This window comes from Calonectris borealis, chromosome W, assembly GCF_964195595.1.
Source record: "Calonectris borealis chromosome W, bCalBor7.hap1.2, whole genome shotgun sequence".
Lineage (NCBI taxonomy): Eukaryota > Metazoa > Chordata > Aves > Procellariiformes > Procellariidae > Calonectris > Calonectris borealis.
The window spans coordinates 37,335,198-37,623,555 of record NC_134351.1 but is presented as its reverse complement, the minus strand read 5'-3'; the positions used below and the strand labels follow the sequence as shown (position 1 = coordinate 37,623,555).

Here is a 288,358-nt window from a genome sequence, read left to right as displayed (position 1 = left end):
GTCGACCCCTCGATCATGAGCCCATATAGATGTTGCGTCTCTTCCTTGATGGCCTGAGGTGTCATGGTGTCGCGAATGAGTGGTTTAGAGGCCGCTCAAAAAATCACCATCAAAGATATTAGCAGAAAGTGATTTTAATAGAGATTTATAAAGGTGCAACCTAACAGAATTCAGTGGCAAGGTTCACTCTATTACTTATTACACGGATGAAACATATAAAGGAAAATCATCTAAGGGTTTATATTTCAGGGACTATATGTGTTTGGCAGCAGTCTAGGTTTCATTCACAATTTAGCAACACTTAATTATCAACTAATCATTTACAAACTTTAGTAACGCTTAATCATTAACTAATTCAATATTTGCAAAGTGAGTTAGTAAGTCTACTACAATCACAACTTAATTACAGATTATGCTTACTATCAGTCCACACACACAGAGAAACATATATATATATAAAAAAAAAAATATACAGAAGGTATACCTGTTAAAAATTCCCCTCGATTTCAGTGAAGAAATATTCACGTTGAATGTCTAGGCATTCCCTCTCAACGGGCGAAAGGGTTGAGCTTCGAAGGGGACTCAGCCCAGGACCCAGCGGTCCTCCGAATATCGTAGGCCCGAAAGATCACAAGCTCTGAGAGGCGTCCCACTCAGAGGGAGATGCTGGGTGCAGCCCGCTGCGGTCCAGGAGAGCTCAAAGGGCCTCCTTAGGACCACCGTTTATAGGTTCGCAAGATGGTTGGCTTTAGTCATCTGTAAATTTCCATCCTGGCCACAGTCCCAGGTGGTAATTACTAAAGAATTCTCAAGGTTTCGGTGTTATTCTACTGGACACCTGGGCCAGGCAGTAGGAGTACGTTCCCAGCCTCAGCTATGCAGAGTTTCTGATACAGTCAAGGGGCGCTCAACTGCCAGACTCAATACACCAAGGCTGAGGTCTCATGGAAATTTCTGAGATCAACAAACGGCCCAGATCAACAAGTGGCGCAGGGAAGAAAGGAGAAGTATGAATGCACCACCACACATGGGCCCACCAAGCTATAAATAATTCACCCTTATGGTGCCAGTCCAGATCCACCTGAGCCACTTCAGTCTTAGCAGGCTGGTCCACCTGCTGGTTGTTTTGGTGTTCTTCAGTGGCCTGACTCTTGGGTACGTGAGCATCTACGTGACGTACTTTTACAACCAGGTTCTCTACCCGGACAGCAATATCTTGCCACAACGCGGCAGCCCAGATGGGTTTACCTCTGTGCTGCCAGTTGTTCTGCTTCCACTGCTGCAACCACCCCCACAGGGCATTTGCCACCATCCATGAGTCAGTATAGAGATAGAGAACTGGCCATTTTTCTCGTTCAGCAATGTCCAAGGCCAGCTGGATGGCTTTCACCTCTGCAAACTGACTCGATTCACCTTCTCCTTCAGCAGTTTCTGCGACTTGGCGTATAGGACTCCATACAGCAGCTTTCCACCTCCGATGCTTTCCCACAAGGCGACAGGACCCATCAGTGAACAGGGCATATTGCCTCTACTTTTCTGGTAGTTTATTATACAGTGGGGCTTCTTCAGCATGCGTCACCTCCTCCTCTGGGGATATTCCAAAATCTTTGCCTTCTGGCCAGTTTGTGATCACTTCCAAGATTCCTGGGCGACTGGGGTTTCCTATTCGGGCCCGTTGTGTGATCAGTGCGACCCACTTACTCCACGTAGCATCGGTTGCATGATGTGTAGAGGGGACCCTCCCTTTGAACATCCAGCCCAGCACCGGCAGTTGGGGTGCCAGGAGGAGCTGTGCTTCAGTACAAACCACTTCCGAAGCAGCTTGAACCCCTTCATATGCTGCCAATATCTCCTTCTCAGTTGGAGTGTAGTGGGCCTCGGATCCTCTGTATCCCCGACTCCAGAACCCTAAGGGTCGACCTCGAGTCTCCCCTGGTGCTTTCTGCCAGAGGCTCCAGGTAGGGCCATTCTCCCCGGCTGCGGTGTAGAGCACATTCCTTACATCTTGTCCTGCCCGGACTGACCCAAGGGCTACTGCATGAACTATCTCCCGTTTAATTTTTTCAAAGGCTTGTTGTTGCTCAGGGCCCCATTTGAAATCGTTCTTCTTCCTGGTCACTTGATAGAGGGGGCTTACAATCAGGCTGTAATCTGGAATATGCATTCTCCAAAAGCCCACAACGCCTAAGAAAGCTTGTTTTCCTGTTCCAGTGTGGTGTGGATCAGTCCATGGCAAATGGTAGGGCTGTGTTTCCACCCCTGGGGCAGTCGGTTCCAGGTGTACTGGACGCACCTCCAAGAGAAAGCAAACTTTGGCCTGCACTTTGCCGCCAAAGGGATTGAGAAGAACGCATTAGCGATATCCATTGTGGCGTACCACTTGGCTGCCTTTGACTCCAGTTCATATTGGAGTTCTAGCATGTCCGGCACGGCAGCACTCAGTGGCGGCGTGACTTCGTTCAGGCCACGGTAGTCTACTGTTAGTCTCCACTCTCCATTGGACTTTCGCACTGGCCATATGGGACTGTTAAAGGGTGAGCGAGTCTTGCTGATCACTCCTTGGCCCTTCAGTCAATGAATCAGCTCATGGATGGGGATCAGGGAGTCTCGGTTGGTGCGATATTGCCGCCAGTGTACTGTTGTGGTGGCGATTGGTACCTGCTGTTCTTCGACCCTCAGCAACCCCACAATAGAAGGGTCCTCTGAGAGACCAGGCAAGGTGGACAGCTGTTTAATTTCCTCCGTCTCCAGGGCAGCTATACCAAAAGCCCACCGGTACCCTTTTGGGTCCTTGAAATACCCTCTCCTGAGGTAGTCTATGCCAAGGATGCACGGAGCCTCTGGGCCAGTCACAATGGGGTGCTTCTGCCACTCCTTCCCGGTTAGGCTCACTTCAGCCTCCAATACAGTTAACTCTTGGGATCCCCCTGTCACTCCAGAAATACAAATGGGTTCTGCCCCTTTATAGCCTGATGGCATCAGGGTACACTGTGCACCGGTGTGTACGAGAGCCTGATACTCCTGTGGGTCTGATGTGCCAGGCCATCGAATCCACACAGTCCAGTAAATCCGGTTGTCCCTTTCCTCCACCTGGCTGGAGGCAGGGCCCCTCTAGTTCTGGTCATAGTATCCGTTTGTCACTTCTTGCAAACACGAGTCAAGAATCCAAAGTAAGATCAGCCCTTCTACTCTGTCTGGGGAACTGTTCACTGGAAACTGGACCATCGTGAGACAGGTTTTTTCTGAAAACTGGAGCAGCCTTTTTTCTGGGAGAACCCCCTTGTGTGATTGTTTTTTCTTGCAACTCATGTCCCCGTGCCTCTAGGGTCAAGGTAGGTTTTCCATCCCACTGCCTCATGTCCTCTCCGTGGTCACGCAGGTAAAACCACAGGGTGCCCCAGGGTGTGTATCTTCTATATCCTCTTGAGCAGAAAAACGCTGACTCCTAATGGCTGAGATACTGGTCCGCACAGGTGTAGAATAGGACATATCCTCTTTGAGTTGCTGGAACTCCCGGGACAGTTTCTCCACAACCGAGACAAGGGAGGAGGAGACAGTTTCTTCGTATTCCCGGAGTCTGCTAACCACGTCATTGTCCCAGTTTTGGCTGGGATAGGGTTAAATTTCTTCCTAGTGCTGTGTTTTGGATTTAGTATGAGAAGAATGTTGATAACACACTGATGTTTTCAATTGTTGCTAAGTGCCCTCCTAGTCCAAGGACAGCTCCCATGCCTACTGACTGAGCTAGGTACACAAGATGGGAGGGAACATAATCAGGACAGCCAGCCCAGCTGGCTAATGGGGTATTCCATACCATGTGACGTCATGCGCAGTATATGAATGGTAGGCGTAATCCAGGAAGTAGCGATCGCTACTTGGTTATTGGTCAGCGCGGGTGGTGAGCAATTGCACTGTGCATCACTCATTTTGTATATTCTACCATGATTATTATTATTATTATTATTTTCCCTTCCTTTTCTGTTCTATTAAACTGTCTTTATCTAAATCCACGAATTTTGCTTTTTCTTTCCTATTTTCTTCCCCATCCCACTGTGAGCTGGCGGATTGTGTGAGCGACTGTGTGGTGTTTGGCTGCCTGTCGGGTTAAACCACAAAAGTGCTCTCACAGCATCTCCACCCTGTGTCTAGCACCCCTGTATCAATAGGTGCCTGGGAAGCAAGTGATGCTGCGTTATCTAGGGCTGATCGCCACTGCTTCTCGTAAGTGAGGTTGGGTTGTTTCTCCTCATCAAGGAGTACAGCTGAAACTGGACTGTTATCACCAGCCCTTAGCAAAAGGAGTTGTGGCCCATTTTGGACTTTTTCTTTACAGGGAAAGCCAGCCATGACTTGCTCTTTCCGTGTAGTCATGTTCCTCAAAGCACTTGGCTAAAAGATTTCACAAACTAATGATGATTGCAATAATTTCTAAAGTTTTTTCCTTTAAAAAATATAAAATCTCTCTCATTTAATGATCTTAAGAAAGAACATTTGATGCAAATAAACATTCTTTCCCAAAACAAGGAGTTGCCCTTCCATCCTGCAGTGTTTAAAGCTGTGACTAGAAGGATGTTTTCCGGCAGTCAGGGTATTTTCTGAAGTTAGCCAATACTAAAACGGTAACCTTTTTGCCTTTCCATTGATAGTCCTGTATGCACTGGCTTCACCTCACTGTGCAGCTCAATCAGTCTGATACCATTGTGCTGAGCAAACAAGTTACCTATAGCTGTAGTTGCTTAGATTTTTCCCTACTTAGCAAAGCCATTTCCTTGATGTGCTGCCGATGCCACGGCGGCGCTGGGGAAAGCGCAGCTGCTGTCATCAAGAATTATCTCCCTAATTCCTGATCCTGGGCAGGAGGGATCTGGATGTGGCCTTGTGCCTTTGTCACGGCTCAGTCACATCCCTTTCGGGAGCACGAAGGGGAAGGTGCAAGCATAATCTACCCTTAATCACTGCCGTGCAGCAGGTGGCAAAGGTGGTTGCGATCCCGGCTCAGATCCCAGAGCTGAGGGAGGAGGTGTAAATGTGGTACCTTGACCTGGGCAGGGCATGATAACGCAGGCAAAATCCCAAAGGCACAAAAGCCTGGTGACGGGCACTGTCCTGGGGCTGTCCTCTGCTCTGAGCCCCCCAGGCAGGCGCTGCGGCAGTGTCATGGTGGGTAACGCAGGGGTGCCAGCATCCTGACGGCAGCTCCAAGGCGTGTCCACCGGCCTTACCCAGTGTTGTTGAAGGTAACTGGTTTCTTTCAAGGTTTGCAAGCTATCCTGTCCCCTGCAGGAAGGTGCCTTGGCCCTTCAAGCGGTGGCAGCAGCATGGAGGAGCCAAGCCAGGTGGTGCTCCCACCATCCTTTCCTGTGGAGGAGGGAATGATGCCAAAGCCCCCGTAATATGAAATAGCAGAAACAGTTTTATTTGAGGTCACTGCTGTTTCACGGGATATCTCTTGTTGCTAAAGGAATTAGTGATGCCTGCCTCTGCACTTTCAGAGGGCTTGTGGACTGGTGAGTTTTGCATTGCAAAGAGACCATGTGTGAGAAGGGAGGGCAGCCTTGGTGTGGCCGGTTTCTTATGCCATCATCCAGACAATATAGTGATGCACTTGATTAAAGACCCTTGTTTACAGCTGTAACAGATTTTGGGACTATTGCTCGCTAACAGTCCCGCCATGAGACAGTCGCCTACTTCATGGAAAACCCTGCCAGAACGAAAGACCATATCCCCAGCCCTTCCTGTCCGGCCTCCTTGCACCTTTACGGATGCATGTCATGCCCTTGGACTGTCTCATGTCTATGGGAGGAAAATGAGAAAATGAATCTCTTCCAGCAGCATATGCTAAAAATAATTAGCAGCATATGAGACATTCTTTTTCATATGACTTAAAAAAAAACATCCCGCGGTGGGAGAGGGGAAGAGGGAGGTGTTATCTGTTGTCTAGCAATTTGTTTAGGAAATACCACTTGTGCATCCAGTCTCAGATGTGAGAGCGTGAGCTGGCTGAGGGTACCGGGCTGGTTTTCGCCTAGGTGAGCACAGTGCAAACGTGGCCTGGCAGGTGCCCACAGGCTGTGGTTAATGGAGTGCGCTATGGGGAGGCAACTCCAGCAGTTTGCTTTGGCAGGTGGGTTTGGTTTGGTTTTTTGATATCAGGTGCTTGGGGGCAAGTCAGGCACCTTCAGATAGCGATGATGTGCCCCAGTGATGAGATTTTTTTTTCCTTGCCCTTTTGGGAGGAGCAGGTCACAAGCATCACACTCTGGCAGTGACCTGGCTGGAGAGGGGCCAGCCTCCAGCGGGCAGTGGGTGAGGGTGTGTGGATGTTTTCACAAGGCTGATGAGTCTTACGAGTGTAATTTTTTTCCTGGTGGGGCTGTGCAAAAATTCACTGTACAGCGCCTGCAGTAGCACTTGGCACCAGGCTGATGGGCCTTCTCAGGACCGCTTCGCTGATGCCCCCTGAAGTGAAGTAAAGCTCTTCCAAGCCTCCACTTGTGGCTAACTGAGAAAGGATGGCAATTTGCGTCCCTTTTTTTTTTTTTTACTTTACTAGAAATCAGAGCCTTTGGCTAGAAAGCTCTTAGTCCTCCTCACGCTGGGAACACATGCCCCAGGTGTGGTGCTCCCTGCCCGTGAAGCTGGGGAGAAGCAGCATGACAAGTCAGGGGAAAGCCTGCTGATGTGCACGGCATAGCAGGTGAGGATCTCGGGCTCTCCTCTCCACAGACACATCTTTGGGTCCCAGCTTTAGGGAGAAAGAATAAGCTCTGTGCTATCCCTTTGCTATTCCCTTGCGGTAAGCAATATCATTTACCCCTTTTCCAAAACTCCAGCTTCAAACTTTGGAGAAATTCAAAATCTGACTTTGGCAAAACACTGCATTCCTTTCTGCCTGCATCCAAGACAAAAACCTTAACTTGGATGTTTATCCTTCATTGATCCCCAGGGACTCTCTTCATCAAAGCTGCAACACCTCTGGTAGAGGTAATGGTGCCCCTGACACCACCAAACTATTCTGCAGGCAGTAGTTACTAGAAAATATTAGAATAGGTGTGTCTGTTTCCCATTTGAAGTTCAAGGATATGGTTATGTTTTGTTCCTCTTAAAGGCAGAAGAAAAAGCCTAATCTCCCAATGTATATCTACTGACGCTCTGCTGTTGCCTTAGTGTGTGCCTGCTGACTTGGACGCATGGAAGGAATTTGTATAATACGATCACGCATTCAGAATCCGCAAAAAAACCCTGAGTTATAACAATGACTCATTTTTCTTGCTAACATTGTATTTATTATCTCAGCAAGAATTCAAGACATACATACATGGGGCATACAGCAAAACATCTGGCCTGTATCCAGAATAGGCCTTAAGAAAAACAAACTCATGTTGTTACACTCATATAGCAGATCCTTTGCAGAAATAACAAAAGGACTCCTAAGGAGGACATCAGCAAGTGCTTGCTCATATACTGGCACTGATCGCTTGGATCTAGGTCTTTTTCCTGAGCTCACTGTGAATGCTAGCACTCTTGACAATCCTCAGAAAAACATAAAAACATTTCACAAAAAGCAAATAATTTTTGCAGATCTAGACAGAAAAATACTGCACTAGTACTTAACTCAGATATCCCTGTGATAATACGTTTATGGGGATACCTTTTTTTCATAACATTCATGTGTGCTACGGCCTGAAGAATTGGGCAGGCTCTATGAAGCCCGCACCTCATTTCCTATTGAATTTCAAAGCAGCATATGTTGAGCAGAACACTTTTATTCAAATACATTTCAGCTACTAATGCGAATACTAATGCTGAATTTTCCCGAGAGTCCCGAACAGGCACAATCATTGTTTTGTGTCCTTGATGAAGACTCCAGGACTCCACCAAGCCCAGGGCACACAGCAGGAGCCTTTCTGTTGAAGTCGGGGCTGCCTTTGATGAACACCTTTGTCAAGTTGCATGCGGCGCTAGCCTGGGAGCTGGTGTTTAGCCTAACAGAAACTCTTTGCATTTACTTTTTAATACCTGAAAAACTGACCTGTGTACGTGTCAGCAAAACATGTTACTTTGCAGTACTAAGACTAATAACAACTATTCTTTAAACATTATGTTCTCACTGAAAAGGTATTAGCTGGCTTAGAGGAGGAGGAAACCATGCATGTGGCTCAAGCCAATGGCAAAGCTCCCAGAAACACCACTGGGACGGGGTTAAGTCCTCCATGCGGAAAGCAGGCAAAGTCAGCTTCTGCTTAGTGAAATCAATGTCAACAAGTAACAGCCATACACAGCTGGTTGTGACAGAGTGACCAGAGCTATGTAATGACAATTTTGCAAAGGCAGATTCAAAAGAGCTAACTGAAAAATTCATTATCAATACAAACAAGAATTCACTACAAGGCAGGAAAAAACGTAATTTTAACAGACCCAGAATTCAGAAGTTGCAACTATACAGCCTTATACAATGCAAATGTACTTACATACAAGGTTAGTAAGAGAAGCAACTCTGACCATTGACTTAAGAGGTAGCTACAAAACATGATCAGCTTCAGCCATTTTCTTGCTAGCTTGCACCCATGAAAAAATACTGTTTAGGATCATGTCTGACATGAATTGACTAGCAGGGTTACTGTTTGCCTTGATGGCGATCAGCATGCTTAATTCAGCTCCTCCAAAGCCAGCCAAGGGTGACCCTTCAGTGAGATAGGCATAATGCATCACCATCCACTGGATGTGCTACAGCGGCTTCACCATTCTGGAACCGAAATGAGGTTTCCATGAAATGAAATGGAAATAAAGTACAAGGGAAGAACTTTCACTAAACATTAAACATTCAGAAATCCAAGGCTATGTTCCTGTACTGACTGTAACATTCAATTCTATTGATATTATTTCTTCAGAGAGGTAGTTGCTTTCTTTGAATAAATAACATTCTCAAGAAAACTTGAGATTCAACTCGGATTCAACTTTAAGATCTACTTCTATTGAAGAGTTATTTTGTTACTTATAAAGACACACAGCAGTATTGTACTGTTCTCAAATTCTTTGTAATGTTGAAAGAATCCTTCCACCAAACACACATATTTCAATACCTGTATTTGTGTAATATATATTAATATATATGTCTTATATAATGCTATACTAAAGTATGCTCCCCTCTGTGATGCATGAAGTATTTCCTTTATTATCAGAAAACATTATGCTTTCTTCTAGTTAATATAATGTATTTTTATGTCATGTTTTGAACATTTTTTTCATACTACTTTTTGAGCCTAAACAAGTAGCGTTCAATTAATAGTTCTGTGAAATACTCATTTCATACACATGGGGTGCACATACTTATTTTTATATATATATAATATATATGCAAATATATACATATATATAATATAGACTAGAACTATGCAACATCGTGTTAATTCATAGAATTGTAATTTTTAATCCACAAAGCAACATCCTGTAACAAATAACCTTTCAATAAAGATAGTGGTTTAATTAACAAATGAAATAATCCCAACACCAGATTCCTGTCCAGCAGAATCCATGCTTTAGAAACAAGAGCAGTCAGAAACCAAGCAACTGGCTTTTGCCTTGTGATATACAATCCCATGTTCCAAGACACTGACTTTTTTTGGCTTCTTCCTGAAGGTGATCTGAGCTCTTCGGTGAAACGTAGCTGTGGGACAGAGGACCAGAGGGTGACTGGGGAAACCAGGTTCCTGGAAGTCTCAGATCAGGCTGAAGGGCAAGTTCCATCTTGCCCCAAGTCTCCCCATCGCATGGCGAGGGGCTCTGCCCATCGCTATCTTTTTTTCCACCTGGCATTCATATGCCAATATTGCTGTAACATTCTTCAAACAGCCATCCTTCAGTGGCTACAGGCAGCAAAATGCAATGCAAAGAGCTTTCTTCATCTCCCAGTGTCAGTGAAGTATCTTGTTCCAAATCAACAAAGCCAAGGTCTTCCCTGCTTTTCAGTGCACCGTGTCCGAGGGGAGCTCACGTTTCCGGGCAGAATAGCTTTGTTAGGAGGTTCAAGATCTTCCGCCGCAGGTCCCACTTGTCGCCTATCCTGCGCAGCTGCAGGGCGCACTCCGCCACCACCTCCCGTTCTGCAGAGCACACGCACGGCCGTTAGCTACCCATATTTGGTTTTAATTCTAATGAGATCTTGGCAATATTGTAAATAAGGCCGCTTTTTTCTCAATATTAAACCCCCCACACTACGAGCAGCGGCTGTGCTCCCCCCGCATTCACACGGGCGGCCGCAGCCGCATACTGCCGCCCGCGGCGCGGCGAGCGCTGCCCCCGCTCCGGGTGCTGGAGCCGGCGGGCAGCGGCCCGGGCGGAGAAGCGCCCCACCACCACCCCGCTCCCTTCACCCTCCCGTACCTGCGGGAGCAGCGGGCGGCGCGGCCTTGCGCGGGGTCCTGCCGGGTATCATCGCGGCGGCTGGGTACGGCCCGGCGGCGGCAAGAGAGGATGGGCGGGGCGGGGCGGAGCGGAGCGGAGCGCGGCCCTAAGAGAGGCGGCGCGGCGGGGCTTTCCCCGCGCCGTGACGTGGGGAAACCGCGCGGGAATCCCGCCCCGCCGCCGGACAGGGGCGGCGTGCCGGAGCGCGCCCTGGGCGGCGCGGGGCCGGGGCGGGGGCGGGTCCCGGGGACAGCGCCTCCGCTGCGGGACAAAAAGCAATGGCGGGATGGGGAGTGCTTGAACAAGAGGAGATGGAGGGGTGGGGTGTGCTTGGGGAAGAGGAAATGGAGGCATGGGATGGGCTTGTGGTGGGCCAGGAGGGCTGGAGGGATAGGGTTTGCATCTTCTAGGCAAGAAGAGGCGGAGGGGTGGGGTGTGCTTGTGCTGGGCAAGGAGAGATGGGAGGGTGGGCTGTGCTTGTGGTGGTGGTTCAGGAGAGATGGACGGGGTTGTGCTTGCACTGAGGAAGAGGTGGAGGGATGGTGTGTGCTTGGACAAGCAGAAGCAAGGGATGGGTTGTGCTTGTGGTGGGCAAGAAGATATGGATGGATGGGTCTGCTTGCTCTTAGTCAGGAGACGCTCCTGACACAGCGCTGTGATGGTGACCTTGGCCTCAAACAAGTCGTAGAGAAATGAGCTGGTCCATATCATGTGCCATTTGCAACTTAAGGCCTCCCTCCTGCTGCTGGATCCTCCCCGTGGCAGCACAGTGCCCACATGACGTGTTGCTGGCTGACACATGCCAGGGAGCACTTACCTGTGCTTGCTGTAATTTTAGATGATGCTTTTTACAAGAAACAAGAGCTGGAATTATAAAGTCACCCTCGTGACTTTGTGATTGTTGCACAGTGTTGGGAGAGCTGCCAGTGATATATGAGTCACTCATCTGCCTCCTGTCTCTCGGAAAGTTGATATTTGGTGTGGTGGCACATAGGATGGACTTTTGTTTTTAGGGGGAAATGAAAACAGTTTGACATAAAGAGAGCACAGATGGGTCACACATAACAAAGAACTGATTTGTGGCTGAAAGCCAGTAAACGCCCACCTCTCCCATCGAAACACAGCTTCAAGCAGGAAAAGACACTGTAGTATAATACAGACCCACAAGGGACTGTCAAGAAGCTCCTTTCTGTGAGATCGGAGCCTCTGAAGTCAAGTGTCTAGAAACGCTGATGACTTTGAAGTCTATTAGAAGAGGAAGCTTTCACCAGCTCAGCTTGGAAACCCTTTCCTCTGCATATGTGCTGGAAGTGATGGCACACCTGAAACAGGGCTGGGATTTCTCTCCCTGCGTAGGAAACCTCAGCCCCTGGCAGAAGGCAGCGGGCACAGTGGTGCCATGGGGCTGGCATGTGGGAGAAGCAGTGGTGCTGGCTCACAGATAGGGCATTTCTCAGGGTGAGATGTCCAAACGAAGGCTACGGCTGGATGAGGCTTTTGCACGGCCATTCCCGAGATGGTAGCTGGGCTGCAGTGAGTGCTGGCTCCAGTGGCATCCCACAGTGTGCTCTGCTGGGTTGTGAACTGGCGCCTGGTGTCAGAGCACTTTAAGTTGACCACAGAGGAGTTTTTTGAGAAGGTATCGCCTTCATCCCTCATCCCTTGGTATAAAACCTATATCGCATATAGGCTTATTTGCTTGACTCAATGTGTTCAGGGTCGTTTTTCAGCTGTGTGAACACCCTTGTTTGTAATCCAGCCCCGTTCAGGGAGAGCTGCCTTTTGACCGTATCATTCCTGTTGAAGCCTTGGACAGTTGCAAATTATGTAAATAATGTGTAAGACAGTTATAAGCTTAAACAATATGTACTCTTAGGTTAATTTTCGTCACTACTTCTGAGGAGTGCGATGAATTGTCATTCTCTTATCAAGGATGTAGCTCTTCTGTTCCTCCCAAACCTTCCTGGAATACATCAACCTTAGTCCCTGAGATAAGCAGTGTCAAGATGACCTGAACATATAGAAAAGGCTGTATTTCAAAGACTGTTTTAATAAGACTTGAATGGTTGCCAGGGTCGTCCCTGATAAAGCAGCAAACCTGTGCCCTAAAACTGAACTTTGCTTCAAAATGAGGAGGGGGCACCTCCCCAAACGACCACCGATGACCGCCAGAGACCCCCGCGCAAGCGCAGAAGGACTGGGAAGAATGCCAAGGAAGATAAGAAGTAACGCTTACACAATCTCATGAATATGTATTAGTTAGGCATGGCTTTAGGTGTGGTTTTGCTAATTTTGTACTATAAAGGAGAGCCTGGAGTTTGTGGCGGTGTGCTTGACTTGTGGAAAATATCCACCTTGCACCCTGCGCAGAATAAAGCAATGTCTCCTCTCTAAACATGCTCGTTTGTGTGTTTTGAGGGCTTAAAATCGACAACAGTTTTTGGCGACCCAGATGGGACAACAGTGATTCGGACTGGATCTTGCTCAGCTGCCAGCCGCTGCCGGGAGAGGATCGTGGGTCGGACTCCAGCGTGCACCGGAGGAATTTTCCGGGGACTCCCCTTGAGATCTCCCGGTTGGTGGTGAGTACCTGGTCAATATCCGTGGGTGAGACATTGCTTTTTTTTTTTGGATTCCCCCGGGTAAGTCATACCTGTAGTAGTACGCATCGGTGGGATATATTTGGTGATCTTCGGTAATTTTTGGTGACCACGGTTGTCGTGGTTTAACCCCAGCCAGCAAATAAACCCCACGCAGCTGCTCGCTCACCCCCCACTCCAGTGGGATGGGGGAGAGAATCGGGAGGGCACAAGTAGGAAAACTCGCAGGTTGAGATAAAAAGAGTTTAATAATTGAAATAAAATGAAGTAGAACAGTAATAATAACAATGAGAACAACAACAATAACAGAATATACAAAGCAGACGATGCACAATGCAACTGCTCACCGACCGCCGACCCCGTGTCACGAACAGGGGGCGAGACCCCCACACACCTGTTTTTTATACTGAGCATGATGTCACATGGTATAGAATACCCCATTGGCCAGCTGGGTCCACCACCCCGGCTGTGCTCCCCCTCCCTGGTGCAAGCATCACCCAGCAACAACCAAAGCATGAATGGGCCATCAACGCTCCTTTCACACCGAACCCAAAACACAGCACACCCCCCAAGCTACTGGGAAGAAAGTTAACTCTGTCCCAGCCGGAAACAGGACAATATCCACCCCTTGTTCTATACCATCTACATCATGCCCAGGTCTCACATTTTCCCATACATTCCAACTAGTCATCACCACTTTTCCTGCCTTTTATATATATACGCACACAGAGATATCATTCCCTAAGTCTATGGGCCATCTCTCTAAAATGTCCGTTGAGTTCATTTAGCCCATGACTTAGGGCTCCATCTGTCATAACAGTCTTTCAGGGCAGGAGAGATGGTGTGTGGTGTTGGACTGTTGCATGCTGAGGCCAGTTCTGGGCGCTTGTCCAGTTCTATCATCGTTGCACTTTGCTCAGTTTCATCGGAGTTCATCCTACATTAATCTGGGTGATTCTTACTGTAATACTGTTAATATGGCATATGGTAACCATAGAAGTGATGACATACAGTATTATATAGTAACTAACATCACACAATCCAGTTCATTGGCTATTTTCACCCAAAATTAAATCCCCTTGAGGTACACACCGGACTTCCCCATCCTTTTGCATCACCCACCAAGTGCACCCAGGTCCCTGAGCAAAAGCAATCCCACGGATGGGTTTTCCCTTGCCAGAGGCAGGAGTAACCCAGACTGTCTTCCCCAGCATATTTCTCATATGCATGACAGGGACTTTATCCCCCTCTACAGTACGTAAGGGTTTTGATTGGGCAGGGCCAGCTCAAGTGACAGATCCCCTAGTGTTGACTAACCAGGTGGCTTTTGCTAAATGTGTCTCCCAATGCTTGAATGTCCCACCATCCATTGCCCTCAGTGTTGTCTTTAACAGCCCGTTGTATCGTTCAATTTTGCCGGAGGCTGGTGCATGGTAGGGGATGTGATAGACCCACTCAATGCCATGCTCGTTGGCCCAGGTGTCTATGAGGGTGTTTCAGAAATGAGTCCCGTTGTCTGACTCAATTCTTTCTGGGGTGCCATGTCGCCATAGTACTTGCTTTTCAAGGCTCAGGATGGTGTTCCGGGCAGTGGCATGGGGCACAGGATATGTTTCCAGCCATCCTGTGGTTCCTTCCACCATGGTGAGCACATAGCGCTTGCCCTGTCGGGTTTGTGGGAGTGTGATATAATCAATCTGCCAGGCCTCCCCATATTTATATTTCAACCATCGTCCCCCATACCAAAGAGGCTTTACTCGCTTGGCTTGCTTGATTGCAGCGCATGTTTCACATTCATGGATAACTTGTGCAATAGTGTCCATGGTCAAGTCCACCCCTCGATCACGAGCCCATCTATATGTTGCATCTCTTCCTTGATGGCCCGAGGCGTCATGGGCCCACTGAGCTATAAATAATTCACCCTTATGTTGCCAGTCCAGATCCACCTGAGCCACTTCAATCTTAGCAGCCTGGTCCACCTGCTGGTTGTTTTGGTGTTCTTCAGTGGCCCGACTCTTGGGTACGTGAGCATCTACGTGACGTACTTTTACAACCAGGTTCTCTACCCGGGCAGCAATATCTTTCTCCAATGCGGCAGCCCAGATGGGTTTACCTCTGCGCTGCCAGTTGTTCTGCTTCCACTGCTGCAACCACCCCCACGGGGCATTTGCCACCATCCATGAGTCAGTATAGAGATAAAGTACTGGCCATTTTTCTCGTTCAGCAATGTCCAAGGCCAGCTGGATGGCTTTCACCTCTGCAAACTGACTCGATTCACCTTCTCCTTCAGCAGTTTCTGCAACATGGCATATAGGACTCCATACAGCAGCTTTCCATCTCCGATGTTTTCCCACAAGGCGACAGGACCCATCAGTGAACAGGACATATTACTTCTCATTTTCTGGTAGTTTGTTATACAGTGGGGCCTCTTCGGCATGCGTCACCTCCTCCTCTGGGGATATTCCAAAATCTTTGCCTTCTGGCCAGTTCGTGATCACCTCCAAGATTCCTGGGCGACTGGGGTTTCCTATTCAGTGCGACCCACTTACTCCACGTTGCATCGGTTGCATGATGTGTAGAGGGGACCCTCCCTTTGAACATCCAGCCCAGCACCGGCAGTCGGGGTGCCAGGAGGAGCTGTGCTTCAGTACCAACCACTTCCGAAGCAGCTTGAACCCCTTCATATGCTGCCAATATCTCCTTCTCAGTTGGAGTGTAGTGGGCCTCGGATCCTCTGTATCCCCAACTCCAGAACCCTGAGGGTCGACCTCGAGTCTCCCCTGGTGCTTTCTGCCAGAGGCTCCTGTTTAATTTGTTCCAAGGCTTGTCGTTGCTCAGGGCCCCATTTGAAGTCGTTCTTCTTCCTGGTCACGTGATAGAGAGGGCTTACAATCTGACTGTAATTTGGAATATGCATTCTCCAAAAACCCACAACGCCTAAGAAAGCTTGTGTTTCCTTTTTGTTAGTTGGTGGGGACATGGCTGTTATTTTGTTGATCACAACCATTGGGATCTGACGACATCCGTCTTGCCATTTTATTCCTAAAAACTGGATCTCCTGTTTAGGTCCCTTGACCTTACTTCATTTTATCGCAAAGCTGGCCTTCAGAAGGATTTGGACTATTCTCTCCCCTTTCTCGAAAACTTCCTCTGCTGTGTTGCCCCACACGATGATGTCATCAATGTATTGCAGGTGTTCCGGAGCCTCACCCTGTTCCAGTGCGGTGTGGATCAGTCCATGGCAAATGGTAGGGCTGTGTTTCCACCCCTGGGGCAGTCGGTTCCAGGTGTACTGGACGCCCCTCCAAGTGAAAGCAAACTGTGGCCTGCACTCTGCCGCCAAAGGGATTGAGAAGGCGGCATTAGCGATATCCATTGTGGCGTACCACTTGGCTGCCTTTGACTCCAGTTCGTATTGGAGTTCTAGCATGTCCGGCACGGCAGCACTCAGTGGCGGCGTGACTTCGTTCAGGCCACGGTAGTCTACTGTTAGTCTCCACTCTCCATTGGACTTTCACACTGGCCATATGGGACTGTTAAAGGGTGAGCGAGTCTTGCTGATCACTCCTTGGCTCTCCAGTCGACGAATCAGCTCATGGCTGGGGATCAGGGAGTCTCGGTTGGTGCGGTATTGCTGCCGGTGCACTGTTGTGGTAGCGATTGGTACCTGTTGTTCTTGGACCTTCAACGACCCCAGAACAGAAGGATCCTCTGAGAGACCGGGCAACGTGGACAGCTGTTCAATTTCCTCCGTCTCCAGGGCAGCTACACCAAAAGCCCACCGATACCCTTTTGGGTCCTTGAAATACCCTCTCCTGAGGCAGTCTATGCCAAGGATGCACGGAGCCTCTGGGCCAGTCACAATGGGGTGCTTCTGCCACTCCTTCCCGGTTAGGCTCACTTTGGCCTCCAACACAGTTAACTCTTGGGATCCCCCTGTCACTCCAGAAATACAAATGGGTTCTGCCCCTTTATAGCCTGATGGCATCAGGGTACACTGTGCACCAGTGTCTACGAGAGCCTTATACTCCTGTGGGTCTGATGTGCCAGGCTATCGAATCCACACAGTCCAGTAAACCCGGTTGTCCCTTTCCTCCACCTGGCTGGAGGCAGGGCCCCTCTAGTTCTGGTCATCATATTCGCTATGCACTTCTTGTAAGTATGAGTCAGAAGCCCCTTTGTTAAGGTCGGAAGTGGAATCAGCCCTTCTACTCTGCCTGGGGAACTGCTCACTGGAGACTGGAGCAGCAGTTTTCCTGGAAGAACCCCCTTTTGTGGTTGTTTTCCCTTGCAACTCACGTACCCGTGCCTGTAGGACTGAGGTAGGTTTTCCATCCCACTTCCTCATGTCCTCTCCGTGGTCACGCAGGTAAAACCACAGGGTGCCCCGGGGTGTGTACCCACGATGTCTCCTCTCTTGAGCAGAGGGACGCTTGCTCCTGATGGCTGAGACACTGGCCCGTGCAGGTGGGGAGCAGGACATATCCTCTTTGAGTTGCTGGACCTCCTGAGACAGTTTCTCCACAGCAGAGACACAGGCCCGTAGGGAGGAAGAGAGACTTTCTTCATATTGCCGGAGTTGGCCAGCCAGTTCATCCACTGTTTGCTCCTCTCCATCTCTCCAGGTCATTACTGCCAATGAGTTTGCATGTGACGCTGGTGCGCTGGGCTGTCGGTGCAATCATTGCACCCCTGAGCTTCAGGTTCCCACTGCCCAGGAGAGGTCACATCAAGCAGAAGTCACTGTATATCTAGCAATGGTGGCATCTCGGTCTCCAGCCCAGAGTTCACAGACTCACAGAATTCAGTGTTTGGGCAATAAATCTGGCAGTGATGGTGTCAAGTCTAAAAACCCAGAAGGCTTGGATCAGGGAAGCCCACAGAAGTTTGGATGCATATAGTAAATAATGTGAACTTTCAGTTTTGGCTCAGGGCTGAATCACTATGAAAACCACCTTTTTTGTGTTATCTCAGCAATTGCCAAAAAGCAGAAAATGATGGCACTCGCAAAAACAACAAGTAAAATACCTTGTCAAGCTTTTAAAAACCTCAGTTAAAAAATTCTTGGTACCATACATGGGAAAATGGAGTCACGAGGGCAGTCAGTCAATGACCCATTGGACCTGCAGTTCTGGGAAACCGCAAAGGTATGAGGGAGACTCTCCAGAATCCCTATTTATGAATTTATCTCCCAAAAGACAAAAGCATGCACAATAAGCAATGCATTGTATCTAGTATTGGCAACTCTGATAATCGTTCTATCTATCCATGATATTCTTTGCAATGCCTATTTCTGCTTTTATTTGTTTCCCTGTCCCCAGCTTTCCCTTCTTTCACTTTTTTTTTACTGTGATGCTTCTGGGTTTGGAACAACTGTTTGTCTCTGCCTTCTAAATGATGTCCTACCAACCAACCACATCCTTAAATTAAAGAAAAAAACTAGAATTTAAGCAGACTTGGTGAAAAGTAACCGTACTATTCTTCCTTTTGATTTTTAAATTTTTTTTAAATAGTCTATTTATCCTAGGCCGTAAGATATTTGAGATGAGGGTTATTGGTTCATGATACTGGATTGACATTATTATTAACTTTATTAATGTGTGATCAAATTACACTATTAATTTACATAGATAATTTATAATAGAGTGGTTGGAAATGTGAGGTATACATGTAATTGGAGCAATCACCAAAATAATAAGTTTCACTTGATACTTTTGAGAGGTTAAAGGAAGATCACATTCTTTCACAGATATATAGGCAAAGTGACCTGTAAGCCGAAAACCCTGGTCACAACCACCTCCCTTCTAACACTGAAGCAACAGTATTAGTTCTCTTTCATTAGTATATTTGGGGGATTCATTGGCCAGGACTAGAGAAAGATTGCAAATATCCTTAACTGGAATTTCCTATATTCATTCTAATATGAATATTTCATTTTTTCAGTTACTTTTAATATCCTCCCAACAAAACAGGACCATACAAATCCAACAAGCTGTAAACCCAGCTTCTATGTGCATGGAAAAAAAAATGCAAATTGAGAAATCAAGCAGTTGGCAGCCAGGAAATGGAGCTTGTTCTGTGACCTCCCATGATAATAGAGGCTTTGGTGGTTTACAGGCTTCTCCCAGGAGCAGAACATGGTGTGTTGTTTGTAGAGCAAAGAGAAGGACAGGTTTCATAAGAGAGTAGAACTTGTAAGAGTAGCAGTTGTGGTACATAAAGATATCTTCTACCTGCTTTTTCTTTTCCTCTATTTACTTCTCCTCTATACACCCAGGAGTTTGCTGCTAAGGTATGGTGCAGAAAAGAGCTTTTTGGAGGAAGCACTCAAGGCAGCCTGCTGCTGAAGCAGAGCTGTGCGCTCTACCATGAAGAGAGAGATTTTCTCATGCTTGTTCTCTTAATATTTAAGGTCATTCCAGCTGGATGCATGTGGCTGCTCTTCCATCCTCTCCAATAATCAGTATATGGCCACACCCAGTGGCAAATGCGATGGAGGGAAATTCTCAGTGTGAGACTAGGATTATTTGGCAAGAATGTTATAGGAGTGGAGGATCAAAGTCATTGTGTTCTCTGGGGTAGAGGGATCAGTACATTTTCCTGTGGTTATAAAGTATTTGATCCCATGCTCTGGGCATGAGGGAGAATCAGCATAGCACATTAAGCATTGCCAGACAGGGTTAGCTCAGGCACTTGCCTGTAATGGTGGCTATGGGACACCTGAGAAAGAAGATGCTTGGACTATTGAAAACAGGATGGGCAATGAAGTAAACTTTCCCTTCTTTTATTCTACCAATTTCTGGCAATCTAGAAGAATAAAGACACGCTGATTCAGAAGATACATTTGAGGGCTACATATTAAATATAATTAATTATATTTAATCCTACAAGAATAAGTTTTCTTCTGAACCCATTTACACTTTTGACTTGGACACTATTCTTTGGCAGTGTGGCTAAATTCTGCACGGGAGTTACCGACCTACAGGTTACTTATCATAGCTCTAAATCATCATCTAATCATTTTCCTGCTAGCTCTGCCAATCTGACTCATTCTTTATTTGGATCATTTGCAAGACACGTGAGCTAGATAACTGCAGTAAACTTCAGAAATCCAGGAATGATGAGACACATTCACGGAAATAAACCTAGGGCAAGTCTGTTGTGTCTCTAAGGATGTCTGATTAGTCTTTTTAATTTATGCCTATACGCATAGAAAATCAGCTGATGGGAGAGTCTGTTTAAGAACAAAAGAGAGAAAAATCTTTATGCAAAAGAGGAAGCAGTCATCAAAACTTGTCTATGTAATTATGGGCTATACACAGGTCCTGGTTCCGGCTGGGACAGAGTTAACTTTCTTCCCAGTACCTTGGGGGTGTGCTATGTTTGGGGTTTAGTGTGAAAGGAGCGTTGATGGCCCATTGATGCTTTGGTGTTGCTGGGTGGTGCTTGCACCGGGGAGGGGGAGCACAGCCGGGGTGGTGGACCCAGCTGGCCAATGGGGTATTCTATATCATGTGACATCATGCTCAGTATAAAAACCAGGTGTGTGTGGGGGCTCGCCCCCTGTTCGTGACACGCGGTCAGTGGTCGGTGAGCAGTTGCATTGCGCATTGCCTGCTTTGTGTATTCTGTTATTGTTGTTGTTCTCATTGTTATTATTACTGTTCTACTTAGTTTTATTTCAATTATTAAACTGTTTTTATCTCAACCCGGGAGTTTTCCTACTTGTGCTCTCCCGATTCTCTCCCCCATCCCACCGGAGCTGGGGGGGTGATCGAGCGGCTGCGTGGAGTTTATTTTTGCTGGCTGGGGTTAAAACACGACAGTCTTTTGGCGCCCAACATGGGGCAGCGAAGGGTTGAGATAACAACAGATTAATTAGAACATATTAAGGAATTTATGTCTGTTAACATATTAATTTATTCTGCGCCATGCTCTTGTTTTTGCTGTACCTGTTAAAGATTGGAGTTGGGTTTTGTAGTCTGCTATGCTCTGCAGTGATTAATGATGTTTTGCCTGGGAGATTTGTTACTAAAACGCTGGCATTGGGGGTTATTTGGGATTTGGGATTCGTAATGAAGCCGTTTCTGCATTTCGGGTACCACCTCATGGAGACCATTAGCAATTATACCTCCTCCACTGAGAGGTTTTTTATGGAGGAAATAGAGAATGGCACCTTCACTACCTTCCTCTATGATGTCATCTCCTTTGTTAAAATAACTTGCCAGTACCTTGAACATCCCTGGGTAGTTAAGATACATCTATTGGTACTCCTTGGGAATATTGTTGCGGTTTTATCCAAGGTTAGTAAGCAATTTAAGAATGTCAGCCAGAGATCTGCCCCAAGGCTGGATAGTTATGAGTGGCAGGGCGAGTGGGATAGCATGGGCAAACGCGTAGGACGATGGGCACCCCCAGTGTTCTGGAACTTTACCCCTGAACAAGTGCAGAACCCTGAAAAATTAGTAGAATATGTGGAAGAAGTATGCTGTCACCCTGGCCATTCTAGGGAGACACAAATCAGTACAATGTGCTGGGGCCTGGCCCACGCCTACCGAGCCCTATTTAACACCACTCAGAACCCCCAAGGGGAAGGAAAAGTCTCTGCAGCTGATGAAAAAGCAACAGGCCCTGTGGCTACCCCACCCCCCAGGGCAGGCACGGCAGCTACTCTGCCCCCTGCGACAGAGAACCAACCCATGCCGGTATCAGTCGCCCCTATACAAAAAAGAAAATGCACAAGAAAATCAGCTCGTTTAGTAAGGGATGAAGATGAACCAGGGCCATCATGAGAAGAGGAGGAGAAGGAGGCAGAACCCGGAAATGAGATGGTAACCACCCGATCCCTATCCCTGGGTGAGCTGCGAGATATGCGGAAAGATTTCAGCCGTCGTCCAGGCGAGCACATTGTCACCTGGCTGCTCCGATGCTGGGATAACGGGGCCAGTAGCCTGGAATTAGAGGGTAGGGAAGCCAAGCAGCTGGGATCCCTTTCTAGGGAAGGGGGCATTGACAAAGCAATTGGACAAGGGGCACAAGTCCTCAGACTCTGGAGGCGACTGCTGTCAGGTGTGAAGGAAAGGTATCCCTTCAAGGAAGATGTTATATGCCACTCAGGCAAGTGGACCACCATGGAGAGAGGTACCAAGTACCTGACGGAATTAGCCATGGTTGGGGTGATTTATGATGACCTGAACAATGAGCAGTTATCCAAAGACCCAGATGAAGTCAAATGCACCCGACCCATGTGGCGAAAGTTTATATGGAGCGCACCAGCATCACATGCAAACTCATTGGCAATAATGACCTGGAAAGATGGAGAGGAGCAAACAGTGGATGAACTGGCTGGCCAACTCCGGCAATATGAAGAAAGTCTCTCTTCCTCCCTACGGGCCTGTGTCTCTGCTGTGGAGAAACTGTCTCAGGAGGTCCAGCAACTCAAAGAGGATATGTCCTGCTCCCCACCTGCACGGGCCAGTGTCTCAGCCATCAGGAGCAAGCGTCCCTCTGCTCAAGAGAGGAGACATCGTGGGTACACACCCCAGGGCACCCTGTGGTTTTCCCTGTGTGACCACGGAGAGGACATGAGGAAGTGGGATGGAAAACCTACCTCAGTCCTACAGGCACGGGTACGTGAGTTGCAAGGAAATACAACCACAAAAGGGGGTTCTTCCAGGAAAACTACTGCTCCAGTCTCCAGTGAGCAGTTCCCCAGGCAGAGTAGAAGGGCTGATTCCACTTCCGACCTTAACAAAGGGGCTTCTGATTCATACTTACAAGAAGTGGATAGCAAATATGATGACCAGGACTAGAGGGGCCCTGCCTCCAGCCAGGTGGAGGAAAGGGACAACCGGGTTTACTGGACTGTGTGGATTCGATGGCCTGGCACATCAGACCCACAGGAGTATAAGGCTCTCGTAGACACCGGTGCGCAGTGTACCCTGATGCCATCAGGCTAAAAAGGGGCAGAACCCATTTGTATTTCTGGAGTGACAGGGGGATCCCAAGAGTTAACTGTGTTGGAGGCCAAAGTGAGCCTAACCAGGAATGAGTGGCAGAAGCACCCCATTGTGACTGGCCCAGAGGCTCCGTGCATCCTTGGCATAGACAGCCTCAGGAGAGGGTATTTCAAGGACCCAAAAGGGTACCGGTGGGCTTTTGGTATAGCTGCCCTGGAGACAGAGGAAACTAAACAGCTGTCCACCTTGCCCGGTCTCTCGGAGGATCCTTCTGTTGTGGGGTCATTGAAGGTCCAAGAACAACAGGTACCAATCGCTACCACAACAGTGCACCGGCAGCAATACCGCACCAACCGAGACTCCCTGATCCCCAGCCATGAGCTGATTCGTCGACTGGAGAGCCAAGGAGTGATCAGCAAGACTCGCTCACCCTTTAACAGTCCCATATGGCCAGTGCGAAAGTCCAATGGAGAGTGGAGACTAACAGTAGACTACCGTGGCCTGAACGAAGTCACGCCGCCACTGAGTGCTGCCGTGCCGGACATGCTAGAACTCCAATACGAACTGGAGTCAAAGGCAGCCAAGTGGTACGCCACCATGGATATCGCTAATGTGTTCTTCTCAATCCCTTTGGCGGCAGAGTGCAGGCCACAGTTTGCTTTCACTTGGAGGGGTGTCCAGTACACCTGGAACCGACTGCCCCAGGGGTGGAAACACAGCCCTACCATTTGCCATGGACTGATCCACACCGCACTGGAACAGGGTGAGGCTCCGGAACACCTGCAATACATTGATGACATCATCGTGTGGGGCAACACAGCAGAGGAAGTTTTCGAGAAAGGGGAGAGAATAGTCCAAATCCTTCTAAAGGCCGGTTTTGCCATAAAACGAAGTAAGGTCAAGGGACCTGCACAGGAGACCCAGTTTTTAGGAATAAAATGGCAAGATGGACGTCGTCAGATCCCAACAGATGTGATCAATAAAATAACAGCCATTTCCCCACCAACTAGCAAAAAGGAAACACAAGCTTTCTTAGGCGTTGTGGGCTTTTGGAGAATGCATATTCCAAATTACAGTCAGATCGTAAGCCCTCTCTATCACGTGACTAGGAAGAAGAACGACTTCAAATGGGGCCCTGAGCAACGACAAGCCTTGGAACAAATTAAACAGGAGATAGTTCAGAAAGTAGCCCTTGGGCCAGTCCGGGCAGGACAAGATGTGAAGAATGTGCTCTACACCGCAGCCGGGGAGAATGGTCCTACCTGGAGCCTCTGGCAGAAAGCACCAGGGGAGACTCGAGGTCGACCCTTAGGGTTCTGGAGTCGGGGATACAGAGGATCCGAGGCCCGCTACACTCCAACTGAGAAGGAGATATTGGCAGCATATGAAGGGATTCAAGCTGCTTCGGAAGTGGTTGGTACTGAAGCACAGCTCCTCCTGGCACCCCGACTGCCGGTGCTGGGCTGGATGTTCAAAGGGAGCGTCCCCTCTACACATCATGCAACTGATGCAACATGGAGTAAGTGGTTCGCACTGATCACACAATCGAGCCCGAATAGGAAACCCCAGTCACCCAGGAATCTTGGAGGTGATCACGAACTGGCCAGAAGGCAAAGATTTTGGAATATCCCCAGAGGAGGAGGTGACACGTGCTGAAGAAGCCCCACTGTATAATAAACTACTAGAAAAGTAGAGGCAATATGCCCTGTTCACTGATGGGTCCTGTCGCCTTGTGGGAAAGCATCGGAGGTGGAAAGCTGCTGTACGGAATCCTATATGCCATGTTGCAGAAACTGCTGAAGGAGAAGGTGAATCGAGTCAGTTTGCAGAGGTGAAAGCCATCCAGCTGGACTTGGACATTGCCGAACGAGAAAAATGGCCAGTTCTCTATCTCTATACTGACTCATGGATGGTGGCAAATGCACTGTGGGGATGGTTGCAGCAGTGGAAGCAGAACAACTGGCAGCACAGAGGTAAACCCATCTGGGCTGCCGCATTGGGGCAAGATATTGCTGCCCGGGTAGAGAACCTGGTTGTAAAAGTACGTCACGTAGATGCTCACGTACCCAAGAGTCGGGCCACTGAGGAACACCAAAACAACCAGCAGGTGGACCAGGCTGCTAAGATTGAAGTGGCCCAGGTGGATCTGGACTGGCAACATAAGGGTGAATTATTTATAGCTCAGTGGGCCCATGACGCGTCAGGCCATCAAGGAAGAGATGCAACATATAGATGGTCTCGTGATCGAGGGGTGGACTTGACCATGGACGCTATTGCACAGGTTATCCACGAATGTGAAACGTGCGCTGCAATCAAACAAGCCAAGCGAGTAAAGCCTCTTTGGTATGGAGAACGATGGTTGAAATATAAATATGGGGAGGCCTGGCAGATTGATTATATCACACTCCCACAAACCCGACACGGTAAGCGCTATGTGCTCACCATGGTGGAAGCAACCACCGGATGGCTGGAAACATACCCTGTGCCCCATGCCACTGCCCGGAACACCATCCTGGGCCTTGAAAAACAAGTCCTGTGGCGACATGGCACCCCAGAAAGAATTGAGTCAGACAACGGGACTCATTTCTGAAACACTCTCATAGACACCTGGGCCAAAGAGCACGGCATTGAGTGGGTCTATCACATCCCCTACCATGCACCAGCCTCCGGGAAAATCGAACGATACAATGGACTGCTAAAGACTACGCTGAGAGCAATGGGTGGTGGGACATTCAAGCATTGGGACACACATTTAGCAAAAGCCACCTGGTTAGTCAACACCAGGGGATCTGTCAATCGAGCTGGCCCTGCCCAATCAAAAGTCTTACGTACTGTAGATGGAGATAAAGTCCCTGTAGCGCACATAAGAAATATGCTGGGGAAGACAGTCTGGGTTACTCCTGCCTCTGGCAAGGGAAAAGACATCCATGGGATTGCTTTTGCTCAAGGACCTGGGTGCACTTGGTGTGTAATGAGAAAGGATGGGGAAGTCCGGTGTGTACCCCAAGGGGATTTGATTTTGGGTGAAAATAGCCAATGAACTGAATTGTATGATGTTAAATGTTTTATGATATTTTATATCATTTTTTCTATGGTTGCTATCAATGGTATTGCAGTAAAAATCACTCAGATTAATGAAGAATGAACTAACTCCGATGAAACCAAGCAAAGCTCAACGATGATAGAACTGGACGAGCGCAGCAATACCGAAATGAGAACTGGCTTCAGGATGCAACAGTCCAACACCACACACCATCTCTCCTGCCCTGAAAGACTGTTATGACAGATGGAGCCCAAAGTCATGGACTAAATGAACTCAGTGGACATTTTGGTGGGATTGAGACAAGGGATTAAGGAATTTTAGTAGTTGAATGATTAATAGTAGTTAGAAGATTGAATCAGTAGGTAGGGGCTTGATACTTTGTTCCTCACAAGGCCAGCTCAGCCTGATAAGGCCGACTTAGCTATGGTGTAAATTAACTGAGGCGCCTCACAAGGACAGCTCCTGATAAAGACTAAAAACTTGTCTCAAGAAGCCAGCTAAAACTGACCCTGCGGTATGGACAAAAGTAAGAAGACAACTGAGCCTGCGCAAGAACAAAAGGTTACTAGCGGTGACGAAGAGGAACTATCAGCCTTCATCCCCACGACCCCTGACGACCACCACTAGGAGGCAATGCGCAAGCGCAGATGGGAGGGGTCTATGGAAATGACTTCTTGGAACTCATTTTAATACAAAGCGGGGACAGGTCATGCATATGTATAGGCGTATTACAAAACTTTATGAATATGTAATATTTTACTGTATATATTTATGGTGAGTGCCGCACTGAGGCGCGCACGATTTTGGTGGGATTACTCCCCCGTGCCGCCCAGCGCTGAATAAACATACCTACTTTACAATCTCATAGATTGTGGAGTCCGGTTTCCGCAAGTCAGTTTTGGCGAGCCAGCCAGGAGACTCTCTGCTTCACCGCGGGATCGGCTGGGGAGCTGACGCCCCTGGGCGCGCCCCGAGCATTTCCTCGGAGGGGACTCCGCTGCCAGCCGCTCACCGTGGGAGTAGACAAGAACCTCCTGAATCCGCGGAAAGAAAAGGTATGTTTTAGGAGAGGGGCCTGTAAGTCGTACGCATGGCTGGGGCTGCTGGTAAATCGCGCAGAGACGTCTGGCGTGCAGCATAGTCCCCGTATGGGAGGAGGGTACCCTGCACGGTAATAGGGGGGATTCGCTGACCGATAGAGCGGCTGCTAGCGATCTTGGGAGTAGATCGAGTGGATCCGAGGTTTCCGCTGCATCCCAGTGTTGGGAGCCAGGACGGACCTGCTAATGACTGGTATATAAGAAGCAGGAGAAGGGTAAGCGGACCTCCTTGCAATTGCGATTGGGTCATCTTTACGGTTGCAGCTGCTGGGTGGGAGTACAACTAGTCTGAGGAGTTGTATGTGGCATGGCCATAAATATTATTATCTGTTGCAACAATTTATTGTGTGACTGAGTGTCTGTGTTGTATGAGTGAGACGCAGCACAGCTGCGAAGCGAGTGTGGAGTCCTGATCCGCGGCTCTGTAATCTCTGTGAGGAGAGCGGCCGGAGACGAACGAAGTGAATGATAGGATCGAACCTTTGTCTTTTGTGTACGAAAACATTGTAGAATTTTGTGAAAAAGCAGTATTGTATATCTAGCGAGTTCTATGATAAGAAAACCTCCGATAAAGTCACTAAGACAGTGCGGGAAGGAAAACCAGTCCCGGCATCTTATTAAAGGTTAAAAGAAAAGATCAATAAAGGGAAGATACGAAATGGGTAACACTCAAAAGGGAGTCTTGAAGAAAAGCCCCTTGGGCTGTGTGCTTGCTCATTGGAGAGATATCGTTGGGATCGGAGGGACGGAAAATAGAAAAATTCTTATTAAATATTGTAATCAATGGTGGCCATTGTATAAATTGGAAAGTGAGGCTAAATGGCCACTTAATGGATCAATAGACTACAATACTCTCCTACAATTGATGCTATTTCTAAGGAGAGAAGGGAAGTGGGATGAAGTTTCATATGCAGATATGTTTTTCACCCTCCGAAACCATCCGGAGTGGCAAAGGGACTGTGGAATGGCGCCACCACAGGACCCTATGGTACTCGCACTTGAGCGAGAAAATAAAGAATTTAAAGGTAAACTGAAGCGGTGTTGCTCGGCATGCAGTATTGGACAGAGGTGTTTGAAAGCAAACAAAATTCACCAGGTGCCGGAACCAGAGCTAACTGACCTGTTTAAGCCTCCCCCTCGACCACAGGAACAGGATGCGGACTCGGACGAAACTTCCACCCCCCTGGACAGCCCTGTATCTTCCCTCACCAGAAAGAAAACTGCCCCAGTAGCCTTACAGGCACCTCTTCGAGAGGCGGTGGCGCCTGATGGCGGGACGATGCTAATCAAGGTACCTTTTTCCACTACTGATTTAGGGGAATGGAAAAGGGTTGCAAAGGATTATAGGAGCGATCCGATCGGTGTAGCTAAACATTTTCAGTTTATTGTGAAACAACATAACCCTGATTGGAAGGACATACAATTATTATTAGACTATATGACTGAAACAGAAAAGCAATTGATTTTAAAAACAGCAGGGAGTTTGGCTGATGAATACTATAGGACTACAGGAGGGGATGTTAAGGAATATTTCCCTCTACAAGATCCAAAATGGGATGCGAACAGATCTGCAGAAATGGTAAAACTACAGGGGTATCAGGAGTGAATTTCGAGAGGAATGGAAAAGGCTATACCCAAAACCATAAACTGGTCGGCTCTATATGCAATTAAGCAAGGTCCCTCCGAGTCCCCATCTGAATTCCTGGATCGACTGAGGGATGCAATGCGCCGTAACACACCGCTGGATCCTGGATCCGAGGTAGGAATACAACAACTAGTCTCTCTGTTTTTGGGTCAGTCCACAGGGGACATTAGGCGCAAGCTCCAGAAGCTACGCACTACAGAAAGTAGAAATTTGGAGGTGTTGCTAGATGAAGCATGGAGAGTATTTAGTAACAGAGAAGAAGCATACAAACAGGTACAAAGGAGAACAGTGGCAGTTGTAAGGAAAAAAGAGGAAAGGAGACCTAGGCAAGAACCGCCTCGCTTAGAAAAAAATCAATGTGCACGATGCAAAAAGTTTGGTCATTGGAAAGGAGAATGCCCGATGAATAGGGGAAGAGGACGAAATTATCAGGCAAGGAAAGTGGTAGCTCATGTGAAAAAGGACTGACGGGAACCTGGGGAATCCACCCTAGCGGATCCACTGGTTATAATAAAGCTAGGGAAGGAACAACAAGAGGTAGAATTTTTAGTTGATACAGGGGCAACATACTCAGTTTTGAATCAAGCCTTGATGCCCCTGGAGAATGATTACATCATGATAAAGGGGGCAACTGGCCAAAGTGAAAAGGTGTATTTTTATAAACCTTTAAAATATAAACTGGGAAAACAATGGGGAATTCACAGATTTCTATATATGCCCGACTCTCCAAAGGCCCTATTGGGAAGAGACTTGCTAGAACAATTATGTGCAAAAATTATATTCGAAAAAGGAGAAATTTCTCTGAAAGTAAAAGATCAAGAATACATTCAAATCCTAAGTTTATTCTTAACCAGTCCTTCCATAAAAGGAGAAATTAGGGAGGAAGTCTTAAATCAGGTATACCCTGGGGTATGGGCTACCGATGTACCCGGAAGAGCAAAGAATGCATTACCTGTTGAAGTTAGACTTAAAAAGGGAAACCAACAACCAGTAAGGATTAAGCAATATCCCCTAAAGAGAGAAGATAGAGAAGGGATTCGGCCGATAATTGAAAAATTTTTACAATTCGGACTATTAAAAGAATGTGAGTCTAATTTTAACACACCCATATTACCAGTTCGTAAGCCTGACGGGTCGTATTGTGTAGTCCAGGATCTACGGGCCGTAAACAAGGTAACTGAGGATCTCTACCCCGTGGTGGCGAATCCATATACTCTGTTGACTACACTAACACCTGAATTAGCCTGGTTTACTGTTATAGACTTGAAAGATGCCTTCTTTTGCCTCCCTTTCCATGAAGCCAGCCAAAGATTGTTTGCATTTGAATGGGAAAACCCCAAAACTGGTCGCAAGACTCAACTCACCTGGACGGTGTTGCCACAAGGATTCAAAAATAGCCCTACGATTTTTGGCAATCAGCTTGCAAAGGACTTGGAATCATGGGAAATCCCGTCTGAAAAGGGAAAACTGCTACAATATGTGGATGATATCCTGATTGCCACCGAAACAGAGAACGATTGTATCACCTGGACGGTGAGTCTATTAAATTTCTTGGGGCTCCAAGGGTACCGGGTGTCTAAGAAGAAAGCCCAAGTAATACAGCGCAAAGTGATTTATTTAGGCTATGAAATCAGTGCTGGGGAAAGAACTTTGGGACAAGCCCGTAAAGAGGCAATCTGCCAAACCCAGAGACCTCGAACAGTGAAAGAGTTACGGACTTTCTTGGGAATGACTGGGTGGTGTCGGCTGTGGATTTATAATTATGGACTGCTTGTTAAACCATTATATGCCCTAATAACTACCAACCAGGGACACCTTGAATGGAACAACCAGGCCGTACGAGCCTTTGAGAAACTAAAGAAAGCCTTGATGTCAGCTCCAGCTTTGGGGCTCCCAGATGTGAGTAAGCCATTTCTCCTCTTTTCCTATGAAAAACAAGGGGTTGCACTGGGGATACTAGCACAGAATTTGGGTCCCGATCGACGAGCAGTTGCCTACTTTTCCAAACAGTTGGATACAACTGCGAAAGGCTGGCCTGGATGCTTGCGGGCAGTCGCAGCTGTAATACTAAACATACAAGAAGCCCGAAAATTCACTCTGGGTCAGAAAATGACTGTGCTGGTGTCCCATACAGTATCTGCAGTACTGGAAGCGAAGGGTGGACATTGGCTTTCTCAACAAAGATTTCTAAGATATCAGGCTATATTGGTAGAACAGGATGATGTAGAAATAACAGTCACTAACATTGCCAACCCAGCTTCCTTCCTAGAGGGAAACACAGGAGAACCAGTGCATCATGACTGCTTAGAAACCATTGAAGCAACATACGCAAGCCGACCAGATTTGAAAGACAGCCCCGTAGCAGACGGAGAGAACTGGTTCACAGACGGAAGCAGCTATGTCCTGAGTGGTAAAAGATACGCGGGATACGCTATTACCACTAGTCAGGAGATAATAGAATCAAAGCCTTTGCCCCTAAATACCTCGGCACAGAAAGCGGAGATAATCGCTCTAACCCGTGCCTTGTAATTGGCCCAAGGAAAAATTGTAAACATTTATACAGACTCAAGATATGCCTTCGGAGTTGTGCATGCACTTGGAGCAATCTGGAAAGAGAGAGGGTTATTGAGCTCTCAAGGGAAGAATATTAAACACGCAGAGGAAATTTTGAGACTGTTGGAGGCAGTACAACTCCCTGAGAAAGTGGCAATTATACACATCAAGGCACACCAGAAAGTGAGCTCGGAACTGGAAAGGGGAAATGAGCTGGCGGACAGAGAGGCAAAACAGGCAGCCAAGGTAAAGGTAAAAATAGAAGGGGCCTTAGTCCCTGACGGGCGAATCTCCCTAGAAGGTAAGCCAGAATATACAAAAGAAGATCAGAAGCTTATTGCAGATCTAGAAGGGTCATATAATAGAGAGGGGTGGGCTCTCACCCCACAAGGGAAACTAATCATTCCCTCCTATCTAACATGGTCTCTGATAAGGGAAGAACATAGAAAAAGGCATTGGGGGGCAGAGGCCCTATATAAACAACTAATCAAAGAAATCGTAGCTAGGAATTTATACACTACTGTAAGGCAAGTGACACAGCAGTGCGATCTCTGCCTCCAGACAAATCCCAAGAATACCCCCAAACCAGAAATGGGCCAAATTGGAACAGGTAATGGGCCTGGGCAACAGTGGCAGATCGATTTTTCAGAACTCCCAAGAAAAGGGGGGTATCGATATTTATTGGTATTAACTGACACCTTTTCAGGTTGGCCAGAGGCATTCCCTACCAGGACAGCCAAGGCTCGGGAGGTAACTAGAACATTAATACAAGAAATAATACCACGTTTTGGGGTTCCAGCAACCATATCTTCTGACAGAGGACCACATTTCATCTCCAAAGTAGTACAACAAATTAGCCGCCATTTGGGCATAGATTGGCAGCTTCATACCCCATATCGCCCTCAGTCGAGTGGCCAAGTAGAAAAAATGAACCATTTAATCAAACAGCAGATTGTGAAATTGGGACAGGAAACTAACTTGGCCTGGCCTCAGTCTCTTCCTTTGGCTCTTTTGCGCATACGAACTAGGCCAAGAGCAAAGGAAGGACTGAGCCCTTTTGAAATCTTGTATGGACGACCCTATAGAATACAGAAAGGGATGTCCACGCAAGTCGGGGATGAAATCATGACCTCCTACATGGTTGCTTTGGGGAAACAACTCAGGAAGGTTGAGAAATATGTGGTTGGGACTCGAAGCAGGGGTTTGGATGGGCCTGTACATAATATACAACCTGGAGACTATGTGTATGTAAAGTCTCTTGCAGAGAAAACTTTGGAGCCGCAGTGGGAAGGACCATTCCAAGTACTCCTCACCTCCTTCACAGCAATCAAAATCAAAGAACAGAATGCCTGGATCCATCATACCAGAGTGAAGAAGGCACACAAATCTCCATGGAAGGTCACGCAAGCCCAACCAGGAAAATTATTTTTTTCACGGTCATAATTATGATTTGGGGGTGGGAAAGCACTACTAGCCAGGATAATACTAAGCAGCTTTGGTCTCAGGCTTATATCAAATATACCGGATCCATGGGGAAATTGTCTGATCTGAGAGGCTTAAACCTATCTACCGTGGTCATACATGGAAGCCAGGTATACTTGAGAGGGGAATGGGAATGGGGTAACACTACAGAAATTCATCAACTCCAGGGGACTGTAGGAGAAGAAATCAAAGTGGGATGCCGAATGACTAATGGGACTACTACCCATAAAAAGGCATCCCAGATTAGTAATCGGAACATCTGTCCCATAGATGATACCACAGAAGCCTGTCCTCCAAGTAACATAACGGCCTGTACCGGAAGGGAATTAGAATGTTGGCATAACTTCACACTAATAAGAACCACTGAGGTGGTTTGTCTCTGGGCCAGAGATAACATTGGACTCTCATTTAAATTTAGGATAAATGCTGTGGCAAGGCCTGTTGCAACGGTCACACCGGTTACACCGGTCACACCGGTCACACCTCATGCACTCAAGCTCAAACCTAGAGTGTATGAAGTCGGGCCGTATGTAATAAGGAATACAGGACAACAACAAATGCTATTTAACCCGGATTGGTCCCTTAAACAAGTTAAATTGCAAATGCAGAACAATGTCTCAGAAATTCAACCGGCCTGTTCTCCTTTTTTGCAAACCTCTTACGAGGGGTGGACTACCTGGCTGCATAAAAGACGAATATCAAGAGACTTAACTGGTATTTTAGGTACAGGGTTAGGGGTCCTAAATAGCATTGACGCAGAAGTAATAATGAATAAATTGGCTGCCTCTACTACCGAGCTGACAAAATTACACCAGCCTTTACGATCTTCCCTATTGGCTCTGGGAACCCATCAGTGGCTACTGTCAAAAGTGTTACCTGATTGGGAAAGAATAAACAGAGGAGACCATGAGATAATCATGAATGCACTCGGTGGGCTCCAAAATAATGTTTCTCTAGCTCTCAGCTGTATTCAGGCACAATTGTGGATGCAATCAGTAACTGCTTCAGTCCTAAGAGAGGGTGAAGAGGGAATCTTCCCCACTGAAATTCGGAAAATAATTTGGGACAATGCAAATGACTTCGAAAAGAAACTTCAATCTTGGTGGAACTTAGTGAATTTTACTTATGATCCTGCTACAAACACAGTCAAAGCTTTTGTATTAACTATTAGCAAAGCTACAGTATATATGATCCACCCTATTATAGCGTTAGGACTGAATCACAACAAGACCCTACTTTACCCTTTTGAACATAGGGCATGGGCTCGAAAAACAGGGAATGAATGGCAGACTGTAGATTTAGAATCTTGCATTGTACGAGAACAACAAGGGTTCATTTGTGAGAATAATGCTATCGATACTCAAGATATTTGTCTTGACACTGATCAGAAAGTTTGTCATTTTGAAATTCGCCCCAATGCTGACCTTAAAACCATATTAATATACACTGGCAAAGGTTGCGTATGTTTGAGAACTACTTGTAGTTTTATATCTGTAGGGGACACGAAGGTAGACACTAAAAATCACTCAAATTTTTGCATTTGCAATTTTACTAAAATCATTGGATGTGACTTTAATTATATAGCTCCAGTCATATCCCATCAGATTCTTAGATCTAATTATACATTATTCCATGAATTGATACCTACATCCCTCGGGATGGATTTAGCTCGAACGAAGGAATTACTACAACATCACGATTTAACACGAATACTAGAAGAAGTTAAAAACAATGGAAAGGAGACCTTGATAACAGTGCATCATGACATAGACAAAATAAAAAAAGTTCTAAAGTGGGTAAAGAAGGATGGATAACACAAATGGTGGGAAATACTTTTCGGATGGTCGCCCACTGCTACAGGTATTCTTAATACCTTATGTCACCCTATTGTTGTTCTCCTAATTCTAGTTTTTATTAGTATTGCTTTATCTGCAATACTGTATGTTTTAAATTGGCGAATGATAAAACAAATAAGGCACTTGAGGTATGACTATCAGCACCGACAACAAATTGAAACAGGCAGAAATCTTATAAAGGACCTGGAGAAGAATGGGATAATATAAAGAAAATTAGTATAGGGTTTAGTATAGAGTAAAAGAATTTACTAACTTTTTAGAAAAGGGGGGACTGAGAGAAGGGATTAAGGAATTTTAGTAGTTGAATGATTAATAGTAGTTAGAAGATTGAATCAGTAGGTAGGGGCTTGATACTTTGTTCCTCACAAGGCCGGCTCAGCCTGATAAGGCCGACTTAGCTATGGTGTAAATTAACTGAGGCGCCTCACAAGGACAGCTCCTGATAAAGACTAAAAACTTGTCTCAAGAAGCCAGCTAAAACTGACCCTGCGGTATGGACAAAAGTAAGAAGACAACTGAGCCTGCGCAAGAACAAAAGGTTATTAGCGGTGACGAAGAGGAACTATCAGCCTTCATCCCCACGACCCCCGACGACCACCACTAGGAGGCAATGCGCAAGCGCAGATGGGAGGGGTCTATGGAAATGACTTCTTGGAACTCATTTTAATACAAAGCGGGGACAGGTCATGCATATGTATAGGCGTATTACGAAACTCTATGAATATGTAATGTTTTACTGTATATATTTATGGTAAGTGCCGCGTTGAGGCGCGCACGACTTTGGTGGGACTACCCCCCGTGCTGCCCAGCGCTGAATAAACATACCTACTTTACAATCTCATAGATTGTGGAGTCCGGTTTCCGCAAGTCAGGATGGCCCATAGACTAAGGGAATGATATCTGTGTGTGTATATGTATATATATATATATAAAGACAAGAAAGGTGGTGGTGATTAATTGGAATGTATTGGAAAATGTGAGACTTAGGCATGACGTAAATGGTATAGAATAAGGGGTGGATACTGTCCTGTTTTTGGCTGGGACAGAGTTAAATTTCTTCCTAGTGCTGTGTTTTGGATTTAGTATGAGAAGAATGTTAATAACACACTGATGTTTTCAGTTGTTGCTAAGTATCTTGTCAAGGACAACTACCCTCCAGGAAGCTACGAAGCTACTACCCTCCCAAGACTGGGAGGAGGGAACACAGCCAGGACAGCTAGCCCAGCTGGCCAATGGGGTATTCCATACCATGTGACGTCATGCTTAGTATATGAATGGTAGGCATGATCCAGGAAGTAGCGATCGCTACTTGCTTATCGGTCAGCGCAGGTGGTGAGCAATTGCATTGTGCATCACTCATTTTGTATATTCTACCATTATTATTATTTTCCCTTTTCTGTTTTATTAAACTGTCTTTATCTCAACCCATGAGTTTTTCTCACTCTTACCCTTCCGATTCTCTCCCCGTCCCACTGTGGTGGTGGGGGAGTGAGCGAGCGGCTGTGCGGTTTTTGGCTGCCTGCCAGATTAAACCACGACACACTTCAGCAACATTCAAAACTTTTCCTTTGTGTGCTCACTCTAATCCAACTCCAGATTCCTATTATCTGCCAACAAACCGTAGGCCTCACCTGTGAACCTGTCCTCAGTTGATGTTGACATCAACCCCATCCTGGCTTAGGCCAACCCTCTCGGAGAAGAGAATTTCACATTAATTACTTCCCACAGTAGCTATGTTGCTTGCAATCTCCCCGAAACTGAGAGGACATGGAAACATAACTTTCCTCTATGGGGCACTGTTACTCATGGGGCAGGACAATTTGTAGGACAGCTTTCTCTGCCTTACTACTGCTGCACTGAGTTATAAGAAACTGCTGAATAATCTTGCAGCCATGAAAAACTGGACAATGAAATGGCAAATTACATTTAAAACAGGTAACTATGAAGCAGTAGACATGGGTAAAAAAATCCCACCGGTTAAAAATTCAGCATCTGTCTTATGTGGCCATGCTAACTCCCCACTTGAATAGCCTCTCTTTGACTCAGCGCAGTACTTTCTGGAAGAGTCAGACTCACTTAAATAAAATGGCTTCAGCCTAACCGCCTTATGGGAATTATGAAAATACAGAAGGTATAACCCTCTGTTCTCACCATAATTTCTATCAGCACTGAATCCACTGTTGTTCAGTAGGTGAGCAGAGTCATTCATATCTGAGCCTGGCTGAATGTCCCCATCAGGAGTCAGCTGTGAAGTCCAAAAAGAGGAATTAAATCCAATCTGAAGAGCCATGTGCTTTAGTAAAGGCTTATGTATGTACACCTTGCATGCCCCTTCTCACCCTGCGTGTCATTGCCCAAGTGGTGCTGGCCTCAGCACATGCACCTGTATGAGGAACTCCAGCCCAAAGGCCACCCCACACTGGGACAAGACCTTGTGACTTGCTAGTTTTGGCCCCAGCATCAACATTTATCAGGATTAAGAAACAACATTTAGTTAATCTTACCCTTCTATTTCAGATAAAGTTGCTTTTGTATCAGAATAGTTTGGGGATATCAGCTTTTCTTTGCCAGTATGAAAATAAACATCCTGCCTTTTCCACCTCCATCTCTTAAATTTTAATACACAAAGGATAAGGAGTTTTAATCATTCTTCAGCTCTAAAATACCATTCAAGGACTAAACAATGCAGTCCTGATGTAGCAGGGGAAAAAAACAGGACTTCCACAATTTACAGGCAAGGGAACTGAGTCACAGAAATTGTGCAATTTTTTCCTCAGAAACATTAGTCTTGCCCTTAGTCGTCTTGAGTTTCAATGCATTTTGCTATAAATGCCCCACAATCCTATTAGAGGCCAGAAGTACTTAGACTTTCAAGCCCCCAAAATAGCCAAGTAATTGTAGTCATCAGATGCTTTAAAAGACCTATATTTTTAGATTTAGAGACATCTGCTAAAGAAGATACCCAGATGTGTCTAGTAGGTGTCATTTTTGTCCACTCTTGCTTTGTTTACTAAAGGTTAATAAGAGTAACAAGAAGGCATTTTCCTTGGAAAGTCAGAGGTATCGTTGCTTTCCTATGGAAATGGATGGTATTTGGGAGAAGAAACTGTGGCATGTGCAGAAATGATGGGTTTGACCAGAAATCTCTCCAGGCTGAACTGGAATGCTCAGGATCAGTTTGTTGCCCGGTCATTTCTGGACTGAACTAAAGACCTGGGCAGGCAAGTCCAGATTTTGCTCAAAGTCCAATTCTGCAGGGTTTGGCACTCTGAAATAAGGATTCTCCTCCCGTGATCCTGTCCTTTCCACCTCTACATATCCTCAGCCATGTTAAGTCTCAGCAAACCCTCTTGCTACCTTCCCCTGTACTGCTGGAGATATGAGACACACAGTCTGCCCAAGGGCACTTCTGGTGAACAATTTCTTACCTCCTCCCCCTGCTACACAGAAACCAGAAAGGACTGAAAGATGTGTTTCTTCCACAGAGGGAAGTTAGGCCATGGCTACTGGAATAGGAGTAAAACCAGTCAGGGATGGTTTCCTGTCTGGCAAATATGCCATTTCTGCATTGTGCAAACTTCTGGAGCAGGACTGCAAGCACCTACTCGCCCCCCCCCCACATGAGCCAACACTAGGTTGACAGCCCTGACAAGCAAAATCTGACATGGCTCACTGTGGCCAAGTGTAAGACATTTTATTAATTTTATAAAATTTTTAATAGTTTTTATTAATTGCCCACTTTGTCCCTGTACAGGGAACTTCCACCCCACAGGAGAGGGAGCTGAAGGAAACCTGTGCTTCCCCAGAGATAGTTTAGAGCAAAGCCTGGCATCGGTTGCCATCCAAACATTTTAGGCTGAGAGACTGCACCTTGGTTTGAGGTGCTGGAGCTCCAGCCAAACATGAGTTTCCTTTTGCCAGTTTGGCTAATGCAGTGGTAACCTCTGTGAGAGGGACAGGGCAGTGAGCAGAGCAGCCCTTGCTCCTCCCTGATCCTGAGCCCAGAGGGCCCCGAGGGAGAAGATACACAGACATGTGCTAAAGGACACCCACACGCACAGGAACTTCTCACTGGTTTCCCACAAGGCTCGCAGGTGGCATGAAGCCCAGATGCAAAATTAAATCAGTACCAGTAGCAGAGCTGCAGCCAGCTGTGCAAATGCCAGGGGAGCTGCACCCATTTGCTTCACGTGGGTGGCTGGGGCCAGAGACAGGGGCTTGGCTGTCACGTGGACCCTGCCAATGCACAGGTAACATGGATGTTCCTCTTCTCGGTCCCTGGCCTGAAAACACAACACCCTGCTTTAAACAGCACAGCTATGGAGACTTCACCCTGCTGCTGTGTATTCAAAATGACAAAAAAAGGCCATTTTTCATCCACTGTCCTTCCTACCCAGCATTCTAGTGAAGTCATCCCTAACCAAGCGAGCTGCAAACTACAACCACACATCTAAAATTTCCACTCAGGCACCTTCATGACTTTGAAGCAGAACTTGCACCAGCATTGCTTTCATGCAAAACAGAAACAGCCCCCACAGCTGTCTCCAGCTCCTCTACAAAGATATGGCATCAGAAGTGAAAATTTCATTTGATATTCCTGAATAACTGAAATGATTATTGTTATTAAAGACTATCTGACTAAAGTGAACCCCCTCTTCCATGAACCCACGTTAGCCATGAGCCATCAGTGCCATCAGTACCAGGCTCCAGAGAGGAACTTGCAAATGACAAATGCGCCGAGCTGCTCCCAGCCCTGCCCCGGCATGCCTGGGACTGCAGACTAGAGACTTGGGGAGCAGTCACAAAATATCATTTTGATAGACAACTAGTTTCTCTGGCCAAGAACTATCCCTAAACATATAATTATATTCTAAAATCTGTTTTTCAACTCCAAATAATTAGAGGCTGTTGTTGCTTCTTTCTTCTCTTGCAGAGATAACTTGCAGCTGTTTGCAAACAGCTGATATGAATTTTTGGTTGCCTGTCTAATAGCACAGTATTGTGCCTGCCTGCAAACTGGAGGAATTTATGCTACAGTGTGAATTTCAAACACATAATATCAAATTAGCTATTGGGAAATATTTCTGTGCATGGGTAAGCTGTGTGTGAAGGCCTCACACAGCCATACTGGAACTCAGTTTTCCAGGGTGGGATCTGGCCCCTCAAGTCGTGTTGCCCAGACTCTAAGAAACGTGCTAAGTTTCTGAAGGAACCTGCTGCTTTCTCATAACTGGCTCTTAGGCCCTTTCTTCCAGAGCACTCTTTCTCTAGGTAACTGCCATTAAGTGAAAGTGTGGACCCTGAGGGAGGCAAATGGGATCTCACCTTGAGATGATCATTGCTTCTTCAACCATCCAGCAATGATAAAGCAAGATAAGAGGCACTTAGTGAAATCCAGGTAAATGCAAGTGCTCCTTTTCAGCAGCTCATTCAGTAAGATAAACTTCAGCCACACAGATGAAGGTCGTCTTAATCAGACAATACTGATCTTTGATTACAACTGTCCTGGTTCCGGCTAGGACAGAGTTAACTTTCTTCCCAGTAGCTTGGGGGGGTGCTGTGTTTTGGGTTTAGTGTGAAAGGAGCGTTGATGGCCCATTGATGCTTTGGCTGTTGCTGGGTGATGCTTGCACCAGGGAGGGGGAGCACAGCCGGGGTGGTGGACCCAGCTGGCCAATGGGGTATTCTATACCATGTGACATCATGCTCAGTATAAAAACCAGGTGTGTGGGGGGGCTCGTCCCCTGTTCGTGACACGCGGTCGGCGGTCGGCGAGCAGTTGCGTTGTGCATCGCCTGCTTTGTGTATTCTGTTATTGTTGTTGTTCTCATTGTTATTATTACTGTTCTACTTTGTTTTATTTCCATTATTAAACTGTTTTTATCTCAACCCGGGAGTTTTCCTACTTGTGCCCTCCCGATTCTCTCCCCCATCCCACCGGAGGCGGGGGGGTGAGCGAGCGGCTGCGTGGGGTTTATTTGCTGGCTGGGGTTAAACCACGACAACAACACATAATAATGATGGAAAGGAACTGCTCAGCCCACTTTGCCGAAAGGGATCTGTTACCGTAGCTGGTCAGAGAAAATGGCATTATCTTACAGGCAAGTCACCACAATCATCCAGGGCTGAACTACAAGGTGAAGAAAAACTCAGACATCAACAACCACATTTAAATCAAAAGGATACCTGCAATGAAAAATATTTCAAGGTGAGGCCTGAGGTTTTTCACAAAATTATAAATAGAAAAGATTAGTGTACTGGGCTTTGGGGACCTTTCAATATATGTAGTTACAGAAGCGTGACATAAACAGGGTGACTGATTTCAGTGTGCTTTGAAGCAGGGACATTTTCAGGATTAAGCCTTTCAACCAGCAAGTAATGTCTGAAAACCTGCATTGTCACAGAGTTCAAGAATTTAGATATTTAATTTTTTTTCCAGCCTTGAAAGAGTTTGGGTTTTTTGTGGTTTTTGAATCAGTAACTTAGGGTTTGGTTTGTAAAATGAGGGTGACTTGATGCATGACCTGAGCAAAGCCGGATAATGGATGGGAATTTTACCGGGCTGAGGACTGCTTCAGCAGATGACTCATTGCTCTGCTGGGTGACTTCTGGGTGGCAGTGACGTGCCCACTCATGCGGAGCAATAAATTAGCCCTCTGTTGAAATGATGCAATACCCATTTTGTAGAAGGTTTCACAGTCGCCCCCTGAATTACCTCCTGCAAAGCCTTCATTTTCACAGGATTTTCTGAATGCTCAGGCTTTGGTTTCCATTAGTTTTCCTCTCTGCAGAACAGCTCTGTGTTTCCACTCCAAGAGCACCAGAACAGCTATTTTCCAGGAAGTAGCCTGGGAAAAGCTTCAGTAACAGCTTCCTGCACTGAGTTCCATGCATCACCCACAGGTTTTGCTTTATCAGCAGTAAGACGATGAGAGACCGTTCAGGTTTTGAGGTTTCTGTTACTGTTTCCATGGCCACTTGTCCCCAGCACATGAAAATATGTTGTACTTTTATCCTTTACCGTTTCTCCTGTATTTTCCTCTTTGCTCCTCTTCCTTTCCTCTTTCATCCCAAAGTGGCTTCAGAGGCTCTGGAAACTTCAAAACCTCCACTCCCCCCCCACATTGCCCCCTTCTTCCATTGCCTCTTTTGCACCTAAGGCCCCGGCACATCTAGATGGGCAGCGTAGCACTGCAGATGCAGCATGGCATAATCACAGGTTTCTCAGGATTGAACTGAAGAAACTCCTCAGAAAGCACCTGTCCTCCATTTCTCTTGGGGGCTAGAAAGGCGTTTTGGGGGACTACGCTCAAATAAAAGAGACCTTGTCTCCCTTTTTGCATTTGGAGACTATATGAAGGTGTCTAAATGAAGACTGTGTTTGGAAACTCGTTGCATATCCATCACATCTGTTTGTTGTTATACATCTACATCAGACACAGCAGTGCTGCTTCCCTTGAAATAGCTGTGTAAAGTCTGGGCATCTTCCTCTGAAAATCAAGCTGTTTTCTGTCTCTTGCTCATTCCCCTTTTTTAAAAGAAACCCTTTTATGTAAGCATGACTGATCATTATTATGGCCTTGCTAATACAAGGAAGGAAATTGGTAAAATGAGTTTTACCATGCAGAGGACAAAACACAGTATTTTAAAGCAGTTTCCAAAGTGCTCTTTACTCAGGCAGCACCTTTGCTGTCATGGATCAAACCATTCAACAGGGTCTCCACAATCATGAGGGCACCTTCTTCAAACACGGGGTCAAACATGGACCATGTGTCATTTCAGGTCCTCTTCGAGCAAACCTGAGTATCAGGCTTTTCAGGACACCTCAGTAAGCAATTAAATGAAATTCTGCCAAGAGCTGTCATCTGCAGGTTCCCTCATCCTGGGGCACAGTACAAACATTTTTTGCAGATATCTGTGCAGTCCTGCAATGCAAAATGCTGAGGTTTAAGAAGGAGGTATATAAATATGTTCTTTCTTCCAAAAAAAAGAAAAAAAAAAAGAAAAGAGAAAGAGAAAAGGAAAGGAAAGAAAAAAGGGGAAAAAAAAGGAAGAACAGAAAAAATCAAACCAGCCCTCTAGTGAAGTTTATTGATTGGGAGCTCACGAAACTGCAACACAGGGAGTCAAGCACCACTGAGAGTTCCTGTGATTATTTCACTTTCCTGTGGGCCGGAAACTTTCACCAACATGCAGTGAGTGGCAGAAGCCACCGCAGTGGGGGAATCTACTTCTCTGAGAAAGCAGCAGTGGTTAACACCCCACTCCTCTGGGCACGCACCCACACAGACATGGAGCAGGGGTAGCACCTTTTAGTGCATCTTCAATCCAATATTCCTCTTCCCAGAAATCAGGATGGGGATTTGAGGGCTCTGCAAACCAAGCTAATGGCAGAAGAGGAGGAGGTGTTGCAAGAGAGGCACATCTCTGACTGTGCTGCTGTGGTCATGCAGGTGACCCACTGGGGCAGCTCTTTGACGATACGCAGCAATATTTTAAGTCAAGGGGCCAGTATTAAGGAAAGGGGTAGCATTCAATTGATGCAAGTGTTAAATTGGGTAATTGGGTTTCTTAAATTGAGGCAACAAACAGGAAGATGATGTGTCCCATCCCCTGCTCACACGTTTGTCCCAGTGCCATGAGCCTGGCTCAGTCCCCAGCTCTGGGGGCCCTAGAAAAGAACTTAGGGAAGGGGTACAATTATTTATCTGATTATTAGGTCCTTCCCTGGGTGGCCTTTCCTTCAATCTTTGTCCTCTGCACCAATGGCTTGAAAAACAGCAACAACTTCCATATAGCTTTTGTACAACAAATGTCAAAGGAATAAAGGAAAGAGAAAATATTACCTATTGGGGATTTCCACTGAGGCTGTGGTTAGGCTAAACCTCCATGACACAATGGAGAGTAGAAAGGATCATCATTAAACAAAAAGTGACCTTCCAGTGCACTATCTAGCAATTTAATCATCAGCAGAGCATCTGACCCCAAATAACAAGAAGTAGCTACTTCTCTAGTCTCTACAGGAGGGAGAGGGGCAAAGATTTTGAATCTCATAAGGGGTCCTTGGAGGTTTTTTTGCTTTTTCCCTTTATCTTCCCAGTTTTTGCATTTTTAGTCTCTTTGAATCATAGAATCATAGAATTATTAAGGTTGGAAAAGACCTCTAAGATCATCGAGTCCAACCGTCAACCCAACACTACCATGCCCACTAAACCATGTCCCTAAGCACCTCATCTACACGTCTTTTAAATACTTCCAGGGATGGTGACTCAACCACTTCCCTGGGCAGCCTGTTCCAAGGCTTGACCACTCTTTCAGTAAAGAAATTTTTCCTAATGTCCAATCTAAACCTCCCTTGGCGCAACTTGAGGCCATTTCCTCTCGTCCTATCGCTAGTTACTTGGCAGAAGAGACCAACACCCACCTCGCTACAACCTCCTTTCAGGTAGTTGTAGAGCGCAATGAGGTCTCCCCTCAGCCTCCTCTTCTCCAGGCTAAACAGTCCCAGTTCCCTCAGCCGCTCCTCATAAGACTTGTGCTCCAGGCCCTTCACCAGCTTCGTTGACCTTCTCTAGACGCACTCCAGCACCTCAATGTCCTTCTTGTAGTGAGGGGCCCAAAACGGAACACAGTATTCGAGGTGCGGCCTCACCAGTGCCGAGTACAGGGGCACGATCACCTCCCTGCTCCTGCTGGCCACACTATTTCTGATACAGGCCAGGATGCCATTGGCCTTCTTGGCCACCTGGGCACAAGAAGAGAACATAGTTTAACGGTCTTAGTTGAGTGCAGCTTTCCTCATGATCCTATTCATCTCTATGCTTTATCACCTAGAAATTAGTAAACATTTTCACTGCTCTAAAACTTCTAAACTTTATCCTTTTAAAAGGACCCCTTCACCCCATCCCTAACATTGTCAACATCTGCAACATTGTCGTGGTTTAACCTGGCAGGCAGCCAAATACCACGCAGCCGCTCACTCACTCCCCCCACCCCCAGCGGGACGGGGAGAGAATCGGAAGGGTAAGAGTGAGAAAAACTCGTGGGTTGAGATAAAGACAGTTTAATAGAACAGGGAAAAAAAGGGAAAATAATAATGATAATGATAAAATATACAAAATGAGTGATGCACAATGCAATTGCTCACCACCCGCGCTGACCGATAACCAAGTAGCGATCGGTACTTCCTGGATCACGCCTACCGTTCATATACTGAGCATGACGTCACATGGTATGGAATACCCCATTGGCCAGCTGGGCTGGCTGTCCTGATTATGTTCCCTCCCATCTTGTGTACCTAGCTCAGTCAGTAGGCATGGGAGCTCTCCTTGGACTAGGAGGGCACTTAGCAACAACTGAAAACATCAGTGTGTTATCAACATTCTCCTCACACTAAATCCAAAACACAGCACTAGGAAGAAATTTAACCCTATCCCAGCCGAAACCAGGACAAACATCCTGGGCTAGTCTATACCTAGAAGCAAGAATTCCTGATAATTCTCTGATAAACAATCAGAGAAACACTGTAAAAATGAATTGTAGCGAGGCCTCCTATCCTCTTCCCTATACCAGAGATTACTGAACTGTGGAAACATCAATTAAGCCTAAAGCAAAGAGGCGTGAAAATAGATTTTAATCATGCTGGCTATTGGCTGAAGCACATTTTAAACATGTAGTTTGAAGTTGTTCCATTTCCTCTGTTTCAGTAAATATAAGATGTGTTGTCGTGGTTTAACCCCAGCCAGCAAAAATAAACCCCACGCAGCCGCTCGATCACCCCCCTCACTCCGGTGGGATGGGGGAGAGAATCAGGAGGGCACAAGTGGGAAAGCTCCCAGGTTGAGATAAAAACAGTTTAATAATTGAAATAAAACTAAGTAGAACAATAATAATAACAATGAGAACAACAACAATAACAGAATACACAAAGCAGACAATGCACAACGCAACTGCTCACCGACCGCGTGTCACGAACGGGGGGCGAGCCCCCCCACACCCCTGGTTTTTATACTGAGCATGATGTCACATGGTATAGAATACCCCATTGGCCAGCTGGGTCCACCACCCCGGCTGTGCTCCCCCCTCCGGGTGCAAGCATCATCCAGCAACAGCCAAAGCATCAATGGGCCATGAACGCTCCTTTCACACTAAACCCAAAACACAGCGCACACCCCCCAAGCTACTGGGAAGAAAGTTAACCCTGTCCCAGCCGGAACCAGGACAACCACCTAACCAGGATGAAGAGGCAGATGAAGCATTCTACAAGAGGCTGGCAGAAGTCTCACAATCGCTAGCCCTTGTTCTCGTGGGGGACTTCAACTTTCCAGACGTCTGCTGGAAATACAACATGGCAGGGTGGAAACAGTCTAGGAGGTTCCTGGAGTGTGTGGAAGATAACTTCCTGACACAGCTGGTAAGTGAGCCTACCAGGGGAGGTGCCTCGCTTGACCTGCTGTTTACAAACAGAGAAGGACTGGTGGGAGATGTGGTGGTCGGAGGCCGGCTTGGACTTAGTGACCATGAAATGATAAAATTCTCAATTCTTGGAGAAGTAAGGAGGGGGGTCAGCAAAACCGCTACCATGGACTTCCGGAGGGCAGACTTTGGCCTGCTCAGGATGTTGTCCGAAAAGCGGATTTGTGCCCGGCATGCAAGTAACCAATTCCACACGCTCAGGAGAGATAGTGTTTTATTCAGGCCTGGGTGCTCGGTGGACTTGCCACAAATCAAGCACACCTGGTCTAATCACCTTTCTGTTTATATCCATGCTTCTCATACATATTTTAAGTTTCTCTTTTACATATTCATTGCATTTCTGAGAACTAATTATAATATTGCATCATCCTAGACACATGCGCACTAAAGCCTTTAGGGTCTCCTTGTGGGTCCCTGGTGGTCTCTGGTGGTTGGCAGGGTAGTGAACTCTTCGTGAACCTGTTCCTTTCTTTCCTTATAAGGTCGAGGTTTGTCTCCAAGCCATGTCTGGACCATGTTTGTTTATGGTTCTCTTTTCCAAGGTTACTCTTCACTAGAGTCTAACAATGCTTCCAGGACACACAATTTAGACTAGCTACAATTCTACACACCTGCAAACACAACACCTGCTAGTTACCTAACTTCTAAGCAACAAGTCCTCATTGTTTAGAATTACAGAAGCAAGCAGTATGGAATAGTAGATACTGTACCTACTGCATCAAGGACACTGGTTGAGAGAGTCCCTTGGAAGACAGTCCTGAAGGGCAAAGGGGTCCAGGAAGGCTGGACACTCTTCAAGAAGGAAGTCTTAAAGGCGCAGGAGCAGGCTGTCCCCATGTGCCATAAGAAGAACGGGAGGGGAAGACGACCAGCCTGGCTGAATGGGGAGCTCTGGCTGGGACTCAGGAAAAAAAGGAGAGTTTATCACTTGTGGAAGAAGGGGCAGGCAACTCAAGAAGAGTACAGGGATCTCGTTAGGTCGTGCAGAGAGGAAATTAGAAAGGCAAAAGCCCAGCTAGAACTCAACCTGGCCACTGTCGTGAGAGACAACAAAAAATGCTTTTACAAGTATATTAATGACAAAAGGAGAGTCAAGGAGAATCTCCATCCTCTATTGGATGCGGGGGGGAACGTTGCCACCGAGGATGAGGATAAGGCTGAGGTACTTAATGCCTTCTTTGCCTCAGTCTTTAGTAGTCAGACCAGTTATCCTCAGGGTACTCAGCCCCCTGAGCTGGAAGACAGGGACGGCGAGCAGGATAAACCCCCCATAATCCAAGAGGAAGCAGTTAACGACCTGCTACGCCATCTGGACGTTCACAAGTCTATGGGGCCGGATGGGATCCACCCGAGGGTACTGAGGGAGCTGGCGGAGGAGCTTGCCAAGCAACTCTCCATCATTTACCAGCAGTCCTGGTTAACAGGGGAGGTCCCGGACGACTGGAGGCTTGCCAATGTGACGCCCATCTACAAGAAGGGCCGGAAGGAGGATCCAGGGAACTACAGGCCGGTCAGCCTGACCTCGGTGCCGGGGAAGGTTATGGAGCGGTTCATCTTGAGGGTGCTCACAAGGCATGTCCGGGACAACCAGGGGATCAGGCCCAGCCAGCACGGGTTCATGGAAGGCAGGTCCTGCTTGACCAACCTGATCTCCTTCTATGACCAGGTGACCCACCTAGTGGATGAGGGAAAGGCTGTGGATGTGGTCTACCTGGACTTCAGTAAAGCCTTTGACACTGTCTCCCACGGCATTCTCCTAGAGAAGCTGGCGGCTCACGGCCTAGACAGGTACACTCTTTGCTGGGTAAAAAACTGGCTGGACGGCCGAGCCCAGAGAGTTGTGGTCAACGGAGTTAAATCCAGTTGGCGGCCGGTCACAAGCGGTGTTCCCCAGGGCTCAGTTTTGGGGCTGGTCTTGTTCAATATCTTTATCAACAATCTGGATGAGGGGATCAAGTGCACCCTCGGTAAGTTTGCAGACGACACCAAGTTGGGCGGGAGTGTTGATCTGCTGGAGGGTAGGAAGGCTCTGCAGAGGGACCTGGACAGGCTGGATCGATGGGCCGAGGCCAACTGTATGAGGTTCAACAAGGCCAAGTGCCGGGTCCTGCACTTCGGCCACAACAACCCCAGGCATTGCTACAGGCTTGGGGAAGAGTGGCTGGAAAGCTGCCCAGAGGAAAAGGACCTGGGGGTGCTGGTTGACAGCCGGCTGAACATGAGCCGGCAGTGTGCCCAGGTGGCCAAGAAGGCCAACGGCATCCTGGCCTGTATCAGAAATAGTGTGGCCAGCAGGAGTAGGGAGGTGATCGTGCCCCTGTACTTGGCACTGGTGAGGCCGCACCTCGAATACTGTGTTCAGTTCTGGGCCCCTCACTACAAGAAGGACATGGAGGTGCTGGAGCGTGTCCAGAGGAGGGCAACGAAGCTGGTGAAGGGCCTGGAGCACAAGTCTTATGAGGAGCAGCTGAGGGAACTGGGGTTGTTTAGCCTGGAGAAGAGGAGGCTGAGGGGAGACCTCATCGCGCTCTACAACTACCTGAAAGGAGGTTGTAGCGAGGTGGGCGTTGGTCTCTTCTCCCAAGTAACTAGCGATAGGACGAGAGGAAATGGCCTCAAGTTGCGCCAAGGGAGGTTTAGATCGGACATTAGGAGAAATTTCTTTACTGAAAGAGTGGTCAGACCTTGGAACAGGCTGCCCAGGGAAGTGGTTGAGTCACCATCCCTGGAAGTATTTAAAAGACGTGTAGATGAGGTGCTTAGGGACATGGTTTAGTGGGCATGGTAGTGTTGGGTTGACGGTTGGACTCAATGATCTTAGAGGTCTTTTCCAACCTTAATGATTTTATGTTTCTAACCAACTACTACTTGGTCCAAAGGTTAGCCAAAACCTGCCACTAAGTGTTGGCTTGCAATCTCTGTGCATAGACATGAATGAATTTGGGCTCTGAGCATGGGATTGGGACAACCCCCAGGTAGTGTAGATCTGGCCTTCAAAACTGCATTGCTTAAACTGTGTTAGAGGACATTTTGTCTCTCTGCTCTGCAGTGCCAAGGCTTTCTGGTTTTGTCTGTGTTTTGCTGTTTGCCTTAGCATGGCATTGCTCACTCAGGCTGACAACCTGACTTTGCTGTCCACACATGAGATGTTGGAGAAAGTTAGCCAGACTAGGCCGCGGTGGGAAAATTCTGAGTCATGCTGACAAGGGAGAAAAGAAAGTCATGCTGACCTTGCTCTGTGCAGATAAGCAACTTTGAGAAAGTACAGTATAAGAAAAACAGGATGGAACCCGGACCACGTAGCAGTAACCGAAAGTAGGAGGAATATGATAATGTAATTTTTAGAGCTAAGCCAATGATTGTGAGACAAGTATGCATAAGGTAGAACTCAGTGTATAAATATGTGTAGGGTTTTACAATAAAGTTGAAGCTGGCCTTATCACTCACATTGAGTCGACTGCCTGCCTTCCCTCGCTCGTCGCAAGTGGCGCCCGAACAGGGACCCCCCATCCCTGTTTTTCACCGGACAGCGAGATCGGAGAAGCACTGGTAGCAGCGACCAGGGAGCAGAAGATCAGTAGACGCTGTCGCGGCGTGCCTGATCCGTGCTTGAACCCAGGACGATTAAAAGGGGTTCGCCGTCCGATAGAAGGCTACCCGTGGGAAAAGGCTGCAAACGACCGGATAATTAAGAGGGTCAAGAGAAGCGCGCAATGGAAGTAGAGGTAGCCTTCGATATTTTAAAACGCTTTTTAGAAGAGTGGGGAGTAAGCCAATTAAAAGACCTGGCTGGTTTAATTGCGTTAGGGAAAGCGAAAGGGTTTTTTAAAGACCCTGAAAGTATGTTTGAAGTAGACGAGTGGCGTTTTTATGGAGATTGTTTGTGGGATCTAGTAATCGATGATGATAAATCAGCAAAAAAATTAATGAAATCTTGGAGAGATGTTATTAATTGCATAAAAAGATATAAAACTGAAAGGCGAATAGCTACAGCCGCCTCCGATCGGCTTGAGCAGTCCGATCCTGCCGCTGGACGTCTCACAGCAGGGGGTGACTACTTTTCACCTCCGCCTTCGGGAATTCCTGTTCCCGTCGTTCGCCGACCCTCTCGTCCCCCTCCTGATCCACCGACAGAAAGGGCTTGTCCCTCCGCACCGCCGGGGGAAAGGGAGGGGGAGAGGGAGGGTCCAAGTGAAAATGAGAGGGTAGACAGTAGCGGACAGGAGACTGCTCAAGCTGAAAGTCTTCTAAAGGTCCCACCCCCACCCCCCCACCCCTCACCCCCCCCACCCCCCCACCCCCACCCCCCCCACCCCCCCCCGTCCCAAGCTCATCAACAGCCGCGTTTAGTGCGGGTTAGTTGGGACAAAATAGCACGAGAAGCTGTTGAACAAAAGATTTTGATTTATTAGATCAAATTAGCCCTCAAGCCTTCCCGGTAATCTACCAGGTAGATAACGCGGGGGCTATGACTGGGGTGCATCAGGCCCTAGATTGGAAAATGTTAAATCAATTGCGAAACACAGTTAATGAGTCGGGAGTGCATAGTGAGCCTGCAAGGCAAATGCTAAACTATATCTGGGGTAGCGGAATGCTATGTCCAGAAGATATTAAGAACATAATGAGGCTTATTTTGAAGCAATCACAACAATTACTTTGGCAAGCTCACTGGCAAAGACTTTGTGAAATATCTGCGCACTTGCCCCGAGCCCCAAATGATCATTTAGCTGGAGTAACTGTAGAACAACTAATGGGTATGGGTCCTTTTGCCTCTGTAGAAATGCAGATGCAAACTGGCCCAGACGTGTTGTTAGAATCTATGAAATTAGCACGAGAAGCCTTGCAGAAAGTTAAAACTACACCAGCTCCTCCCTCATATATGTCAATTAAACAAGGAAGAGAGGAGCCTTTTGCGTCTTTTGTAGATAGAGTCACAGACGCTATTGACCGCGCAGATATGGCAGATTTTATGAAAGGACCTTTGCTGAGACAGTGTGTATTAGAGACTTGTAATACTTATACGAAGGACATCCTTGTCACCTTACCCTTAGACGCCACCATAGAAGTCATGTTAGAGCGAATGAGTAGAGTTCCTGTAGGAGCTCAAGCCATGTTAGTTGAAACAATCAGAGAACTAGGGGAAAAATTAGTCAAGGCGCAGGGACAGGCGTTTGCAGCTCTTGCCCCACTGAAGCCTCCGGATGCCCACCAAAGTAAGACGACTGGCCGACGAGAGTATAAGTGCTTCCGATGTGGCTACCCAGGACATCTGCGTCGACAATGTCGGGAGCTGCCAGAACTGTCAAATGAATAATCATAATACTACGGTCTGCCGGCGTTCGGGAAACGGGAAACCGAGCGCCAAGAGCCGCAGCGCGCCGACACCAATCGCGGCTCCGGTCACCTTCAGGCCAACGGCAGCCCCCAACCAAACGACAGTGCAGAGATACCAGACGCCATTGCCCAGCTTCGACCAGCAACCCAACTTCGACCAGCAACCAGGACACAGGGGGAGCCTCGGACTGGATCTGGCAACAGCAGTAGATGTCACGCTAATTGACGACCGGCCGCGAAAAATTGCTACAGGAATTAAAGGGCCCATAGTTATCAATGGACAATCTCATGGAGCGTTGTTGTTGGGGCGATCATCCAGTGGTCTCCAAGGACTTTTTATATTACCAGGACTTATCGATTGTGATTCAAAAACTCAGTACCCACATCGTTGACCGAGCAGTGGATCGTATTGACCCTGACTTACCTGTGGACTTAACCGTTTTGCACGGCCCCACACATTTTATTGGTGCACTCACGCAGTGCAAAAAGAAAAAGGGGGAGACTGTGAGAGTATTAGAATGGATATTTACCGGAATGCAACCAAAGACTACAATTCAAGATAACGACACGTTTGATTGGAATGTGCTAGATTGAATTTATAGCTGTTACTGCTGTTTAGCTATTAATTCGCAGGCTCTTGTGCTTGCCATGGGGCTTGCTTGCCTTAATGTGTATTAGAGTCTTGTGCTCGTTAGTGGCTGCTTTTTTGCTCTCGCTGCTTGCTGTACTGCTGCACTGCTGATCGTCTTACTGTGCTGTGCCTGGGAACATTCTGATAACAGCAATGGGGATGCGCCTGGGCCGGCAGATGGCCAGGGCATCGCTGCTGCTTCTGTGCTGCTGTGTTGGACAGGCTGGAACTGCAGCGTGAACTCGAATCAAAGGGACTGTGACCTGTGGCTGAGTCCATGCGGGACAGGACGCCCCGAGGCGTCTGTGACTGTGGATAAGCCCATGCCCAAGCAGCAGGAACCACCTGAACCAACGGAGGACAAACTTTACAAGAAGCAGCGCAAGTGCAGCAGTGACCCGACCTGAGCCGGCTTTGGTGCCCAGTAACTCCACGCAACGCACCACCTCTGCTGACCTGAGTGACCACCGTAACAGATGGAGCCCAAAATCATGGACTAAATGAACGCAGTGGACATTTTGTGTACATTTATGGATATTTTATGGACATTTTACAGGGGATTGTGCGGGCCTGTCCTACGTGTAGCCACCATGGGCCTGGTCTCGGAATCGGCGTGAATCCCAGGGGACTCGAGGCCAGAGAATTGTGGCAAGTGGATGTGACTCACGTTGCTGACTTTGGCAGACTGAGATATATACGTGTTACAATTGACACCTATAGCAAATTTATATGGGCCACGGCACAAACAGGAGAACGAGCACTCCACGTAATGCGACATTTGACTAGTTGTTTTGCAGTTATGGGAGTGCCACAAACGATAAAAACTGACAATGGCCCTGCATACACAAGCGCCAAAGTGAAACGTTTTTTCCAAACATGGGGAGTGCGACATACTACTGGTATTCCGCACTCACCCATGGGACAAGTTATCATTGAAAGGGCGCATCAAACGCTGAAACAATATTTGCAAAAATTTAGGGAAATCTCAGATGTACAAGAAAGACTTGTTAAGACTCTTTTTGTGCTAAATCATTTATGTATTTTTGCAGATCAGAAAGAGCCACCAGCATGGGTGCATGGTTATCCTAAAGAAAATAAGGATGACAAGCCAGTTTTCGTTATGTATAGAGATCCAGCAACCGGACTGTGGAAAGGTCCAGCAGAAGTGAAGTATATGGGTAGAGGTTATATGTGTGTACTTACTCCCACAGGGCCGAAGTGGATTCCAAGCCGCTGGACCAAAGCTGCTGTTGCTGATGATGATCAATGTAGCTCTGCCCGTACTGGTCCCAGCGATGCCGTTGCCCAGCCGTGCGAACTTATGGGTGGCGTAGGCGAATAAAACTGGGACGACAGACTTTTGCCTGAGTTCAGCTATGGCAACTGAGCCCTTTAAAACATGTCTGATAGGCTTTCCTGAAATTATTGCCAGAGATTTTGATAATTGGACGTCTGTAACAGTTAATTGTATAAATGTTACTGTAGCAAATTGCTCGGTACAACTAATAAGAGCCCTAAATCACACTCTCCCTTGGGACCCCCAAGAAATTGACCTTTTGGGGTCAGAAAAAATTGGAAATGCAACTGATAATGTTACTACTCAGACATGTTTTGTGTTTGGCAGCTTTAGCCGCTTTGCCGCACAGGCCCAGACCTTTCAGTCATTGATCGGCATAAGCAGCCGCACTGATGATAACAACCCTTTTGTTAATACCACCGGTTGGACTGTTGTTTCACCTTTTACGAAAGGATTCGAAATAGGCCAATATTGTGGGAATTATAACGCTTCCAAAACACTCAGTGCCTATGGACGGAGTATGAAGGGAACCAATAACTCTTTGTGGAACAATGATACGGCCAAAGCTCTTCCCCCCGGATATTTTTTGATCTGTGGGGATCGAGCATGGCCTGGCATTCCAAAGAACGCCTTTGGAGGGCCTTGTTATGTAGGTAAATTAACTCTGCTCACAGTTAGCCGACAAAGTTGGCTTAATATAACTACAGTAGCGACAAATCGACACAAAAGGTCTATACATCAATTGCAGGCAGATTGTAACGACAATATAGAATTATGGTCAACCACAGCCAATGTATTTGCTTCCCTAGTGCCTAACATAGGCACTACGCAAGCGCTGGCTTGGTATTTTATTAACAATTATAGTTATAGTAAAAATAGCATATCACTGTATTTTAAATAATGTTGTAAAAATGAACCACAATGTATTGGTGGTCCAAAAAGAAAAAGGGGGAATTGTTGGAGAAAGTTAGCCAGACTAGGCCGCGGTGGGAAAATTCTGAGTCATGCTGAGAAGGGAGAAAAGAAAGTCATGCTGACCTTGCTCTGTGCAGATAAGCAACTTTGAGAAAGTACAGTATAAGAAAAACAGGATGGAACCCGGACCACGTAGCAGTAACCGAAAGTAGGAGGAATATGATAATGTAATTTTTAGAGCTAAGCCAATGATTGTGAGACAAGTATGCATAAGGTAGAACTTAGTGTATAAATATGTGTAGGGTTTTACAATAAAGTTGAAGCTGGCCTTATCACTCACATTGAGTCGACTGCCTGCCTTCCCTCGCTCGTCGCAATGAGAAATCCTACGTATCTCTAAGTAGTTGTGATGGGACTTCATCAGTGTGGCTCTTATGCATGTTATGCAGATTCAGTGTTCGTTTTCCCCAGTGGCTGCAGATAATTTGGATAATTGGCCAGAAAAGGGGGAGGAATATGCATGTACTAGCCATAAACAAGGGTAAGTACAACTGAAGGCATGAAGGTCTGTGAGCTCTTTTAACGTAGTCCTCTCCTGCGAATTACAAACCAGTGGAAAAATCTTTCCAATTGCGGGCTTTCGTTAGAGTAATGCACAGCCATAGCTACTCCCAACATGCTGTTTTAGCTATTTAAAATAACTCACAGACTTGACAGTCTGTGGCATATATCCAGTTAAAAGTCAACCCGATTCTCCTTTGGTAGAAGTCTGAGTAGGAGCTTTGCCATTGATTTCCGGAAGGGAAGAAACCAGCCCTGGTGTTTGTCACCTTGTTAGTAACATACTACCCATGTCACTTCTCACTGGAAACATTCAAGAAATCTCTTTGTTACAAACACGGCCTGAAGTGGGGCCACAAGGTCCAAGCACTGGTGCCGTGAAGACCACAGCTTGCCAGCTACTCATGTAACTGTCTGTAGATCAGCACGTAGCAGAAAGCGACACATTTCTCATGAAAACTCTGGATTGGGACAACCTGGAATGTACAGTGCAGTGATTACAGCTGGGCCAGGAGGATTGACAGCAATATATATAATTCATCACCAGAGTGCCTACTTTGGAAGTAAAAGGATTTCATGTCAGGAAAGGCATGCTTGCCACTCGATATTTTAGTTGTGAAGGGCTAACTGGAACTTTGGCAGCATCTGGATGTTAGATATACCACGGGCTTTGTCAGCACAAGTTAGAGTTGCACAACACATGGTGAATGTCCAAATTATTTTACTGAGATTGGTAAAGACACGCAGTAAGTCAGGAGCGACTGAAGAATAAACACGTATGAACTACTTTACCAATTTGTTGTGCTATTAATGATTACCCGTCCTTCATTACGGAACAGCACAAGTAGCAGAGCTGGCATATCTAACCATTAGCTAATGAACGCATTCACTTCTGTTCAGACTGAATTGCTACTGGGAGAAGGTACTGTTATAGTTATACATTAATCGTGTGCACTGTGGAGCAGCTGATGCCATCAGTCCCTGGAGCGGGAGCCCTGCCTACATCAAAGGTAGGATGCTGTACCAGGCGATTGTCACCTCGGCTCCAAACCAGTGCTGCTGTGGGCAAAGAGGCACCGATGCCAACTGAGGCAGAGCCACGAGGAGGCAGGGGCAGGAGCGCAGGCAGGTGGGAGGGAGATGTCAGGGATGGGTGGGTGGAAAGACAGAGAGGAAAAAGGCTTGGAGGAGGAGGTGGCAGCAAGCCTGGGAATGAATGGCTTAGAGACCAGGGTTGTCTTGTACAAACTAAACATCTAAGAGAAGTTGTGAGACTTCAGTGGCTAACAAGAGGTGTTGGACAGACACTCCTCAAGCATTTCTTTTCCTCTGGGGGAGGCAGTTGGCTGGTGATGGGACTGACTTCAGCTGATGGACACTCTCTAAAATCAGGGCAGGTACTGAATAAACAGAGGAGCCCCTCTGAGCTGCTCCTTGGCTGCTCTTTAGTACTGGCCTGAGACCTGGAAGAGGATCTGGAGGGATCCCTCACCAAAACAGGCAGAGGACGCCAGGGCAGCAAGGCCATGCTGATGCATCGCTCAGCTGGTTTCTGTGCTGTGCCTGCTCACACCACGTCTGACAGCCTGTTTGCTTGTACGGGCCACTCAGCTTGGAAATGCCTTATCCCAAGTGTAATATTTCACACACATTTTTGTAATTCATTGAAACCCCCTTTGCTCTCGTGGCAACTAGCTGCCTAGATGTATTTAATCCAAAAATAAGTGTTCTAGATTATAAATAGCTCCTACACACACTAGGAATGTATTCCAAGGAAATATTTGGATGCGTTGCCTGAAGGAAGAGCCAGTAAGGAAAGGCAACTTAGTTCATCTAAGTGCCAAGGTATGCACTGCTAATTTCCCTTGTTGTTTGGTAGAAATGAGTTGTTGTCAGGATTGTTCCCTTGTTCACTCTTTTTCTCTGACCATTACTTTTTAGGCAGGAAAATAGTTGACCTAACTTTGGTAAGTAATAGCTGCAGAGTCATAATATAAAAACATCTCATTTTCTGGAGTATTGAAATCACCCTCACCTGTTTGAGAAATCAAAGTAAATATTGTTCAACAGATACTTGTTTTCTCTGTATGTCTTTTTTTGTTGTTTTGTTTTGTTTTGCTGAAGCATAGACCTGGAAAAGCTATTACTTGATTCATAGCAAAAGGGAAATAGTGTTTGCTGGCTGCGAAGGACCATTTGGAATTACAAGAACAAAGTAACTTAATTCTCCAGTGTTTTGGTCCTTCCAGAGCTCTGCTGGAGATGCTGAACATTGTTAAGCGCTTTAATAGAGCTGATTGACTTCTTATTTTGTCTTTCACAAGTACTTGGATCCCCATTATCACAGCATCCTGAGGTCTTAAAGACCTCACTCCCTGTTGCCTTGAAGACACCTGGAAGATGTACATTAATCACCAGGCACTGTCAGTCCCCTGTGGGGTCTGATAGAGGGGGGCATGAAGAGACTGAGGTCCAGATCCTAAAAGGTCTTGGCATGTCTAATGCCTGCTGTTTTCCCTGGCAATGTGGAGCCTCTGTGGCTTTGGGGGTCTGCACCCAAGTGACTCACCCACTGGCTATGAGGAAGCAGATACCTGAACCCAGATCTCTCCGTTCCTGAGGCCATATGGAGAACTGCACCCCATGCATTCAATGTTGCTGGTGAGCCCCTCTGCTGAAACACATGAACTATTTGCTTTCATTTTATAATGGTCACTAAGTGCCACCCAAGCTGTGAACATCACTACTGGAAACTCATAGTGATCAGTGAGGGCGGCACTGATAACAACAGGGCTGCTCAGCAAGGCCTCCATATCCAAAGAGCTGCAGGGGAAAGAAGGATGTCTGTTTTCAGCTTGCGTTCACAGTTGTGCCCAATGCATATGCCTGCAAAAGGCAACACAGAAAGTATCAAAGCCAGGCTTGGGGCAGGGGCAAGCCCTTCACAGCTGCTGCTAACCTGCTGCAGACTCTTGCTGTGTCCCATTTGCACACTGGGCAGCGAAGGTCAGACAGGAGACCATGAGTTTTCAGTTACCTGTGTTTTGAACTAGCACAGCCACTCTCCTGAGTTGCTATCACATCTTTGGATTGCAATGTAGATACGTGGATGTAGAGTGGGAACAGAACTGTGGGTTTCATCTCCAGAAATACCCTTCTCATTCATTTAATCTAACAGTTGCTATAAAGTTGTGTAGTTGGTACAGATGACAACAGGAGTACAAGCCAGATGAAAAAAAGCAGCATTGGTGCTTGGATGAGTGTATAAGGAATTAGTGTGGTGAGTTCTGAAAGATCTTCTAGCAAGATGTAAGCAAACCTGACCAAAGGTGGGAAAGAAGAGATTAGGTCATGTTGTAGACAGTGTGTTGAGGTTCAGAGATTAGGGCCCACATGCTTAGAGGTATTTAGACTGTGGAAGGTCTGGGCCTACATAATTTACCCAAGGTCATGCAAGCAGTTTGAGGCAGAGGAAGTAATTAAATGCATTATCTCCACCGTTTTGCTTGCTTGCTTGTATGCATGGGAATTACATGTGTGCGTGTGCGTGAGCATGTTGAAAAGCACATTTTTGGACAGTTGCTTCATCCATTCTCTTCTGATGTCTTCCACATATGTGGCTTGATGCCTTACTCAGGGGAACATCTTTCCTAGCATTTGCAAACCATTGACTGAAACTGATACATCTTTGTTCTTCTGTGAGCAGTATTCCATATTCCAAAATAAAGGCTTGTCAATTAATCATCTGTAATTAAAAACAAACAAACAAACAAAACCCTTTAGTTGTAAATTTTCAGTTAACACAGATCTTTCACTAAGGTCTTCTCTTGCTCAAGCTTTTATGTCTAGTCCCTGAGCTTTTTTGTGTTGCAGTTTTCAAAGACAACCCGCCCCACCTTGCTGGGGATCCATCGTGATCCAAAATGTGGGGGGATGTTAGAGTCTGACCATTTACAAGCTATTTTGGTGGCATGCACATGCAATGATCTTGAGCGCTGCACTTCCTTTGCCAGCAACTTGCATGCTAAAACAGGGCTCCCACAGCTTTTTTTAATCAAAGGACCACTTAATTTTTTGGGGAAAAAAAGGAATGCTTCCCAGGGCCATCTTCCTCTGTGCTGCCACCATGATGTGCATTTGCAAACAAAAGAATGAGTGCTCCAAGTTTAGTTCAATTTGTATCATCAGATCTAGTTTCCCAACTATTTTGTTTCTTGTATGCACACGTGGGAACTGTGCGGGTATTTGTGTGCGTCTGTGGTTAAAAACCACTTCCTTAGCGATTGCTTGGTCAGTGACCTTCCAAAGTCTTCCTCACCACCCAGGGCTTCCAGAGCACGGCACTATCATGGGATGATCATCACAGGAGCAATTGCTACTTCAGGTGGAAAAACTCATAAACCTCAGAAGCACAGGGACCTTCCTATGGACCCATGGATCATCTCTGACAGCTTTTGCTTTCACTCTTTGCCTTTGCTCTGCTTATTTCTTTTTTGCTTCACTATTACAAAGACTGGATAGAAGGGAACTGTTTATCTTGCTGTCTGTGCACTTAGAGCGATGGCCCAAGCCTTGTCAAAGGAGCCCGGACTGACAAGAAGCACATATGCACCTCGGAGGCTGATGGTGTCTGATAGCCGGGATACCATGGAAGATTTCACATTCTTCAGCTCTAATTTCTTATAACAAAATGGAATTCAAACCTAATCCTTGAGAAAATAAGTCAGCTCTGGTTAATGTCATGCCATGTCCCATGTATCCATCGGGATTTGTTTTTGGTGGATTAGAGCTATCGTTTACCTATTTTCTGCTTAGTCAGCAGAGCTATTGTTTTAGCTGATATTTTCAAAAGGTGTTTATTTTTGCTACTAATCTAAGATGAGCCCTGTAATTAATTATCTGTGAAATGGAGGAAGCAGTCTGGGGTAAATCCTTTCAGTAGCTGTGATGCTCTCTGGAGGCAATGCCTGATGGTCTCCATTGCATGTTTTTTCCGAGGTGCCTTTTTCCATGGCTGTTTTAAAAACAGTTGCATCACATTTCAACTACCTTGATCCTACGTTAACATGTTTAACTAAAAATGCCTCTGACAGAAAGCAGAGACTTTTTGTCTCCTAGATAGATTAAGGGCCGTAATAGTGTTTGTGACGAGAAGTATCTTCCCTCTGCCTCAGTATTTTTATTTAATGCATGTTTTGTGGCGTATTTCATATGTTGGGCTCCAGAGGTAAGATAACATCTTGTACCTACTAGGCAAAATAAATAAAATATTGTCACTTTCACAGTTTCTCATCTTTTCAAGATATGACACAGGATAGCTGGAACAAAGAGATAAGAAGCATAACCACCTTCCCCCAGCTTTTTAGCCCTTCTCCTCGCCTTCTGCTCTTTGCCACCCAAACATAACTGCGTGCTGCTGTGACCATACCACTATCTTCTCAGTATGCTTTCCTACCTCTTTCCTGCTCTGACACATGCTCTCCTGGCTGCTCAACCATCCTCTTTCAGGTTGTAATACCTGTTTAGACCTGGGCAGACCTCAGCCCCTGCTGTAAGGTTCCCTGACATTTCTTCAGCTCCTTTCTCTTCCCTAGTTTTCCTGTGCATCTTCCTCTTTCTTTTTTTCTGTCCTTTCTCTCCCCTCCTTACCGTCCCAGATCTGCTACCTGTGGACCCATGGATCATCTCTGACAGCTTTTGCTTTCACTCTTTGCCTTTGCTCTGCTTATTTCTTTTTTTGCTTCACACAGCCTTTACAGATCAGGCAACTCTGTTAATCACAGAGTGGTTAGGAAGAAACTCCACCACTCTCTAGGGAGCTAGATATAATTATTCAGGACATTTTTTTTTCTCTCTCTACTGTCTGGTTCTGGCTTTTTTCTGAGATGGGACACTGCTCTAGATGCCTCCTGGAGTTGAAATGGCACGGGAAATCCCCACATTGCCCAAGCCTGGGTGAGTGTTTAGCTTGGACTGTGCAATATCCCTTAGAAGTACAAGTCTGGATCTGGATAGGTTCAGTCTGGGCATTCACCTGGAAGGGAACCTAGTTCACAAATGACCAACACGAGGCCTTTCAAATCCAAAAAGTATCCTAGGCCCAAGATGTTCTTTAAAACTTCTGTTTTCTGTTTGTTTACATCTTCAGTCCTGCTCTGATTTCCCCGAACACATCAATGCCGACAGCTGGAGATCTGGTGGAGTTGCCACCAAGGCACTTGATGCAAACACAATGCTGTACTAGGATTAAGACTATTTACAATAACTGGTTACTTGCTTTTTTAATTGAAGCAGATGGAAAATGCACTGATGAAAATGTCAGTTGTAAACAGATTAAGAAAAATCAGAGTGATACATCTTTAAAAAAAATAACCCCAAAACAAAACCCCAAAAAACCAAAACCCAACACCACCCCCCACTCCAAAACATGATGTTCATAATATTTTTAAAGGTGGGGGTAGGAAGTAGGGAAAAATAATCTTCTATGTTCAGGATCACCATTAAACTTTCAACCCTCTCTGTGCATTTGTACTGAGCCTAATACAACAGGCTCTGACTGAGCTCTATGAGTAGTAGGATAATATTATAGCTGTTTGAGATCTTGTGAGCTCTTCATGGATGCAAATGACCTCAGTGTATTTCTAAAGAGTCAGGGTTGCCCTGTACACCCTTTTCCTCCTGTTCTGCAGTATGCAGAGGTTGTGCCTTTCCACTGTGGAAATGGGCTTCTGAAAGAGCCTCTTCTGAGGTGGCGATCAAAGTTTGCTTCTGAGATATTCCAGTTACCAGCAAAATCCAGAAAAGAAACTTGAATTTGTATTATTAATTTAACAACATCATTATGAATGAACTGGAGGAAACAATGCATTTTCCTATGTAAACGGTATAAATAAAACTTCTGACAAGCACTTTACTACATTGATTTCCTCATTCTTTTCTTTGAGAGCATTCTAAAATTTAGTGTGCAGCTTAATAAACTTCATACATGCTTGAGTTGGGCAAGTCAAACTAACATAACCCTGCACAAGGAAAAGCGTCCCTTGCACAAGAAATCACTTTCTGCTTATTTACTATATATGAAAACAGTCCCAGATCATTCCTTCCCTGAGGCAACAGGAACATTTCAGTGTTTCCTTAACCACTGCCACCTTTCAACACTTTCCAGGAAGCAAGCCTTGTTCTCAGGATGGCCCTGGCTGCATGGTCATTAAAGCTGAGATGAAGCTGATGAAGCAAAATGATGAAACCCTCAACTTTAATGTATTCAGCGGTAATAGGGTTACCAACTGCAAAGTATGGATATTATTGCATGGTGCTGTTTAACCTCTCTTTTCTATCTACTATTGATCACACTTAAATTCTTTTGAATATAAAACTTTGGGGCCTGGTTTAGCAAAGAGTTGAGTACAGGATTAGCTTCACCTGCAGATTGCCTTGTTTAAATTAACAAGGCTGTTTGCATGAGTTAAATAAAAACATATGTAAGCTGCTATAATATTTTTAATTAAAAAGATAGTACAGTGCTATGTGGGTGGCAGGCATTAAAGAAAAGGCAGAGAGCTGAGTTAAGCAATTCAGGTAGTGAATCAGATCTGCACTGAATGGCAAAAGTTCTGGAGAAAACTTTTTGGAGGCATACTTATTCCAGGCCTATATAGGGATCCTTTTAAAATCAGAGTCCTTCTGAAGTCATGACACTTGGGTAAGGGTTGGAAATCATCCAAAGGATTTCGGTTCTGTGCTCAGGTATGATTCAATTTCTAAAAAAATAGAGCTTTTTGGAAGGACTGTGACCGCTTCTGGAATGTGGTAAATTAAATCCTTTGTTATCTATAGACAGACATCACAGGGGTTACAGCAGTGCAAACCTCTTTGTTTCAGACCTTGTCACTGGATACTTTCCACTTGGGGTGGGAGGGTAAAGAACACAGTGTAGAGATAGGTGTCTCCTGAGCATTTGGATCCAAGCACCCAGGTCCTGCTTTTGTTCCTGTTATCTCCCAATCAGGAGTGGCTGTGTGAGAGAGACTGAGGGCTTAGCCCTGCGAGAAACACCCATGGTTTTCTCTGGCTTCAAGACAGCAAGTCCTGTCTTTGCTTACTCATTATTTGTATAAAGGAAAAGAAGTAATTACGAAGGAATAAACATCCAAAACATCCTCTCAACAGCAAAAGCAAAAACAAGTGGGGAAAAAAATCTGCCATGCAGAATTCCTTTGCTTAACTGAGCACAGGAATAGAAAGAATATGCAGCGGCACCTAGAGTGGAGAAATACCTTGAAGTTGGCAGTTCACAGTGCATACAGCAGACCGTGGTGACAGCAGATGCTGCGCAAGTCAGGGAAAGCCCTAGAGTTTCCCAAGTAAGAGTCCATCTATCATTAGTCGTCTTCTGGGTACCGAACAACATACCAAAGGGATTAACAGCTCAATCATAGCTGATTCATATATGGGGATCTGCATTATTATTTTTTTAACTATTAGGGTCTTCCTGTTACAGACAGGGGAAACTGAGGCATGGAGCGGTGAAGTGACTTGTTCAAATGTTGCCTGTAGCAGAGCAAAAAATAGAAGGCGGGTTGCTCGAGTTCTCTTGCACCCCTTTATTACTTCTGTGCTGGTTTAGTCTAGGAGTTACAATTTGTTACTTGCATATCCCTGACTTTTCCGGCTGTAATAATATATGAGTACAATCTGTTGCTCACATATCCCTGATTTTTCTGGCTGTAAAATGAGATTATTTATACTACAGGTGAAAGTGCTAGTAAGGCTGACTTGCACACCCTTGTTTCCCTGAAGCCTTTCATACTTGTAGGAAGTTTTGTGGTGATCAAAGCTAATGCATTGGCCAAACACTTTGCAAAGGCATCGTCATTTTGCAGGTTTGCTCCCCTGGTTCCAGGCAGTTTAACCATGAAAATGATATGATACAACGGGCCAGACCTGATGCACTATTTTATCAAAGTCTGTTGTCGCTAATCTCCTTTTTATGAATGGCGGGGAAGTGGCAGCTGTACACAAAAGGATAAACAACTGTCGCAGCAGAGATGCTTTGAACTGCTCTGTTCCTTTGGGAAAGGGATTTAAGATAAAGCCGAATCTGGAAAGCATCAGTGACGGTGCACCAAGAGCCGCTTATCAACCCCACGGTTTCGGACCTTTCCCTTTCCATCACTTTCTGCCCCGCTCACCCTGGGGCGGGCACCCCCTGCATCTTTCCCCGTGCTCCCTGCAGCCGGGGGGGCCGGGGGGGGTTGGTGTCCCCCCACCCCCGCCGCACATCTGCCGCGACCCCGCCACATCTGGCTGCCTCCCTGCCTTGCCCCGCCGCGAGGCCGCATCTGCTGGCACATCTGGGCGGGCGTGGCCCCTCCCCGCGGGCACATCTGGCGGCCGCGGGGGACGGCCCTCCGCCGGGGCGGGAGGAGCGGCGGGTCGGCGCAGCCCCGCCGCCGGCCGGGGCGGGCCGAGCCGGCGCGGCGCGCAGGGGAGAGGTGGCCCGATGGGGCGGCCGGCCGGTAGCCTGGCCCCGCTCCGGCTGCTGCTGCTCCTGGCGCTGAGGCACGCCTGGACCTACCGGGAAGAGCCACAGGACAGCGACAGGTGGGTGTTTCCCCACCGCGGACCCCCGTGCTCCTGTTTCTGTGCGTTTCCTCCTCATCCACCACCTTCTTTTGCTTTTTTCTCCCTTTTTCTAATAATCCGACTCTCCGCCTTGCAGGGAGGTTTGCTCCGAGAACAAAATCGCCACCACCCGGTACCCCTGCCTGAAGCCCACGGGCGAGCTCACCACCTGCTTCAGGTGAGCGCCGCGGCCGCGCGGGGGGGCGCGGAGCCGCGGGACACACGCGTTGCCGCAGCTCGGGGCTCGCTGCCCGCGGGGAAGGCGCCGCGCCGCCCCGGGGGGGCGGAGTGCGGGAGACACACGCGTGTTGGTGGCAGGCGCGGGGGCCGCAGACGTTTACATTTAGGTAGATGAATCATACCCTCAGAATGAGTAACTTCTTCAGCAACCAGCTCTGGGGGAGACTTCGGCAAAGGCCTCTCAAATTAAGTAAGATGAATCCAACCCTGATTTTTCATTTTTCAGCTGTGTATTTGAGAAACATCATCTGTTTTCAGAAGAATTTTAAAGCTGTTTTAATGATGACAAATGTCCCAGAACAGTTGACAGTAGATGTGCTTTTGGAGAAATATACACAAAGTATGAGCACACACGTATCCCTTTACTGATGTCCTCTGATTAGTCCCATCCTCACAGATGAGATGTTTCATCTACGAAAGCTGCTTCTTGTGAGAGGTTACTTTATGAAGGTGACTCTGCTCTGCCTGTGTGTGTATGCATGCGTGTGCCAGGCAGCCACTTATGTATACCAAAAATGCGATAAAAGGCACATTGATGCTTGTGAAAAGTGTTGCAGAGATCTTCCATTTCTTCCCAGAACATTTTCTGTTTGGCATAAATACCAGAGAGCTGTAGATGCATGGTGCAGCAGTGTTGTGCCTCATTGTCCTGGTTCCGGCTGGGACAGGGTTAACTTTCTTCCCAGTAGCTTGGGGGGTGTGCGCTGTGTTTTGGGTTTAGTGTGAAAGGAGCGTTCATGGCCCATTGATGCTTTAGCTGTTGCTGGGTGATGCTTGCACCGGGAGGGGGGAGAACAGCCGGGGTGGTTGACTCAGCTGGCCAATGGGGTATTCTATACCATGTGATATCATGCTCAGTATAAAAACCAGGTGTGTGGGGGGGCTCACCCCCCGTTCGTGACACGCGGTCGGTGAGCGGTTGCGTTGTGCATTGCCTGCTTTATGTATTCTGTTATTGTTGTTGTTCTCATTGTTATTATTACTGTTCTACTTAGTTTTCTTTCAATTATTAAACTGTTTTTATCTCAACCCGGGAGCTTTCCTACTTGTGCCCTCCCGATTCTCTCCCCCATCCCACTGGAGTGGGGGGTGAGCGAGCGGCTGCGTGGGGTTTATTTTTTTGCTGGCTGGGGTTAAACCACGACACTCATTCACGTGCTCAGGGCTCATTCATGCCCTCCAGCAGCCACAGCCACCTGGGAAGGTGTCACGCCACTGCCCAGTTCTCAGCAGCAGTGTTAGCATCCTTAGGGCCCCTGGGAAGGGCTGTGTGAGGATTAGAGACCACCCTTCCCTGCTTCCCTTATCTTCTCCTCTCCCTGTGAAGGTGAGGCAGAGTCTTTTAAGCAGCTCTGTAGCACACAGCACTTTTTGGAGAGAGGCAGTGTGTAGGTTTTGCAGGGAAGGAGAGTACTTGGTTGAACCTGCAGTGTTTCTCTGTTTTGGGAGCAGAGCACTGGGGTGACCAAGGTTGTGCTGAGCGGGGAGTTACTGAAGAAAAAAGCCAGAGTAGGAGGTGCATAAAGCGGCACACACGTGACCATCCTGCTAGTTACTGCATGTCCCAAGATCCGTCTGAGCAAAGTGGGTCTGCTTCGTGTGTAATGGATGAGGACTTCACAGGCTCCACCGCATGCTGCAGACCACCATGCAAAGAAAGCAGGACTATGTCTGGCTGCCAAGTCCCACTTGTACTTCCTTTCATCCTTGCTGAGGTACTTCTGACCTTTGGGCTCTGGTTGTGTTGAGCCCTCCCTCCCTCCCCCCCCCAGCTCTCCCCCCGCAAAGTCCCAAGCAGTATTCACCATCCTGAACAAGCACAGACTGTGAATGAGCGTTTCCAAATCACTGCATTGCACCCTAGGTTGTTTTGGCTCATATTTCAAATCTTTTCTGTATCTATGACTGCTAGGACTGCCTTACTTTAAAAAAGAAAAAATCAATTTCCATGTAATCATGCGTTTTCAAGGTCTAGCCTTTAGGATCGGGTGAGGAGGGCTCCATCCCCCTCTCTGCAATGTCTCTCTCTTTCACGATGTCCATTTCACAAGAGCAGGGCAGCATCTTGGAAATGGAGGTGTGCGGCTCAGCAGAACAGCTTTTCACAGAGGACATACCTGTGCTGTGGTGCGCTGCTGGTCCTGCCCCTCTGAGGTATGTAACACTGATGTGGACCAGCAGCATCATCCATCCGTGATGATGAACCTTAGGGGAAGAGCAGCATCCCCATTGCTCCTGGTAGCAAGGTGCGCTTCTAGCAGGCATGTGGGAATAACCTTGGCAGAACGTGTTTTAATTTAAGATTCATTAATATTTCAAGGTTGAAGTTGATAACAAGATGACAGGAAACACGTGCAAGTGTTGACTAAGCCTGTGGTGCCTCGAGGTGGGTCTTGTTTCGTAGGACATTCAGATACTTTAGAATTTGGTTTTCAAATCTGGAATGACAGTGAACATTTAAAAAACTTCAGCTGGAACAGAACTCAGCTGTGGCTTTAGGCAATTTTCACTTCAGATTTCTGAGAAACTTGATTTTGGTGTTCTAATATTTATTCTTAGAAAATTTCATTTTTTTCTTTTCCTAGACGGTTTTTCACGGTATTTCATAATGACAATAGTTATGAATAATATAGTAATTTAAATACATTGTTAGCGATAGTTTAAAAAGTTAGTTAATGTCAACTGCTATTTACTATTAGCATACACACCTAATTTCTTTTCTAGGTCAAAGTATCTTTTGTGTAGAAATTAAACAAAATGTCACAAAATTTATCTCATGTCATAACATGCCAGGCATAAGACAACATGCACCACTACTAATGATCTGCTGTACAATTAGTTAAATAAAAAAAGAAATAAATTTGAAGTCAGATGTCAAAATTCCTGAGCAAAATTAGTTTTCCAAAGCATAAATTCTTGACTGAAAGCAATTTCATCCTTTTTTTCCTCCTGCTGAGATTTTTCATGAAAATCAGCATGTTTGCAGAGCACTTCAATAAAAATAGCATCTTTTCATCACAAAAAATATTTCTTGATTTTTTTAAGTTTTTTTTTTAAACCAGATTTACTCATGAATAAAGATGAGCCAAATGCAGGGCCAAGCCAAAAGCAGGGCCAAGCACTGAGAATATATTGGCATTTCTCTGTGGTCATAGCAACCTTGTACATAATTAGATGTATTTTTCCTTTTTGAATGTGTGCAGTCTGGCCCTTGGGTTAGTTTGTTTTGTATTTTTTAAAATGTTCTCTGTATTTATTTTCATAAGAGTACAGAGGAACAGATGCAAAAAGCAGTTGGAGCTTGTACAACATAAGGAATTGGATGGATGGTCGCACTCAAAGAGTTGCAGTCAACGGCTCAACGTGCAGGTGGAGATCAGTGATGAGTGGTGTCCCTCAGGGGTCCGTATTGGGACCAGTATTATTTAACATCTTTGTCGGGGACATGGATAGTGAGATTGAGTGCACCCTCAGCAAGTTTGCAGATGACACCAAGCTGAGTGGTGCAGCTGATTCGCCAGAGGGAAGGGATGCCATCCAGAGGAACCTTGACAGGTGTCGTGGTTTAACTTGGTGTTGGACTGTTGCATCCTGAAGCCAGTTCTGATGTCAGTATTGCTGTGCTTGTACGGTTTTATCATTGTTGCACTTTGCTTGGTTTCATTGGAGTTAGTTCATTCTTCATTAATCTGGGTGATTTTTAATGCAATACCACTGGTAGCAACCATAGAAATAATGATATACAATATCATATAACAATTGACATCATAAAATTCAGTTCATTGGCTATTTTCACCCAAAATCAAATCCCCTTGAGGTACACACCGGACCTCCCCATCCTTTCGCATTACCCACCAAGTGCACCCAGGTCCTTGAGCAAAAGCAATCCCACGGATGGGTTTTCCCTTGCCAGAGGCAGGAGTAACCCAGACTGTCTTCCCCAGCATATTTCTTATGTGCACGACAGGGACTTTATCTCCATCTACAGTACAGAAGAGTTTTGATTGGGCAGGGCCAGCTCGATTGAAAGATCCCCTAGTGTTGACTAACCAGGTGGCTTTTGCTAAATGTGTATCCCAATGCTTGAATGTCCCACCACCCATTGCTCTCAGCGTAGTCTTTAGCAGCCTGTTGTATCGTTCGATTTTCCCGGAGGCTGGTGCATGGTAGGGGATGTGATAGACCCACTCAATGCCATGCTCGTTGGCCCAGGTGTCTATGAGGGTGTTTCAGAAATGAGTCCCGTTGTCTGACTCAATTCTTTCTGGGGTGCCATGTCGCCATAGGACTTGCTTTTCAAGGCCCAGGATGGTGTTCCGGGCGGTGGCATGGGGCACAGGATATGTTTCCAGCCACCTGGTGGTTGCTTCCACCATAGTGAGCACACAGCGCTTGCCTTGGCAGACTTGTGGGAGTGTGATATAATCAGTCTGCCAGGCCTCCCCATATTTATATTTCAACTATCGTCCTCCATACCAGAGAGGCTTTACTCGCTTGGCTTGCTTGATTGCAGCGCATGTTTCACATTCATGGATAACCTGTGCAATAGCGTCCACGGTCAAGTCCACCCCTCGATCACGAGCCCATCTATATGTTGCATCTCTTCCTTGATGGCCTGAGGTGTTATGGGCCCACTGAGCTATAAACAGTTCACCCTTATGTTGCCAGTCCAGATCCACCTGAGCCACTTCAATCTTAGCAGCCTGGTCCACCTGCTGGTTGTTTTGGTGTTCTTCAGTGGCCCGACTCTTGGGTACGTGAGCATCTACGTGACGTACTTTTACAGCCAGGTTCTCTACCCAGGCAGCAATATCTTTCTCCAACGTGGCAGCCCAGATGGGTTTCCCTCTGCGCTGCCAGTTGTTCTGCTTCCATTGCTGCAACCACCCCCATAAAGATAAAGTACTGGCCATTTTTCTCATTGAGCAATCTCCAAAGCCAGCTGGATGGCTTTCACCTCTGCAAACTGGCTCAATTCACCTTCTCCTTCAGCAGTTTCTGCAACTTGTCATATAGGACTCCATACAGCAGCCTTCCACCTCCGATGCTTTCCCACAAGGCGACAGGACCCATCAGTGAACAGGGCATATTGCTTCTTATTTTCTGGTAGTTTGTTAGACAGTGGGGCCTCTTCAGCACGTGTCACCTCCTCCTCTGGCGATATTCCAAAATCTTTGCCTTCTGGCCAGTTCGTGATCACCTCCAAGATTCCTGGGTGACTGGGGTTTCCTATTTGGGCCCGTTGTGTGATCAGCGTGACCCACTTACTCCACGTAGCATCGGTTGCATGATGTGTAGAGGGGACCCTCCCCTTGAACATCCAGCCCAGCACCGGCAGTCGGGGTGCCAGGAGGAGCTGTGCTTCAGTACCAACCACTTCCGAAGCAGCTTGAATCCCTTCATATGCTGCCAATATCTCCTTCTCAGTTGGAGTGTAGCGGGCCTCGGATCCTCTGTATCCCCGACTCCAGAACCCTAAGGGTCGACCTCGAGTCTCCCCTGGTGCTTTCTGCCAGAGGCTCCAGGTAGGGCCATTCTCCCCGGCTGTGGTGTAGAGCACATTTTTTACATCTTGTGCTGCCCAGACTGGCCCAAGGGCTACTGCATGAACTATCTCCCGTTTAGTTTGTTCAAAGGCTTGTCGTTGCTCAGGGCCCCATTTGAAGTCGTTCTTCTTCCTGGTCACTTGATAGAGAGGGCTTACAATCAGGCTGTAATCTGGAATATGCATTCTCCAAAAGCCCACAACGCCTAAGAAAGCTTGTGTTTCCTTTTTGCTAGTTGGTGGGGACATGGCTGTTATTTTGTTGATCACAACCATTGGGATCTGACGACGTCCATCTTGCCATTTTATTCCTAAACACTGGATCTCCTGTGCAGGTCCCTTGACCTTACTTTGTTTTATGGCAATACCGGCCTTCAGAAGGATTTGAATTATTTTCTTCCCTTTCTCAAAAACTTCCTCTGCTGTGTTGCCCCACACGGTGATGTCATCAATGTACTGCAGGTGTTCTGGAGCCTCACCCTGTTCCAGTGCGGTGTGGATCAGTCCATGGCAAATGGTAGGGCTGTGTTTCCACCCCTGGGGCAGGCGGTTCCAGGTGTACTGGACGCCCCTCCAAGTGAAAGCAAACTGTGGCCTGCACTCTGCCGCCAAAGGGATTGAGAAGAACGCATTAGCGATATCCATTGTGGCGTACCACTTGGCTGCCTTTGACTCCAGTTTGTATTGAAGTTCTAGCATGTCCGGCACGGCAGCACTCAGTGGCGGCGTGACTTCGTTCAGGCCACGGTAGTCTACTGTTAGTCTCCACTCTCCATTGGACTTTCGCACTGGCCATATGGGACTGTTAAAGGGTGAGTCTTGCTGATCACTCCTTGGCTCTCCAGTCGACGAATCAGCTTATGGATGGGAATCAAGGAGTCTCGGTTGGTGCGATATTGCTGCCGGTGCACTGTTGTGGTGGCGATTGGTACCTGCTGTTCTTCAACCCTCAGCAACCCCACAACAGAAGGGTCCTCCGAGAGACCAGGCAAGGTGGACAGCTGTTTAGTTTCCTCCATCTCCAGGGCAGCTATACCAAAAGCCCACCGGTACCCTTTTGGGTCCTTGAAATACCCTCTCCTGAGGTAGTCTATGCCAAGGATGCACGGAGCCTCTGGGCCAGTCACAATGGGGTGCTTCTGCCACTCGTTCCCGGTTAGGCTCACTTTGGCCTCCAATACAGTTAACTCTTGGGATCCCCCTGTCACTCCAGAAATACAAATGGGTTCTGCCCCTTCATAGCTTGATGGCATCAGGGTACACTGTGCACCGGTGTCTACGAGAGCCTTATACTCCTGTGGGTCTGATGTGCCAGGCCATCGAATCCACACAGTCCAGTAAACCCAGTTGTCCCTTTCCTGCACCTGGCCGGAGGCAGGGCCCCTCTAGTTCTGGTCATAGTATCCGTTTCTCACTTCTTGCAAACGCGAGTCCAGAATTTGATTCATTACAATCCAAAGTAAGATCAGCCCTTCTACTCTGTCTGGGGAACTGTGCACTGGAAACTGGACCATCGTGAGACAGGTTTTTCCTGACAACTGGAGCAGCGTTTTTCCTGGGAGAACCCCCTTGTGTCATTGTTTTTCCTTGCAACTCACATACCCATGCCTCTAGGGTCAAGGTAGGTTTTCCATCCCACTGCCTCATGTCCTCTCCGTGGTCACGCAGGTAAAACCACAGGGTGCCCCGTGGTGTGTACTTTCTATATCCTCTCTCTTGAGGAGAAAAACGCTGACTCCTAATGGCTGAGATACTGGTCCGTACAGGTGGAGAACAGGACATATCCTCTTTGAGTTGCTGGACCTCCCGGGACAGTTTCTCCACCACCGAGACAAGGGAGAAGGAGATAGTTTCTTCATATTCCCGGAGTCTGCTAACCACGTCATCCACCATTGGTGCTTCTTCCTCTTTCCAGGACAGTACTGCCAACGAACTGGCATACGACGCTGGTGCGCTCCATACCAACTTCCGTCACATGGGTCGCGTGCACTGGACTTCATCTGGATCTTTGGGCGTTTGGTCGTTGTCCAGGTCACTATAAACCACCTCCAGCACGCCTCATTCTCTCAGGTACTGGATACCTCTCTCCATAGTGGTCCATTTGCCTAGGCGATATATAACATCTTCCTTGAAGGGATACCTTTCCTTCACGCCTGACAGCAGTCGCCTCCAGAGGCTGAGGACCTGCGTCCCTTTTCCAATTGCTTTGTCAATGCCCCCTTCCCTAGCAAGGGATCCCAGCTGTTTGGCTTCCTTCCCCTCTAATTCCAGGCTACTGGCCCCATTATCCCAGCATTGGAGCAGCCAGGTAACAATATGCTCGCCTGGACGACGGCTGAAATCTTTCCGCACACCTCGCAACTCACCCAGGGATAGGGATCGGGTGGTTTCTGTCTCATTTATGAGTTCTTTCTCTTCCCCTCCTCGTGATGGCCCTGCTTTTCCATCATCCCTTTCTAAACGACCTGACTTCCGCTTCCAAGATTTCCTTTTCTGTACAGGGGCAACGGATACCAGCAAGGGTTGGTCCTCTGGTTCAGCTGTAGTGACTGTTGCCGGGGTTTGAGTGGCTGCGGTACCTGTCGCGGGGGTTGGAGTACCTGCGGTGTCTGTTGCCGGGGTTTGAGTAGCCACAGTGCCTGTTGCGGGGGTTGGAGTAACTGCAGTGACTGTTGCCAGGGTTTGAGTAGCCACAGTGCCTGTTGCAGGGGTTGGAGTAACTGTAGTGACTGTCGCCGGGGTTTGAGTAGCCACAGTGCCTGTTGCGGGGGTTGGAGTAACTGCAGTGCCTGTCGCAGGGGTTTGAGTAGCCACCATGTCTGTTGCCGGGTTTGATCTCTGGACATTATTCCTGAATAGTTGTTTAACCCTAAACAAGGCCTGAACCACATTCAGGAGACATAGCAATATGAACATGCTTGTTTGAACATCCCAAGGATATTCAAAATTCTCAGGGAGTGTTGTGGTCAGCTTCATGAAGAGGACAGAAGAAAAAGGAGTTTCTGACGATATGGAAGGGAAGATGGACAAGTGGGAGAGAGTGTCCCATCCCGTCTCCCCCATAAATTCATTCTCCGAGGAGAAAAAAGTGTAATTACTAATAGTTTCTAAGAGGTGGTTCCCGAGGTACAGAGATGATGGCAGTGCTGAGTACAGATACCAGATTAGACTTACGACCAATGATTTTATCACATCATAAAACAGCAGCAAAATGATAATCTTGGGCCAGTTCCGAATAGTGATAAACAGCACAAAAGGGAACATATACTGCAAGCAAGGTATTACATAACCCAACATTGAGAGCCAGCCCCACAACTTTGACAGCCAATACATCAACATTGTGACCAATCAATATAATGAATGCTTATAACAAACTTTGTCTTAACATGCTTTGGTCAGATCTATCGTTATCTCAACCCTTCGAGCCCCACGTTGGGCACCAAAAAGGACTGTCGTGGTTTAACCTGGCAGGCAGCCAAATACCACGCAGCCGCTCTCTCACTCCCCCCGCCCCCCCCAGTGGGACGGGGAGAGAATCGGAAGGGTAAGAGTGAGAAAAACTCGTGGGTTGAGATAAAGACAGTTTAATAGAACAGAAAAGGGAAAATAATAATAATAATAATAATAATAATGATAGAATATACAAAATGAGTGATGCACAATGCAATTGCTCACCACCTGTGCTGACCGATAACCAAGTAGCAATCGCTACTTCCTGGATCACGCCTACCCTTCATATACTGAGCATGAAGTCACATGGATTGGGATACCCCGTTGGCCAGCTGGGCTAGCTGTCCTGGCTATGCTCCCTCCCAGCTTCTTCCAGAGCATGGAAGCTGAATGTCCTTGACTAGCCCTGCTAGCCAGGCTACTTAGCAACAACTGAAAACATCAGTGTGTTATCAACATTCTTCTCATACTAAATGCAAAACATAGCACTAGGAAGAAATTTAACCCTATCCCAGCTAAAACCAGGACAACAGGCTTGAGAGGCGGGCCCATGTGAACCTCATGAAGTTCAACAAGGCCAAGTGCAAGGTCCTGCTCCTGGGTCAGGGCAATCCCAAACGTGGATACAGGCTGGGGGATGAAGGGATGGAGAGCAGACCTGCGGAGAAGGACTTGGGGGTGTTGGTGGATGAAAAACTGAATATGAGCCAGCAATGTGCACTAGCAGCCCAGGAAGCCAACCGTATCCTGGGCTGCATCAAAAGAAGCGTGAACAGCAGGTCGAACGAGGTGATTCTGCCCCTCTACTCTGCTCTGGTGAGACCCCACCTGGAGTACTGCGTCCAGCTCTGGAGCCCCCAGTACAAGAAAGACATGGACGTTGTTGCGAATAAGTGGTTTAGAGGCCACTTAAAGAATCACCGTCAAAGAAATTAGCAGAAAGTGATTTTAATAGAGATTTATAAAGGTGCGACCTAATAGAATTCGATGGCAAGGTTCACTCTATTACTTACTACACGGGTGAAACATATAAAGGAAAATCATCTAAGGGTTTATATTTCAGGGACAGTCTAGGTTTCATTCACAATTTAGCAACACTTGAGTATCAACTAATCATTAACAAACTTTAGTAACGCCTAATCATTAACTATTCAATATTTGCAAAGTAGGTTAGTAAGTCTACTACAATCACAACTTAATTACAGATTATGCTTACTATTAGTTCACACACACAGAGAAACATATATATATATAAAAATATACAGAAGGTATACCTGTTAAAAATTCCCCTCGATTTCAGTGAAGAAATATTCACGTCGAATGTCTAGGCATTCCCTCTCAACGGGCGAAGGGTTGAGCTTCGAAAGGGACTCACCCAGGACCCAGTGGTCCTCCGAATATCGCAGGCCCGAAAGATCGCAAGCTCTGAGAGGCGTCCCACTCAGAGGGAGATGCTGGGTGCAGCCCGCTGCGGTCCAGGAGAGCTCAAAGGGCCTCACTTAGGACCACCGTTTATAGGTTTGCAAGATGGTTGGCTTTAGTCATCCATAAATTTGCACCCTGGCCACAGTCCCAGGTGGTAATTACTAAAAATTCTCAAGGTTTCGGTGTTGTTCTGCTGGACACCTGGGCCAGGCAGTAGGAGGATGTTCCCAGCCTCAGCTATGCAGAGTTTCTGATACAGTCAAGGGGCGCTCAACTGCCAGACTTCAATACACCAAGGCCGAGGTTTCATGGAAATTTCTGAGATCAACAAGCAGCCCAGATCAACAAGTGGCCCAGGGAAGAAAAGGGGGGGGTATGAATGCACCACCACAGACGTGCTCAAGCGGGTCCCTAGGAGGGCCATGATGATAATCAGGGGGCTGGAGCACCTCCCGTATGAGGACAGGCAGAGAGAGTTGGGGTGGTTTAGCCTGGAGAAGAGAAGGCTCTGGGGAAACCTTATTGCGGCCTTCCAGTACTTAAAGGGGGCCTACAGGAAAGATGGGGAGGGACTCTTTCTCAGGGAGTGTAGTGATAGGATGAGGGGTAACAGTTTTAAACTGAAAGAGGGTAGATTTAGATTAGATATTAGGAAGAAATTCTTTACTGTGAGCATGGTGAGGCACTGGAACAGGTTGCCCAGAGAAGCTGTGGATGCCCCCTCCCTGGAAGTGTTCAAGGTCAGGTTGGATGAGGCTTTGAGCAACCTGATCTAGTGGAAGGTATCCCTGCCCATGGCAGGGGGGTTGGAACTAGATGATCTTTAAGGTCCCATCCAACCCAAACCATCCTATGATTCTATATCTTTTCAGTGCAAACCTCATTTAAACTCTTGTATGTAACTGCACAAAGTACCTGGTACTAATGACCCCATCATGTATGTCCAGAGAATAAGTTCTGCAGATTTGTTGATAATGTAATATTCCAATTAGACTTTGAATTCATAGAATCATAGAATCATTAAGGTTGGAAAAGACCTCTAAGATCATTGAGTCCAACCGTCAACCCAACACCACCATGCCCACTAAACCATGTCCCTAAGCACCTCATCTACACGTCTTTTAAATACTTCCAGGGATGGTGACTCAACCACTTCCATGGGCAGCCTGTTCCAATGTTTAACGACTCTTTCAGTAAAGAAATTTTTCCTAATGTCCAATCTAAACCTCCCTTGGTGCAACTTGAGGCCATTTCCTCTCGTCTTATTGCTAGTTACTTGGGAGAAGAGACCAACACCCACCTCGCTACAACCTCCTTTCAGGTAGTTGTAGAGTGCGATGAGGTCTCCCCTCAGCCTCCTCTTCTCCAGACTAAACAGTCCCAGTTCCCTCAGCCGCTCCTCATAAGACTTGTGCTCCAGACCTCCAGAATTCCTACTGTCTGCAAAATTCATCAAATTTGATGAAATTTGGGCAGCATGAGAGTATGAGGCCCCAATTACATGTTACTGCCTTCTCCAGCTATTTGAATGTGATATTAACCTGTTTCACTCTCAGATAGAAATTTAAACAATTTGTTGGCATGTTAAATTACACGAATGTTGCTGCAGTTTTCTTCAGTGCTTCTGTGTGTTATCACTTGCATGTGACAATTCATTTTGTACATCTTAGCAGTAGTCCTTTTCATTACAGTCCTTCATTCATTTTCATTTTAAACAGTGCTACCGTACATTGTTGCCGTGGTCCAGAAGGAAAAGCAGCATCTGGAATGGGCATCCCCTCGTTTTATCTTGATAGTGTAGCTGTGTTCCCATAAGGGGATGGTAGTGGTTATGTCACTTCCAAGTTCAAGGAGGCTCAACATGTAATCTGGTACAATTTATTAATTGGAGTTGCCCCCTTTTTAAAAACCAGCAAAACTTGATCACCTAATTAATTATACATACTAACTGTTTATTAGGAGAGCTAAATATTATATTCAGTTAGAATTCAGCGAGAGCAGTGAAAATGATTCAGAGTGACAATATACAGACTTAACAGAAACATTTGCTAGTAGGAAGCTGTTTGTCAATCACCAGTTGTAGGAAGATTCAAGCATGAAACAGATGGGAAAATGAGAATATTTGTATCCCATGATTATGTAAATCTCTTTGTCTACTAGACACTTAAATATTGTTGCAAATTGACTTGAAAGAAATAGTTTTGCTCCTTTTCAGAATTTTTTGATAAAAATAAAGGACTAAATTAAGGAAACCAGCATGCATGAATCAGGCAGATGAAAATTTGAACCTGGATCTGCATATCCTGGAAGAACACTTTAGCTATTGCCTTCGTGGGCAAAGGGAAGATTTTTTTTTCTTTTATTCAGCTTAAACTATTAGTCTAATTCCCTCTCAACTTGCAAATAAAGTTGACTAAATTAGTTGACTAAACTGATTTTTTTTTAAACAAATAGACTATTGTGAGAGAAATTATCCATCTTTCTCTGACATCACGGTGAGCATTCTCTATTTCCTGCATCTTTTGCTAAAAGTGAAGTGTGTAAGTTCCTCAAGGAACAGATTATACCCTAATTCTGCGTGTGTAGCGACAGAGGCCATTCCTGCTCCTTCCTTCTGCGGGACCCACAGGGAGTAAGAGGCTGCTGGTGGTTTAGAATAAGAGTGCTTGGCAGAATAGTCCTAGCTAATGATGGTAAATAAAGGCCATGTTGTGGGGCTTAAATCTTGGCTTAGAACTTCATCAATAACTTTTTTTCTAGTATTTCACAAGCAAAAGGTCTTTTAAATAGGACGAATGCATTTCAATGTGGATTGTCAGCTGCTTCATCTGATAATTAGCAGCTACAAGTATTTTACATTTCAGGTTTTAAATTTTGCTGTGAAAGATTGCTCTACACTTCATAACAAAAAGACAATTCAAATGTCTTCATTCAAATTGCAAAGAGAATGCATATATACTTACACCCTACTTAATTCGGATGCTAACCAGAGATGGCATGCCTCAAAAAGCATTTCTTTGTACTCTCTTGAATGCTGATATTGCTGGTGGAGCCTACTATTTTTATAGACTGTATCATTTTGCACATTCTTAAAAGATAAAAGTAATTGCAAGTAAGTTGGATTGTAGCTGTTTCACAAAGATCAGCACTTTCACTAATATGCCCTTGGGGACCATATGCAATTCCTGGTTCCCAGATACTCAACGAGCATGTTGCAGAGCTTTCCAACCGGAAAACATTGCTGTATACAATTTTGAAGCTTTCAGCTGGAGTAAGCAAGGATGACATTTTGTCATCTTATCGTCTGACTTTTCTTTTTAGAGATTTCTTTTTTATTGTTGCTGTTGTGTTTCCTCTCTGAAGTTTTGCTGATCATTTCAGTTTTAATAGAATTGGAAAAGCCCCAATTGATATTATAATATTATAAACAATAAATTTATCTGATTAGAGCAAAGTACTGCTTAATCTCCAGTTATCTTGCAGGGAAATGCACTCCATGGTGGAATTTTGCTGAAAATTTAAGAGAGGATAAGATTTTGAATTTTGTTTTGGTTTTAGAAAACTAAACATACACAACAGCTGTAATTCCACAGCTGCCTGTCAGTCCTTAGTTTGATTCGATTTCCTTTGCTGTGATTGCCAAGGGAACAGATTGTTCTCACTTACTGTGATACATTGTGAATATCTGCTGGTTAAGAGTAACACCAATGCCACACATGTGTCTGTAGGTTTCCATACAGCATTTTGGTGGCCATGACTTTCTGGGTCACTTTGCTGTCTCAGGTCCTAAGGCTACGGATCTTAATTCTTACTGAATTTTGGTGAGGTTAGGGACACTTCGCTCACCTGAGATCTCAGCAGATATGGATGTTACTGGCTGGAGCAAAGCCTCCTGCAGCAAAACGTGGTGCTGCTGTGGGTTTACTGTGCAGTGTCTCCTCAGTACAGTCAGTTCACTCCAAAATGAACCAATATAATTAATGATCTTTCAGAACGTTGCATAATTACTGTGAGTGGTGCACTGAGGTAGGAATTGCTACAATTAAAGGATGAGGTCTGGCAAATAGTTGTTCGTGTAGTCCAGAAGTTTTTGATGTTCACATCAAAGCAGTTTGGAGAATTTTAAAACTGGCAAGCCAAGAGCTTTATGATAAGTGCCCTCCTTGGTGGTTTGATCGATAATGAAATCCAGGTACATTGTATTATGGTTTTCATCTACAGAATATAGGGTTAAATATGAGCTGACTTTCCCAGGCATGTTGTCTAGCACAGAGACTCCAGACAAACAAAATAGTAGCCCCAGGGCTGATACAAAACATGTAATAAAAATAGGCTGCCAAAGGGAATATGACTTTTGTAAATATCCTAAGTATTGTATATGCTCCCTAAGGTCAGACTGCTTTGTCCTTAAAAAAGTGATTGCAGTCTCTCTTGCTAACAGCAGGACGTTATTAATACTTGTATTACTGCTCCCATTGTGATAGAGACCCGTTGAGCTGGATTGTTTTCTACTGATTGCAGTCAAAATAAGTAAGGCAGAAAAGGGAGGAATGGAAGGATAAAGATACAGAGCAGCAAGGAAGAGAAAGGAAAAAAACAGGGGCATGGAACAGGCAGAAAAAAAACGAATAAAGACACAAAAAAAGAAAAATGTCATCTTACTGGTGGTTTGTGTGACAGATATGTGTGTGATAGAAGGGAGGCAATCACTTCCCAAAGAAGTATAATTTAAATGCTTCCAGACTTCTATTTGAGTAGAACCCAGGAAAACAAAACATCAGCCAAAACCAAAATCACACACGTGCACACCCTGAGGAGGATGCCTGTTCTCCCAACTAGACTCGGAGCTAAGCTACAAGAGCTGCTGCATCTTCCTTTGACAGCCTCTCCTCTTCTTTCATTTCCTCAATTTGGAAAATCTCTCTCCCTTCTGTAAAGCGCAGGTCTGTATGAGGGCAGGAGGAACACCTTTGTCCTGGTTCCGGCTGGGACAGAGTTAACTTTCTTCCCAGTAGCTTGGGGGGTGTGCTGTGTTTTGGGTTTGGTATAAGAGGAGCGTTGATGGCCCATCGATGCTTTGGTTGTTGTGGGGTGGTGCTTGCACCTTTTTGGCCTCCCATGCCCTGCCAAGTGCAGGGGAAGCTGTTGTGGTGGGGGGGAGCACAGCCGGGGTGGTTCCCCATGGTATATTCTATACCATGTGATGTCATGCTCAGTATAAAAACTGTGGGGGGGGGGTGGGGGGGCTCGCCCCCGTTCGTGACACGCGGTCAGCGGTCGGTGAGCAGTTGCATTGTGCATTGCCTGCTTTGTGTATTCTGTTATTGTTGTTGTTCTCATTGTTATTATTACTGTTCTACTTTGTTTTATTTCAATTATTAAACTGTTTTTATCTCAACCCGGGAGTTTTCCTCCTTGTGCCCTCCCGATTCTCTCCCCATCCCACCGGAGGCGGGGGGATGAGCGAGCGGCTGCATGGGGTTTATTTGCTGGCTGGGGTTAAACCACGACAACCTTACAGGCAGATACTTAAATTGCCCGTTCAGTCTTTGCTCAGTTCAGATTGCCTTCACTCATTGTCACAGCACAGAATTATTGAGAAGCAGTTGAACATTAAATATTTAAACTACACTTGGAAAAATAGATCAGGCTTGCTAGACATCCCAGATAAGATGGGATTGCCCATATTCTGCTGTGAAAGCCATTGCCCAGTAGGAAGAGCACGGGGGGAACAGGTTTTCTGAGACTTGTGCTGTGCCTGCCTTTTTTTTCTGTCATTGCATGTTTGGGAGAGCAGTTACTCTGTGTGTGCAACAAAATCACACAAAGTAGACATGTGCAAGATACCTGGTGTGGCCCGTACCGCTGATTTACAGATGTGCAGAGAAACTTTACCTGGGATATATCACATTCCAGATTGCGCTTGCTCTTGTGCAATGCTGGTAGTTTGGGGCATGTGTGATTTTGGTTTTTGTTGAGATTGTGCTGAATTCTCACAACCTTGAGTTTAACCTTTTGGTTTTGTCTCCACCGCAGTGCCCCGAGTCCTGAGATGACTTTTCTCTCAATGTGTGAGTCATTGCTGGGTGTTCAATATCAGTGTCACTTCAGCTGGAGCTGTTGGGGTCGGAGGGATTGTAGTGGGCTTGTTTTGTGCTAAGTCAGTGACAGGGAGAAGATCTGCTCTGGTGACCTTCGCTTGTGTTGCTTATGTCTCCTACAGACCCATATGGGACACTCCAGTGTTCTTGTCTTTAAAATTCACTCTTACTAAGAGGCTGAGACTTGCACCTACCATCCAAGTAAGCAGAGTTGACATTTGATTTACAGTAAAAAAACTTCCCCCCAAATTCTGCTCAGATTTTTTTTCTCTCTGTTGTCCATTTTCTGTTTGCTCGGTTTCAATTTTCAAACTAATGGTGGCTTCTTTTGCAAACTAACAGTAGCAAATGTCATTCTACTGCTCTACTTTGCCATTTCTTCTATGTTGTTCCAATTGTAAGCAAAAACAATGCAGAGCAGAATCCATACAGTGCTCACTCAGTTTCTTTTTGGCCTAGGAAAATAAAGCAATTCGTTTGAATCTCCTTGAGGGTAGCTCTGTTTAACAATCGAAGAGAAAAACAATTTCAGTCGCAGACAGTAATCTCAGAGTGTTTTCCATCATGTTGTGTTGATTTCATTGTTGATCCTGGTTCAAAAAATGAAGTACGAGTCCATAAAGCATTTAGCTTACATCCAGCTATTAAAAACATGTACTTCTGTTTTTTTTGTTAAACTTAAATTCTAACCACATGCATTTTAATTGATGATCTGTACTGGAATTTAAATAAGGTGAAATACACAGTGATTATATTCACTGTATTAATATTAGCAGCCATAAAGTAGTAAATACACATCAAACAGAATTTTTCCTCCTTCGTTTTTAAATGGGCTGGGAGCTAAAGCGGCGCATACACAATGTTTTAAGTGGGCAAGAGAGACAAAATCAAAGCTATAATCAGAACTTTTAAAGGGTTTGTTCTCGGAGAATGAATAGGCTTATAGTAAGTTAAAGGCAAGTTACACTAGAGAGAGAGTTTGGAGAAGCATAGGACAATATTCATCTGGGCTAGCAAGTGTATGATGAACAAAAGTCTTTCTATGGAGAAATTAGTGGTGCATAGCTTCCGATGTAAAACAGCAGTGTTCGTGTTGGCTTCATAGTCTCATTACCCTCCCTTGAGGGGGAAGGTTGACAACCTAATTCTCTGTAACAAGACGCGTAAGTCCAAGAAGATAGATAGAATCATTTAGGTTGGAAAAGACCCTTAAGATCATCGAGTCCAACCGTTAACCTAACACTGCCAAGTCCACCACTAAACCATGTCCCTAAGCGCCACGTCTACACGTCTTTTAAATACCTCCAGGGATGGTGACTCAACCACTTCCCTGGGCAGCCTGTTCCAATGCTTGACAACCCTTTCGGTGAAGAAATTTTTCCTAATATCCAATCTAAACCTCCCCTGGCGCAACTTGAGGCCATTTCCTCTTGTCCTATCGCTTGTTACTTGGGAGAAGAGACCGACACCCACCTCGCTACAACCTCCTTCCAGGTAGTTGTAGAGCGCGATGAGGTCTCCCCTCAGCCTCCTTTTCTCCAGGCTAAACAGTCCCAGTTCCCTCAGCTGCTCCTCATAGGACTTGTTCTCTAGACCCTTCACCAGCTTCGTTGTCCTTCTTTGGACACGCTCCAGCACCTCAATGTCTGTCCTGTAGTGAGGGGCCCAAAACTGAACACAGTATTCGAGGTGCGGTCTCACAAGTGCCTGCTCAGGACACTGGTTGAGAGAGTCCCTTGGGAGACAGTCCTGAAGGGCAAAGGGGTCCAGGAAGGCTGGACACTCTTCAAGAAGAAAGTCTTAAAGGCGCAGGAGCAGGCTGTCCCCATGTGCCGCAAGAAGAACGGGCGGGGAAGACGACCAGCCTGGCTGAACGGGGAGCTCTGGCTGGGACTCAGGAAAAAAAGGAGAGTTTATCACTTGTGGAAGAAGGGGCAGGCAACTCAAGAAGAGTACAGGGATCTCGTTAGGTCGTGCAGAGAGGAAATTAGAAAGGCAAAAGCCCAGCTAGAACACAATCTGGCCACTGTCGTGAGAGACAACAAAAAATGTTTTTACAAGTATATTAATGACAAAACGAGAGCCAAGGAGAATCTCCATCCTTTATTGGATGCGGGGGGAACATTGCCACCGAGGACGAGGATAAGGCTGAGGTACTTAATGCCTTCTTTGCCTCAGTCTTTAGTAGTCAGACCAGTTATCCTCAGGGTATTCAGCCCCCTGAGCTGGAAGACAGGGACGGCGAGCAGGATAAACCCCCCATAATCCAAGAGGAAGCAGTTAACGACCTGCTACGACATTAGGAAAAATTTCTTTACTGAAAGAGTGGTCAAGCCTTGGAACAGGCTGCCCAGGGAAGTGGTTGAGTCACCATCCCTGGAAGTATTTAAAAGACGTGTAGATGAGGCGCTTAGGGACATGGTGTAGTGGGCATGGTGGCGTTGGGTTGATGGTTGGACTCGATGATCTTAGAGGTCTTTTCCAACCTTAATGATTCTATGATTCTATGAGTACAAAGGGACAATCACTTCCCTAGTCCTGCTGGCCACACTATTTCTGATACAAGCAAGGATGCTATTGGCCTTCTTGGCCACCTGGGCACACTGCCGGCTCATATTCAGCCGGCTGTCGACCAACACCCCCAGGTCCTTTTCCGCCAGGCAGCTTTCCAGCCACTCTTCCCCAAGCCTGTAGCGTTGCCTGGGGTTGTTGTGGCCCAAGTGCAGGACCCGGCACTTGGCCTTGTTGAACCTCATACAGTTGGCCTCGGCCCATCGATCCAGCCTGTCCAGATCCCTCTGCAGAGCCTTCCTACCCTCGAGCAGATCAACACTCCCGCCCAACTTGGTGTCGTCTGCAAACTTACTGAGGGTGCACTCGATCCCCTCATCCAGATCATTGATGAAGATATTGAACAGGACCGGCCCCAAAACTGAGCCCTGGGGAACACCACTCGTGACCGGCCGCCAACTGGATTTAACTCTATTCACCACCACTCTTTGGGCCCGGCCATCCACCCAGTTTTTAACCCAGCGAAGAGTACGCCCATCCAAGCCATGAGCAGCCAGTTTCTCCAGGAGAATGCTGTGGGAAATGGTGTCAAAGGCTTTACTAAAGTCCAGGTAAACTACATCCACAGCCTTTCCCTCGTCCACTAAGCGGGTCACCTTGTCATGGAAGGAGATCAGGTTAGTCAAGCAGGACCTGCCTTTCATAAACCCATGCTGACTGGGCCTGATCACCTGGTTGTCCCGTACGTGCCGCGTGATGGCACTCAAGATGATCTGCTCCATAACCTTCCCCGGCACCGAGGTCAGACTGACAGGCCTGTAGTTCCCTGGATCCTCCTTCCGGCCCTTCTTGTAGATGGGCGTCACATTTGCTAACCTGGTGCAGTCTGCAAAATGGATGAAGAAATACATGAAGTATTATCATAATATTTTACGAGTAATGGGTAAATGCTGACAATTTAGAAATTTGTGAAAACACACCAAAAAAAGTATGCTCACAATTCTTTTTATAAGAGAGCAAATAACTTCATTGGATGCGTTATTTCATTGTAAATAACTTCCTGCCCAGAGCTCCGATGTCTCAGTGGAATGTTAATATCTCTATGATCACATTCAACACATTTAATATGTTGTAAATCTGACATCTTGCCTATTCAACAAGATGTTAATATCATACTCAATTTTCATTATAGAGTTTATTATCATAGCTGCACCAAAAAAGTGGTCTCGTTTCCTAAACATTGCTCTCTGGAATTCTGACAAAACCCTTAGTTTAGGGATTATTGCCTTTGAGCGTTGGAATGAGTTATAATTCAAACAAAAATAGCCAAAGGGAAAATTATTTAATCTTTATAATAGCATTTGTAGGAAGAGAAAAAACAGGTGAAAATGGGGTTGGGGGTCTTTGGTAGATCTTAGTGGTTGAGAAGCAAAGAGTGAGAGAGACACTTGAGGGACCAGGGGTCACTACAGCTACTGTTTGGTAAACGCTTGATCCTACTGGGGATATGCACTTTTAACTGCAGCTTCCCGAGGCAGGAACAAGGAGCAGTGGCAGACATGCATGCTTGCAGTCTGGGCTGATCTCTGCCCACTGCTTAGAAATCAGTAGCATGATGAATCCAACCGTGGTTGGGCTGTTTGTCTGCACGATGGCCCAGACAGACAGTCTACGGGCAAGCATTGTCTCAGACTGTGACTTTTGTGGTGCCTCAGATGTTGACTTCTCAATATATTACATAATATGCTGGTTATATGGAAAATAGTTGTCCTGGTTTCGGCTGGGATAGGGTTAAATTTCTTCCTAGTGCTGTGTTTTGGATTTAGTATGAGGAGAATGTTGATAACACACTGATGTTTTCAGTTGTTGCTAAGCGCCCTCCTAGTCCAAGGACAGCTCCCATGCCTACTGACTGAGCTAGGTACACAAGATGGGAGGGAACATAATCAGGACAGCCAGCCCAGCTGGCCAACGGGGTATTCCATACCATGTGATGTCATGCTCAGTATATGAATGGTAGGCACGATCCAGGAAGGGCCGATCGCTACTTGGTTATCGGTCAGCGCGGGTGGTGAGCAATTGCATTGTGCATCACTCATTTTGTATAGTCTATCATTATCATTATTATTTTCCCTTTTCTGTTCTATTAAACTGTCTTTATCTCAACCCACGAGTTTTCCTCACTCTTACCCTTCCGATTCTCTCCCCGTCCCGCTGTGGTGGTGGTGGGGGGAGTGAGCGAGCAGCTGCGTGGTATTTGGCTGCCTGCCAGGTTAAACCACGACAATAGTATATTTGCTTAGGCAGGTGTAGAAACATTGTTTTGATGTATAATATATTTGGATTAAAAAAGCGAACTAGGTTTTTTTGTTTTGTTTTTTCTTGAAGAAAATGTGTCTACTCCACTGGACTTCCTACTCCCTGGAGGCTACAAATGCATATCCACAGAACAGTTGGTGAAACTGCTTTAAATTTCAAAATTGAGAGAGGAGGGGCCTATAGAAAACGGGTCATTCTTTTCTTTTTTTGAATTTTCATGGAAAAATTCTCATTTCAAGCTTTTCTGATTTTAAAATAAAGAAACACAAAATGGAATGTGATTAAAAATGGAGAACGTGGGATACATTTTTATTCTACCTTGTCCTGCTTGCCTTCCAGCTTGAGTAATAGCAAAACAGAAGATATTAAAAATGTTACTTCTGAATGTGTTTCCCTGCCCACTCTCACCCTTCAGTTCCCAACGTTTCTTTCTTCCAGACAAAAACCAGTAAATTAGTGATGAGGGAGGGAAAGAGGGGACAACCTGACACTTCCCAGTTTTCAGACCTTTCTGTTAAGAGTCTGCTTTAGGAGTCCAGGCTCAGTCAGCTCTCTCTGTATACGGTCAGTGGGGAGAAAGGGAAAGAGTTATCCTTTAGGCCAAGTTAACATGTCCTATTTCCTCTTAGTTTTAAAACTTCTTAAAGAGAAACCAGAATTTCACCGTGATATAACTTCAGTGAAGAGCTTTTCCCACAGAAGTTTTTGTAAAGACAGACCTGCGTTCCTGGCAACTCCTCTGGGTTCAAAGTAGATTCAAAGTGCATTCAAACCTTCTCCTTGTATCTGATCTTAAATTAGGTTCTTTTCCTGCAGAAATTTCTCTTTATGACACGGGAGCTCAAGAAAACTACTTGGCATGCATGAATGTATTTAAAATGTGTTTGCAGGAATGGTCCCTCCTTGATTATTCTTAGAAGCTCACCTGCGTTAAAGGATTGCTCTTTTGGTCCCCTGAATGGGCACTAAAGATGCTGTATGAAAAGATTTGCAGAGGGTAGCATTTCCATAACTCTACTGACTTCCCTGGACTTATGCCAAAGTGCATAAGAAGAAAGTTCTCTGCTTGACTTTCCAAGCTGAGTTTATTGGCAAGAGTCTTGTTTGTGCTGTTTCTTGTCCTCACACTGACCCATATTTGAGTAGCAGTTTTATTAAACATGCCTGGAAGGGTCATTTATGGTGCCCCTCCAGATTTACATCAGTGGAAGCACTGCGATCCTGGGAAGCAATGTTGTTTGACCTTAGGATGGACTTGCCAGAATTGAGTTGTAGTTCTAGATCCTGGGCTAAATTTCTGTGCTCCTCAAGGAGTCGTATCATGCCAAATTCTGCCTTCAGTTACCCACTAAGGTTTATTATGGGATGTCAGTATTGGCTATTTCTCCAGCTATAAAATGGAGGAAAAAGCCTAATTTATGCCTCACAGAAAAAAGAACTTGATAACTTACCCTGAAGATGTAGTGTTCCTGTTATAGCAAAGAAGGTCGCTGTAAATTGAGTCTTCAAATAACTTGCTCGACTTTGTTTACTTATGGTGATTTGCTGTCATTCCAGTTCAACAAAATGCTACTGTTTGAGATAAGAAGAAAAAATGCTCCCTTTTTAAAGTATATTTTTTCATATCCACCGGGAGACAAATTAGATTTTTGTGGCGTTTTCTTATGTTGCAAAAATATCCAGAGTATTTCCACAGTGGGAATAAGCTGATGGTACATCGCGGGAACATCTCCAGTGAAAATAGCCGTGGTGGAGTGAAAAGAGCAGCAGAAAACAAGTATTCGAGAGCAAGAATGGCTAGCATGTACACATATATTTATTTACACATCCTCGTTTGCAATATGGACTGCTGGATATTTTTAAGTACCAGGAAAAAAAGACTTCAAACATTTTCATTGACCTTAGAGCCATTACAGTTATAAGTCGTTCCAATGAAAAGAAAATTGTTCCAAGAAATTTTCCTTAAGGACCTGACAAAGACTTAATGCAGGACAAATATATCTTCAGGATGGAAATAGAGAGGAAACTTTCCTGCATTCAGATTCTTCTAAATTGTATATTTGGACTGAAGACCCTGGCTGTATTCCATATTTTCCAATTTGGTGCTTTGCTCTGTAGGGCTTCTCTTTTGGAAGAAAGAACCAAGCAAATATACCAATCCTTTTAATTAAATGCCATCTTGACCTTGCTTCTTGGAAATATAATGGCTCAGAGGCTGAAAAATTACAGCAAGTGTTTAATACTGAAATCCAGTCTCAGTTGTAAGAAGATTAACTGTTTCAAAAGATTCAATATCCTGCCTGTTACAATGGGATGCACATGGAAAAAAGCTGCAAAGCAGCATCAAAGACCTGGAAAAGTCTGTGTAGTGTCTCGCTCTCGAGGCACGCGATTGGTATTTGTGGGAAATGCTTGAGAACACGAGTCTCAGAAGTGGTCCTAACCAAATGCTACCATCCCTGAGTTGCCCTGTTAACTAAATAGGGCTGCTGTGGGGAAGACCTGGACCATGAATCCTTACATCATCCCAAGCTGCATGGTAATTATGACAGAGAGAAGCAGAGGCTTCCAAAATTTGGGTCTGGAAGTCAAGTGTCAAATGGGTGTTCTGCAGCTGGATATCAATAACTGAATGAAAAGCTGCTTTACTCCTTTTTTTTTTTTTTTTTTTTTTAGGAAAATTGTAGTTCCTAAGCCCATTTATATAGCATGGAAAAAGTCTGTTTATGAGGAAGGCTTCTTTGGAGGAGCAGATTCTTGATAAATACAGAAGTAGATGCTAGATTCTGTTAGAAATAGCTTCTATTTTAAAAATTACTAAACTGCAGACTTTAAATAATTTCAAGTTTTTCCTTATTACTGGAGACAAAATGAATTTATAGAAACATTTTTTATTGTCTTTTACAGCAGTAGCCAAATTAAGTTCTAGTTGGGCTTTGGCCCTTCTAGTTTTCTCCCTGCATAACCTCACGACATCCTTGTAGTCCTCTAGTCCTCCTGAGTTGCCCATCCCTTCTTCCAAAGGTCATAAACTCTCCTTTTTTCCCTGAGTTCCAGCCAAAGCTCTCTGTTCAGCCAGGCTGATCTTCTTCCCCGCCGGCTCGTCTTTTGGCACATGGGGACGGCCTGCTCCTGCACCTTTAAGATTTCCTTCTTGAAGAATGTCCAGCCTTCCTGGACTCCTTTGCCCTTCAGGACTGTCTCCCAAGGGACTCTGTCAACCAGGCTCCTAAACAGGACAAAGTCTGTCCTCTGGAAGTCCAAGGTGGCAGTTCTGCTGACCCCCCTCCTTACTTCTCCAAGAATCGAAAACGCTATCATTTTATGATCACTATGCCCAAGACGGCCTCCAACCATCACATCACCCACAAGTCCTTCTCTGTTCCCAAACAACAGTTCCAGCGGGGCGCCTTCCCTAGTTGGCTCACTCACCAGCTGTGCCAGGAAGTTATCTTCCACACACTCCAGGAACCTCCTCGACTCTTTCCTCTCTGCTGTGTTGTATTTCCGGCAGACATCTGGTAAGTTGAAGTCCCCCACGAGAACAAGGGCTAGCGATCGTGAGACTTCTCCCAGCTGCTTATAGAATATTTCGCCTTCCTCTTCGTCCTGGTTGGGTGGTTTATAACAGACTCCCAGCAGGATATCTGCCTTGTTGGCCTTCCCCCTGATTCTTACCCATAAACACTCAACCCTATTGTCACCATCATTAAGCTCTAGACAGTCAAAACACTCCCTAACATACAGGGCTACCCCACCGCCTCTCCTTCCTTGCCTATCCCTTCTGAAGAGTTTATAGCCATCCATTGCAGCACTCCAGTTGTGCGAGTCATCCCACCATGTTTCCATGATGGCAACTATATCATAGTTTTCCAGCTGCACAATGGCTTCCAGCTCCTCCCGTTTGTTGCCCATGCTGTGTGCATTGGTGTAGATGCACTTCAGTTGGGCTATTGATCCCGCCACCTTTTTGGGGGGAGAAGCCCTCATTCCTATGTGACATTCTCAGGTGCTTCCATGGTTTCTAACACATCTATAACCCTCGCGTCCTTGCTGCCGCATGGATCTCCATCCCCTACCTCCACTGAGACGGCAGACTGAAGGACCTCGCTAGCACACCGTCCCTCAAACATTGGTGTGCTGCCCCCAGGCTTATCTCTAGCGAGCCTGGTTTTATCCCTTTCCCCCTTCAAATCTAGTTTAAAGCTCTTTCAATGAGCCCTGCTAACTCCTGTGCAAAGATCCTTTTCCCCCTTTGAGAAAGGTGCACCCCGTCTGTCGCCAGTAGGCCTGGTGTTGTGTAGACCGACCCATGATCAAAAAAACCCAAATTCTGCCAGTGACACCAGTCACGGAGCCAGGTATTGATCTGCTGGCTCTTCCTGTTTCTTCCCTCATCATTCCCTGCAACTGGAAGGATAGAGGAGAACACTACTTGTGCTCCTGAACCCTTAACCAGTCGTCCCAAGGCCCTGAAGTCTCTCTTGATTGTCCTCGGACTTCTAGTTGCAACTTCATCGCTGCCTACCTGAAAAATCAATAATGGATAATAATCTGAGGGCTGTACCAGGGTAGGAAGCTTTCTCTTCACATCTTTAACCCGGGCCCCAGGGAGGCAGCAGACTTCCCCAAGAAGTGGGTCCAGTTAGCATATTGGGCCTTCTGTTCCCTTCAGAAGGGAGTCTCCTATGACAATGACCCATCTTTTTTTCTTTATGGAAGTGGTTTTGACACAGGGCATAGGCCAACTTAACCTCGGCAACACCTCCAACCTAGATGAACCATCGTCCTCGTCATTGTTCGGTTCCACTTGCAGAGCCTCATACCTATTATGCAAGGGCACCTGGGAAGGTGGGGTAGTCACAGAGGAGACACGTCTGCTGCACTGGGCAGGAACTTGTCACCATTGCCCCCTATCCCTTAAGTCACTGCGTTCAGCCAGGTGGAGAGAGGATAGGGAATCCTCCGTATCATGTGTCCTGTCTGCCTGTTGGGCCTGTCTCAAAAGGAAGGTAGGGTGCAGTTCCAGTAGTCTCTCTCTCTCTCAGGCTCCCTGATACTCCTCAACCTAGTCACCTCCTCCCAGAGCTCTGTCACTAAGCTGAGGAGTTCCTCTACCTGGGTGCACCTCCCACAGGTGTGCTCACTACTGCCATCCAGTACTGGCATAAGAGTAGGGCACACCCTGCCGCCTGCCACCTGGGTGGCAGCATGTTCCCACCAGAGCTCTGTCTGGGAAGCTGCATCAGTCGTGGCAGGTGCAGAGCTTAGAAAGGCCACGGCTTTCTGCCGGGTGGATACCATTGCTCCCTGGTCGATCTGGCAGAGCTTCAGCGCCTTTCCCGCGCGAACTGCCGCACCACGCCCTGATCGCTAGCGTTCCCTAGGGGCTTCTTTTATACGAGGGGCGGCGGCTTGGCTGCCGTTGCTCCTGGCCCCGCCCAGGTCTCGTCAGCTGCTGTCTCACGAGCTGCGGGCTCCTGGCGGCTCTCTCGGCTCCCCCTGAGGTTCCCCCAGTTCAGGAACCCCCCCTGTGCACCACGCTAGAGCGCTCCGCTGAGGATCGTGCCGACACCGGAGCTGCTCGCCTCACCTCCTATGTTGTGTTCATCTAGATTGTTTTTAACAGGCAAACATTGTTCCAGTCTTTGCATATTTGTTTTTCATTTGAACTCAGATTAGATACTGTGACAGAAAGGCTAATATGCTCATTTCAGCCAAGTTTTCATTCCAGAGATGGCTGTTGATTAGCCAAAATGTGATCCTGAAAAACTACTGAGAGATGCTTTGAAACAGGCTCTTGGAAGGGCTGAATGGGGAAAAACAAAAGTGTACCAGATATTTTACCTACTTTTACACCAGCTTTTTAGGGGCTGCCAGCATGTGAGCCCAGGCAATGGTGACATCAAGTTTGTGATGGTGTCCGCATACCCTGATGTTTTATCCTTAGTGTTACCCTAGTAGAATTAGGTTCCTGGGCTTTGTAAGAGAAAAGTAACAAACAATAATGGAAATTAGAGTCATTTACAGGTGAATCAGAAGTAGTGAAGGAAAGTTGCTGACTAGTTATGCTTAGATTTTGAAAGGTGTTGCAAATGACTATTAATTTGATTTAATATGCTAGATTTAATTCAAGGTTACTGGAACACATTATAAATCAGAATGTAGATACTTGTGAGTTTATCTTTAAATATACCTGACTACTTCACTTTCTACCACTGCAAAGGTCAAGGCACACAGTCATAGTCCAAGGAAACATGAGTCAACCTATAATTGTTTTTAATCTCAGACTTCTAGGACAGTAGTAATCTGCTCCACATCTTCAGACATCTGCTTAAACCTCTAACTGCAAGTGCATTTATTTATTGGTCTTTAAGAAGTGGTTTAGTTCTGGTGTCACAGACATTCCCAAGGGGGTTTTACCAAGGGGTGTAACTGAAAGGTTAATCCCCAAAATGAAGCAGATCCTGCTGAATTCTGAGCAAAACACTTTCCTTACTGGAACTGGATTGAATTTGCACTATTGAAGGAGTGCATCTGTTCTGCTTTAGTCCTGATTAGGAGAGCCTCACCTCTGCCGGTGTCGCTAACCCCTTAGGCAGGCAGAAGGATCAGAGCCCAGCTGGTGGGAATCACATCAATAAAGTGAGATTGATTTGTCAGAGCTGGAGGTGATTAAAGTCTGTGGTACAGTGGTTACTCCAAGCAATAGCAATTTTTATGTTGTAGCTGTAGGACTGGTGTCACCAATAGAGGAGGTAAACACCCAGGTTTCAGGCCCTTGCTCAAGTGTGACTGAAAATTGAAGGTGAGCTTTTACTTTAAATATGTGTGGGTTTGTTGCAGGAATTATGCAGCCGCCACCTAGACCATGGTAGGAATTATGCAGCTGCCACCTAGTCCATGTTAGGAATTATGCAGATGCCACCTCCCATCTGGGTCACCAAATCTGTTACAGGAATTATGCCGCTGCCACCTAGACTGTGGTAGGAATTATGCAGATGCCACCTCAATAGGGCTTGGCCCTAGGTTCCTGCTCGAAGATGATGAGTCGCTAATCCACTGAGTAAATAAGTGATTTATTTATCCCACATGCAGAGCAGCTCCAGCTGGGTGCCTCCAAAGAGGGACCCCTACTGCAGATTGCATACCCCAATTATACCTGTACCACCCATCACCCGATCCCCAAGTCCAATCACTTAATTCTCGTCAGTGGTCTCTTGATTTCTTATTGGTTTTCCTGGTCGCTGGGCTGGCCTTCTGATAAATGCAGGAGAATTCAGGGAAGAACTGAGAGAGTGATCTGAGGGAATAGAGAGGATCTTCCTAGTTGGCTTGTCAAAGATACTGAATACAGACTTGATTGTATTCTAAAATGAGATTTGTAATCTATTTTTTTTTTTCATGTCAGTAAGTTATAAAGTGCTACTACATACAGGAATTAACCGATCCTTACTAATCTGATATTCCATATACTCTCTACCTGAGCACAGGTCCTCAGATGATACGTAAGCATCTGACTCCTACCGAAATTGATGGAGTGAAGCATCCAAATGGTTTGATGATCTGTGCCTTAGGGCATCACAGGGCTGAGAATAAACTTATGCTGATCTTGAAAAGACAGGGCTATAAAGACAAAGGCCTGCTTATAGTTTATAGTGAAGATATACCAGTCCATTGAAGATTTCAAAAATTTAAAAAAATTGCAAATTTTTTTATTTATTTATTTATAAGAATCATAGAATCATACAGGTTGGAAAAGACCTCTAAGATCATCGAGTCCAACCGTCAACCCAACACCACCATGCCCACTACACCATGTCCCTAAGGGCCTCATCTACACGTCTTTTAAATACCTCCAGGGATGGTGACTCCACCACTTCCCTGGGCAGCCTCTTCCAAGGCCTGACCACTCTTTCAGTAAAGAAATTTCTCCTAATGTTCAATCTAAACCTCCCCTGGCACAACTTGAGGCCATTTCCTCTTGTCCTATCGCTAGTTACTTGGCAGAAGAGACCAACACCCACCTCGCTACAACCTCCTTTCAGGTAGTTGTAGAGCGCGATGAGGTCTCCCCTCAGCCTCCTCTTCTCCAGGCTAAACAACCCCAGTTCCCTCAGCCGCTCCTCATAAGGCTTGTGCTCCAGGCCCTTCACCAGCTTCGTTGCCCTCCTCTGGACACGCTCCAGCACCTCCATGTCCTTCTTGTAGTGAGGGGCCCAAAACTGAACACAGTATTCGAGGTGCGGCCTCACCAGTGCCGAGTACAGGGGCACGATCACCTCCCTGCTCCTGCTGGCCACACTATTTCTGATACAGGCCAGGATGCTCTTGGCCTTCTTGGCCACCTGGGCACACTGCCGGCTCATATTCAGCCGGCTGTCGACCAACACCCCCAGGTCCTTTTCCGCCAGGCAGCTTTCCAGCCACTCTTCCCCAAGCCTGTAGTGTTGCCTGGGGTTGTTGTGGCCCAAGTGCAGGACCCGGCACTTGGCCTTGTTGAATCTCATACAGTTGGCCTCGGCCCATCGATCCAGCCTGTCCAGGTCCCTCTGCAGAGCCTTCCTACCCTCGAGCAGATCAACACTCCCGCCCAACTTGGTGTCGTCTGCAAACTTACTGAGGGAGCACTCGATCCCCTTGTCCAGATCATTGATGAAGATATTGAACAGGACCGGCCCCAGTACTGAGCCCTGGGGAACACCGCTCGTGACCGGCCACCAACTGGATTTAACTCCGTTCACCACAACTCTCTGGGCTCAGCCGTCCAGCCAGTTTTTTACCCAGCAAAGAGTGTACCTGTCTAGGCCGTGAGCCGCCAGCTTCTCTAGGAGAATGCTGTGGGAGACAGTGTCAAAGGCCTTACTGAAGTCCAAGTAGACCACATCCACTGCCTTTCCCTCATCCACTAGGCGGGTCACCTGGTCATAGAAGGAGATCAGGTTGGTCAAGCAGGACCTGCCTTCCATGAACCCGTGCTGGCTGGGCCTGATCCCCTGGTTGTCCCGGACATGGCTCGTGAGCACCCTCAAAATGAACCGCTCCATGATCTTCCCCGGCACCGAGGTCAGACTGACCGGTCTGTAGTTCCCCGGATCCTCCCTCCGGCCCTTCTTGTAGATGGGAGTCACATTGGCGAGCCTCCAGTCGTCCGGGACCTCCCCAGTTAACCAGGACTGCTGGTAAATGATGGAGAGCGGCTCGGCAAGCTCCTCCGCCAGCTCCCTCAGTACCCTCGGGTGGATCCCATCCGGCCCCATAGACTTGTGAACGTCCAGGTGGCATAGCAGGTCATGAACTTCATCCTCTTGAATTATGGGGGGTTTATCCTGCTCACCGTCCCTGTCTTCCAGCTCAGGGGGCTGAGTACCCTGAGGATAACCACTCTGACTACTAAAGACTGAGGCAAAGAAGGCGTTGAGTACCTCAGCCTTATCCTCGTCCTTGGTGGCAACGTTCCCCCCCGCATCCAATAGAGGATGGAGATTCTCCTTGGCTCTCCTTTTGTCATTAACATACTTATAAAAGCATTTTTTGTTGTCTCTCACGACAGTGGCCAGGTTGAGTTCTAGCTGGGCTTTTGCCTTTCTAATTTCCTCTCTGCACGACCTAACGCGATCCCTGTACTCTTCCTGAGTTGCCTGACCCTTCCTCCACAAGTGATAAACTCTCCTTTTTTTCCTGAGTCCCAGCCAGAGCTCCCCGTTCAGCCAGGCCGGTCGCCTTCCCCGCCCGTTCTTCTTGCGGCACATGGGGACAGCCTGCTCCTGCGCCTTTAAGACTTCCTTCTTGAAGAACGTCCAGCCTTCCTGGACCCCTTTGCCCTTCAGGACTGTCTCCCAAGGGACCCTCTCGACCAGTGTCCTGAGCAGGCCAAAGTCCGCCCTCCGGAAGTCCATGGTAGCAGTTTTGCTGGCCCCCCTCCTTACTTCACCAAGTATCGAAAATTCTACCATTTCATGGTCGCTAAGCCCAAGCCGGCCTCCAACCACCACATCTCCCACCAGTCCTTCTCTGTTTGTGAACAGCAGGTCAAGCGAGGCATCTCCCCTGGTGGGCTCGCTTACCAGCTGCGTCAGGAAGTTATCCTCCACACACTCCAGGAACCTCCTCGACTGTTTCCTCTCTGCCGTGTGGTATTTCCAGCAGACATCCGGAAAGTTGAAGTCCCCCACGAGAACAAGGGCTAGCGACTGGGAGACTTCTGCCAGCCTCTGGTAGAATATTTCGTCTGCCTCCTCGTCCTGGCTAGGTGGTCTATAACAGACTCCCAGCTGGATATCTGCCTTGTTGGCCTTCCCCCTCATCCTTACCCACAAGCACTCGACCTCGTCATCACTACCATCGAGCTCTAGACAGTCGAAGCATTCCCTAACATACAGGGCTACTCCACCGCCTCTCCTTCCTCGCCTGTCCCTTCTGAAGAGCTTATAGCCATCCATTGCAGCACTCCAGTCGTGAGACTCATCCCACCGTGTTTCCGTGATGGCGACTAAGTCATACTTACCCCGCTGCACAATGGCTTCCAGCTCCTCCTGTTTGCCGCCCATGCTGCGTGCATTGGTATAGATGCACTTCAGCTGGGCTGCCGATTTCTCCCCCGACAATGGCGTGCGGTCCCTAGGCTCTTCTCTAGAGAGCCTGGTTTTATCCCCGTCCCCCTTCGAATCTAGTTTAAAGCCCTCTCGATGAGCCTGGCCAACTCACACGCGAGAATCCTTTTCCCCCTGCGAGACAGCTGAACTCCGTCCGTCGCCAGCAGGCCCGGTGCCGTGTAAACCTCCCCGTGGTCAAAGAAGCCAAAATTCTGTCGATGGCACCAGCCCCTGAGCCACGTGTTGATCCGATGAGTTTTCCTGATCCTTTCGGTGTTCTGCCCCGCCACTAAAGGGATCGAGGAAAAAACTACCTGTGCTCCCGATCCTCCCACCAGTCGCCCCAGCGCCCTGAAGTCCCTTTTGATCCCTTCGGGACTTCTCCCTGCAACCTCCTCACTGCCAGCCTGTATAACCAGTAGTGGGTAGTAATCGGAGGCCTGCACGAGACTAGGGAGCTTCCTAGTAATGTCCTTCACCCGGGCCCCAGGGAGGCAGCAGACTTCCCTGTGGGATGGGTCCGGCTGACAAATTGGGCCCTCGGTCCCCCTCAGAAGGGAATCACCAATGACAATTACCCTCCTTTTTTTCTTAGTGGAGGCAGTCGTAATTTGTGGGGCTGGCTGCCTCGCCTCGGGCAACCCCCTGGATGGGCCTTCATCTGCGTCCTCGTTCGTCTGGCCCTCAAGTTCCAGAGCCCCATATCTGTTTTGTAGGGGCAGCTGGGAAGGTTGAGGCGAGGAAGGCCGGCCGGGGGTTCGCCTGGCACCCGGAGCAGGGACCTGTGTCCATTCCCCCCCGTCGCCTGGGTCTCCTCCTTCTGCCTGGTGGCAAGAGGGCAGGGGTTCTTCCGCTTCTTGCGGAGCCTCCGTGTGCTGCCCTTGCCTCAGGGATGGCAGGGTGCGGCTCCACCAATCTATCTCTCTCTCGCACTCCCTGATGCTCCTTAGCCTCTCCACTTCCTCCTTCAGCTCTGCCACCAGGCTGAGCAGATCATCCACCTGGTCGCAACGCACACAGGCATCGTCTCTGCTGCCCTCCTGTACAAGGGACAGGCTCAGGCACTCCCTGCAGCCGGAGACCTGGACAGATGTGTGTTTGCGTAGGGGCTCCGTCTGGGTCGCCACGTTTCTCCTGGCGATGGCTTTCAGCCGAGTGGATACCATGGCCAGGTCCTCTTCTGGGAGGGCGACGACCACGAGCTGAGCTAGCCTCTGGAGCCTGGAGGGGGGCTGTGCCCTGCTCGCACGCCCTGCCGGCGCAAACTGCCGCGCCGCGCCACGCCCCGGGTCGCCGCGCTCCGGGTCGCTCGCGCTCCCTGGGGGCTGCTCTTGTACCTGAGGGGGTTCGGCCGCTGTCCCTCCTGGCCCCGCCCACGCTGAGTCAGAGCTGCCGCTCGTCAGGAGCTCGCTCCTCCGGCTCGGGGGAGGGGGGCTGGGGCACCCTCTCGCTCCCTGCGCTGTTGCCTTCGCGGTTTTTGCCGCGGTTTCGCCGCTTCAGGAAGGGTCCCCCGGCGCGATCCTCCGCTCCAGAGCCCTTCGCCTCGGTGGCTTCGAATGAAACGAAATGGCGGGTGCCCTGGGTTTTAAACTGCCGCTGTCCCTCCTGGCCCCGCCCACGCTGAGTCAGAGCTGCCGCTCGTCAGGAGCTCGCTCCTCCGGCTCGGGGGAGGGGGGCTGGGGCACCCTCTCGCTCCCCTGCGCTGTTGCCTTCGCGGTTTTTGCCGCGGTTTTGCCGCTTCAGGAAGGGTCCCCCGGCGCGATCCTCCGCTCCGGAGCCCTTCGCCTCGGTGGCTTCGAATGAAGCCTAGAATAAGCAGCCTAGAACTGCTGACTATCCAAACAAATTATGCAAGAACCAAGCTGGTTTTTGTTGCTTTTTCTTTTTTTTTTAAATCCTGTATTACCCACAACCAAAAATAACTTTAAAAATCTATGGTGAGACAGAAAAGTGCTAAAAAACCAGAACTTAATTGCTCATATGCAACAACTTCCGAGTTAGGCGATTCCTTGTAAAACACAATCAAATTGCTTCATCCTGAAGGGAACTGCGAGACATTTCACAAAAGCTGAATTCCAGGGGCTAAATCCCATTTTCACCATCGCTTAAAGCAGCATAAATCTAGAGAAGCTCAACCAAAGCCAATGGAGCTACATCCAATTTGCACTGGTGTTGCAAAACAGATTTTTGACTCTAGCTAACTTCTTTGTTCACAGGCACTACAAAACAAACACGAGGTATTCTTGCTGTCTTGGATAAGACAGTAATTTATGTAGCATTTTTATGTGTATATGCTGTCATATCTCAACCTAAATTTCTTCCAAGAGAATCCATGCTTTGCCGTTACAGACAGCTAAGACATTGCCAGAACCTTCCTAACTTCAGCAGTTGAGATGCTAAGTTTATAAATAATTTTCTTTTGTTATGATTTTCAGCTATATGCTGTAAGAGGAAAAATGAAGGGCTCTATGGCTAATCCTCCATCTAAACATTGACTTTACGAAGGGAACGATTGACCATCCAGCTGTAGCCTATGAACTACCTCGGAGCATTTAACAGAACAGTACATGGTGGAAAATTTACTTTTTAAGAAGGAAATTAAAAAAAAAAAAAGATTTTGTAAACAGAAGTAATAAAGGCTTACTATAAACAATACAAACAAAAAGCAGTAGGTGTCTGTGTCTCTCAAAGTCTTTTAAAGCTAATGCATTTAGTCTGAGTAAAGCAGGCAAATAACCTGCCATGCTCTATGTGTCTTGTTATTTTTACAGCTGCTACCAAATAATAAAAAAAATCTTGCATTTACTTGTAAAACTCATGCTTCAGTAAAAAGGGGTGCCAAAAAAAATTATCATCTCCGAGACACTAACAGTTACACTTCATAAAGATATCATGAAAGGTTTTGGGGAGTCTTCCAAACGGGGAATGTCTTCCTGTTATGGGGTAAAAGATGGAAAAGCATCTTCAAAGACAATCAACTTCATTTTGTCTCCAGTAATAAGGAAAAACTTGAAATTATTTAAAGTCTGCAGTTTAGTAATTTTTAAAATAGAAGCTATTTCTAACAGAATCTAGCATCTACTTCTGTATTTATCAAGAATCTGCTCCTCCAAAGAAGCCTTCCTCATAAACAGACTTTTTCCATGCTATATAAATGGGCTTAGGAACTACAATTTTCCTAAAAAAAAAAAAAAAAAAAAAAGGAGTAAAGCAGCTTTTCATTCAGTTATTGATATCCAGCTGCAGAACACCCATTTGACACTTGACTTCCAGACCCAAATTTTGGAAGCCTCTGCTTCTCTCTGTCATAATTACCATGCAGCTTGGGATGATGTAAGGATTCATGGTCCAGGTCTTCCCCACAGCAGCCCTATTTAGTTAACAGGGCAACTCAGGGATGGTAGCATTTGGTTAGGACCACTTCTGAGACTCATGTTCTCAAGCATTTCCCACAAATACCAATCGCGTGCCTCGAGAGCGAGACACTACACAGACTTTTCCAGGTCTTTGATGCTGCTTTGCAGCTTTTTTCCATGTGCATCCCATTGTAACAGGCAGGATATTGAATCTTTTGAAACAGTTAATCTTCTTACAACTGAGACTGGATTTCAGTATTAAACACTTGCTGTAATTTTTCAGCCTCTGAGCCATTATATTTCCAAGAAGCAAGGTCAAGATGGCATTTAATTAAAAGGATTGGTATATTTGCTTGGTTCTTTCTTCCAAAAGAGAAGCCCTACAGAGCAAAGCACCAAATTGGAAAATATGGAATACAGCCAGGGTCTTCAGTCCAAATATACAATTTAGAAGAATCTGAATGCAGGAAAGTTTCCTCTCTATTTCCATCCTGAAGATATATTTGTCCTGCATTAAGTCTTTGTCAGGTCCTTAAGGAAAATTTCTTGGAACAATTTTCTTTTCATTGGAACGACTTATAACTGTAATGGCTCTAAGGTCAATGAAAATGTTTGAAGTCTTTTTTTCCTGGTACTTAAAAATATCCAGCAGTCCATATTGCAAACGAGGATGTGTAAATAAATATATGTGTACATGCTAGCCATTCTTGCTCTCGAATACTTGTTTTCTGCTGCTCTTTTCACTCCACCACGGCTATTTTCACTGGAGATGTTCCCGCGATGTACCATCAGCTTATTCCCACTGTGGAAATACTCTGGATATTTTTGCAACATAAGAAAACGCCACAAAAATCTAATTTGTCTCCCGGTGGATATGAAAAAATATACTTTAAAAAGGGAGCATTTTTTCTTCTTATCTCAAACAGTAGCATTTTGTTGAACTGGAATGACAGCAAATCACCATAAGTAAACAAAGTCGAGCAAGTTATTTGAAGACTCAATTTACAGCGACCTTCTTTGCTATAACAGGAACACTACATCTTCAGGGTAAGTTATCAAGTTCTTTTTTCTGTGAGGCATAAATTAGGCTTTTTCCTCCATTTTATAGCTGGAGAAATAGCCAATACTGACATCCCATAATAAACCTTAGTGGGTAACTGAAGGCAGAATTTGGCATGATACGACTCCTTGAGGAGCACAGAAATTTAGCCCAGGATCTAGAACTACAACTCAATTCTGGCAAGTCCATCCTAAGGTCAAACAACATTGCTTCCCAGGATCGCAGTGCTTCCACTGATGTAAATCTGGAGGGGCACCATAAATGACCCTTCCAGGCATGTTTAATAAAACTGCTACTCAAATATGGGTCAGTGTGAGGACAAGAAACAGCACAAACAAGACTCTTGCCAATAAACTCAGCTTGGAAAGTCAAGCAGAGAACTTTCTTCTTATGCACTTTGGCATAAGTCCAGGGAAGTCAGTAGAGTTATGGAAATGCTACCCTCTGCAAATCTTTTCATACAGCATCTTTAGTGCCCATTCAGGGGACCAAAAGAGCAATCCTTTAACGCAGGTGAGCTTCTAAGAATAATCAAGGAGGGACCATTCCTGCAAACACATTTTAAATACATTCATGCATGCCAAGTAGTTTTCTTGAGCTCCCGTGTCATAAAGAGAAATTTCTGCAGGAAAAGAACCTAATTTAAGATCAGATACAAGGAGAAGGTTTGAATGCACTTTGAATCTACTTTGAACCCAGAGGAGTTGCCAGGAACGCAGGTCTGTCTTTACAAAAACTTCTGTGGGAAAAGCTCTTCACTGAAGTTATATCACGGTGAAATTCTGGTTTCTCTTTAAGAAGTTTTAAAACTAAGAGGAAATAGGACATGTTAACTTGGCCTAAAGGATAACTCTTTCCCTTTCTCCCCACTGACCGTATACAGAGAGAGCTGACTGAGCCTGGACTCCTAAAGCAGACTCTTAACAGAAAGGTCTGAAAACTGGGAAGTGTCAGGTTGTCCCCTCTTTCCCTCCCTCATCACTAATTTACTGGTTTTTGTCTGGAAGAAAGAAACGTTGGGAACTGAAGGGTGAGAGTGGGCAGGGAAACACATTCAGAAGTAACATTTTTAATATCTTCTGTTTTGCTATTACTCAAGCTGGAAGGCAAGCAGGACAAGGTAGAATAAAAATGTATCCCACGTTCTCCATTTTTAATCACATTCCATTTTGTGTTTCTTTATTTTAAAATCAGAAAAGCTTGAAATGAGAATTTTTCCATGAAAATTCAAAAAAAGAAAAGAATGACCCGTTTTCTATAGGCCCCTCCTCTCTCAATTTTGAAATTTAAAGCAGTTTCACCAACTGTTCTGTGGATATGCATTTGTAGCCTCCAGGGAGTAGGAAGTCCAGTGGAGTAGACACATTTTCTTCAAGAAAAAACAAAACAAAAAAACCTAGTTCGCTTTTTTAATCCAAATATATTATACATCAAAACAATGTTTCTACACCTGCCTAAGCAAATATACTATTGTCGTGGTTTAACCTGGCAGGCAGCCAAATACCACGCAGCTGCTCGCTCACTCCCCCCACCACCACCACAGCGGGACGGGGAGAGAATCGGAAGGGTAAGAGTGAGGAAAACTCGTGGGTTGAGATAAAGACAGTTTAATAGAACAGAAAAGGGAAAATAATAATGATAATGATAGACTATACAAAATGAGTGATGCACAATGCAATTGCTCACCACCCGCGCTGACCGATAACCAAGTAGCGATCGGCCCTTCCTGGATCGTGCCTACCATTCATATACTGAGCATGACATCACATGGTATGGAATACCCCGTTGGCCAGCTGGGCTGGCTGTCCTGATTATGTTCCCTCCCATCTTGTGTACCTAGCTCAGTCAGTAGGCATGGGAGCTGTCCTTGGACTAGGAGGGCGCTTAGCAACAACTGAAAACATCAGTGTGTTATCAACATTCTCCTCATACTAAATCCAAAACACAGCACTAGGAAGAAATTTAACCCTATCCCAGCCGAAACCAGGACAACTATTTTCCATATAACCAGCATATTATGTAATATATTGAGAAGTCAACATCTGAGGCACCACAAAAGTCACAGTCTGAGACAATGCTTGCCCGTAGACTGTCTGTCTGGGCCATCGTGCAGACAAACAGCCCAACCACGGTTGGATTCATCATGCTACTGATTTCTAAGCAGTGGGCAGAGATCAGCCCAGACTGCAAGCATGCATGTCTGCCACTGCTCCTTGTTCCTGCCTCGGGAAGCTGCAGTTAAAAGTGCATATCCCCAGTAGGATCAAGCGTTTACCAAACAGTAGCTGTAGTGACCCCTGGTCCCTCAAGTGTCTCTCTCACTCTTTGCTTCTCAACCACTAAGATCTACCAAAGACCCCCAACCCCATTTTCACCTGTTTTTTCTCTTCCTACAAATGCTATTATAAAGATTAAATAATTTTCCCTTTGGCTATTTTTGTTTGAATTATAACTCATTCCAACGCTCAAAGGCAATAATCCCTAAACTAAGGGTTTTGTCAGAATTCCAGAGAGCAATGTTTAGGAAACGAGACCACTTTTTTGGTGCAGCTATGATAATAAACTCTATAATGAAAATTGAGTATGATATTAACATCTTGTTGAATAGGCAAGATGTCAGATTTACAACATATTAAATGTGTTGAATGTGATCATAGAGATATTAACATTCCACTGAGACATCGGAGCTCTGGGCAGGAAGTTATTTACAATGAAATAACGCATCCAATGAAGTTATTTGCTCTCTTATAAAAAGAATTGTGAGCATACTTTTTTTGGTGTGTTTTCACAAATTTCTAAATTGTCAGCATTTACCCATTACTCGTAAAATATTATGATAATACTTCATGTATTTCTTCATCCATTTTGCAGACTGCACCAGGTTAGCAAATGTGACGCCCATCTACAAGAAGGGCCGGAAGGAGGATCCAGGGAACTACAGGCCTGTCAGTCTGACCTCGGTGCCGGGGAAGGTTATGGAGCAGATCATCTTGAGTGCCATCACGCGGCACGTACGGGACAACCAGGTGATCAGGCCCAGTCAGCATGGGTTTATGAAAGGCAGGTCCTGCTTGACTAACCTGATCTCCTTCCATGACAAGGTGACCCGCTTAGTGGACGAGGGAAAGGCTGTGGATGTAGTTTACCTGGACTTTAGTAAAGCCTTTGACACCATTTCCCACAGCATTCTCCTGGAGAAACTGGCTGCTCATGGCTTGGATGGGCGTACTCTTCGCTGGGTTAAAAACTGGGTGGATGGCCGGGCCCAAAGAGTGGTGGTGAATAGAGTTAAATCCAGTTGGCGGCCGGTCACGAGTGGTGTTCCCCAGGGCTCAGTTTTGGGGCCGGTCCTGTTCAATATCTTCATCAATGATCTGGATGAGGGGATCGAGTGCACCCTCAGTAAGTTTGCAGACGACACCAAGTTGGGCGGGAGTGTTGATCTGCTCGAGGGTAGGAAGGCTCTGCAGAGGGATCTGGACAGGCTGGATCGATGGGCCGAGGCCAACTGTATGAGATTCAACAAGGCCAAGTGCCGGGTCCTGCACTTGGGCCACAACAACCCCAGGCAACGCTACAGGCTTGGGGAAGAGTGGCTGGAAAGCTGCCTGGCGGAAAAGGACCTGGGGGTGTTGGTCGACAGCCGGCTGAATATGAGCCGGCAGTGTGCCCAGGTGGCCAAGAAGGCCAATAGCATCCTTGCTTGTATCAGAAATAGTGTGGCCAGCAGGACTAGGGAAGTGATTGTCCCTTTGTACTCATAGAATCATAGAATCATTAAGGTTGGAAAAGACCTCTAAGATCATCGAGTCCAACCATCAACCCAACGCCACCATGCCCACTACACCATGTCCCTAAGCGCCTCATCTACACGTCTTTTAAATACTTCCAGGGATGGTGACTCAACCACTTCCCTGGGCAGCCTGTTCCAAGGCTTGACCACTCTTTCAGTAAAGAAATTTTTCCTAATGTCGTAGCAGGTCGTTAACTGCTTCCTCTTGGATTATGGGGGGTTTATCCTGCTCGCCGTCCCTGTCTTCCAGCTCAGGGGGCTGAATACCCTGAGGATAACTGGTCTGACTACTAAAGACTGAGGCAAAGAAGGCATTAAGTACCTCAGCCTTATCCTCGTCCTCGGTGGCAATGTTCCCCCCGCATCCAATAAAGGATGGAGATTCTCCTTGGCTCTCGTTTTGTCATTAATATACTTGTAAAAACATTTTTTGTTGTCTCTCACGACAGTGGCCAGATTGTGTTCTAGCTGGGCTTTTGCCTTTCTAATTTCCTCTCTGCACGACCTAATGAGATCCCTGTACTCTTCTTGAGTTGCCTGCCCCTTCTTCCACAAGTGATAAACTCTCCTTTTTTTCCTGAGTCCCAGCCAGAGCTCCCCGTTCAGCCAGGCTGGTCGTCTTCCCCGCCCGTTCTTCTTGCGGCACATGGGGACAGCCTGCTCCTGCGCCTTTAAGACTTTCTTCTTGAAGAGTGTCCAGCCTTCCTGGACCCCTTTGCCCTTCAGGACTGTCTCCCAAGGGACTCTCTCAACCAGTGTCCTGAGCAGGCACTTGTGAGACCGCACCTCGAATACTGTGTTCAGTTTTGGGCCCCTCACTACAGGACAGACATTGAGGTGCTGGAGCGTGTCCAAAGAAGGACAACGAAGCTGGTGAAGGGTCTAGAGAACAAGTCCTATGAGGAGCAGCTGAGGGAACTGGGACTGTTTAGCCTGGAGAAAAGGAGGCTGAGGGGAGACCTCATCGCGCTCTACAACTACCTGGAAGGAGGTTGTAGCGAGGTGGGTGTCGGTCTCTTCTCCCAAGTAACAAGCGATAGGACAAGAGGAAATGGCCTCAAGTTGCGCCAGGGGAGGTTTAGATTGGATATTAGGAAAAATTTCTTCACCGAAAGGGTTGTCAAGCATTGGAACAGGCTGCCCAGGGAAGTGGTTGAGTCACCATCCCTGGAGGTATTTAAAAGACGTGTAGACGTGGCGCTTAGGGACATGGTTTAGTGGTGGACTTGGCAGTGTTAGGTTAACGGTTGGACTCGATGATCTTAAGGGTCTTTTCCAACCTAAATGATTCTATCTATCTTCTTGGACTTACGCGTCTTGTTACAGAGAATTAGGTTGTCAACCTTCCCCCTCAAGGGAGGGTAATGAGACTATGAAGCCAACACGAACACTGCTGTTTTACATCGGAAGCTATGCACCACTAATTTCTCCATAGAAAGACTTTTGTTCATCATACACTTGCTAGCCCAGATGAATATTGTCCTATGCTTCTCCAAACTCTCTCTCTAGTGTAACTTGCCTTTAACTTACTATAAGCCTATTCATTCTCCGAGAACAAACCCTTTAAAAGTTCTGATTATAGCTTTGATTTTGTCTCTCTTGCCCACTTAAAACATTGTGTATGCGCCGCTTTAGCTCCCAGCCCATTTAAAAACGAAGGAGGAAAAATTCTGTTTGATGTGTATTTACTACTTTATGGCTGCTAATATTAATACAGTGAATATAATCACTGTGTATTTCACCTTATTTAAATTCCAGTACAGATCATCAATTAAAATGCATGTGGTTAGAATTTAAGTTTAACAAAAAAAACAGAAGTACATGTTTTTAATAGCTGGATGTAAGCTAAATGCTTTATGGACTCGTACTTCATTTTTTGAACCAGGATCAACAATGAAATCAACACAACATGATGGAAAACACTCTGAGATTACTGTCTGCGACTGAAATTGTTTTTCTCTTCGATTGTTAAACAGAGCTACCCTCAAGGAGATTCAAACGAATTGCTTTATTTTCCTAGGCCAAAAAGAAACTGAGTGAGCACTGTATGGATTCTGCTCTGCATTGTTTTTGCTTACAATTGGAACAACATAGAAGAAATGGCAAAGTAGAGCAGTAGAATGACATTTGCTACTGTTAGTTTGCAAAAGAAGCCACCATTAGTTTGAAAATTGAAACCGAGCAAACAGAAAATGGACAACAGAGAGAAAAAAAATCTGAGCAGAATTTGGGGGGAAGTTTTTTTACTGTAAATCAAATGTCAACTCTGCTTACTTGGATGGTAGGTGCAAGTCTCAGCCTCTTAGTAAGAGTGAATTTTAAAGACAAGAACACTGGAGTGTCCCATATGGGTCTGTAGGAGACATAAGCAACACAAGCGAAGGTCACCAGAGCAGATCTTCTCCCTGTCACTGACTTAGCACAAAACAAGCCCACTACAATCCCTCCGACCCCAACAGCTCCAGCTGAAGTGACACTGATATTGAACACCCAGCAATGACTCACACATTGAGAGAAAAGTCATCTCAGGACTCGGGGCACTGCGGTGGAGACAAAACCAAAAGGTTAAACTCAAGGTTGTGAGAATTCAGCACAATCTCAACAAAAACCAAAATCACACATGCCCCAAACTACCAGCATTGCACAAGAGCAAGCGCAATCTGGAATGTGATATATCCCAGGTAAAGTTTCTCTGCACATCTGTAAATCAGCGTTACGGGCCACACCAGGTATCTTGCACATGTCTACTTTGTGTGATTTTGTTGCACACACAGAGTAACTGCTCTCCCAAACATGCAATGACAGAAAAAAAAGGCAGGCACAGCACAAGTCTCAGAAAACCTGTTCCCCCCGTGCTCTTCCTACTGGGCAATGGCTTTCACAGCAGAATATGGGCAATCCCATCTTATCTGGGATGTCTAGCAAGCCTGATCTATTTTTCCAAGTGTAGTTTAAATATTTAATGTTCAACTGCTTCTCAATAATTCTGTGCTGTGACAATGAGTGAAGGCAATCTGAACTGAGCAAAGACTGAACGGGCAATTTAAGTATCTGCCTGTAAGGTTGTCGTGGTTTAACCCCAGCCAGCAAATAAACCCCATGCAGCCGCTCGCTCATCCCCCCGCCTCCGGTGGGATGGGGAGAGAATCGGGAGGGCACAAGGAGGAAAACTCCCGGGTTGAGATAAAAACAGTTTAATAATTGAAATAAAACAAAGTAGAACAGTAATAATAACAATGAGAACAACAACAATAACAGAATACACAAAGCAGGCAATGCACAATGCAACTGCTCACCGACCGCTGACCGCGTGTCACGAACGGGGGCGAGCCCCCCCACCCCCCCCCCACAGTTTTTATACTGAGCATGACATCACATGGTATAGAATATACCATGGGGAACCACCCCGGCTGTGCTCCCCCCCACCACAACAGCTTCCCCTGCACTTGGCAGGGCATGGGAGGCCAAAAAGGTGCAAGCACCACCCCACAACAACCAAAGCATCGATGGGCCATCAACGCTCCTCTTATACCAAACCCAAAACACAGCACACCCCCCAAGCTACTGGGAAGAAAGTTAACTCTGTCCCAGCCGGAACCAGGACAAAGGTGTTCCTCCTGCCCTCATACAGACCTGCGCTTTACAGAAGGGAGAGAGATTTTCCAAATTGAGGAAATGAAAGAAGAGGAGAGGCTGTCAAAGGAAGATGCAGCAGCTCTTGTAGCTTAGCTCCGAGTCTAGTTGGGAGAACAGGCATCCTCCTCAGGGTGTGCACGTGTGTGATTTTGGTTTTGGCTGATGTTTTGTTTTCCTGGGTTCTACTCAAATAGAAGTCTGGAAGCATTTAAATTATACTTCTTTGGGAAGTGATTGCCTCCCTTCTATCACACACATATCTGTCACACAAACCACCAGTAAGATGACATTTTTCTTTTTTTGTGTCTTTATTCGTTTTTTTTCTGCCTGTTCCATGCCCCTGTTTTTTTCCTTTCTCTTCCTTGCTGCTCTGTATCTTTATCCTTCCATTCCTCCCTTTTCTGCCTTACTTATTTTGACTGCAATCAGTAGAAAACAATCCAGCTCAACGGGTCTCTATCACAATGGGAGCAGTAATACAAGTATTAATAACGTCCTGCTGTTAGCAAGAGAGACTGCAATCACTTTTTTAAGGACAAAGCAGTCTGACCTTAGGGAGCATATACAATACTTAGGATATTTACAAAAGTCATATTCCCTTTGGCAGCCTATTTTTATTACATGTTTTGTATCAGCCCTGGGGCTACTATTTTGTTTGTCTGGAGTCTCTGTGCTAGACAACATGCCTGGGAAAGTCAGCTCATATTTAACCCTATATTCTGTAGATGAAAACCATAATACAATGTACCTGGATTTCATTATCGATCAAACCACCAAGGAGGGCACTTATCATAAAGCTCTTGGCTTGCCAGTTTTAAAATTCTCCAAACTGCTTTGATGTGAACATCAAAAACTTCTGGACTACACGAACAACTATTTGCCAGACCTCATCCTTTAATTGTAGCAATTCCTACCTCAGTGCACCACTCACAGTAATTATGCAACGTTCTGAAAGATCATTAATTATATTGGTTCATTTTGGAGTGAACTGACTGTACTGAGGAGACACTGCACAGTAAACCCACAGCAGCACCACGTTTTGCTGCAGGAGGCTTTGCTCCAGCCAGTAACATCCATATCTGCTGAGATCTCAGGTGAGCGAAGTGTCCCTAACCTCACCAAAATTCAGTAAGAATTAAGATCCGTAGCCTTAGGACCTGAGACAGCAAAGTGACCCAGAAAGTCATGGCCACCAAAATGCTGTATGGAAACCTACAGACACATGTGTGGCATTGGTGTTACTCTTAACCAGCAGATATTCACAATGTATCACAGTAAGTGAGAACAATCTGTTCCCTTGGCAATCACAGCAAAGGAAATCGAATCAAACTAAGGACTGACAGGCAGCTGTGGAATTACAGCTGTTGTGTATGTTTAGTTTTCTAAAACCAAAACAAAATTCAAAATCTTATCCTCTCTTAAATTTTCAGCAAAATTCCACCATGGAGTGCATTTCCCTGCAAGATAACTGGAGATTAAGCAGTACTTTGCTCTAATCAGATAAATTTATTGTTTATAATATTATAATATCAATTGGGGCTTTTCCAATTCTATTAAAACTGAAATGATCAGCAAAACTTCAGAGAGGAAACACAACAGCAACAATAAAAAAGAAATCTCTAAAAAGAAAAGTCAGACGATAAGATGACAAAATGTCATCCTTGCTTACTCCAGCTGAAAGCTTCAAAATTGTATACAGCAATGTTTTCCGGTTGGAAAGCTCTGCAACATGCTCGTTGAGTATCTGGGAACCAGGAATTGCATATGGTCCCCAAGGGCATATTAGTGAAAGTGCTGATCTTTGTGAAACAGCTACAATCCAACTTACTTGCAATTACTTTTATCTTTTAAGAATGTGCAAAATGATACAGTCTATAAAAATAGTAGGCTCCACCAGCAATATCAGCATTCAAGAGAGTACAAAGAAATGCTTTTTGAGGCATGCCATCTCTGGTTAGCATCCGAATTAAGTAGGGTGTAAGTATATATGCATTCTCTTTGCAATTTGAATGAAGACATTTGAATTGTCTTTTTGTTATGAAGTGTAGAGCAATCTTTCACAGCAAAATTTAAAACCTGAAATGTAAAATACTTGTAGCTGCTAATTATCAGATGAAGCAGCTGACAATCCACATTGAAATGCATTCGTCCTATTTAAAAGACCTTTTGCTTGTGAAATACTAGAAAAAAAGTTATTGATGAAGTTCTAAGCCAAGATTTAAGCCCCACAACATGGCCTTTATTTACCATCATTAGCTAGGACTATTCTGCCAAGCACTCTTATTCTAAACCACCAGCAGCCTCTTACTCCCTGTGGGTCCCGCAGAAGGAAGGAGCAGGAATGGCCTCTGTCACTACACACGCAGAATTAGGGTATAATCTGTTCCTTGAGGAACTTACACACTTCACTTTTAGCAAAAGATGCAGGAAATAGAGAATGCTCACCGTGATGTCAGAGAAAGATGGATAATTTCTCTCACAATAGTCTATTTGTTTAAAAAAAAATCAGTTTAGTCAACTAATTTAGTCAACTTTATTTGCAAGTTGAGAGGGAATTAGACTAATAGTTTAAGCTGAATAAAAGAAAAAAAAATCTTCCCTTTGCCCACGAAGGCAATAGCTAAAGTGTTCTTCCAGGATATGCAGATCCAGGTTCAAATTTTCATCTGCCTGATTCATGCATGCTGGTTTCCTTAATTTAGTCCTTTATTTTTATCAAAAAATTCTGAAAAGGAGCAAAACTATTTCTTTCAAGTCAATTTGCAACAATATTTAAGTGTCTAGTAGACAAAGAGATTTACATAATCATGGGATACAAATATTCTCATTTTCCCATCTGTTTCATGCTTGAATCTTCCTACAACTGGTGATTGACAAACAGCTTCCTACTAGCAAATGTTTCTGTTAAGTCTGTATATTGTCACTCTGAATCATTTTCACTGCTCTCGCTGAATTCTAACTGAATATAATATTTAGCTCTCCTAATAAACAGTTAGTATGTATAATTAATTAGGTGATCAAGTTTTGCTGGTTTTTAAAAAGGGGGCAACTCCAATTAATAAATTGTACCAGATTACATGTTGAGCCTCCTTGAACTTGGAAGTGACATAACCACTACCATCCCCTTATGGGAACACAGCTACACTATCAAGATAAAACGAGGGGATGCCCATTCCAGATGCTGCTTTTCCTTCTGGACCACGGCAACAATGTACGGTAGCACTGTTTAAAATGAAAATGAATGAAGGACTGTAATGAAAAGGACTACTGCTAAGATGTACAAAATGAATTGTCACATGCAAGTGATAACACACAGAAGCACTGAAGAAAACTGCAGCAACATTCGTGTAATTTAACATGCCAACAAATTGTTTAAATTTCTATCTGAGAGTGAAACAGGTTAATATCACATTCAAATAGCTGGAGAAGGCAGTAACATGTAATTGGGGCCTCATACTCTCATGCTGCCCAAATTTCATCAAATTTGATGAATTTTGCAGACAGTAGGAATTCTGGAGGTCTGGAGCACAAGTCTTATGAGGAGCGGCTGAGGGAACTGGGACTGTTTAGTCTGGAGAAGAGGAGGCTGAGGGGAGACCTCATCGCACTCTACAACTACCTGAAAGGAGGTTGTAGCGAGGTGGGTGTTGGTCTCTTCTCCCAAGTAACTAGCAATAAGACGAGAGGAAATGGCCTCAAGTTGCACCAAGGGAGGTTTAGATTGGACATTAGGAAAAATTTCTTTACTGAAAGAGTCGTTAAACATTGGAACAGGCTGCCCATGGAAGTGGTTGAGTCACCATCCCTGGAAGTATTTAAAAGACGTGTAGATGAGGTGCTTAGGGACATGGTTTAGTGGGCATGGTGGTGTTGGGTTGACGGTTGGACTCAATGATCTTAGAGGTCTTTTCCAACCTTAATGATTCTATGATTCTATGAATTCAAAGTCTAATTGGAATATTACATTATCAACAAATCTGCAGAACTTATTCTCTGGACATACATGATGGGGTCATTAGTACCAGGTACTTTGTGCAGTTACATACAAGAGTTTAAATGAGGTTTGCACTGAAAAGATATAGAATCATAGGATGGTTTGGGTTGGATGGGACCTTAAAGATCATCTAGTTCCAACCCCCCTGCCATGGGCAGGGATACCTTCCACTAGATCAGGTTGCTCAAAGCCTCATCCAACCTGACCTTGAACACTTCCAGGGAGGGGGCATCCACAGCTTCTCTGGGCAACCTGTTCCAGTGCCTCACCATGCTCACAGTAAAGAATTTCTTCCTAATATCTAATCTAAATCTACCCTCTTTCAGTTTAAAACTGTTACCCCTCATCCTATCACTACACTCCCTGAGAAAGAGTCCCTCCCCATCTTTCCTGTAGGCCCCCTTTAAGTACTGGAAGGCCGCAATAAGGTTTCCCCAGAGCCTTCTCTTCTCCAGGCTAAACCACCCCAACTCTCTCTGCCTGTCCTCATACGGGAGGTGCTCCAGCCCCCTGATTATCATCATGGCCCTCCTAGGGACCCGCTTGAGCACGTCTGTGGTGGTGCATTCATACCCCCCCCTTTTCTTCCCTGGGCCACTTGTTGATCTGGGCTGCTTGTTGATCTCAGAAATTTCCATGAAACCTCGGCCTTGGTGTATTGAAGTCTGGCAGTTGAGCGCCCCTTGACTGTATCAGAAACTCTGCATAGCTGAGGCTGGGAACATCCTCCTACTGCCTGGCCCAGGTGTCCAGCAGAACAACACCGAAACCTTGAGAATTTTTAGTAATTACCACCTGGGACTGTGGCCAGGGTGCAAATTTATGGATGACTAAAGCCAACCATCTTGCAAACCTATAAACGGTGGTCCTAAGTGAGGCCCTTTGAGCTCTCCTGGACCGCAGCGGGCTGCACCCAGCATCTCCCTCTGAGTGGGACGCCTCTCAGAGCTTGCGATCTTTCGGGCCTGCGATATTCGGAGGACCACTGGGTCCTGGGTGAGTCCCTTTCGAAGCTCAACCCTTCGCCCGTTGAGAGGGAATGCCTAGACATTCGACGTGAATATTTCTTCACTGAAATCGAGGGGAATTTTTAACAGGTATACCTTCTGTATATTTTTATATAGAATCATAGAATCATAGAATCATACAGGTTGGAAAAGACCTCTAAGATCATCGTGTCCAACCGTCAACCCAACACCACCATGCCCACTACACCATGTCCCTAAGGGCCTCATCTACACGTCTTTTGAATACCTCCAGGGATGGTGACTCCACCACTTCCCTGGGCAGCCTCTTCCAAGGCCTGACCACTCTTTCAGTAAAGAAATTTCTCCTAATGTTCAATCTAAACCTCCCCTGGCACAACTTGAGGCCATTTCCTCTTGTCCTATCGCTAGTTACTTGGCAGAAGAGACCAACACCCACCTCGCTACAACCTCCTTTCAGGTAGTTGTAGAGCGCGATGAGGTCTCCCCTCAGCCTCCTCTTCTCCAGGCTAAACAACCTCAGTTCCCTCAGCCGCTCCTCATAAGGCTTGTGCTCCAGGCCCTTCACCAGCTTCGTTGCCCTCCTCTGGACACGCTCCAGCACCTCCATGTCCTTCTTGTAGTGAGGGGCCCAAAACTGAACACAGTATTCGAGGTGCGGCCTCACCAGTGCCGAGTACAGGGGCACGATCACCTCCCTGCTCCTGCTGGCCACACTATTTCTGATACAGGCCAGGATGCTGTTGGCCTTCTTGGCCACCTGAGCACACTGCCGGCTCATGTTCAGCCGGCTGTCGACCAGCACCCCCAGGTCCTTTTCCTCTGGGCAGCTTTCCAGCCACTCTTCCCCAAGCCTGTAGCGTTGCCTGGGGTTGTTGTGGCCCAAGTGCAGGACCCGGCACTTGGCCTTGTTGAACCTCATACAGTTGGCCTCGGCCCATCGATCCAGCCTGTCCAGGTCCCTCTGCAGAGCCTTCCTACCCTCGAGCAGATCAACACTCCCGCCCAACTTGGTGTCGTCTGCAAACTTACTGAGGGAGCACTTGATCCCCTCGTCCAGATCATTGATGAAGATATTGAACAGGACCGGCCCCAGTACTGAGCCCTGGGGAACACCGCTCGTGACCGGCCGCCAACTGGATTTAACTCCATTCACCACAACTCTCTGGGCTCGGCCGTCCAGCCAGTTTTTTACCCAGCAAAGAGTGCACCTGTCTAGGCCGTGAGCCGCCAGCTTCTCTAGGAGAATGCTGTGGGAGACAGTGTCAAAGGCCTTACTGAAGTCCAAGTAGACCACATCCACTGCCTTTCCCTCATCCACTAGGCGGGTCACCTGGTCATAGAAGGAGATCAGGTTGGTCAAGCAGGACCTGCCTTCCATGAACCCGTGCTGGCTGGGCCTGATCCCCTGGTTGTCCCGGACATGGCTCGTGAGCGCCCTCAAAATGAACCGCTCCATGATCTTCCCCGGCAGCGAGGTCAGACTGACCGGTCTGTAGTTCCCCGGATCCTCCCTCCGGCCCTTCTTGTAGATGGGAGTCACATTGGCGAGCCTCCAGTCGTCCGGGACCTCCCCTGTTAACCAGGACTGCTGGTAAATGATGGAGAGCGGCTCGGCAAGCTCCTCCGCCAGCTCCCTCAGTACCCTCGGGTGGATCCCATCCGGCCCCATAGACTTGTGAACGTCCAGGTGGCATAGCAGGTCATGAACTTCATCCTCTTGAATTATGGGGGGTTTATCCTGCTCGTCGTCCCTGTCTTCCAGCTCAGGGGGCTGAGTACCCTGAGGATAACCACTCTGACTACTAAAGACTGAGGCAAAGAAGGCGTTGAGTACCTCAGCCTTATCCTCGTCCTTGGTGGCAACGTTCCCCCCCGCATCCAATAGAGGATGGAGATTCTCCTTGGCTCTCCTTTTGTCATTAACATACTTATAAAAGCATTTTTTGTTGTCTCTCACGACAGTGGCCAGGTTGAGTTCTAGCTGGGCTTTTGCCTTTCTAATTTCCTCTCTGCACGACCTAACGCGATCCCTGTACTCTTCCTGAGTTGCCTGACCCTTCCTCCACAAGTGATAAACTCTCCTTTTTTTCCTGAGTCCCAGCCAGAGCTCCCCGTTCAGCCAGGCCGGTCGCCTTCCCCGCCCGTTCTTCTTTCGACACATGGGGACAGCCCGCTCCTGCGCCTTTAAGACTTCCTTCTTGAAGAACGTCCAGCCTTCCTGGACCCCTTTGCCCTTCAGGACTGTCTCCCAAGGGACCCTCTCGACCAATGTCCTGAGCAGGCCAAAGTCCGCCCGCCGGAAGTCCATGGTAGCGGTTTTGCTGGCCCCCCTCCTTACTTCACCAAGTATCGAAAATTCTACCATTTCATGGTCGCTAAGCCCAAGCCGGCCTCCGACCACCACATCTCCCACCAGCCCTTCTCTGTTCGTGAACAGCAGGTCAAGCGAGGCATCTCCCCTGGTGGGCTCGCTTACCAGCTGCGTCAGGAAGTTATCCTCCACACACTCCAGGAACCTCCTCGACTGTTTCCTCTCTGCCGTGTGGTATTTCCAGCAGACATCCGGAAAGTTGAAGTCCCCCACGAGAACAAGGGCTAGCGACTGGGAGACTTCTGCCAGCCTCTGGTAGAATATTTTGTCTGCCTCCTCTTCCTGGCTAGGTGGTCTATAACAGACCCCCAGCAGGATATCTGCCTTGTTGGCCTTCCCCCTCATCCTCACCCACAAGCACTCGACCTCGTCATCACTACCATCGAGCTCTAGACAGTCGAAGCATTCCCTAACATACAGGGCTACTCCACCGCCTCTCCTTCCTCGCCTGTCCCTTCTGAAAAGCTTATAGCCATCCATTGCAGCACTCCAGTCGTGAGACTCATCCCACCATGTTTCCGTGATGGCGACTAAGTCATAGCTACTCCGCTGCACAATGGCTTCCAGCTCCTCCTGTTTGCCGCCCATGCTGCGTGCATTGGTATAGATGCACTTCAGCTGGGCTGCCGATTTCTCCCCTGACAATGGCGTGCAGTCCCTAGGCTCTTCTCTAGAGAGCCTGGTTTTATCCCCATCCCCCTTCGAATCTAGTTTAAAGCCCTCTCGATGAGCCCGGCCAACTCACACGCGAGAATCCTTTTCCCCCTGCGAGACAGCTGAACTCCGTCCGTCGCCAGCAGGCCCGGTGCCGTGTAAACCTCCCCGTGGTCAAAGAAGCCAAAATTCTGTCGATGGCACCAGCCCCTGAGCCACGTGTTGATCCGATGAGTTTTCCTGTTCCTTTCGGTGTTCCGCCCTGCCACTAAAGGGTTCGAGGAAAAAACTACCTGTGCTCCCGATCCTCCCACCAGTCGCCCCAGCGCCCTGAAGTCCCTTTTGATCCGTTCGGGACTTCTCCCTGCAACCTCCTCACTGCCAGCCTGTATAACCAGTAGTGGGTAGTAATCGGAGGCCTGCACGAGACTAGGGAGTTTCCTATCCTGGCCCCGCCCACGCTGAGTCAGAGCTGCCGCTCGTCAGGAGCTCGCTCCTCCGGCTCGGGGGAGGGGGGCTGGGGCACCCTCTCGCTCCCCTGCGCTGTTGCCTTCGCGGTTTTCGCCGCGGTTTCGCCGCTTCAGGAAGGGTCCCCCGGCGCATATATATATATATATATATGTTTCTCTGTGTGTGTGAACTAATAGTAAGCATAATCTGTAATTAAGTTGTGATTGTAGTAGACTTACTAACCTACTTTGCAAATATTGAATAGTTAATGATTAGGCGTTACTAAACTAATGATTAGTTGATACTCAAGTGTTGCTAAATTGTGAATGAAACCTAGACTGTCCCTGAAATATAAACCCTTAGATGATTTTCCTTTATATGTTTCACCCGTGTAGTAAGTAATAGAGTGAACCTTGCCGTCGAATTCTATTAGGTCGCACCTTTATAAATCTCTATTAAAATCACTTTCTGCTAATTTCTTTGACGGTGATTCTTTAAGTGGCCTCTAAACCACTTATTCGCAACAACGTCCATGTCTTTCTTGTACTGGGGGCTCCAGAGCTGGACGCAGTACTCCAGGTGGGGTCTCACCAGAGCAGAGTAGAGGGGCAGAATCACCTCGTTCGACCTGCTGTTCACGCTTCTTTTGATGCAGCCCAGGATACGGTTGGCTTCCTGGGCTGCTAGTGCACATTGCTGGCTCATATTCAGTTTTTCATCCACCAACACCCCCAAGTCCTTCTCCGCAGGTCTGCTCTCCATCCCTTCATCCCCCAGCCTGTATCCACGTTTGGGATTGCCCTGACCCAGGAGCAGGACCTTGCACTTGGCCTTGTTGAACTTCATGAGGTTCACATGGGCCCGCCTCTCAAGCCTGTTGTCCTGGTTTTAGCTGGGATAGGGTTAAATTTCTTCCTAGTGCTATGTTTTGCATTTAGTATGAGAAGAATGTTGATAACACACTGATGTTTTCAGTTGTTGCTAAGTAGCCTGGCTAGCAGGGCTAGTCAAGGACATTCAGCTTCCATGCTCTGGAAGAAGCTGGGAGGGAGCATAGCCAGGACAGCTAGCCCAGCTGGCCAACGGGGTATCCCAATCCATGTGACTTCATGCTCAGTATATGAAGGGTAGGCGTGATCCAGGAAGTAGCGATTGCTACTTGGTTATCGGTCAGCACAGGTGGTGAGCAATTGCATTGTGCATCACTCATTTTGTATATTCTATCATTATTATTATTATTATTATTATTATTATTTTCCCTTTTCTGTTCTATTAAACTGTCTTTATCTCAACCCACGAGTTTTTCTCACTCTTACCCTTCCGATTCTCTCCCCGTCCCACTGGGGGGGGCGGGGGGAGTGAGAGAGCGGCTGCGTGGTATTTGGCTGCCTGCCAGGTTAAACCACGACAGTCCTTTTTGGTGCCCAACGTGGGGCTCGAAGGGTTGAGATAACGATAGATCTGACCAAAGCATGTTAAGACAAAGTTTGTTATAAGCATTCATTATATTGATTGGTCACAATGTTGATGTATTGGCTGTCAAAGTTGTGGGGCTGGCTCTCAATGTTGGGTTATGTAATACCTTGCTTGCAGTATATGTTCCCTTTTGTGCTGTTTATCACTATTCGGAACTGGCCCAAGATTATCATTTTGCTGCTGTTTTATGATGTGATAAAATCATTGGTCGTAAGTCTAATCTGGTATCTGTACTCAGCACTGCCATCATCTCTGTACCTCGGGAACCACCTCTTAGAAACTATTAGTAATTACACTTTTTTCTCCTCGGAGAATGAATTTATGGGGGAGACGGGATGGGACACTCTCTCCCACTTGTCCATCTTCCCTTCCATATCGTCAGAAACTCCTTTTTCTTCTGTCCTCTTCATGAAGCTGACCACAACACTCCCTGAGAATTTTGAATATCCTTGGGATGTTCAAACAAGCATGTTCATATTGCTATGTCTCCTGAATGTGGTTCAGGCCTTGTTTAGGGTTAAACAACTATTCAGGAATAATGTCCAGAGATCAAACCCGGCAACAGACATGGTGGCTACTCAAACCCCTGCGACAGGCACTGCAGTTACTCCAACCCCCGCAACAGGCACTGTGGCTACTCAAACCCCGGCGACAGTCACTGCAGTTACTCCAACCCCCGCAACAGGCACTGTGGCTACTCAAACCCCGGCAACAGACACCGCAGGTACTCCAACCCCCGCGACAGGTACCGCAGCCACTCAAACCCCGGCAACAGTCACTACAGCTGAACCAGAGGACCAACCCTTGCTGGTATCCGTTGCCCCTGTACAGAAAAGGAAATCTTGGAAGCGGAAGTCAGGTCGTTTAGAAAGGGATCATCCTATCACTACACTCCCTGAGAAAGAGTCCCTCCCCATCTTTCCTGTAGGCCCCCTTTAAGTACTGGAAGGCTGCTATAAATGTAAAGATGCACGGATTTTGAACAGAAATTTAATCCTGTTCCACTTTATTCACAAGTCTTTTTATTATATTCCTCCTCGTACATCAGTCATGCCAAACTGTTGTTTGTCTGAGTGTGTGAGCCCAGGAGCTCCGCTGTGTGGAGGGGGAAGGATCTCCGGGTGGGCAGGCAGATGTTTGGGGTAACAAGACCTGCTGGGGCCAGATTCATGGAGTGGCTCAAAAAGGAGCCCCATGTCACCTTGAACAAGGCTGCTGGAAAAACTCAGCCAGGAAGTGTAGCAGTTGGGAAGAGGCCTATGGAATCCCCAACCTTAAAGGATAATTTCCATGCTGGGACGTGTGGAGTTGGAAATGCAGAGATGCAGGATGAGCCTCCCTGAAACCCATAATCTACCAAAGCATGGTGGCAAAGAAGAAAAAGCCCATTAACTTGAATAAATAAGGGGAAAACAATGTCTTTGAAAAATCTGAAATTTTTGCTAGAATTCAGAGAGAAACTGAGGTGGGGCATCCAGAACTGTGAGGAGGTGCTTTGAAATGCCCCTTGTTCAGTTGTCTGAGAAGAGCGAAGGGGTGTGCATCTCTAGGGAGAAAACTGTGCATTTTCTGTCTGCTTTAGAAATGTCACTCCAGTCAGACTTTCTCCAATGTTTTCCTAGAGGGATATATGCAATCGCTGGAATGTTTGTGCTTTTCTAACACTCTTGCTTGGTGGATCATCACCTCTGGTGCTTAGATGTTTGGGAATGAGAGAAAATAAATAGTGGTCAAACCTTGGCAGGAATTGATCCACAACGGAGATTACCTAAACCCTTTGCTGTTCCATATATCATTTAAAGAGGCAGCTTGCTGTAGGTAAAATAAATTTATCTGGCCCAGTGGGATTATTGGGGCAACTGTCTCTATCAGGACTTGATGCTGGAAATGGGAGGCTCATCAGCTGGCAAAGGCACAGGAGGAAAGATCTGGTTACAGGACAACCAGGGACTGGAAATGAGAAAGGCAAGTGTGGTGCCACAGTGTATGCAGTGAAGTATTTTCAGTGGTGGTGAGAAATTTTTAATGCTACTGTGCAAATCCTTGGCGAGACCTCAGCTGGAATAGCTTGTACAATTCTGGATGCTAACTTGCAAGGATGAGGAGTCACACCTGGGACGTGTGAAGAGGGCTGTCAAGGCCTTCAGAAACATGGACAGCCCATGTGATGGGAAGAGGGAAGTGGTTTAGAGACAGAAAGAAGCAACATCACTTTTGGAAAGGTACAAGCCAGTCCTAGTTTAAAAGTTGTATAGCTATTTGAGTGATGATGAGTCTGAAGTACTAAGCTTTAAGACATTGGTCTTGTCAGGTGTAGTGCCATATTCATGTGGAAATACAGCTTCTGGATTTGGAACTGGTTTGCACTGGGAAGTCTGGGCATGGTCATGGGGCCTTGCAGGCATCTATATGCAAGCACCTAACTTGGAGAAGTTGTCTTCCCTCTGCTGCATAGCTCAGATTCTTTCACTAGCTTGCAAAACTGTGTGCAGAGTCATTTTCTTCCTTATGTATGTCATGTAACCAATTGTCTAGTTGGCTAAGTTGAGCCAGTGTATTCCCGGCTCACATGGGAAGTGCTAGTGCCACCCTCACGTCTAATAAACCAGCAATCCCTAGGCTGTGGTTATGCTTACTCCAGCCTGGAGGTGTTTGGGGGTCAGCACAAGCGGACTGTTAAGGACACCAGCTCTACGCCTCATGCTAGCACTAGTGCCTGTGGTTTTACCACTGACTTCTGCAGGCTTGAAATCATCAGTCTCAAAAATTATGGCCTGGTACCTTAGTATCGGGTGCTCCTTCCTCTCTGGCATTTTGGCTGGGCTTTTAGTTTTGTTATTGAAAGTGGTGAACATGGGAAATCTTATCTCTTGTCTGAATGACTTCCGTAGCTGTGCTCAACATCCTGTGATGGTGCTGTCTCTCCATGAATGTCTCCCTTGTCATTGTTAACATGGAACAAATATCCCTGGAAACAAACAAAACAAGGAAATATAGAAAATATTTGCTATAAAACAGAATTGTGTTTAAATTGAGGGTCTTCCCAAGGAGCTTATTAATACATGCTTAGAGCAGAGCATGCTTTGTCTAGCCCTGAATGTTGACTTTTCCTTCTGAATCCTGGTGGGATAATGTGGGGCTTTTTTAAATGTCAGAGTCTCTTTCATGGACCTAAATCATGATAAGTCTTTTGTACAGAATGATTTAAAAGCTGAAATAGACTTAGAGCCTTAATGTCATTAATGTGCAGAAATTTTTGAAAAATTAGATTTTTAATTAGTTAACAGTATTTTATTGTAGTCATTTTTGAGGGTGGAGAGAAATGTTTGAGTATGCTTTTCTCAGTACCTGATCCACAGATCTGAGCATCAATCATATAGTATCTCCGGGGATGCAGTTTTGGGGACTAGCCCATGGTGTCATTTAAAGAACAGAACTTTTGCTTTTTATGGAGTTGTTCCAAGTGGCAGTTTTGGGATTAGATGTCTCAAGACACATGTACAAAGAGAGCTTTTTGTATGCGTGCTGCCTGCTCAAATCCAATCCAGAGGCTGCTGGTATACAGGTTGGGATATTTTGGCTTTGCTTTATTTCATTAGGAGAGTGAAGAGGTGGGTTGTCTTGTTTAGGTGACTTTCACAGATGCTTGTTACTGAATAGTAACAGGGCAAAGAGTTGACCTGGAGGTTGACTCTCCAGTGACCCTTAAAGTTGGAATAACTGAGAAAGCAGCAGTTACACCAATAAAAGCTTCAAATGAGCTGAGGGCTGAGAAAAGGGAGATTGTTGCTTATAAGAAGAACTGAACCAATGCCAGCAGAAAGCTGATACAGGAGTGACATGAGCGATATTATCTCTCAAACAGACGTGAATGTGTTCCAGAGGCTGCAAGGTCAGACCCCGGGTTTGCTTAAGGGCACGTGAAGACAAAATACATCCTTTCTATACTACTGTAAACAGGGATCTTAAACAGGATAATTAACATTATTAGAATGAGCTCTCTGCTTCATGGAACTTCTTGTATTTCTCAGCCAAGAAGAACAGAAGAGTCTTTGAAAAAATAATTTGCAGCAAGTTTGAAATGACTCAATGGCCAGAAAGAGAGAGGCTATGGGTGTTCTTTCCACTGTGTGTAGAAATTGCTCCATCTAGATGATTTTTACCATGAGTAGGATCTTACTATGGAACAAGGATTTACAGGATGAAGTCAAGGTGAACACGTCCCAGCCGTCCACTTAACTTCCAACCCAACATTTAGAGCTGTTTTCTCCTGACCTTCCGTATTTAAGGGTCATTACCAAAAATACCAGAGGTTTTGGGGCAGATTCTGCCTTTTTATTATTATTTTTGAAGTCCTTGGGACATGAGTGAAGGACAGCTCAATTGTGAGTCACGGCGGCAGACCATCTCCGAAGGCATTCTGATCGCTTCACAGAAAGAAGCCCAAGCTTGCCAAATATTTGAGAGTTACTGACACATTTAGTGCTAGATATGGTCATGAACAGCTCTTTAGAAATAGCCACCGCAAGAGTTGGTGACTAACTGCAAGGAGGGCTCAGGGGTACTGAAAGATAATTTTAGAGCAATGCAGTCGCATGGGTACTTGGTTTAGGCACGTGTCTCATGGTGACGGTTCTGTAACTTCATATATATAACAAACAGAATGGAAAAAATAAAAGTAAACAATAACAATGACTTTTTCCAGAATCCTGATGGAATTGTTAAGTGAAATGTAATACTCTGTCAATTTAACAACCTGACAAGTCTAAGGTCAGAAGGTAAAATGAGCTAGATGAAACATTTTACAGAAAAGTAAACTAGTGGACTTTAGCTCATGGGTTTTTTGTTTGCATGTTTATTTTTCCAAAAAATTAGGATGCTGGCATGATGAAGTTACTTGCTGTGGGTCAATGTGTTCCCAACAGCAATGTCAAACTAAATCAAATCCCATGCCTAAACCCCATGCAGTGAAGGCCTGAACTTCGAGAGGGCTGCCCTGAAGTTTGTGGGGACACGAGCCAGCAGCAGCTGACGCGCTCAATCCCACCGAGGAGCCAGGCCACCTTTTCGGATGGATCAGGTAGCTGGAAACACTTTCCACAGTTGTATCCTATCTGATCCTCCAACTTTATCTTTTTTTTTTTTTTTTGCATTCTGTTTCCCAGTACAAAGAGGAATCTGAATATGTATTTTGTTGTGGCACCTACCAAAGAAAGCTAGAAATAAGCCAAATCTTTTTGCTGTAATTACTTGTTACAGGCTAAGAGCAGTTGCTGTGTGTAGTTCAGGATTTGAAAATATAGTTCCAGTCCTAAAGCCAATAACTGTATCTCATGCTGTTATTTTGGCAGGGATCTCCAGAGGGGGTACAATTTAGCAAAAATGGGTGGAGACCTCAAGAAACATTAACTTTCTTGGAAAAGTCTGAAGTGACCAAATACTATGGGAAAGATTGGAAGAATACAAATTATCTCTAATCTCTTGAGAGGTATCAGAAGTAAGGTTTTCTCAAGCAATATATGATCTCTCATATCTATCAACTGAAATGGAAATCCAAATGTAAAATCAGGGTTGGGAAGCACTGTAGAATCTGACAATCCCTGATATCCATAATTTATACCTGGGTTACAGGGAAATGTGAAACAGTATTTTAAACTGTGACAGCTGTAAGCTTGCTGTAATTTTTAAGAAAAGACAAAGTGAGGAAAGAGCTGTATTTTTAGTGAGGTTTAGGATCTCTGTTCTACTTGTCTTGAATGTGATTTCAATGCATGCTGCAGAATGAAATCAGCATAGTAAACTCTGTGCTTTAAATAGAAACTATGTATGTTTTCTTAAATCCCCAAGCAGTGCAGGATTTGGGGGGGGGAAGGAGGGGAAAGATATCACTCTGTTGCTAACTGGTATAAAACTTGCTTGTTCCTTCAATAGATCTAGATTAGTTTTTACCATCTCACAATCTAGTCCATGTGAAAGATTTTTAGACACTCATATGGCATTTGTTCATTTGTTGGGTTGGGAGTAAAAAAGACCCAAACTAGGCTGGTATTTTTAATTTCTCTGTTACATAGCACTGGTGAAATAAAGGAAGCACCACACTGGCCCTGAGGACACAACTGGTGTTTCATATTCAGGGGAAGTTGGAGGAGCTATAAATCCTATAAGAACAACACTGTGAACACAGTAACTTCTAGTCTGAGGAAAGCTGTCCTGAGCCTCCCTAAATACAACCTCTAGTCTGGGTATGCAGAGCCCACCTGTTGTCCCTACATCCTTTTGCACATTTCCCAGTTGGGAAGGTGCCATGGGCTGGCAGCGAGGGTGCACAGCAGGGACTGGATGCATCTCATTGAGGACGCTATTTTTTATTTCTCAAGCAGCAAGTCTAAACCATATCTGTGCCTGATAGTAGGAGCCAGCTCCTGCTAATATCAGTGTCTCTCATCAGCTGGCATTAAAACTTACTGGGTGGGGAAGATATGGGTAGGAGGCTACGTTAAGTGCCTGTGAAGCCTTAACAGTGATCTGTTTTGAGGAACAAAGTGATATTTACTGTGGGATAAAAGCCTAAATTGCTTGCATTTTCACTGACATTTTGCCAGTGGTGTTTTAGAGCTCAGACCACACAAGGAAAATTGTTTTCCAGGATATATTGCCTCCTTAAAGTGAGACTCTGAGACTATGACCTAATGTTTATAATTGTAAGAGTTATTGAGAGTCAATTGAAAATGCAAAATTCCCAAGTGATTGCATTTATCACTTGTGTGATTAGCACGCTTGTGGAGTATAAACAGCTGAACAAATCCAAATGGTTTATGTAGTTCATCAAGAGAAAGAAAATTAAAAATATGTCAGATATTGTTGAAAATGTAGGTAAGGCATGATTTTAAACTCTGCTTAGAGAGGATGATCAAAGGATTTCTTAATGGGCTTTTCATCATTGCCGGTCACCGTAAATGTCTGGGCAAATACAGTTTACTTGGAAACTGATAGGAATATTGATAGCATCACTGTATTCAGTGGGATTTTACACATTCAGATATGAAAGCTTGCATTATGGATTACTCCAGAGAAGGTTTGGTTCTAGCAAAATGCTCCTAAGACGAGCTTTACTTTTAACATAAATATATTCAAATATGCTAATATATATAGTATAATCTTTATAATTTATGTAATAAACTTTATATGATACATATATAATCTTATATATCTCATATATGTATCTTATTTTATGTATATATAAAAATAGAATCTCTTTATCCTTCCCTAAGGCACCATTTTATAGCACTGTATTTGTGTGAGTGTAGCAAAGGTTTCTTTAGGTGAGATTACAGTTTGAAGTCTGCAGCATCTTGAAAATTATTTTTTAATTCAGATTTCAGTGTATATAGTTGAAATTGTCATATCTTGGATGACAGAAGGCCAGATATTTAGTGCTAGTCTGCAAAACCTGGAAGATCTATTTTGTTGTAGATGAAACACAATTATTTCTTCATTCTGGTTGTATCTTATTTTTACATCTTTGTTGGCTCAAGAAAGAACATGAAATGATTTTTTTTTTTTGAGCTTCCTTTCAGAAAGATTTATTATTTTTAGATTTTGGCTAAGGTTAAAGTTAAGGATTTTTCCCAGCTTGCTCCATTTCAATATGCCTGCATCCTGGAGAAAGAATCTGGGAAAAGAGAGGAGAAACTAAATGTATAATTACAACTGAAAATTGCCGATAAGTTTCATTGACTTTGTAACAAGTTTTGTTTTGTGCTGCTTTACCCCTTCTTGTTTATATATTATTTTTAAGGCATGTCAATGTTAATTAAAAAAATAATTTTTCTCTTTTTTTTAATAATAAGGGAAATAGGAACATGTTCTTTTTTTAAAGAGCTCATCTGAAAAAGGATACTTGAAAAGTTGGCTTATTGGTGGTAACTACTGCCAAAATTATTATCCCTACTGCTATAATATGGGAATGTTTCACAAACAATGTCTAACTTCTATATCTGCCTTAGTTCATTTGTGAGTGTAAATTCTTCTGATCCAGAAACTGCAAAGATGTCTATAAGGCCTTAGCTGGAAACCTAAGCTGGAAGGTGCTTGTCCAGGGGGCAGCTTCGAGACAGATTTACGCAGCTTTCTGTTTGCGTGAAGATAGAGTTTGCTGAGGGGTTAGGAACGCTGCTTCTATTGGTTTTGTTCTGTTTTTTTCTTTTGGCTGACTTTGCCCATCTTCATTCACTCAGCCCCGGGAGTGTGCTGTGGTTGGGACCTTACACTTAATTCACATCGACACAGCAGTTTCAGTAAACACTTAGTAAATAGTAGATCGCGTACTTAAAAAAAAGATATGTTTTGGGATGCATTTTTTAAACAGCTTTAACACCTGTATTATTGGCGATTTTTAACAATGCAGGATGTCGCATGACTGTAATCCAAGAACAATCACATATTGATTTTGGAGAGACAAATACTTGCAGACCAAGTGTGCTTTTGTGCTTGCCAAGTCCCTGACCTGCTGCTTGTGTTAAATTTCTGTGGTTGTGGTGGCTTGCAGCATGGGCTCTGGCACAGGGGGACTGCCTTAAAACCACCCTTTCTTTCTACCAGCCAGGTGTCTCAGCTGGGCTGTACAAAGGTGGTTGTTTTCTCAGTAAAACCCGTGACTCGCATTTTCTCTGTTTAGCTTATGATTTATTCCTCAAAATGGCCCTAACACACATTTCTTGTAAATGGCCCATAGTGTCATGAGAGCAGCTTGGCTCATCTGCTGTGGCTTTTGAAATCCTAATGACCATTTAATTGAGTAAATGTGAGATAAGCTGTGAGCTAGAGCTGGTTTCATGGCTCTGCTTGCATTTAACAGTGTCATGGTCTTCAAACAATACGTATCCTAAAGCGTTAAAACATCCCACTCGTTGATGGCATTAAGCTATTTTCCATGCCCACAGTCTAGCTGTGCATCTGCAGCTCAGTGCAAATTGCCATGCAGTTGGGAAAGCCACAAATATCCATGTATGCTGTCTTTCATTACACAGCTTAATGAGATTTCCGCATCCTCTGGGAAACCAGCATGGCCCGCAGATGGGTGATAACCATGCTATTTTTCTACTGCCACCACGTCCCCATACTTCTGAGATCCTCTCCAAAGAAAAGGTGTAGTTATGTGTAACAGAATGTAAAAAAAGAAGTTAAAACAAATGCCAATATTACAACTTCATACTGTTAAAATGTATTTTAAACAATAGAGGGAAGGAATATATTACAATTTTTTTTTTTAGTTTGTTTCCGTATGAGCCTCCAGGTACTGCTGAGAGGCTGATGATGTAATTTATGTGCTAATGGCATATGCCCAGCAGAAGATAATTATCTTTCAAGAGTGCCTGACTTCTTTTTTAGGGACTTAAAATAACTGGCCAGCAGAGAAGAAATTGTTCCAAAGTTTCGTGCTTGAGAAGAGATTTCCCAAACTACAAACTTTTATCAAGAACAAATGAGATCTTGAATGAACGTGCAGGCAACCACTTAAAATCTGACTAAAAGAAAATTCTGCTCTAAACAGCACAAAATTACAGGAATGTGTTTCATCAAAGTCACAATTCATTGAATTAAAATTTCTCAGAGCTGACTGCTCTCCCCTTCTCATAGAGCACAAACACAGAACATATTTTTCCATTTTCAAACCCTCTAGGTCTGGAGTCTATACAGCCACCAAAGAGAGAGGAGCTTAATTGTGTTGCTATGACAGGGAATGTAAAAGTTCTCTTAAAAGTTTCTATTAATTTACATCTGCACTGTGAAAAGCATTGGGATATCAAATTAGATAGAAATAGAGCATCAACCAGGTCACAGAAATTACAAACAACTTTTATCCTCATATTTACAAGGAGATGTGAATAGGTCCTTCTGCAGTCACCAGACTGCAGTCTGCATTTTACTAATCTTAACAGAGCTCTTTCTACATGATTGCTTATAATGCTGATATATCTAGTATTAAACCATGTATTTTATATCACCTCTTTTCAGTACTGCTGCAAAAACATTAGTTACTAGGAAAAAAAAAACCAAACCAAGCCAAACTGTAGAAAGGTAAATGTGATTAAACATCAAAATTATAAACTCATTAAAGATGATGAAAAAATTGTGCTCAAGACTAGCATCCTTGAACCATTTTGTATTTGCCTCTTCTTAAACACACTTTTTCATCTTTGATCGATAAGAAAGCATAGGCTACTTAACTCTAAAATCATGATTTGAAGTTATATCATTTCTAAGTATTTTTAAGTGAAGAAATGTTTAAAGTAATTTCCTGTTTCCATAGGATGCCATGCCCAGAAACCGAGGGAGAAAATCTGTTTCTCTACTTGTACCGTGCACATCCACAGGACATCCCCAGGCAGCCAAGCACTGGCCCGGGCTGTAAATAAAATGAGGCTGAGAGCTTTGAGCTAGTACAGGTCTAATACATTGTGTGTGCTTCAAGCATTAATAATGCAACCACATTTTCTCTAGATTAGAAATATGCTTTGCTATATGTGAGATTTTCTATGGAATTGTATCTTTTTTTTTTTACAGTGGGGGCCAAGTATTTTTACAGTCTGCATAGTATTTTGAATATAGGTGTTTAAAGGGGGTGTGATTTGATTATTTATTTCTAGCTGAAGCATAACAGGTGTTTTGTAACACCTGTTTTTGGTTTTGTGGTGATAAATGACTGCCTGACAGACATTTGCAATAGGAAATATGGTTGTGTCCCAGACAAGCCAGGACATCCACTCCTTGGGTATAACCAAGGGCTGAATTCAGCCAGGAGTCTGATCTTACCTGGTAATGCTGAATTAATACAGAGTTAAGTTCTTGACTGGGAGATTTTTGTGTGAGCAAGAACTTTGTGATTTTAAATATAGCCACAGGAAATTAAATAATCATTAATGATTTTAGAGTAGATGAGTATACAGATTGAAAACCGAAGAGGACTCCCTGCACTGAAAATGTTAGCCAACACTGGGTAAAAAACTATTTTGTGAGGTCTTCGGTCACACTGGAAGTTGCAACATCAACTTTCGGCTGCTGTAGTGTTACCCAAAGGGCTTGCTAATACCACACAATTAAGTGAGGCTACAAATAGATCCATAATCCTGCTTTTTAAAATTTTGCCTTATGTGAATGTTAGTCTTTCCATTTTTGGATAAGATTATGTCCATTACAAAATGTACTAATACTTTTCCTACCAGAGGCAAATCCTCACACACTAGTGATCTCTTGAGTGTTATTTCTCATGCAAATTCAGATTATGTATTTAAAGAAATTTTTAGCCTCTAATGCTGATGATGCTTGGTAAAATGACACTGCAGTGAGGAATACAGCCAATTTAGTGCCCACCCTAAACCATCAGGGATGCCTACAAGCCATTTTCTTACATATTTTTCTCGCCTGTGGCCTGTCTTTGGTCTATGAGTTAATTGATCTGGTATTTTCTGAGATAATTATCTTAAGCTTTGACAAATCGGTTAGGAAAGTGGTTGCACATGTAAATCAAAAATAAAACCCATATGCTTTCATCACTCTTGCAATTAGGCAGCAGTGCTATGGTTGGCTTATCAGGAACAACAGTGGATTTTTTTCCTTCTTTAATTGAAGATGAGATTGGCACTTGATTACTGACCTCTTGGGAGTTCAAAGCTCTAAGAGAGACCTCAACTATCACACATGTTGTGACCATTTGGTGTTTCTCAGTGATGGTAAATGAAAACATTTGCACCCCCAAATTTAACTAGATCCTCAAGGATTTATATGATGTTGAGAGAAAGGCTCAGTATGAAGGCAGTTCAGACCAGATCTTTAACTTGCATGGTGGGAAGAAGCTTTGTACAGTATGTTTGACCTCAGCAGAGGTTTAGTCTCTTTGGTTATGGTTTAGTAGTAGTATTTACACCCAAGACTTTTATCAGCATTTAGAGGGAGTGGGGACAGCAATCAGAGTATAATTAAACACCATTTAGAGGGTTTAATTTGTGCTTTGGTGCTGAGGGAGTCATTCCAAAGCTTAGAATTATAAAGGGGAATTAATCATAAAAGATTAAATAAATCCCAGCTACATATGATAAGGGGACCCTTCCTGAAGCGGCAAAACCGCGAAGGCAAAAACCGCGAAGGCAAAAGCGCAGGGAGCGAGAGGGTGCCCCAGCCTCCCTCCCCCGAGCCGGAGGAGGAAGCTCCTGACGAGCGGCAGCTCTGACTCGGCGTGGGCGGGGACAGGAGGGACGGCGGCCAAACCCCCTCAGATACAAGAGCAGCCCCCAGGGAGCGCGAGCGACCCGGAGCGCGGCAAACAGGGCGCGGCGCGGCGCGGCGCGGCGCGGCGCGGCAGTTTCTGCTGGCTAGGGCGTGCGAGCAGGGCGCAGCCCTCCTCCAGGCTCTAGAGGCTAGCTCAACTCGTGGTCGTCGCCCTCCCAGAAGAGGACCTGGCCATGGTATCCACTCGGCCGAAAGCCATAGCCAGAAGAAACGTGGCGACCCAGACAGAGCCCCCACGCAAACACACATCTGTCCAGGTCTCCGGCTGCAGGGAGTGCCTGAGCCTGTCCCTTGTACAGGAGGGCAGCAGAGACGATGCCTGTGTGTGCTGTGACCAGGTGGATGATCTGCTCAGCCTGGTGGCAGAGCTGAAGGAGGAAGTGGAGAGGTTAAGGAGTATCAGGGGAGTGTGAGAGGGAGATAGATTGGTGGAGCCGCACCCTGCCATCCCTGAGGCAGCACATGGAGGCTCCGCAAGAAACGGAGGAACCCCTGCCCTCTTGCTGACAGGCAGAAGGAGGGGACCCAGGCGACGGAGGGGAATGGACACAGGTCCCTGCTCGGGGTGCCAGGCGAACCCCTGCCCGGCCTCCCTCACCTCAACCTTCCCAGTTGCCCTTACAGAACAGATACGGGGCTCTGGATCTTGAGGGCCAGACGAACGAGGACGCAGATGAAGGCCCATCCAGGGGGTTGCCCGAGGCGAGGCAGTCAGCCCCACGCATTACGACTGCCTCTGCTAAGAAAAAAAGGAGGGTAATTGTCATTGGTGATTCCCTTCTGAGGGGGACCGAGGGCCCAATTTGTCGGCCAGACCCATCCCACAGGGAAGTCTGCTGCCTCCCTGGGGCCCGGGTGAAGGACATTACTAGGAAGCTCCCTAGTCTCATGCAGGCCTCCGATTACTACCCGCTACTGGTTATACAGGCTGGCAGTGAGGAGGTTGCAGGGAGAAGTCCCGAAGGGATCAAAAGGGACTTCAGGGCGCTGGGGCGACTGGTGGAAGGATCAGGAGCAGAGGTAGTGTTTTCCTCAATCCCTTTAGTGGCGGGGAGGAATACTGAAGGGAACAGGAAAACTCATCGGATCAACACGTGGCTTAGGGGCTGGTGCCATCGGCAGAATTTTGGCTTCTTTGACCACGGGGAGGTTTACACGGCACCGGGCCTGCTGGCGACGGACGGAGTTCAGCTGTCTCACAGGGGGAAAAGGATTCTCGCGTATGAGTTGGCGGGGCTCATCAAGAGGGCTTTAAACTAGATTCGAAGGGGGAAGGGGATAAAACCAGGCTCACTAGAGAAGAGCCTAGGGGCGGCACGCCAGTGTCGGGGGAGAAATCGGCAGCCCAGCTCAAGTGCATCTACACCAATGCACGCAGCATGGGTGGCAAACAGGAGGAGCTGGAAGCCATTGTGCAGCGGGGTAGCTATGACTTAGTCGCCATCACGGAAACATGGTGGGATGAGTCTCATGACTGGAGTGCTGCAATGGATGGCTATAAGCTCTTCAGAAGGGACAGGCGAGGAAGGAGAGGCGGTGGGGTAGCCCTGTTGTATGTTAGGGAGTGCTTCGACTGTCTAGAGCTCAATGGTAGTGATGACAAGGTCGAGTGCTTGTGGGTAAGGATGAGGGGGAAGGCCAACAAGGCAGATATCCTGCTGGGAGTCTGTTATAGACCACCTAGCCAGGACGAGGAGGCAGACGAAATATTCTACCAGAGGCTGGCAGAAGTCTCCCAGTCGCCAGCCCTTGTTCTCGTGGGGGACTTCAACTTTCCGGACGTCTGCTGGAAATACAACACGGCAGAGAGGAAACAGTCGAGGAGGTTCCTGGAGTGTGTGGAAGATAACTTCCTGACACAGCTGGTGAGTGAGCCAACTAGGGAAGGCGCCCCGCTGGAACTGTTGTTTGGGAACAGAGAAGGACTTGTGGGTGATGTGATGGTTGGAGGCCGTCTTGGGCATAGTGATCATAAAATGATAGCGTTTTCGATTCTTGGAGAAGTAAGGAGGGGGGTCAGCAGAACTGCCACCTTGGACTTCCAGAGGACAGACTTTGTCCTGTTTAGGAGCCTGGTTGACTTCCTGACGCAGCTGGTAAGCGAGCCCGCTAGGGGAGGTGCCTCGCTTGACCTGCTGTTCACAAACAGAGAAGGACTGGTGGGAGATGTGGTGGTCGGAGGCTGGCTTGGGCTTAGCGACCATGAAATGGTAGCATTCTCAATACTTGGTGAAGTAAGGAGGGGGGCCAGCAAAACCGCTACCATGGACTTCCGGAGGGCGGACTTTGGCCTGCTCAGGACACTGGTCGAGAGGGTCCCTTGGGAGACAGTCCTGAAGGGCAAAGGGGTCCAGGAAGGCTGGACACTCTTCAAGAAGGAAGTCTTAAAGGCGCAGGAGCAGGCTGTCCCCATGTGCCGCAAGAAGAACGGGCAGGGAAGACGACCGGCCTGGCTGAATGGGGAGCTCTGGCTGGGACTCAGGAAAAAAAGGAGAGTTTATCACCTTTGGAAGAAGGGGCAGGCAACTCAAGAAGAGTACAGGGATCTCATTAGGTCGTGCAGAGAGGAAATTAGAAAGGCAAAAGCCCAGCTAGAACTCAACCTGTCCACTGTCGTGAGAGACAACAAAAAATGTTTTTACAAGTATATTAATGACAAAAGGAGAGCCAAGGAGAATCTCCATCCTCTATTAGATGCGGGGGGGAACGTTGCCACCGAGGACGAGGATAAGGCTGAGGTACTTAATGCCTTCTTTGCCTCAGTCTTTAGTAGTCAGACCAGTTATCCTCAGGGTACTCAGCCCCCTGAGCTGGAAGACATGGACGACGAGCAGGATAAACCCCCCATAATCCAAGAGGAAGCAGTTAACGACCTGCTATGCCACCTGGACGCTCACAAGTCTAGGGGGCCGGATGGGATCCACCCGAGGGTACTGAGGGAGCTGGCGGAGGAGCTTGCCAAGCCGCTCTCCATCATTTACCAGCAGTCCTGGTTAACAGGGGAGGTCCTGGACGACTGGAGGCTTGCCAATGTGATGCCCATCTACAAGAAGGGCCAGAAGGAGGATCCAGGGAACTACAGGCTGGTCAGCCTGACCTCGGTGCCGGGGAAGATCATGGAGCGGTTTGTTTTGAGGGCGCTCACAAGCCATGTCCGGGACAACCAGGGGATCAGGCCCAGCCAGCACGGGTTCATGGAAGGCAGGTCCTGCTTGACCAACCTGATCTCCTTCTATGACCAGGTGACCCGCCTAGTGGATGAGGGAAAGGCTGTGGATGTGGTCTACCTGGACTTCAGTAAAGCCTTTGACACTGTCTCCCACAGCATTCTCCTAGAGAAGCTGGCGGCTCACGGCCTAGACAGGTACACTCTTTGCTGGGTAAAAAACTGGCTGGACGGCTGAGCCCAGAGAGTTGTGGTGAACGGAGTTAAATCCAGTTGGCGGCCGGTCACGAGCGGTGTTCCCCAGGGCTCAGTTTTGGGGCTGGTCTTGTTCAATATCTTTATCAATGATCTGGATGAGGGGATCGAGTGCTCCCTCAGTAAGTTTGCAGATGACACCAAGTTGGCCGGGAGTGTTGATCTGCTCGAGGGTAGGAAGGCTCTGCAGAGGGACCTGGACAGGCTGGATCAATGGGCCGAGGCCAATTGTATGAGGTTCAACAAGGCCAAGTGCCGGGTCCTGCACTTGGGCCACAACAACCCCAGGCAACGCTACAGGCTTGGGGAAGAGTGGCTGGAAAGCTGCCCAGAGGAAAAGGACCTGGGGGTGCTGGTTGACAGCCGGCTGAACATGAGCCGGCAGTGTGCCCAGATGGCCAAGAAGGCCAACGGCATCCTGGCCTGTATCAGAAATAGTGTGGCCAGCAGGAGTAGGGAGGTGATCGTGCCCCTGTACTCGGCACTGATGAGGCCGCACCTCGAATACTGTGTTCTGTTTTGGGCCCCTCACTACAAGAAGGACATGGAGGTGCTGGAGCGTGTCCAGAGGAGGGCAACGAAGCTGGTGAAGGGCCTGGAGAACAAGTCTTATGAGGAGCGGCTGAGGGAACTGGGGTTGTTTAGCCTGGAGAAGAGGAGGCTGAGGGGGGACCTCATCGCGCTCTACAACTACCTGAAAGGAGGTTGTAGCGAGGTGGGTGTTGGTCTCTTCTCCCAAGTAACTAGCGATAGGACGAGAGGAAATGGCCTCAAGTTGCGCCAAGGGAGGTTTAGACTGGACATTAGGAGAAATTTCTTTACTGAAAGAGTGGTCAGGCCTTGGAACAGGCTGCCCGGGGAAGTGGTGGAGTCACCATCCCTGGAAGTATTTAAAAGACGTGTAGATGTGGCGCTTAGGGACATGGTTTAGTGGGCATGGTGTGTTGGGTTGACGGTTGGACTTGATGATCTTAGAGGTCTTTTCCAACCTTAATGATTCTATGATTCACTCTTCAGTAAGTCATATGATCCATAATTATTCTCCAAAAGCCTGTCCTTTTTTAAATTGTATATCTTCCACAAGACTCTTCCAGCATTGCTCGATCTGTATTGCCTTTTTGATGCATGTTTTGCTAATCAGGCTTTTCAGCCAGCCAGTTAATCAACCCTTCCCTGCCGTGAAGCCCTGCTGTCATACTCCCATTTCAGCAACATGTTTTAGATGTCTCATAACCCGGCCCTAGAAAGTTTCTGTGGTCAAGTGCCCAAGGGCAGGCGATAGCACAAGTCAAAGGTCAGCGTGATGTAAAGCAGCGTGATTTAAACCTGTCTGAAGAAACCTCTAAAGAAGTTTTTGCTGGAGGCTTACATTCCACCTGTTGCCCGATGACCTCCTCTGCTGGGACAGAGACACATTTTATTCTCTTCATGGAAACTTTTATTTTCTTCTATCGAAACAAAACCATTTCTCTTCTATGTTCATGTCCTTTTTTCCGAGCGGAGTTTCTAGCAGGAAAAACTTGGGGTATATTGCCCCAAAATTGATACAGTTTCAGTATTGTACTGGGTGTGTGTCACTCTGCCAAATGTACATACCTGGCTCAGGAAAAAAATCAAATCTTTTACCTAATCAAAAATTCCTTAAAAATAGCTCAGCCGGAGTGCATGAACTTTTCCAAATACTTGACATTATTAATGGAGATGCCTTCTGAAGTGTAATAGCAAACCTGCATTTTCCAGTAAGTGGATATGTAATCTGTTCACATCTAATAGTGCTGGGGAACAACATTTGTCAAGGTTCATTTGGCTACAGTTATCCCTTTTTTCCTCCTTTAAAACTCAGTTGCAGAATTTCTACAGTACTTTCTGTTGAACAACAAGAAAGAAATAAAGGAGCTCTCATGCATACTAATTGCTTGCATGTTTTGCCTGAAATCTTTAATGGGTGGCTGTGCTGTGCAAATGCTGTTTCCTCTGCATCAAGAACTGGTTTGGAGCTGGAGGCCAGATCTCTGGAGAAAGGCATAGCACTGCTGTATTTTCTATGGCTAAATTCCTTAAAAGAAGGCTTAAACCTCCCCATCTGGGTGTGTTTCTCGCCCTACTTTCCCACCTAAGCGACTGGACTGCCTGGGAGTGGAGATGTGTAAACCCTGACACTGGTATCAGAGCAACACTTCGGAAATCCATCTTGATTCCACTATGCTTGATTTCACTGATTGATTATGTCCCACTGATTTTTATTATTCTTTTATTTATTTTTTTATTCTATGATGCTCCAAGTAGATAGTAAATAATGTAGGTGTCTAGAAAACCAACCCAAACCCTGCTGTGGGGAGGAACACTAAATGGGGCAGGACTTGAGTTGCCAGGGCTTATATTGGACAACTTTTTTCTGTTTTGTTTGATAAGATTGCTTGTCGAGGTCAAGCAAAAGCCTAAATGAGGTGTGTAGTCCAGTCCATGCTCGCACAGCGGTGCAGTCTGCCCCTCTCTGCTGATATGTGGACTACAGAGGGGAATTAATGAGCCATGGTTAATAGAGGCTGCAGGTTTTCGGTTCATATTGCACGGGCTCCACACTAAAGATTATGAGATGTCTGTCGCCAGCAACCCCTTTGGGAGTTTGTTGTACCACCAGAGCTGGTGCTGACGCAGACGCGGGGTCTCTGACCTGACTGCAGCTCTGTACCAAACCTCTGAGGATAAGAGCGATCCCCATGAGATGGGAATCACCGTGGTTAGGACTGAGGAAGGCAAAGCTTATTAGCAAAGCCTCGGGCAGAAGGACCCCCCTGGCAGCAGTGGTTTGGCAATTCAGAGCTGCCGTGTACATGGCCAGCGCTCTGTTTTGATTGTTTTTCAGAGTATCAACTCCTGATGTTTCTGTCCCAGTCTCCTGACTTCCAGGTGACATAAACTCTGCCAGCAGAAATCTCATTCAGTATACACCAAATCATTCAATGCTGGAAAGATTCCTTAAAATCAGTCTGTGCTCTTAGACTTTTGCATAGAGTGATTTCCCAAGCGGTCACAGCAGATGTCAGATGTTTTGCTTCTAGCATCTTCACAGTTTCACCCTTCCTTAAAACAGAGGGATACACCAAGATATTTTTTAAATTGGAATCCATAGGAGAGGGGAACTATTTTGCTACATTTCTTCAGCTAAAATGTTTCTCTGTGAAGGTATGATATGAAATCAGTTATAAATTAAAAAAAAAATATTTAGAAATAAAAAAGTCTGCGTCCTGAACCTGAAGCAGTCAATGGCACGTGGTCTTAAATTCTCCTTACTCAGGTTCTCTTTGTTATCCTGTCATGTGGAGTTGGGCCTCAAAACAACAAAATGTATGGTCAGACCTGAAGATGAGATATATCACCAAGGAATAAAGAACGTTGGCTAATTTATCTGAGGATAATTTGTTATAGGCTTTTCTAACAACAGCTTTAAGTGTGCCAAAATTTAGAATGCAATTTGATTTTTTTTGGGGGGGGGGGGTAAAAAAAAAAGAAAAAGAAAAAAAATATCCCAAGGAAACATTCTGTATTTATAAAAAGCTACATTAATGCAGTGTGCACCCCTTGTTGTGCCAGGTCCGCTTCCTTGGCACAAATGAGGAGCAATGCAAGTGGAGTGGACACTCCCCATCTGCCCTGCTGTAACCGGGGCGCCATGTGATGCTCTGTGTGGTCTCCGTCACTCTGGCTCCGTGGACTATCTCCTTCGTTCCCCTGCACCCTAGGCTGTCGTTACTCCCCAGCAATGAGAAGCCTCTTTATCCAGCCTAAGTTAATGCACTCTGAATCAAGTGTGTCCCCCTCATCCCCGCCATGCTGCAGCAGGGCCAGGCCAGCTATTTATATTTGTGTGCCAGGATTATACAATTCAGGTGCGTTCCTCCAAAGAAGGATGGAGAGGAATAGGGACATAGTACTATTACACCGCTAGGGACATGGTGCAAAGGAGGACAGTATGGAGTATAAGAGGCAGGAGAATTGGCAGCAGAGAATACAAATTCCCAGCTCAGGAGAGGCATCCCCATCAGAGGCACTTTGCTCCCTGACACAGCATACCTTTGCAGCTGCAGTTTAGTCCCAAATCCTGAATGAAACTGTTAAGAAACTTGAGGTCTTTCCAAGATTTCAGAGCAGCTTTGTTAATGCACCAAAGCCTTTGTTCGACCTTTTCCTGTAATCCCTGAGTGCAGCATTGTTTAATCAAAAAATAATGTCATTACTTTGGGAATAATTATAATAATAATTGCTATGTGATATCTTTTTCACAATTTTTAAACCAGCAGTCATTTACCAAAAATAGTTGAGGCGTTTACATAGTTGAGAGCCTTTAAAAAAGATATTGTCTACCTCATCGTCCTGGTCAATTCAAATATTGAATAAATCCTGTGCCAGGGAAACTGGCAACTGGAGTCTCTTTACTTAGTTTTTGGGTCTTTGGTGACTGACAGGAGTCTGACTCTTCTGGGATGGAGTGGGGAACATTTTGAAAACCAAACCGTGGGAGCCAGGCCACAAAGATGTCTCAGGTCCCCAGCCAAACTCTTTGCCCAAGCAGGTGAAGAGCTGGCCGGGTGTTAGACCCCCTGAGGGTCAGGTTTCCTGTGTGATTGGGCACAGACGACAGGTTTATTGCTGGCCATGTGGGTTGGCTTTCCATCAACCATAAGGGCAGTTTAGGATGCTTTAGGCAGACAGAGAGATGCAGCTCCCTGGGGAGCAACACTGGCCCTGAGCACAGCAACCAGGGACTGCACATCGGTCTGGAGCAGAGCCCGCTTGGATGCCCCAACTCTCCGCGTGTTGTCATCTTAAAACACCTATATGGCAAAAGACAGCTCTGATGGTAGCTGTTAGACTTCACATTGTTGATGCCACCTCCTTGGGATGTGTCCCAGTGACTTATTGCTGGAAGAGGGGATGGATGCAGGAGGAAAATCATGCAGTGCTTGACCATTTTTAATACTCTTTCCTTAAGCTATTGCTGGAGACAGGGCTGGATTAGATGGACTTTTGTTTTGACCTATCTATGGCAGTTTTCTGGTCTTATCATCACTGGTTATTTATGCTGCTCTTGTATTTATTAATTTCCAGAGTAGTCTTGTTTTACAGTATTTCATCTTTCTGAACATTTGAAGAACACATGCATGTACTTAGAGAGGTGATGGTCTGATTTAGTTTCCCAGTAACTTGAAAATAAAATATACCTCTTAAAAAATCATGAAATATTTGAAGAGCCAAAATGCTACACTTACTTAAAAATGGCAAAACACACTGAAATTTGCTTTAACAGTTTGGATTCACTAATACATTCCTTTTATCCCTCCTAAACTTCTTGGCTTACTTAAAAGATTTCTATCTAGATTGTCTCTAACAAATTCATCCTACAGATGGGTTGTACAATTAAAACCAATCTTATTTTTCTTTCTTAGGCTTTCAGAGTTATTCTCAAATTCTGGGTTGATTGTTGTTTTCTAATCTTAATTATCATGTCATTTTAAGTGCACAGAGGGGCTTTAAAAATAATTTGAACTGGGATCATGCCAAAAGCTGCATCTGGATTCCTGGAGGATGAGGGAAGCTTTGAATCAAACAGCTGGCAAGTTTGCTGGATAGAGAAAGGCCAGCACAGTACTCTCAACCTGTGTAGATATCAACGGGAACTCTTAGCTACTATGGCAGAGTTGCTCAACCTTGTGGTTTCATTGGGAACCTTTGCTTAACACCTGAGCTGTCGATACCCAGCTGTCCTGTGAAAAAGCTCTGCCTGAGGGACTGGTGGATTATTTTTTTTTAATTTTGTTTTAAGTTATTTTTAAGCTGTTGTCTGCAGAGGGGCTCAAGAAGATGAACCTAAAAGCCAAAAACATCAAGTGAAGCAACCCCCCTGCTGTGCAGTATCCCTGTGCCTGCTGCAGGCTGCCTCCCTTGGCATTTTACACTAGTGGGATCCCGCTCCCTCAGGGGCTGCAGCACCCCGGAGCTGCTGTCCTTGCAGCAATTGAAGCGGTTTTGTGGTGCCTGCTGCGAGGGTGTGAATGGGCCCCTCTCAACCCAGATCAACGAGCAAACTTAAAACCACAAGAAGAGGCTGTGAGCTCTGCTTGGCGCTCACAGTTTTCTGGAGACACGTCAAACCTGTGGGCCTCTGCTGGCTCAGGTGGTAGCACGTCCCTGTGAGCCCAGGTCAACCCTTGCAGCTTTAGGGTCCAAAGAGAAATTGTGGTTGTAGATCACTTCCCTCTCTGTAGCTCTTCTTGGACCTGCTTGATGTGACATAGATAATGGCCTCACTTTTTGCTAGAAAAAAAGATGACGCCATCATGGATGGCATCATCATGAGTGTCCCATTGGAAATGCTGTGTTTATTGTTCTGCTTATACAACCTGGTGTTTTTCAAGCAGAGCTTCATCTGCAGTTTCATGATGCAGAGTACTTGGTGGTACTACAAGTTCAAAGGATCCCCCCCTTTTCTCGTGTCTCCCCGTCCCCTGGTGCTCGTCCCCACACCGCACTGCCTCAGCTCTGCCTGCACGGCGGCTTCAGGCTGACACCAAGAACTGGGTTGGGGAACAGATCTTGCTTTTTTGTTGTTGGGTTTGGGTTTTTTTCCTTTATTTTGCTTCATTTTGTTTTTAAGCCAGAGAGGTCCCCAATGTGGCTAATGGAGTGGCCTGTGTCTGGGCTGGGGAAACACCATAATGGGTGCAGGGAATCCCCTGTGAATAGCAGGGCTGCCAGGGAGGCTGTGCCCACAGTTTCATTGCTGCCATTTACCCACGGAGTCATATGTTTGTGCCTTCAAAAAAGATTGCTAATTTTGATTTTTTTTTTTTTTTTTAGTATGTTCAGAAGCAAACCTGTACTTCCAACCTCACCTGCAAGTGCAGTGTTGTTTGCTTGCGAGCAACCAGAGTGTTGCAGGGAGCACACCAAAAATTCGCTGGCTGTGGCAGAGTGCTGGAGCTTTGTGAATTTTCCCCTAGATGATGCATGTCCAATTCTACTCTCCTTATCCCAGTCCTGAGGTGAACAGAGTGAGACAACTGAACTAATTCCAATTATTAGCATAAATGTGAACGTTGCCTTTGCGGTGGCAAAGCAACAAGTATATCTCATTGCAGGATCTGCCAAGGTTAATAATATGCATTTAGGGAGGGTGGGGGTGTGTGTGGGGGTGTGTGTATGTGTGTACACATTTAGCACATTGTATGCTAATGCCAGAAGGCACTCTGGAAGCTGGATGAACTTGCTGCTCTTCGTGTCGCTAAACTTAATACCAAGAAGTATTCTTCCTTACCCCAAATAGCAGAAGTGTTAGCATATTTAACTTCAAACTTCTGATTGTCATGCAAAAGTTGAATCTGAAGTACTTCCCAATTTTAAAAAATTGTTGTAATATCTAAAATAAGAAGAAAAATATCTTGTGCCTGACAATGCTTATTTATAAAGACTTTCAAAGGGAAAAAAGAAGAAACAATGTAGTTTTTGTGACCTGAGCCTTTGGCACCCATCCAAACCCGTTTGCATGCTGAGTCCGTCCATTATACACTTTGTCAAATCTCTCATATAATCCCAGTGTCTCTGGTCTTAATCTTAAAAAAATAGGCCTTTGTTTTGTACTTGACTCTAAAGGACAAAGAATAGGAGACTGTCTACAGTGTTGTCAAACCTGGGTGGGCATTTTAATGTGCCTTATACATTTTTCTATTGTGTAAGGGCATTTCCCTCCATGTCTGTGAGTCCGCTGGGTGTCCATTGTTTATATCCTCCTCTGGTGTTATCTCCAAATTCCTCCTCTTCTCCAAGGGAGTAGATTTCTCCATAACAACTTTTCTTCCAGGCTCAGAAAAGCTGTCTTCATGGGGCCACTGGCAAGGCATGCAGCTCTGCTCGTGGGCTGCTGGGGGGGTGAGCACTCCTGCAGGGATGAAGCCTATATTAAGCTTTTTTGGAGAAATAATAGGAAAATTGCAATACCTCAGGAGGGAGGGAGACGCGGGGCTGCTCTGCCAAGGGCAGACCTTGCACACTAGGCTGTGCAATCAGGAACCAAGTCTCTGAATAGACTGAAATCTGCAGCCTCCATTTCCACTGTGATTTTAGCCTATACTTTATGAGTTTCATTATTTTCTGTAAAGGAGCACTTCGGTTGCAATAGCCGCAGCAGACTTTGTGTGCAGCTGTTTATTGCTTTTTGTTGATGCAATTGGTGATGTCAAGTCCCAGTCTGTATCTTTGCATCTCTTGGGAGAGCAAGACACATTCAGCTGTCAAAATATCACGTTCTGGTGGGGAGGGAAGAAAAGGCAACATTTAGTCTTGGATTTGTCAAAACTGTTGTTTGTCACCTATCCCCTCCTTTTTAGCTCACAGTTCGAATAGCCTCCCTATGCTCCCTGTGGTGCTGAAAAAAAATGCAAGACCTTAGATGCTCTGTTATTTTAAGATTAAAACAACATTGAGCTGGCCCACATTATGCAACTAAGAATTGTACTTCATAGTTTAGTGAGTTTGTATACAATTAACCTTTTTTTAGCTAACTACATTCTTGTTTTTGCCAAACGTCTGTAGCTCGAGAGTTATGGTCACTGATAGCCTGTATCACGTATTGAGGAAATATTCAGGACTGTGGTCAGATTGGTATGGAAGTGATAAAGGGATGGGTTATTCCATGGCAGCATCTGTCCAGAAATGCAAAAGGTATCAGTTGGTTGCCTGCAAGTCTCTTGGCAACTCATTATAGATGTTTCTTTTCTACATAATGTAATTTCCATTCTTTTCCCCAATAATCATAGAATCATAGAATCATTAAGGTTGGAAAAGACCTCTAAGATCATCGAGTCCAACCATCAACCCAACACCACCATGCCCACTAAACCATGTCCCTAAGCGCCACATCTACACGTCTTTTAAATACTTCCAGGGATGGTGACTCAACCACTTCCCTGGGCAGCCTGTTCCAATGCTTGAATGCTATTATCATTATGCCAGCTGAAAATCTTTTATACCTGTAGCTGCAGCTGGTCCCTGGGCTCAGTCTAGGGCCTGTGTTTAACCACCTCCCTGTAATTTGGCCATGCAGGGCCAGCATTGTGGTCCTATGTCCATGCCTTTTCCAGGGATGCCTGTTAGAGGGTGATTTCCTTTTTACGAGTCAGTTGATGAAACAAAACAGAACTGCAGTGCAAACCATTGCCAAAAAGTATGTGAATATTGAGACTTAAACCACAAGAAAGCCAGGCCTTTGCAAGTTACAACAGCAGAGGCTTGCTGCATTTCACTCTGACGAGGGCAGCAGAGGTGATACCAACAAGAGTAGAAGAAAATGCTTGGTGTGGACATGGGCTTCAGTTGTGGGATCTGTGGGAACTGTGATATTCGGTAAAGATGTTTTGACTTGTTTAACCGGAACAGGTTCTTTGGTTCCTATACATGATGCACTTCTCAGAAATGGTCTGTGCGTGTTTGTTGGTGAATCCTCCCCCTCTCCTAGGTAAATGTGCATGTGATGTAATTACTCAGGGGGCTGGGGCAAGCAGGCTGCAGCTGCTCCACACAGCCCTGTGCAACGATAATGCTTATTAACTCAGCACTTCTGGCACCTCCTGTCCACCAAGCTGCAATGCCACAGCCTAAAGCACCGCCTAAAAACACCAGAATCATTGAGCTGGGTGATGCTGACGAGCCACCAGTCCCAATATGTCATCTTCATGAGTAGCCAAAGTCATTCTCCTCAATACTCTCCTGTTGTTTTTCCCCAATTTTCAACCATTTTCAACTCAGGGACTCACAGAGCAGGACATGATTTATATGTATTTAGTAACAAAATAGATTTCTCTTCTGTGAATTTGTTCAGTTTCCCCTTTGACAGATAAAAACTTTATCATCCCTTGGCAAGCAGCTCCACAGTTCAAATAGACATTGTGTGGGTAAAACTTACTTTTATTTTATTTGTATCTGTATCTGATTCTTACTAGCGTCATCTGATGCTCCCTGCTTCTTGTAATGTGCCAGCTATGTAATATTGGATGGTACGGTGTAGTCATGCATTTAGAGGGTTTTCAGCTTGGCAATCTCCAATATGTTTTATGGACATTTGTTTGGTTAAAAGTTATTCCAGCACAAATGTTCCTCCTATAAAGTCCTTGTTTCTAATCCCTTGTATTGCTTAAATCTGATTTCTGGGATAAACATCTCTTAAAATATATTTTCCATTAAGTAAACAGTTTTTCATTTGTAGTCAATTAGGAAAGAAATTATTGAGGGACTCGCTTGTATTCAGGAGATTGCCTGTTTGTAAAAGCAGGGAAGAATTGTGGCCAGATTTAGCATAGGCAGATCTACATCTGTAAAGTTTGGGGCCTGTTTCTGCTGGCACATGGATGGTTGACCACTGCTGTGACTCCCCAAAACCTCCTTAGCTGCCCGCTATGACATTGTTATGGATTTGTGGCAGATTTCCAGGCTCACTCTGGCTGCCTTGCACTGCTGAGATGATGCACTTCTTTCCTAGAGCTGGTTCTCCAGCCCTGCTGGTGGTTTCTGTGCAAGAGCTTTAACCTGTCCTTGATTTCCAAAGTGCCTCACGTGCTTTGGGTTAATGTGTGAAAGGCTCTAGCATGCCAACAGCTCAGCTCCAGGGCTTGATCACCAGCCCTGGGGCAGCGCTGCCCACATGGTCACGGCTGGGGCCAGCTCCCTGCATGGGTCTAGCCCTGAAGGTAAGCACCTCCTGGTCAGGCTCTTTTCAGAGGTCCCAGAAAACTGTTTCACCAGTGTCCCACTTGGCTCATGCAAAAAACTCATCCTCACCTCCCCTTTATCCAAAACTTGGCCTGCAGGTAACCTGCAAGTTGTCTGGTTCTCATGCCTGCTGGCGGACCCGACGTTGCTGACGTCAAGGAACACCTCTTCAGTCATCCTTCCTTACACTGGTGTATCACTGTGCTGGGGCAAGCAGGGAAAATGAGGGCTTCTGGCTTTTGTAAGCTTCCTGGAGAGGTGGGAACCCAGCAAAGCAGCTGCTGGTAGCTGGGCTGGGCGTGCAATGAGCCCCCCTGGGATGGATGCACACAGGGGCTTGGAGAGAGGAGGCGAGCCTGCGAGTGCTGTGGCCTTTCTGGAGACGTGGGCTCTGCCATAAGCATTTTCCTTAGGTGACTTATTTACACAGAATGGGGATCATGGTATTTACTGATAAACTGTAGGAAAAGGGAAAGCTAGTGAAATGAAGGCTTCTTATCTGTGCATGATGTGGCATGCAACCCAGGATATAAATTACAATTTTCACCAAGTACTAATGGAGAGTCTGTTCCTGAAAAGCAAATGTAAAGCCTGTGAAGCATGCTAAGCAGCTGTGTGCTTTTTAACCAAACTGCAGTCAAATTACTCCTCAGATAACTACTTAGCTTGAGTATCTGTAAACTGTGGGTGTCATTTGGGTGGGAGATGTGGGAGGCTGAGAAACTGGCTTATTTCTGTGCTTTCTGGGATGTCCTCGGGGTGGCTGTGAGAGGAGACACAGGCTGGATGCTAATGAGTTCAGCAGCTGCTGCAAGTTATGTTATTTTCCCACTGTCAGCACAGATGCTGTGTTGCCAGGCTGGGTGTTTTTAAGATGATGGATACCTACAGTCTGGTGCCAAAGCTCCTTCAGTCTTTGTGGGCTTTTTTTCTTTGTCCCTTCTAAGATTTAAACCAGTTCTGCTCTTACAGAGTCTCTCACTTGCTTATGAGTATTTGACATCACGGGCATAAACTGCATATTTTTTAAGCTCTTGACAGCATCTCTTAAGTTCTGCTAATGCCTAATATTGACCTTGCCAGTGGGTTGTTATCCCAATTCCTGTTCTCAGGAGTGCCACGGACACAGGCTGGTGTGCCTACAGGGACCTGCAGAGCAAGTCTCACTGAGTGCCCAGATATCAGCGGTCACTCTCATGTGGCCATCCTCTCTTCCAATTACAAAGGATAAATATCCTTCTACAGACCAGGTTTTCCGAGAGGTTCAGGGACAGATCTCAGTGCACACAGTCTTCCCCTAAAGACATCATGTCTTCCCCTAAACAAGAGTTAGCTTTTATTATTTCTAGAGGTTCAAGCCTATTGCTAGAATATTAATACTACTAGTTTATCTTTCTTGAGGTGGTTTAATATTTTCTTGGCTATGTAACCCATCTTCCTGTGCAGTGAACAGATGCTTTCACTGGATTCCTCGCATCTCTGAGGTCTCTTTCCTGGATGTTTTACATTCAATTAGAATTTATGAATGTGTAGAAGCTCCTTCTGGGATGTACTGCATTTCTTTCCAGCAAGTTTCCCAGGGCACTGGGGTGTCTGTTTGCTTTCTGGTGTCTCTCAGACTTGTGTGAATGTAACTCTCCAGAACGCTTTGTCAGCCAAGGGTCTTGCCACCGTATGCAGCTGATAATTAGCAGACATTAATCGTTATTAACAGCCGAGGCAGGTTTCTCTCCTACTATTTCACTTTCTTCATGCTGGAAACTGCCAGCTTTTCCATTCTCAATGTTTCTCTCTGTTTTTGAACTTTTCACCCCATAACGTAACATCCAGTAATAATAGTGAATCATTAATTTTTACATCATAGTGCATGTGAAATAATGGGGGGGGGGGGGTTTGCTGGTCCTTAGTCTTTCAGCTTTGCTATTCCAGGGCCTATGATTTTCTTGCAGGCATAAGCATATTGCTGTCCCTCTGGGTCTGTTTTGGGTTTCTACCCTTTACTTAGAGGTGCAGCTTTTTGAAGACAAGTATCTGTCATCTGTACTGTGACGGGCTTGACATGCCTACACTGCCCCATGAGTAACAAGCACAGCTAATCCATGCCGTTTCTCATATGCTTTTCCAGTTGAACATATACAAATAATTTGAGCTGAAACTTCAGCTTGGCAATATTTGGGTAATAGCTCTGTGTATGGGATGAAGCAGGCTTCTGCTACAAGATTACCTTATGGGAGAACTCCTTCAATTCTTTCCAGTTTGGCCTCAGAAATACATTTTGGTTTAGTTGGTTAATTTCTAAAAATTAAGTTAAGACAACTAGGGCATGGTTTAGATGAATGATTAATGAACACTGGTCCAGTTATAGCTGTTCTGTGTAGCTTTTCATTATCCTAGCTACGGAATAAATAATTTAAAAAAACATTCATATGTTGTTTCACAGCACATGCCCAGAACTAATTCTTAAGCTTACTGATTTAAAAATGTGTTAAGCTTATGTGTTTACAATCAAGTTTATCTTTCTAAAGTGGGTTTCTTCCCTGTCTTCTCTCTGTCTTTTTTTTTATATCTCCCCTCTCTTTTTCTGGAGGAGAGTGTGATATGTGTTATGTAGCTCATTTATCCACTCTAACACATTAAGCAAACTTGGCAAAGGGAGGCATGAGTTGCCTGCACTGACTGCACACAGAGGATGTGCCTTGTGCTGTCCCCTGGTCTCCATCTTTTATCCTCCTGGTTATGCTATGCTGACCCCCAACTATCAGATCAAGAGCTTTAAAGCAGTCAGCTTGGGAGCTTTTTGGGACTCAGACTTTGCATTTCAGTTTTCAGAACTTCTCAGCACTCCTAAATCCCAGTTTGGAGTCAGAAAGAGATGTGCGTGCTCAGTGCTTAGAAGATTGGATGTATCTGTGTCTGTGTTCAGGAAAGTGCTGCATACATCTTTAGAAAGGAGAAGGCCATTTGCTTCAGCAGTGGGTCTTTCAATCACATTTGAAGATCTTGGATCTTTCTTGGCTTAGCTACAGCTGCTGGGTGTCATTAGGCGTGTTGCTTTGGGCTAAGCCCAAAGGGATTTTGGTATTGCAGTGGCTGACTTCTAGGTACCTGGTCACCTAATGAAATCCAGATCCCAAAGTCAGACATCCAGACACATCCAGGGAAAACAAAGGGCCTGTGAGAGGGAGCACCGTGAAAGCCCATGAGATGGGGGGATGCTGCATAAGCAAACCAGTGGGTATTTATGTTAACATGTTGCTCAGTGCAGTAACAGCTGCTAGGAGCCCTCTCCTGGATTTGGGTGCTTAAGGCATTGCAGGCACCTTTTTTTAATGGGGAAAGCAGAGAGACCCTCATGACGAGCCCTGCGTGATGGTGGGAGGTTCGCCTGGAGAGGGGAGCCCGCTCGCAAGCCTCCCTGCATCTGAGCCAGACCAGGGGCTCCAACCCCTCATGCAACAGGTCTGCTGGGACTCGGGTGCTGGATGCACGGGGACTTGGTGGTGCTGGGAGTGAGGTGCTGGTGTGCATGCCCCAGCAGAAGGGTTAGGGGCCCGGGGACAAGCGGCAGGGTTGCCAGTGTCAGAATCGGTGCTGGACTTGCATACTTAGTCCTTAAATTTATCTCAACTTCAGGGGAGGATTGGTTCTTCTCTCCGACAGCTTTGCAAAGGACTGGGCTGGATGAAAAAAGCTATATGGAAGCTAGATATCGGCAAATCAACATTCAGATACTTGGTCTGTAAAACTGTTTTAACAAAACCATAACGCGTAATACATTCCGTCATTTCAGAAGGCTAAAATATCTCTTCAACTAAAAAGCAGCCATGCTGGCAAATGGTCTTCAAAGGTAGCGAAATAATCCCTAAGGGGAGATCTGCTTTTGTGAGGAATTCCCCAGCAGATGGCTGAGAGATCTTAACAAACAAGTCCTTTTAAACTGCCATGTACTTTGAAGCTTGAGTGAGCATTCATTCATTTGGCACAAAAAGCAACAGTGAAAAGGGGGGGCAAGGGGTGGAAGGGCTTTGTCAAGGTGAAAACTAAGTTGGGTCTTTACCCAAAGCTATTGTAGGTACAAATTAATTGCTTCAGTGGAGGTAATAAAAGATATGTTATCCCACATTTAATAAAAAGCAACAGTGAAAATTTATTTTTAGCTTATTTAAGGCTTCAGTTATCTGATGCTTCCTGTTTATTGCACACAGCCATTTCTACCAGGACAGAGACCCAAGAAGTGTATTGCCCTTTGAAATGTGGGCTGTGTGGCCAGTTGCCCATTCGCTGTTTTATGGCCTTGCTAAATCTGCTTAATATGATCCACTTTCATACATTCATCTTTCCAGTGGCAGAGGGCTCTGCAGAGGGGAGAGGGCAGACGGGCTTCTGGATGAGCCCCGCAAACGTGCACTGAGGACAGGGAAAACCGGGGAGTGTTTCACTCTGGCGTGTATGTAGAAAGGAGGATGCGGGGTGAAGCAGAGGCTGGGCTCAGTGAGATGCAGAGCACATACAGTTTACAGTAGAAGTGGGATGCTTGGCAGGACTGTAAGGACCACAGGCCTTGCAGTGAAAAACACTCAGCAGAGCTATTGTAGAGTGAGTTTCTGTTCCCTTTGAGTAGGAATAATACAACCTGGTCGTAATTTTTGCTTACACTGCTAGTATTTTCAACTCTCATTTGAAACCATTGTGTTATCTCCAGTGGTTAGATCATGGTATTTACAAAAACAAGTTTCTTGACAGTGCATTTCCTGCTAAGATATTAAAGTCTGTGGAAGAATCCCCACTAATGTCAACAAGCTTTGGACTGGGGCCATAGTCCACTTCCAGGCAGTAATAAGCATTGCACATCTTTTCTATCAAAAGCAATTATTTTACAGATGAACTGTAATAAACTGGCTGAGAAGTTTACCTTTGTAATGCCATATAGGAAAAAACATCAGTGGACTTGAATCACAGTCATGTTTAAATTTTCTTGTATAAAACAGTAAAATACTTTTAAAGCTTATCTTAAAAAATATTTTGTCTTATGCTGAAGCATTTTGCACCAGCCTCGCATTTGTAAGCAAGCCCAAAAAATTTCAAGCAAATGGAATGGATTAAGATAGACTTTTTCAAGGAATTGTGTTGTGACCGTTCTTAAAATAACATCTTTCTTTCCTCAAAAAGTAGATTGTGGAGTTGTTATAAATGATTTAGTCCCAAACAGGATTCCAATTTAAGTTTACAATTTATTAAACGAATAGAGGCAAGCAAACAGCGCTGGGTGTGCCGGGAGTCTCCGCTCCACCAGGACACACACCATAACGCGGCACTCATCATAAATATATACAGTAAAACATTACATATTCATATAATTTTGTAATATGCCTATACATATGCATGACCTGTCCCCGCTTCGTATTAAAATGAGTTCCAAAAGTCATTTACATAGTCCAAGCATGCGCAGTAAAATTAGGGTTAGGGTCTTTTCCTCTCCGGTGGTCGTTCATAGTCTTCTTCACTGTGTCCGTTAGTTGAACTCTGGGCTTCCTTTGTCTATATATGGTCATTTAATTAACTCATCAGTTCCTTGACTCTTGGAATGTAACAAGGCATCAGGTTATCTTGTCCTTTAACACTTATCCTTTCACAGGTGTTCGTTATTAGTGATTTACATAGGACACTATCTCATCACAGCTGTTACATAGGAGGCCTAACGAGCCAGCTCAAGGCCTGTCTGCTCTTATCAAGTGGGAGGATGTACCATGGTGAAATCTCAGTCAGGAATTGTTAGTTAATTTATGGCTTAGGCTAGATAATGGCTCTGTTATTAACCCTTAAGTGTTAGTTCCCTCTATCAATCCCCCCTTTTCTGAAAAGTTAGTAAATTCATTTACTATACCAGAATGTTCACTAAGTGGCTTTTGCAAGCAGGAACTATATACATACTATATACATTAACCACTCTGCTAGACTTAGGCTTGTGGTCATACAAGGGTATGTAGGACAGAAGGTCACACTTCATCACACGAATCAGATAAACATATTTCACAGGAGTCATGACTTTGAGAAACAAACTTATTTATATTAATGAAAAATATTTCAGTTGAAAACACTGTCAAAACAATCTCCAGGAAAGTCATTGTTGTGGACTGGAAAGAATGCTACTTCACATGTGTTTAATTATTGGGGGGAAAAAATGAATCTTGCCTTGCATCACAAAAATCAATCTGCAATAACAGGAAATCCTGATCCATTTATGTAGAGGTTCCTCTTTCATTGTAACTGGCAATTGGTTCCAGCTTCTAAAACCTGTCTAATTCTCGACAGCTACAATAATACTGCCTCAGCCGGACTGTACACAGCAATGTTCTGATTGTGAGTCTGATTTAATGTTGTAAATCAAAAAAAAACCCACAAATGGAAATGACTTGTCAGTATGCAGCGATGCTCTGTTACTTTTTGGTTATGAACACAGAGGTCAGTAAAAATAGGAAAATGTCCAAATCCATGAGCAAGGGGCTGATTATTCTCCTTCCTTCCTCAACCTGTGCATGCCCGTGCTTGCACAAGCTAAGGAAATAAAAAGTGAGATCCAGATTGCTGTTATTTGTGCTGCCCCAGCCCCAGTGGAGGACACTATTGCATTAGTTACCGCACAAACACAGAGCAGGAGGAACAGCCCCTGTGCCAAAACATTTGTGTTTTGGGGTCCAGATCGAAAGGCAGCAAGATGCAGACACAGGACAACAAGGTAGTGCAAGGAAGCCACGTGATGGTGTTCATGGCACATCAGCAGCAAACCCTTTCAAAGCCTTTGGTGCACACAACAGCAAAGGAAGCTATCGAGGGACTACGCGGTAGCCACTGCCTCCCAAGGGTCAGACACAGGGATTTAAACTAAGGCTGTGCAAGGTCCTCCCACTAGTGAGTAACATCAGTTCTCTCATCCGTGAGAGCCACTGGTGTCTATATGACACCTTGTTTGATACTAAATATATGACACCAAAGAAGGTGTCTATATGACACCTTTTTTGTCATCTCCGTAGGTCATTTAACTAGGAAGTAATTTCACCAGCTCTCTTGTATTGTTCCACGTTTTTCCCACATATAATGAAACTGGTCTACCATTGCTGCATGTATCTTGACATGGATGCTTTCAGTCTCGTCAGTGGATATACTGTGTATTTTTTGCATTCTGCTTTCTCTTTATGTTCTTTATTTTTCACTTTCTGATCAGTTCTCTATAATGTGTGTTTTTAATCCTCCTCCAATCCATTTTTCCACCTGTCACACACACACTTACAGATAGAGTGCTTGCTTAAAAAAACTCCACAAAATTAATTTATTAGGATCTTGGCATAGGGTAATGCTCGCACAGGGAATCAAACCTCTCAAACAGGACAGTCAGTCACTGCCCAAATAGTGACAGGAGCCTCCATTGCAGGGGTCCTTGCAGTGCACTTTCAGCGGGATGAGGTGAGACTCCCCAAACTGCCATGCTGCTCAGTTCTTACAGTCTTGCTGGCCGTGCTCCAGTGTATGCATGATCCATTGCTACCAATTACCTTAAAACTGCATACAAAACATCTCCTACCTTGTCGTGGTTTAACCCTAGCCAGCAACTAAACACCACACAGCTGCTCGCTCACCCCCCCCCCCCCACCTACGGTGGGATGGGGGAGAGAATCGGGAGGGCAAAAGTGGGAAAACTCGCGGGTTGAGATAAAAACAGTTTAATAATTGAAAAAAAACAAAGTAGAACAGTAGTAATAACAACAACAACAACAACAATAATAGAATATACAAAGCAGGCGATGCACAATGCAACTGCTCACCACCCGCCAAACGATGCCCAGCCCGTCCCCGAGCCGCGAATCCCCCCTTTCCAGACCACGCCTCCTAGTTTATATACTGAGCATGACGTCATATGGTATGGAATACCCCATTGGCCACTTGGGTTAGCTGTCCTGGCTATGCTCCCTCCCAGCTTCTTGTGCACCTGGCAGAGCATGGGAAGCCGAAAAGTCCTTGACCATGTAAGCACTACTTAACAACAACTAAAGCATCAATGTGCCATCAACGTTCCTCTCATACCAAACCCAAAACACAGTGCCACACCAGCTACTAGAAAGAGAATTAACTCTATCCCAGCCGAAACCAGGACATACCTGTGTCGTGCTTTAACCTGGCAGGCAGCCAAATACCACGCAGCCACTCACTCACTCCACCCCCACCACAGTGGGATGGGGAGAGAATCGGAAGGGTAAGAGTGAGAAAAACTCGTGGGTTGAGACAAAGACAGTTTAATAGAACAGAAAAGGGAAAATAATGATGATAATGATAGAATATACAAAATGAGTGATGCACAATGCAATTGCTCACCACCCGTGCTGACCGATAACCAATTAGCGATCGCTACTTCCTGGATCACGCCTACCATTCATATACTGAGCATGAAGTCACATGGTATGGAATACCCCGTTGGCCAGCTGGGCTCGCTGTCTTGGCTGTGCTCCCTCCCAACGCTTGTTTTGTTTTGTTTTCTTGAGCTGAATGTCCTTGACTAGGAGGGCACTTAGCAACAACTGAAAACATCAGTGTGTTATCAACATTCTCCTCATACTAAATCCAAAACACAGCACTAGGAAGAAATTTAACTCTATCCCAGCCAAAACCAGGACAACCTGCCTTAAAAATATACAAAAGATTCTCCTTCATGACCATTTCTGCATCTGGAAGAGCAATTTCTAGGCCATTTGCAAGTATCTTTTCTATGTTCAGCTTTGGCTGCATTAGGGAGCCTCTGGGATAACCAGATTCTCCACCCTGATGTTAATCAGCACACTGAAGTGTACAAGTAGGGTCTATCAGCTGGCCTATGCACAGCAGGGGTAGCCTGGGGGAATTTCTGGGCTGTCCGAAAACCCCACCTGGAGACCTCCTGCAGCAGAATCAAATGCTGTGTTGTGAAGCCAGCTAGGAGGTCAGTCAATCCCCGTGTCTCACGCCGGGCTCTTGCCCCACCTATGCAGAGACGAGCTGGGGAGTTCCTGTACCACCCAGGGAATTAATGACTAAGCACCGTGGGTGTGCGCACAGGCACAGCCTTGATACTCCGCTGCACCACAGCTGCAACTATAAGATAAGCTTGAATTTCATCTTTATATCACAATTATAACTTAAATTCCGTAGAACTTATCATGTGCTTTGCAGCCTCTGGATTGAAAGGCAAGCACTGGCTGCTGTCTTCCAGATCCAAGGTAGATGTCTACTTTATCTCTTCTCATTTGCTTAATAACCAGTTGATAATTAGAAGAAAAAGGAAGGGAAGCAGCAATCACCTTGTGTTACACCCATTTGTACCTAGAGTGGCTCCAAAAGAGGATGATCACTGACTACTTTATTTTCAGATTCATTATGAAAGACTTGCAAATGGCAAGCCATGTCTGCACTGTTGCATGCTTTTCCAAAGTCCATAAAGTTTATGCTCTGCATCAGCTGCCAGTCAGCTGATCTTGAAGGATCATTTTCCAGGTTGCAACATGACTCATATAAGATTTCTCTTTCCTTTGCCTGAACCGATTCCTCAAGCTTAGTGTTTCTATTCATTTCCTCTGATAATGTTTGTATTGTGTGTTTAGAGAAGAATACGATTGTCTCGTCTCTTCCTACATGTGAAGGCATTCTCCTTCTGCAGGGCTTTTGTGAGGAGCAATCTTCCGCTTACAAGGGACATTGTCTCTTCCTACACTATGGCAAGGAGTTAATAGACTAGTGTCCAAACACTGTCCTGCCGCTCCAGCAGCAGCAACCTCCACATCTGCAGGCAGGCAAGACTAAGATAACCCTCAGCCTGGATTTCTGCCATGGCTGGGCTGCTCACAGGGACAACAGGGCTGATCAGAAGTATCGAGCAGTTTCCATACGGGGAGTGATTGAACAGCTAAGGATTTATTTTGGAAAAGAAACAACAGAGGAGGAGTAATAGAGGTCTCTGAAGTCAGGAGTGAATCGTGCACTGCTTTTCATAATGCAAAATCTAGCAGATGTCTAATAAAATTATCAGGTGGTAGGTTCACGGATGATAAAGTATACATAGCTTCAGAAGAAAATTTAATTCAGTGAAGAAAAGTCCATCCTGACCTCCTGGACATCTTGAACACAGAGACACCAACTCTGCCTTGCCTGCTCTACTACTTTTATGAATGGTAACTGAGGAAAAGAGAGAGCTTTTTGGACCCAAATGCTCCTTTTGCAAATAGTCAGTAAAACCTCTGCCATGCAGACTGGAGACTGTGGTTTATTAATAATAAAAGAAAACAATATAGGGACCCTGGCTGTAGGATGCTAAGCCCTGTCCTTCCTCGGGGCTGGCTGGGGACTTGTTACAGAATTTGGGGCACTTGGGACTCCTGTTTTTTTCAGAGAGGGCAGGAATACAACCTCCCAACATCCAGCTTCTCATGCTAACGGCTGGGTATTTTGGTATTGCTTTATTCAGAAAAGAGATTGTCCAACGTCTGATCAAACCACTGACTGGAGTGGCTTGGAGAGTTAAACTGCTTCTAACTGCTGCTATAACAAGATCACAGCAGGGATTGCCAGATTTCTTTATTCATTATTAAATTACAGAGCCCCCTTTCTAATATTCGGATTCTGTGCTAGTTTACCCAGGGATTTATTGATTTATTTGTGCCATGAGTCACTGCCCTGCAGTATACTCAGAATTGGACATGGTTAGCTGCACAGAGATAATGGGGCAGTTAGTGGCTGATCTTCACCAACAGCTGGTAGTGCTGAACTGTTTAATGCTTTTTTAATGCAAATATGTTCACAGAACTACTTAATTTCAGGTCTCAAATTGAACACATGGTATCTGTCCATATTACATATTATGTCCAAAAGCCTGGAGTAGCCTGAACTATTTCCATATGAACTTATCAATATTAAATTGTCCTTTCATAAGCAAGATGGAAAGCTGGAGACATGTTTTCAGTGCCGTCAATTTATCTAGTTGATGTCTGTAATGAGTAGCATTTTAGGTGATTCACTGTTGCTGTTCTGCCATGTTTGAAAATCAAGCCAGAAGTAGGAGCATGAAGAAAAATGGGTGACTGCGGTGTGTAAATGAAGCATCTTTAGATCAAAAATAACCCATAGAAACAGGACACTTATTTACAGTGTATGTAAAAGCAAACAAACTGGCCAAATTGGTGCTGGAGAGTGCATGGATGGTTTCTCTGCTGAAATCAGTACACAAGCTCATGGCTAAAGTACAAGCACTGCGTGTAGCAGGAAAATGGAGTTAAATGGATTGTTTCTAGAAAACAAATGTTCGCTTTATTCAGGTTCTTCTTGGAAGTAGAATGAAAGATACCCATTTTAAAAGGGAAAGATTTGGCATTCAAGCATAAATTCATCTCTTAACCATTGCCACTGAAGTTATCTCAGATATTTGGGAGTGCTAAGCACCATGCGCCTGGCTGTGGTTGGTAGCAGTTGCACGTTCTCAGTGCTTTGGAGAGTAAGACTTGTCATTCATCCTATCGGGAGCAAACCCAAGGGATTTGGGATTGGTTGTGCACCAAAAGTCAGGAGTAGAGACCAATTATACCAAAGAGTTCACAAACAAATGTGACAGAAAACAGGAAATAACAATACTTTAGCCATGTTTTCCATGGACTTAAGGTGTAGAATAAGAATTTCAGAATATTTTGTTGCCTGGAACTTTTTTTTGTAAGAAAATTTGAAATGCTCTTCAAATTACCTGGGATTTTTTCTGTTGAAAATGTCATCAACATTGACACAGTCATAGAAAACACTTGAATTGTGATTAATCAGCATTTTCCAGTGCCAGATGGGTCTGTCTGGAGTTTTTGACCAGCCCCGTTCAAGTTAGAGACAAGCCAGTTAGCAGGGAGCTCCTGAGAGGTAGTTAAAAAAGTGGGATTTTATTTTCAAATCCCATAGCTTACATATGATGATGTGAAAGCCAAATTCGTCTGATAAGTTGTTCACAATTAATCATTTAACCATTTCAATGGATGCACACATAGATAGATATATTTATATGACACTAGGATCAGATTACTTTGAAAATTAATATAGCTGAGTTAATCTGTTTCTCAATATAATGCAGCATAAAGTCTCACTTCTTTGTGGAGCACAATTACAGCAAATATTTCAAGCAACCCCATCCTCTCAGTTATTGCCTGTGAGCCCTCCCATGACATGAGTGAGTATGTACCAGTCATACTGTGGGAAATGACTGTGTTTGGATCAACTAACAGATGAACATGATGGTGAGGGGAGGTCCTGTGAGATGGTAGGAGAGGCTAGTTTGGAATAAAGCAAGTTGGACAGCATCACTGTAAAGTAGTTGGGGCAGGAGCCATGCTGGTGCCTGTGAACACACCCTGCCTGTCCCATGCGGCATATTCTACGATCTCAGCATCAACAAAGTGCTATTAATAATTTTTCTGGGAGCCTGGAACATGCCATTGTTCTACATAATGAAAGGAAAAGTAAATAAAATAACTCCTATTGTAGCTATTTTAAAATACTCAATCCATGGAATGCTGCTTTTTAAAAATATTCTGTTTTGGGTTTTTCCCTCCATGTGGACTGACTCCGGCACTTTTCTAGTCAGTGCTGTTCAATCAAAAATCTGGTATTGATAATATAGAGGCATTAGGGGTAAACACTTCCCTGCTGTAATTCCAGTGATAATAATGGCATTACGTCAAGGATAGCTGTGGAATTTAACTTTTTGTTTTAACTAACTATTGCATAGGAAATGAGGCATTAATCAGTCCTTGAACATCCTGCTGGGTTGTGAACTTCCAGAGTGTGTGTAGGGTTTTTTCCCCCCTTTTTTTTTGGTGGTAATACATGTTTGGAAGCAGTTGCGTTTCTGACACTCATGTCAAGAGTTCTTCAGATGAGATAGGGAGAGATATTAAAAATGCACCCTTTCGTCTTTGAAAACAAAGATTGTACACGGCATCATTGGTCTGTATCACACTTTTTAGTCTTTGGGGTGTATATGAAATTCTGAATGGCTGGCAGCTACAGCAGGACAAGAAAGTAGCATTTCTGGCAACCTCTGACATGATTGAAGCAGTCTATGTGTTCACCAGAAGTCCAATCCTTTTTTATTTACTATTTTTCCTCTGTTATTTATAAAACATCACAGCAACATAAATATCCTACATGAAAAGCTTATTGCATCCTGTTTGAAATAGTTGTTTTATTGTGTACAGGCCATATTTCCTGGACACTTAAAACCAAATTTGCTGGCCAACGTTCCCCAGTGCTTATAGGAAGATTTATACCGATGAGCGCAGATGAATGTGCACGCACGTCTGTTAAGTGCCTGTAGTGCTCGAGCCTGGATAGTAGAGTACCTTTGCTGGGAATTTCCATAGGGATGCTGCTATATGGGACTTCTGATCGACTTTGCTGGATTTTACAAAATTGAAGTAGGTCCATCATGAATGGTGCAAGAAAGCTGCCATGGAGCATGTGATATTAAATGGATTACCAAAGAGCCTTTCTGCTGGCTGTGGTGCTCGCCTGCCTACCTCCCGGAAACAAGCACAAGAACGTTTTTTTGCGAGGGGAAAAGAACAGAGTGTTTTCAGAGAAGTATCATAATTTGTCCCCTAAGGGTTCATTGAAGAATATTCTTTAGAGTAATTATTTTTCATTGGGATAAGAGAGCCTGTAGGATTTTAGATGTTGTGCAAGTTCTGGAAAAATCCTAGCTAGTGAACAAACTTTCTTTTCTCTTTGTGGTAAAAGCTTATTATTCACAGGAAAGAATTCAGACTGACAAGAAGCTCAGATCTGGCTTCCATTTTAATAGCCCTCCTCCTCCTTCCCTCTCCTCTCCTTCCGCAGACTTTTGTGTTTCTTGCAAGGGTTTTCATTTTACCACAAGCGTAATTCCAAGATGCAATAATGTTGTTCCCTTTATTGGGTTGTTTTTAGTTGTTGCTTAGTTAGTAATGCAGGCTGGCTCTCTCGGTCCGTGCTGTGACTCACCTCAGACTGTATGGGCAGTGGCTTTCCAGCCTTGCCAGGGCATTACAAGGTGTATTTTTGCCCCCGCCTCCCCTCTGCTGCCAGCACTCTGCAGCCTCCCTGGGGCTTGGGGTTCACCTGGTATATCGATATTTCATCTTTGATCAATAAAGGACAACAGGAGAAAAATACCTCCAGGGCTAGAGGGACACCTAACTGTTTGGATCAGAAAGTAAGATAGAAATGAAGATGCATTTCCATGGTAGTGATCTAAAACAAGACGAAGTGGGCAGCCCGGCAGCGCTGGTAACGCTGAGCATCCAAACTGTGGATGATTGCTCCCTACCCTTCTGCCAGCCCAGGGCTCCCCTTTGCTCTTCTTCAGCAAAGCAGCTGTCGGCTGCCTTCTTCCTTACACAAACACATGCTCTCACTGGTATGTCGTCCTCAATTACGGAATTACGGCGATACAGCTGATGGTTTGCGTTCATTAATCATCGCTTGGGAGGAATACCGGGGAGGGAGTTGTTGTGCAGTTCCCTTTCTCGTGTCCTTGCTGATACAAGGTCTTCTCACGTTCTGGTATCAAAAACATGACTCCCTCTTTATCACTCTCTGCAGACAGGGTACAGCTGCGGTCAGCAGCACCAGCCATCCAGAGGTGCAAACAGCCTCAGCCTTTCGCTACCCTCATTTCTCATTTGTGGGTGCAGAGGACAACCCCATGAGTGGTTCCACAGGTGGAGCCATGCGTCTTACACCGCAGCAACCACAGGTCTTCTGGCCAGCGGGACAGGCGAGGGGGAAGCCAAGGTAAAAGCTTCAAAGAGAAAAGTGAAGGGTGTTAAGACTCAGTGTGTCTCTATTGTTGGAGCAGGGAGTTCGCAATGAAGATGCTGGTTTCTTTGAGTTAATAAAAACAAGCAGAGGGTGAACTCTGCGTGGATCCCCAAAGACGGCTGAGCACCAGCATGTCCCCTCCGCCCCATCAGGGCCTGAGACACTCAGCTCCCTGTAAGATCAGGCCCTGCAGTTAGTAAACACAGACAATAAGACTTTGTTCCCCCCTCTAGTGTTTTCACTGCCAAAACTGAACTTTATGTGTAACAGATGGAGCCAGTCTGCAAACTCAGAGTGCCTGCTCATCTCCCAGGCTTGATCTTCGCATGTAGAAAATGGCAGGGAATTCATACTGGTTATTTTAGCAATCTCTGGCAGCTTGATTGATTTTTAAGTGCTACAAAACATGTTTTGCATTTAAAATGGAGTTCATTAGAATCACTGGATTTACTTAGCATTGTGGTGATGTGTTTAAAAAGAAAACTAAAGAGAAACCTAATAGTATAGCTGGCTTTCTGGCTCTGCCAAAGATTCAAGAAGTATGAAATTAAATAATATTCTAGCACAGAGTCAACTGCTGGGCTTCAAAGCAGGACCTTATTTAAGTTCACTTTGGGGTAGTGGCTATTTTATTGCGCTTTTAAAGCAAAAATGAAAAACGTAGTCAGCTGTTGCCTTGCAAAACACTCCATTAACATTAGAAGTTACTGTCCAGCGGCTTATGGTTCCTTGATTTCCAACAGCGTGAAAAGAAATGAGATGAGGAACAACGCCTGGCTGTCCTCTACATGCAAGTGTGTGAGGAAGAGAGGGAGGAAAAGGCCCTGGAGGTACCCAGTGCTGCTGTCCCGACGCATGATGGTTGCGCAGGAAAGCCCTTTGTGGTGGTGGTGGGCGGATGAGGCTGTGCCAGGACATCTCTGCCCCAACCAACGTCCTGAGGAGGGGTGTCTGCCCTGGGGAGAAGGTGGGGTGGAAGATTAAACCCTCTTTTATCTTTACCCCCATCATCCCCCTTCCTCCTCAGCCCCCTCCCTCCCTCCCCCTCCCTCCTCTTGAGGCCAAGATCGAGAGGTTTTTTATCTGTATGACCCTTTGCTTCTGGGAACGCTGGAGGAGGACATGTAAAAACGAAGCAAGGGCTGCAGAAAGGGAAGGTTGGGGAGAGCTGGACCTCACCTTCCAGCTCCTGATGCAGAAAAATGTTTTGTGCCCTTTCCTCACGTGATACTTGGCTGGGGACCTTGGTTTGCATTTGCAGTAGTAGTGAGCACTCACAGCTTCACCTAGAGTCAGTGGGAACCAGGCTTTGAACAAACACAGAATAGTGCAAAACCTCCGAAAACTTAGACTCTTGTGATCACAAATTGCTCCTCAGGAAGTGGAGATTTTTTTATCTTATTCTCCCTGTGTTTCAGCTCCCTACCTGGCAAAGAAAGGAGGAAACTGTCCGCTAACTTCACAGGAACTTCTTATTTGTGTGTGTTTCCAGAAGAGTGTGTACCTAGCTCACTACACAAAATTAGCTATATAAAAAGAAATACCTAGTCATTAGAAAACAGCTCTTGGACAACTCATTCATCTTTCTTTTCCACTGGTAAAATCCTGATTCTGACTGAGTAGTCATGCGCTCAGTGCAGTGTTTTTCATAGAATCATAGAATCATAGAATAGTTTGGATTGGAAGGGACCTTTAAAGGTCATCTAGTCCAACCCCCCTGCCGTGGGCAGGGACATCTTCAACTAGATCAGGTTGCTCAGAGCCCCGTCCAACCTGACCTTGAATGTTTCCAGGGAAACATGTTTTAATCCTGTAATCTTTCCTCTTGGCTTCAGTTGCTGATCTCCAATCTGAATCCTATAAAATGCTTTTTGGAAATGTAGGCATGTTGCTGTAAATGTATGCACGCGAGTGTCCTGGTTCCAGCTGGGACAGGGTTAACTTTCTTCCCAGTAGCTTGGGGGGTGTGCTGTGTTTTGGGTTCGGTGTGAAAGGAACGTTGATGGCCCATTGATGCTTTGGCTGTTGCTGGGTGATGCTTGCACCGGGAGGGGGGAGCACAGCCGGGGTGGTGGACCCAGCTGGCCAATGGGGTATTCTATACCGTGTGACATCATGCTCAGTATAAAAACCAGGGGTGTGGGGGGGCTCGCCCCCCGTTCGTGACACACGGTCGGCGGTGAGCGGTTGCGTTGTGCATTGCCTGCTTTGTGTATTCTGTTATTGTTGTTGTTCTCATTGTTATTATTACTGTTCTACTTAGTTTTCTTTCAATTATTAAACTGTTTTTATCTCAACCCGGGAGCTTTCCTACTTGTGCCCTCCCGATTCTCTCCCCCATCCCACCGGAGTGAGGGGGGTGATCGAGCGGCTGCGTGGCGTTTATTTTTGCTGGCTGGGGTTAAACCACGACAGTCCTTTTTGGCGCCCAACGTGGGGCATGAAGGGTTGAGATAACGACAGATTATTTAGAGCATATTAAGGAATTTATATCTGGTAACATATTAATTTGTTCTGCACCATGCTCTTGTTTTTATTGTACCTGTTAAAAATTGGAGTTGAGTTTTGTAGTTTGCTGTGCTCTGCCGTGATTAATGATGTTTTGCCTGGGAGATTTGTTACTAAAACGCTGGCATTGGGTTATTTGGTATTTGGGATTCGTAATGAAGCCGTTTCTGCATTTCGGGTACCACCTCATGGAGACCATTAGCAATTATACCTTTTCCTCCGAGAGATTTTTTATGGAGGAAATAGAGAATGGCACCCTCACTACCTTCCTCTACGATGTCATCTCCTTTGTTAAAATAACTTGCCAGTACATTGAACATCCCTGGGTAGTTAAGATACATCTATTGGTACTCCTTGGGAATATTGTTGCGGTTTTATCCAAGGTTAGTAAGCAATTTAAGAATGTCAGCCAGAGATCTGCCCCAAGGCTGGATAGTTATGAGTGGCAGGGCGAGTGGGATAGCATGGGCAAATGCCTAGGACGGTGGGCACCCCCAGTGTTCTGGAACTTTACCCCTGAACAAGTGCAGAACCCTGAAAAATTAGTAGAATATGTGGAAGAAGTATGCTGTCACCCTGGCCATTCTAGGGAGACACAAATCACTGCAATGTGCTGGGGCCTGGCCCATGCCTACCGAGCCCTGTTTAACACCACTCAGAACCCCCAAGGGGAAAGAAACGTCTCTGTAGCTGATGACAAAGCAACAGGCCCTGTGGCTACTCCACCCCCCACGGCAAGCACAGCGGCTCCCTCACCCCCCAGGGCAGGCACGGCAGCTACTCCGCCCCCTGCGACAGAGAACCAACCCATGCCGGTATCAGTCGCCCCTATACAAAAAAGAAAATGCACAAGAAAATCAGCTCGTTTAGTAAGGGATGAAGATGAACCAGGGCCATCACGAGAACAGGAGGAGGAGGAGGCAGAACCCGTAAATGAGATGGTGACCACCGGATCCCTATCTCTGGGTGACCTGCGAGATATGCGAAAAGACTTCAGCCGTCCTCCAGGCGAGCACATTGTCACCTGGCTACTCCGATGCTGGGATAACGGGGCCAGTAGCCTGGAATTAGAGGGTAGGGAAGCCAAGCAGCTGGGATCCCTTTCTAGGGAAGGGGGCATTGACAAAGCAATTGGACAAGGGGCACAAGTCCTCAGCCTCTGGAGGCAACTCCTGTCAGGTGTGAAGGAAAGGTATCCCTTCAAGGAAGATGTTATACGCCACCCAGGCAAGTGGACCACCATGGAGAGAGGTATCCAGTACCTGAGAGAATTAGCCGTGCTGGAAGTGATTTATGATGACCTGAACAACGAGCAGTTATCCAAAGACCCAGATGAAGTCAAGTGCACCCGACCCATGTGGCGGAAGTTTGTACGGAGCGCACCAGCGTCACATGCAAACTCATTGGCAGTAATGACCTGGAGAGATGGAGAGGAACAAACAGTGGATGAACTGGCTGGCCAACTCCGGCAATATGAAGAAAGTCTCTCTTCCTCCCTACGGGCCTGTGTCTCTGCTGTGGAGAAACTGTCTCAGGAGGTCCAGCAACTCAAAGAGGATATGTCCTGCTCCCCACCTGCACGGGCCAGTGTCTCAGCCATCAGGAGCAAGCGTCCCTCTGCTCAAGAGAGGAGACATCGTGGGTACACACCCCGGGGCACCCTGTGGTTTTACCTGCGTGACCACGGAGAGGACATGAGGAAGTGGGATGGAAAACCTACCTCAGTCCTACAGGCACGGGTACGTGAGTTGCAAGGGAAAACAACCACAAAAGGGGGTTCTTCCAGGAAAACTGCTGCTCCAGTCTCCAGTGAGTTCCCCAGACAGAGTAGAAGGGCTGATTCCACTTCTGACCTTAATAAAGGGGCTTCTGACTCATACTTACAAGAAGTGGATAGCGAATATGATGACCAGGACTAGAGGGGCCCTGCCTCCGGCCAGGTGCAGGAAAGGGACAACCGGGTTTACTGGACTGTGTGGATTCGATGGCCTGGCACATCAGATCCACAAGAATATAAGGCTCTCGTAGACACCGGTGCGCAGTGTACCCTGATGCCATCAGGCTATAAAGGGGCAGAATCCATTTGTATTTCTGGAGTGACAGGGGGATCCCAAGAGTTAACTGTGTTGGAGGCCAAAGTAAGTCTAACCGGGAATGAGTGGCAGAAGCACCCCATTGTGACTGGCCCAGAGGCTCCGTGCATCCTTGGCATAGACTACCTCAGGAGAGGGTATTTCAAGGACCCAAAAGGGTACCGGTGGGCTTTTGGTATAGCTGCCCTGGAGACGGAGGAAATTAAACAGCTGTCCACCTTGCCTGGTCTCTCGGAGGATCCTTCTGTTGTGGGGTTGTTGAAGGTCCAAGAACAACAGGTACCAATCGCTACCACAACAGTGCACCGGCGGCAATATCGCACCAACCGAGACTCCCTGATCCCCATCCATGAGCTGATTCGTCGACTGGAGAGCCAAGGAGTGATCAGTAAGACTCGCTCACCCTTCAACAGTCCCATACGGCCAGTGCGAAAGTCCAATGGAGAGTGGAGGCTAACAGTAGACTACCGTGGCCTGAACGAAGTCACGCCGCCACTGAGTGCTGCCGTGCCGGACATGCTGGAACTTCAATACGAACTGGAGTCAAAGGCAGCCAAGTGGTACGCCACCATTGATATCGCTAATGCGTTCTTCTCCATCCCTTTGGCGGCAGAGTGCAGGCCACAGTTTGCTTTCACTTGGAGGGGTGTCCAGTACACCTGGAACCGCCTGCCCCAGGGGTGGAAACACAGCCCTACCATTTGCCATGGACTGATCCACACCGCACTGGAACAGGGTGAGGCTCCGGAACACCTGCAATACATTGATGACATCACCGTGTGGGGCAACACAGCAGAGGAAGTTTTTGAGGTAGGGGAGAGAATAGGCCAAATCCTTCTGAAGGCCGGCTTTGCAATAAAACGAAGTAAGGTCAAGGGACCTGAACAGGAGATCCAGTTTTAAGGAATAAAATGGCAAGATGGACGTCATCAGATCCCAACGGATGTGATCAATAAAATAACAGCCATGTCTCCACCAACTAACAAAAAGGAAACGCAAGCTTTCTTAGGCGTTGTTGGCTTTTGGAGAATGCATATTCCAAATTACAGTCAGATCGTAAGCCCTCTCTATCACATGACCAGGAAGAAGAACGACTTCAGATGGGGCCCTGAGCAACGACAAGCATTTGAACAAATTAAACAGGAGATAGTTCAGGCAGTAGCCCTTGGGCCAGTCTGGGCAGGACAAGATGTGAAGAATGTGCTCTACACCGCAGCCGGGGAGAATGGCCCTACCTGGAGCCTCTGGCAGAAAGCACCAGGGGAGACTCGAGGTCGACCCTTAGGGTTCTGGAGTCGGGGATACAGAGGATCCGAGGCCCGCTACACTCCAACTGAGAAGGAGATATTGGCAGCATATGAAGGGGTTCAAGCTGCTTCGGAAGTGGTTGGTACTGAAGCACAGCTCCTCCTGGCACCCCGACTGCCGGTGCTGGGCTGGATGTTCAAAGGGAGCGTCCCCTCTACACATCATGCAACCGATGCTACGTGGAGTAAGTGGGTCGCCCTGATCACACAACAGGCCCGAATAGGAAACCCCAGTCGCCCAGGAATCTTGGAGGTGATCACAAACTGGCCAGAAGGCAAAGATTTTGACATATCCCCAGAGGAGGAGGTGACACGTGCTGAAGAAGCCCCACTGTATAATAAACTACCAGAAAACGAGAAGCAATATGCCCTGTTCACTGATGGGTCCTGTCGCCTTGTGGGAAAACATCGGAGATGGAAGGCTGCGGTATGGAGTCCTATACGCCAAGTTGCAGAAACTGCTGAAGGAGAAGGTGAATCGAGTCAGTTTGCAGAGGTGAAAGCCATCCAGCTGGCCTTGGACATTGCTGAACGAGAAAAATGGCCAGTACTTTATCTCTATACTGACTCATGGATGGTGGCAAATGCCCTGTGGGGGTGGCTGCAGCAGTGGAAGCAGAACAACTGGCAGCGCAGAGGGAAACCCATCTGGGCTGCCGCATTGTGGCAAGATATTGCTGCCCGGGTAGAGAACCTGGTTGTAAAAGTACGTCACGTAGATGCTCACGTACCCAAGAGTCGGGCCAGTGAAGAGCAACAAAACAACCAGCAGGTGGATCAGGCTGCCAAGATCGAAGTAGCTCAGGTAGATTTGGACTGGCAACATAAGGGTGAATTATTTATAGCTCGGTGGGCCCATGACACTTCAGGTCACCAAGGGAGAGATGCAACATATAGATGGTCTCGTGATCGAGGGGTGGACTTGACCATGGACACTATTGCACAGGTTATCCACGAATGTGAAACATGCGCTGCAATCAAGCAAGCCAAGTGAGTAAAGCCTCTTTGGTATGGAGGACGATGGTTGAAGTATAAATATGGGGAAGCTTGGCAGATTGATTATCTCACGCTCCCACAAACCCGACAGGGCAAGCGCTATGTGCTCACCATGGTAGAAGTAACCACAGGATGGCTGGAAACGTATCCTGTGCCCCATGGCACCACCCAGAACACCATCCTGGGCCTTGAAAAGCAAGTCCTATGGCGACATGGCACCCCAGAAAGAATTGAGTCAGACAACGGGACTCACTTCCAAAACACCCTCATAGACACCTGGGCCAAAGAGCACGGCATTGAGTGGGTCTATCACATCCCCTACCATGCACCAGCCTCTGGAAAAATTGAACGATACAACGGGCTGTTAAAGACAACACTGAGGGCAATGGGTGGTGGGACATTCAAGCATTGGGACACACATTTAGCAAAGGCCACCTGGTTAGTCAACACTAGGGGATCTGTCACTCGAGCTGGCCCTGCCCAATCCAAACCCTTACGTGCTGTAGAGGGGGATAAAGTCCCTGTCGTGCATATGAGAAATATGCTGGGGAAGACAGTCTGGGTTACTCCTGCCTCTGGCAAGGGAAAACCCATCCGTGGGGTTGCTTTTGCTCAGGGACCTGGATGCACTTGGTGGGTGATGAGAAAGGATGGGGAAGTCCGGTGTGTACCTCATGGGGATTTAATTTTGGGTGAAAATAGCCAATGAACTGAATTGTACGATGTTAGTTATTACACAGTACTGTATGTCATCACTTCTATGGTTACCATATGCCATATTAACAGTATTACAGTAAGAATCACCCAGATTAATGTAGGATGAACTCCGATGAAACTGAGCAAGGTGCAACAATGAACCGGACGAGCGCCCAGAACTGGCCTCCGCATGCAAGAGTCCAACACCACACACCATCTCTCCTGCCCTGCAAGACCGTTATAACAGGTGGAACCTGAAGTCATGGACTAAATGAACTCAGTGGACGTTTTAGAGGGATGGCTCATGGACTAAGGGAATGATATCTCTGTGTGTGTATATATCAAAAGGCAGGAAAAGTGGTGATGACTAATTGGAATGTATGGGAAAATGTGAGACCTGGGCATGATGTAGATGGTATAGAATAAGGGGTGGATATTGTCCTGGTTCCAGCTGGGACAGGGTTAACTTTCTTCCCAGTAGCCTGGGGGGTGTGCTGTGTTTTGGGTTCCGCGTGAAAGGAACGTGCACCGGGAGGGGGGAGCACAGCCTGGGTGGTGGACCCAGCTGGCCAATGGGGTATTCTATACCATGTGACATCATGCTCAGTATAAAAACCAGGTGTGTGGGGGGCTCGCCCCCCGTTCGTGACACGCGGTCGGCGGTCGGTGAGCGGTTGCATTGTGCATCGCCTGCTTTGTGTATTCTGTTATTGTTGTTGTTCTCATTGTTATTATTACTGTTCTACTTAGTTTTATTTCAATTATTAAACTGTTTTTATCTCAACCCGGGAGCTTTCCTACTTGTGCCCTCCCGATTCTCTCCCCCATCCCACCGCGGGGGGGTGATCGAGCGGCTGCGTGGCGTTTATTTTTGCTGGCTGTGGTTAAACCACGACAGCTAGTAAATTTTCTTTATCTCTCATAGCAGTAATGCTTTCAAAAAACTCTATAGCACAGATAAGGACATGCTGCACACGAATCTGTCCTTAGCCGACACGTGGTTTTGAAGTGTTTTCTTAGCCCATCTGTAAGATCACTTCTAGTGTTTCCTTTGCATGTCTATGCTTGCATTGGTCAAGAATTTATTGCAAAAGGTGAAATGTCTTTTCAAAAAAAATGCAAAACCACAGATCTCCGGTCAAATGCTACAGAGAAGTCTATAAATACCATGCAGATCATTTAACTGAAAAAGTGAATGAATTGTTCAAGCTCAGTGAACACATTGTCTGATCACTTCTGGGGTCCTTCTCATCTATTCACTGTCCTGGACAGCGTTATTTTTTGTGGGCTCTTCCCATCTCCTTTCTGAGCTTGTTTTTGTCATGTAGGTCCAGCAGTGAAGCGGCTGCCTGCCCAAGCACACGGCAATGACCGGCAGCACTCCTACCTCCCTCTTTCTTTCTGCAAATCAATCCTGTCTTATTTGTCCTGCTCTTGTCTGAGTTTTGCTTTCATATTGCAGGGTCGATAGCGTAATCTTGAAAAATGTTTTCAATTTTGAGAAAAAACAGCAATGTTCCTCTCCCTGTCCCATGCAACACTTGCAGTGTACGGCATGTTGCGGTGTGGATGTCACTGTGTCTCTTGCAAGCTGCTAGAATATCTAAAGATGCTCTAAGCCCTTGAAAGAAGAGAAATAATAATCACTACCTGGAATTAGAAATGTGCTAGTCATGGCATGGATGCTACCTGTGGGGTTAACATTTTTTATCTCTGTTTTTTCATCTGCACAAAGAACAGCCCCAGAGCATCCCTGTTTTCTTTGGCTGCTGTGCTATCATGGAGCTGTGCTTCTTGCCAGTGTTCTCCCACGATCCAGCCCTGTTGGTCTTTTGGGTTTAACGCTTTTTTTTAAATAGTTCTCCACCGCCAATATTTATGTGGGGCAGAGTGTGCTCAAGAGAGGCCTGTGGAGATTTATATCCTGGCATGTAAAGCATGTTTTTGGAAATAATGGCATAATTGACTAGGAAAACAACTCCCTTTTACAACAAGCCAGCCTATCGTGATGGTTAGCACAGTGACCAACAGCCACTGGTGAATTTCAGCTCTTGAAAAATTACTGCTGTATTTATGATGTAGGAAAAGCTTGACATGTGCCTCCGTTAAATTAGCAGAAGTATATTGGGGCATAACCAGTGCTCAGCTAGAAAAAGGTTTCAGTACAGCTATTAGTCTCTCTTATGTTTGAATGATTTGCTTTTGGGTGATGCTTTAAGGATCATTCCTTGATTTTGGTTTCTGAGTGTGATGCTGCTAAAAAATATCAAGTTTTCTTGGAATTTGCAGCGTGTTGCCTTCTCAAGCGAAAGCTGAAAGTTGCAAATTGGTTGGGAAAAACACCACCAGTAGCTTGGGGATCTGAGCTGACTGGGATTTGGAGTTGGGCAAGCACTGATTGCAGTGGTTTTTCAGGCACTTTAATGTGAGCATTTGCCACATAAAGTGCTGGTCAGAGAGAGTGCTGTGAATTGCAGGCACCGCTACCTCTGTCTCCATTGCAGTGCTCAGCAACATGTGTTTACTGAATTGCTGTGCTGTTTTGTTTCTCTGAGTACCAAGAGACTGGTGACCATGGGTGTCAGGAGGGGATGGCTGTGTTTGAGGGCAAAGACTTCATTTGAGTGTCTGCTGCTTTGCGTGCGGTGATCTTGAGTACAGGAGGTCCCTGCTGATATGATTGCTTTGCAGTGAGCCTTTTGATCATGCCCACTTTGTGAAGGAGTAAAACCCATGAGAATTGTGTTGCAGGGCTGTGCAGTAGGATGCTTAACCATGTGGGTACAAGAGTCTCTCTGTCTCCCACGTTTTCTCAAGGAGAACAAGGACTTGCCTGTTTTCTTATACATTAACTATGCCAGTGACTTAATGGCCTGTGTTAGTACACACTGCTGCCTCCTTTTGAGAGCTGCTGAGAAAGACCTTCTAACTGGGACTTTGTTTTTGATCTTGGTCTTTCGATGCTGTCTCTTATTCCCTGTTGACATTACACAGTGTTAGCAAAGCCAATAACCCATATTTTTTTGCCAGTTGCATTGCCACCACTGGCTGTTTCTTAGACTTTCTGCCATCTCTACATTTCCACGGGTGCCATGCCTGGAGGTAGGAGGAGTTTTGGAGGCGGTTAGCCCTGGAGGTCGTTCACATTGCAGTGGCCAGAATGGAGGTTCAGAAGTCCCTGGGTGAAATCTCCTTGCTGCAGCTCTAAGGCATTAAAAGCCCTGGTATAAAGGCTTGTTGCTTGTAGAAGTGCCGGTTCACATATCTATCTGTCCATATGCACATATGTAGGCATATACTGGCCCACTGTTAACCCCCCGTCTTACACAGTCATTCAGAGCAAATCCAAACCTAGCTCATCGTTCAGCTGGGATGAAGTACAAGCCGAAGTCCAGTCTTTGCATGGAATGTCTACTGGCAAAATAAATACTGCAACAGCCTCCTAAATCCACATTTACTTTGCACCTATAAGTTGATTTCTGAAATGCAGCATTAAGAAGTGAATCCATCGCATACTTCACACGTTTCCTGTTGACAATGAAACAGTAGAAGCAGGCTGGTATCCATCCCTGCTGGAAATGTTCACGTCAAGATTTCATTCCAGAAAATAATTTGAATTGTTTTGTAAAATAATTGAGCTGTTCCATAACCTTTTGTTCAGCTGTGCCAGGGACGTGTAACGCAGTAAGGGGGGAGGCCTTTTCCACTCCCCGCACTTCAGAGCGCTCTCCGGGTCAGGTATGATCCAGGAATGCAATTGTAATCCTCGTTTGGTTGGAGGAGACCAGGGTGACAGGGTGACATCGGAATTACTACTCCTTTCATGGGAGAGAGATTATGGCCATGTGGTTTTCCTTTCAAATTTGGGTTTTGGTTTCCATTTACGAGTGGTTCTTGTAAACAGAGTCTCTCTGCTTCATTTTTGCTAAAAGGCTTCTTATAACACTTGGAGGGCTGCTTTATCTTGCCTTCAAACGAGCCCAGGTAGCTGGGCAGGCTGAGAGCAAGCTGCTCTTGCTCGACATTCCCATTTGCAGCAAGAGCTTCGAAGTAAATCAAAGCAGACTGTGCAGCCTTAGGCCACCAGCATTCAGCTGATATCAATTTCTAAGGGGCTAAGATAGCGTGGCGGTGGATGACTTAGTACGAGCTTAGATAAAATGCTGGCAGATGGCAGCACAAGAGCAGCGCTGGGGAGGACTTTTGCTGTGTGTACCTCCCATCTACAGCTGGCAGCATCTCTATGCCTGCCTGTGCCGATGGGGACTGGCAGGTTTTTGCCTGTGGTGCCCACCCAGAGCCGATCCTCATGAATTTGTCTGAGTCCTGTGTGAACCTCCTTAATCCTCTAACCTCCACCTCACTCCAAATATTGCAGTTTAGTGTTGCATGAAAAAGTACTTGTTATCTGGGGTTTTTTTTAAATCTCATTTCCTTGGGTCGTCCCTGGATTTTACAAAGTGAGACACGGCACAGCGCTGCTCCTTATCCACCTGCTCCCCACTGTTCTTGAATTTCAGCCCTCTGTTCCACCTCCCTTTCATTGTCCCTTTTTTCTTTTCACTGAAAAGACCTTGCCTTATTTACAAGTTTCCCTTGCAGTACTGTTCCATGCTCTGTCCCTTTTCTCCAGACCTTTTACATTTGAAGATCCCCCACAGAGTGTGCCTGTACAGGTGTCCTCTGGCAAGCTCCTTGGGAGCTGGGGATGCATTTTGCTTTAGGTCTAGAGTTGCCTTCAGGGGTTTTGTCCCAGAGCTGTACATCCTGGGAGCCCCTTTCACCTGCCCACACGTCAGTGGGTTACAGACCGATTGACCCCATAATGTGTCTGGTGGCTGCAGTGGAGGGAGGGCTGCTGGAGCCTCGGGTTCCCAGGCGATGCTGGGTGCTGGGCATGCAGCAGCGTTCAGCCGAGGGGCGAGGAAGGAGTACCCAGGCTCTGCCCAGCTCTTTGGGCATCCCCGTACAATGGCCCTCTGTGCTGGCCAGGAGCGGGACTGCTGGCTCCAAACACCTCGGTGGCAGGGGAAGCGGGTCACTGTGAGAAGGGAGAAGCTCTGCAGTGTCACCCCAGCCACAGGACTGCCTCATTGCTGTCCTGCTTTTGCAAGACAGTGCCATGCACTTCTAAGTCCTTTGGGAATGCTAGAGAAAAGAAAGTAGATTAGTGCCCTCCGGGACCCTTGTGTGGTCATGCAGGAGGGAGATGCTGAATTTCCATGCAGATCAAGACCTGCCTTTTCAGCTCATCCTGTGTGTGCTCCCCTGCTTTCAATTCAACAGGAAACTTTAATGTTGCCTTTTTTTTTTTTAATTCCCCCCCTTCTGTGGGGATGCCATGCCAGACCTTATTTCCTTGCTTTCCTTTCCGTCTTCTGGTCCGCAGGGACAAGTTCAGGCAGGCTGAGTTGGGGAAGGCAGACGGGACTGTCCAGCGCACACTCCGCTTGGTGCAGTTGAAAAGCTCTTCCTCCACATCCAACGCACGTTGGCTAACTCAGGCTCTGTGAACGTGGGGAAAATCTGGATGTGATTCCTCGTCTATTTAAAAAACACACACTATTTGAACGCCCTGCTGAATCCAGGACAGGCAGGTCTCTAGGGCACCATGTATACAGTGCAGTCCAGCACCACAGTGATGGTTTTGTTTTTAACCACATTGATGATTCCATTGTGTTATATAAGGGTTTTGGTCATCTCTGTGTGTTTTCATGTGAAATGGTGCCATTTGCTTGGCTTCCTTCTCTGAATTAGACGTGCCTACATCAAAATCTGTTTGCTGAGTGAGAAGCCATTAGTGTTTCCAGAGATGATTCTCAGTGCATTGTTGGCTGATGCATTTGTTCTCTCCTCCTGTGTTTCTAAGTAGCAAAGAATGTATAAGTAAATAATGATTTGGGGGAGAAATTGGTAATGGAAAAAATAAATTGAACAAGATTTGATAAAAATGCACTGTTTTGATTCAAACTCATGGGTTACAAGCATTTCCTGCAGGCCAGTGGGAATTGAAAGACTGTCTTTGTGGGACTTTGAAATCTTAGAAATTTCAAAAGTGAGACAATCTCTGTGCCTGTTGCAAAACATCAGAAAGCAATCAAGTTATATCTTAGCAAACAGCTATTTTAGGTAGTACAACCAGAAGAACAAAATCCAACCTCTAACTTACAGATAGACCAGAGAGCGAGTATCACTCCTTTTAACCTGCCATGGCTTTGAGTATGTTCATACATTTTTAACTTGTAGATTTTGAACCCACAGAGGGATTACTGTGATCTTTTAATAAGCCATGTTGATGAGAGGAGATTAACCCCTATTATTAGGAGTTGAGCTAAATCTAGGGTGAAGGCATCAAACCGAAACAAAAATCTGTGCCACTGGCAAAGTCCGTGAGCAACTCCCTAAATAGCAAAATGGTTCATCTTGCTTGGATTTAAAACAGACCTGCTCTGAGGAGGGTTGCTTATCAGACCCGTTTTCCCCTCACTGGTTGAATGATGGACCACAGCTGCCAGGTCCAGGACCCCCCAGCATGCTGGGAGGAGAGGGATGAACCAGGCAAAGGTGGGTGAGAGTCCCCAGCCCTGGCAGCTGTGCCTAAACCAAGCTGCAGTCTTGCTCCGAAGGTCTTGGTCTGTGTGGCTGGGGAGGCTGTGAGCATCGCTGGGTGTTCCTGGTTGAGCGATGTCAGTGACTAGCTCCGAGCTCGCTGAGCCCAGCTGGCTTATGCCATCATTACGGGGGTGAGATCAAAGCAGGGATGAACTGAGGTTCAAAGGCTGAACTGGAAAAAAATCAAGGAATGCAATTTAGGCCTCCCTCAAAACACCTGTGCTTGGGGGTTTGGAGTCTCCTTTTTGCCTTTGAGAAGCAGTTGGTCACTTCTGATCTGCAAACACTGCTTCTCAATGAGGAACTGAAACACTTTGGCACTCAGGTTCTTCTTATTTTTTCCTTAAAATCCATCATTTCCTGAAACAGCACTGTTCTTAGGTTTCCCCCCCCTACAGTGAACTGTTTGTCACCCAAAAAAGGGAAGAAATTCCCCAGCTCAAAGCCTGGGTGTCCTCGAGGATGGAGGAAGAGTCACAAGGTTTGCTGTGGCTCTTCAGCCTGGAAGATGCACTCGTAGATCGACTGGGTCCAGCCTGGTGCTTCCAGGCTGCCTGATCAGTCATGCTTAATTGCTAATTATCTACCTCCAGCCCTTTCTCTGGGAATTATGATAATGAACATGAACTGTTTATTCTAAATGAGACTTCCCAAGGGTAACAGCCTCCTCAGTGGCTGTAGAAATGGAAAGCAAGCCCGAGGAAACACCAGGGCGCTGTGGTTTTTGGCAACAGATGATAAACATTTCATTGTGGATGGAGCAGAGGATGTAATTTACTGCCTGGCTCTAACAAGAGCTGTCTTGACCATTTTGCTGTTCTTTGCCATTGCTGTCAAAATGCAACAGCTAAATCCATGGGGCCTGATGGGATTCATCCCAGAGTACTGAAGGAGCTAGCGGATGTTACGGCAGGACCCCTCTCAATCATCTACCAAAGGTCTTGGGAGTCTGGGGAGGTCCCCGCTGACTGGAAGCTAGCCAATGTTATTCCAATTTACAAGAAGGGTGTGAGGGAAGACCCAGGGAACTACAGACCTGTTAGTCTAACCTCAGTTCCTGGAAAAATTATGGAGAAGATTATACTAGGTACTATTGAAAGGCATTTGAAGAACAATGCAATCATCAGGCACAGTCAACATGGGTTCACAAAGGGAAAGTCCTGTCTAACTCATTTGATATCCTTCTATGATAGGGTCACCCGCCTAGTGGATGAAGAGAAGGCGGTGGATGTAGTTTTTCTGGACTTTAGTAAGGCTTTTGATACTGTCCCTCACAGCATCCTTCTGGACAAGTTGTCCAACTGTGGGATGAGCGGGTTCACGGTGCGCTGGGTGAAGAACTGGCTGAACAGCAGGGCTCAAAGGGTTGTAGTGAATGGGGCTACATCTGGCTAGCGACCGGTCACCAGCAGTGTTCCTTAGGGTTCAATTCTAGGGCCAGTCCTGTTCAATATATTTATCAATGATCTGGATGCAGGAGTTGAATGCACCATTAGCAAGTTTGCTGATGATACCAAACGGGGAGGTGCTGTTGACTCTCTTGAGGGACAAGAGGCCTTGCAGAGCGATCTAGCTAGACTGGAGCATTGGGCAATCATTAATGGGATGAAATTTAACAAGTCGAAATGCCAGATTCTGCACCTAGGACGGAGTAATGCCGGGCACAAGTATAAATTGGGAGAGGAGTGGCTGGAGAGCAGCCCTGCAGAAAGGGATCTGAGGGTGCTGGTTGACAGCAGGCTCAATATGAGGCAGCAGTGTGCCCTGGCAGCCAAGAGGGCAAACCGCATCCTGGGGTGCATCAAACACAGTATAACCAGCCGGTCAAAAGAGGTGATTATCCCACTGCGTTCAGCGTTGGTGCGGCCTCACCTTGAGTACTGTGTCCAGTTCTGGGCCCCACAATTTAAGAAGGATGTGAAGGTCCTTGAATGCATCCAGAGGAGGGCAACACAGCTGGTGAGAGGGCTGGAAGGCATGTCCTATGAGGAGCGGCTAAGGACTTTGGGCTTGTCTAGTTTGGAGAAAAGGAGGCTGAGGGGCGACCTCATTGCTCTCTACAGCTTCCTGAGGAGGGGAAGTGGAGAGGGAGGTGCTGATCTCTTCTCCCTGGTATCCAGTGACAGGACGCATGGGAATGGCTCAAAGCTGCATCAGGGGAGGTTTAGACTGGACATTAGGAAGCATTTCTTTACCGAGAGGGTGGTCAGACACTGGAACAGGCTTCCTAGAGAGGTGGTCAATGCCCCATGCCTGTCAGTATTTAAGAGGCATTTGGACAATGCCCTAAATAACATGCTTTAACTTTTGGTCAGCCCTGAAGTGGTCAGGCAGTTGGACTAGATGATCGTTGTAGGTCCTTTCCAACTGAACTATTCTATTCTATTCTATTCTATTCTATAAATCCTGGTCAGAAACTGTGCAGTTGACATTTTTGTATGTAGCAGCATAAAACTTACTGGACTTTATCTGTGAAAAATGAATTAATCATTTTTACAACATCTCAGATGGTCTCTTAACTTCATTGCTTGTGGAGGGGCAGACGGGTCCTGCCCATCATTCTGTCAAGGACAATGGTGGTGTGATCAGGTAGCACCTAGACAGTTGTGTGGATGCGTTCAAGGGCAGGAGGCTTCTATGGGACTCCCTGCTAGTTTTGCATCACACAGGTAAAAGGTGATGATCTAAAGCCACTGAGCTTGCTTGTTAAGCACAGTCATCAGCCGTTTTTATCAATCCCCAGAAGTGTTTACTTCAAAGACCATCCCCTGACAAGAACTGATCACAGTGGCTACTTTACTGCAATTTTGGTGACATCCCAGTGGGCAATAAAAGTCCAGTTGTCCCTGTTTTACCCCGAAAGCCATAGGACAGGGGAATACATCAACACAGAGTAATGCCTGGGCAAAGCGATGGACACAGGCAGCCATCCTGCTGCCAGGCCCACACTAGCACATTCAAAACTGGCTTGGTCATCTTTGAATACTACTGCATGATACCGCATGTGAACAGTGAATTGAATTAATTAAAATTCAGAGATACAAGTTGTGTGCCAGTGAGGGAAGGACCCGTACTGTTAGGTAATGAACGTGGGCAGTGCTCGCAGCTTCCTGGCACGAGCTGTCGGAGGAGCATCGGGCAAGTTGGGGCCCGTGCTCCGTGGTGGGGCACCCTAAGCTGGTTCCTCAAGGCGGTTAAGTCAGGGAACCTGATACAGGTGTATGAACTTCACACTGGGCTACGGAAGATCTGGACCTAGAGACTGGAGTGCCCATTCCCATGATTTTTCACCCCAGCCTGTGTTTTACAGTTGTCCCACCTTAGACTTCCACGAGCGTTCCTGGGTAGTGCATGCTCTCTGGGTTGACACTGAGCCGCTGCGGCAGCCCATGGTATCGCGCTGTGATGCTCTGACTGTATCTTCTGCAGGACTGCATCCGTTCAGTCATTCTGGTAGATAAAGTAGAAGTTGGACATTAGCCAGAAAAGTACAGGGGGACAAACATCATCTCTGACAGCTTCAAGGAGCGCTAAAAGGGAACTTGGTGTGTTAGAAACAGTGATCAATATAAAGTCACTGTTGCATACAACAGTGACCTTGTAAACATGCAAAGGGTTTAGCACTTACAAATTAAGAAAAGCCAGTGTTAACCACATGCCAGCATAATTTTCAGTGGACATCTATGGTTCTCTAGTATGATTCAGCATTTAATTACATGATTGCAGTCTGTTTTTTTTTCTAGCTCTGCTTCTGGAAGGGTTTCCTGAGAGGTCCAAACGCAATGAAGTTTTAGTATTGCAACATCTCCCTGGTTTACAAACCAGCTTAATCCACAGAGAGGGTCACTAGAGCTACACAGCTGAGGGGGCGGCTGCCCTTGTCTGCAGCTCTGCAAAGAGTTACCCTAAGAGCTCCCTCAAGGCTGACCCCTCTCTCTAGGAGCTCTTGGTTCACAACACTTGGATGTCAAACCACAGGTGCATGCCAAACCTCCCATGCTGGGTGATGCATTTGTGCGTGGGGGTGCTCAGGTTGTCTCCCTCTAGGAGGTACCTCCGCAGGGTCTCCCCACTGCTTCCCACCCCATCGCAGGAGGGCAGCAGGCTGTGGCTGGAGATCATCAGCAGAGTGAGCAAGGAGGCAACCTCCTCCTGTTGGTTTTGGTGCAAATTTCCCTGTTTCATGTCCTTTGACCACCTCCCATAGCAGTGAAGCTGTGAAAGAGTTTAAAAAAATTGGATAACCCTGCTGAAAATTGGGACATTAAAACCCAGGTTTTTCCCACCTACGTTTATCACTTAACCAAGACACCAAAGTTAGGAGATTTGCCATGCCATTGCCAGGCTGAGCCTCTCTCCAGAATCATAGAATCATAGAAACATTTAAGTTGGAAAAGACCTTTAAGATCATTGAGTCCAACTGTAAACCTAACACTGCCAAGTCCACCACTAAACCATGTCCCTAAGCGCCATGTCTACACGTCTTTTAAATACCTCCAGGGATGGTGACTCAACCACTTCCCTGGGCAGCCTGTTCCAATGCTTGACAACCCTTTCAGTGAAGAAATTTTTCCTAATATCCAGTCTAAACCTCCCCTGGCGCAACTTGAGGCTGTTTCCTCTATCCTATCACTCCTCATAGGACTTGTTCTCTAGACCCTTCACCAGCTTCATTGCTCTTCTACAAACTTGTTCTTTCAAACAACTTTGTAGAATCAGATTGATATCTCAGGCTGTAAAAATGTTGGGTTTCTTCCTTTGAGTGTTTTGGGAATAAAAACCAACTTGTGAACAGAGTAGGAAAGAAAACAAATAGTTTCTTTTATTCTGCATAAAATATTACCTCCACATAAGTGTAATAGTGTGAACTGTGGAGTGGGCTCAAAGACAACACACAGGTATTACATGTAGATAAATTGGTGGGAACGTAGAAGCAGTCCAAATTGACACAAAATGTATGTTCTGATAGGAAAAGAGGTATGAAGCTTGCAATGCTAATCCCATCTTTGCTGATATTGATTTAGCCTCAAATCTAAATTTAGCATTGTCTCTACAGGCTAACACAGACTGATGCCTTGTGTGTACAATGTGTTTACCTGCGATATCACTTTTTGGAGATAATATGCATTTTCCAGGGAGAGCTAAAATTAACTCAGGGAGAGCCAAAGTGACTGTCACCCATGGTCACACCAGTCATGACAAGACAGACAGAAAAAAATATGCTACTCCCTTATCTTCCAGACTTCCTTAGCAGTCAGTCTATATTATACTTATTAAAGTATAGCATCAACTTGAAAATGTCTGGAAGTTTGGTAATGACGGTCATAGCACGAAACACATTAGAGGACCATAAGTTAATAGGAAGAAATCACACAAACTTTCCCCAGTTCTTTGCTTTAGATGCAGGTGACGACTCTTGCCTATGATCAGGGACGTGATTCGTCCTGGGCAGTTGATCAGTGGGGCATCTGCCATTGCTTGTCAACTGCTTCCCGCAGGTGACAGGGCCCCATCCTGCTGCTGGCCGAGGCCACAGCTGTAGCTTCCCTACTGCAAAAAGCTCTTAGTGCTGTCACTGATTTTATTTGGAAAACAGATTTTAAGAGCCCAAGGTACATCACATTTAATTGACACTTCTCCCATAATTAATCTCAGAAAAAGAGGTTTTTAAAACAGTAGGTGACCAGAGCATGTTGCTGATGCAGTTGCTGTGGCCGAGGCAGATGAGACCTTGGGTTCTGTCGTGGTTTAACCCCAGCTGGCAACTAAGCACCACACAGCCGCTCGCTCACTCCCCCACGGTGGGATGGGGGAGAGAATCAGAAGGGTAAAAGTGAGAAAACTCATGGGTTGAGATAAAGACAGTTTAATAGGTAAAGCAAAAGCCGCACGTGCAAGCAAAGCAAAGCAAGGAATTCATTCACTACCCATCGGCAGGCAGGTGTTCAGCCATCTCCAGGAAAGCAGGGCTCCATCACACATAACGGAGCCACAGTCTCTCCAGGGGTATACCTGTTGCAGCATAGACTTATCCACAGCCACAGTCGCTTTGAGGTGCACCTGTTCCAGCGTGGCCTTCTCCATGGGCCACAATGCCTTCAGAGATATACCTGCTCCAGCGTGGCCTTACCCACAGCCACAGTCCCTTCAGAAGTAATCTTGCTCCAACATGGCCTTACCCATGGCTGCAATCCCTCCAGGGGTGTACCTGCTATGTCGTGGGCTTATCCATGGCCACACGCTTTGCGGTGCTCCAGCATGACCTCATGCACAGCCACTGATGCTTCAAGGTGTACCTGCTGCAGCATGGACTTATCCACAGCTGCAGATGCTTCAAGGGGTACCTTCTCCAGTGTGGACTTATCCTTGGGCCACCCACAATCCCTTCAGAGGTATACCTGCTGCGGCACAGACATAATCATGGCCACAGACGCTTCGAGATGTACCTGCTCTGGCGTGGGCTTATCCACGGCCACAGATGCTTCAGGGTGTCCTGCTCCCACGTGGACTCATCCACAGGTCACAGTCCCTTTGACTCGAGTTCACACTGGAGTTCCAGCCTGTCCAGTACAGCAGCACAGAAACAGCAGCGATGCCCTGGTCATCTACCAGCCCAGGCACATCGCCATTGCTGTTATCAGAATGTTCCCAGGCACAGCACAGTAAGATGATAAGCAGTGCAGCAGTACAGCAAAGCAGCAAAAGAAAAAAGCAGCCACTAATGAGGACTAGACTAACATACAGTGAGGCAAGCAAGCCCCATGGCAAGCACAGGAGCCTGCCGATTAATAGCTAAACAGCAATAACAGCTATAAACTCTATCTAGCACATTCCAATCGAACCTGTCGTTATCTCGAACCCTTCGAGCCCCACGTTGGGCGCCAAAAAGGACTGTTGTGGTTTAACCCCAGCCAGCAACTAAGCCCCACACAGCCACTCGTTCACTCCCTCCACAATGGGATGGGGGAGAGAATCAGAAGGGTAAAAGTGAGAAAACTCGTGGGTTGAGATAAAGACAGTTTAATAGGCAAAGCAAAAGCCACGCATGCAAGCAAAGCAAAACAAGGAATTCATTCCCTACTTCCCATCGGCAGGCAGGTGTTCAGCCATCTCCAGGAAAGCAGGGCTCCATCACGTGTAACGGTTACTTGGGAAGGCAAACGCCATCACTCTGAACGTCCCCCCTTTCCTTCTTCTTCCCCGAGCTTTATATTGCTGAGCATATGGTATGGAATATCCCTTTGGTCAGTTGGGGTCAGCTGTCCCAGCGGTGTCCCCTCCCAACTTCTTGTGCTCCCCCAGCCTACTCACTGGTGGGGTGGTGTGAGAAGCAGAAAAGGCCTTGACTCTGTGTAAGCACTGCTCAGCAATAACGAAACCATCCCTGTATTATCATAGAATCATAGAATCATAGAATCATACAGGTTGGAAAAGACCTCTAAGATCATCGTGTCCAACCGTCAACCCAACACCACCATGCCCACTACACCATGTCCCTAAGGGCCTCATCTACACGTCTTTTAAATACCTCCAGGGATGGTGACTCCACCACTTCCCCGGGCAGCCTCTTCCAAGGCCTGACCACTCTTTCAGTAAAGAAATTTCTCCTAATGTTCAATCTAAACCTCCCTTGGTGCAACTTGAGGCCATTTCCTCTTGTCCTATCGCTAGTTACTTGGCAGAAGAGACCAACACCCACCTCGCTACAACCTCCTTTCAGGTAGTTATAGAGCGCGATGAGGTCTCCCCTCAGCCTCCTCTTCTCCAGGCTAAACAACCCCAGTTCCCTCAGCCGCTCCTCATAAGACTTGTGCTCCAGGCCCTTCACCAGCTTCGTTGCCCTCCTCTGGACACGCTCCAGCACCTCCATGTCCTTCTTGTAGTGATGGGCCCAAAACTGAACACAGTATTCGAGGTGCGGCCTCACCAGTGCCGAGTACAGGGGCACGATCACCTCCTGACTCCTGCTGGCCACACTATTTCTGATACAGGCCAGGATGCCGTTGGCCTTCTTGGCCACCTGAGCACACTGCCAGCTCATGTTCAGCCGGCTGTCAATCAGCACCCCCAGGTCCTTTTCCTCTGGGCAGCTTTCCAGCCACTCTTCCCCAAGCCTGTAGCGTTGCCTGGGGTTGTTGTGGCCCAAGTGCAGGACCCGGCACTTGGCCTTGTTGAACCTCATACAGTTGGCCTCGGCCCATCGATCCAGCCTATCCAGGTCCCTCTGCAGAGCCTTCCTACCCTCCAGCAGATCAACACTCCTGCCCAACTTGGTGTCGTCTGCAAACTTACTGAGGGAGCACTCGATCCCCTCGTCCAGATCGTTGATAAAGATATTGAACAAGACTGGCCCCAGCACTGAGCCCTGGGGAACACCGCACGTGACCGGCCGCCAACTGGATTTAACTCCGTTGACCACAACTCTCTGGGCTCAGCCATCCAGCCAGTTTTTTACCCAGCGAAGAGTGTACCTGTCTAGGCCGTGAGCCGCCAGCTTCTCTAGGAGAATGCTGTGGGAGACAGTGTCAAAGGCCTTACTGAAGTCCAAGTAGACCACATCCACTGCCTTTCCCTCATCCACTAGGCGGGTCACCTGGTCATAGAAGGAGATCAGGTTGGTCAAGCAGGACCTGCCTTCCATGAACCCGTGCTGGCTGGGCCTGATCCCCTGGTTGTCCCAGACATGGCTCGTGAGCACCCTCAAAACCAACCGCTCCATGATCTTCCCCGGCACCGAGGTCAGACTGACTGGTCTGTAGTTCCCCGGATCCTCCCTCCGGCCCTTCTTGTAGATGGGCGTCACATTGGCGAGCCTCCAGTCGTCCGGGACCTCCCCAGTTAACCAGGACTGCTGGTAAATGATGGAGAGCGGCTCGGCAAGCTCCTCCGCCAGCTCCCTCAGTACCCTCGGGTGGATCCCATCCGGCCCCATAGACTTGTGAACGTCCAGGTGGCATAGCAGGTCATTAACTTCATCCTCTTGAATTATGGGGGGTTTATCCTGCTCGTCGTCCATGTCTTCCAGCTCAGGGGGCTGAGTACCCTGAGGATAACTGCTCTGACTACTAAAGACTGAGGCAAAGAAGGCGTTGAGTACCTCAGCCTTTTCCTCGTCCTTGGTGGCAACGTTCCCCCCCGCATCCAATAGAGGATGGAGATTCTCCTTGGCTCTCCTTTTGTCATTAATATACTTGTAAAAGCATTTTTTGTTGTCTCTCACGACAGTGGCCAGGTTGAGTTCTAGCTGGACTTTTGCCTTTCTAATTTCCTCTCTGCACGACCTAACGCGATCCCTGTACTCTTCCTGAGTTGCCTGCCCCTTTTTCCACAAGTGATAAACTCTCCTTTTTTCCCTGAGTCCCAGCCAGAGCTCCCCGTTCAGCCAGGCCGGTCGCCTTCCCCGCCCATTCTTCTTGCGGCACATGGGGACAGCCCGCTCCTGCGCCTTTAAGACTTCCTTCTTGAAGAACGTCCAGCCTTCCTGGACCCCTTTGCCCTTCAGGACCGTCTCCCAAGGGACCCTCTTGACCAGTGTCCTGAGCAGGCCAAAGTCCGCCCTCCGGAAGTCCATGGTAGCGGTCTTGCTGGCCCCCCTCCTTACTTCACCAAGTATCGAAAATTCTACCATTTCATGGTCGCTAAGCCCAAGCCGGCCTCCGACCACCACATCTCCCACCAGTCCTTCTTTGTTCGTGAACAGCAGGTCAAGCGAGGCATCTCCCCTGGTGGGCTCGCTTACCAGCTGCGTCAGGAAGTTATCCTCCACACACTCCAGGAACCTACTCGACTGTTTCCTCTCTGCCGTGTGGTATTTCCAGCAGACATCTGGAAAGTTGAAGTCCCCCACGAGAACAAGGGCTAGCGACTGGGAGACTTCTGCCAGCCTCTGGTAGAATATTTCATCTGCCTCCTCGTCCTGGCTAGGTGGTCTATAACAGACTCCCAGCAGGATATCTGCCTTGTTGGCCTTCCCCCTCATCCTTACCCACAAGCACTCGACCTCGTCATCACTACCATCGAGCTCTAGACAGTCGAAGCACTCCCTAACATACAGGGCTACCCCACCGCCTCTCCTTCCTCGCCTGTCCCTTCTGAAGAGCTTATAGCCATCCATTGCAGCACTCCAATCGTGCGACGCATCCCACCGTGTTTCCGTGATGGCGACTAAGTCATAGCTACTCCGCTGCACAATGGCTTCCAGCTCCTCCTGTTTGCCGCCCATGCTGCGTGCATTGGTATAGATGCACTTCAGCTGGGCTGCCGATTTCTCCCCTGACAATGGCGTGCGGTCCCTAGGCTCTTCTCTAGAGAGCCTGGTTTTATCCCCGTCCCCCTTCGAATCTAGTTTAAAGCCCTCTCGATGAGCCCGGCCAACTCACACGCGAGAATCCTTTTCCCCCTGTGAGACAGCTGAACTCCGTCCGTCGCCAGCAGGCCTGGTGCCGTGTAAACCTCCCCGTGGTCAAAGAAGCCAAAATTCTGTCGATGGCACCAGCCCCTGAGCCACGTGTTGATCCGATGAGTTTTCCTGATCCTTTCGGTGTTCCGCCCCGCCACTAAAGGGATCGAGGAAAACACTACCTGTGCTCCCGATCCTCCCACCAGTCGCCCCAGCGCCCTGAAGTCCTTTTTGATCCCTTCGGGACTTCTCTCTGCAACCTCCTCACTGCCAGCCTGTATAATCAGTAGTGGGTAGTAATCGGAGGCCTGCACGAGACTAGGGAGTTTCCTAGTAATGTCCTTCACCCGGGCCCCAGGGAGGCAGCAGACTTCCCTGTGGGATGGGTCCGGCTGACAAATTGGGCCCTCGGTCCCCCTCAGAAGGGAATCACCAATGACAATTACCCTCCTTTTTTTCTTAGCGGAGGCAGTCGTAATTTGTGGGGCTGACTGCCTCGCCTCGGGCAACCCCCTGGATGGGCCTTCATCTTCGTCCTCGTTCGTCTGGCCCTCAAGTTCCAGAGCCCCGTATCTGTTGTGTAGGGGCAGCTGGGAAGGTTGAGGCGAGGAAGGCCGGCCGGGGGTTCGCCTGGCACCCGGAGCAGGGACCTGTGTCCATTCCCCCCCGTCGCCTGGGTCTCCTCCTTCTGCCTGGTGGCAAGAGGGCAGGGGTTCTTCCGCTTCTTGCGGAGCCTCCGTGTGCTGCCCTTGCCTCAGGGACGGCAGGGTGCGGCTCCACCAATCTATCTCTCTCTCGCACTCCCTGATGCTCCTTAGCCTCTCCACTTCCTCCTTCAGCTCTGCCACCAGGCTGAGCAGATCATCCACCTGGTCGCAACGCACACAGGCATCGTCTCTGCTGCCCTCCTGTACAAGGGACAGGCTCAGGCACTCCCTGCAGCCGGAGACCTGGACAGATGTGTGTTTGCGTAGGGGCTCCGTCTGGGTCGCCACGTTTCTCCTGGGGATGGCTTTCGGCCGAGTGGATACCATGGCCAGGTCCTCTTCTGGGAGGGCGACGACCACGAGTTGAGCTAGCCTCTGGAGCCTGGAGGGGGGCTGCGCCCTGCCCTGTGCCAACTGCCGCGCAAACTGACGCGCCGCGCTCCTGGTTGCTCGCGCTCCCTGGGGGCTGCTCTTGTATCTGAGGGGGTTTGGCCGCTGTCCCTCCTGGCCCCGCCCACGCTGAGTCAGAGCTGCCGCTCGTCAGGAGCTCGCTCCTCCGGCTCGGGGGAGGGGGGCTGGGGCACCCTCTCGCTCCCTGCGCTGTTGCCTTCGCGGTTTTCGCCGCGGTTTCGCCGCTTCAGGAAGGGTCCCCCGGCGCGATCCTCCGCTCCGGAGCCCTTCGCCTCGGTGGCTTCGAAGGCGTTTTCAGTGAAAACACTGTTTTCATCACAAATCCAAAGCATAGTCCCATACTAGCTAATATGAAGAAAATTAACTCTATCCCAGCCAAAACCAGCTCAGGTTTGTATTTATTTTGGTGCTTGGGGCTTTTGAGAAGAGGGGCATGGTGGGAGATGTCCCGGCCAGCCCATCCCACTGTGCCACAAGGCTGACGGCGTTACTGCCCGGAGTGGTCGGGCTCACAGAGTGACCTCGGGCCAAGGCGAACACTGTAGGCAGCATCTGTCGGGCACTCCCTTGCAGTGCACCTTCAGTATTCATCTCCTGCGTACCTGCATCAGCCCGTCTTCTCTTCACCTTGCACTGAAGGCAAGAGGTCTTTCCTTTTCAAATGATCCAGTCTGCTCCCCCCGGCACGAGAAGATGCTCCTTGTGCCCGCGAGGATGTCCTGGAGGGAAACGGTCTTCTCTCAGCCACTAGTGCTATGATATGAAAATGCTATTTAAACACTGTGTAGAGAATAAAGCACCAGCAGGGATGAAGGTGCACGTTGTAGCGGTCGTTTAACCATCATGTTAACAACACTGAGTTTGTCAGGTTTATGGTACGATGCCAGGGAAGGCTGCACAGGCTGTTTCGGGTCCCTCCACGAGGATCCAGCCCTCCTCATATTTCCTAGGCATCGTCAGGCATTACAGTAATGAGACATTTATACTGTAATACCTTAAATGTGCTAATGGTAAAGGAAAAGCAAGAAATGTGACACTGAGAATTGTCAATAAACAGTAGCCTGAGCTGTTCAGAAAGGGGTTTTGCCTACAAAAAAGTGAAATTGTGAGCGAAATGCCAAAAGTCCATGGCAGAGCAATAGGAAGAGATGGATTCCCACAAGCAAACAAGCATGTGGCCGGTAACAAGCACATCTTAAAACTGACACCCGGCAGGATGCTTGCCTTCATCACAGCTCACGGAAATAAGGCAGACAGAGCAAAAACGAATTGCCAGAAGAAAACAAACATTTGTAAGTGAGTTGAAAAGACCCTGCAGCAGCAGACGAAACCACTGAATGCCACGACTGGGTTGGTGCACAGGATGGTCCTTGCAGGACGATCCACAAGGAGGGGAAACCTGGTGAAATGAGGCAAACTGAGGGGCATTCATAAAGAAAACCAGCATCTGATGCAAGGAAAAGCTCTGATCCCATACTGGTGAGCTCTTATAGAGTGCCTGCAAAGGCAGGCTGGAAAGGTCTGAAGCCGATAATCCTCCGTGTGTGCCTTTGAGGAGTGATGTTAGCCCTAGACAACAGCACTACTTGTATATATCCTACTCCATCTTCTGGGTAAATTGGTCAGTAACCCTGATTCTGATCTCACTCTAGTCTCGCTTTGTTTTGCTTCTGAGCCCAAACTTTGAGCCCATTTGGATGCTTCGAACGCCGAAGCTGCTCCAGCGATCGCAGCATGTTTGCCCTGAATTGCTGCCTGTAACTAGAACTGCTCCACCAGAGTCATCCCCGGTTTGCACTGGTTTTAGGAAGGGGTGTAGTAGTATAAATTCAATATGTGCTTGCAGGCACTATTGTCTAAAAACAAAACCCTGTTTCAATTGTGATGCCTAATTAGTACAAGGGTAATTACACAATACTGCAAGTCAACAAGAAAAAAAAAGAAAAAAAAAGAGATCTTCGGTTTTGCACCGATAATACCAAAAATGACAGCTAGAAGCATCACTTGCTACTTTGCAAAGACCTCAATAGAACAGTAAAATTAGACAGATTCCTACAATTTGTAGGAGAAAAAGCGAGCACCACAGAAGAATGGAACTTCTCCTTTTAAATGAAGCGAAATAGCCAAGAACAAAGCAATTCCCCAAGACAAAGCACAATATAATGTGAAAGGTTTTAATGTGCTTTTGTATGGGACACCTGACTGTCCATAACCCCCCCAGTTACATGTTGATAATAACTTCTAGCTTTACAAATGGATATGACAGGTATTTTCTCAGGTATTTACTCACTGAAGAAATACACCCACTTCTGAAGGAGAGCATGGTGGCGGGTTGGGAGCACACCCCAGCACACCCCACAGTTCAAACCACAACAAGAATACTGGGTCCATTTTGAACTTTATGGAGAATTTCTTTGCAACTATAAATATTTCCCTCCTGTAAAAAAAAAAAAAGTAAAATAACATTATGCAGCAGGCCAAAAGCCTAAAATCGATATGCTCCATTTCTTTACATGGAAATATTTATTTCTTAATAGGTAAAGTGAGAATAAAGCTTATCAAGGAATAAAAAAATATATTTTTCCAGGTGAAGCACATACCTTCACTACCAGCTGTACTCCAGGCCAAAGTCATATGGCTTAGTTTCTCTGATTAAGGGGCTAAACCAGCTAAAGCTGTTTTTTTTTTCCCAAACAACATACGCTGGTGGCAGATACCAAGCATTCTAGTGACACCATATAAATAACAGCTCATTCCAGTAATATTTGTCTGCTTAGCGAATTGTTTCAGGATTTACTCCATCCACCCTACCCTACAAGAAATAACCTGCAGATGTGTGTGTCTAAAAATAATCCTTGGCATTGGGGCCATGGTACAGCATCACTACATAATTCAGCAAACTTTCATTCTGTGTTGTTTTAAAAATTAATCTTTTCTGTATGCTGGAAGCAGTTCATGGAGACAGATTCTGTCCTAACAGAGACTGCTCTGTATATAGCAAGTATTTTGCTATCATCTCTGCGGACAATAAACATGGATCTGGCTTGTGAACATGTTATGTTAAGAATTATTTCTTTCCTTGTCCAATTCATTGTCCATATACTTAATAAGCAGTTTCAGCTTTTACAAGGTCTTCTCTGGGAACAATAAAAGAGAGTGGAAAAAGGAGAGAAACATCTGGATCAGTGAAACACTCCGGAAATAATATTTTTTCATGTCTTTATAGAGATTTCCAAGGGCTTACATTAAGAAATTAATTCCATTGCTACTATTGATGTTGTAAATATATTAGAAGCACAATTTTAACTTGGTCTTGTTGCTTAGATAGTGATCAGAGCTGGTCAACTCTTTTGTTTGAAAATACTGCCATGCCAAACAGCATTGTTGGTATTTCATTCAAGATTTACTACTTTTCTCAGGTTTTCTCCTTTTAAAATTTAATTGTGAAAATGGAGGGAAGAGGGGAGAGAAAACACTGGGAGGAGACCAAAGCTGCAATTCAATTGCAATTTAGCAAAGCACTTCTTTTTTCTTTTTTTTTTTTTTGTTTGCTTCCCATTTCTTTAATCTTTTTTATAGAATATCTGCTATGGATACTTTTTTATTTGGTTACCTACAGTTTTGTACACTTATCAAGAAACTGGAGCTAAGATGCTCAGGGGCTGGAGCATATCACATTCGAGAAGAGCCCCAGGGAGCTGTGTTTGCTCAGTCTGGAGAAGAGGGAGCTAAAGGGCAAATTTAATTGGCGTCTCCAACTACCTAATGAGGAGTTACAGAGAAGACAAAGCCAGACCTTCGTCAGAGGTGCACAGCAAAAGGACATGAGACAAGAGCCATGAGTTGCAGCAGGGACAAAAAAAACTGGCTGGACGGCCGAGCCCAGAGAGTTGTGGTCAACGGAGTTAAATCCAGTTGGCGGCCGGTCACGAGCGGTGTTCCCCAGGGCTCAGTACTGGGGCCAGTCTTGTTCAATATCTTTATCAACGATCTGGACGAGGGGATCGAGTGCTCCCTCAGTAAGTTTGCAGATGACACCAAGTTGGGCGGGAGTGTTGATCTGCTCGAGGGTAGGAAGGCTCTGCAGAGGGACCTGGACAGGCTGGATCGATGGGCCGAGGCCAACTGTATGAGGTTCAACAAGGCCAAGTGCCGGGTCCTGCACTTGGGCCACAACAACCCCAGGCAACGCTACAGGCTTGGGGAAGAGTGGCTGGAAAGCTGCCCAGAGGAAAAGGACCTGGGGGTGCTGGTTGACAGCCGGCTGAACATGAGCCAGCAGTGTGCCCAGGTGGCCAAGAAGGCCAACGGCATCCTGGCCTGTATCAGAAATAGTGTGGCCAGCAGGAGTCAGGAGGTGATCGTGCCCCTGTACTCGGCACTGGTGAGGCCGCACCTCGAATACTGTGTTCAGTTTTGGGCCCATCACTACAAGAAGGACATGGAGGTGCTGGAGCGTGTCCAGAGGAGGGCAACGAAGCTGGTGAAGGGCCTGGAGCACAAGCCTTATGAGGAGCGGCTGAGGGAACTGGGGTTGTTTAGCCTGGAGAAGAGGAGGCTGAGGGGAGACCTCATCGCGCTCTACAACTACCTGGAAGGAGGTTGTAGCGAGGTGGGTGTTGGTCTCTTCTGCCAAGTAACTAGTGATAGGACAAGAGGAAATGGCCTCAAGTTGCACCAAGGGAGGTTTAGATTGAACATTAGGAGAAATTTCTTTACTGAAAGAGTGGTCAGGCCTTGGAAGAGGCTGCCCAGGGAAGTGGTGGAGTCACCATCCCTGGAGGTACTTAAAAGACGTGTAGATGAGGCCCTTAGGGACATGGTGTAGTGGGCATGGTGTGTTGGGTTGACGGTTGGACACAATGATCTTAGAGGTCTTTTCCAACCTGTATGATTCTATGATTCTTCTACGATTCTATGACATTTTAAGTAGATATAAGGGGGAAAACGCACAGAGAAGTGATTAAGCACTGGAAGAGGGTTCCAGAGAAGTGGGGCAATCTCCATCCTTGAAGACATTCAAAACTCATCTGGGTCAGTCTCTGAGCAGTTAGCCCTGCTGTTAGATGCACTCGGATCAGATGATTTCCAAAGGTCCCTTGGAACCAAAATTATGCTGTGAATCTATTTTTGTAAAATTATAGGGTTTTTTCCTAGGATTTATTTCTGCTGCTTAGAGGATGGCTGAAACCTTGACTTGAAAAATTCCTTTGGCTGCGCTGAAGTAGGGTCATGCTCCTGTGACTCTAAGCCAGTACTGGAAGGATAAAAATCCTTAGGCATAAGTGGCTGTTAAGCACCCTTATGTGATTCATAATTGTCGTGGTTTAACCCCAGCCAGCAAAAATAAACTCCAAGCAGCCGCTCGATCACCCCCCACTCCGGTGGGATGGGGGAGAGAATCAAGAGGGCACAAGTAGGAAAGCTCCCAGGTTGAGATAAAAACAGTTTAATAATTGAAATAAAACTAAGTAGAACAGTAATAATAACAATGAGAACAACAACAATAACAGAATACACAAAGCAGGCGATGCACAATGCAACTGCTCGAAGCCACCGAGGCGAAGGGCTCCGGAGCGGAGGATCGCGCCGGGTGACCCTTCCTGAAGCGGCGAAATCACGGCGAAAACCGCGAAGGCAACAGCGCAGGGGAGCGAGAGGGTGCCCCAGCCCCCCTCCCCCGAGTCGGCGGAGCGAGCTCCTGACGAGCGGCAGCTCTGACTCAGCGTGGGCGGGGCCAGGAGGGACAGCGGCAGTTTAAAACCCAGGGCACCCGCCACTTCGTTTCATTCGAAGCCACCGAGGCGAAGGGCTCCGGAGCGGAGGATCGCGCCGGGGGACCCTTCCTGAAGCGGCGAAACAGCGGCGAAAACCGCGAAGGCAACAGCGCAGGGGAGCGAGAGGGTGCCCCAGCCCCCCTCCCCCGAGCCGGAGGAGCGAGCTCCTGACGAGCGGCAGCTCTGACTCAGCGTGGGCGGGGCCATGAGGGACGGCGGCCGAACCCCCTCAGGTACAAGAGCAGCCCCCAGGGAGCGCGAGCGACCCGGAGCGCGGCGACCAGGGCGGGCAAACAGGGCGTGGCGCGGCAGTTCGCGCCGGCAGGGCGTGCGAGCAGGGCGCAGCCCCCCTCCAGGCTCCAGAGGCCAGCTCAGCTCGTGGTCGTTGCCCTCCCAGAAGAGGACCTGGCCATGGTATCCACTCGGCCGAAAGCCATCGCCAGGAGAAACGTGGTGACCCAGATGGAGCCCCTACGCAAACACACATCTGTCCAGGCCTCCGGCTGCAGGGAGTGCCTGAGGCTGTCCCTTGTACAGGAGGGCAGCAGAGACGACGCCTGTGTGCGTTGCGACCAGGTGGATGATCTGCTCAGCCTGGTGGCAGAGCTGAAGGAGGAAGTGGAGAGGCTAAGGAGCATCAGGGAGTGCGAGAGAGAGATAGATTGGTGGAGCCGCACCCTGCCGTCCCTGAGGCAAGGGCAGCACACGGAGGCTCCGCAAGAAACGGAGGAACCCCTGCCCTCTTGCCACCAGGCAGAAGGAGGAGACCCAGGCGACGGAGGGGAATGGACACAGGTCCCTGCTCCGGGTGCCAGGCGAACCCCCGGCCGGCCTTCCTCGCCTCAACCTTCCCAGCTGCCCCTACACAACAGATATGGGGCTCTGGAACTTGAGGGCCAGACGAACGAGGACGAAGATGAAGGCCCATCCAGGGGGTTGCCCGAGGCGAGGCAGCCAGCCCCACAAATTACGACTGCCTCCGCTAAGAAAAAAAGGAGGGTAATTGTCATTGGTGATTCCCTTCTGAGGGGGACCGAGGGCCCAATTTGTCAGCCGGACCCATCCCACAGGGAAGTCTGCTGCCTCCCTGGGGCCCGGGTGAAGGACATTACTAGGAAACTCCCTAGTCTCGTGCAGGCCTCCGATTACTACCCACTACTGGTTATACAGGCTGGCAGTGAGGAGGTTGCAGGGAGAAGTCCCGAAGGGATCAAAAGGGACTTCAGGGCGCTGGGGCGACTGGTGGGAGGATCGGGAGCACAGGTAGTGTTTTCCTCGATCCCTTTAGTGGCAGGGCAGAACACCGAAAGGAACAGGAAAACTCATCGGATCAACACGTGGCTCAGGGGCTGGTGCCATCGACAGAATTTTGGCTTCTTTGACCACGGGGAGGTTTACATGGCACTGGGCCTGCTGGCGACGGACGGAGTTCAGCTGTCTCGCAGGGGGAAAAGGATTCTCGCGTGTGAGTTGGCCGGGCTCATCGAGAGGGCTTTAAACTAGATTCGAAGGGGGACGGGGATAAAACCAGGCTCTCTAGAGAAGAGCCTAGGGACCGCACGCCAATGCCGGGGGAGAAATCGGCAGCCCAGCTGAAGTGCATCTATACCAATGCACGCAGCATGGGCGGCAAACAGGAGGAGCTGGAAGCCATTGTGCAGCGGGGTAGCTATGACTTAGTCGCCATCACGGAATCATGGTGGGATGAGTCGCACGATTGGAGTGCTGCAATGGACGGCTATAAGCTTTTCAGAAGGGACAGGCGAGGAAGGAGAGGCGGTGGAGTAGCCCTGTATGTTAGGGAATGCTTCGACTGTCTAGAGCTCGATGGTAGTGATGATGAGGTCGAGTGCTTGTGGGTAAGGATGAGGGGGAAGGCCAACAAGGCAGATATCCTGCTTGGGGTCTGTTATAGACCACCTAGCCAGGAAGAGGAGGCAGACAAAATATTCTACCAGAGGCTGGCAGAAGTCTCCCAGTCGCTAGCCCTTGTTCTCGTGGGGGACTTCAACTTTCCGGATGTCTGCTGGAAATACCACATGGCAGAGAGGAAACAGTCGAGGAGGTTCCTGGAGTGTGTGGAGGATAACTTCCTGACGCAGCTGGTAAGCGAGCCCACCAGGGGAGATGCCTCGCTTGACCTGCTGTTCACGAACAGAGAAGGGCTGGTGGGAGATGTGGTGGTCGGAGGCCGGCTTGGGCTTAGCGACCATGAAATGGTAGAATTTTCGATACTTGGTGAAGTAAGGAGGGGGGCCAGCAAAACTGCTACCATGGACTTCCGGCGGGCGGACTTTGGCCTGCTCAGGACACTGGTCGAGAGGGTCCCTTGGGAGACGGTCCTGAAGGGCAAAGGGGTCCAGGAAGGCTGGACGTTCTTCAAGAAGGAAGTCTTAAAGGCGCAGGAGCGGGCTGTCCCCATGTGTCGAAAGAAGAACGGGCGGGGAAGGCGACCGGCCTGGCTGAACGGGGAGCTCTGGCTGGGACTCAGGGAAAAAAGGAGAGTTTATCACTTGTGGAGGAAGGGTCAGGCAACTCAAGCAGAGTACAGGGATCGCGTTAGGTCGTGCGGAGAGGAAATTAGAAAGGCAAAAGCCCGGCTAGAACTCAACCTGGCCACTGTCGTGAGAGACAACAAAAAATGCTTTTATAAGTATGTTAATGACAAAAGGAGAGCCAAGGAGAATCTCCATCCTCTATTGGATGCGGGGGGGAACGTTGCCACCGAGGACGAGGAAAAGGCTGAGGTACTCAACGCCTTCTTTGCCTCAGTCTTTAGTAGTCAGAGTGGTTATCCTCAGGGTACTCAGCCCCCTGAGCTGGAAGACAGGGACGACGAGCAGGATAAACCCCCCATAATTCAAGAGGATGAAGTTAATGACCTGCTATGCCACCTGGACGTTCACAAGTCTATGGGGCCGGATGGGATCCACCCGAGGGTACTGAGGGAGCTGGCGGAGGAGCTTGCCGAGCCGCTCTCCATCATTTACCAGCAGTCCTGGTTAACTGGGGAGGTCCCGGACGACTGGAGGCTCGCCAATGTGACGCCCATCTACAAGAAGGGCCGGAGGGAGGATCCGGGGAACTACAGACCAGTCAGTCTGACCTCGGTGCCGGGGAAGATCATGGAGCGGTTGGTTTTGAGGGCGCTCACGAGCCATGTCTGGGACAACCAGGGGATCAGGCCCAGCCAGCACGGGTTCATGGAAGGCAGGTCCTGCTTGACCAACCTGATCTCCTTCTATGACCAGGTGACCCACCTAGTGGATGAGGGAAAGGCTGTGGATGTGGTCTACTTGGACTTCAGTAAGGCCTTTGACACTGTCTCCCACAGCATTCTCCTAGAGAAGCTGGCGGCTCACGGCCTAGACAGGTGCACTCTTCGCTGGGTAAAAAACTGGCTGGACGGCCGAGCCCAGAGAGTTGTGGTGAACGGAGTTAAATCCAGTTGGCGGCCGGTCACGTGCGGTGTTCCCCAGGGCTCAGTGCTGGGGCCAGTCTTGTTCAATATCTTCATCAATGATCTGGACGAGGGGATCGAGTGCTCCCTCAGTAAGTTTGCAGACGACACCAAGCTGGGCGGGAGTGTTGATCTGCTGGAGGGTAGGAAGGCTCTGCAGAGGGACCTGGACAGGCTGGATCGATGGGCCGAGGCCAACTGTATGAGATTCAACAAGGCCAAGTGCCGGGTCCTGCACTTGGGCCACAACAACCCCAGGCAACGCTACAGGCTTGGGGAAGAGTGGCTGGAAAGCTGCCCAGAGGAAAAGGACCTGGGGGTACTGGTCGACAGCCGGCTGAACATGAGCCGGCAGTGTGCTCAGGTGGCCAAGAAGGCCAACGGCATCCTGGCCTGTATCAGAAATAGTGTGGCCAGCAGGAGTAGGGAGGTGATCGTGCCCCTGTACTCGGCCCTGGTGAGGCCGCACCTCGAATACTGTGTTCAGTTTTGGGCCCCTCACTACAAGAAGGACATGGAGGTGCTGGAGCGTGTCCAGAGGAGGGCAACGAAGCTGGTGAAGGGCCTGGAGCACAAGTCTTATGAGGAGCGGCTGAGGGAACTGGGGTTGTTTAGCCTGGAGAAGAGGAGGCTGAGGGGAGACCTCATCGCGCTCTACAACTACCTGAAAGGAGGTTGTAGTGAGGTGGGCGTTGGTCTCTTCTGCCAAGTAACTAGCGATAGGACAAGAGGAAATGGCCTCAAGTTGCGCCAAGGGAGCTTTAGATTGAACATTAGGAAAAATTTCTTTACTGAAAGAGTGGTCAGGCCTTGGAAGAGGCTGCCCAGGGAAGTGGTGGAGTCACCATCCCTGGAGGTATTTAAAAGACGTGTAGATGAGGCCCTTAGGGACATGGTGTAGTGGGCACGGTGGTGTTGGGTTGACGGTTGGACACGATGATCTTAGAGGTCTTTTCCAACCTGTATGATTCTATGATTCTATGCTCACCGACCACCACTGACCGCGTGTCACGAACAGGGGGCGAGCCCCCCCACACCCCTGGTTTTTATACTGAGCATGATGTCACATGGTATAGAATACCCCATTGGCCAGCTGGGTCCAACACCCCGGCTGTGCTCCCCCCTCCCGGTGCAAGCATCACCCAGCAACAGCCAAAGCATCAATGGGCCGTCAACGCTCCTTTCACACCGAACCCAAAACACAGCACACTCCCCAAGCTACTGGGAAGAAAGTTAACTCTGTCCCAGCCGGAACCAGGACAGTATACACCCCTTATTCTATACCATCTACATCATGCCCAGGTCTCACATTTTCCCATACATTCCAATTAGTCACCACTACTTTTCCTGCCTTTTGATATATACACACAGAGGGATATCATTCCCTTAGTCCATGGGCCATCCCTCTAAAACATCCGTTGAGTTCATTTAGTCCATGACTTCAGGTTCCATCTGTCATAACAGTCTTGCAGGGCAGGAGAGATGGTGTGTGGTGTTGGACTCTTGCATGCGGAGGCCAGTTCTGGGCGCTCGTCCGGTTCTATCATTGTTGCACTTTGCTCAGTTTCGTTGGAGTTCATCCTACATTAATCTGGGTGATTCTTACTGTAATACTGTTAATATGGCATATGGTAACCATAGAAGTGATGACATACAGTACTATATAATAAGTAACATCATACAGTCCAGTTCATTGGCTATTTTCACCCAAAATCAAATTCCCTTGAGGTACACACCGGACTTCCCCATCCTTTCTCATCACCCACCAAGTGCATCCAGGTCCCTGAGCGAAAGCAATCCCACGGATGGGTTTTCCCTTGCCAGAGGCAGGAGTAACCCAGACCGTCTTCCCCAGCATATTTCTCATATGCACGACAGGGACTTTATCCCCCTCTACAGTACGTAAGGGTTTGGATTGGGCAGGGCCAGCTCGAGTGACAGATCCCCTAGTGTTGACTAACCAGGTGGCCTTTGCTAAATGTGTGTCCCAATGCTTGAATGTCCCACCACCCATTGCCCTCAGTGTTGTCTTTAACAGCCCATTGTATCGTTCAAAATTGCTGGAGGCTGGTGCATGATAGGGGATGTGATAGACCCACTCAATGCCATGCTCTTTGGCCCAGGTGTCTATGAGGGTGTTTCGGAAATGAGTCCCGTTGTCTGACTCAATTCTTTCTGGGGTGCCATGTCGCCATAGGACTTGCTTTTCAAGGCCCAGGATGGTGTTCTGGGCGGTGCCATGGGGCACAGGATATGTTTCCAGCCCTCCTGTGGTTACTTCCACCATGGTGAGCACATAGCGCTTGCCTTGGTGGGTTTGTGGGAGTGTGACATAATCAATCTGCCAGGCCTCCCCATATTTACACTTCAACCATCGTCCTCCATACCAGAGAGGCTTTACTCGCTTGGCTTGCTTGATTGCAGCGCATGTTTCACATTCGTGGATAACCTGTGCAATAGTGTCCATGGTCAAGTCCACCCCTCAATCACGAGCCCATCTATATGTTGCATCTCTTCCTTGGTAGCCTGTGGTGTCATGGGCCCACAGAGCTATAAATAATTCACCTTTATGTTGCCAGTCCAGATCTACCTGAGCTACTTCAATCTTGGCAGCCTGATCCACCTGCTGGTTATTTTGATGTTCCTCAGTGGCCCGACTCTTGGGTACATGAGCATCTACGTGACGTACTTTTACAGTCAGGTTCTCTACCCGAGCAGCAATATCTTTCCCCAATGTGGCAGCCCAGATGGGTTTACCTCTGCGCTGCCAGTTGTTCTGCTTCCACTGCTGCAACAACCCCCACAGGGCATTTGCCACCATCCATGAGTCAGTATAGAGATAAAGTACTGGCCACTTTTCTCGTTCGACAATGTCCAAGGCCAGCTGGATGGCTTTCACATCTGCAAACTGGCTCGATTCACCTTCTCCTTCAGCAGTTTCTGCAACTTGTCCTATAGGACTCCATACAGCAGCCTTCCATCTCCGATGTTTTCCCACAAGGTGACAGGACCCATCAGTGAACAGGGCATATTGCTTCTCGTTTCCTGGTAGTTTGTTATATGGTGGGGCCTCTTCAGCACGTGTCACCTCCTCCTCTGGGGATATTCCGAAATCTTTGCCTTCTGGCCAGTTCGTGATCACCTCCAAGATTCCTGGGTGACTGGGGTTTCCTATTTGGTCCCGTTGTGTGATCAGGGCGACCCACTTACTCCACGTAGCATCGGTTGCATGATGTGTAGAGGGGACGGTCCCTTTGAACATCCAGCCCAGCACCGGCAGTCGGGGTGCCAGGAGGAGCTGTGCTTCAGTACCAACCACTTCCGAAGCGGCTTGAATCCCTTCATATGCTGCCAATATCTCCTTCTCAGTTGGAGTGTAGCGGGCCTCGGATCCTCTGTATCCCCGACTCCAGAACCCTAAGGGTCGACCTCGAGTCTCCCCTGGTGCTTTCTGCCAGAGGCTCCAGGTAGGGCCATTCTCCCCGGCTACGGTGTAGAGCACATTCTTTACATCTTGTCCTGCCCGGACTGGCCCAAGGGCTACTGCCTGAACTATCTCCTGTTTAATTTGTTCAAAGGCTTGTTGTTGCTCAGGGCCCCATTTGAAGTCGTTCTTCTTCCTGGTCACGTGATAGAGAGGGCTTACGATCTGACTGTAATTTGGAATATGCATTCTCCAAAAACCCACAACGCCTAAGAAAGCTTGCGTTTCCTTTTTGTTAGTTGGTGGGACATGGCTGTTATTTTATTGATCACATCCGTTGGGATCTGACGACGTCCATCTTGCCATTTTATTCCTAAAAACTGGATCTCCTGTGCAGGTTCCTTGACCTTACTTCGTTTTATGGCAAAGCCGGCCTTCAGAAGGATTTGGACTATTCTCTCCCCTTCCTCAAAAACTTCTTCTGCTGTGTTGCCCCATACGATGATGTCATCAATGTATTGCAGGTGTTCCGGAGCCTCACCCTGTTCCAGTGCGGTGTGGATCAGTCCATGGCAAATGGTAGGGCTGTGTTTCCACCCCTGGGGCAGTCGGTTCCAGGTGTACTGGACGCCCCTCCAAGTGAAAGCAAACTGTGGCCTGCGCTCTGCCGCCAAAGGGATTGAGAAGAACGCATTAGCGATATCCATTGTGGCGTACCACTTGGCTGCCTTTGACTCCAGTTCGTATTGGAGTTCTAGCATGTCCGGCACGGCAGCACTCAGTGGTGGCGTGACTTCCTTAAGGCCACGATAGTCTACTGTTAGTCTCCACCCTCCATTGGACTTTCGCACTGGCCATATGGGACTGTTAAAGGGTGAGCGAGTCTTGCTGATCACTCCTTGGCTCTCCAGTCGACGAATCAGCTCATGGATGGGGATCAGAGAGTCTCGGTTGGTGCGGTATTGCTGCCGGTGCACTGTTGTGGTAGCGATTGGTACTTGTTGTTCTTGGACCTTCAACAACCCCACAACAGAAGGATCCACCGAGAGACCAGGCAAGGTAGACAGCTGTTTAATTTCCTCCGTCTCCAGGGCAGCTATACCAAAAGCCCACTGGTACCCTTTTGGGTCCTTGAAATACCCTCTCCTGAGGTAGTCTATGCCAAGGATGCACGGAGCCTCTGGGCCAGTCACAATGGGGTGCTTCTGCCACTCATTCCCGGTTAGACTTACTTTGGCCTCCAACACAGTTAACTCTTGGGATCCCCCTGTCACTCCAGAAATACAAATGGGTTCTGCCCCTTTATAGCCTGATGGCATCAGGGTACACTGCGCACCGGTGTCTACGAGAGCCTTATATTCTTGTGGATCTGATGTGCCAGGCCATCGAATCCACACAGTCCAGTAAACCCGGTTGTCCCTTTCCTCCACCTGGCTGGAGGCAGGGCCCCTCTAGTCCTGGTCATCATATTCGCTATCCACTTCTTGTAAGTATGAGTCAGAAGTCCCTTTGTTAAGGTCGGAAGTGGAATCAGCCCTTCTACTCTGCCTGGGGAACTCACTGGAGACTGGAGCAGCAGTTTTCCTGGAAGAACCCCCTTTTGTGGTTGTTTTCCCTTGCAACTCATGTACCCGTGCCTGTAGGACTGAGGTAGGTTTTCCATCCCACTTCCTCATGTCCTCTCCGTGGTCACGCAGGTAAAACCACAGGGTGCCCCGGGGTGTGTACCCACGATGTCTCCTCTCTTGAGCAGAGGGACGCTTGCTCCTGATGGCTGAGACACTGGCCCGTGCAGGTGGGGAGCAGGACATATCCTCTTTGAGTTGCTGGACCTCCTGAGACAGTTTCTCCACAGCAGAGACACAGGCCCGTAGGGAGGAAGAGAGACTTTCTTCATATTGCCGGAGTTGGCCAGCCAGTTCATCCACTGTTTGTTCCTCTCCATCTCTCCAGGTCATTACTGCCAATGAGTTTGCATGTGACGCTGGTGCGCTCCGTACAAACTTCCGCCATATGGGTCGGGTGCATTTGACTTCATCTGGGTCTTTGGATAACTGCTCGTTGTTCAGGTCATCATAAATCACTTCCAGCACGGCTAATTCTCTCAGGTACTGGATACCTCTCTCCATGGTGGTCCACTTGCCTGGGTGGCATATAACATCTTCCTTGAAGGGATACCTTTCCTTCACTCCTGACAGGAGTCGCCTCCAGAGGCTGAGGACTTGTGCCCCTTGTCCAATTGCTTTGTCAATGCCCCCTTCCCTAGAAAGGGATCCCAGCTGCTTGGCTTCCCTACCCTCTAATTCCAGGCTACTGGCCCCGTTATCCCAGCATCGGAGCAGCCAGGTGACAATGTGCTTGCCTGGACGAGGGCTGAAATCTTTTCGCATATCTCGCAGCTCACCCAGAGATAGGGATTGGGTTGTTACCATCTCACTTACAGGTTCTGCCTCCTCCTCCTCCTGTTCTCGTGATGGCCCTGGTTCATCTTCATCCCTTACTAGACGAGCTGATTTTCTTGTGCATTTTCTTTTTTGTATAGGGGCGACTGATACCGGCATGGGTTGGTTCTCTGTCGCAGGGGGCGGAGTAGCTGCTGTGCCTGCCCTGGGGGGTGAGGGAGCTGCTGTGCTTGCCGTGGGGGGTGGAGTAGCCACAGGGCCTGTTGCTTTGTCATCAGCTGCAGAGACGTTTCCTTCCCCTTGGGGATTCTGAGTGGTGTTAAACAGGGCTCAGTAGGCGTGGGCCAGGCCCCAGCACATTGCAGTGATTTGTGTCTCCCTGGAATGGCCAGGGTGACAGCATACTTCTTCCAAATATTCTACTAATTTTTCAGGGTTCTGCACTTGTTCAGGGGTAAAGTTCCAGAACACTGGGGGTGCCCACCGTCCTAGGCATTTGCCCATGCTATCCCACTCGCCCTGCCACTCATAACTATCCAGCCTTGGGGCAGATCTCTGGCTGACATTCTTAAATTGCTTACTAACCTTGGATAAAACCACAACAATATTCCCAAGGAGTACCAATAGATGTATCTTAACTACCCAGGGATGTTCAATGTACTGGCAAGTTATTTTAACAAAGGAGATGACATCATAGAGAAAGGTAGCGAGGGTGCCATTCTCTATTTCCTCCATAAAAAATCTCTCAGAGGAAAAGGTATAATTGCTAATGGTCTCCATGAGGTGGTACCCGAAATACATAAACGGCTTCATTACGAATCCCAAATATGAAATAACCCCCAATGCCAGCGTTTTAGTAACAAATTTCCCAGGCAAAACATCATTAATCACTGCAGAGCACAGCAGACTACAAAACCCAACTCCAATTTTTAACAGGTACAGTAAAAACAAGAGCATGGTGCAGAACAAATTAATATGTTACCAGATATAAATTCCTTAATATGCTCTAGTTAATCTGTTGTTATCTCAACCCTTCGTGCCCCACGTTGGGCGCCAAAAAGGACTGTCGTGGTTTAACCCCAGCCAGCAAAAATAAACTCCACGCAGCTGCTCGCTCACCCCCCCGCCTCTAGTGGGATGGGGGAGAGAATCGGGAGGGCACAAGTAGGAAAGCTCCCGGGTTGAGATAAAAACAGTTTAATAATTGAAAGAAAACTAAGTAGAACAGTAATAATAACAATGAGAACAACAACAATAACAGAATACACAAAGCAGGCAATGCACAACACAACCGCTCACCGCCGACTGTGTGTCACGAACTGGGGGCGAGCCCCACCACACACCTGGTTTTTATACTGAGCATGATGTCACATGGTATAGAATATCCCATTGGCCATCTGGGTCCACCACCCCAGCTGTGCTCCCCCTTCCCGGTGCAAGCATCACCCAGCAACAGCCAAAGCATCAATGGGCCATCAATGCTCCTTTCACACTAAACCCAAAACACAGCACACCCCCCAAGCTACTGGGAAGAAAGTTAACTTTGTCCCAGCCGGAACCAGGACAATAATGTATAAAATTAGATTGCTATGGTTTTTGCACTCTTATAAATCATGTGCTCTGAAGATAGCAGCCTTTTAATACCCCTTGTCTGTAGATGGTATATAGAGAGTGCCCAGGAAATGACTTGTAACCTTTTTCTTGCATTGAAATAGCAAGGTAGTGGCTAATTACTGTGGTTTCCTTTAAAAAGTGTTTATTGTTGAGGAGGGGAGACAGGCTTTTGAACTGTAGCCATTTGATTCATAAGCTTTTTGGCTTTGATAAAAGCAGAAGTTTATTGCCCCTTAATTTTCAGGCACTGAGGTGATTAGAGAAGAACCTTCCAACACAGTGCGACAGCAAAACCTTCGCAAACTCATCTCTCTCTCATTGATAAAATGCTGTCACTGAGGAATTTGTAAGGAGTGGAGGAGTCATGACGTCCAAATTGTGCTTTTATTTTCTTCTGGATAGGTTTTTACCCATCTGCAACACTAACAGTGTCACTGGGCAGTCAGAGCGTTTTAGGCAACATGAATAGCAGCAGTGATGTGCTGCTTGGTTTTGCTTTCATTGCAAGGAGGATGAAAGGGAAAGACCGCTGAGCACTGGATAAAATTTCAGTTTTGGTTCTCCTCTTACTACGAAGAGGCGAATAGTGTGTTCCAGGGACGGGCTTGTGAGATGTACTCTTGTTCAAATTGCCCTGTTAATGCTGGAGAGCAGGTGCAAGATGTCCATCTTGCTCTGGTGACCCTTCATTTCTGTGTTTCCCATTAATCTGGGACAATTCACATAAACCTCCATACCCTGCGCAGTGAGTCTTGTCCTTTCAATACGAGTTTTCCACACCAGAGAGGTAGAGTATCCAAATGTAGCCTTCGTCCTCGCGCTGTCTGTTAGTTTCCAGCTCAGTGCTGGAAACCAAGGTGTCATCTGGACATTATCGGTAGCCAGCATAGAGAATGAGGTGCTCAGAACTGCATCTTTCTTAAATTTTTTTCCATGCTATTTGACTTTCCTAAAAGCTGATGGCTTTGTGTCTGGCTCTCCCCACTTCCAGACTATTTAAATTGGAAGCGTTAGCCTGGCTGGACTTATTTGCTTGCTTTCTTCCCAGAGCTGAATTTCAAGAACCATCACAAATTTCCCTTTTATAACTGAAATCAAATTGCAATTTCTGAAATAAAGCTTTTTAATGTTCCATGTGAAAAGCCTGGGTTAAATATCTGTGTCTGTGTCTAGGGTATGGATGGATGGTGTGCCTGTGGGGGGAATACAGGAGCAGGGGTATGTGTCAAATCTTGAATGCATCAAAACCAGAAAGATGTTTGCAACAGTTTCCAATTAAAAATGTCAGCCAGAATTGATTAAGTTTATGCCATGAGTGATTGTCTAAAGCTATTCTTCCTAGAAGTGCAACTGTAGCACATCGTCAGAGCTAAGTATGTGCTTATGCATCATCCTGAACGTGTTCATGGCAAAGCTGCCGGGGATTTCTGCAGAATCAGGATCAGGTCCTTATGCAGCAGCTCACCTCTAAGTGAACAGAGACCAAGTTATTAGCTTGTCTCTGAAGGTTAATTGTGATTTATGTCCTGTTTGGAGAACTAGCTTTAGAAATCTGACTTCCTTGCGTAGTTTCTGTGATGTGTTTTTCTGTGCATGCGTGTGGAAAAGGCGCTTGCCTTTTATTGTTTATCAAAAGAAGTTTATTAGGCATTGCTTATGCAGCATTTTTGTGATCTTGTTGATGAAAGATGCTATATAAATGGGATTGGATTGGACTGGATTCAGTAAGTCTAAGAGCTTGCCAGCAATTTATTGCTGTTTGACTCCAGTGACCGAGCAACAGCACAGCATCCAGCGAGTGAGTGCAGCTCCTTGTGACTCTGCTCTGGCTCTACCTTCCTTACTGAAATGGAATTTATTGTTCTCTATCTCAGATGGATATTTGGTAGGAAATTGGAGCTGCAAAATGAAGAGTTGTGGAAGTTTTAAAAAATCCAAGAGACAGGACAGATGTGCTGTGATTAGTTCTGTATTCTGGCTCTCCTTGGTTTAGAGAAAAAATTGAACATGTGCTGTCAGCAAGACATACTATTTACAGACTTGGAAGGAAATTTGGCTTACAGTCCTCTAATTGGAAGTCAGAGGTGGTGGAAAAAAGACTTTTACTTGTGTTTTGTACTTTAAATCTCAAAGTGGTGAGTTATTTTAAAACATGGGCTCAATCTTGGATCATTTCAATTGAGGTTTAGAAGGCTACTTGTTCTTACAAATGACAATATATTTATGAGGATGCATTATACTTTGCCAGTTCATTAGACTATGTAGTAAATGCAAACAGTGCTATCTTTGTATAAAATTCATTTTTTTCTTTCCTTCAAATTTCACACCTGTCAAACATTAATTTGATTCTGCAAAATCCATACCAACTTCACCTGCAAAACTAAACAAAATCATTTTCTTGGTACAATGCCAAAAAATAAAAGAAATTTGTAAGAAAAGAGAGTAAGACAAAGCTGACAGCATGTATATAAAGCTGAGCCTAAGCAGATGAGAACAGTCAAAAGTCTTTTATTTAATCATTCCGCTATTTTTGACATGCTGTCTAGTGATAAACCACATGAGCATTCCCTTGCATTAAGAAAAAAAAACCAACAATGAAATAAAAATCCAAGCAAGAAGGGAAGAAAGTACAGTCCGGCACTGAAGGAATCACATATGTGATTTTGAGGATGATGTTCACATGCATGTAAAATATCCAACAAATGGCTTTTCCAGTGGCAACAGGGGTAATTACCTTTTTGAATTTGTGTAATATTTTCCTTCTGAGAGTTTCCTTCTTTGCTTAGAGAATATTCACAGGGAGATTTTTTATTAGTCATTTTTGGACATCGGTATGCTAAGCGAGATACAAGCGCTGATGGTTACCAGTGCTGCCAGTTGCTCTGTGCTACAGAAAAAAATGCTGATTAGTCTGTGGTTAGTCGATGTGTTTGTAGCATGGAGGCGCTGGTTGGGCTGGGGAGTGACAAGGGCCAACATTAGTTCTGGCCCTGTAGCACAGTATTACGGCTTCCCCCAAAATTTGAAGCCCTAGTCTGTATGGTTCACGTGGAAATCCCAATATGACCTTTTTCTTTCATTACACAGCGGAAGGAAGGATCACAGGAAACATCTTTAAAAGTCTGTATTCTGCCCAGAAGAGACCCAAAAAGCTGAGTTTTAGTTGCTAATTCTTCCTGCAGTGAGCAGAAGCTCAAGAGCTCTGTTTTTCTTGTGGGGCTGCCTGCAGGGTTTTTGTACCAACCCCTTTCCCTGCATCCCAAAAGTCCTAAAATAGTCCAAATGCGATGATCTCCTGGGACTGCTGATCTGCTGACACAGTGGGGATGTGTTGGGGAAGCAGTCTGCCTGCCCAGATTTTGTTTGAACACCTTAACTGAATACCTCATAGCATCTAATTTACTTAAACAAAACCACAAACCCCAGCATGGCGAGATGTGCTGCACTGTGTCAGTGGAGAACAGAGGCCCAGGGACTGCTACAAAAAGGACATAGGACAGACATTTTTGGTGGTTAAATTCCCCAGACCTGTGAAGTTTTGCTTTTTGTGCCCTCTCCAGTTTCGTGCAGGTCAGTGCCTATCATAACTCCAAGCCCCACTGATACCTATGCAGGGTGGAGGGTTTCTTGCACCCCTTGAGGTCTTTTTTTTGTTCTTTTATAGAGGAATGCGCTTCACGCATTCACAAATACCGTGCTCTGCAGGGGCTGCAAATCATCGTATCAGTTTGGAAGGTCCCTTCTGAGAAGAAGGAACCACAGTTTCTACTCCAGCACCATAAAATTCCTTTTGACCGCAAAAAGATGACATGAAACAGCACTTCGAGGAGAGGAGTCGTCAGTTAACAATACATTACAATAAGGAGCAGCCAAAGAGCGTGTCTGAGAGCTTTCAAGAGCATCGGCCAGAGCCTCCCTGGGTAAGCACTGTCATGGTTCCCCAGAGTCAACAGAGGTATGTGGCTTTTGCCAGAGGATGATCTGGTGCCTGGCTTGTGTTCATGGAAGAGGAGCCTAGGAACTGTGAATCTTATCAAAACCTTCCCATTAACAATAACTGGAACGGGATTTCATTTCTGGTATCTGTCTTAATAACCAGAGTTGAGCAAAAGAGCAGATAGTAGGGTTGGTTTTTTTTCCCTAAGAAAAAGAAAACCATAATATGTAGGTAAATTTATTTGACTTAAGTAGCTGATGAGAAACATGGCTTAGACTCAGACAATGCATTAATCACTGAAAATCTGACTTTCAGAAAAATCAAGTAATGGGTTGCAGTAATTTGCTTTCAGAGGTCTGAGTTCCAGCTTTGCTGGTGAAGGGTGGCTCTCTGTGGTTGTTCAGGCAAATCCTGCTTTATTCAGTCAGTTAAGAGAAATAAAGATGTGCACATATACATACTGCGGTCATAGGCACTGCAGCATTTCCTAGGCAGTGGAAGACATGCACAGTACTCTCTGTTATTCACTCTCAGCTGGAAAGGCTAGGGCTGGCCTCGGACCTTGCGTTATACCCAATGCGAACATAAATTACCTCTTTACAAAACTGTGAAAAAGGACTAAGTCTGGAAAACATGGCAAAGTGTATGCTGAGCAAGTGTCTGCAGGGAGGCCATCCTTTCTTACTCAAGATTTTGGTATGTATCCCATGGAAAGGCAAGCAAAAATAAAGTGCATTGCTTCAGTTTTACACCATGTTGCCATAAATCTTCTCTCCATGTGAATTACGGTGAAACTGCACACAGCTACTGAGCTACTTCCTTAATACACTTACACTGCAGATAGGCTTTGTCTGTGCATGTTTTGGCAGACAGACCTGGCCCTCATTTGTATTTTATATAGAATATGAGAAAAACAAGGATTTGTTTTTTTTAAGGTACCTTGTTGGCTTGCTTTTATAGTTGACTAATTATTTTTTGTAAGTTAATTGCTGTATTTTATTTTTGCTGCACTGTGTATTTCTGAAAGTCAAGATGATCAAAAAGAAACACTGGGCAGGCACAATAAGAAGCCATTCTAACAAAGACCCCTTTGTGCAATTAAACACAGCTGTGCCATGGCCTTTGCTGACTCAGGTCTTCAAGATACAGCACAAGTTCTTCCGAGTTCATGTTATGATGTTGTCTGAAGAAATCTGTTTAAAAAATTTTTTTTCTATCTTTTCCCAATAGGAAATTGGCTTTTTGATTAAATATATTTGCTCGACTGTATTATCATTATTTTCTACCAGCACTGACCTGGGAGAACAGTGTCGATATATTTAAACCCACATAAAATGTTAAGCAGCTCTTATGCCCCCTAAACTGCAACTCTTCTGACATTCATAGGTCAGAAATAGTGTGTCAGAGAGAGGGCACTTGACCTGCCTGACCACCTATGGAGCTGCTGCATCTTCCAGTGAAGCGATCTCAGGCATCAGCTAAGCTATAGAAACTGTCCACGCGTGTGCTCCTAGGCCCTGATGAATGAGAGGTAAAGTGCCTCTGCTTGAATTACTTCTGTTTGGGTGGGGCCATCCTGGAGGCTGACTGTCTGTCTGAACCCCAGCATTGTAAGGATAAAGGGTAATATTTTATCATAAGATCTCACTTTCTGACTCAGCGTAGGGATTTCTGTGTCTGCTTTGCTCCTAGGAGGCAAATATTTCCTAGTGTGGACTCTTCTGTTTTTTCTTTTGACATCTTTAGCAAGAGTTTCCTTAACATATTATGTTCATTTGAAACCAGTATAAAACTTTTGGTTTTCCCTTCCCTTCACATTTCTCCTTTGCCTTCCATTTTTTAAATCATTAAATGGCCATCATGTATCTTTTTCAACATAATTTTCATGATAGAGTTTCAGAGTTGGCTTTTTGCTGAAGTTAATCCAAACCTCTATAATGCATCAAGCAGCTCTGAGCCAGCTGTTGTCACATCCCAAGTCGCTGTTGTGTTACTGCGGACAGATACAGGTTAATTCCCACGTTAAATTTTTATCCTGTTATTATTTGCATTTCCAAAGCATTTCAGCTGCTGTAGGACCCTGAATCACTCCCTGCCCTCTCCCACAGAAGTATTTTCTCGGTTCAGCATACTCAGGTCTCTTCGGCACCGCCACCGGCCACGGTGTCCCAGCGAAGAGAAGGAGGTGGGCTGGGGGTGACGGCAGCCCTGCACCAGGTGGAAACAATTATGGGAAAAAGCTGTGGTCTGCACTGGATGAGTTACTGCTGATAGCTCCCAGATAAGCTAACTTAATAAAGTGGTGGCTTAATTAAGCCACGTTTCTTGCATCTTGCCTTTCATCCTGCCTGTCTGGGGCGATGCTATCAAGCAGCTACAGCTTTGCAAGATGGGGCGGGGGGTGCTGTGCTGGTGCACCACTGTGTGTCAGGCACAGGGGGGACCTGCGGGCAATGCAACGTGGGGAGTGCTCCTGGAAAATTCAGCTCCCCTCCCAGTCTGCAAGGCAATGGGCCATAAAGGCCTGCAACAAAGGTAGATCCTCTGCTTGCCTAGTCATGGATGTGTTTATTGGTATCAAAGGCTTGACCTCTCATCTTCTAACATTCAGCAATCCAGGAGCACCTCAACCTCCACAGCAGAGGGGAGTAGCTGACCCTCTCTCTGCTTCTCCTGCAGCTACCTGTCAGAAAAAAAGGGTGACTGCTTTGAGAGAGTCCCTTAGCTTAGCAGTCCTGAGCTAAGGGCTGTAGATTTTGTTACAGGTAACACAAAAGCTAGACATTGCAGTGATCAAAATCATGGTACCCAAAACCCCCTGTGAATTTGGGCTTGTGCATGTTCCTGAGTGAAGATTTCATGAGAATCAGAAGCTGCTATATTTTGAATAGCTGAAGCACCCTATTAAAAGCTGTAACAGATAAATCTGCCAGAAGTTTCTCCTTTTGGAAACCAGATTTAATGTTAACTAATCAACTTAATTTCCCCATAGATCCAGATTTTAGTGGTTGAGCTTCTTACACAGCCATGTATTAGTTCATGTTTGGTGTATGCTCACATGTACAGCCACGTAGCAACTGCCTCGCTGAAAGTTATTCAGTAGCTAAAATTATCAGTGGGGACCCCCTCTTACCTCTCATCATGTATAACAAGATTGCTGCTGTGCAACGTTGATTAGACATGTCAACCTGGAGCTGGATGTCTGAAAATGAATTGCTATCAAAATGCCTTTGCTAATGATCAACTCGTGTCCATCATTTTGATGAATTTCTCTTTAGGAATGTAAAAAGCTAAAGCATGCAGGAATCCCAGGGTTGCAATGTAATGTTCAGAGAAACGGGTATTGTCGTATTGTATTTCCTGTGCATTAACCCTAAAGTAGCAGTTTCCCTGGCAAAATCATGCTGATGGCTGAAGCTTGCTGTTGAGTACAGGCTGTGCCAGTACAGAGAGCTGTAATCTTGAATTGGGAACTGTTTGTCATAGGGAATTGGTTTCTGGAGTGTGATCCTGAAAGCAGGGCATCCCTCCTCTAAGCCACTTCTTTAGGTGTGATTTAAAGCTTTCATGATGTGGAAAAATCTTCAGGTATTTAGAGAAAATATTTCCAAATCTCCTTACCAGAAAACTATGGGAAAATTCAACAAAAACTGAAAGAGAGACTGAAAACAAGGAAATAATTTCTCAAAAACATCTCATTCTCCTGTGGAACTCGTTGCTGCAAGATGCCATTGAAGCTACAGATTTCAGCAGGGGCTTGGATATCTGCCAGGGCAGCACAATTTTCCAGTTGCTTTAACTGGAGCAACCCTCGGCAAGGCTACACAAGGCTGTGCTTGCTTCAGGGTGCCAGGGCAGTATTTAATGGCTGTAATTCAGCATGTGGCGGGTTCTCAGGCTCAGCTGTCTTTCCCTACATCACCCACTGTCCCTCAGTAACAGCAGTAGGATATAGGTTTAGCTGGATGTTCCTGAGCAGGGACTTCCCTTGTGCCATGGGGAATGCAGAGCCACCTGTCTGCTCTTTTGGCATAAGATGTGTTGTAGGCAGGCCAGCTGTGGGAGAGGGGTTTGAACAGGGCAAGTGGTTTGGCTATCAGGAGAATCCAGGAAGACAGATAAAGCCACAATTTAGCCATGAGAAAACCAATAAGCCCAGCCAAAAGCCATTGCTGGCTGAGTTGAGAGAAGAGGGGTGGCTTCTGTAAGGTTCCCAGCAGGAAAGCCCTTACCCAGGAGCAGGCTGTGCCGGCTGAGGTTTGCATCTGCTGCCACAAGCCACTCTGAGGGTGAGGGTCCTAAGCCTGAAAATCAGGTGGGAATTCCCAGGGAGAAGGGTAGAAATGGTGAAAGCTGCTGCTCCCCCTTTCTGGTTAGTTCTGGCTGGCACAACCCCACAGGTCAGCATCTCATGGCAGGGATGCCCTCCTCTCCTCTCCCATCTCCCAGCCCTCTCTCCTCTCAAGTCAGGCTGTATCTTCCTCTGAAGAGCAGCTACAAGCAAGCCTTTATCAGCCTTCCTTCTTCCGCAGGCAGGAGGAGATGAATGTGCACTTGGAAAGCCATTGGCATAGCTTGCAGCATATGAACAGCCTCCCCGATGCACCTTTGAACTCATTCCTCCTGCATTTGTTTGTCTTGCAGATAAAACTTCACAGCAGTGTTTGGAGAAAAGTCTAATGAGGAACCACTGTTTGCATAACAAAGCAAGGCTTCTTCTTCAGATGTTCAACCTTCATTAAGCATAATTTATATTCCAGCTAATCTTTGGAAGCAGATAAAATATGGAGCCAAAGTTTGTTTTTACATAGTTTGGAGTAATGCATTGTTTAAGTGGTCAGTTGCAACTGATAGTTGATTTAAATTCAACATAATGATGATTTGTGATGGCTGCGTGTTGTCTAGGGGAGTGTTGTGTCATTGACTGCCATGGCTTTAGCACTCTTCTGCATCGATTGTTGAATTAAAGGATAAGACCAAATGGATGGTTTCCCAGTTTTGCAGATATTTCAGCATGTCCACAAGGCATGAAAAACTGTGAATTTGTAAAATACACAGGTTTTTTTCCCCTCAGACTCATGTAGACTTGATAAAATAGCACACTGAATAGCAGTTTGCTTCTCTTGCGGCAGTCCTGGTAGCCACCACCCTGGGACCCTTTGAAGGTCAGCAGGCCCCTGCAGCGAGTAGCTCTGAGGGTGATAAGGGACACAGCCATTTGTAAAGGCGCCTCAGTGCTGCTGGGAGTCCTGGTGACTTGCTGTGGTTTGCTGCCTAGAAAGCAAAGAAGCAGATATAGCTGAACGCCTAAATGTCATTACAGGCCAGTGTGTAAGAAACGTTAATTTCTCAGCACTCAGACTTTGTTCGTATCATAAGCACATAAAAAGTGTCTGATCCTATTGAATCTTCACTGCAGTTTTCACCCCCTGCCTATATAAGATACTCTCCCTCGCTCCAGTTGAAATACCCAATATATTTCACTTATCACCTTCCAGGTTTATTAAAAGATGAGAAATGACTGATAACATTTATCTTGTGTGTACTCCTAGCTGAGACTTACCCCTTTCTGCAAGTTTACATTGTAATGATGGATGTTTGAAAACACCCTTCACCTTATCATGAAAATTATGACCTGAGTTGTGTATATGGACAGCACCGAGGTATGCTGCATCCTTTCAACACAAGGAAGCAGGATTTTCAGAAACTACTTGGGATGTTGAGTGGGTCAGCATTGGGGTACCCAGCCCCAGGCTCCTCAGGTGGCTGGCCATGCTGTCATTTAAAAAGCCTCATGGACTGAGTGGTGGGTTTCCATGTTGCGTTCTTTAATGCTGAAATACCTCCAACTGCAAAGCTCAGGATCCTCATCTTGTTTGGTTCGTCTCATCCATGATCTATCCGTGACTGTTTTTAAAGGCAGCACCAACCCTTAGAGAATGTATTTATTTGTTTGTTTGTTTGTTTGTTTGTTTTTCAGGAAAAAATGCTGTAAGGGTTATAAGTTTGTTCTTGGACAGTGCATCCCTGAAGGTATGTGATTTCACTGTTCTTACCCCTTGTATCCCCATGCATTTGTCTTTCCCCATTTGCCCTGTTCTCCACACTGCCAGTTTGGAAGAGCATCCTGATACAACCACAGACTCGGCCATATCTCATGTGTCAGTGGGGGAACTGTTTCCAAGAAATTGTTGGGAAAATAAAAAGATCAGCATCTTCCGAAAGTTTCACTTAGCATTCCAAGCCTTGATCCTCCCCTAAGTACATGTGGCTGCACAGATCTTGTAACACAACCTGCTGCAAATGCAGGGCCACATTCTGCTCTTGGCTAGGTATGCAGGAGCCATCTGTGCATCCAGGAGCACGTTTCCTGGCTGATGGCTTTTGCCATGCACCCCTTGGATCTGGCACAGCTGATTTGGCTTGTAAGTGCACAGGGGGTGGGTGACTAGGTGAGTTAGTCCGGCCTTTAGTTACCTATTTTCTGAAGATGTCAGCGAGGGGAGAGCATTGCCAAACAGAGTGTCTCTTCCACCACCTCTCCTGGTCGTGGGCATGGCTTTCTTGTGACCAGGGGCAGAGGGAGATGGGGAATTATTCAGGGTAGTTCATGCAGTAGTGAAAAGAAAACATTCCCCTCCTGGCAGAGGGGAACTGCCCATACGCTTTGCAAAGACAGTACCAGGGACCCAATGCTCAGAGGTTGCTGCAATGAGATCTCTTTTAGGAAAAGGCTGAGCTCTGCCTGCCTTAACCTTGGTGGAGGCCTCTGTTGGGTCTACCCAATAAGCCAATGGCTTCACATGAGCAGTAGCAATGTAACTTCTTCAGTCATTCCCACTGCTTCGCCCGATTTGGATGAAATTGGCTCTGAAGTTATAGGAGAAGAGGAACTGTCAGGCAGAAGCAAATGGCCAGAGACGACAAGCCAATAAACCTTGTTTGCTCCAAAAAGCAGGTTAAAAAGTTGATTTATGGTAACACATCCTTCTATTTGATGACATGTGGAAAGCCTCGAGTTGACCTGAGAGTTTTCCCAGTTTGAGATGGTGATGTTTTGAAAAGAAAAGTGACAAATTAACATACTTGAGAGTCAGCTGTTTTTTGAGTTACAGTCTCCAGCCAACCCAAACTCTGATCCTGCTGCTTTTTTTTTTAATTTCTATCTTCTTTGCTGCTGGCTGGAAACACTAGCAGACTGGTTGGGAAAAAAAAAAAGCCATCTTCTCAAAACAGGAATTGTACATTTGCTGCTTCCTTGCGAAGGAATGGCTCACGGTGCCAGCCGGAGTCCTGGGGAGCTGGGTAGGGTTTGGGTGAAGTTGGTGCTCACAAGGACTTCCTTAGCCCATGGTTTTGCAGTGAGTTTTGTCTCGGTGTGTGTGGCATGAGATGACAGTTCCAGGGCGAGATGGACACTCGGAGGAGATGGTTGTGCTGTGTTGTACAAGGCTGTTGTGTGCATAGGAGGCAGAAGCCCTGAATCCTTTCAGGGTGGAAAGAAGCCAGGACTCTACAGTTTGGCCTCCAGCTTTCCTATGGATTGTAACAATTTTATACACTGGTTATTCACTAAATAAAATGGATACAGCAGAAGAAGTAATAGGAGAAAAAATAAAATGAGAGCCATGGCAATAAATTATTTTAGGCTTCTAATTTTCATCTCGAGGTTTTAGGTGATTATGAAAGCAGCTTTTATTATGTACCCACTGACTTCACTTAATCCTGTCTGTTAGCTGCATCTCAGTAACCTGAGAGTTTCTGCCATTAATTGAATTTCTCTGCTGGCTGTGGCTCCTCTCCCTTTGTATCTCCGCTTCCCCTTTTTCAGCTCGATCTATATTTTGCCTTGAACTTCAGAGGCCACAGCAATTGCTATAGCATCTGAGATGATCTGGGCCTTTGGTACAGGGATGAGAAACATGATTCAGTGAAGCACTCGTTTCACTTTGTTACAATACATCACTTGGCTCTTCACACATTGTTTTGGCATAATCTTGACAGAGTAGCTGTATGAAATGCATATCTTGACAGAGGCACATAAATGCATTACAGATGTGAGCCTGTTAGAGCACATCTGCACCTTTTAATCCAGTACTGGCAAGTCAAAGCCGTGAGAAGTAGTTCCAGCCCTGTCTTCTCCGTGATTTAGCAGTGACTGCAGGGAGGAGGGTTGGGAGAGGGATAGACCCTCCCTTGTCCAACCTCTTATGGCTGCCTCAGGAAGACAATGATCTCCTTCTCAGACAGATGTTATTTAAACAGACACTTTCCCCAAAGGTTTGTGTCTTTGTCCATGTCCATCTTTGGTTTCTGTCCTGTTATTTCTCATCTGCCCTTGAAAAGCAACAGAAATCAGTGCAGTCCAGTATGAGTCCGTGCCCCCAGGTTCTGCATTTCATTTGCTTTGGACTCACCATTCTCTCTGGGTTTCAGCTGCAAGAGCAGGGAGCAATGATCCTCAGGAAACATAGAGAGGAGTTTGCTTTGTGTGTCTGATTCCCCCCTGTAGCATCTCTTCCTGCTCCAGTTGACCAGTAAAGCAGGTCAAAAAGAGCTTCTCACCCTTTTCTCCTGAATGATCTCCTTCTTCTTTGCTTTGGAGACTCAGAGCTCCAACCAGGTCCTGTTTCATGGCGTCACCAAGAGTAAAGCAGGGACAGCTGTAGTCTGAAGCAACTTCTTTTGGAGAGCACCCTCCCTACCACTGGTTTGTTACTTGAGTTTCCTGGCTGTGGATTAATTCACAGCAAAATACTCTATGACAGGCAAACACTAATCAGATCTGCTCTTTACTCACTAATGCTATTTCAGAAATTTCCTTGGTGTAACTTTCCATGTTGCGTTGTCATTCCTGAGTTCATTGAAATATACATAGAGACATTTGTTATTCTGCTTCGGTTTTTCATATTTTCCTAAAGTCTGGAACAGCCTGATCCTCACTGTTTGGCTTTGATTCATCCTCAAACCACGTTTCTTAGGCTGAGCTGGCAGACAAGGGGCTTGAACGTGGGAGGGCGTGTGCATCTCGGTTCTGCAGAGCACGTAGAGGTGGTGCAGTGCAGCCAGGAGCTGCAGCACCTTTTGCCCAATTTTGTCCCAGTTGTGAGGACTGTTCCTGAGGAAGTCATGCTACCTGGGACCAAAGCTCTGTGGATGCACAGCTCCATGATGTGGGACCTGCCCACAGCCACTGTGTGACTTGGGTTGAATGTGTGGGAACCACCAGCAGGGAGATTTCCACCTCCCGGACCCTTCCCTAGCTTTGTATGAAATTAAATGTAGCAATGGTCTTGATGGAGCTCTGCTAAAGTGGATGCGAAAACTGTATTTAAAGAGTAGTTACATGAAATATGGCAAAAGAGAGAAGATTAAAAAGAACTGGCATTGTTTAGTTTAGAGAAAAGGAGACTGAGGGGAGATGTGACAACAGTTTTTAAGTATGTGAAAAATTTCTGCAAGGGGGAAAGTAAACTGTTCTTCATGGCCAAGAAGAGGACAAAAATAATGGGCTTAAATGGCTATAAGGGGAGTTTGGATTAGATATGAGTAAAAAACTTTCTGTCTGCAAAGATATTTAATCTCAGGAATAGGCTGCATGGTGGTGGGGCATCTTCATCCCTGAGGGATTTCTAAGTACAGGTTAGATTAATGTCTATTAGGAAAGGTTTACGCATAGCTAATCCTGCTTGTGGTGGAAGATGGTCCCTTCCAGCTCTGGTTTTTATGATTTTATTAGGGCACATCTATTCATGGAAGTGCAGGGAGGACAGAGCTCATTTTGCCTCCACTCTAAATAGGCTGAACATGGCACAGGCCAAATCTATCATCTGTGTGGACACGCTGGCTAAGGAACAGGTGTGTTCAGCTCAGTGCTGGGCATACTAGCCTGTTCTCCATCTGTCTGTGCCCACCCGTGTAGTCTTTCCAGGCTCGCTCCCCTGTGTGCAAAGGTGCAGCCAGCAGGAGCCCCACAGGAGCATGCCAGCAACTCGTGCCTGGCCCTATACAGTGCCAAGTGCTCAAATTCTGCTGCATAAGGGCCATTAATTTAAATCAACTGATTTTATTTCAGTGGAAAATGAAAATTGCAACCGTGCCCAGGAAAAACACCACTAATGCTTTATATTTGTGACTATTTAGTAGTGCCAAATGTAACAGGAGTTTACAGCCCCAGCATCACCTAAAAAGCCCAAATTAGCCCCCAGGTTGACCATGTTTGAAGGCAATGACCATTTTTTTCTTCCATGCTTGTGCAAGGCTCTGCTCTATTCGACCCTGGTTCCTGTTGGGGGTCCTGGCACTGCCATTCACTACCACAGCACTGCGGGCAGATTTCAAGAGTTAAAATCAACACAGTTGTGAATTAAAAAGGAAAGAAAGGATGCCTGTTATTCAAAAGGTGTCAAGCACAAGGGAGGAAATGCTTGGCACCGTTAAAATAGTATTTTTCAGTCTAAGGGGCTCTGGTGTGACATACAGCAGCTTGTTAAGTCTCATTTGGTGCTTTTCTGTACCTTGGCACACTGTCACTTTTACCCCCAGTGCTACACATGGCTTTATATACTCCATACAGCAAATGTGGTTTCACTTGCTTTACCATCTACTAGTTCATTTTAATTGTTTGAAAAAATCATCGTACCCAGAGATGTCTGCTAGTCATTAGTGTGAGTCAATAATGAGTTTGAGTTTTAATTATTTTATACTGTATATATGGAAGCACAGTGCATTGCTGGGAACTCGGTCGAAACACTTAGGTTTGGTTTAGATGTATTTGGTCTGGAGCAGGGACAGGCTATTTCTGCTGTGGCCCCCAGTACCCAGTCACTGGAGGGTCATGTGCCACAGTAACAACCAAGTGGATGCTGTGTGAAGAATGATGTTCCTCTGAAATGATCACAGAAACTGCCACTTGCTTTGGCATAAAACCCGACCTTCAGCAGGGTTTGCCTGAGCTGGTTTTGAGACTAGATGCTACTTCAGCTCCTTTCTTCTCCTGGCAAATGTTCCCCATGGCACTGCAAAGCCCTTGTACCCATGACTGGGGGCTGCCCATCTCCCCCCAGCCCCTACCACCAGCCTGATGCCAGGAGCTGAATCCAGCCCCTGGCAGGACAGGGATGTGGGTCAGACCCTGTTTTGCTCTGGTGTCCATTCCCTGGACTGCAGCTCTGCTGCTACGTAGCAGTGAAATCAGAAACAGATTCACCCTCCTTTGGGTTTCAAACTGGGACTTCAGACAGTCTTTTGGGATTTCACTGACAAGCCCAGCCAGCGACTTACCATACCCTAATCTTCACATTGCTATAATTAAGAGGGATAATGGTTTTGTAGCAGTATGTTCTTTGCTAGAAGGGTTATATCTGGCTTTGAACAATTACTGTGTGATTTTAATTAACTTTTCCTTATGATATACTTTCTGCCCAGATTTGGCAGTTAGCCTCACAGTGTTTCACAGTATTTTGCATGGAAATGTTGCTATCAGCACTTAAAAATTTGTGGAAAAAAGCAGCAAAAAGCTTTTAGGTAATTTAATATTTCTGTGAGAAGAATTCTTAAGTTCTGCAAACTGGGAAAGTGCCCCTTGCTTAAAATCCAACTTTAAGAAATAGTCTAACTACTGTAAAGCTGTGATTAGCAATTACAATTTTACTATAATTCTTTGCTTATGTCTCATGAATGTTTTATTTTGAGGTTTCTTCAATCCTCAAAAACAGTGTAACTCAACTTTATTAATTAGCAGAGAGGTGAAATATTTGCTGTCGTATCATCCAGCTATTGCCATTGGTATTTTTCCTAACCATGTTTTTCTCTCTCTAGACTATGATGTCTGTGCTGAAGCTACCTGCGAACAGCAGTGCACAGATAACTTTGGACGAGTCTTATGCACTTGCTATCCTGGGTATCGCTATGATCGGGAGAGGCACAGGAACAGAGAGAAGCCTTATTGCCTGGGTGGGTAGAAGTGTGTGTTGTGCTTATCTCTGGTTAATGATGTATCCTGCTTCTTCAGGTCTTTTAGGAGTCAATTTAGATCTGAAACCTTTCTTATTTTCATTACTATTACAGAATAAATGTGGTTTTTAACTATGTTAAGGACTGGTTCCTAGAACTAAGAGATCTAAATCCCCCTGAAATTATTAGGAGGTAGCACCTAAAACAGGACATATGCACCCATACACTTTGAAGTGTTGGGCTGATGTAATTTTCCCTTTATTAATTCCTCCTGCAGGTTTTGAACAGTATTTGGGGTTTGGGCCTGAGAAGAGGGAAATTATTCTAACAGTAACCCTCGAAGCACTATAACTGTGCCTAATTGTTAAAATAAATCCTTGGGGTTTGATTCAGATGGCAACTGTCTAATTCAGGACTGATCATTTACATGTGGTCCTTGTGTGGCTAGTCCCCCCTGATTCAATAGTCCTGCCCTGCGTGGTTTGCTGTGCCAGGGAGCCAAGGTTTGCAGGATCGAGCTTTGCCCGTGAGCTTTTCGATGCAAAAACAGTCACACGGTGTTCACCAATGTCCTGGTTTTGGCTGGGATAGAGTTAAATTTCTTCCTAGTGCTGTGTTTTGGATTTAGTATGAGAAGAATGTTGATAACACACTGATGTTTTCAGTTGTTGCTAAGTACCCTGCTAGTCAAGGACTTTTCAGCTTCCCATGCTCTGCCAGGTGCACAAGAAGCTGGGAGGGAGCATAGCCAGGACAGCTAACCCAACTGGCCAACAGGGTATTCCATACCATATGATGTCATGCTCAGTATATAAATAAGGGGCGTGGTCCAGGAAGTAGCGATCACTGCTTGGGTATCGGTCGGCGGGTGGTGAGCAATTGCATTGTGCATCACTCATTTTGTATATTCTACCATTATTATTATTATTATTTTCCCTTCCTTTTCTGTTCTATTAAACTGTCTTTATCTCAATCCACGAATTTTACTTTTTTTTTCCGATTCTCTTCCCCATCCCACTGTGGGGGGTGGGGGAGTGAGCGAGTGGCTGTGTGGTGTTTGGCTGCCTGCCGGGTTAAACCACAACAACCGATAAAATGCCAGGTGTGTTAATAATAATAGTGCAGTTTGCACAGAGCTCCAGCCCAAAGCACCAGTGGTGCTGCAATTACTCATTTATTTAAACCCAAAATCTCCTGATACCTTTAAACCAAGTCTTTTATTGTATTTGAGGTCTGAAACCTCCGGCCTTAGGACATTTTTAATTCTTGATATCTCCAGATATCGACGAGTGTGCCACGAGCAATGGGACACTGTGCTCTCAGATCTGTGTCAACACCATGGGCAGCTACAGATGCGAGTGTCACAAAGGCTATACCCGGGAGGAGGATGGCAAGACATGCACCAAAGGAGATAAAGGTATATGCTAACGGGGGATAAAGGTCCTGGGCCAAAGGGCCGTCTAAAGAGTTGATCTGTTGTAAAGAGGAACTGCCCCCTACGCTACACTTGGAGCTGGGGGTCCAAAGCTGGGATGTAGCTGATGCCCCTGGAGAGCCCAGGTTGTTCACTCGGCATCCGAGCACCTGTGGAGCAGTTCTGCAGCATGCTCTCCTCCCTGGTTTATGAGCTGCACACACAGAGCAGTAAGTTAGTAGTCACATCTATAAAGAAAGAACACAAGTATGTTGAAGGATGTGGAAAGCATCTTCCCCTGGAGAGGCAGAGTGGCTGAACTGTGAAACTTGCCGTTACAGCTATGGTTAGACCATATCTTCTGGATCATACAAATGCTAAAAGCCTTATTTTGTTCCCTTACCAGCTTGGATTATACCTAGTTAGTGATCCAGAGCTCAGGAGACATAGGAAAAAAATCTGCCAGATGCTGACCCTTATAATCCTTCATTAATTTCATCTGTTAATTAAATTAATTTCAGTGAGTTTAATTTGTATTTACATGCCTACATCTGAGATTAGCAAATGGCCCTGGGTTGGGTGGTTAGTGCCTCTGGGCACTCAGACGCTCAGAAAAGGTGTGCCTGGGAATTCCACACACTTTTCAAGCATTGCTTAAATCAATTGCTAAATTATGTTGAGTAACACTGAATTCTCCTTACCTGCAATTAGTTCATATGTCTCATGACTGCAGTCAGATTTTTTTTCCTTTTTTTAATGAAAGTAATATGTGATGGGAAAGGGGTGTCCTGATTCTGGCTGGGACAGAGTTAACTTTATTCCCAGTAGCTGTGGGGGGTGCTGTGTTTTGGGTTTGGTATGAGAGGAACGTTGATGGCCCATTGATGTTTTGGTTGTTGCCGAGTGGTGCTTGCACCGGGGACTTTTTGGCTTCCCATGCTCTGCCAGGTGCATGGGAAGCTGGCGGGGGGAGCATAGCCAGGGTGGTTGACCCAGCTGGCCAATAGGGTATTCCATACCATGTGACGTCATGCTCAGTATATAATTAGGAGGCATGGTCCGGGACAAGGCGGGGGCTCTCACGGTTTGGGACACGCGGTCGGCGGGTGGTGAGCAGTTGCATTGTGCATCGCCTGCTTTGTATATTCTATTATTGTTGTTGTTATCATTGTTATTATTACTGTTCTACTTTGGTTTATTTCCACTATTAAACTGTTTTTAACTCAACCCGCGTGTTTTTCTATTTGTGCCCTCCCGATTCTCTCCCCCATCCCACCGGAGGGGTGCAGTGAGCGAGCGGCTGCGTGGGGTTTAGTTGCTGGGTAGGGTTAAACCACGACAAGGGGTAAAAGTGAGGGCTTGTTCTTGATTTTCACTGTTGATTTCCAAGTATGTATGTGTGCTGTGTATAAATGACTTTGAAGTTTTTTTACCTCATCCCAGTTATTATATTACAGCATTTAGAGTACTGCAGATTAAATACTGATATGGCAATTTAAAAAGAAGGGAGGAAGACAACAACCTGTGCTCTGGGAAAAAAAAAAAACAACACATCTTTTGATGAATGGCAACTTACTATAGGTTCATCAATTAATGCCTGAACAAATGTATCATTGTGTGCTCCAAATCCTGATGGATGGCCAGACCAATTTATAATTTTGATTTTCCTCTGACAATGTGTAACTGGAGCCACTCCATTAACTTTAATTATTCCTTGTAGTTTTCAAATGTGGGTTATTTTTCCTTATAAGTGTGTGGGGGTCATAAAGGAAAGAGGTATAATGTAGATAATCCCCTTGCAAATAGTTTTTTTAGTTAACTTTTCATTTGGCTAGTTCAAATTTCCTGACAGGGTAATGTCCAAAGCATTCAGGATAACCGACTATTCAAGATATTCAAGTCTGTGGAAATAATTCTGATAATGAAAACCAGCAATTTTACACTGAATGTACACGGCACATTGTCCTGGTTTCGGCTGGGATAGAGTTAAATTTCTTCCTAGTGCTGTGGTTTGGATTTAGTAAGAGAAGAATGTTGATAACGCACTGATGTTTTCAGTTGCTGCTAAGTACCCTGTCAAGGACAGCTTCCATGCTACCAAGCAGAGGCTGGGAGGGAGCACAGACAGGACAGCCAGCCCAGCTGGCTAATGGGGTATTCCATACCATGTGACGTCATGCTCAGTATATGAATGGTAGGCGTGTTCCAGGAAGTAGCGATCGCTACTTGGTTATCGGTCAGCACGGGTGGTGACCAATTGCATTGTGCATCACTCATTTCGTATATTCTATCATTATCATTATTATTTTCCCTTCCTTTTCTGTTCTATTAAACTGTCTTTATCTCAACCCATGAGTTTTTCTCACTCTTACCCTTCTGATTCTCTCCCCTTCCCACTGTGGTGGTGGGGGGGAGTGATGAGCGGCTGCGTGGTATTTGGCTGCCTGCCAGGTTAAACCACAACAGTCCTTTTTGGCGCCCAACGTGGGGCTTGAAGGGTTGAGATAACGACACATCTGACCCGAATGGGTTAAAACAAATTTGTTATAAGCATTCATTATATCAGTGTAGTAGTCGCTGGTCACAATGTTGGTTTATTTGCTCTCAGAGTTTTTGGATCTGTTCTTGCAGTTGTGGTATATAGCACCTTACTGGCTGTCTATACTGCTGATTATCAGTTTTTATGTGGGGTTGGTCATCTCTGGGAAATGGATTAAGGTCATCGCTTTGTTATACTGTGTGACACTGGTTTATGTTATGATAAAATTATTGATCAGGAGCCTGTATTCAGCACTGCCGTCATTCCTGTTCTTCGGGAGCTATCTTTGGGAAACTATTAATAATTAGACTTTTTACCTCTTCTCCTCGGAGGGCCAATTTACAGGGGAGACAGCTTCCTTCACCTTCCCCTTCTCCTCCAGGCTGATTACAATAGCTTTTGAGGATTTTGAATATCCTTGGGATGTTCAAACCAGCATGTTCCTATTGCTATGTCTCCTGAATGTGTTTCAGGCCTTGTTTAAGGTTAAACAACTATTTCAGAATACCACCCAGAGATCTGCCCCGAGGCTGGATAGTTATGAGTGGCAGGGTGTGTGGGATAGTATGGGCAAGTGCCTAGGACAGTGGGCACCTCCAATGTTTTGGAACTTCACCCCTGAACAAGTGCAGAATCCTGAAAAATTAGTAGAATATTTGGAGAAAGCATGCTGTCACCCTGGCAATTCCAGAGAAACACAAATCACTGCAATGTGCTGGGGCCTGGCCCATGCCTACCGAGCCCTGTTCAACACTATTCAGAACCCTCAAGGGGGAGAGAAGGTCTCCGGATCTGATGACAAAATGACGGGCACTGCGGCTACTCCAACCCCCGCGACAGGCACTGCCGCTACTCCAACCCCCACGACGGGCACTGCGGCTACTCCAACCCCCGCGACGAGCACTGCGGCCACTCCAACCCCCGTGACGGGTACTACAGCTGAACCAGAGGACCAACCCTTGTTGGTATCCGTCACCCCTGTACAGAAGAGGAAATCTTGGAAGCAAAAGTCAGGTCATTTAGAAAGGGATGATGGAAAAGCAGGGCCATCACGAGGAGGGGAGGAGGAAGAGGAAGAACTCATAAACGAGACAGAAACCACCCAATCCCTATCCCTGAGTGAGTTGCGAGATGTGCGGAAAGATTTCAGCCGTCGTCCAGGCGAGCATATTGTTACCTGGCTGCTCCGATGCTGGGATAATGGGGCCAGTAGCCTGGAATTAGAGGGGAAAGAAGCCAAACAACTGGGATCCCTTGCTAGGGAAGGGGGCATTGACAAAGCAATTGGAAAAGGGGCACAAGCCCTCAGCCTCTGGAGGCGACTGCTGTCAGGCGTGAAGGAAAGGTATCCCTTCAAGGAAGATGTTATACATCGCCCAGGCAAATGGACCACTATGGAGAGAGGTATCCAGTACCTGAGAGAATTAGGCGTGCTGGAGGTGGTTTATAGTGACCTGGACAACGACCAAAAGCCCAAAGATCCAGATGACGTCCAGTGCACGTGACCCATGTGACGGAAGTTGGTACGGAGCGCACCAGCGTCACATGCCAGTTCGTTGGCAGTACTGTGCTGGAAAGAGGAAGAAGCACCAACGGTGGATGACGTGGTTGGCAGACTATGGGAATACGAAGAAACTGTCTCCTCCTCCCTTGTCTCGGCTGTGGAGAAACTGTCCCGGGAGGTCCAGCAACTCAAAGAGGATATGTCCTATTCTCCACCTGTACGGACCAGTATCTCAGCCATTAGGAGTCAGCGTTTTTCTCCTCAAGAGAGAGGATATCGAAAGTACACACCACGGGGCACCCTGTGGTTTTACCTGCGTGACCACGGAGAGGACATGAGGCAGTGGGATGGAAAACCTACCTTGACCCTAGAGGCACAGGTACGTGAGTTGCAAGGAAAAACAGTTACACAAGGGGGTTATCCCAGGAAAAATGCTGCTCCACTTTTCAGGAAAAACCTGTTTCATGACGGTCCAGTTTCCAGTGAACAGTTCCCCAGAGAGAGTAGAAGGGCTGATCTTACTTTGGATTGTAATGAATCAAATTCTGGACTCGCGTTTGCAAGAAGTGAGAAGCGGATACTATGACCAGAACTAGAGGGGCCCTGCCTCGGGCCAGGTGGAGGAAAGGGACAACCGGGTTTACTGGACTGTGTGGATTCGATGGCCTGGCACATCAGACCCACAGGAGTATAAGGATCTAGTAGACACTGGTGCACAGTGTACCCTGATGCCATCAAGCTATGAAGGGGCAGAACCCATTTGTATTTCTGGAGTGACAGGGGGATCCCAAGAGTTAACTGTATTGGAGGCCGAAGTGAGCCTAACGGGGAAGGAGTGGCAGAATAGAATCATAGAATCATAGAATCATACAGGTTGGAAAAGACCTCTAAGATCATCGTGTCCAACCGTCAACCCAACACCACCATGCCCACTACACCATGTCCCTAAGGGCCTCATCTACACGTCTTTTAAATACCTCCAGGGATGGTGACTCCACCACTTCCCTGGGCAGCCTGTTCCAAGGTCTGACCACTCTTTCAGTAAAGAAATTTCTCCTAATGTTCAATCTAAACCTCCCTTGGTGCAACTTGAGGCCATTTCCTCTTGTCCTATCGCTAGTTACTTGGCAGAAGAGACCAACACCCACCTCGCTACAACCTCCTTTCAGGTAGTTGTAGAGCGCGATGAGGTCTCCCCTCAGCCTCCTCTTCTCCAGGCTAAACAACCCCAGTTCCCTCAGCCGCTCCTCATAAGGCTTGTGCTCCAGGCCCTTCACCAGCTTCGTTGCCCTCCTCTGGACACACTCCAGCACCTCCATGTCCTTCTTGTAGTGAGGGGCCCAAAACTGAACACAGTATTCGAGGTGCGGCCTCACCAGTGCCGAGTACAGGGGCACGATCACCTCCCTGCTCCTGCTGGCCACACTATTTCTGATACAGGCCAGGATGCCGTTGGCCTTCTTGGCCACCTGAGCACACTGCTGGCTCATGTTCAGCCGGCTGTCAACCAGTACCCCCAGGTCCTTTTCCTCTGGGCAGCTTTCCAGCCACTCTTCCCCAAGCCTGTAGCGTTGCCTGGGGTTGTTGTGGCCGAAGTGCAGGACCCGGCACTTGGCCTTGTTGAATCTCATACAGTTGGCCTCGGCCCATCGATCCAGCCTGTCCAGGTCCCTCTGCAGAGCCTTCCTACCCTCGAGCAGATCAACACTCCCGCCCAACTTGGTGTCGTCTGCAAACTTACTGAGGGAGCACTTGATCCCCTCGTCCAAATCATTGATGAAGATATTGAACAGGACCGGCCCCAGTACTGAGCCCTGGGGAATACCGCTCGTAAGAAGCACCCCATTGTGACTGGCCCAGAGGCTCCGTGCATCCTTGGCATAGACTACCTCAGGAGAGGGTATTTCAAGGACCCAAAAGGGTACCGGTGGGCTGTTGGTATAGCTGCCCTGGAGACAGAGGAAATTAAACAGCTGTCCACCTTGCCCAGTCTCTCGGAGGACCCTTCTGTTGTGGGGTTGCTGAGGGTTGAAGAACAGCAGGTACCAATCGCTACCACAACAGTGCACCGGCGGCAATATCGCACCAACCGAGATTCCCTGCTTCCCATTCATGAGCTGATTCGTCGACTGGAGAGCCACGGAGTGATCAGTAAGACTCGCTCACCCTTTAACAGTCCCATATGGCCAGTGTGAAAGTCCAATGGAGAGTGGAGACTAACAGTAGACTACCGTGGCCTGAACCAAGTCACGCCGCCACTGAGTGCTGCCGTGCCTGACATGCCAGAACTTCAATACGAACTGGAGTGAAAGGCAGCCAAGTGGTACACCACCATGGATATCGCTAATGCGTTCTTCTCAATCCCTTTGGCGGAACAGGGCAGGCCACAGTTTGCTTACACTTGGAGGGGTGTCCAGTACACCTGGAACCGACTGCCCCAGGGGTGGAAACACAGCCCTACCATTTGCCATGGACTGATCCACACTGCACTGGAACAGGGTGAGGCTCTGGAACACCTGCAATACATTGATGACATCATTGTGTGGGGCAATACAGCAGAGGAAGTTTTTGAGAAAGGGGAGAGAATAGTCCAAATCCTTCTGAAGGCTGGTTTTGCCATAAAACAAAGTAAGGTCAAGGGACCTGCACAGGAGATCCAGTTTTTAGGAATAAAATGGCAAGATGGACGTCGTCAGATCCCAACGGATGTGACCAACAAAATAACAGCCATGTCCCCACCAACTAGCAAAAAGGAAACACAAGCCTTCTTAGGCGTTGTGGGCTTTTGGAGAATGCATATTCCAGATTACAGCCTGATTGTAAGCCCCCTCTATCACGTGACCAGGAAGAAGAACGACTTCAAATGGGGCCCTGAGCAACGACAAGCCTTTGAACAAATTAAACAGGAGATAGTTCAGGCAGTAGCCCTTGGGCCAGTCTGGGCAGGACAAGATGTGAAGAATGTGTTCTACACCACAGCCGGGGAGAATGGTCCTACCTGGAGCCTCTGGCAGAAAGCACCAGGGGAGACTCGAGGTCGACCCTTAGGGTTCTGGAGTCGGGGATACAGAGGATCCGAGGCCCGCTACACTCCAACTGAGAAGGAGATATTGGCAGCATATGAAGGGATTCAAGCTGCTACCGAAGTGGTTGGTACTGAAGCACAGCTCCTCCTGGCACCCCGACTGCCGGTGCTGGGCTGGATGTTCAAAGAGAAGGTCCCCTCTACACATCATGCAACCGATGCTACGTGGAGTAAGTGGGTCGCACTGATCACACAACGGGCCCGAATAGGAAACCCCAGTCGCCCAGGAATCTTGGAGGTGATCACGAACTGGCCAGAAGGCAAAGATTTTGGAATATCCCCAGAGGAGGAGGTGACGCATGCTGAAGAGGCCCCACTGTATAATAAACTACCAGAAAATGAGAAGCAATATGCCCTGTTCACTGATGGGTCCTGTCGCCTTGTGGGAAAGCATCGGAGGTGGAAGGCTGCTGTATGGAGTCCTGTATGACAAGTTGCAGGAACTGCTGAAGGAGAAGGTGAATCGAGTCAGTTTGCAGAGGTGAAAGCCATCCAGCTGGCCTTGGACATTGCCGAACGAGAAAAATGGCCAGTACTTTATCTCTATACTGACTCATGGATGGTGGCAAATGCCCTGTGGGGATGGTTGCAGCAGTGGAAGCAGAACAACTGGCAGCGCAGAGGTAAACCCATCTGGGCTGCCGCACTGTGGCAAGATATTGCTGCCCGAGTAGAGAATCTGGCTGTAAAAGTACGTCACGTAGATGCTCACGTACCCAAGAGTCGGGCCACTGAAGAACACCAAAACAACCAGCAGGTGGACCAGGCTGCTAAGATTGAAGTGGCTCAGGTGGATCTGGACTGGCAACATAAGGGTGAATTATTTATAGCTTGGTGGGCCCATGACACCTCCGGCCACCAAGGGAGAGATGCAACATATAGATGGGCTCGTGATCGAGGGGTGGACTTGACCATGGACGCTATTGCACAGGTTATCCATGAATGTGAAACATGCGCTGCAATCAAGCAAGCCAAGCGAGTAAAGCCTCTTTGGTTTGGGGAACGATGGTTGAAATATAAATATAGGGAGTCCTGGCAGATTGATTATATCACACTCCCACAAACCTGACAGGGCAAGCGCTATTTGCTCACCATGGTGGAAGTAACCACAGGATGGCTGGAAACATATCCTGTGCCCCATGGCACCACCCAGAACACCATCCTGGGCCTTGAAAAGCAAGTCCTATGGCGACATGGCACCCCAGAAAGAATTGAGTCAGACAACGGGACTCACTTCCGAAACACCCTCATAGACACCTGGGCCAAAGAGCATGGCATTGAGTGGGTCTATCACATCCCCTACCATGCACCAGCCTCCGGGAAAATCGAACGATACAATGGACTGCTAAAGACTACGCTGAGAGCAATGGGTGGTGGGACATTCAAGCATTGGGACACACATTTAGCAAAAGCCACCTGGTTAGTCAACACCAGGGGATCTGTCACTCGAGCTGGCCCTGCCCAGTCAAAACTTTTGCGTACTGTAGATGGAGATAAAGTCCCTGTAATACACTTAAGGAATATGCTGGGGAAGACAGTCTGGGTTACTCCTGCCTCGGGCAAGGGAAAACCCATCCGTGGGATTGCTTTTGCTCAAGGACCTGGGTACACTTGGTGGGTAATGCGAAAGGATGGGGAAGTCCAATGTGTACCTCAAGGGGATTTGATTTTGGGTGAAAATAGCCAATGAACTGGATTGTATGATGTCAATTGTTATATGATATTGTATATCATTATTTCTATGGTTGCTATCAATGGTATTGCAGTAAAAATCACCCAGATTAATGAAGAATGAACTCCAATGAAACTAAGCAAAGTGCAACGGTGATAGAATCAGACGAGCACAGCGATAATGGAACCAGAACTGGCCTCAGCATGCAACAATCCAGCACCACACACCATCTCTCCTGCCCTGAGAGACTGTTATGAGAGATGGAGCCCAAAGTCATGGACTAAATGAACTCAATGGACATTTTAGAGGGATGACCCATAGACTAAGTGGATGATATCTGTCTGTATACATATATATATAAAAAGACAAGAAAGGTGGTGGTGATTAATTGGAATGTATTAGAAAATGTGAACCCTAAGCATGACGTAAATGGTATAGAATAAGGGGTGGATACTGTCCTGGTTTCGGCTGGGATAGAGTTAAATTCCTTCCTAGTGCTGTGTTTTGGATTTAGTATGAGAAGAATGTTGATAACGCACTGATGTTTTCAGTTGCTGCTAAGTACCCTGCTAGTCAAGGACATTCAGCTTTAAAAAAAAAACCAAGCATTTGGGAGGGAACATAGCCAGGACAGCTAGCCCAGCTGGCCAATGGGGTATTCCATACCATGTGACGTCATGCTCAGTATATGAATGGTAGGCATGATCCAGGAAGTACCGATCGCTACTTGGTTATCGGTCAGCGTGGGTGGTGACCAATTGCTTTGTGCATCACTCATTTCGTATATTCTATTATTATCATTATTATTTTCCCTTCCTTTTCTGTTCTATTAAACTGTTTTTATCTCAACCCACGAGTTTTTCTCACTCTTACCCTTCCGATTCTCCTCCCGTCCCACTGTGGTGGGGGGAGAGTGAGCAAGCAGCTGTGTGGTATTTGGCTGCCTGCCAGGTTAAACCACAACAACATAAAAATGTCTGTTCCAGTAGTTAATCTGAAATGAAATACCCATCTCTCAAAACATTTCCCAAATCAGCTGCGTGAAGCAGAGGACACTTTCTGCTCTGTTACCCCGCTGTACTCCAAGTTAATGTTACTAATTGCCAGACCTCTGGTGCAAATGAAATAGGAGTTTGCCATTGCTATTTCACAGGGCTTGTGTCCATAACTTGTCCCGAAGAAAATCAAGTTTTTCGGCAGCCGCGAGGAACTGGGTGTAGCAACGCACCGCCCCGTGGTCAGCCCCAGCCCTGCACTGCCCCGGAGAGCACTGCATCCAAACTGGAATTACTTCCTAATAAACAGATGATTTGCTTTTCATGGTAGCTGGAACACTTACATTTTATTTTAAAATTTAGTGTGAAAGACATGAAAACACACGTAGGGTATCCCTCTCCAGCTTTAACTGTGTTGCATGTTTCCTGGGAGATTATTATTCATGTTTTTATCGTGCCATGCCTGAAGGTTGCAATCCGGGTGCTTTTTTGGCTCTGAGCTACAAGAAGTGGTCTTGACCGAGTGCTTTGGGCACAAGAATAGGGAGCATTTTTCCCGCATCCACAGTCATGTTGCATTTGATGGAGACAATACAGCTACCCACACATAAGTAGGCAAATTAAACCATCTCAGCAGGCTGAGCCCAGATAATACAACACAGACAATCAACTCAACAGTCTCCACGTGAAGACCACCCGCAGCCCAGCTCCCTGTAGAGCTCTCCCCCGCCAGTATCTCCTTCTCTTCCAGCATCTTCAAGCACATGCAAAGAAAACACATGGCTCCCCTGAGCATTTCTCTTATCAATAGGCGCCACGGAGCTCACTGGTGTCTCGCCTAGATGAAAGGACCCCTGTCAGGACAGCAAAGTCTAGCGTGAGCTAGACTTCGTGCTTTGGAAAGCCTTCATAAAATGGGGCTGGTTTAAACCTTCTCTGAAATAATTTTAGTTTCCCAGTGTAGGTCTGTGCAATGAAAACAGGTTATATAAGTGTCTTGCTCAGTGCTGGCCAAACTTACCCTGTTAGGTGACCTCAGCATCTGCACTGTGCATGGGTGGCTCCATCTAATTGCTTCCTGCCCCCTCTGGCCTGTCCTAGGTGGCTTCTGGCTTTATCCATGCTTTATTCTGGCTTTATTCGTAGTTTGGTCCTGATACGGAATCAGTTGGGGGTAGAGCGAATATTTGATGGATGACTCCTTCCCTGGGCAAATCATCACCTCTGTCTGGTATGAGTTAGGGGGATTCCACCTCTCTCCTGGGACACAGTTCATGCTTGCTTATGTGACACTGTTGGACTTCTTCCTCCGACAAGTCAATCCAACTGGATTTGCAGAAATCTCACTGGTATGATATTTTCCAAACATTAGCTGACCCCCCCCATTCATCTCCATGGATTGTTACAGCCCTGTTTTATCTGTACTTGTCAGTCCTGTGTACCACATCCTTCTGGAAGATAAACTGGATTTTATAATGAAACACGAGGCCAAATTCATCATTGCTTAATCTGCACATAATTCCAATTATTCTAGTGGGATTGTATTAGGTTTCAAATAGCAGAGGCTCTGGCAGTTTCTTCCTATGACTGTATGTTGCTTTCAGCAACATTTCTTAACACAATGCGTGCATTTTATGAGGGAACTCATTTGGTAAGATATCTATTAAAAGAAATTTTGGTTAAGACTAGTACCAAACCCAAACTTTATTGGAGTTTGGGAAAAAAAAGGCATTTTTTTTTAATGGCTCTATATATGTGCATCTGTAAATCCTACACAGGTCCAAAAATGGACATGTCAAAATGCTGATTTTTTTAAAGGAAGTTGAAAAATTGGAGAGGGGGGAAGAATTCCACAAGAGAGCCACAATACTGACTTGTGGTCAAGAGAAAACTTACCTTATAGAAATATCAAGAGGGGTCTTGATTACAGCATATCAATTTGTTGTTAAGGTAAAAAACCCTACATGCTGCAGATTCTTTAATCTACCAGAGAAAGGCTTATGGGAAAAGAGGCTTTGGAAGAAGTAAAAGGTAAAATGATTAGCATTAGAAATACAGCAGTGAGGAAACCAGCAGATGCTGCGTATTCAGGTATCTTCACATGAAGGTTGGAGTCCCTCTGGGAGGTGTTGTGGCCAAACAGTCTTGGAGCCAGCATAGCTGCAATTTGGTGAAATTCTATTATATGCTATGTAGAGTTCATTGGAAAACCCCAAGTAGTACCTTTTGGCCTTAAATCTTTGAGCCATCCAGATAACATACAGAAAGCTGTTCAGGTATTACCAAGCCGTGTGCTATCAGGAAGGGCTGGGAAGCTCAAATAACAGCATGCTTACTGCCATAAAAATGCTAAATAAAATATGGAGGAATATTGTGGATTATTGTAATGCCATTGGACTGCAGCTGTGGGAGCAGGCAGTTGATGAGTGGGGAAAAACCCCAAGCCTTTGCCTCCTAATCTTCTGACCAGTTCAGCACTAATACCAATGTCTTACTGCTGCTGGTCATTCCAGCATCTTGCCCTTACAGCCCTCTCCTACCTGATTAGGAGATAAGAGAAATAAACCTTTGTCTTCTAAAAGCAAGTATACCTGACATGACATTATATCCAATGGACTAAACCTACCAAAAATCATGTTTTCCTAAATTTGTGCATCGATGGTCCATAGATGACCATCTGATGGGTGCAATGTTCCTTATTGGACCCTGCAAACATTTCAAGTCAAGTACCACATAATATCTTTAGTATTAGAAAGTTCTGTTTTTATTAAAAATTATGCAGATGCTTTCAAAATCAATACACACTTATGAAAAGATGAAGGACATGAAAGCATGTGTCCAAGTGAGAAGTATAACACAATAGCTAAGCGCATTGTAGTTGATCCTTTTTGAAGATTTTGAAGATTTGCTGACTTTATCCAGGAGCACCTGCAGAGTTTTTCCACTACAGGACATGCTCTGAAAGGTCAGTGTTCAAACATGTCCAATAACCCTTCCAGGTAACATCATACAAGGCCAGACATCATATGCAGAGCCTCAATACACTCTTGTGGAAGAAAAAAAGCTCACCTAGAGTTTGCCAGTATGTGTCACCCTGTGTTTTGGAAACCACATTTCTCTTTAAGCGGACATCTGTTAAAACAGTGCTTGTTTGTGATGCAGAAGTGCTTCACTGTGTATGGGACTGGGAAAAGGACAAAAATAACATTTGCAATATCTCTTACAGCTTGAATCATTTCATGGATTCTTGAAAAGATCCCATTCATGCATAGTATCAACAGGTGTGACCCTTTCTATTGTGTGGATTTAAATCCCTGTCATTAATCTCAATCCCCATCTCTGTTCAGGCTGATTCCATCGCATGGAGGAATAACCAGCAATGATAAAAAGCAGTTTGTGCAAAGTGAATGAAATGACCATATTGTGAGGGATTTTACTGTACTTTATAGCATATGAAAATTTGCCCTTCGGGGGACTGTAAATCAGTTCAGATCTATAGGGTTAGTCTACCCTAAACACAAAGATAAAAGAAGGGGTGTAAACTTTTTCAGGTATTAAAAAAAGAAATTCTTTAGAGACTGTTAACTGGAAACAGCTGCTTTAAAAATGAGCTCAGAGCTGTCCCTGCAAAGTTTCTCAGCCTTACATAGCAATTCACAGTCAAAGCATTAATAACGGCAAGATTCTCTCTTCTTTTCACAGTCTGGGGAAATGTAACAACCTTCAAGGCTCCAGTTGCTTTTGCAATCACTTTATGAATTTCTTTCCTTTGTATCTTTATATTTGTATTGGAAACTGCTTTCTTTCAGCTGGGCTTCCTGAGGAATCTGAAAATGTGGCGAAACCGGGGACATGCTGTGCCTCTTGTAAGGAATTTCATCAAATAAAGCAGACGGTTTTACAACTGAAGCAAAAGGTATGAACACTGATCAGTCATGTCTTTACCAGACCTGCATGTTTTATGACAACTGAGGTTAAATTTAAGTGTTTGGAGCTGTCACTGTCATGGGGCTGTGCCCATAAAGATGATGGCAACATATTTTAAAAACATATAGGAACAGCATCTTTTCCTTATGCTTCTGCATTGCTTGTAAGCAGATTGCTAACCAAACTCGTGGAGCTGTGTTACCAAGCTCATGGTAACGGGGTCTGGCAAACACCCATCCCAGTCTGAGCCCAGGTTTCTTGGCAATCTGCGCTGTCCTCAGCTTTTCATTCATTCTGAATGCACAGGATTTTGGACTTGATCCACCTTTAGTATATGCAAGTGCAAGACATTCTGCAGATGAGGGAATGTGGGAGAACATGATTTTGCATTAATAGGATGCTGATACAGGATTCTTGCCAAATAGGTGTGTGGCTAGACAGAAACGTCACTAGCAGATACATTAGCTTTGATTTTTTTTAAAAGAAAAACCCTCAGCCCCAATCTTTTTTGTTTTCACCTCTGTCCTTGCAAGTACAGTATAATGCACTTAAAAACTTCCCCTGGCCTTTAACTTTAATTGCTCCTATATTTGGCCTCCTTTTGCACTTGGGTAGGATTGAAATAACCCAGAGACCCAGCACAAGATTTGGAGAGCCAAGTGCAGGGGTGCAGGTGTAATGCCTTTTCTGGTTACATCTCCTTCGAACATTCAGGTTCTCTGAAATTGAAATGTTCTGCAGAAATATCCCCAGCAATTCATGTTGACAGGCTGCAATTATTTCACCCAGGGTGCTCATTTAATTTCATTATGTCAAAACACAATTTGATATATTCACTTGTTGCATTTAATGTTATTCATTCAATGTAATTTATATTAGGAAGAAAGAAATCTGCTTCACTAAAATTAAATACACTGAGGTTTGACATACTCTTTATCACAAAAATCTCAAAATGTCATGTTTTCCTTCTGAATCAGCATGAAGACAAATGTGGAAGTGACAGAATTTCATGTGTGATGGAAATTGTGGTTTTCAAACAATCGGTAGCAAACGCATTAAAAAGGAGACGTGCTTTTGAGTGGCTGTTTGTCCAGCCGCAGTCCGTGATGCTGAGCAGGCTCGCACTGACCTCCAGGGAGGGATCTGGGATCACACTGTTGGCCAAGTCGTTTGCTGCAAGAATTGGTGGAAACTAATGGCCTGAATTAATGGAAAGTTTTCTCTGTCTAACTTCCACTGTTAGGTGCCTGTGTTCAAAACTCAGTCCTGGAAAACTAACACCATTGATACCTGTCGCTGTGGGCACTTGTACAGTAGCTGTGGCCAAACTAAGCAGCTTGCCTCATTGCTAAGTCTTGTCATGGCCAATAGCCTAAATTTTCCCCAAGTATCTTCCTAGTGGAACTTGATCTATTTGGTATCCTCAGAGGGAGCCCACTGGGTTGTGCCTCACACAGACAGGGCTGGAAGAGATGGTCCCCTGATACCCTCAGCATTTTTTACCCCACAGAGAGGAGAGCTTTTGTCCATGCTGAGAGGAGATCTGGCCTCATGCTGCTTCTCTGCCCAGGGAGACATGAACCCTCGTGTTTCACCAGCCGCTCCCCATGGCCAAGTTTGTCTGGGGAAGACATCTCTCAATATCTGCGGCTGAAGTTCTGTTTTGCACAGAAAAATTAATTTCTGTCTGCCAGAGAGTTTATAGGAATGAGTCTTTAGTCTTGTGGTTAAGGCTTTCATATTTTATGAACTTTATGCAAAACCAGGATGAGGAGGCAGACGAAATATTCTACCAGAGGCTCGCAGAAGACTCACAGTCGCTAGCCCTTGTTCTCGTGGGGGACTTCAACTTTCCGGATGTCTGCTGGAAATACAACACGGCAGAGAGGAAACAGTTGAGGAGGTTCCTGGAGTGTGTGGAAGATAACTTCCTGACACAGCTGGTAAGCGAGCCCACCAGGGGAGATGCCTCGCTTGACCTGCTGTTCACAAACAGAGAAGGACTGGTGGGAGATGTGGTGGTCGGAGGCTGGCTTGGGCTTAGTGACCATGAAATGATAGAATTCTCAATACTTGGTGAAGTAAGGAGGGGGGCCAGCAAAACCGCTACCATGGACTTCCGGAGGGTGGACTTTGGCCTGCTCAGGACACTGGTCGAGAGGGTCCCTTGGGAGACAGTCCTGAAGGGCAAAGGGGTCCAGGAAGGCTGGACACTCTTCAAGAAGAAAGTCTTAAAGGCGCAGGAGCGGGCTGTCCCCATGTGCCGCAAGAAGAACGGGAGGGGAAGACGACCGGCCTGGCTGAATGGGGAGCTCTGACTGGGACTCAGGAAAAAAAGGAGAGTTTATCACCTTTGGAAGAAGGGGCAGGCAACTCAAGAAGAGTACAGGGATCTCGTTAGGTCGTGCAGAGAGGAAATTAGAAAGGCAAAAGCCCAGCTAGAACTCAACCTGGCCACTGTCGTGAGAGACAACAAAAAATGTTTTTACAAGTATATTAATGACAAAAGGAGAGCCAAGGAGAATCTCCATCCTTTATTGGATGCGGGGGGGAACGTTGCCACCGAGGACGAGGAAAAGGCTGAGGTACTTAATGCCTTCTTTGTCTCAGTCTTTAATAGTCAGAGCAGTTATCCTCAGGGTACTCAGCCCCCTGAGCTGGAAGACAGGGACGGCGAGCAGGATAAACCCCCCATAATTCAAGAGGAAGCAGTTAACGACCTGCTACGCCACCTGGACGCTCACAAGTCTATGGGGCCGGATGGGATCCACCCGAGGGTACTGAGAGAGCTGGCGGAGGAGCTTGCCAAGCCACTCTCCATCATTTACCAGCAGTCCTGGTTAACAGGGGAGGTCCTGGACAACTGGAGGCTTGCCAATGTGATGCCCATCTACAAGGAGGGCCGGAAGGAGGATCCAGGGAACTACAGGCTGGTCAGCCTGACCTCGGTGCCGGGGAAGGTTATGGAGCGGTTCGTTTTGAGGGCGCTCACAAGCCATGTCTGGGACAACCAGGGGATCAGGCCCAGCCAGCACGGGTTCATGGAAGGCAGGTCCTGCTTGACCAACCTGATCTCCTTCTATGACCAGGTGACCCGCCTAGTGGATGAGGGAAAGGCTGTGGATGTGGTCTACCTGGACTTCAGTAAGGCCTTTGACACTATCTCCCACAGCATTCTCCTAGAGAAGCTGGTGGCTCATGGCTTAGACAGGTGTACTCTTCGCTGGGTAAAAAACTGGCTGGACGGCCAAGCCCAGAGAGTTGTGGTGAACGGAGTTAAATCCAGTTGGCGACCGGTCACGAGCGGTGTTCCCCAGGGCTCAGTTTTGGGGCCGGGCCTGTTCAATATCTTTATCAATGATCTGGACGAGGGGATCGAGTGCTCCCTCAGTAAGTTTGCAGACGACACCAAGTTGGGCGGGAGTGTTGATCTGCTCGAGGGTAGGAAGGCTCTGCAGAGGGACCTGGACAGGCTGGATCGATGGGCTGAGGCCAACTGTATGAGGTTCAACAAGGCCAAGTGCCGGGTCCTGCACTTGGGCCACAACAACCCCAGGCAACGCTACAGGCTTGGGGAAGAGTGGCTGGAAAGCTGCCTGGAGGAAAAGGACCTGGGGGTGCTGATTGACAGCCGACTGAACATGAGCCGGCAGTGTGCCCAGGTGGCCAGGAAGGCCAATGGCATCCTGGCCTGTATCAGAAACGGTGTGGCCAGCAGGAGTAAGGAGGTGATCGTGCCCCTGTACTCGGCACTGGTGAGGCCGCACCTCGAATACTGTGTTCCGTTTTGGGCCCCTCACTACAAGAAGGACGTGGAGGTGCTGGAGTGTGTCCAGAGGAGGGCAACGAAGCTGGTGAAGGGCCTGGAGCACAAGTCCTATGAGGAGCGGCTGAAGGAACTGGGGTTGTTTAGCCTGGAGAAGAGGAGGCTGAGGGGAGACCTCATCGTGCTCTACAACTACCTGAAAGGAGGTTGTAGCGAGGTGGGTGTTGGTCTCTTCTGCCAAGTAACTAGCGATAGGACGAGAGGAAATGGCCTCAAGTTGCGCCAAGGGAGGTTTAGATTGGACATTAGGAAAAATTTCTTTACTGAAAGAGTGGTCAGGCCTTGGAACAGGCTGCCCAGGGAAGTGGTTGAGTCACCATCCCTGGAAGTATTTAAAAGACGTGTAGATGAGGCCCTTAGGGACATGGTGTAGTGGGCATGGTGGTGTTGGGTTGACAGTTGGACTCGATGATCTTAGAGGTCTTTTCCAACCTGTATGATTCTATGATTCTATGATTCAAAATTATGTTTAGCAGAAGAGCCTGTGAAGGATCCAGTCCAGCAAACCCTACAACTGGGAATTGGGGTATGCTTCTGGAAGTGAGAGGTGTGGTTTTGTGTCTCCTTAGGACAGGGGTAAACTCAAGTCCTGCCACCTCTGGTGATGGCACCAATACCTTTTTGGAGGATTGCAACATCGATTCCAGATCCAGGATAGAGTAGTTCTAGGATCAGGAACAGAAAGTCACCTCGCATGGTCATCCAGTGGGATACTCTGTCCCAATAGTAGGGGGCTCTGGGCAGTCCTAGGTTGATCTCAGACCTTGCCGGAAGGAAGAAGAGCAGAAAGCTGGAAAACTGGAGGAAAGATATCTGACATGCTGACACACAGCCAACAATTTTTAAAAAATCAAGTAAGCTGGATCCTATTGCACAGATGTGTTTAAACATCTTAATTAGAAAGCCATGTTCCACATCACTCCTGTCAAGCACTGTCAAAGTCGTCTAAACCACAGATCTAGAAACTATCCAAAACTCCAGATGCAGCATGCAACAAAACATATGGGAGTATTGTTTCTAGCACTGTCTTTCTTTAAAATTTACCCTCACTAATATTTGCATGCACATGGAAAAAAAAATTATTTTCCAAGGGCCATTAAGATGGCTGTGGATGGAGAAAGCCAAGGTCACTTTGGACCAAGATCCTGGTTCAGTTAAAAGGTGAAATAGAAATTAGGCCAGCAAGTATAGCCAATTCCTGAGAGGATGCGAGTCAACATCAAAAACACATGGTTTGGCCCCAGTGTATTTAACAGCCATTTTCTGGCCAGAAGATATCAGAGACCAGTGAGCTAGACCAGAGCCTGGGTATTATGGCACTCCTAGTGTATGCCTCAAGTCCAACTGACTCAGTGGGGAAGCATGTGTAGATGCTTTCACAGCAGTTATGTGATTTATTTTTTTAACATACTAAGTTGTTAAAACATCCTTGCTGGCAGGAACAAGTCAATATCTTATTTAAGCAACAGAAAGAATACACTTCCAAATCCTCTTCATGATGAGTCTTCGCCACTAAATGCATCTTTTTACTCCAGCCTGGCCATTTGCAATATAATCTGAAGAGTTATTCACGGCAGGGACTATATACTAATTGACATTTATTTATCAGCTGGGATACTAATAGAACCCCAAAATAGGATCTGGTCAGAAATTTAAGTACAAGCTCTAGAGAGGAGATCAATTAATCTTTCACTCAACTGTGGCCACCCCTAAGGAGAAACACTCACTGATGACACTGAAAATATTCTCACAAAAACTGCTCGAAAAATATAATGCTCTCAGGTAGTCATAGGATTTAACTCTGTGTCTCGGTTTTAGCATGGCAGTGTTGGCACTGTAGACCCCTTGGTTGATTTGTGTCACATAATGGAAGTTTTGCAGCATGATGGTCCTTGCAACCTTCCATTTGTATCCAGCCAGGACCCCACTCTGGACAGGGTGGACGCACCTCAGGGAAACACAACTTTGCAGTGTGCTGACCGGAGCCGGCCGGCAGACCTCCTCGTGCCGATCCCTGGCCAATGTGGCTATGAGAGCCCCCAGCTACTGAATTTTCCTCTCCAGCCACAGATGTAAGGTGCTGTGACCCGTGTAGTAGCCCTTTAGCTTCAGCAGTCCCACACTTTGGTCTGTGCTGCAATGGCTGGGATGTTGGCTGTGAAATCTGCAGGGTCATTGGTAAATGAAGACGATGTTTTTCTTTGGAAAACCAAAGATGACCACACGAAGGGCCCACCCCAGAGCAGTAGGTGTGCTGGATCCCCATTTTCTATGTAAGCAGATTCATAAGAGTAAGCACAAAAGAAACACCCTGTGGGGCTTCTGTGAAGTGCTGAACTCATCCAGCCACTGATTTGTGTGGGAGTGGAGTGAATCTAACAAATTCTTGTAAGACTTACATCATGTCACTTAATTTGCCTTTAGTGCAGTCATCTTGTCTTTGGAACAGCAATGCTCTCCAAAACCTGAGTCACAAATGGCTGATAAATCCTGTATTCCTGTCATCGCATTTTGAATTCCAGTCTGAAAAATCAAACTGGTGTTTCGGAAATGCCACCAGGAACTGTCTCAGCATTTCCAACTTTTTTCTCACTTTTGCTTCCTTCAGAACTGTTCTGTGCATCCAACCCCAAACTGCAAGAAGCACTGGCTGCCCTTTAAAGTGCATTCCTTAACTAATAACTTGTTTGCCAAAAGAAGTTTGCTCAGTTATACTATGTACTGCAAGTGCATAGCATTATTTTTTTTCTGTGCTTTACAAACATTATGTTTGCACTAAGGGCAGGAGGGTGTATATCAAATAATTACAGAAACAAGTAGGAGTCTTGAGAACAGTCCAGTGCAGAGAATTCCAAATAGCTGATTAAAAGCATTGTCAGATAGCAGAAGTCATCATGTATTTTATTTAATGCAGCTCTCCCACGCAAATATTGCAGAATCCAGCATCAAATTATCCAGTGAGCCAAATTAAATCAGGGCAGCAACAAAGCTGACCCAGGGACAGATTTGTCCTGGTATTGCTGAAATAGCTCTTCAGTTCTGTTTGGCAGAGCAAAATTCCCAACTCTACATGCAGCCACTCACCACTAATAACCACCTTTCCTCACTGCAGATCATCCTCCTGGCTTGTCATCTCCCCTCAGCTGTCTCTGGAGAGACTAAATGTTTGCAGAATATTTCTAAATACATTTAATTATTAAATATATTCAATCTAGGCAAGCAGATTGATGTTAAGTGGATAATTAAACATCTGATGTAATGGATAATAGCATTTTAAACCATAGTGTGCAATTCTCCTTACGTTCTCACTTACTTTTGTTTTGTGACTATGCAGAGCAGATCCAGACGTCTGTTGGGTTAAATAGTATGGTTACAGGGCCAGATCCACAAAGGATTTTGGGCTCTCATTGAAACCTTTGAAAAGTTAGGGGCTTGTGCAGCAATTGAGAACTTAAATATCTGAGCAAATGTTGTCCTGAGAAAGGGCAGTAAATGAACAGAGGAAAATTCAGATAAGGAAAAAGGTTTCCTGAGAAGAACCAAGCAGTTATGAGACTTAAGTTTTTGACAACTTGTTGCTGTATCTCTCCTGAATTTCTCCTGCCTTCCATTTGGATTGACTTGCAGTATTTCCATGGTGACTTGAAAGGTGAACAGCCTCACAGGAAACATCAGGGTTTCTACTAGGGTACTGGCTCCAGGTCCCAAGGGAAATGAAAGTACCAGAATGAATAAATGCCTTAAAATCAAATGGTGCCATGTTTTTCATGTGGCATCTTTCAAGCCCGGGCGACCTCCTGGGTATATGATACCTGAAGTATGGATCATCTCTAGGATCCCCTATACAGAGCTCACACTACACACACCCCCCCACACCCCCACACCCCCCCACACCCCCCCCCACACACACCCCCACACACACCCCCCATGTGGAAGACAGAGGAGGGTACCATTTCTGCAAAACCTGACTTTTCTCCATGGGTCATCCGAAACATCCTGTGGAAAGGCGTTGTAGACTGTTACTCTCCATGACAACGTTTTCTCATCAGATTTCTGCAAGGTGGTCGGTCAGAAAGATGTACAGGTGAGAGTAAGAGTCCCCAGGCATCCTTCCAGCTGATTCTGACTACCTGTGAGGAGGTCCCATCAATGCTGGCAGGAGACATAGGGTCAGGGAGCCAGTTTTCCTTGGGACCACAAAATATGGCAGGAGCTTAAGGAAATCTTCATGTCCATACTTGAAAAAAATCAAGCTGGCCAGTTTAGGAGTAACTGCTGTCATAGGCTTCAACACAGTCACATTTTTTTCTGATGATTTCAATGAAGGATATGAATAAACATTTTCTATTTTCCTGAAGTATTTAAATATGCTATTTGTCCACATGAAAGCTTAACCAAAAAGGTAATTTATCCAGCTGAATGATGAAAGGCTTACAGTGATTTTTGGTTTTGGCAGGTTGCTTTGCTACCAAATAATGCTGCTGATCTTAGCAAACAAATCACTGGTGAAAAAGTGCTTGCATCTAATGCATATATCCCTGGCCCCCCAGGCCAGCCTGGCCAACAAGGCCCCCCAGGTAAGATACAGACCAGAGGGATGTGAGTGTGCAATAGTGCCATGAATAAAAATAATAAGCTTCAATCTTTCAGTGTGATAGGATTTCATGTGTTTCATATTTTGATTGTTATTATTATATTTGCATTTGTACTAAATTTTAAAAGAAAAACTTTCTGGTCATTATGGTCAGCCTCTGCCAACTGTCTAACATTACTCCATTGTGTTTCTTAGTCTCCATGTATTTCTTGGCATGCAAGCTGTGTTTGTCCTGTATGTGTTAAATTTCTCCCTCTCCCTGGGATATCTCACCTGCTTCAGTTGTCATTTCCTGTTTTTTAACTCTATCTTAAAACACTCTCCATTTCATTTCAGGAATACCTATTGCTTTAGCTCACTGTCATTAGTAGAGCAGAAAATGTGCTTTCAGTTTGCGGGGGTTTGTGCCAACTGTTTTATTTTTCCTCATCTGGTTTTGCAAGGATTCATTTGTTGGTTTTGTGTTCCAGATTCAAAGGAATCTGAAAAGAAAAGTAAAACTCCACTCACACCTTTGCTAAAGTATAGGTTGAAACAATGAGAAAAGCAGAGAGTTCCTAAAGCTCTAACTTAAGCCAGACACCTTGCAACCTGCAGCCAGTGATGCTAAAAGTTTTTCCAACTCTGTTGAATGCAGATCTAATTTTGGGTTAGCGATAAATCCAAGGAATTTTAGCATTGTTCTGGGTTTTGGGAATATTCTTACAGAGGACTAGCAGACATTCCTTATGAGGTTTGATTTACTACCTACTGAACTGCCCCCCATTTATCCCCACGTTTGCAGTCTTGCTTTGGTTTTTGAGTCTTTATCTCATTTTCTTGGAGGATGAGTATCTTCAGTCTTCAGTATATCATAAATGCAAGGACAATGTGGTTAGAGATTCTGCGTCAGACTCTGAAATGTACAGTGCATCACCTTGCAATCTCTCTAACGTAGGCCTGACTCTGCATGTCTTCCATCTGGTTTCCCCATGACTGAGCTGTCCGAGGTACTGTAGAATTATCTGTTCCACTTGAAAACCATCCCTGCTGACCTCCTCCTCTGCCCTGCTGTTAGCAACAGTATGGCTGGGTCTTCAGGAGGAGTCTGAGAGGTTCATCATTAAACTTGATTTTACTCCTTTTGAAAACCCTAATTGTAAATATTCTGTCCTGCTGAATCCTTTTTACTCTCTGCCTTTCATTTCCTGTGTCTTTCACATGCCTTCAGTATGAAGAAAAGTGCTTTCCCCTCTAATTATAAAGCAATTCAGCTAGTGACACTTTAATGGTCTTTATTTTGTGCAAATGTTGTTTCAGGTGCCTGATTTTCTGTTTTGCTTTTCATAGTGTTTCTCTTGAACTAAACATATACTTTGTTGCCTGTGTGCTTTCTAAAAACTAACATTCTCTGCTGAACCAGCAGAAGCTGAAAAGGATAGAAAGCAAAATGGAAGAACAGAGCCTTTCTTGCCCCTAATACATTGGCTACCGTACTGGGCAAAAGAGAAGTGCAAACCACCACTGAAAAGGGCTTGCTTCTGTGTAGATGCCTTTGACCCAACATTCCCATGAGTTTTCTGAGGCTTTCATTTTATGAGATGTTTCTCAGATGTGACTTGTTCTTTTGCCCTTTTCTTCTTTGTGTGAAAATGAGGCATTTCTGCTTTTCTTTTCATTCCCAGTCTGTGTCCCTAATTGCCTGGCAGTGGCAGTCTTGGTTTCTTTGTATACACAAGGTTTAATTGTTTCGTGAAGATCTCTTGTAGCCACTGTGACAAGGAGTAATGTCTCAGATGACTGCTGTGTTGGTTGTGTTGTTGTGGATTTGGGTGCATTAAGGCAACCAATCCATTAGGTGGTTCAAAAAACAGTCAGTCCCCACTGCTTGCACTGATGAAGTGTCCTGAAGGCTTTCCCTGGCCAGTAACCTTTGCTGTTGATTGCAGGGGCTCCAGGACCGAAAGGGAGTCAAGGAGTTCCTGGGTCACCTGGACCTCTGGGACAGCCAGGCCCTCGTGGATCAATGGGACCTATGGGCCCATCTCCAGACATATCACATATTAAGCAGGGCAGACGGGGCCCTGTGGTCAGTATTCTCACTTCCTGTCATGCATTGCACAATTGGCCTTAGCTCCACAACCTGTCACGTCGTTGTGAACACTTTCTTTTCTCTTGCAGGGCCCACCAGGAGCCCCAGGGAGAGATGGTAGCAAGGTGAGGAGAGGTACTGTTTTCCATAACGTGGGCACATGCACATGTGAAGTGCAGGCTTGCTAGAGAGACCCTCTACACACTTGTAGTCACATCCTTTTACCATCTCATTTCCTTTGCTAAGCTGAAAATGTCCTGTTGTCCCATCCTTTCATGTCTTCCTTCTGCTATTTTGTGCTTCCCATTCCTTAAGTCTTGCAAATAGCCCTGCCAGGCTATCTGTCAAGCAGGCTCCTTTCCTTTCTCTGCAGCTCTTTTGGCTTTTCCATGAAGAAATGTTGATGCTTTAGCCCGTTCCATTAGAATGCTCTTTTGTGAATTTCTCCTGTTAACTGGTTTGCTTGTTACTGTCTAGGAGAAATATCAGAAGTGCCCAACTCTGCTCCCACTAGAATCAGCGGCAATTTCCTTGCGTTCCTCCTTCACTTTCTTTTCTTTTTCTGAGCAAGCGTAAGCTGATGATTCTTGATCTGGGGGCAGTAAGTAAGGGAGTCTGCAGAGGCAAACTGCTTTTTTGGTTTCCTTTAGTCACAGCAAACTAACTGAGGTGGTATTGGTTACAGGGGGAGCGAGGTGCACCAGGACCAAAGGGGATACCTGTAAGTATTGCTCACAGCAAGCATTTCCACAGCAAAGTGGTGTTGGCTACTAACAACAGGCCAGCCAAAAGGGGGAAAAAAAAAACCCTCTCCTGTGTCGAGAGCACAGTGAAAGATACTTTACATGCACAGAAAATGTTATTGGAAAGAAAGTAATTACCTGTTTTCATCCAAGCTTTTTGCCTACACACCTCTTCCCTTGCTGGGTGTGACACTGAAGGCAGTAAGTGCACCTCTGCCCTATGACAGTGGTGGGACATGCTCAGAAGGCAGTAGCATGAGATCCCATGCAGAGTGCTAGTTAGTACAGTTCAGCCAACGCTCCAAATAGGAGTTTGATCCCTGAAACCTTTTAAAATCCTGCCCCTCGTATCTCTCTGGGCCTTGGCAAGCTATAGGCTTTGAGCAAGTCATCAGGAGAAGGATGGGTAGTTACAATCTGTTTTCAGGTGAAATTGTTTAAAATTTTGTTTCTTACACTCTTTTCTCATTGGTGAAATGGATTTTTAAGAGTGTGTCCAGCAGGGTGTCCTCAGTATTAAATAGTGTACTTTACTGTGTGAAGTCAGCTAAAAAGAAATTATGATTTTCTAAAATCAGATAAAACCAGATGGATACTCTCTGCATTGTAATTACCAATATATTTAGTAAGTGATGGACAGCAGTGGGGTTACCATATTGAAAAGATACCTTCCAAATATCAGCATTCCCTAAAGAATTTTTTAACTAAATTTTAATAATTATTGATTAATTACTCATTCTAATAATGTAATTTCTATCAGTTTAATAAGGAACACAGGGAACCAAGATTTAGCTCTTCTGTTCCCATGAGGTGTTGAGATGCTCTTAGGAGGCAGATATAGCAAAAGAATTGTTAAGTAACAAAAGGGCTGAGCATCTTGTAAATGTAGGCTCTGTCTGCAAAAATATTCGCCTTTTGAAAATTGTTTCCTGAACAGGTTGATTCAAAAAGAGACCTTTAATTTCTGGCAATCAATATGAAGCAGCATTTTACTGAGTTACCCCTGCAAGAGTAATTATATCAACCTGTTTGAAAACTGTAAGAGCAAAGTGGATTATTATTAATTACCATGCCTTGTGACTGCAGGGCCCACCAGGTTCATTTGATTTCCTATTGCTGATGATGGCAGACATCAGAAACGACATCGCTGAGCTGCAAGAGAGAGTGTTTGGACACAGGACTCATTCATCAACAGAGGAGTTTCCATTACCTCAGGAATTTACAAACTATCACGACACAATAGATTTTGGATCTGGAGAAGACTACAAACCACAGGCAGCACCCAGAGACTCCAGGATACAGAAGGCAGCCCATCCTTAGCTATGTCTACTGAAAAATCGAGCCCCTTTAGAGTTGTTCAATATAAAAATGTGCCGACAATGTAAAATATATATATATTATTTCCCAGTTTTCTCTCTGCTTTTCCCCAACCATGCTGCCTGTACTGTAGCTTTCTCAGTTCATGGTAGCCTCCTTGCAGTAATTCCATACCATCAAGCCTGCACTGTGCGTTATACCTAGACTATCAGGAAAACCTTCTTAGTGTATTGGGCTAGCATGATTAAGGCACGCTCTAGCTAATGGCGCAGACCACAGCATCTCATCTGCCTACCTTGCATTGTGTCCAAATGACCCAGTACCCAAATTTTGCCAGGGGTAGAGGGGTAGCTGAACATCATCCCTGAATGATGTCAATAATGAAACCCTAGGTCCACAGTTATACATGTAAATGTATTATACCACTGAATTCAAGTCTCCAGCTAGTGTCCCCAGGCTTAGGAGAGAGTGAAAAGTAGATCCCTGTTTCACAGCAGAGGCCAGCTGTAAGTGAAATGTCTCCTTCTATTATGCCCCACCATGGCAGAAAAAGGCCAAAAAATATGGTGAAGCAGTGACACAAGGGCGCTGCTTGTTGATCTGGAAATTATTTGGCTTTGTGTTGCTAGAGTATTGTGCAAAGAGAGTCAAAAAGATGTGTTTGTCCTAAACTAGTACTACTTTTCCCTTACCATTCTCCCACTACTCAGCGTGGAGGCCAGTTCCCTTCCTCAACAGATTGATATTGCATACATTACACAAAGATGAGCAAGAGAACAGGGAATGTATAAAGTGGGAAAAACAAGCATAAGTGAATCAAGTAGGCTTATTGGCAAGCACAAAATCAATCCCAGTCTTGCAAAAAGAGTCAGATTCTGACCTCCTGTAGGTGCATGTCTTCCTTGGTGAAATGCTGAAGTCCAAGTGAAATCAAGACCAGAGAGAGGCCTCATGTTTGCAAAGAGCTTCCACCTGTTTTGTTCCTCAGCTGTGTGAGAGCAACCTAAATGGCATTCACGGAACTGGAACACAGAGTTGCAGTGTATTTGGCTGGGTATATGAGGTGTATGAGTAGGTGCAGGAGTGCACATGACAAAACATTGCAACTGGTACAAGGATGGCTAAGGTGAGGTACTGCACATGGGATCCTATATTTGTGAAGAGGGATGAAAAGGAGTGCCCTTTTTTTACACTGGAAAATTGGATGCACAAGTTAGACCATACCCTCATGGATGATGCATGTTACCATTTATTTTGGATTACCACAGCTGCTGAGGACTTTGCCATGCTTAGAAGATAAAGGAGTATATTAAGCACAAAACTTCAATGTTGTATCTGTGTAGCTGCTACTTCTACAGTATGTTTAGTGCTGGGTCATGTCCATGTTACAAATGCAAAGAAAAACTTTTTATTTTGCCATGTTTTTCAGGGCTTGCATGTTCTAATAGAATAAATACAGGTAAAAATATAAGCAGGCCCTTTTCAGATAACCCGTAAAGGTTTGAATTCCCTTCCATATTCTCTGGGCCAAAAGATAGTTGGTGTAATCTCTATACCACCAGTACAGGTCATGTTGTATAAACAGCTGGCTGTCTAGACCTTTCATATCTTTTGCATATTATCTTAAGAGGATGTGTCCATTCCTGTAATTGTTTACCAACTCCTCACTATCAGTATGCCACAAGCAAGGGCATTAGCTTTAAGAACATTAACGTTCTGTATTCCTCTTCACATTATATGTATATCAATATTTACAAAGCAATGACTAAGTCACTGGTGTAGCTTAGAAAAAATGATAGTGCTCTCACCCTGTGGTCTTTGGGCTTCTCCTCTGGAAGGAGCTCTCCCAGCAGCTGCAGATCCACGTAGTCTTGTGAACCAGGTAATAAAGAAATCAGTGAGATTTGGGGAAGGAACTTGTGGCCAAAAGAGGGGTGGTCTTATACGCAGCAGACTGAAAGAAACCTCTAAGACAGAATGAAATGAGGCATTTGTGTCTTATTTTCTTAATTTCGAGCAGGCAACTAAGTATAAATAACATTGTTCATGAATATGCAATTTTAAGTAAATTTCTAAATGTCAAATGTTATGTTTGTAGAATAGCATAGCATAGCATAGCATAGCATAGAATAGAATAGAATAGTTCAGTTGGAAGGGACCTACAACGATCATCTAGTCCAACTGCCTGACCACTTCAGGGCTGACCAAAAGTTAAAGCATGTTATTTAGGGCATTGTCCAAATGCCTTTTAAACACTGACAGGCTTGGGGCATCGACCACCTCTCTGGGAAGCCTGTTCCAGTGTCTGACCACCCTCTCGGTAAAGAAATGCTTCCTAATGTCCAGTCTAAACCTCCCCTGATGCAGCTTTGAGCCATTCCCATGCGTCCTGTCACTGGATACCAGGGAGAAGAGATCAGCACCTCCCTCTCCACTTCCCCTCCTCAGGAAGCTGTAGAGAGCAATGAGGTCGCCCCTCAGCCTCCTTTTCTCCAAACTAGACAAGCCCAAAGTCCTTAGCCGCTCCTCATAGGACATGCCTTCCAGCCCTCTCACCAGCTGTGTTGCCCTCCTCTGGATGCATTCAAGGACCTTCACATCCTTCTTAAATTGTGGGGCCCAGAACTGGACACAGTACTCAAGGTGAGGCCGCACCAACGCTGAACACAGCGGGATAATCACCTCTTTTGACCGGCTGGTTATACTGTGTTTGATGCACCCCAGGATGCGGTTTGCCCTCTTGGCTGCCAGGGCACACTGCTGCCTCATATTGAGCCTGCTGTCAACCAGCACCCTCAGATCCCTTTCTGCAGGGCTGCTCTCCAGCCACTCCTCTCCCAATTTATACTTGTGCCCGGCATTACTCCGTCCTAGGTGCAGAATCTGGCATTTCGACTTGTTAAATTTCATCCCATTAATGATTGCCCAATGCTCCAGTCTAGCTAGATCCCTCTGCAAGGCCTCTCATCCCTTAAGAGATTCAACAGCACCTCCCCGTTTGGTATCATCAGCAAACTTGCTAATGGTGCATTCAACTCCTGCATCCAGATCATTGATAAATATATTGAACAGGACTGGCCCTAGAATTGAACCCTAAGGAACACTGCTGGTGACCGGTCGCTAGCCAGATGTAGCCCCATTCACTACAACCCTTTGAGCCCTGCCCTTCATCCAGTTCTTCACCCAGCGCACCGTGAACCCGCTCATCCCACAGTTGGACAACTTGTCCAGAAGGATGCTGTGAGGGACAGTATCAAAAGCCTTACTAAAGTCCAGAAAAACTACATCCACCGCCTTCCCTTCATCCACTAGGCGGGTGACCCTATCATAGAAGGATATCAAATGAGTTAGACAGGACTTTCCCTTTGTGAACCCATGTTGACTGTGCCTGATGATTGCATTGTTCTTCAAATGCCTTTCAATAGCACCCACTATGACCTTCTCCATAATTTTTCCAGGAACTGAGGTTAGACTAACAGGTCTGTAGTTCCCTGGGTCTTCCCTCACACCCTTCTTATAAATTGGAATAACGTTGGCTAGCTTCCAGTCAGCGGGGACCTCCCCAGACTCCTAAGACCTTTGGTAGATGATCGAGAGGGGTCCTGCCGTAACATCCGCTAGCTCCTTCAGTACTCTGGGATGAATCCCATCAGGCCCCATGGACTTGTGAACATTCAGCTGATAAACTCTTGTAACTCTTGCAAATTATGTAACTCTTGCACATGTTTACCACCACACCCCATCACCTGCTGGATCAAGTTGTTTCCCACTTATAGAATTAGTAGCTGCAGTTTTTTGGACCATCAGATACTGAATAATGAGTTAGATGAGTCATTTCCTATATACCAACTAAATTCTATTGCCCCCTGCCCATAACGTGTTATAAAAAAGACACTTATTTTAGTTCTAAGCTCTGCTTTTCCAAATATAGAGAAATACCAAATGAGAAGTTCCTACAGTTTGACTATGAAACTTGGAGGGAAGCGACAATTGCCCTGCTGTGCGTAAGTATCCAGGGAAGGGAAATTCTGAGACTGGACCAGAAAAGTAGATAAAATACATGCCTCACTGTAAGTGCAGAAAGCTGTCCTACAGACTCACGAACATAAAATAGGGCACGTGTTTACATGCCTTTCTGAATGGCATCCTCAATAACTTCCCTTTCTGGAGTCTGCATCATTGGTGTTCACAGCTCATAGCTGGGTTTTCCAACATACGTTCTTCCTCCATAAAAAAGATGAAGGAAAGTGCTCCTTGGGTTTGTCCTTGTGCTTCACCCTCCTCTTTCCAGACTCCCTCCCCCAAAGTGCTGTTAGCTGAATCCCAGCAGCAGGGAGGGGACACGATGGTAATGACAAGTCCACTCCACAAGACACAGGAATTCCTACAGCAGGGGGAGTCCCTCTGAGCACAGCTGGCTGGGAAGGTTCAGTTTTCTGTCTGCATCCAGCTAAGATCTTTGTATAGACCTTTCTCATTTCATTGTATGGTAACTTTCATAACACATTATATCAGAAACATTTCATTAAGATTTATGGATAAACACATATAGACACTCAGATAGAAAAGTGACATTTTCTTCAGCATACTCAAAGTTTTATAAAGCCAGACCAGAGGAATCATTTCCAATTTTAAGCTTGGTTACCGCGGAGCCAGGGAAGTCATTACCTTGTAAATTATTTATTATGCTGTGGCTCCAAAAATAACAACCCCCCCCCAAGAATCCAAAATAAGAATGTAGAAACATCTACACTCATGTCTAGTTTCATTACTAGGCTCATGCACATAACAACTTTGTTTCATATAAATACTATGTATAATTTTATTAGAAAGAAATATTATTTTGATGTTAAGACATCAAGTTATAAGCAGAAGGACAATAAAGAGTTTGTTATTTTATTAATATTAGAAATATATTTAATGGAAACATTTGCAAGAGTGTGTAGTGATGGGAAAATGCTGATTGTTAATGGGTTTAACAAAATCGTAAAGCTTGGAAAATGTTCTTTCAACACTGTGCCAAGTACATACAGGATTAGTCTTTCTTGCAAAGCTGGAATACTGACACAAAGGAATTCCTATATAGTCAGGCTAAACCAGGAAAAGGAGAGGAAAATTGATTGTAAATGGAATTAAGGTAATCCCTGGAGTTATTGTTGGTATCACAGCTTGAATAACCTTCTTCCTAGAAGTATTTCAGAGTTAATATGTTAAGCCCCAGAGAAGCAACAAAAGATGGGGTGGGGTCCAAGAATTTGTTAATTTTACAATAAAATCCATATGTTTGTTCCTATTACACATTCCAATAACTATACTGTTCACTTTATTTATATAAGTATATGAAATACTAAAATGTGTATAAAATGATTGTGATTTTATGATGTATTCATAATAACAAAGATATTTTTTCTTACGCTGTTGGTAGCTGCTTTTGTTACACATCCTTTCTCTGAAATACAGAAATGTTGGCTGGAAGAGACAAGTAGCAGGAACCCCCCTTATGCTGCCTTTTAGCATTTTTCTCGGAGCTGAGCTATACGCACTTCCAGGAGCAGGACTATGGGGGCATGAGGTCTTGCAGAATAGGGCAGGTTTCTGTCTTTGTGGAAATAAGGCATGCACCCACCTCCACTATTAGGATGGTGGCTCCAGCGCCCCATGAGGGCTACATGACACTGGCTCCAGCGGCCTTACCTCACGCTGCCGGTGTACACAGCTTCCGTGCAGCCTGGGGATGCGATATGGGGGGTCCAAGGCTCCTCTGGCATCCTGCCACCGGTACTGGGGAAAAAGAGGGAATAAGGTAAAGGCTCTGGCAGGCCTCACCTACCCTTCACGCCTGCCTGAGCCCCTCCCCGCAGCCCCAGGAGCATCCTGTGAGGGCGGTGTCCCACCACCTCGCCCCAGCTGCAGTGAGGGGCAGCAGGGAGGCCGGCCGCTCTTCCTCCTCCCGTCAGAGCCCACCCTGCCTGCCCGCCACAGCCTAGCCCCGAGGAAGCCCCGGTACAGCAGAGACAGCGGCGGAGCTGTTACACTGCCGGGCTGGCTGCGGCGAGACAGGGCCCCACTGCGGCGGGGGATGGCGACCGGCCCCGCCGGGGCACGAAACTACAGCTCCCGGCATGCCGCGCCCGCGCCAGACCCGCAGGTCCCAGCATGCTGCAAGACTTTCCTCGCCTAGGATGCCCCCCACAGGCGAGTCAGCTCCTTTACGCCTGCGCACTGCGGACGTCACTGACGTGCGGCGAACAGACTCCCCTCCGGAGGCATGGGGCCGGCTCGGCCCTTTCTGCCGGGCCGGGCCCGGCTTCCCTGCCCCATTCAGACCTCTCGGTACGTGGCTCCGGACTCCATTTTCGCCGAGCCCGGCGGCGGCCCTCTTACCCGCTCTATGCAGCAGCTGTGGGTCATGCCCGCTGGCAGGGGCGAACTACAACTCCTGGCGTGTTGCGCGGCGCGTGGCAGCTACTGGGAGGTGCCTCCCATGGTGCCCGGCTGTGGTTGCTGCAGCGAGAGGGTGGTAAGATGTGGCTGTCGGTGGCGGCCGCCATCTCGTATGGGCGCGTGCATCGGCGGTTGGGGCTGGGCCCGCGCTCGCGCCTCGACCTGCTGCGCGACCTGGTGACGGCGCTGGTGCAGCACGAGCGCATCGAGGCGCCGTGGGCGCGCGCCGACGAGATGCGGGGCTACACGGAGCGGGTGAGCGGCCCGGCCGCGGGGAGGGTTGCCGGCCGAGGGACCCTAATGGCTCTGCCCTCCTTCCTCCCCACAGCTCATCGACTACGTCAAGCTGGGGGACACCAACGAGCGCACCATGCGCATGGCGGATTTCTGGCTGACGGTAAGTATCTTCTCGTCGCCTCCCCGCAGCCCCGATGCTGGAGCTGAGCATGCTGCCCCACAGGAGAAGGACCTCGTCCACAAGCTGTTCAAGGTTCTGGCATCCCAGTTCCAGCCTCACTCTGGCAGCTATGCCCACCTGCTGCAGATCCCCAACCGGGATGGCCTTGACCACGCCAAGATGGCTGTCATCAAGCTCAAGGGGAACCCCTTCCTGCTGCTCATCTGCCCATGCCGCGACACTGAGAAGACGCAGCTCAACCAGCTCCTGAAGGGCTACTGGAGAACACGCAGCAGGCTGCAGCCCTGCAGGCCCCTGAGGGCACCCCTGTCTAGGCATCCCCCTCTGCCTTGAGGGAGGCCCCATGCGTGCACAGGGACGGGGCTTGGCATGAGCTGCCCATGCACCAGCCAGCAAGTTTGCTGTCCTGGAGCACAGGAATGGAAGATGTCCCAGGAGGTCTGAAGGTTGATTCCTAGCCTTGAATTGTCATGATGGGGGCACAAGCTCAAGGTTTACTTGCTTCTTCTTGTGGTTTAAATAGAGACTCAGCAAGAGAAGGAAATCAAGCTGGGAGCCCTAATGGTTGATATTCTCTGTGTAAATAAACTCTATTCAGAAAGTGAGTTTGCTTCTATTTGAATTATATTCCTGTGCACATGAATTAATAATTTACTCCAGCAAAGACTGGGTTTGTTACAGCTTCTGATCCAACAGCCCTACTCTCTGGGGCAGCATCTCCACTTCACTGTGACAGAGCTAAAGTGTTCTCTAGAAGCCAGTGTGCTGCCTTTCAGGGCTGGAAATTCAGTGAAAAATCAGGTTAGTTTTGCTGTTTCAGAAGTGCTGAATGCAAATTAGGATGGTAGCACTGAGATAAGTTTTAAAAGAGACAGTACCAAAGGGACTTGGGTTATAATAAGGAGGCAATGTGGGCAGGAATAATAGCTTGGTAGACATCTCAGCCTCAGGTGTTGGGTTGCAAGAAATCTTTGTATTACCCTCTTAGAACAAAAAGGGATAGTAGCAGAACTTTTTCAGAGAGGGATATAACTACTGGGAGATAAGAAACTTTAATTGCTATTTTTGTCTTTGATTTGTACTTGAAAGTCCTAGTTGTAGCTTCTCAGTGAAAAAAACAGACGTGTTGGGTTCCTTCCTCCCTCCCAAGGCTCACAAATTAAGACAATGGAGTAATCTTAAGTAGTGAGGTGTTAGCTGTATGGAAAGACAAAAATCAAATTATGTTAAAGAACTTAAAATTTGGTAATTCTCTCTTTAGGACGCTTATCTCGCACAGTACCACTTCTGTTTTGATGAATTCCGGTGAGAAATTAAAGAAAGATGTGTGATACTGTTTAAGGAAGAAGAAAAAACAGTCAAACTACTAAAAAGTCAGTGTTCCAGAGAGACCTTAATCATCTTTATATTTCATATGACCTTGAAATTGCTCTCCATGCAGTTGATGACCTAACATCTTGTTCAAACAGATGTTTTCCCCCTCAACAGAAGAGATGAACCAAACTGCTATTGCTGCAGAGCTTCCACGTTATTAAAAATCCATGTTGAGGCTTTAATGTTAAATTCTCAAGAATAATAGCCTATCTATATTTCTTCCTTAAATTGGTCTTTCACCCTAGTAAATTGAACTCTAGTGCATTACCAGTGATTGATGACCCAGAATGCTGACTGTAGCCCTCTGGAGATTTTCACTGTGCTTTAGGAGCAGAGGTGCTGCCCAAGCTTTTCACTGTAGCATTTCAAAGCGTACTGTATACCTTGAAGGCAAAGGTCAGTGCTGTTTCACGAGCATAATCACTTAGGATTCAGATTAGAAATGTGAATGCTGTTTGATAAGCATAAGTCTATGTTACCTACCAGTTTATTTCAGATAGTTCAGCAGATTAACTTTTCTGTGGGATTGATGAGAAACTGAGAGGTAGGATTTTAAGCACTGAATTATTTTCCCTTGATCTGCCCACCTGTCACTTTCTTAGAGGAGGAGGGGCAACAACTGTCAAACTATTTTGGTAGAAAACTGAAGGCTATGAATGATAAAAATCTGTCAAGGAAGGAATATTACTGTGGCCCTGTAGCACTAGCTGAAAATACAGTGTTATGCCCATGTTACTGTTATCCAAAACATCCGTTTTAATCAAAGGAGCCAGAAGCAAGAGCAGGTAGACATATATGTAGACAAATAAATGTGAAAACACTGATTTAGAAAGACAGTTGGATAAAAACATTTAATGAGGGAAAGCAAGTCAAGCTCTCTTCTACTTGTCCTTAAATTAATAATCTGAGGAGAAAAAGCTAAATTAAGCTAAGCTGGGGAAAAGTCTTGATACAGATTCTTAATATACAAATCCTTAGTGTGCATACCAATTTTTTGCAATATCTGTATTGAGATTAGGACAGATGACAAAGCATTCATAATCTCACAAGCATGGTGTGTAGTCCCTCTAAATGCAACTCTCCTACTATATGTCCTTGAACATTTCCTAAGATTGTGTAGGCTTCTACCAAGAGGGGCAGTTGTCCTGCCAGTTTGTCTTGTACTCAGGTGGGTCAGGCTTTCAGCTGCCTGTAGAGGAAAACAAAGGGAAAGTTCACTGTTAATACATGAAATCTGTTATTATTCCTTTGCACCCTGGCTGCCAGAGTCAGGTCTTCTCTATCAGTCTTATAACCATGTAATAGATGCAAGTATACAGGTCCATATGATCGTTTTTGTGTTCTGCCCCCTTCCCTCAGCCCCCTCCACCTCTGGAAAATGGAGGCCTACCTGACTGCAGCTATGAGACTCCGATATCAGTCATTAATATCTTGTTGGTCACTGGACATCAACAACAGTGTCTTGTGTGGAAAGGAAAGCTGAAAGTCAAACAGTATCTGGTGCCACTCTGTGGCATTCCTTACCAAGGCAGCAACTCTGATAAAGGGAGAGCCATCACCATTGAACTCGACTCAGCCCTGCATGCTGATTTCCCCATTTTCTTTCCCAGATAGAAAAATTTAGCATTGGTACTGGGAGAAGCCAGAGGCTGGACAGTATAGAGCAAGTGCCAGACTTGTCCATTCCTTCCAGCTACAGATGACAGCTCACTTTGACTTAATAGGGTGTTTGGAAGTGGGCAATGACAGTCCTCAGCAGCTCTTCATCCAGTTTTCTCCCTTATTCCAAGCTGCCCCTAGGGGTCCTTCCACTACCACCACCTGCAAATTCACAGCTTGCCCAGTCTTCCTTGTCATAGCTCACAAGGAATGAGCTAACACAAGCCCCCAGGTGCTGCAACCTAGGAAGACCTGAACTTGAAACCCCTACCTAAGGCATCAGTCCCAGTCAAAGACCCTGCAGCCCTCAAGGAGTTAGATGCATGAGCAATATCCATTGTGATAATACCCATATATTTCTGCATTCTCTGTTTTTCAGGGTTTTCTATAAGCTCAGTCCACAGTTACTGTAATGCTGCGTATTTCTCATCACATGACTGTGGGGCTATCCCCCAAACATGTGCTCTGCTGAGGGCATGTCAGAGTCTTATCATCAGACCCTCCTCACCTGAGCTAAGTGAAGCAACCAGCAGCCTGTACCCTAGAGTGCTCAGGAGGGCCTACACCGTGAAGGGAAAAGGACCGCCTGCATCACCCAAGAAGGGTTGCCTTAACTAGTTCATTACATTTACTGTTGTCACCACTCTCACCATCTCAGTCCTGCTGCTGCTGAGACAGCTAGAGACCTGCTTTGCAAGTCTGACCCCACTGATGCTTCTGCCAGGCAGAAGTGGGAAGACTTACACTGAGGAGCCCTCCCTGGCTCTGCATGTGGCCAAACACTTTATCCACTACACACTGGTGAAGCGGGTAGACAGCCTGGCATGTGAATTTGTTCAAGTTCAGCAGGTGCAGTGGGTGGCAGGGCTTTGTTGCAATAAAGATATCAGAAAAAAGGAAGAACATCCCGTGCTTCAGTTCTTCTCCCTTTGAAGGCACCACCAAAAGCCAGCCTTCCCAGATATACCAGCACCCTAAGCATGCAAGAGAAATAGAAACAGTTGTCAGATAATCATTGGCAAAAAAAAAGGATGTAATGAGACAAAAAGAAATACAGCAAGCTACCCTCATAGGTTACCAGGCTCTACATCAATCCCAGCTCCTAGGAGAAGGCACTGAATGTTAACTGAGGCCAGCTCATTAGCACTGATAGCACCCATGGAGAAGCAGTAATCAGCTCAAAACTTTTAGTATATGAGGAGAAGCTACTATGTTAATTAAGAGGATACTATTATATGCGAGTCTGTTCAAAGAGACCAGAACAAAAAACATGGTTTGAAAGTGGTATGCATACCTTTAAATTAACATAAACCTTCAGAAAACATACCATGAACTATCTTAAATTGTGTTGCCCAATTGTTTGTCATTAGCAGTGAAACAGAAGTTAGCCTAAGCTTTGAACATTTATTATTTTTCCCGTTTTGTTTGCTTGTGCATGCCAATTAAAAAAAAAATCATTTCACAGGTCATCTAACTATATACAGACCTCCAGTAGTTAACAGATTACAGAATGCAGATTACTGCTCTAATGAAAAGACAGCAAAGGGGATACAAAACAACATATTAAAAGGAAGGTCTGAATAGGCAACCTTATCAACCTTCTCTTACAGAATAGGATCCAGCATCATCTGCCCATGAAATGAATTGCAAATAAAAGGCAGAGGAATCAGCAGGAAAAAAATTAAAACAATTTGAAAAACCTAGCTGTAAGCAGCAATAAAAAAAAATGGCATCTACACAAAATAGAATAATTAAAGCAGTGCCTCTAACCAGAAGGATTATTGTACAAGATAGCCATCAACTCATGGGAATTATGAAGACACCTGCCAGTAAGAAGATTATTTATAAAAATCTAAAGCCATAATAAGGTATTGCCATCTGGCCTGGTCTGGGAAACACCTGCCAGAGAATTTCAGCCACTGTTTTTCATGCCTTAACTTCTGCCTGAGCTAGTAAGTACTTTTCAGAAAACAGCACAATTTTGTTTTAATTATGAATTGTGTCTTACTTAGTATGCTACACTCACAAAACATAGAGGCAAGTGAATTCCTGCTTAGCTTACTCCACAGGAACCACTCCTCTTATCTGAATAAGAAACTGAGAAAGAGAAGGGTGAGATGCAAGAATCAGTCCAAGTTTAAAAAACAAATGGAAGGAAGGTGTAAGCAGCATGGGGCTTGACTGGAAACTGTTTCCCTCAGGCTAAGCTTTGATCAGACTCCCTGGCATACAGCCTGAGCTGGACTGTGCTGGAAGCCTCGGGATATAGATCTGTGTTCAGGATTCCCAGGGGCACATGATTTAGGAAATTCTTGTGAAAGGAGGGCAGGGAAACATCCCTAGGGAAGCTAGGGATGACAGAACAGTGTGCTATGTTAAGGAGGCAGTTCTGGCTAAGATGGTATTTGCCCTATATATGGAAGGCAGCAAGAAAAGCAGGGTCTCTTCATTGGGAGCAGCACATCTCAGAGACACTGCCAAATGTGAGATACCCAACTCCAAAGCTACCCCTTTTTCCTGAATCTATAGCATTATGTTTTCTCACCTCTTCCCTTCTAGTAACAAGATGCAATCTTAAAAGTTTTGCAAAAGCTAGCTTGTTTCTGGAAAGCTGGCCCAAAACTAGCAAGCCCTAGCTGCCTCTTACTTTTCTGCTTCTCATATCCAATAGTACCTATTTTACTCCTGCTAATGGAAAACACAACCATCACAATTCTGTCCGAGATAATGGAAAGTTGTCAATAGACACTCAACACTTGTCCTACTACGTGTCTCAGAATTTTTGGAGACCAAAAAAGTAGACCCTACGCTTTTAAATGATGGCCATCTCTGGTCTAGTTATACTGGTTTGTTTGGGTTTTTTTTGTCATGAGGTTATCTATCTTATTAGTTCTGTCATTCAGGATAACTAATTTACCTTTTTACTTATGCACTATCCTAATGTGTCCAGGCACCCCAACACATGCTCAATGCTCAGTATAAGCAGAGCACACCAGACCACACCTGTGTTAGCTCCCTTTCAGCTAGCATCACCAAAAGGATTCTAAGCAGAATGGGAAAGAGAATTGTAAATAAATCTGCATATTGACTGAGCATCTTGGAGAATTATAACCTCTGATAAATAACCTCTTTTTCTACCTTCACCCAAAAATCCACACATATGAAGTACAACCACATTCACAGGTACCTGGAGGTGCGACTTAGAGACCTTTACACACGGTGGCTTTAAAACTCCTCTCCAACTGCAGCACTATTTCTAGATGACCTCTGCAATAGCAGTGTTTAATGAGGGCACAGGTGAAGCCCCAAGTGGCCATTTCATAATTGTCCAGACTGGACATTTCTCACAATATTCCATATGTAGCTTGGAGTGTGCTCTGGGCATGGAGAGTACCCAGTCACACAAGAGGTCCTAAAGAAACCTGTTATCCGATTAGATGGTCTTACATGCCAGCGAGTGTGACTTTATATATCTCAGCTATCAACACAAATACTTGGATTTCTGGCACAGTTTAATGCTGCAGATAAAAGAAGATTCTTCATGTATAGGGTTGTGGTGGTTTAACCCCAGCCAGCAAATAAACCCCACGCAGCCGCTCGTTCACCCCCCTCACTCCAGTGGGATGGGGGAGAGAATCGGGAGGGCACAAGTAGGAAAACTCCCGGGTTGAGATAAAAACAGTTTAATAATTGAAATAAAATGAAGTAGAACAGTAATAATAACAATGAGAACAACGACAATAGCAGAATATACAAAGCAGGCAATGCACAATGCAACTGCTCACCGACCGCCAACCGCGTGTCACGAACAGGGGGCGAGACCCACCACACCCCTGGTTTTTATACTGAGCATGATGTCACATGGTATAGAATACCCCATTGGCCAGCTGGGTCCAACACCCCGGCTGTGCTCCCCCCTCCCGGTGCAAGCATCACCCAGCAACAGCCAAAGCATCAATGGGACATCAATGCTCCTTTCACACCGAACCCAAAACACAGCACACCCCCCAAGCTACTGGGAAGAAAGTTAACCCTGTCCCAGCCAGAACCAGGACAATATCCACCCCTTATTCTATACCATCTACATCATGCCCAGGTCTCACATTTTCCCATACATTCCAATTAGTCATCACCACTTTTCCTGCCTTTTATATATATACAAACACAGAGATATCATTCCCTTAGTCCATGGGCCATCCCTCTAAAATGTCCGTTGAGTTCATTTAGTCCATGACTTCGGGTTCCACCTGTCATAACAGTCTTGCAGGGCAGGAGAGATGGTGTGTGGTGTGGGACTCTTGCATGCGGAGGCCAGTTCTGGGCGCTCGTCCGGTTCTATCGTCGTTGCACTTTGCTAAGTTTCATTGGAGTTCATCCTACATTAATCTGGGTGATTCTTACTGTAATACTGTTAATATGGCATAGGGTAACCATAGAAGTGAAGACATACAGTATTATATAGTAACTAACATCGTACAATTCAGTTCATTGGCTATTTTCACCCAAAATCAAATCCCCTTGAGGTACACACCGGACTTCCCCATCCTTTCGCATCACCCACCAAGTGCACCCAGGTCCTTGAGCAAAAGCAATCCCACGGATGGGTTTTCCCTTGCCAGAGGCAGGAGTAACCCAGACTGTCTTCCCCAGCATATTTCTCGTATGCACGACAGGGACTTTATCCCCCTCTACAGTACGTAAGGGTTTGGATGGGGCAGGGCCAGCTCGAGTGACAGATCCCCTGGTGTTGACTAACCAGGTGGCCTTTGCTAAATGTGTGTCCCAATGCTTGAATGTCCCACCACCCATTGCTCTCAGGGTAGTCTTTAGCAGTCCATTGTATCGTTCAATTTTTCCGGAGGCTGGTGCATGGTAGGGGATGTGATAGACCCACTCAATGCCATGCTCTTTGGCCCAGGTGTCTATGAGGGTGTTTCGGAAGTGAGTCCCGTTGTCTGACTCAATTCTTTCTGGGGTGCCATGTCGCCATAGGACTTGCTTTTCAAGGCCCAGGATGGTGTTCCTGGCAGTGGCATGGGGCACAGGATAAGTTTCCAGCCATCCTGTGGTTACTTCTACCATGGTGAGCACATAGCGCTTGCCCTGTCGGGTTTGTGGGAGCGTGATATAATCAATCTGCCAGGCCTCCCCATATTTATACTTCAACCATCGTCCTCCATACCAAAGAGGCTTTACTCGCTTGGCTTGCTTGATTGCAGCGCATGTTTCACATTCGTGGATAACCTGTGCAATAGCGTCCATGGTTAAGTCCACCCCTCGATCACGAGCCCATCTATATGTTGCATCTCTCCCTTGGTGGCCTGAAGTGTCGTGGGCCCACCGAGCTATAAATAATTCACCTTTATGTTGCCAGTCCAGATCTACCTGGGCCACTTCAGTCTTAGCAGCCTGATCCACCTGCTGGTTGTTTTGGTGCTCTTCACTGGCCCGACTCTTGGGTACGTGAGCATCTACATGACGTACTTTTACAGCCAGGTTCTCTACCCGGGCAGCAATATCTTGCCACAACGCGGCAGCCCAGATGGGTTTACCTCTGCGCTGCCAGTTGTTCTGCTTCCACTGCTGCAACCAACCCCACAGGGCATTTGCCACCATCCATGAGTCAGTACAGAGATAGAGTACTGGCCATTTTTCTCGTTCAGCAATGTCCAAGGCCAGCTGGATGGCTTTCACCTCTGCAAACTGGCTCGATTCACCTTCTCCTTCAGCAGTTTCTGCAACTTGGCGTATAGGACTCCATACAGCAGCTTTCCATCTCCGATGCTTTCCCACAAGGCGACAGGACCCATCAGTGAACAGGGCATATTGCTTCTCATTTTCTGGTAGTTTGTTATATGGTGGGGCCTCTTCAGCACGCGTCACCTCCTCCTCTGGCGATATTCCAAAATCTTTCCCTTCTGGCCAGTTCGTGATCACCTCCAAGATTCCTGGGCGACTGGGGTTTCCTATTCGGGCCCGTTGTGTGATCAGCGCGACCCACTTACTCCACGTAGCATCGGTTGCATGATGTGTAGAGGGGACCCTCCCTTTGAACATCCAGCCCAGCACCGGCAGTCGGGGTGCCAGGAGGAGCTGTGCTTCAGTACCAACCACTTCCGAAGCAGCTCGGATCCCTTCATATGCTGCCAATATCTCCTTCTCAGTTGGAGTGTAGCGGGCCTCGGATCCTCTGTATCCCCGACTCCAGAACCCTAAGGGTCGACCTCGAGTCTCCCCTGGTGCTTTCTGCCAGAGGCTCCAGGTAGGACCATTCTCCCCGGCTGCGGTGTAGAGCACATTCTTCACATCTTGTCCTGCCCGGACTGGCCCAAGGGCTACTGCATGAACTATCTCCTGTTTAATTTGTTCAAAGGCTTGTCGTTGCTCAGGGCCCCATTTGAAGTCGTTCTTCTTCCTGGTCACGTGATAGAGAGGGCTTACGATCTGACTGTAATTTGGAATATGCATTCTCCAAAAACCCACAACGCCTAAGAAAGCTTGCGTTTCCTTTTTGTTAGTTGGTGGGGACATGGCTGTTATTTTATTGATCACATCCGTTGGGATCTGACGACGTCCATCTTGCCATTTTATTCCTAAAAACTGGATCTCCTGTGCAGGTCCCTTGACCTTACTTCGTTTTATTGCAAAGCCGGCCTTCAGAAGGATTTGGACTATTCTCTCCCCTTTCTCAAAAACTTCCTCTGCTGTGTTGCCCCACACGATGATGTCATCAATGTATTGCAGGTGTTCTGGAGCCTCACCCTGTTCCAGTGCAGTGTGGATCAGTCCATGGCAAATGGTAGGGCTGTGTTTCCACCCCTGGGGCAGGCGGTTCCAGGTGTACTGGACGCCCCTCCAAGTGAAAGCAAACTGTGGCCTGCACTCGGCCGCCAAAGGGATTGAGAAGAACGCATTAGCGATATCAGTTGTGGCATACCACTTGGCTGCCTTTGACTCCAGTTCGTATTGGAGTTCTAGCATGTCCGGCACGGCAGCACTCAGTGGCGGCGTGACTTCGTTCAGGCCACGGTAGTCTACTGTTAGTCTCCACTCTCCATTGGACTTTTGCACTGGCCATATGGGACTGTTGAAGGGTGAGCGAGTCTTGCTGATCACTCCTTGGCCCTCCAGTCGACGAATCAGCTCATGGATGGGGATCAGGGAGTCTCGGTTGGTGCGGTATTGCCGCCGGTGCACTGTTGTGGTAGCGATTGGTACCTGTTGTTCTTGGACCTTCAACAACCCCACAACAGAAGGATCCTCCGAGAGACCGGGCAAGGTGGACAGCTGTTTAATTTCCTCCGTCTCCAGGGCAGCTATACCAAAAGCCCACCGGTACCCTTTTGGGTCTTTGAAATACCCTCTCCTGAGGTAGTCTATGCCAAGGATGCACGGAGCCTCTGGGCCAGTCACAATGGGGTGCTTATGCCACTCCTTCCCGGTTAGGCTCACTTCGGCCTCCAACACAGTTAACTCTTGGGATCCCCCTGTCACTCCAGAAATACAAATGGGTTCTGCCCCTTTATAGCCTGATGGCATCAGGGTACACTGCGCACCGGTGTCTACGAGAGCCTTATACTCCTGTGGGTCTGATGTGCCAGGCCATCGAATCCACACAGTCCAGTAAACCCGGTTGTCCCTTTCCTCCACCTGGCCGGAGGCAGGGCCCCTCTAGTCCTGGTCATCGTATTCGCTATCCACTTCTTGTAAGTATGAGTCAGAAGTCCCTTTGTTAAGGTCGGAAGTGGAATCAGCCCTTCTACTCTGCCTGGGGAACTGCTCACTGGAGACTGGAGCAGCAGTTTTCCTGGAAGAACCCCCTTTTGTGGTTGTTTTCCCTTGCAACTCATGTACCCGTGCCTGTAGGACTGAGGTAGGTTTTCCATCCCACTTCCTCATGTCCTCTCCGTGGTCACGCAGGTAAAACCACAGGGTGCCCCGGGGTGTGTACCCACGATGTCTCCTCTCTTGAGCAGAGGGACGCTTGCTCCTGATGGCTGAGACACTGGCCCGTGCAGGTGGGGAGCAGGACATATCCTCTTTGAGTTGCTGGACCTCCTGAGACAGTTTCTCCACAGCAGACACACAGGCCCGTAGGGAGGAAGAGAGACTTTCTTCATATTGCCGGAGTTGGCCAGCCAGTTCATCCACTGTTTGTTCCTCTCCATCTCTCCAGGTCATTATTGGCAATGAGTTTGCATAGAATCATAGAATCATAGAATCATACAGGTTGGAAAAGACCTCTAAGATCATCGTGTCCAACCGTCAACCCAACACCACCATGCCCACTACACCATGTCCCTAAGGGCCTCATCTACACGTCTTTTAAGTACCTCCAGGGATGGTGACTCCACCACTTCCCTGGGCAGCCTGTTCCAAGGCCTGACCACTCTTTCAGTAAAGAAATTTTTCCTAATGTTCAATCTAAACCTCCCTTGGCGCAACTTGAGGCCATTTCCTCTTGTCCTATTGCTAGTTACTTGGCAGAAGAGACCAACACCCACCTCGCTACAACCTCCTTTCAGGTAGTTGTAGAGCGCGATGAGGTCTCCCCTCAGCCTCCTCTTCTCCAGGCTAAACAACCCCAGTTCCCTCAGCCGCTCCTCATAAGACTTGTGCTCCAGGCCCTTCACCAGCTTCGTTGCCCTCCTCTGGACACGCTCCAGCACCTCCATGTCCTTCTTGTAGTGAGGGGCCCAAAACTGAACACAATATTCGAGGTGCGGCCTCACCAGTGCCGAGTACAGGGGCACGATCACCTCCCTACTCCTGCTGGCCACACTATTTCTGATACAGGCCAGGATGCCGTTGGCCTTCTTGGCCACCTGAGCACACTGCTGGCTCATGTTCAGCCGGCTGTCAACCAGTACCCCCAGGTCCTTTTCCTCTGGGCAGCTTTCCAGCCACTCTTCCCCAAGCCTATAGCGTTGCCTGGGGTTGTTGTGGCCGAAGTGCAGGACCCGGCACTTGGCCTTGTTGAACCTCATACAGTTGGCCTCGGCCCATCGATCCAGCCTGTCCAGGTCCCTCTGCAGAGCCTTCCTACCCTCGAGCAGATCAACACTCCCGCCCAACTTGGTGTCATCTGCAAACTTACTGAGGGAGCACTCGATCCCCTCATCCAGATCATTGATAAAGATATTGAACAGGACCGGCCCCAGTACTGAGCCCTGGGGAACACCGCTCGTGACCGGACGCCAACTGGATTTAACTCCGTTCACCACAACTCTCTGGGCTCAGCCGTCCAGCCAGTTTTTTACCCAGCAAAGAGTGTACCTGTCTAGGCCGTGAGCCGCCAGCTTCTCTAGGAGAATGCTGTGGGAGACAGTGTCAAAGGCCTTACTGAAGTCCAAGTAGACCACATCCACTGCCTTTCCCTCATCCACTAGGCGGGTCACCTGGTCATAGAAGGAGATCAGGTTGGTCAAGCAGGACCTGCCTTCCATGAACCCGTGCTGGCTGGGCCTGATCCCCTGGTTGTCCCGGACATGGCTCGTGAGCACCCTCAAAACCAACCGCTCCATGATCTTCCCCGGCACCGAGGTCAGGCTGACCGGTCTGTAGTTCCCCGGATCCTCCCTCCGGCCCTTCTTGTAGATGGGAGTCACATTGGCGAGCCTCCAGTCGTCCGGGACCTCCCCAGTCAACCAAGACTGCTGGTAAATGATGGAGAGCGGCTCGGCAAGCTCCTCCGCCAGCTCCCTCAGTACCCTCGGGTGGATCCCATCCGGCCCCATAGACTTGCGAACGTCCAGGTGGCATAGCAGGTCATGAACTTCATCCTCTTGAATTATGGGGGGTTTATCCTGCTCGTCGTCCCTGTCTTCCAGCTCAGGGGGCTGAGTACCCTGAGGATAACCACTCTGACTACTAAAGACTGAGGCAAAGAAGGCGTTGAGTACCTCAGCCTTTTCCTCGTCCTCGGTGGCAACGTTCCCCCCCGCATCCAATAGAGGATGGAGATTCTCCTTGGCATGTGACGCTGGTGCGCTCCGTACAAACTTCCGCCATATGGGTCGGGTGCATTTGACTTCATCTGGGTCTTTGGATAACTGCTTGTTGTTCAGGTCATCATAAATCACTTCCAGCACGGCTAATTCCCTCAGGTACTGGATACCTCTCTCCATGGTGGTCCACTTGCCTGGGTGGCACATAACATCTTCCTTGAAGGGATACCTTTCCTTCACACCTGACAGGAGTCGCCTCCAGAGGCTGAGGACTTGTGCCCCTTGTCCAATTGCTTTGTCAATGCCCCCTTCCCTAGAAAGGGATCCCAGCTGCTTGGCTTCCCTACCCTCTAATTCCAGGCTACTGGCCCCGTTATCCCAGCATCGGAGCGGCCAGGTGACAATGTGCTCGCCTGGACGACGGCTGAAGTCTTTTCGCATATCTCGCAGGTCACCCAGAGATAGGGATCGGGTGGTCACCATCTCATTTACGGGTTCTGCCTCCTCCTCCTCCTGTTCTCGTGATGGCCCTGGTTCATCTTCATCCCTTACTAGACGAGCTGATTTTCTTGTGCATTTTCTTTTTTGTATAGGGGCGCCTGATAACGGCATGGGTTGGTTCTCTGTCGCAGGAGACGGAGTAGCTGCCGTGCCTGCCCTGGGGGGTGAGGGAGCCGCTGTGCTTGCCGTGGGGGGTGGAGTAGCCACAGGGCCTGTTGCTTTGTCATCAGCTGCAGTTTCCTTCCCCTTGGGGGTTCTGAGTGGTGTTAAACAGGGCTCGGTAGGCGTGGGCCAGGCCCCAGCACATTGTAGTAATTTGCGTCTCCTTAGAATGGCCAGGGTGACAGCATACTTCTTCCAAATATTCTACTAATTTTTCAGGGTTCTGCACTTGTTCAGGGGTAAAGTTCCAGAACACTGGGGGTGCCCATCACCCTACGCATTTGCCCATGCTATCCCACTCGCCCTGCCACTCATAACTATCCAGCCTTGGGGCAGATCTCTGGATGACATTCTTAAATTGCTTACTAACCTTGGACAAAACCACAACAATATTCCCAAGGAGTACCAATAGATGTATCTTAACTACCCAGGGATGTTCAAGGTACTGGCAAGTTATTTTAACAAAGGAGATGACATCATAGAGGAAGGTAGCGAGGGTGCCATTCTCTATTTCCTCCATAAAAAATCTCTCGGAGGAAAAGGTATAATTGCTAATGGTCTCCATGAGGTGGTACCCGAAATGCAGAAACGGCTTCATTACGAATCCCAAATACCAAATAACCCCCAATGCCAGCGTTTTAGTAACAAATCTCCCAGGCAAAACATCATTAATCACGGCAGAGCACAACAGACTACAAAACCCAACTCCAATCTTTAACAGGTACAGTAAAAACAAGAGCATGGTGCAGAACAAATTAATATGTTACCAGATATAAATTCCTTAATATGCTCTAAATAATCTGTCGTTATCTCAACCCTTCGCTGCCCCACGTTGGGCGCCAAAAAGGACTGTCGTGGTTTAACCCCAGCCAGCAAAAATAAACGCCACGCAGCCGCTCGATCACCCCCCTCACTCCGGTGGGATGGGGGAGAGAATCGGGAGGGCACAAGTGGGAAAGCTCCCAGGTTGAGATAAAAACAGTTTAATAATTGAAATAAAACTAAGTAGAACAGTAATAATAACAATGAGAACAACAACAATAACAGAATACACAAAGCAGGCAATGCACAACGCAACCGCTCACCGACCGCCGACCGCGTGTCACGAACGGGGGGCGAGCCCCCCCACACACCTGGTTTTTATACTGAGCATGATGTCCCATGGTATAGAATACCCCATTGGCCAGCTGGGTCCACCACCCCGGCTGTGCTCCCCCCTCCCGGTGCAAGCATCACCCAGCAACAGCCAAAGCATCAATGGGCCATCAACGCTCCTTTCACACCGAGCCCAAAACACAGCACACCCCCCAAGCTACTGGGAAGAAAGTTAACCCTGTCCCAGCTGGAACCAGGACAGAAGGTGGAAAGAATGAATCAAACCCTGAAACGGCAGATTAGTAAAATATTTCAGGAAACTTCTTTAAAGTGGCCACAGGCCCTTCCACTAGCTCTTTTGAGAATCAGAATACAACCAGGGTCTAGGAGTAAAGTTAGTCCTTACGAGGTATTATCAACCTACACTACAATCAAGGTAGGAGGAATCGAGCCCTGGATCCACTACACTCGAGTAAAACCAGCATCAGCACCAAAGGAGCCTCAGTGGGAGGTCATCTCAACAGATAAAGATCCTCTTCGGATAAAAATTCAGAAATCAACATGAAAACTAATCAGCAAGTTTTAAGTGTTTTGGTTGCAATAGCCATGACGTTAACCAGCTGTTCAGCCATTCAGGGGACAAATCATGGCAATCTTTATGAAGAAACAAAGATAGAATTGGCCAAAAAAACTCTATGTAACAAATTGCTGGATATGCTCTCAAATTATGCTAGGAGGAACAGGATTCCCATTTAATCCAGTGTCCTTGACAGGACAAGAAATGTGTCAAAGCTATAAAATGCAGCAACCAGATGATAAGGATACTTTAGGAGGTCAAGTGAGAATCCCTACTGGAGACTCAAAAATACCTAAAGCTGTAACACTTGCAGGACCAGCACGAGGAAACATTTGCCTATTCCAGAAAAGTGGAACTTGGTGGGCAGGGAACAGTACATGTAATTCAACACTCTCCCTTAATACTCCTAACGTAACAATATATGCCCAAAATGGCACACCATATCAGTATTATATTAATACTAATGAGCTTTTTAACCCCTTTGATAAAGATACCTCCTTAGGAGCATGGAAAACACCAGAGGGAGGAGGACATTATTGGATTTGTGGGAAAAAGGCATATCGATGGTTGCCTAAAGGATGGTACGGATCCTGTTATTTAGGTTGGTTAATGCCCCCGTTTAGAGTACTACAACAACTTCCATCAGGGCAACCAAGTTAGAAAAGAGAAATAAAAGTAGAAAATAGACATGTTGTAACAGAAGGGGAAAGATTTTTCTTTACGCTGTGCCCTATGTGCACAGCTGTGGCCTACGGAACTATGATAAATCAACTTAGCAATCTGTTAGAGGAAGTAGCTAAAGAAACCATCAAAGTAATGAACAGCACATCATATGAAATGGCCCAAAATAGAATGGTAAATCTACAAAATCATATGGCCTTAGATTATCTGTTAGCTAGTCAAGGAGGAACTTGTGTTCTTATAGGACAAGAATGTTGTACATACATAGATGATGGATTTGAAACTCAGCAGAAAGGGATAGAATCAATTGAAAGGGCAATGGAAAAATGGGAAAGGCAAAAGGAGTCCTCTTCCTCATGGTGGAATTGGTTAACTTCATGGCTACCAAACCTAACCTGGTTAAAGGAACTGTTTGTAATAATTATAGCCATAATTGTTGTATGTATATTATGTTGCATTATGATTCAATGTTTACCTTTGGTCACGTCATGTTGTACCCGATTGTGCACACCCGAAAGTCAAAAGTATTATCAGAATTCTGCAATGTAGGTGAGACTCCCAAAGAGATCTTACTTTGGAAGTCTCAAAGGGGGGGAATTGTTATAAGGGGCCTCAAACAAGAATGCACCCAAGGACATAATTTACAACTGTGAATGGTGCATACTGGAGGAGTGTAGATAAACCAGCAGACACCAATTGAAACCAAGATAAGGAACTTGAGAACTTTACAAACAGAGAGATAAGCAAAGACAAGACCATATATGGAAAAGAAGAACAGAATGAATATGTATAATTCTTCTGGGAGATCCAATGTATATGTATGATGTAGGACGATATAAGCTGTAACTGATGCAACACACGGCATGCACGTTAGGAGGAACGATCCCCCGTGCATCCAGCGCTGTAATAAAGAGAATGCCTGCTGCTTAATGCTGCATTGGGGTTAAGAGGTTTATTCCCGATTTCAGTGACACAGCCCCACTCATTTCTCCAGCCTGCAAGCCGTCAGTGCCTGTGCTTTACATGAAGTGCTATCATGAAGCGCAAGTGAAGTGGTGGCCATGGAGTCAGCAGGTGGAAGAGTTGCTGCTGGCAGGGCTCTTGGGGATGGAGAACAGTCATAGAATTTGTCTTGGGAGATGGAAGACCAGAAAGAGTAACCTGTGGGTGTTTGCCAAGAAGTCAGTGGTCTGTTTTCTGACAGCAGTTTGTGGTCTCGGAGATGAGAGTCTGAGCTACTCCTGTGCATCTTGCAATCCTATTAACTGATCTGTGTGTTGCTATTGAAACGAAGAAGTCTCCGAAAAACTCTCTAAGACTCAATTTAGAGTTTTAGAAAGCAGGTATTCTTTATTGCAGCGCTGGACGCACAGGGGATCGCTCCACCTAGTGTGCATGCCAAATCACGTAACCATAGGAGTTAAATGCAATTAGAGTATACATATTCATTACATTTCTGAGAAATAATCTAAATATTCATGTTATTTCCCGGAATTCATTAACATATGCAAATGTCCTCGACGCATGCGCCCTTGTGCTCTTTGGTGGTCTTTCGGGGTCCTCTGGTGGTCGTCGATAGTCTTCATCACAGTGCCCTCTGGTTGAACTCAGTCTTCACGCATGCTCCGTTTGTCCCTTGGCTTAGTTTACATGTTTTTCACTTGTAATGAGCTAGCTTATTCCAGTATACCTTCCCTATCAACCCTACAAGGTTAGCTTCTCTATCTAATTAACATAAAGTACAAAGTTTCAAGGTTCTTTTATCTATTGAATGTCCGGCCTATCTATTCATGAAGCATTCCTAACCCATCTACATCATTTGAACCAAGGAATCTCATGTCTCTTCACTGTTCCTTTCCTTCCTTATAAGGTTGTTCCGTTTCCGTGATTACTGCTTACTGGAGCCTAACAATGCTTCCAAGATACACAATTTATCTACATACCTACAAACACAACACCTGTTAGTTACCTAACTTTAAACAACAAATCTTAACAAACTATATCCACTACATCAATTTGAGACTTATGATATTGCTCCCTATCACTATAACAGGAAGTTCATGGTTTTGCTCTCTGGAAGTGGTGAAACACTCATTAATAAGATTATCTGGCATGAGCAAAGTTGGGGTAGAGGGGGAGGAGGAAGTCCCTCCTGTTAGACCACAGTTCATCAGAACAGCATGGGGATGCACCAGGCTCTACTATTCCTTGTGCTCTCTTTGGTCTCCAACTTAGCCTGGGAGGTCTGGATGGCATGTTTCAGAGGCTGATGTTGAACACAGCAGCTGCCCCCAGGTGATGAAGGCTCATTGCAATCAAGTTGTCCTGTGCTGCAAATTCCACTGGCTCTTCTTGCCTTCCAGACTGATGTTAGTCACAGCCTGGGTATGCTGTGGTACAGCACTTGGGTCTCCTGGAGATGACTTTGCTTTTCTTCACAGCCTGGGGCAGTTACACACCCGCAGCTGGAGAGTGTTTGCAGGACCTGATGAAGCTGTTGCACTTGTTGGAGGGTGCAAAGATGAGCTTGAACTGTGGAAGTGCTGATTGATAGTGCTTTTGTGGAGGAAGGAAGTCACTGAAAACAAAAAAACCCATCTTATATATTGAACAGGGATGCTGTCTGCATGGCATGTTCTCAACTGGCAAAATGGTCTTATTTTGGTTGTGCATATTCAGATGGTGATGGCCTGATCTGTGCTTGAGATCAGGTATCTGTCATAGTATTTGAGATATTTAGCCACCTATGACAGATACTTGATCCCAAGCACAGAGCCACTGGGAGCTACAAAGCAGTAAAGCCACACCAGATGCTCAAAGGTCGGGTGTGGAAACAGAGACCTGCCCTCAAGTATACCTTCAGCATTTCCTGCATTTTTTTCTATGCATACACTGAAGTTCTCTGCTGATATGATGTTATCAGTCAAGGACGTGTTGTCTCACTGATTGTACGTTCCCCCTCCCAGGACTGGGGAAACTGTGTTTTCCAAGTGCTGGTTGTTTGAATTGGAGGTGGAGGTGCCAGGCATGCGTGACGGCAGAATGACATGCACTGCCGCTGCTGTGGGTGTGCGGGCAGCTCTGCAGTGGTGTACCCACATTCTCAACCATCTGAGGCATGTGAATGTGTGAAGCGCCTGAGATGTGAGATTGCTACAGTATCACAAGAACAGTACTCAGTTGTGGACATGAGAGGGATGGGGCAAATCTCTTTGAAGAAAGAGGAAGCTGTCGACCCCAACATATGTGGAGGAGTCGGTGTATCAGATCACTTTTGAAGGAGGTTGTTCTCCAGAAGTTAGATATATTTTTCATAAGAAGCTGAGCAAATGGACTGTCCTGTGCACCCCATCCAGAAGTGACAGCATGGGGTATATCTGTACTCCCTTGTGGATGAGGAAATATTCCCCTGGGGAGGGTTCAGGACCTCGTGGAACCCCCTGTGTGAAACTGTGGTGCAAGTTTGTACTTACACACGCAGTGTAGCTGAAAAATTTGTGAAACTCTTGGACAGGAGAACACTCTCAAGTGATGGGGCACTAAAACATAAGGGACAGAATAACTATACTTTACAGCTGCTGGAATTTCCTTTGCTTTTTCTTGGCAGTGGAGAGAGCGGTGCAGGGAAAACACAGTACGAAGCTGCTGTTGCAGCACATAATGAACCTATGCAAAGGCAACTCGCAGCTGGAGCAGCAGATCCTTCAGGTAGGTCATTACAGGATGATTCTTGTAGATGCAGAAGCAACACTGCTGCAAGACAGCTTGCATTAGGCTCAGGAAGCCTGCTGGTGAATCAACACTGGAAGTGGGGGAACAGAACATAAGGCACTGTCCTGGTTCCAGCTGGGACAGGGTTAACTTTCTTCCCAGTAGTTTGGGGGGTGTGCTGTGTTTTGGGCTCGGTGTGAAAGGAGCGTTGATGGCCCATTGATGCTTTGGCTGTTGCTGGGTGATGCTTGCACCGGGGAGGGAGGAGCACAGCCGGGGTGGTGGACCCAGCTGGCCAATGATGTATTCTATACCATGGGACATCATGCTCAGTATAAAAACCAGGTGTGTGGGGGGGCTCGCCCCCCGTTCGTGACACGCGGTCGGCGGTCGGTGAGCGGTTGCGTTGTGCATTGCCTGCTTTGTGTATTCTGTTATTGTTGTTCTCATTGTTATTATTACTGTTCTACTTAGTTTTATTTCAATTATTAAACTGTTTTTATCTCAACCTGGGAGCTTTCCCACTTGTGCCCTCCCGATTCTCTCCCCCATCCCACCGGAGTGAGGGGGGTGATCGAGCGGCTGCGTGGCGTTTATTTTTGCTGGCTGGGGTTAAACCACGACAGTCCTTTTTGGCGCCCAACGTGGGGCAGCGAAGGGTTGAGATAATGACAGATTATTTAGAGCATATTAAGGAATTTATATCTGGTAACATATTAATTTGTTCTGCACCATGCTCTTTTTTTTACTGTACCTGTTAAAGATTGGAGTTGGGTTTTGTAGTCTGTTGTGCTCTGCCGTGATTAATGATGTTTTGCCTGGGAGATTTGTTACTAAAACGCTGGCATTGGGGGTTATTTGGTATTTGGGATTCGTAATGAAGCCGTTTCTGCATTTCGGGTACCACCTCATGGAGACCATTAGCAATTATACCTTTTCCTCCGAGAGATTTTTTATGGAGGAAATAGAGAATGGCACCCTCGCTACCTTCCTCTATGATGTCATCTCCTTTGTTAAAATAACTTGCCAGTACCTTGAACATCCCTGGGTAGTTAAGATACATCTATTGGTACTCCTTGGGAATATTGTTGTGGTTTTGTCCAAGGTTAGTAAGCAATTTAAGAATGTCATCCAGAGATCTGCCCCAAGGCTGGATAGTTATGAGTGGCAGGGCGAGTGGGATAGCATGGGCAAATGCGTAGGGTGATGGGCACCCCCAGTGTTCTGGAACTTTACCCCTGAACAAGTGCAGAACCCTGAAAAATTAGTAGAATATTTGGAAGAAGTATGCTGTCACCCTGGCCATTCTAAGGAGACGCAAATTACTACAATGTGCTGGGGCCTGGCCCACGCCTACCCAGCCCTGTTTAACACCACTCAGAACCCCCAAGGGGAAGGAAACTGCAGCTGATGACAAAGCAACAGGCCCTGTGGCTACTCCACCCCCCACGGCAAGCACAGCGGCTCCCTCACCCCCCAGGGCAGGCACGGCAGCTACTCCGTCTCCTGCGACAGAGAACCAACCCATGCCGTTATCAGGCGCCCCTATACAAAAAAGAAAATGCACAAGAAAATCAGCTCGTCTAGTAAGGGATGAAGATGAACCAGGGCCATCACGAGAACAGGAGGAGGAGGAGGCAGAACCCGTAAATGAGATGGTGACCACCCGATCCCTATCTCTGGGTGAGCTGCAAGATATGCGAAAAGACTTCAGCCGTCGTCCAGGCGAGCACATTGTCACCTGGCTGCTCCGATGCTGGGATAACGGGCCAGTAGCCTGGAATTAGAGGGTAGGGAAGCCAAGCAGCTGGGATCCCTTTCTAGGGAAGGGGGCATTGACAAAGCAATTGGACAAGGGGCACAAGTCCTCAGCCTCTGGAGGCGACTCCTGTCAGGAGTGAAGGAAAGGTATCCCTTCAAGGAAGATGTTATGTGCCACCCAGGCAAGTGGACCACGATGGAGAGAGGTATCCAGTACCTGAGAGAATTAGCCGTGCTGGAAGTGATTTATGATGACCTGAACAACGAGCAGTTATCCAAAGACCCAGATGAAGTCAAATGCACCCGACCCATATGGCGGAAGTTTGTACGGAGCGCACCAGCGTCACATGCAAACTCATTGCCAATAATGACCTGGAGAGATGGAGAGGAACAAACAGTGGATGAACTGGCTGGCCAACTCCGGCAATATGAAGAAAGTCTCTCTTCCTCCCTACGGGCCTGTGTCTCTGCTGTGGAGAAACTGTCTCAGGAGGTCCAGCAACTCAAAGAGGATATGTCCTGCTCCCCACCTGCACGGGCCAGTGTCTCAGCCATCAGGAGCAAGCGTCCCTCTGCTCAAGAGAGGAGACATCGTGGGTACACACCCCGGGGCACCCTGTGGTTTTACCTGCGTGACCACGGAGAGGACATGAGGAAGTGGGATGGAAAACCTACCTCAGTCCTACAGGCACGGGTACATGAGTTGCAAGGGAAAACAACCACAAAAGGGGGTTCTTCCAGGAAAACTGCTGCTCCAGTCTCCAGTGAGTTCCCCAGGCAGAGTAGAAGGGCTGATTCCACTTCCGACCTTAACAAAGGGACTTCTGACTCATACTTACAAGAAGTGGATAGCGAATATGATGACCAGGACTAGAGGGGCCCTGCCTCCAGCCAGGTGGAGGAAAGGGACAACCGGGTTTACTGGACTGTGTGGATTCGATGGCCTGGCACATCAGAGCCACAGGAGTATCAGGCTCTCGTAGACACCGGTGCGCAGTGTACCCTGATGCCATCAGGCTATAAAGGGGCAGAACCCATTTGTATTTCTGGAGTGACAGGGGGATCCCAAGAGTTAACTGTATTGGAGGCCGAAGTGAGCCTAACCGGGAAGGAGTGGCATAAGCACCCCATTGTGACTGGCCCAGAGGCTCCGTGCATCCTTGGCATAGACTACCTCAGGAGAGGGTATTTCAAAGACCCAAAAGGGTATCGGTGGGCTTTTGGTATAGCTGCCCTGGAGACGGAGGAAATTAAACAGCTGTCCACCTTGCCCGGTCTCTCGGAGGACCCTTCTGTTGTGGGGTTGTTGAAGGTCCAAGAACAACAGGTACCAATCGCTACCACAACAGTGCACCGGCGGCAATACCGCACCAACCGAGACTCCCTGATCCCCATCCATGAGCTGATTCGTCGACTGGAAAGCCAAGGAGTGATCAGCAAGACTCGCTCACCCTTTAACAGTCCCATATGGCCAGTGCAAAAGTCCAATGGAGAGTGGAGACTAACAGTAGACTACCGTGGCCTGAACGAAGTCACGCCGCCACTGAGTGCTGCCGTGCCGGACATGCTAGAACTCCAATACGAACTGGAGTCAAAGGCAGCCAAGTGGTACGCCACAATGGATATCGCTAATGCGTTCTTCTCAATCCCTTTGGCGGCAGAGTGCAGGCCACAGTTTGCTTTCACTTGGAGGGGCGTCCAGTACACCTGGAACCGCCTGCCCCAGGGGTGGAAACACAGCCCTACCATTTGCCATGGACTGATCCACACTGCACTGGAACAGGGTGAGGCTCCAGAACACCTGCAGTACATTGACGACATCATCGTGTGGGGCAACACAGCAGAGGAAGTTTTTGAGAAAGGGGAGAGAATAGTCCAAATCCTTCTGAAGGCCGGCTTTGCAATAAAACGAAGTAAGGTTAAGGGACCTGCACAGGAGATCCAGTTTTTAGGAATAAAATGGCAAGATGGACGTCGTCAGATCCCAACAGATGTGATCAATAAAATAACAGCCATGTCCCCACCAACTAACAAAAAGGAAACGCAAGCTTTCTTAGGCGTTGTGGGTTTTTGGAGAATGCATATTCCAAATTACAGTCAGATCTTAAGCCCTCTCTATCACGTGACCAGGAAGAAGAACGACTTCAAATGGGGCCCTGAGCAACAACAAGCCTTTGAACAAATTAAACAGGAGATAGTTCAGGCAGTAGCCCTTGGGCCAGTCTGAGCAGGACAAGATGTGAAGAATGTGCTCTACACCGCAGCCGGGGAGAACGGCCCTACCTGGAGCCTCTGGCAGAAAGCACCAGGGGAGACTCGAGGTCGACCCTTAGGGTTCTGGAGTCGGGGATACAGAGGATCCGAGGCCCACTACACTCCAACTGAGAAGGAGATATTGGCAGCATATGAAGGGGTTCAAGCTGCTTCGGAAGTGGTTGGTACTGAAGCACAGCTCCTCCTGGCACCCCGACTGCCGGTGCTGGGCTGGATGTTCAAAGGGAGGGTCCCCTCTACACATCATGCAACCGATGCTACGTGGAGTAAGTGGGTCGCACTGATCACACAACGGGCGCGAATAGGAAACCCCAATCGCCCAGGAATCTTGGAAATGATCACGAACTGGCCAGAAGGCAAAGATTTTGGAATATCCTGAGAGGAGGAGGTGACGCGTGCTGAAGAGGCCCCAGTGTATAATAAACTGGAAAGCTGCTTTATGGAGTCCTATACGCCAAGTCGCAGAAACTGCTGAAGGAGAAGGTGAGTCAAGTCAGTTTGCAGAGGTGAAAGCCATCCAGCTGGCCTTGGACATTGCTGAACGAGAAAAATGGCCAGTACTTTATCTCTATACTGACTCATGGATGGTGGCAAATGCCCTGTGGGGGTGGTTGCAGCAGTGGAAGCAGAACAACTGGCAGCGCAGAGGTAAACCCATCTGGGCTGCCGCACTGTGGCAAGATATTGCTGCCCGAGTAGAGAATCTGGCTGTAAAAGTACGTCATGTAGATGCTCACGTACCCAAGAGTCGGGCCAGTGAAGAGCACCAAAACAACCAGCAGGTGGACCAGGCTGCTAAGATTGAAGTGGCTCAGGTGGATCTGGACTGGCAACATAAGGGTGAATTATTTATAGCTCTGTGGGCCCATGATGCCTCAGGCCATCAAGGAAGAGATGCAACATATAGATGGGCTCATGATCGAGGGGTGGACTTGACCATGGACGCTATTGCACAGGTTATCCATGAATGTGAAACATGCCCTGCAATCAAACAAGCCAAGCGAGTAAAGCCTCTTTGGTATGGGGGACGATGGCTGAAATACAAATATGGGGAGGCCTGGCAGATTGATTATATCACACTCCCACAAACCCAGCACGGCAAGCGCTATGTGCTCACCATGGTGGAAGTAACCACAGGATGGCTGGAAACATATCCTGTGCCCCATGGCACCACCCGGAACACCATCCTGGGCCTTGAAAAGCAAATCTTATGGCGACATGGCACCCCAGAAACAATGGAGTCAGACAACAGGACTCATTTCTGAAACACCCTCATAGACACCTGGGCCAAAGAGCATGGCATTGAGTGGGTCTATCACATCCCCTACCATGCACCAGCCTCCGGGAGAATTGAACGATACAACGGGCTGCTAAAGACTACGCTGAGGGCAATGGGTAGTGGGACATTCAAGCATTGGGACACACATTTAGCAAAGGCCACCTGGTTGGTCAACACTAGGGGATCTGTCACTCGAGCTGGCCCTGCCCAATCAAAACTCTTCTGTACTGTAGATGGAGATAAAGTCCCTGTCGTGCACATAAGAAATATGCTGGGGAAGACAGTCTGGGTTACTCCTGCCTCTGGCAAGGGAAAACCCATCCGTGGGATTGCTTTTGCTCAAGGACCTGGATGCACTTGGTGGGTAATGCGAAAGGATGGGGAAGTCCGGTGTGTACCCCAAGGGGATTTGATTTTGGGTCAAAATAGCCAATGAACTGAATTGTATGATGTTAGTTGCTATATAATACTGTATGTCATCACTTCTATGGTTGCTATATGTCATATGAACAGTATTGCAGTAAGAATCACCCAGATTAATGAAGAATGAACTCCGATGAAACCGAGCAAAGTGCAACGATGATAGAACCGGACGAGCGCAGTGATAATGGAACCAGAACTGGCCTCAGCATGCAACAGCCCAACACCACACACCATCTCTCCTGCCCTGAGAGACTGTTATGACAGATGGAACCCGAAGTCATGGAGTAAATGAACTCAATGGACGTTATAGAGGGATGGCCCATAGACTAAGGGAATGATATCTCTGTGTATATATCAAAAGACAGGAAAAGTGGTGATGACTAGTTGGAATGTATGGGAAAATGTGAGACCTGGGCATGACGTATATGGTATAGAATAAGGGGTGGATATTGTCCTGGTTCCGGCTGGGACAGAGTTAACTTTCTTCCCAGTAGCTTGGGGGGTGTGCTGTGTTTTGGGTTCGGTGTGAAAGGAGCATTGATGTCCCATTGATGCTTTGGCTGTTGCTGGGTGATGCTTGCACCGGGAGGGGGGAGCACAGCCAGGGTGGTGGACCCAGCTGGCCAATGGGGTATTCTATACCATGTGACATCATGCTCAGTATAAAAACCAGGTGTGTGGGGGGGCTCGCCCCCCGTTCGTGACACATGGTTGGCGGTCGGTGAGCAGTTGCGTTGTGCATCGCCTGCTTTGTGTATTCTGTTATTGTTGTTGTTCTCGTTATTATTACTGTTCTACTTTGTTTTATTTCAATTATTAAACTGTTTTTATCTCAACGCGGGAGTTTTCCTACTTGTGCCCTCCCGATTCTCTCCCTCATCCCACTGGAGTGAGGGGGGTGAACGAGCGGTTGCGTGGGGTTTATTTGCTGGCTGGGGTTAAACCACGATACCCTCCTACACCATACCTGAAACAACCACCTACATCTCTTCAGCAGCCAACTTCTTTTTGTCTTACTTTTTAAAATCTGCTCCTTGTTTTTTGCCCATGGGAGGGGAATTCCTGTTAAAGCCATCACTGAGGAGTTCAGTTGCATCTGAGTTCCCTTTGTTTCCTGTCTCTGGTGGGTTCGTGTGACTTTGATGTCTGCTGAAGCTCAGACACCTCAGTACCTGCACAGTCACCTCGGTGTGGTGCTGTTCAATGTCAGTAAACCATTCAGCAGGGACTGGTGTGACTCCCAAAGATGATGAAAGGTGGCAGCACTGGGAGAGCAAAACGGAAAGTATTTTAGAGAGAGCACAAGAGTGAGCTTGGTCACTGCACGGGATAACGCAGATCTCAGAGTGTGAATCTGACTCCAGTGCTGCAAGCTGTTATCAGTAATACTTATTTTACAGCGGAGCTCAAAGGCCTTAATCGGAATCATGGCCCCATTACACTGGGTTTCACACAGACACAAGGAGATACAATCCTCACATGTAGAATAAGGGTTTAGTATTTACTGTCCTCATCTATTTCCTCTCTCCCAGGGTCAGTTTGGATTCCAAGAAGATGAACTGTTAAAATGCCTCATTTGTACAATGTCGGTGACCCGAGGTGAGCAGATTCAGTGTTTTCACACCCAGCAGCAGGCAGAAAGTAAGAAACATAATGAATTGCAGATGTGCTGGCTAGAAAGACTGACCCATATTTGATGGAAGGGTATTCCCACACATGTGCAACTTCTTGGGAACAAAGATGTCTGTCTGTGCCACTTCCTCATTCCTCTTGCACAGAGGCAAGTATATCAGTGTTTATCTGCTTAGTCTCTTACTGACATGTAGGACCATGAATGTTGCTTTTGTTTGATCTCCAGGAGACTGCAGAGATTAAATGAGAAACCAAGGAATTATCCTTGCTTTCTCCCTCAATCCAGCCTAGAAGAAAACTGTAGGTATTTGTACAAAAGAGGGGAAGGCTCCTGTAGCAGAGTGCTGACAGTGTGCAGAGCTCTAGGTAGTAGATGGAGAAATAACTGAGAGAATCAGTGAGATAGCACAGTATCAGGGAAGGAGTGAGATTAAAGGGAAGTATGTTAAAGTAACAAGTGCAAGGTGTTATTTTCCCTTTCAATAAGAAAAGAAAATAATCCAAGATAATCTGCACAAAAAGGTTCAGTTAAAATAAAAGGTTTTTTTTTAAAAAAAAGCATGAAATCCCAGGATTCCTAGATTATTGCTTAAAACAAATGGAAGAAAAAAGTGCAAACGGTGAATTATCTAGTTCTTCTTCCCAAGTGTCTTCTCTTGCATTTCTCTAGACAATAAAATAAACATCTCCCATCAGTAGGTGCATCATGCAGTAGGTCATGTTGATTTGGTCTCCTCCTTCTTAGAATGTCAGCAAGTTTTCCATCAATTGCATCCTCCTCTTGCCCACAGTGTTTAAACACTTTGCAGCTGTGGGCCAGGAGGAACAGAACCATTCAATTTTCCAAGTACAACTTGGAGCCTCTCGCTTGGTTTAGCTGTGAGGGGATCTATATTCAGTAGGCCTGCAGAGGGGAAAGCAAGTCTCTGGATATTCTAAAAAAATGGCTGGACTTTTTTGGAAATGAAATTTTCCATTTTAGATGGTCTCACAAGTGCCCTAGTATGCCATATCTGATCTTGTAGAAAGATTGTGAAGATGTCTGAATGAAGATTTCTGAATGAAAGAGCTCTGTGTGAGCTTGCAGAGGGCAGGGACAATCAGACAGATATCTAATGTTTATCTGATCTTTAAAATAGCTTCATAAACCACTAAACATTGTTGCTAGAGGTGAATGTGTTGAGCCAGCTTGTGTGCTGTGTTCCCTACTCTCCTCGGAGCCCTTCAGTGAGCCGCTGTCATTCTCTCTGTGCAGATGCTCGGGACTCCATTGCAAAGGTGGCATATGGCCGAATATTTGGCTGGATCATTTGCCAGATCAATGAGCTGCTGGCTGAGAATGTGGATCCTGAGGTGGAGCTGAGGGAGATAGGTGAGTTTTGCCTGCCTTGCTCCTGTTCTGTCCTCAAACGTACATCCCTCAGCCACGACAAAGGAAAGGCATAATATGAGGTTTCACAGAGATTGCGTGCAGGGCTCCATTTTCAAAAATGTGATCATGTTGGAGATACTAGTCAGCAGCATGAAGTCTGTAGGGCCTCAGCCAACTCTGGGCAGTTGGTTGGTCTAAAGCAACTGTGAGACTGTAGTTCTGGGGCACTCTGGTTTTGCAGAGGAGCTGGGGGTTGGAGTGGGATTTCTCCTAACTAGTTCTCCAAGGGGAGTTATGGGAGAGGTGCCGCTGGTGACTTGGCTGGTTGTTCCATGTGCCACAAGAGCTGGGTGATGGGAGATTTATTTGTGTGTTGGGGTATGCAGCTATCTGCAGGGATGGTCTGCAGGCTCCATGGTGTGCTCATCCCCTCTTTTAGGTATCTTGGATATTTTTGGGTTTGAAAACTTTGCAGTGAATCATTTTGAACAGCTTTGCATAAATTTGGCCAATGAGCAGCTGCAGCACTTCTTCAACCATGTAAGTCTGCTGTGGGTGATCTCACCTTGCGTGGCAGGGAAAGCAGAGCACTGATCTACCTGGCATATGAAGGAGAGCTTGGGGGAAAACAGATCTATTATCTGAAAGGGCAGAAATGGTGATTAGTGAAGCAGGGTAGAGAGCAGCAACCTTCTCTGCTGTGGCAGAGGAGCCACTGGTGCAGGGAAGGAAGGAGTAGAAGGGTCAAGCAATGACCAAAGTTGGCAGATCAGGGACACTTACAGTCTGAGAAGTGTTCCTGCTTTATGCACCAGCATCAGTGAGTGACAAGCTTATGGAAGAGCATGCAGAACAGCAGTTTCATCTTGGGCCTCTGATGCCATGGGTGAGAGAGCCATGCCTCTCTCCTCTGCTCAGGGTGGGAAGGAAGATGTTTGGGGTTGTCTAACCAAGTCTGCTGGGTGCTCCAACCTGTTTTTTCTGTCTCAGCACATTTTCCAGCTGGAGCAGGCTGCCTATAGAGAAGAAGAGCTGCCTTGGGAGACTATCACATTCAACAATAATGAACCTATTCTGGTGAGTGAAAGAGGACTGACAGAAGAGAGGTGCTCCATCCAGACAAGAGGAGACTCTTGCTCTTTCTATCATGGGGAGGAGATGCACCTGGGAAGAACCTCTTCAAAGGGTGGTGTAGGTGAGAGTGGATGCCCTGTACTGCTTTAGGTATGTGTAATGTCTCTCCTTTCCCTGCAGAATCTGCTCCTGGCCAAGCCACTTGGACTGCTGTCTCTTCTGGAGAAAATGGTGTGGGGAATGTAGCAATAAATATCTGGGCTGCAGAGAGAGCTCTTATGTTGGAGTGTGACTATAAAGAGCAGGATGAGCAGAGGTGTCCCTATGTGTGACTGATGAGACAGGACAGCCAAATCAGGGACAGTCTAATGATACCTGCATCCCCGTGGAGAGTCAGAGAGAGTACAGTACAAAACTGTTGCACAGCCAAGGCCACTTCCAACCCTTTGTTTTGCTTCCATGTGCCCTGATCAGGTCTCTGTTGCAGCCTTATAGTTTGATTACAAAATCTGCTTTCTTGCAGGCAACTGATGTTTGTGGATAAACTAAACAGCAGCTTTAAAGGGAATTTACACTTCCAACCAGGCCGAGGCCGTGTTTTGGGCTTCAGCATCATTCACTATGCTGGGAAGGTTATATACTGTTTGCAGGAAGAATGCTGTTGCAATGTATGTAGGAGCGGGAAAATGTGTTGCTTGACAAATAAGGCTTTGAAGTTAAGGAGATGATATAACAGAAATAATGTGTTCCCAGGGAGTTGCCTCCTAGGGTTCCCTAGGAGCTCTGTAGAAGGTATAGGAAGAGAGGACCCCTGAGAAAAGTGGGGCTTCCTCTGGGAAGCATAGGGTATTAGAAGAATCTGCTGTACTCATCATCACTCTATTGGAGCTCTAGTCTTAAAATAGTCCTTTATAAAATAAAAGCCCTGCATCCACTGTGCAGCACCAAAGGACAGTCTAATGGCTTTACCTTTATGTATTGGGGTCCAGAGTATAGCAGTCATTATTTTATTGCAAGCACTGAGGAACACAGTGAGAGCAGCCAGGTAATTAATGTTTTGAAAATTGAGGCACTCATTTATACATTCAAATGGTAACTAGGCAGCTTGGGTTCTAGGACTATTGCATGTAACCTTACTGCTACCAGTTTTGAAAGAAATGGCCCAAATATGTTGAATTGATTGGAGATAATTTTTGGTGCAGTAGCAGAGATGAAAAACGAGTCATTGTAATATGTAATTTAGTAATCTAATCCTACAATTGTTGACTAAGTTATTACTTGTGACATTCTTGTGGCAGACTGGAGATGAGAAAGAGAGCAAGAGAAACAAGGGGATGCATGACAACAGGAGGGAAGCCTATTCAAAGGGAAGAGGGGGAGAGCAAGGAAAAGAGTGAAGCATAAACCAAAAGTAAATGAAACTTCATAATCAAGGAAAGCAGAACAAGAAAAGGTGAATGTCTCTGTGTTATGCTGCACTCCTGTGGTTCTAATGCCTCAGTGCCATCCTCTGGGTTTTGTTCCTCAGGATTTGCATCTGAATGGGGTGCATATGCATTTACAGAATTCACTTGCGAGCCAGTGTACATTCAGTTTAACAGTTGCTCCTGGCAAGCTGTGGAGGTGGCTTTCACAGCAAGCCTGTGAGCACTGCTGGCCTTAGTGACTTGCTGCTCTTTCCCCTAGGTACAATATACTGCTGGGGGCTTTCTAGAGAAGAACAGAGACACCTTGCCAGCCAATGTTCATGGCCTCTTCATCAACAGCATCACCCCCTTGCTCAGTGTGCTGTTCACAGGCAAGTCCCTCTGTTACAATAGGATATCCCACATGAATCAGGGCCCACCTTGGCAAGATCTAAGTGTGGGGATGAGGCTCATGTACTACGAATGTGTTTCACAGCTGACAGCCTGAGGGAGACTCTGGGAAGGCTGCAGCCTGGAGTGGGGCTGCTAGCATACTGAGCTGTCGGAGCTGTTTGTTCCCCTTGGTACCTAGGCACGATAGCAGGAATAGCCTTCAGAGTTGTTTTTCCTGTGGAATCGAAGGGCCACTGCATAGGCATAGTTCTGACCACAAGCTTGACCTTCTTTACAGATGCTAGTTACAGCAGAGCCTGCTCTTTCCAGGGATCAGTTTTTGGTTAATTGCTGTCTTTTTACTGAAGCAGGATGTGAGTTTTCCCATCAGCAAGACCTCCTGGGATCTACCCAGTAGATTTTTCTAGCCAGCATCTTTTGGTTTGACCATGGCTGGAAAGCAAGGCAGGTTGTATCCTCTTCCAGAGAATTAGCCACTGCTCAGATGTCTTCCCTCAGATCAGATAGCCCATCTTCTCCAGGGCCAGTGCAGGACTGTCTCTGCTGGCCCTTTCCATATGCTCTGTTCTTGTCTAGAAATGAAGGTGGACAAAGCCATAGCTCCTAACTGTTCACACTGAAAATAGAGTGCTGTAGAGCCACAAGCAATGAGTGTAGAGATGATCCTTTTTGAACACATTTTGTTTTTCAGGTACAACTTGTTAAAAAAACTCTGAGGTCGTGCATTATTTCTCTCCCACCACTACACTCCCTTTTTCCAGTTATTGATAAACCTTCAGAGTCTCCAAAGCTTCTATGAAAGTAAACATTTAAAGAAAAGTCAGGTGGATGCTTCCTTGGAATTTGTCTGGCTGAACACAGTGCTTCTGGTGCAGAATTTTTTTTGTTGTTGTTCTGTTCAGTCCAAGCCACTTCCTGAGATTTACAAGTAACTGATGAATTTCATTTCTATTCTCCGCTGTGTTTTTCAGCTCTTCTGCTCAAGAATATCTTTCTTTGTTACCACTTCCTCACTGTTACTGAAGATATTTAGTCTAGTTCCAACTCTTTGAAAGTTCATAAACAGCAGAGATAACCTGTTCTCAGTGCAGATTGGTTGTCCAGTCCTGGGCAACTGGCTGTAGGTGGCCCTGCTGAGCAAAGGGTCATCTGCCAGAGCCCAGATGACCTCCAGAGGTCTCTTCCAACCTCAACCATTCTGTGTTTCTGTGATTCACATAAGACCGTTGCATCAAGGGTGTGCAAGACTGTCATTAGATCCTTCAGTAAATTCAACTTCCCTGAATTTTTCATCTTGTCACTGAATTAGTTTTAATTTATCTGATTTTATATAATCTCCCATGTTGACTGCTGTAGGTGAGCTTCCCATTTGCTATCTATACTTTTTTCTGCATTGTTAGATGCCTGTTGTTGATGATATTTCTTTTGAAGGTCATTTAGGGTTGTTCAATAACCTGATCGCCTTGTCTTCTCAGTGGCAGAAAATAATATTGCCTGGATTGTATGCTTCATATATTTGCATTTTCTTCTCCCTTTCTTTAGCTCTTTCCTTGTATTTCCAGATGGTGAAACCTAAAGTCCTGTCTGTGATTCAGTATTTGTAGGGAAACTTGTGTGTGAAGTGAGGTTTGAATGTTTAGACATGGTTGATTACGAACAAAGATACAAAATTAACTATTGTCTCTGTTCTTCCAGCCACTGTCTCCAGGATGGGGACACTGATGCCTTATGTGAAAGCCAAGGTATTGCACTTCAGGTCCACATGACAATTGATAAATGATGGCATAGTTACCTGATATTTATTATTTGAGAAACTGGCTGAAAATGAGGACAGGAATTGGTTGAAAATAAGAGCAGACAGCAATCTGCTTGCAACAATTTCTCCTTTGTTTTTTTTTTTTTTTACAGGGTTTTCTGCTTGCCTCTACTGTCACCTGACACTAAGGGGACAGACAGGTTCTTTTAGGGATCCTTGGCAGAATGATGACAGCACTAAGTTGTAGTTACAATTAAAGCGTTATTTTCTTAATAGGATTTTATGATTAGCATTTGTCCTGGTTTCAGCTGGGATAGAGTTAATTTTCTTCCTAGTAGCTGGTATAGTGCTGTGTTTTGGATTTAGTATGAGAAGAATGTTGATAACACACTGATGTTTTAGTTGTTGCTAAGTAGTGCTTGCATGGTCAAGGACTTTTCAGCTTCCCATGCTCTGCCAGGTGCACAAGAGGCTGGGAGGGAGCATAGCCAGGACAGCTAACCCAAGTGGCCAATGGGGTATTCCATACCATATGACATCATGCTCAGCATATAAGGCTGGGGGAAGAAGAAGGAAGGGGGGGACGTTTGGAGTGATGGCATTTGTCTTCCCAAGTAACCGTTACACGTGATGGAGCCCTGCTTTCCTGGAGATGGCTGAACACCTGCCTGCTGATGGGAAGTAGTGAATGAATTCCTTGTTTTGCTTTGCTTGCGTGCGTGGCTTTTGCTTTACCTATTAAACTGTCTTTATCTCAACCCACGAGTTTTCTCACTTTTACCCTTCCGATTCTCTCCCCCATCCCACTGTGGGGGGAGTGAGCGAGCGGCTGTGTGGTGCTTAGTTGCCAGCTGGGGTTAAACCACAACAAAGACAAAACTGTCTGCATTTGAATATAGGCTAGCCATGAGCACTTCACAATGAAGGACATAGCAGGTTCTCTGCCTGCAGATCCTTCCCAAAGATACTGAAGATTAAATACTTTTTAAGTGGTGTTTCCTGTTGCTGGATTTAAGTCTCCGTACAGCAGTGTAAGCTCAGCCTCATATAACAGAGCAGCCAGAGCAATCCCAAATTGCACTGGTGATTTGCAGTCACCTTTAGCCTGGAGCAAGGCAAATGACAAGCACAAAGTGGTGCTTTGTTGGGCAGAGAGGGGGAAGGCCTCCTTCCAGCAGGAAGTTTAGAGTGCCGGAGTGGTGTAATCCAAGTTGGTGTTTTTCCAAGGCATTGGGCTTACCTTGTGCTGAGCACCACTACCCCATAGCATCCTGACTTCTTCCATCAGCCCTGGAGCGTAGGAAATGCACATGTACACAGCCTCCTCATCTCAGCGATGCTTTATAATGTGCTCTGTGCTGGAAGGCAGCTGTTGCTATTGCACTAGTCAGACTGCTGGAGCAGGTTTGGAGCAGCCCTGCTTGGAAAGGCTTTGGCTGAGAATATTGTGCCTTCTCGGCATGCTAATGTCTCACTGCACCAGCAAGCTTGAGTCTGGAAACCTCTAGCTGGGAACACATGGGGCTGATGCTGGCCTCCCTGTGGACTGGGAGCACTACCATGGTAGCACGTGAGATAAGTTGGGAATCCCTGCACAGAGGCAGCTGCTCACTGTCCACTGAAAAACTCTTTCTTGCTTCCAGGGAAGCTGAAAACTTGCTGATTGACAAGCCTTTGGGTTGCTTCCTTGTTCGGATCAGCCAGAGCTGACCAGTCTACACCCTGATGTACAGGTAATGAGCCTTGCAGAGAAGGAGAAAGAAGGTCCTAAACTGAGCTATGCATGGCTGGAGGAGTTAACCTCCTCCACAGAGGAGTCAATTGAGGATGATGCTCAGCCTCTCCTGTTGTGGGTGCCTCAGACAGTTTGGAGTAGCAGACAGGACACTGCGGAGTCTGTCTCTTGCCAAAAACTAGATCTGTTTGTGGTTGGGGTGCTGCGGGTCCAAGGCTTGCAGGATGCAGGTCCTGCTTGGGCTGTGCCATATGGCTGAGTGGGCAAATCGGGTTGGAAGAAGCATTGACTGGAGCAGAGGAGATGAGTCTAGAGGAAGGCCTGAGGAGAGGTAATCAAAGTGCTACAAGGGCACGGTCTTTGTACAGTATCAGGAAAGGGATAGGGCAGAGTTGTAATGTAGACAACAGGCATGGGAGGCAGTACAGTCTGCTGGGGTTTGGATCCGGCTGCCAGGGTTCTCCTGCCCCTGTCACTGAATTTGGGGAAAATGCTGCTCCTCCAGCACCTATTAGCACAGCGTGTGACATTCCAGGATGGAGCATCTCCTGCATCTTTGTGATATTTGTTACTGTGGCTCCTGTTCACACCTGGTCTCTTGAGACAAGTGCAGAAAGCAATGACTGGGTCCTGGAGAGATGCTGCAGCCCCATGCCATGACTATTTCTGTCTGTCCATCTCCCCAGGGGTGAAGGCCACTGCAGACACTACATGGATCGAGATGCAGCCCAATGCACACTATATCATCCTGGGGGAAGACCAGGCTCATGCCTCGCTCACTGAACTAGTTCAGTATCACCAGACTGTGGGCATCCAGCCCTTCATGGAGATACTGACTGTTCCCTGTGGGCAGGTGAATGTTGAGGATCTGCAGCAGGAAAAGGGGACGGGGCATGGACTGTATCCTGAGCTGA

The 288,358-nt window shown here is 46.5% G+C and overlaps 3 protein-coding genes across 3 annotated transcripts; 2 read left to right on the top strand and 1 right to left on the bottom strand.

Moving 5' to 3' along the window:
- Positions 1-9,990: 9,990 nt before the first annotated feature.
- Positions 9,991-10,435, bottom strand: LOC142075072 (phorbol-12-myristate-13-acetate-induced protein 1-like). The gene is made up of 2 exons (XM_075136082.1): positions 10,384-10,435; positions 9,991-10,103 (listed from the first exon to the last, which is right to left on the bottom strand). Exons 1-2 carry the CDS (start codon positions 10,433-10,435, stop codon positions 9,991-9,993), a joined length of 165 nt encoding a protein of 54 aa, XP_074992183.1.
- A 53,922-nt stretch (positions 10,436-64,357) lies between these two features.
- On the top strand, positions 64,358-245,752 carry LOC142074905 (collagen and calcium-binding EGF domain-containing protein 1-like). The gene is made up of 11 exons (XM_075135870.1): positions 64,358-64,458; positions 64,577-64,657; positions 212,088-212,140; positions 217,928-218,062; positions 219,342-219,479; positions 233,081-233,187; positions 241,481-241,601; positions 243,547-243,686; positions 243,779-243,814; positions 244,375-244,410; positions 245,519-245,752. Exons 1-11 carry the CDS (start codon positions 64,358-64,360, stop codon positions 245,750-245,752), a joined length of 1,182 nt encoding a protein of 393 aa, XP_074991971.1.
- A 6,517-nt stretch (positions 245,753-252,269) lies between these two features.
- Positions 252,270-253,443, top strand: LOC142075113 (large ribosomal subunit protein bL17m-like). Its single transcript, XM_075136133.1, is given in 4 exon segments — positions 252,270-252,448; positions 252,522-252,590; positions 252,654-252,867; positions 252,870-253,443. Coding segments are annotated over 4 exon segments (513 nt in total). The 5' UTR covers positions 252,270-252,274; the 3' UTR covers positions 252,926-253,443.
- Positions 253,444-288,358: the final 34,915 nt, after the last annotated feature.

What these genes read in the sequence shown, in the direction of transcription:
- LOC142075072 (XM_075136082.1), bottom strand. Translation starts at nt 10,435, where the DNA reads ATGATACCCGGCAGGACCCCGCGCAAGGCCGCGCCGCCCGCTGCTCCC. An exon ending in GCCGCCCGCTGCTCCCGCAG is followed by an intron (nt 10,104 to 10,383) that starts GTACGGGAGGGT and finishes TGTGCTCTGCAG; the next exon opens with AACGGGAGGTGGTGGCGGAG.
- LOC142074905 (XM_075135870.1), top strand. Translation starts at nt 64,358, where the DNA reads ATGGGGCGGCCGGCCGGTAGCCTGGCCCCGCTCCGGCTGCTGCTGCTC. An exon ending in TTTTACAACTGAAGCAAAAG is followed by an intron (nt 233,188 to 241,480) that starts GTATGAACACTG and finishes TGGTTTTGGCAG; the next exon opens with GTTGCTTTGCTACCAAATAA. An exon ending in TGGCCAACAAGGCCCCCCAG is followed by an intron (nt 241,602 to 243,546) that starts GTAAGATACAGA and finishes TGTTGATTGCAG; the next exon opens with GGGCTCCAGGACCGAAAGGG.